Below are 288358 nucleotides of genomic sequence, written 5' to 3'. Positions count from 1 at the left end.
TCTCACCTCCTCTCCCTATTTGTTCACCACTCCCCTCCTGTTAACGGACCTTCATGGGACTTCAAGTCATGACCTATCATGAGGCACAAAAAGGCACAATAGAATGGCACACAAGATATATCAATAAGGAATCTTTGTATTCATGATATCGAAAGATACAACATTGAACTACATCTTAGGACTACACCCTCGTGACGCTGCACATGTGAGGGCTCGCCACCACTGAGTATAGGGAATCACACGTAGAGTGGAAACCAAGCTGAGCTCAGAGTGACTACTACTCCATATATAGGTGTTTCTGACTCCAACGCCATAGTATAGCTACAAAGTCCATACCCTTACACTCACCCCCGCTTAATGAATTGCTATCCTCAGAATCTAAGGGTGGTTTCTTGACTCATTTCAAGCTCTTAACATAGCTTATGTTATCAAGCTGGTCAGTGTTTGCCAGTCTAGGATTGACTCATTAACGGGGTCTTAATGCAACCTTTTATATCAAGTTGGTCAGTGTCTCTCGCACTACAACTTGGGGGTCTTAACACAGCTTATCCTATCAAGCTGACTAGGGTCTACCCATCTAGACTTAGTTTCTTTTATTGTTTTGGCATTCCAGTCCACTCTTGACTCAATTACATTTGAGGAGTGGAGGCTTCATATCTGGGGAGTCCACCTTATAGAACATGTAAGATACCACATGAGTTCAAAAGAAAGGGTATTATATTGAGTAAAATTTACAAGATTATATTTACAAAAGGGTTTTTTTAATTACAATTTGAAAAAAAATCACAAGTTTAGTAAAGTAAAAGGGGCCATTTTAAGGCCTTATGGCATGTAAAGAAAGGGTATTTCTTAATATTCTTTGAACGCACATTATATAGATGATTTCTTATAGGTAGACCCCTCGGGGCTTCATAGTCCTAATTTGAGGTTGACTTTGCACTTATGGATTTACATGCTAAGCTTTGTAAGTGTGATCCCAAGTTGTCGCATTATTGGGGTCAAGACGTGGTGGCGCGGTTGTCACCATGTTGTGCCACACCTTAAGGAGGTAGTCCATTGAGTTACACCGGTCCTCCCCATTAGGGCCAAAAATGCTTCAAAAATGGCACTTGTAAGAAAGTGATTAAGTTGCTAATTAGTTGAGGTTTAGGAAGAATAAAACCTCTAAATTTGGTTGTCCAGATGTGATTAATGAGAGAATATTTGGTTCATTGAAGAGGTCGGCCATTAATTGCCCTCATCTTTTAATCCAGGTCAGGGGTCACCTTTTTGGCCATTTTTGTCTTGGAACTCGAGAGATTTTGTATTTTTGAGATTTTTGTACGAAATTTGCATTTGTTTGCTCCCGCGTTTTCTTTCTACACACTATTCTCTTTTGCCATTCTTTTTGTTGCACTTGCTTCCTATCATTGTGAGATTCTTGCTTGGTTCATTTGCTAGAATGTCTAGCAATACCTCTTCAAATAACACAGGCGCAAGCACATGTAAATACAAGCTAACTGTTCAGCTAGATCCGATTTACACATCTTGGAGAAGTATACATCATCGAGTATTGATAGATTAGATCGAAGCCAATAGGTTGCGAACACAAGGAATGAAGCATATAGATTTGTGGGTGGACGGAAATATTTATCCCAGGGATCCTTCTAAAGGTAAACCACCTTCTTTTTTCAATGTCCATGACTATATAAGATATGTTGGAGAAGGTTACAATGGGATGCTTGGCTACTGTATGAGGTTATACTCTGCATCTTACACATATATAGCTCAAATGCATGAAACGAAAAAGCACTAGAAACTACACAAACAAATATTTTAGAGTTGACAAGTCAGATTGATGTTTTGAAAAATGTTAACAAGTCATTGTAGGATAAGCTAACACGCTTGAGAGAAACTCCAGTAGGATTTAGAGAGAGGAAGAGACCATTTAAAAATATAACCAACTTGTGTGAGAGAGCAAAGAAAAAGAGACTAAATCTTACAAAGAAATATGTCTCTAACATATCAGGCATCAATATCCGAGAGAATGAGGAAAGAATCGAACTTTTGAAGGAAACCATGAATAAGAAAGATATTTTGAGGATTCTTAAGTCACCCGAAAATGCGGATTTGAGAGGTCCAACTCTCAAAGAGTTAGTGAAGGACTTAAAAGGCACGGTGAATGCAAATGAAATTGTAGAGACATGTGATACTGTGGGTATAAGTCGAAAAGGTTATCGTGCTATCTCTGGATTATGGTTTAAAAATCTTAAACGCAATAGGATAACTATATTTGGATTGCCCCGAGCCCTTGCAGTTTCGACTGCAAGAATTACCATGAATCGCAAGATTCCACATGTTTTTGGAGATTACATTCACATTGAAAGGTCTATGTCCTATGAAAAATAAAAATAAAAGGTAAATTTTTATTACAATGTGTTTAACAATATATGGGTTGATCTAAAAAAGGAGCAAATTGCAATGGTTCACATGTATAAAATCACAGTAGAAGAAAGTTATGGTGTTCTAAAGTTTGCCTTGAAGTTGGATGAAGCACAGATTCAAAAGGGATAGGAGATGGAAAGAATTAGCATTTGCCTCATGAACATGGCATTGGACCATAGCAATGGTGAGGGCCAAGCTCCATTGCATAAGATCCAATCCGAGATGGAGATTTGGTGGATTGGTGTAGCCCAGGTACCAATTGAAAATCATCAAACGTTGAAATGGTTGTTCAACCATACAGGTATTCCAAATATCATTAAGTCTCAAAGTGAAGGCAAAATATTGGTAGTTGATGGGGTTGATAATTTTAATGTGGAATGGCATATGAGTGCTGATTTAAAAACTATCAAATGTATGCTTGGAATATGTAATGGTGCAAATGCAAAATATCCTTGCATTTATTGCATGGAAAGTATTGGATCCAAAGATTGGAGTAGTTTGCGACCAGTAAGAAGAGCCCCAAATAGAGACTCTATAGATTTGAGTAAATTTAAAAACATAGAAGACATCTGGGATCCCATTCTTTCAATCTCTCTTAAGAATGTTCATATTTGTACTTTGCATGCAGAGATTAGAATAATCGATAAGCTTCTCAGGTTGCATCTTGACTACGCATATTCCATTAAGCCATTATCTTTATCAGATGAGTGTATTGATAAATGCGAGGCATTACTATCGAAAATGGGATTTCATGGGGGCCAAGTTCACTTGAGAAAGGATCCAATACTTTCAGGAAAAACAAGAGATATCTTGGCCGATGTCTCTATGGGAGGCTCAAAAGCTAGACGATTCTTAGGAAACCATTCAGGAAAGCAGGTGAATGCGGCTTGGGAGTGTTGGAGAGAGCTATGTGAGATCACAACAAATGTTGCAAGCACGCCGAGGCTTGCATTTCTTAGAATGGAGGTCTGGATACACCTTGATGTTTTTCTGAAACTCCTCAGGCAACATAAGACAACATATACATATGCAGAAGAGTTCAAAAGATCAATCACAAATCTTGTTCAGGCGATAAAAGAGGCATGGGGAGAAAAAGATATCACTTTTTATCTGGTAAAGTAACAATTATTTAATATGGGTTTATTTTGATAGGTTTTTCAATTGGTATAAAATTAGTGTTACTTTGTATTGCAGCATATTCTTCATATTCATGGGCCTTACTTTGTGGAGGAGCATGGCCCCTTAGCAACTTATAGTAACCAAGGCATGGAAAAATCCCACTATTAAGCACACACAAGTTATTTTCGAAGCACAAGGCATGGGGGATGAGTTACAAAAAGCAATGCTTTGGAGGAGCTATTCAATTGGTTTTTTCGACGACAACTTCAAAGAATGCAGATAAAAGACGGCAATGACACATGAGCAGTTGCACTTTTATATATAAGAAAGAATATATACAAAGCTAGCTTTCCAAAACTCTCACATTCTCTTCCTCCTCAAGAATCTTTCCTCTATAACGTAGAAATTTTCTTCTCTTGTAGCCAGCTATAGATTTTACATCAGTCTGGTTTGTAGCCAAGGCGTAGGATGTGAATGCCAAAAAGTATCCTGCTCTAGAAGCAGAGTAACCTGGACTGTAGCAAAAAATCCTAATTGCTATAGTCTTTTCCAAAAACATTACTTTGTGGGTATTATATTGTAATCCTGAGAAACCTAGAAGCCTTGTAAGAGCTTCAATACAAAGTATGGGCCATGCTGCATCCTCTGAGAAACTACTATGAAGTACTAAAAAGGAATCAGGGTCAATCCTAGCCAAGTAGTGGTCGGGTGCAATGTCTTTCAATGTACTACCACTAGCTCTCGATTCTTTGCCATGTCCCAAGAAGTTATCTGAATCAGCAATCTCCAACTGCAAATAAAACCCATACTGAATGAGCGTGAAATGCAAACCTACCAATGTGTAAAAGCAAATTCAAAATTATCTTACCACTTGGTTTTCATCGTACTCCAATTTAACTGGATTCCATAAATTTATTGATGATGATGTCTCATTGGTGTTAATCAATTCTTTAACGTATTCAGACTCCTCTCTTCCAAAATTGGAAATCCCAAGTTGGCTTTGAATGCGATCGAAGTACTCATCAGTAATATTCAACTCTTTCTCAGCTTCTTTTGCCTTTTCAAAACAAAGAGAGAGGGCCTCACCAGCATCAATAAACTTATCGTCTAGAGTTTTTGGATCAAGTTTAAGTATCTCTTCCTTTGATTCATTCTCTGTGTCAATTATCCCATTTCCAGCATCACAAGCCTCTGCAATAATTGCTAGACAATAATCTTCCCTAAGATTGAAAAGTTTTTGAATATCTGACAGTAAAATGTACTCCTTCTCCTTGAAAGGTATAGATGGTAGAGAAGGAACAGTATGGTGAGAACTCTCATCAGTTGCAGGGTTTGCATCTCCTTGGCTCTCCTCAATGATGGTCTCAGCTTTAAAGTGAGCAACATCCAACTTCTCAGCAATAGAAGCCTCAAAATCTACATCTACAACCTCCTCTGTTTCCTTTTCATTTGCCAGATCATCTAACATGCAAAAGCTAGCAGACTTTGCTCCTTCCAACTGTTGCTCATTAGCTTTCAGAGGATATTTGACAAGGGTGAAAATAATAAAAGCAGCAGACGTTGACATCATCTTACAGTTCTTGGAATGAGTGGAGCACAATATGTCTCTTGCATAAAACCTGTCCAGAGAGTGGGCACCACACCTCTTAGTAAACACTGACTTTTCATTTCCTGTTGACCCAATGGGAATATGGACATATTCCTTTGTACCAACTTCAATAGAAGGACCTGCTAGATTTTCAAACTCCAAAAAGTCCTCCAAAAAATATTTTTTACAATATTATTCTGAATGATAAAATCAAGAAGCCTCTCTGATGGAGTGACATCAGTAAGCTCTGATACTCCAAGACCTCTCATTTTGCCGACTTTCGCTTCCCTGGAGATGTGCTTGGCATTTTGACATTGATGGCAGAGCATGGAGAAGAAACAGAATGCACAGGCTCATCACATGTTGAAGCCCTTGAGCCTTTTGAAAGCCTTCTCCTTTTCCCAGTTCTTGGCAAAACCTTGGAGCCCAGAAAATCTGTAGGTTCAGACATGTTTCCAACTTTTGCTTGATACGGCGCGATGAGACTCAAACGCTAGACACGGATGTTCGTACTCGCGCCGTATCGGTAATGCAAACCAGAACAACTTAAAGCAAAGGGCCGCAACCGTAATGACGCGATAAGGTAGAGCCAAAATTAGTGATCATGCACCCTCGTGCAGTATCGGGTTAGGAGGCATGCCGAAGGAAGACTTTGAAGAATAGGAAAGCCCGAAATGACGCGAACAAGCAAAAGCACAAAAGAGGAACACTCGCTCTCGCGCCGTATTGGGAGAAGAAAGAGAGGTCCACAAAGAAAGCGAAAAAAGCCGTACGGATGAGGGATACCCCCTTATGTAGGCACGTAATAATGCCACATGGCACTAGCCGTTGGGCTTCGACACGTGGCACTAGCCATTGGGCTTCGACATATGGCACTAGCCGTTGGTCGACACATGGCCGACAAACACGTGGACCGATCGTTAGTCGACATGTGGCATATGGACGATAGGCGGACTCGTGGCACAATCAATGCGAGACACGTGTCTGACACATGTCATGGTTGACGAGGGTATATAAGGGGTTATTTTGCTTACGTGTACGCTTTACATTTCTCGAGCTCTCACACCTTGCTTGCCAATACGGAGCAATCCCAGTGTTACGTCTACTGCATTTCTGTCCTCTCACGTCGTATTGGTTCCCATCCTCGATTCAGAGCGAGTGTGCATTTGCCTCGTTCCTGATTTCCTCATTTTGGTGGTCTTCAGTCGGTGGGCCGATATGGAGCAAGGGCGTCCTTCGATGGTCTTCGCAATATCCATCTCGCGCCATATTAGCCTTCTCTATCACGCTGTCCTCATCTCCGATACGGCGCGAACGTGACGATCCGTCTTTTTCGTTTGTTCCTTCTCGCGCCGTATTGTGCCTGCTGCGTTGTTGTCAGATTTTTTAGAAAATTCCTATATCACTTTTGTCTTTCTGGCTCTTCTATTTTCTCCTCTGTATGGCAAGGACAAAGCAAACTGCAAGAAAAGTGTATGTGGATAGGAAGGATAGTGAGGGTAGAAGGAAGTTACAATTTGATGAATCTGAGGAGGAACCCTCTTCAAATATTGCTGAAGCTGGGCCATCAAAGGCCCCAGAGCATTTTGCCACAGAAATCCCCCCTACACCAGGTGTTGGCCTAACATCTTGCATGGAGTTAAAGCATTTCAGTGCAGAGAATGTTTCTTCTCATGAAGTTGAAGAAGCAAAGGGTGAAACTTGCCTTGTGAAGGATTCATCCCCTCCAATTGCACCTGAGCCTACATCTGCTGAAGCCGCTGAGCCTCCCAAGCCACAAAAGAGAAAGAGGAAGTCCCGGTTCTTCTACATGCAGAGGTGTTTTAGTGAGATTAGAAAAGCCCAGAGAGCTACAGAGCACGTGATTCCAAAGGCTGCTTTCATAAGAGTTGCTAAAGAGATCTCTGATAGATTGTCTCAAGTGGCAACTGTCTCTGGTCTAAATAAGAAGTGGCAACTCTCAGCCATTCTTGCTCTACAAGAAGCCGCATAAGATTTTGTTATTGATTTCATGAACGATGCTTACATTGCTATTGCGCATGCTCATAGAATTATCCTTATGAATAAAGATTTCAGCATCATCAGCAGAATCATGTATAGGTTCGATAAAGTGTTGAGGCCCTTGCCTTCCAATGATTAAAAAGCCCTTGAAATCCTTAACATTCCCTCGAAATTGTCCAAGAAAGGGAAAAAGCTAAAGGTTGAGGATGTAACTCACCTTTACTCTACAAGGGGTGCCACCCAGCAGGAGTCTATCTTGAGTGAAAAAATTCAGGAGGTGTTGGAAACTGAAGACGAAGTTTAAGAGGAAAGCCGCATCACTTGCTCTTGTCAACAACGAGAGGATGGGTAAAGTGTATAGGCAAATAGTTGTAAATGTTTCTGCAAAACGTGAGGAGGATTACCTTAGTATATCTCCCGAGGACAAGCCCATGTTGGAGAAAAGGGATGTCCAACTATCTGACTCCGTTGTTTTTTGTTGCATAAGGTAAGGCTTATAGGTTCAAGTATATTTTATATGTAATTTGTATTGATTTTGATCGATTCAAATAGCTTTTGCTATTGACTGCAGGGCATTCGTCTCCTCTCTCACTCTCGATATCCGTAGAGCCATATATGTTGTTGATCCATTTCTCTCTGTGGAACTATTTGCAAGATCTGGGTCTAATATTGCACCATTCTTTCGTACTTTCGATAGTATGACAAATTACCACATCTTTTTCCCTTATATAGAAAGGTATTTTTCTTTTCTGAAGAGGAAAATTTATATTCATTTGCTTTCACCCTTCTGCTCACCTCTATTTTGAATTTGCAGAGAGCATTGGAGTCTTATCTATATTAACTGTCTTATTAGAGAAAATATCGTTATGAACTCTCTCAGTGGTGTTCATGGCCAAGCACGAATGTATGTTGAAAGAAAATTACTTGCTTTGATTATATTTACAAAAAATATTTTGAACTTACAAAGCTTCCTTTTGCAGTGCTGCTAGACTTGTTTCTACATTTTTGGATACTACATACGAGGATGTTGATGATCCTCAAAAGCCTTATACGTTTCTTCTACAAGAAGTTCCATTGCAAAGCGATGTGCATTCTTGTGGATGGAGAGTTATATCAAATATTTGCAGAACAGTGGATTCAAAGTTGTTACAAATAGAAGGAGTGAATGTAAGTTAATTTCATTTGATTTTTGTGTAACCCTTATCATGATGTCTTTTCACTAACTTATAACATTTATTCTTACAGTGTAGAGACTATCCTGATTCATATGTTTGGTGGATAAGGGAGAGATGCATTGAGCTGATTTTGGACAAGCCAATCACACCATATGATCCTGACTCCCCTCTTCCTCCCAAAACTTCAATGGCCAAGGGCACAAGCAAGGGAAAGGGCAAGGGAAAGGGTAAAGGCAATGGTAAGGGCAATGGCAATGGCAAGGGCGAGGGCGAGGGCGAGGGCGAGGGCGAGGGCGAGGGCAAGGGCAAGGGCAAGGGCAATGGCAGACCATTGCTGCAGAGTCTAAAAAAAAAGGAATGCCAATGCTTTCTCCTCTGAAATTTGATCCATCCCCTCTTAAACCCCAAGAAAAGAGAGTACCTGTAAAGGTGAAATTATTTCAATAATCAAAGAAAGGCCCTGTGAGAAAAAACATCTTTCAAGAAATCAATAAAGAAGCCACAAAGCCAACAAAGGAGAAGGCATCAGATAAAGAATCAAAAGAGCAAACATAAGCATACACAAGCCTTATTATTTTGGCTTTGTACATTTATATGACATTTTTGTATCTCATGATGTAATGAACTTTTTCACTTATAAATCGAATGTAATGTACATTCATTTCTATACATTCTAAAGGCAACTTGCTTCATGATAGCTTATGAGTTCCCACTAAAAAATATCTTAATGACAGTCTATTAAGATAAATTCTTGCAAAGTTTTCATTCTCAAGGCTCAAAACTCACAATTGTGGGAGACAAACAACTTGTACAAGAGAATGAGCGCTCGGCTCTTTTACCAATTGTTACGCCATTCACTTTGAACTTATATCTAGGGGATGTATTGTCTAGCAATTCCAAGGTATCCCTCACATCTTTCAGACTCCAATTGGAAGTAACATTCACCTTCTTTACTTCTTCATGCGGCAAAACGTGCACCGCAAGTTTATATGGTGTGCAATCTGTATCGGAATCCAAGGGAACCCAAATACCCAATCTTAGTTTGTATCTCCTGTAATCAAAGCCCAAAGTAAGAGTTTGGCGAGGGATACTGTAAGCCAAAGCCAAGGATTGAGGGCATGCACTGCACCTCTAGATATCACCCTTATGGTCACACTCTCTAGATTTCCAAAGCGTCCCTATAGTGTTGTCCAAATCCTCTTCCGAAAAGTTTCTACTTAGCCAGGATACCTTCGTTCTTTGTAAATTTGCTGTTTTGAAGCAAGCCACGAAGATATGGAGGGGTACAAACCATGATAAACGTATTCTTCTTGAGATCCTTCCAGCTGTCATGGACTTTTGAATATCCTACGATATTTTGAATTTGAAACTCTGCACTATTACCTTGTCAGGAATCTCCCAATTTAGAGATGAAAGGCTTGGCAATGGCAAATCTTCGATATTCCCATACATATCCGCTTTAGAGGGAACCACATACTGTGCATAATATATAAAAACCTTGCATTCACTAAAAAAAGACACAGTTTGATCGCCATAAATAATGTATGCCAATACCTTATGAATGGCATGGAAAGTCCCACTTAGGCTTTTCACAGGTTGCCATTCAATACTTGTTGACGGAAAGATATCTGCAATGACGAATCGGTTGTTAGAACTTGCCTAAATGGAAAAGAATTATATATGTTATTCAACTAATAACTTACAAGGTGTTTGTTGGAGAACACGTTCGTTTGGAGGCAAGTGCATATCCTTGGCCATGTAAACATGTTGCACCTTGACAAACCACCCTTCGGGCATAATTTTGAAGGCAATGATACGCCCCTTCCAGTGATATTTTATATCATCTCATTTTCTTCTTTTCACCTTATGAGAGCCCTTGCAAGATGGCAGCATGGTAACCCAATCGTTTATAGTAAAGGTTTTGGGCTCCCAATTTCTATCTGCTCCCTAGCTATAGACTGTGTAAGAGTGTATTAAATGAGAAGGGCGCCTAGAGAAAGCCATGAAAAGAATGAAAGCGCAGAGAAAGAAGCTCAAAGAGGGATGAATGAACTAAAAAGTAGCGCCAAGAACACAAATGAGTATGTATTGGGCGCCAAAAAGAATATTGAAAGATCTCCTGACTTTCAAAAAACTCATTATTAATTTCATCACATCTCTGTCACGTATTTTGTCAGATTTGTAAGTAAATAACGTCTTTGGGACTCCAAAACATGTCAGACTTTAGGGATTTTGGCTAAAAAAGAAGAGAGAATCACGAAATGGACTCCACTATCTCTAAAAAAGAGGAGACAAGAATACCATATTCTTGCACACGTGGCAAACTCTCTTTGGCCCTTTCCTTAATCCTGTGATTAACAAAAGTACATTTTTTGAAGCGTTTTTGGCCCTAATGTTTCTTCATGCTATCGCCTTGGGCCTTGGGGACTTGGGTCTCTTGGTTTATTTGCTAAGACGCATTGCCCTCATCACCAAGTAAAGAACTTGGGCTGTTTTCCTTGGCCTCCTTGCCGGATGTTTCCTGCTTGCTTTGAACTTAGACAAGCCGATTGGTTCAGCTTGCCTTCTTGCACACAAAAGGTACGGTCTTGGTGCATGGCACCTATTTGGCTCTTCTTAACCTCATTTGGAGTTGAGGTTCTTGGTAGGGAATGGACCACACTTAGACCGGATTCTGGTTTATGGAAGTAGAGGTATCCTTGAAGTTATTGGGGTAACACCCATATGTGTTGTGCTTGGTGTGTCACAGATTCATAGGATCGGGATGACAACTCCTTGCACTACTTGCGGCTTGAATGCCTAGATCTCAATCTTTGCTAGCATTGAGTATGGTCCCAATAGGTTCCATAGTTCAAAGACATTCACCTTAAAAGTGAGTTGTAGAGTTCTCCAAGGCTCAACTAGCAAGGTTCACTTCCCTATCACTAAGTTACCTTGATTGGACCATATTGCGAGCACTCCCTCATGCTCTCACTTCTTTGAGGCTTTGTTCTCTGACTCATTCTGTCTAAGCTCATAAAGGTTTGCCTCTTCGGGTGGCTCGAAGGTGTAGCCAATGACTCCATTGTTAAAGTGTACTTGGTTCCTACTTTGATCAAGTTGGCTAGCATGGGATGTGGCATTGGATCAAAAGCTTGGGTTGCTTCATCCTTAGCCATGAGTTGAGTTTGGGGGGGTTTTGGAGGCATCTTCATTCTCATCTCTCATTTTGGCTCTAGCGGCCTGCCTCCATTTCATGGTGTTTGGTTTCACCTTCTGCTTCATCTCATTCTCATTCTCCTCTATCTTTTGCTCTTCTTATTCCTTCTTGTTTTTTGTCTTTTCTTCTTTGGCCTTCTTGCCTTGATCTATCTTTCTTTATCTCCTTGCTCTAGCCTATCTTCTTCCTTTGGCTTCCTAACTCTCCATACTTGTTTTTTCACCTTGTTTTCTTTGTCTTTTTCTACTTGCTCAATATTTATCCTAACTTTCTTCTTCTTGCTCAATCTTTCTCTACTTGCTCAATCTTTTTCCTAACTTTCTTCTTCTTGTTTTATTCTACTTGTTTTCTCCTATCATGGTCTAGCTTTTCTTTCTCTTTTAGCTTCTTCTTAGCTAACTCTACTTGCTCTTCTATAGCTTTTCTTCTATTTTCTTGTCTCATCTTTTCCTTGATCTTCTCTATGGCTCCATCTAACAAATCTTTTTCTTTTTCTTTCTTATCGTCTTCTTCTATCTCATCCCATATCTGCACGATTCTCTCCTTCAACTCTTTTCCTAGACTATCATCATTGAACTATGAAGGTTTGGTTGGTTGTTGGGGTTGGGGTTAACGGGGTCAAGGTGTTCCAAGATTTGGGTTGATTAGCTCATCCTCCCCATTTTCTTCTTTGTTCTCTTCTAATTCCTCTCTTCTTTCTTTTCCTTCACACCTATATCATCATCTAAATTATAAGTGTTGGCTTCATGTAGCGGATGCCTTGCCCTAGGTGCTTTTGCCCTTCCATTCTCATCTTCAAACTCTATCTCTTCATCTACTTCATCAAAGGCATCCCATGCCTCACAAAAGGGTGCCAACCTAGCGTCACCCTCAATCTTAATGGGTGGAGGTGTTCCAAGATAGGATTGAGCTCATCCTCCCCCTGCTCTTCTTCTAGCATGGTTCTTCTTTCAACTGGGCCAAAACCTGTGGGTGCAATGGTTCATCCTTCTAACATGTCCACCTTGCTTCATCTTCTTTTTTGTATCCTAACTCCATCATAATATTTTCTACCTTTGAACACATATCCACTTTCCATCCTTCTCCCTTCGCATAATATTCCATTATTTCTTCTTCTTCTTGAACTCCTTTGGGTTAGCATTCTTTGGGATAGGGGTAGTCGATATAGAGGTATTCTCCTTCTGGCTGGTAGTCGATGAGAACATCTTCAAGATAGTCGTATCCATCTCCTTCAGGGCATTCAACTGCAAACGTATGCATCTGTATATATTTGACACACATGGTGCAGCATCTCTATGTTGTAGTACGTTCTACAATCGGCTGGCAGGCACTTCTGCAATCTCTTCGTCAATTTGTACTGGCTCCCTGAACATATGAATGGACCTTCAAGCATTATTGGCTATCCTGACCTCCGCCCAGACAAGCCACCGTCACTTGAGGACATTGAAGAGAATTTTTAGGCCGTCACCTTCAACAGCTCCTATCTCGGACTGGTTACCGCCCCAATTTCCTCTCAACCCCCAGGATCAAAAGCAATATCTTTTTCTGGTAATACTGCTCGCAGGGCAGTTCCCCCTTTTAGCCGTCGTCATTGCCACTAATTATGTCGTCAACCCATGTTGGTCTCGTCGTTGTCTCCTTTCACTAGTCTGAAGCATGCGGTTCCCAAAAGTACGGAGCTTTTTCCTCAAAAAGATTAAGCTTTTGCTATTCTTCTCTGTCGCCAACCTGTCCCACATTAAATATCGGCCGCCATATTTGTCGAAAGCTCTCTCGAGTCTCAACCCAAAATTTTTGATGACCTTTGAATTTGCCAACCAGTAACCTTCTACTTCTACGTTCCTCAATGCAACACATGCATCAGACGCAGGAGAGATGTGTACTTTTGAATGATTGAGCTGCAATATAAATATTCTGAATCATAAAATTTCTCCTTTATCAAATCAAGAATTCCTTGCGCTACCTTGGAGCCTCCTCAATCTTCTTAACAATCCCTAAAATATTCAATCCATGCCCTTCAAGCTCCATCACCTTTTTCTGGCCACCGACAGAGCACTAAACCACCATCGATAAGACCCCTCACCTTTTCCACCAGTGCCCCTGCAATATATATCGATTCCGCGCCCCCCACCATCATCTTATGTATTATTTAGTAACCAGATTGTTATCCTTATTGCAGTCTCGGCTTCCTTCTCTTTGCGCTTCACCATTGGTCTCAAATCTGACCATCAATTGTAACTTGCCAGAATGCAAACACACAATTTTTTGCATACTCCATAGTATACATAGTACTTCGAATTAATACAATAGAGATCTTCCCCCCTCATAATTTTTTGCATACTCCATAGTATACATAGTACTTCGAATTAAAACAATAGAGATCTTCCCCCCTCATATTGCATTGCCCTCTTCTACAATCCACTTGATCAACTTTTTGGTTGTAACACCACCTCCCACAAGTAGGCACACCGACATTGGACGATTGAGAGAAACAATATGAAGGATTCTCCTTCCGTACACTATGGTCACTTGGTTTTTCTTTTTGGTAGCTCTAATTGCAAATCTCCAAAAACTCCATAATTTCCCATTTGAATTTCATAGCGATGGTAACTAGCTTTAGCCTTAATCAAAGAAGTCTCATTTTCAAGATCAAAAGTTCTGGCTCATATGAACTCCACCTCTTGAGTCTTTAAAAACTTACATTCCATGTGCACATTGATGCATCAAAGTTTACCATGGGAGCTATTTTGTGCAAACTTGGTGAACATAATCTTGAGCATCCTATGAGCTTTGCTAGCAAACAACTCATAGATATGGAAATGAAATACTCCACGATAGAGAGGGAAACGCTGAAGAAGTTCTATCATTATCTTTTAGCTATGCCCTTCACCTTCTTTATTAACAAGCAGGCTTTGCTTTACTTAGTAAACAAACCTTTTGCTACAGGATGCATAGCTAGATGGTTACTTCTACTTCTAGATTTTGACTTCTCCATGTTGTACCAAAGTTAAGCAACACTACATGGCAAACCATATGTCTCGTATACCCACAGGAGAATTTGTTGACCAAGGCATCATAGATGACCTACTAGATGCACACCTTTTTAGCATGTCCATTGAGAGAGACCTGTTTAGGGACAATCTAACATCGTATTGGGTAGATTACATAGTCTAAATCCTAGAGCATGGATTGCATGAGAGACCTATAGAGAAGGCTAGGCTAAAGTGCCTTATCCTCAAGGTTCATCCCTATTAGTTAATAGTCGGCCAGCTCTATAAACTAGGATAGGATAGATTAGTACAAAGATGCATGTGTGAGCATGATGCATGATGTACTTGCTGAAGTGCATGGTGGAATTGCTAGAGGACATTCAGTAGAGACACTATAGTATGCAAGGTGTAGTAATCTCAACTGTGGTGGTCCACCCTATTCCGTGATGCAGCCAAGTTCGTCAAGCATTACCATGAGTGTCAGAGAACCAAAGTCCCCATCCGTAAGGAAAAGATAGATTTGACCCCAGTAATAGCACGACAACCGTTTGAAAAGTGGAGAATCTCATAGCGTAGTACTCACAAGCAAAATATATAATTGTGGTGATGGATTATCTCACAAAATAGGCTGAAGATGGGGCCCTTAGAAAGAATGATGCTAGGACCTCCACAACTAAGTTCCTTTGGGAGTAGATGATCTCACTATTCCATCGCCCCACTAAACTAGTTAGTGATCAAGGAACACACTTTATTAATGATGTGATTGCCCTTTTCTATCCACCTTCCTGATCATCCATAGGAAATCCTCACCATATTACCCTCAAGCTATCAATCAGGCAAAAAAAATGCATAAAATCCTAGTAAATATCATGAATAAGGTAGTCTCTACCTCGTGAAGTGACTAGGAAAACAAAATCATGGAAGTGCTATGGGCCTATAGAATAGCTTATAAGACAGCCATAGGGCAACAACCATAGGACAGACACCATGCAAGCTGACCTATGGGACATCCTATAAGCAGAGTTTTTTTTTCCAAGCTTGAGAGTGGCAGCACAAGAGAGGTGGGATGGAAAGGAAGCATGGATAGAATGCCTAATGAAGTTGGAATGCTTCTTTGAAATGACTCTTGGCAACCCATGCACTGATCTGCCAAAAGGCAAGATGCAAGGGCTAGTTTGACAAACATGTCAAGCAACGTGACTTTGCGTAGGGTGACCTCATCCTCCTGTACTCTGTGAAGAACCATAAGAAAAGGATGAAGTTCAGAGGATTGGGATCTTTCAAGGTCTACAATATTAGTGGAATCGATAACGTAGAGCTTGAGAATCTAGAGGGAGAGAGCATAGGCTTCTTTAACGGCAATCACCTCAAGAAGTACTACTCTCTAATAATGCACCCATTGCACAAGCCTCCATTGCTAGTAGACCAACCTGTGAATGTAAGAGTAGCCACCATCACTACGATAGAGGATAAGGATGACGAAGCACTGATACCTATGAGCTTGTGCATATGGGACATTGGCCATCAGACACATGCCTTTGATGCACTCATTGATGAGGGAGCCAACTTCAAAATCCTTAGACACGATCATTGGACTCTCATTGGTCAACCCTAGTTGCGACTTACAACGCTAAACGTAGCCCGTTTGGGGGGCAATCTTATTCACTACTCGAAAAGTGCAAGATACCAGTCTCTATCAATATTAAAAGCCTACCAATGATCTTTTATGTGTTGCCACCAAGGCGGCATCACTACTAAGATGTGCATTCAAGAAACATGCACATTGCTATGTTGACTATGACTCATAGCATTTCACCTTACCATTGGTAATGTTTAGATAGCGAGGACTTTTAGCAAGGGCGATGCAACTCCATCTAAGGTTGGAGCACCACCAATAAAGAAACTTAGTGGCAAGCCTAAGGAGGGGGGTCATGACTTACCCTGACCCAGCACAATAAAAAAAGGGCTACAGCCATCACCAAAATAAACACATCCAAAGCCATTGAGCAATAGCTCAAATGGATACCCAAGCAACAATTACAGTCTCCTAGAAGCCAACATGTATGAACTCATAATCCCAAAATCTCACCTCCTAGGCCTAGGAGACAAAGCTAGTTACTTCTACTTCTAGAGTTTTACTTCTCCATGTTGTACCAAGGGTAAGCAACACTACATGACAGACCATATGTCCCACATACCCATAGGAGAATTTGTTGACCAAGGCATCATAGATGACTTATCAAATGCACACCTTTTTAGCATGTCTAGCTAGAGAGACCTGTTTAGGGACAATCTAACATCGTATTGGGTAGATTACATAGTCTAAATCCTAGAGCATGGATTGCATGAGAGACCTATAGAGAAGGCTAGGCTAAAGCGCCTTATCCTCAAGGTTCATCCCTATTAGTAAATAGCGGGCCAGCACTATAAACTAGGATAGGATGGATTAGTACAAAGATGCATGTGTGAGCATGATGCATGATGTAATTGCTGAAGTGCATGGTGGAATTGTTGGAGGACATTCAGTAGAGACACTATAGTATGCAAGGTGCAATAATCTCAACTGTGATGGTCCACCCTATTCCGTGATGCAGCCAAGTTCGTGAAGTATTACAATGAGTGTTAGAGAACCAAAGTCCCCATCCGTGAGGACAAGATGGATTCGACCCCAGTAATAGCACGACAACCCTTTGAAAAGTGGAGAATCTCACAGCGTAGTACTCACAAGCAAAGTATATAATTGTGATGATGGATTATCTCACAAAATGGGAACAAGATGGGGCCATTAGAAAGAATGATGCTAGGACATCCACAACTAAGTTCCTTTGGGAGCAGATGATCTCACCGTTCCATCGCCCCACTAAACTAGTTAGTGATCAAGGAACACAATTCATTAATGATGTGATTGCCATTTTCTATCCACCTTCTTGATCATCCATAGGAAACCCTTGCCATATTACCCTCAAGCTAATGATCAAGCAAAATCAACGAATAAAATCCTAGTAAATATCATGACTAAGGTAGTCTCTACCTCATGCAGTGACTAGGAAAACAAACTCATGGAAGCGCTATGGGCATATAGAATAGCTTATAAGACAGCCATAGGGCAGTAATCATACGGCAGACACCATTCAAGTTGACCTATGGGACCAAAGCAATCCTACAAGTTGATTTTTTTGTTCCAAGCTTGAGAGTGGTAGTACAAGAGAGGTGGGATGGAAAGGAAGCATGGATGGAACGCCTAATGAAGTTGGAATGCTTCTTTGAAATGACTCTTGGCAACCCATGCATTGAAATGCCAAAAGGCAAGATGCAAGGGCAAGTTTGACAAACATATCAAGCAACGTGACTTCGAGCATGGTGACCTCATGCTCTTGTACACTGTGAAGGGCCATAAGAAAAAGATGAAGTTCAAAGAATTGGGACCTTTCAAGGTCTACGACATTAGTGGGATTGACAATATAGAGCTTGAGACTCTAGAGGGAGAGAGCATAGGCTTCTTTAACGGCAATCACCTTAAGAAGTACTACTCTCTAATAATGCACCCATTGCACAAGCCTCCATTGCTAGTAGACCTACCTGTGAATGTAAGAGTAGCCACCATCACTGCAATAGAGGACAAGGATGAGGAAGCAATGACACCTGAATACTTGTGCATATGGGTCACTGGCCATCAGACACATGCCTTTGATGCACTCACTGATTAGGGAGTTGACTTCAACATCCTTACACACGATCATTGGACCCTCATTGGTCAACCCTAGTTGCAACCTACCAACGCTAAACTCAGCCTGTTTGGGGGGCAGTCTTATTCACTACTTGGAAAGTGTAAGATACCAGTCTCTATCAATACTAAAAGCCTACCAATGATCTTTTATGTGTTGCCACCAAGGTGGCATCACTACTAAGATGTGCATTGAAGAAACAAGAACATTGCTATGTCGATTATGACTCACAGCATTTCACCTTACCATTGGTAATGTTTTGATGCCAGGAGGCATATTCCACGGTGGATTCCATGCCACGGTGGATTCCGTGAGGTTTTACGGTGGATTCTGTAAGATTTTATTACCAGGGCTCATACACAAAGTGGATTCTTTCTGCGAGAAGTCGATGGAGATGCCTATCCTTTTCGGGCGTTTTGTTAATTTTATGTGTATATGGGTGATTCCATAGCGGGTGATTCCACAAAATACATATTTAAATTAATAAATGTTTATAAGTTTAAAGTGCGCGCTTGTAATAAATTAAGGTTAGGATTGATTTCTAACCAATTTATTTATGTAGCTGAAGACTGCTAGGTATTCACTTTTGTCGGTTTAATTGCATTATTTTACTAACAATTGTGAATGCTTCAGTTGATGTGTAGAGATAGCAACGGTGGCAATGGAAAGCATTGGAGGATAGCGTGTATTTAAATTTATCGTCAATATTTTGATGGGCACATACCTTAGGCATGGCACCTATATTTTGTCGCGCTTATTTATCAAAGTACTTGATATTTATTTATTATTTTTGTATGCACATGGGCGCACGATTTAGATATTTGTATTGGACATTGTATTTGGGAATGCCTGACTTCTTGGGCGCCCATTAGCTTTAATTCTATTTGGCACAAAAGCAAACTCAAAAGCTAAAGCATGCTATTTTGTAATTTGGGCTATTATTTGAGCTTGAAGATGATTAATATATGAAATACATGCTTGGTGGAGTGCTCACACAAGGTATGGGGGAGATTGCACCCAATTGGTCTCTTATTCATGTCGTGCAAGCTTTCTACATTGATTTGTGTGCAAAAAGTAGAGTTCTTTTGTTCTTGGGGACCTTCTGATGCTCACTACGCGCACATATGGCATCCGATCTGTACACCAGTGGTATCATAGTGAAGCTGAGATCGAGAGCTTCCAATCGCTTACCATCTTGCGTGAAGGCGGAGCTCCTAGAACAATCGAGCTCTACAGTCAGTTTCATCGTGAACGGTCGATACCTTTGTGTTCCTGGCAGTCAAGAACCCCCATCTGCACTCTCTGATCACGAAGGACTAGCCTGTGGAGGCAGAGGACCACTTGGATAGCTCCTTCTTCAAGTCGTTTTTATACAGTAAGCTCCATAGCCAAAAATATTTAAAGCTTTAAGTCAAAGCTTAATAAGCTTAGTAAAAAGCTTAAGCCCCTCAATTTCACGATTTGGTATCGTGGCATGTTCTCGCCTAGTTCGTCGGCAGAAAAAACGCCCCCCTTCTAAAAACAAAATCGTCCATTGTTCAGTTTCATTAAGCTTAATTACTTAAGCTTTAAGTCATAAGCTCTCCAAGTCCTGCAAGTCACAGAGGTTCAAAAAAGACTTATTGAACAACTCCCATAAAGGCAATTCACACGCAGAAGCACAGAATCCATTTACTTGCTCTCTGGTAGACCTTGTTCACATTTGCAGACTTGCTGAACCAGTTTCAGCAAGAACAGAAGGTCATACGCAGGTCATACAAAGATTATACGCCGTTTCTACGAAGACGATTGTGATAACGAATACCGCAATCGCAAAGGACAAAGACTACAAAAGTCAAACAAAATATACAAGCCTTGTATACTCGCCTTTGAGCTACGCTCATCCCGCTAATAAGATTTCGAGAGTGTGAGGTCTTTTGAATTTTGCAGGATGACTGATCCAAACATGGACGATTTTATGGCCGAAGGTAATTTACTCGAACTAATGATGGAGCAAAAGTTGGATTTAATTATGATGCAGCTCGAAGAAGAATGAAGAGCTTGACAAGCTTTGCAAGTTCAATTGGCCAATTTGCAACGATCTACAACCGACCAAGATGGACCGCAACCCGAAGATCTTATACGACGTACCATTGATGTGACACTTGAAGCCCAATCCATCCGCAAAGAAACAAAGATAAGTAAAAGAAACTTCAAATTTCGTACTTTCAATGGATCTCGAGATGGAAAGACTGTACTTGAATTTATCAATCAATTTTATGATTACTTCCATAAAGAAACATATGCTGAGAAAGACAAAATTAAATGTGTCACTAACCATTTAGTCGATCGAGCATCCTTGTGGTGGACTGTGGTCTACAAGAGCATTGATTGTCCTATTACCTGGGAGACTTTCCAAAAGAAGTTTTTGCAAAATTTACTTCCTCCTTAGTTCCATGAAAAGCCATCAAGCAATGGAATCTTCTTTAGCAAAGAGATCGCGAACCTATTTCCCAATACATTGAACGTTTCTGGAATGCCCTATTGCAACTACACATGCTTGAAGATGTACCTGAAGCAACTCATAAACGCAAGTTTATGTCTGGTCTACTTGGACATTACTATACTGAAGTCAATATGTTCAAGCCAAAAACTCTTGAAGATGCAATTTCATTGGCTCATGACACTGAAGATAAGATTCGCAGAAGAGACAAGCAACCACAACAATTTCAAACTAATGGTAACTATGGTTCCAAACAATTCAATTCAATTTTTCGAAGATTCAATCAAAGTTGATTTCTTCCATCTTCATTCTGTAAGTCTTGGACACGACTATCTGCTTTGCCATCAAATACCAATCCAAACCCTAAGCCATCCTCACAGCCAAATCCCAACATTCCTAAACTTCTTGCCATTACCAACAATGTATCTAAAGCCAAACCCATAGTTTGTTACAAATGCCATCAACCTCGACATCTAGCAGCCAATTGCCAAACTAAAAATCCACCTGTCCATATCAATTATCTTGGAGCAATGGAAGAAGAAGAACGTGAGGAAATGCTTGACTTTATGGAAGATGATGACGACATTGGTACTACTTCGGATACTTTGCCAGGTATGCCAACTCCCCATTCTTTGTTGACAATGAAATGTTTTGTGAATGGTAAAGAAAAGATTATTTTACATGATGATGGTAGCACACATGACTTTATTTCTACAAAGTTAGTGAAGGAATTGAAATTACAAATTGTTTCTAAACATTATCGCATTAAGGCTGCATTCCTAGGCACAAGATATAATGGAACACAAGAGGTGCATAATTTAGAAATTAAAATTGGTGAATATATTAAATGAAGGAATTTCCTAGTTGTACCTTTGCAGTCTAGTGACATTATCCTAAGAATGCCTTGGCATCATTAGTATAATCCTGACATAGATTATTCTACGCATTCAATTAAAATTTATTTTCAAGGAAAACAAATCACATTGTATGGTATGCATGCCTCCAATAATTTTCCACTGCTTACTCATACTCAGGCTAAACGTGCATTATATAAAAGTAGCAAATCTTATTTAATATGGGTGAATGAACTTCAAGCTAAAGAAAAACAAATGCATCCTAGGCATACACAATTCTTGTTCAATTTCAAGATTGTTTTGCTGTTGATGTACCACCTGGACTACCACCTTCACGACCTGAAGATCACAAAATAGATTTAATTCTTGGTACACAACCACCATGTAAAGCACCATATAGACATAACCAAATTGAACAGAAAGAAATTCAAAATCAAATAGAAGAATTACTTAACAGAGGATTAATTAGACCTAGTAGTTCTCCATTTGGTGCACCTGTCTTATTAGTAAAGAAGAATAATAATACTTATCACATGTGCATTGATTATCGTGCCCTAAATAAAATTACTGTTAAGAATAGATATCCAATTCCTAGGGTAGATGATCTTATGGATAAACTACAAGGATCTGCCATATTCAGTAAGATAGATCTTAAATTTGGTTATCATCAAGTAAGATTGGATAAATCTGATATATTCAAAACTGCATTTAGAACACAATTTGGACACTATGAATTTCTAGTTATGCCTTTTGGTTTAACTAATGCACGAGCTACATTTAGTCGCATGATGAATCGCATATTCTTGAAACATCAGCATTGTGTTATAGTATTCTTTGATGATATATTGGTATTCAATAAAAATGAGAATCAGCATTATGAACATTTGTCTTTAGTTTTCCAGTTGTTAAAAGACAATCAATTATATGCTAATCCAGAAAAGAGTGAATTCCTTCAAACAGAAATTGAATATCTAGGGCATATTGTTTCATCAGAAGGTATTAAGGTTGACCCTAAAAAGATAGAAGCAATTTTAAATTGGCCCATACCCAAAAATGTGCATGAGTTACGTTCTTTTCTAGGTCTTGCTAGTTTTTACAGAAAGTTTGTGCGAAATTTCTCATTACTTGCATTATATTTGACTAAACTTTTAAAGAAAGGTATTGTATATCATTGGTCTGACAATCAACAAAAATCTTTTGATTTATTGAAACATGCTTTAACCCATGCTCCTGTATTACAACTACCTGACTTCAATAGACCATTCTTTTTAGTAGTTACTGATGCTAGTGGATCTGGAATAGGAGCCGTCCTTATGCAAGATAATCATCCCATAGCCTATTCTAGTTGTAAACTTAAACCATCTGAACTTAAATACTCTATCTACGATAAAGAATTGCTAGCTGTAGTACAAGCCTTACGTCAATGGAAACATTATTTAATGGGATCTGAATTTATGATCAAAATTGACCAGCAAAGCATTAGACATCTCCTTAGTCAACCCCAAATATCTGACCGACACATTAAATGGGCAACTTTTATTCAAAGTTTTCATCTCCTTATACAATATCAACCAGGAAAAGAGAATGTTGTAGTTGACGCTTTGAGTAGAAGACCGACAATTCATAATATTTCTATGATATCATTTGATTCCCTTATCCCTATGAAAGATACTTATCATCAGGATCTTACTTTTCAAGCTGATTGGAATAAATTAGTTGCAAATAATTGGATTCCTATTCATTCACTATCTTACAATAATGGATTCATGTTTTATGAAAAGAGATTATGTGTGACAGTTCCATTTAGATCATTTGTTTTGCATGAGATTCATTGTCCTCCATATCAAGGTCATAGAGGTATTATATCTACTTTGCATACATTGACTGAAGATTTTTATTGGTCACATATGGACACTGATGTATCTACCTTTGTATCTGAATGTTTAGTTTGTCAACGAGTTAAAAGACACCACGGTAAACAATATGGTTTACTTATGCCATTATCTATTCCATCACGACCATGGGAACATATTTCAATGGATTTTATCACACTGGTTTACCTAACACTAAAGCTAACCATGATATGATTTGGACTGTTGTTGGTGCGCAGATCGGTCGCAGATAGCTCACGTGGTGAATCCCCGAAAGGTCCCCAAGAACAAAGTACTCTACTTTTTAGCACAAAAACCCATGTAAAAGCAAGCACGACATGAGGCAAGAGACAAATTGGGTTCAATCTCCCCCATGCCTTGTGTGAGCGCTTCACAAAGTATGTATTTAATGTATATTTCCAATCTTCATGCTCAATAATAGCCCAATTACAAAAATATGACAAGCTTTTTAGCTTTTGAGTTTGCTTTCTACCAAAAATAGGAAAATAAAGCTAATGGACGGTGCCCATAGTGTCTGGCACGCCCAATCTCAATGTCCAAATAGAAATAACATATCCAGGCGCATAAGCGCATACAAAATAATAATAAATAATCGATGTCTAAATAGACATAACAAAATATAGGCGTGGCGCCTATCAAAATCTAATCCAAGAGTTGAAAACCCGCTAGACTCCAATGCTTTCCTCCGCCACTGCTGCTATCTCTACACATCAACTGAAGCATTCACAATCGTTAGTAAAATAACACAATTAAACCGACAAAAGTGAATACCTAGCAGTCTTCAGCTACATAAATAAATCAACTGGTTAGAAATAAATCCTAACCTTAATTTATTACGAGTGCGCACTCTAAACTCATAAACGTTTATTAATTTAATATGCATTTTGCGGAATCACCCGCTATGGAATCACCCATGTACACACTAAATTAATGAAACGCCCGAAAAGGACAGGCGTCCCCATCAACTTCTTGCACAAAGAATCCTCTTTGCGTATGAGCCCCGGTCATCTAAGTTTACGGAATCCACCGTAAAACCTCACGGAATCCATCATGGAATATGCCTCCTGGCATCATACCCCCGGGGTGGGATAGCAATTGACCTCAATTGCTATTAGCTCAATGTGGAGCTAACAGAGTGGGGAAAGCATTTAGGTCTCTAGCGTGCATCCATTGTGCTTCCTCTACAGGATGGTTCTTAAATTTCACTAGATATCTAGAATACCTTCGGCCAGTTCTAGTGGTCATGTAGTCAGTGTCTATAATGGCTTCTGGTTCAAGTATTTCAGTCTCTTCTTCTAGTAAAGGTGGGTTTTCATAGACAGGGTGGATAGGTAATTGGCCTCTAAATGGTCTCAATAAACTAATATGAAATGTATTATGAATTTTCCAATGAGATGGCAATTCTAACTTGAATGCATTGTCATTAATCTTATGAATGATTCTAAATGGTCCGTAGAATCTAGGAGCTAATTTGACAACTGGATGTCTATCTACACTTTGCAGTCTACGCTTTTCTATTCTAAGCCAAACATAATCATCAACTTTGAAATTCATGGCTTGTCTTTTCTTGTTGGCTTGTTTGGTATATGATTGTTGGGCTTTAGCAATCATATCCTTTACCTCATCAAAAATAGTGTTATGCATAACAGCAATATCATCGGGACTTTGTATTCTATTAGATAAAGATGCAACAGGTGTAGATAATCTATATCTATAAATAACTTCAAAAGGTGCTTTCTTTATAGATGTGTGCGGTATATTGTTATATGCAAACTGTAATAAATGCAAATGAGTATCCCAAGTCTGAGGTTTAGAGATAGTGTATGCACGTAAAAGATCTAAAATAGTGCTATTTGTGGCTTCTGTTTGTCCATTTGTTTCTGGATGAAATGCAGATGAGAAATCAATCTTTGTGCCTAGATTTGCAAACAGTGTAATCCAAAAATTATTACAAAATCTAGAATCTCTATCTGAAATAATCACTTTCGGCAACCCATGGTTAGTAAAAACAGTTTTCAAAAATAACTGTGCTGCTTGTGATGCTGTTAAAGTTTTCTTACATGCAATGAAATATGCTTGCTTACTAAATCTATCTACAATTGTCCAAATCTTGTCATGGTTAGATTTAGTATTTGGTAGACCAGTAATGAAATCCATAGATATATGTTCCCAAGGTTTAGACGGAATAGATAAAGGCATTAATAGTCCATACTGTTTACCATGATGTCTCTTTATTCTTTGACAAATCAAACATTCAGAAACAAAATTAGATAAATCTGCATCCATATGCGGCCAATAAAAATCTTCAGTTAACATGCGTAATGTAGAAATGATACCTCTATGACCTTGATATGGGGGGCAATGAATTTCATTTAAAACAAAAGATCGGAATGGAATAGTAACACACAGTCTCTTTTCAAAGAACATGAATCCATCATTATATGACAATGAATCAACAGGAATGAAATTATTTTGAACTAATTTTTGCCAATCAGAATGAAAAGTAATATCCTGGTGATATGTATCTTTCATAGCAATCAAAGAATCAAAAGATATGATAGAAATGTTATGAATTGCAGGTCTTCTACTCAATGCATCAGCAACTACATTTTCTTTTCCAGGTTGGTATTGAATGATAGGATGGAAACTTTGAATGAATGAAGCCCATTTGATATGACGGTCAGAAATTTGGGGTTGGCTAAGTAGATGTCTAATGCTTTGCTGGTCGATCTTTATCATGAATTCTGAACCCATTAAATAATGCTTCCATTGTTTTAATGCTTGGACAACTGCTAAGAGTTCCTTGTCATAAGTGGAATATTTAAGCTCAGAGGGTTTCAGCTTAGAACTAGAATATGCTATTGGATGGTTGTCTTGCATTAGCACGGCTCCTATTCCTGATCCGCTAGCATCGGTCACAACTAGAAAGAATGGTCTGTTAAAGTCAGGCAATTGTAGAACAGGGGCATTGGTTAATGCACGTTTGAGTAAGTCAAAGGATTTCTGCTGGTTTTCAGTCCATTGATAAACAATGCCTTTCTTAAGAAGTTTGGTCAATGGTAAAGCAAGTAATGAGAAATTACGTATAAACTTCCTATAGAAACTAGCAAGACCAAGGAATGAGCGTAATTCATGTACATTTTTAGGAACAGGCCAATGCAATATTGCGTCAATTTTCTTAGGATCAACTTTTATTCCTTCTTTTGATACAATATGACCTAGATATTCTATTTCTGTCTTAAAGAATTCACTCTTGTCAGGATTTGCAAACAATTGATTTTCTTTCAGTAATTGAAAAACTAATGATAAATGCTCATAATGCTCTTTTTCACTTTGACTGAACACTAAAATATCATCAAAGAAAACAATCACACAATATTGATATTTTAGAAAAATACGGTTCATCATTCTACTGAAAGTGGCAGGTGCATTAGTTAATCCGAATGGCATAACTAAGAATTCGTAATGGCCAAACTGTGTCCTGAATGCAGTCTTAAATATGTCGGATCTATCTAACCTCACCTGATGATATCCAGACTTAAGGTCAATTTTACTAAATATAGAAGATCCTTGCAGTTTGTCCATAAGGTCATCAACTCTAGGTATAGGATACCTATTCTTTACAGTGATCTTATTTAATGCTCGGTAGTCAATACACATCCGATAAGTATTATTCTTTTTCTTGACTAAGAGCACATGTGCACCGAATGGAGAACTGCTCGGTCGTATTAAGCCTCTATTTAGTAATTCTTCAACTTGACTCTGGATTTCTTTTTGCTCTATTTGATTGTGCATATATGGGGCTTTGCAAGGTGGTTGTGTGCCAGGTATTAGGTCAATCTTATGGTCTTCTGGACGTGATGGAGGTAAACCTGGTGGTAGGTCTTCTGCAAAACAATCCTTAAAATATGCGAGAAATTCCTTATGCCTAGGGTGCATATGATTTTCCTTTGCATGCAATTCATTCACCCAAATGAGATATGATTTGGTATTCTTGCGCAGTGCACGTTTTGCTTGAGTATGCGAAAGCAGTGGAAACATATGAGATGCATGCATACCAAATAATGTAATAGATTTTCCTTGAAAATTTATATTCATTGTGTGTGTAGTATAATCTATATTGGGATTATGTTGATGTCTCCATGGCATTCCTAGAATAATGTCGCTTGACTGTAATGGGACAACTAAGAAATTTCTTCTTTCAATATATGGACCAATTTGAATTTCTAAATCTTGAACTTCTTGTGTGCCATTGTACCTAGTGCCTAAAAATGCAGCTTTTATGCGATAGTGCGTAGGTGCAGTATGCAGTTTCAATTCCTTTACCAATTTTGCGGAAATAAAGTCATGGGTACTACCGTCATCATGCAATATAGTTCTTTCTTTTCCATGCACCATACATTTCATAGTCAACAATGAATGTAAAGTAGGCATACCTGGTAAAGTGTCGGAAGTAGTAGTAGGATCATCTTCTTCTTCAGTGAAATCCGGCATATCCTCATGCTCGTCTTCGTCCATAGCTCCAAGGTAGTTGATATGTGCTGATGGCTTCTTTGAATGACAATTTGCTGCGAGATGCCCTGGCTGGTGACACTTGTAGCATACGATGGGCTTGGCTTTGGTCACATTATTTGCAATGGCTGGGAGTCTGGGTATATTTGGATTTGCTTGTGGAATAGGCTTAGGATTTGGATTGACAGTGGATAGTAATGCAGGTGGTTTAGACCAATTCTTGCGGAAAGATGGTGATGAGAAACGACCTGGATTAAACCTTCTGAAATTGGAATTGAATTGTTTAGATCCATAATTACCGTTTGCTTGGAATGGCTGTGGTCGTCGATCTCTTCCACGTAACTTATCTTCGTGGGCTAAGGAAATGGCGTCTTCAAGGGTAGCAGGCTTGAACATGTTCACTTCAGCGTAGTAATGTCCAAGAAGTCCAGACATATACTTCCGCTTATGTGTCGTCTCTGGTACGTCTTCAAGCATGCGTAGCTGTAGGAGTGCATTCCAAAAACACTCTGTATACTGTGGAATAGGCTCACAATCGCGCTGTTGAAGTAAATCCCATTGCTTGATAGCCTTCTCATGAAATTGCGGTGGAAGGAAATTTTGCATGAACTTCTTCTTGAAATCTTCCCATGTAGCAGGACATTCTATGCTCTTGCGGACTACAGTCCACCAAAGTGATGCTCTGTCTATCAGATGATTAGTAACACACTTGATTTTATCTTTCTCGGGATAAGTTTCCTCATGGAAATAGTCATCAAACTGGCTAATGAATGATAAAACAGTCTTTCCTTCTCTTATGCCATTGAAAGTGCGAAACTTGAAACTTCGTTTACTTATCTTGGATTCCTTGCGAATGGTTTGTGCTTCAAGAGTGGCGTCGATGGTACGGCGAATCAAATCTTCAGCTTGAGGTTCTTCTTTATCAGTGGACGCTCCTTGTAGCTTTGTCAATTGCGCTTGCAAGGCTTGCCTAGCTCTTCGCTCTTCTTCCAATTGTAGCATGATTAGATCCAGCTTTTGTTCCATGGTAGGCTCGGGTAGGTCGTCTTCAGCCATAGGATCATCCATATGTGGGGTAGTCATCCTGTAAAACTCAACAAACCTTTCTCACTCAAAATCAGTTAGCGGGATGAGCGTAGCTCAAATTTGGGGTTACAAGGCTATATATTTTTGGGTATTTTCTTCTTCAATTTTCAGAAATTTTGCAATATTTCTGTCTCCGTTTGCTGAAAGTACTTCAACGAACTTGTAGATAGGTAGAACAGCTTGCTGCGAACAACTTTCCAGTTCAGAGTTTTTGCATACGAACAAGTCTTCTATGAGTTTTAAGCACTAGTCAGTTCTGATTTAGTATGACTTGCAGAGTTGCAGACTTAGCAGACTTGCAGAGTTGTTGACTTGCTGGACTTAGGCCGACTTGCAGAACTTGCAGAACTTGATTACAAGTGACTTGCTGAACTTGACTTCTGGTGCGCAGGACCCGGAGTTTACAGACTTCTCTGCCCTGTGTGACTTGGTAAAAATTGAGTGACTTAAGCTTTGACTTAAGGATTAAGAGAGCCTAAGGGTGGAAGAGGCCGCCGTTTTTTTTTCGTGGGGAGGGGGGGGGGGTTTTTTTTTCACGCGGAATTTTCGGGGCTTCTCCAGATGGATCGATTTGATTTCTTATTGATTGCCAAGCTTCATAAGCTTTCTCTTAAGCTTAATTGAAAGAAATAATGATAAAAATAATGGAGCTTATCTCTGTAACTCCACGACTTGATGAAGGAGGTGTTTGAGTGGTCCTCCGCCTGCAGAGCTTGGTCCTTCGCGATCTGACAGTGGAAACAGGGGTTCTTGATCGCCAGAAGTCTGCTTGTATCGACGGTTCGCGACGAGATTGACTGTAGAGGCCGTTTGTTCCTGGAGCTCCGCCTTCGCCCGAGATTGGTAGCGATTGGAAGCTCTTGATCTCTGCTCCGCTCTGATACCACTGGTACGCAGATCGGTCGCAGATAGCTCACGTGGTGAATCCCCGAAAGGTCCCCAAGAACAAAGTACTCTACTTTTTAGCACAAAAACCCATGTAAAAGCAAGCACGACATGAGGCAAGAGACAAATTGGGTTCAATCTCCCCCATGCCTTGTGTGAGCGCTTCACAAAGCATGTATTTAATGTATATTTCCAATCTTCATGCTCAATAATAGCCCAATTACAAAAATATGACAAGCTTTTTAGCTTTTGAGTTTGCTTTCTACCAAAAATAGGAAAATAAAGCTAATGGACGGTGCCCATAGTGTCTGGCACGCCCAATCTCAATGTCCAAATAGAAATAACATATCCAGGCGCATAAGCGCATACAAAATAATAATAAATAATCGATGTCTAAATAGACATAACAAAATATAGGCGTGGCGCCTATCAAAATCTAATCCAAGAGTCGAAAACCCGCTAGACTCCAATGCTTTCCTCCGCCACTGCTGCTATCTCTACACATCAACTGAAGCATTCACAATCATTAGTAAAATAACACAATTAAACCGACAAAAGTGAATACCTAGCAGTCTTCAGCTACATAAATAAATCAACTGGTTAGAAATAAATCCTAACCTTAATTTATTACGAGTGCGCACTCTAAACTCATAAACGTTTATTAATTTAATATGCATTTTGCGGAATCACCCGCTATGGAATCACCCATGTACACACTAAATTAATGAAACGCCCGAAAAGGACAGGCGTCCCCATCAACTTCTCGCACAAAGAATCCTCTTTGCGTATGAGCCCCGGTCATCTAAGTTTACGGAATCCACCGTAAAACCTCACGGAATCCACCGTGGAATATGCCTCCTGGCATCAGTTGTAGACAGGTTTAGCAAACAAGCATATTTTATTCCATGCAAGAAAACTTTAACTGCATCTCAAGCTGCTCAATTGTTTTTGAAAACTGTTTTTCCTAACCATGGTTTACCAAAAGTTATTATTTCTGATCGTGATTCTAGATTCTGTAATAATTTTTGGATTACTTTGTTTGCTAACTTAGGAACAAAGATTGAGTTTTCATCTGCATTTCATCCTGAAACAAACGGTCAAATGGAAGCTACTAACAGTACTATTTTAGATCTTTTCGTGCTTACACTATTTCAAAACCACACACATGGGATATACATCTACATTTACTCCAGTTTGCATATAATAATACACCACATACAGCTACAAAGAAAGCACCATTTGAAGTTATTTATGGATATAGATTGTCTACACCTGTTGCATCATTATCAAACAAAATTCAAACTGCTGATGATATTGCTAACATGCATGCCACTATTTTTGATGAAGTTAAAGATATAATTGCCAAAGCGCAGCAATCATATACAAAACAAGCAAATAAGAAAAGACAGGCTATGAATTTTAAAGTTGATGATTATGTTTAGTTACGAATAGAAAAACGTAGATTACAAAGTGTAGATAAACACCCAATAGTGAAATTAGCACCTAGATTCTATGGACCATTCAAGATCATACACAAAATCAATGACAATGCATTTAAACTAGAACTACCACAACATTGGAAAATCCACAACACCTTCCATATTAGTTTATTATGACCTTTAGAGGCCAATTACCTGTACACCTTGTTTATGAAAACCCACCTTTGCTAGATGATGAGACTGAAATCCTTGAGCCTGAAACTATTATAGATACTAACTTTATGACCACTAGAACTGGCCGTAGATATTCTAGATATTTGGTCAAGTTTAAAAACCATCCTGTTGAAGAGGCCCAATGGATGCACGCTAGAGACTTAAATGCTTTCCCCACTCTGTTAGCTCCACACTGAGCTAATAGCAATTGAGGACAATTGCTATCCCACCCCGGGGGTATGATGCCAGGAGGCATATTCCATGGTGGATTCCGTGAGGTTTTATGGTGGATTTTGTAAGATTTTATTATCGGGGCTCATACACAAAGTGGATTCTTTGTGCGAGAAGTCGATGGGGATGCCTATCCTTTTTGGGCATTTTGTTAATTTTATGTGTACATGGGTGATTCCATAGCAGGTGATTTCACAAAATACATATTTAAATTAGTAAACGTTTATGAGTTTAGAGTGTGCGCTCGTGATAAATTAAGGTTAGGATTGATTTCTAACCAATTTATTTATGTAGCTGAAAACTGCTAGGTATTCACTTTTGTCGGTTTAATTGTATTATTTTACTAACAATTGTGAATGCTTCAGTTGATGTGTAGAGATAGCAGCGGTGGTAGTGGAAAGCATTGGAGGATAGCATGTATTCAAATTTATCGTCAATATTTTGATGGGCGCATACCTTAGGCATGGCGCCTATATTTTGTCGCGCTTATTTATCAAAACGCTTGATATTTATTTATTATTTTTGTATGTGCATGGGCGCACGATTTAGATATTTGTATTGGACATTGTATTTGGGTATGCTTGACTTCTTGGGCGCCCATTAACTTTAATTCTATTTGGCAAAAAAGCAAACTCAAAAGCTAAAGCGAGCTATTTTGTAATTTGGGCTATTATTTGAGCTTGAAGATGATTAATATATGAAATACATGCTTTGTGGAGCGCTCACACAAGGCATGGAGGGAGATTGCACCCAATTGGTCTCTTGTTCATGTCATGCAAGCTTTCTACATTGATTTGTGTACAAAAAGTAGAGTTCTTTTGTTCTTGGGGATCTTCTGACGCTCAATGCACGCGCATATGGCATCCGATCTGTGCACCATGTTTAGATAGTGAGAACTTTTAGCAAGGGCAATGCAACTCCATCTAAGGTTGGAGCACCACCGGTAGAGCAACTTAGTGCCAAGCCTAAGGAGGGGGTCATGACTTACCCCGACCCACCACAACAAACCCGCTACAGCTACTAGCAAACAAATGCAGCCAAAGCCATTGAGAAATAGCTCAAATGGATACCCAAGCAACAATCATAGTCTCCTAGAAGCCAACCCGCATGAACTCATATTCCCAAAACCTCATGCCCTAGGCCTAGAAGACAAAGCTGGTTACTTCTACTTCTAGAGTTTGACTTCTCCATGTTGTTCCAAGGGTAAGCAACACTACATGGCAGACCATATGTCTCGCATACCCACAGGAGAGTTTGTTGACCAAGGCATCATAGATGACCTACTAGATGCACATCTTTTTGGCATGTCCAGTGAGAGAGACTTGCTTAGGGACAATCTAGTGCTGTTTTTTACATGTCTCATGAAAGGAAATCGTGCCTGCTTCCCAAACTGACATGCAGGGCATACATGACCAAAATCATTATACTTGAATTTAGGTAATCCAAGTACTACTTCTTTCTGCTGCATGGATTTCAGCTTTTGTACATTGACATGTCCAATCCGCTTGTGCCAAATCTCTACATCCCGAATGGCACTCTCATCATGTGCAAACATGGCTGCCTTGAGTCCCGGAATGGTCGCATCCAATGTAAACATCCTGCCATCCCGTCTACCCTTGGCAATTGTAACGTGTCCACTAACATCCTCTACGACACGTCTTAGCAGTCCATCGGAAAGGTTGTCTAGAAGACTCCACCCGGCACTCCCATGGAATGTTGCGGGTTTTGTAATCTAGGCCTTTCCGCGTCTGCCCCGTAACGGAAGTGTCCTGGGCGCTTCCCACTTAGGATCGAATGGAATTGTTGGTCATTTGCTAACAGCGTCTAGCGTCACACCTGATCAACTACTTTACGCAGATCGCCCGGTCTGAAGCGGATTCATGCTGCACTTGGTTCAAGGAGAATGGGAAACGAGAGGGATGCAAAACTCGACCTCTCTGCCAAAAGGCATAGTCCCATTCCGTTCCCCTAAAACAGCCTGAATCGGGTAATTTGTATTCCTAAGTCATCGTTCTCCTTTCTTGCTTCGGTGATGTCCGTTGAAGTCCTTGAGAAAAGTTCCCGGCTAACCGGGACCACCCATCCGTAGGACAGACCCATGGTCTATCCTCCGCACTTTCCTCAGTTGTTTTAGTTATGTAATTACCTACCACATTAGTTTGACACATACAAACAGCTTCCTTGATTAACCCTGTTAAGCACTGGTTCCTTCACGTAATCTTATCACAGGACATAAAGAAAACAATGTCAAACAGCTTCTTTATTATCATTATATCCTTTTATCTTTGCAATACAAGGAATTCCCGCCCGTAGGCGTATTCATAATCCGCCCGAAGGCTATCCAGTAATCCTTCCTGTGATTACTATCCCAAGTTTCCGCCCGTAGACTAGCATGCGGGCCTCGAGATCCAATCCCGAGTCACGTTAGTCTCTTGTGCAGGGCCCGGAAGGCAAGGGATTTACAGCTAGAGCCCCCCCTGGCACCCAAGCGTCCTCCTGCTCCAAGCAGAACTCAACGGAGAGACCTCTCACGGCGGGTTCGGTCCACGTTCCCGGCGCGGTTCACAACCCCCTTGGTTAGGGTCAGGCAGGCAGTCGGGGGTAACTGAAGCTGCCTCTCAGGCACCAACCTGAAGCTTTAGATATATTTTCATCCTTTAGTTCATTGAGCAAACAATGCAAACAGTCCTTTCTAAACTGTTACAAGCACAATCAATTTCAGTGGTCTTTTAGCTGGCAAACTGTTAAGGATTGACTCCTTATCTCCGAATGCAAACCGCATTCGATCCGGAATCAATTGCAACTTAGCAAGATTCCCATCATCCTTGGGTTAGGGTCATACCCTTCCAATTACATTAGGTTTATTGTGGCAGGATCCAGCGACCATGTCGCTTTAGTTTAATGTCGGACAACTGCTTCAAGGCAACGCCTAATCTTCCTTTCCCTTGGCAATTACTTTTCCAAGGAAAGTGAGTTAACAGGATGATTACTCATCCTCTTGTAAGTTAAATTCTTTCAATAACTTGCTGATCTCATTTCGAGAGATGACAAGACTCTTTGCGGACAAATTCCAAGACTATACAATGTTGCGGCTTGTGCGCAAGTATTGCATCTATTTTATGGAATCCTCCTATCCCTTCCTTAGTGTTCCGACTGCGGGTTTTAACCCTATCCGAGTAACAGGATTTTTGGGGTATCCTTCAAGTCATTACAATTAGGTTTGGGTCATGATACTAGAATATGCAACTCCGTCGGAGTTCCATCATGATCCTTAGGTTCACAGTTTTTGTCCTAGCGATATCGAGTTATCCTTGTACTAAATCCTAGTTATCTCTTAGGATTCCTATGTTATACGATTCCTTGTGATTCATATTACTTAGCCAATTCATTTATGCCTATTTGTGACAAGGATGATCCTTCTAGGGTGATAAACCAAATCTACAGAATCGAATTTCGCGTAAACAAGCGATTGATTGCCGTTTTCTTGGTGAGGTAAATTACTTACTAATATGTACGCTAACTTTCCTAATTAATCCAGCCTACTACTTTGTAGTCTATGCTCTTGAACTTATGCATTGGCGAGTCATACAATCTTTCCTTGGTGCATGCTAATTTGGTTACTAACTTTCCCTAGGGCCTACTAGGTCTTGCATCAACAATCGTACCTACTACCTTGTAGTTTATCCTTTGGCATCCCATGCATTTACACCTAGTTACGACTCTTTAATGATTGATCCTTTTCTCATGAAGACTACGCAATTTCATAACATTCTCCTAGTCACTAAGTCGTGATGATACTCAAGCGAAAACTAGTGTTGCTCTATTCCATCGTATAACTATGTTGCAAGTCATACGTTCCTTTTTAGTGCCCTATTAGTTCTTTTCGAATGAAATCTTATGGTGCTAGACTTTCCCTATGAAATCATAATGTGCATATACGCTTAATTCATCATATCTAGGATGGCAACTAATGCACATATAAACTCCGTTTCCTTGCTTAGGATTAGATTCTTTACCTTTAAAAATACCATCTACATGCATCTAATTCCCTAACCGTTCAATCTTTCATAATGCTCAAAAAGATGCATTTCTTTCAATGCTTTTAATTTAAACGTAACTTGAAATTCCCTTCCTACGCGCGCCTAACCATTTCCTTATGCGGAATTTAATACGAAAGAACCTGGACTTGTGGTGTCGGGGTGATGTCCACTTGCACGTTTGGAGTCGAACCTCCCGCGGTTGCCTCCTGGGATCTTTTAGGAGCCATCGTAGTCGTAATTTCGACTTACGATCTGCCCTTGTGCTCGTATGCGGATGGTTTCCTCTTCGGAATAGAACTTCGACTAAAGCTTCGGACTCTCCACGAATTCGGATCGGCGCGGTAATTGGACGGCTTGCGGCTTAACCCTTCTTGCGGAGATCACTCGATGGATTAAGGCTCCGCCGTCTCCACTTCTTTGGAAATCCCGGTCTTTAAGGGATCTTCGGAAAATATGCCGTGGGAAAGACCTTTTTGGGCCAAATGGTGGAAATTTGCCTTGGAATGGTGCAAAAAGGGAGGAAAAATTAGGGGCCGTGGGAAAGGCCTTTTTGGAGGCCCCCCTATGGAAGCTTCCAAAGAAGCTTCCAAAAGAGCTTCTTTTTCTTCAACGTACGTGGGAAGGAGGGGGGTGTCAGTGTGGCGGCGGCTGGAGACAGTCCAGCGACTGTGGCGGCCAGGGCGGCAGCTAGCGGGCCAGCAGCAGCGAGCGGTGTGGTGGCGACTGCAGAGCGGACGGCGGCTTCAGCGGCAGCACGGCGGCAGTCTTCCACGGCAGAGGGCGGCTCTCCTCTCTTCTCCCACACACGACTTCTTCCCTCCCTTCACGCAGATAGACTCCTCTTCTCTCTTCTCGCAGATGTCCTTCCCACTCTCCCCCTCCTAAACACACCCCCCATCAAGGGGGTGTTTTTATAGCCAGTGGGGGTGGGGAAGGGGTCTCCTCCCACGTGGGGGAAACTGCCCATGCAACCCCCACTTTCCCATCCCCCCCACATACTCCCTTTCCTCCAGCCATGCATCGGCTGGGGGAAAGGGATAAATACATAAAAAAATTTACAATTAATTAATTGAATTGCCCCTCCCAAGAGGGTGTTTCCGTGCGGTTTGGAGTTTTTAACACCCGGTTCAGTTTGCCATTCGCAGAGGACCCTATTTTCCTCGTGCGACTCACACATTACGCGGCCAATAATTTAAACGCGAGAGATACCCTTTGCACAGGGTTTGCACGGCGTGTGGGAAGTGATACGATCATGTGGAAATATTACATTCTCTCCCCCTTAGAAGAATCGAGATGTCCTCATCTCGAGATAAACTGGGGATATTGAAGATTGAGAGAGCTTTCATCCATCCAGGTAGCATCCTCTTCGGGGTAATCTTTCCACTGGACGAGGCATTCTCTCAAGGTTCTAGATCTCAACTGTCTCTCCCTGACATCTAAAATCTTTTCCGGCCTTAGTTCAAGGATTCCTTGACTAGGCATTACAATTTGTTGGTCATCAAGTACATGATTTGGGTTGGGTACATACTTTTTCAAAAGACTAATATGGAATACATTATGGACCTTTAGGTTGTCAGGGAGTTGCAATTTATAAGCATTGGGTCCTAGGCACTTGAGGATTTTATATGGTCCACAGTACCTTGGGCTTAGCTTCTTGCATTTACCTAGAGATAAAGAACTCTTCTTGGGGCGTACACGAATGAAGACCATGTCTCCTTCTTCGAAAATCCTCTCTTGGCGCTTCAAATCCGCATATGCCTTTTGTCTATCTTTGGCTGCTTGTATGTCTTGTCTTATTGACCTTATTTGGTCATCCATGTCCTCCAACATTTGTCTTGAGGCTTCCACTCTCAGGGTAGGATCAGAAAAATTTAGAGGACTTCGACAATCATGACCATACAATGCCTGGAAAGGAGTCATTTGAATGCTCTGCTGATACGAAGCATTGTAGGCGAATTCTACTAATGGTAAGTATTGAATCCACCTCTTTGGCTCTCGACAGCAGTGAGCCCTAAGAATATCCTCAATGATTTGATTTACCCGCTCTGTTTGTCCATCTGTTTGGGGATGGTAGGCAGTGCTAAAACAGAGTTGGGTCCCAATAGCTTCAAAGATAGCTTTCCAAAAGTGAGAAGTGAAAAGAGAATCTCGATCGCTAATGATCCTTCTAGGTAGCCCATGTAGCTTGAATATTTCCTTGATAAACACCCTTGCGATATCGGAAGCTTTATAATTTGTCTTCACTGGGATCAGGTGTGCAACCTTAGTAAGCATGTCAACTACAACCATAATGGAGTTGTATCCTCCTTGGACTTGAGGTAAACCCACCACAAAATCCATACTAATGAATTCCCATTTCATTTGGGGAATGTCGAGTGGTTGCAATCTCCCTGGCATCATGACATGTTCAGCCTTGATGCGTTGGCAAGACAAACATTCGGTGACATATTTGAGGACGTCACCTTTGAGTCTCTCCCAATAATAGCTTTTCCTGACTGCATTAAGAGTTTTTGCATAGCCAGGATGTCCGGCGAAAGGGGAATCATGAGCTTCCCATAATATCTTTTGCTTAAGTGACTGGCTTGCTGGTATACATAGCCTTGTTCTATAGTAAATAAGTCCATTGTCAACAGAAAATTCATGATACTTTCCCTGCAACTTCGGATTCTGATCCTTGGCAGATATTTCTTTTATAATTGTTTGGTAGGCTAAGTCATGGCATGCATCCTCTCTAGCTAGTTCGAGTATAGGGTTGCTTGGCATAGATACCTTCGTAGCTAGGGATCTGGCCGTTGATGGATTCTGCAAGATTAGAGAGTTTAGGAATGCCTTGCGACTAAGTGCGTCGGCAACCACATTCTCCTTTCCTGGCCGATACTTGATTTCAAAATCATATTCTTCCAATACCTCAATCCATCGACGTTGCCTCATGTTGAGCTCGTTCTGGGTGAAAATCCATTTGAGACTCTTATGATCGGTTACTAGAGTGAACTTGTTTCCCAACAAGTAGTGTCTCCAAAGCTTTAGAGCATGGATGACAGCTAATAACTCCAGATCATGAGTAGCATAATTCTTTTCGTGACTCTTCAATTTCCTTGAGGAATACGCTATTGGATGACCTTCCTGCATAAGAACACAACCCAATGCAAGGATGCTAGCATCAGTTACTACCTCGAACTCCTTACTGAGATCAGGAAGTTTCAGAATAGGTGCTGATACCAAACATTGCTTCAATTGGTCGAAGCTATTTTGCTCGGGAGTTGACCATGTAATAGAAGTCTGCTTCTTTAATAAGTCAGTAAGAGGTGCTGCAATCAAAGCATAGTTTTTGATAAAGATCCTATACCATCCTGTCAAGCCAAGAAAACTCCTTATCTCTTTGACAGATACTGGTATTGGCCATTCAAGCACATCTCTGACTTTGGCTGGATCCACTGATATTCCTTCTGACGATACTATGAATCCTAGATATTCAATCTGACGTTTGAAGAATGGACACTTCTTCATTTTTGCATACAGCTTATGAGACCGCATTGTCTCCAACACAATCCGTAGTTGGGGTTCATGATCTTCTTCCTGTTTAGAATAAACTAAAATATCGTCGAAGAAGACAAGCACAAAATCATCAAGATATGGCCTGAAAATATCCTGCATTAACCTGTTGAAGGTGGCAGGTGCATTTGTAAGGCCGAATGACATAACCAAGAATTCAAAGTGCCCATATCTTGTATTGAAGGCTGTTTTTGGAATATCCTCATCCTTGATCCTGATTTGATAGTAGCCTGATCTGAGATCAATTTTGGAGAAGATCTTTGCACCTTGAAGGCGATCAAGAAGCTCGTCTATTCTAGGAATAGGGTACTTGTTCTTGACTGTTGATTGATTCAATCCCCGGTAATCAATACATAGTCGAAGTGTCCCATCTTTCTTTTTTTGGAATAGAACTAGAGCTCCCCATGGCGAATTGCTTGGTCTGATGTAGCCTTGGTCTAACAGTTGCTTGAGTTGCTCCTTCAACTCAATAGCCTCTGGAATGGACATTCTATAAGGTCTCTTTGCAATTGGCGCAGCTCCGGACATTAGCCTTATCTCATGATCAACTTCTCTTGGCGGTGGAAGTTCAGTTAATTCCTCTGGGAACACATCAGCGTATTCCTTTAGCCAAGAGGGTCCCTCATGAGCCTCTTGCTTTTGATCTAACTTGTTAAGTTTGATCAAGTACACGGGTAATCCTTTCCTAACTCCTTTTATGATCCGCGATATCTTGGCTAATTGGAGTCTCGGCACTCCTGCCTCACCTTGAGTTGTGACAAACTCCCTTTCAGAGTTTTGAAAGGAAACTTGACCCTTTCCACAGTGGATGTGAGCGTCATTAGGCTTAAGCCAATCCATCCCGAGTAGGCACTCATGGACACCCAAATTCATGACTCTGAATTTGACCGAGGTCTTCTTTCCTCCCAGATAGAATTCCTCCTTAGCAGTTTGCCTAGCACAAGTTACCTCACGACCATTTGCCAATTCCACAAGTAGGGTAGGTGCTTCTACTGTGGCTATTCCTAATCTCCTAGCACACGCTGGTGAGATGAAAGAATGGGTACTACCACAATCAATCAAGGTTTTGAACCCTTTACCTTGATATTCCGACGGCGTTTGAATTACCGAGAACTGGCGGCTTGGACCCTTCCTGTGTAAAGCGGCATGGACGGTTGCTCTTTCGAATTCCGCTTCCATAGTCAGGTCTTCCTCTTCTTCTGCATTACATCCTTGCCTATAGGTGATGCAGGCAGCTCTTCCTCTACCACGGTTGGCGGTTCCCCCTCCGCGGCCAACAGCTTGATGGTGTCCCTCGCTAAGCTTGGGACATTCCCTTTTGTAGTGACCGAGTTCATTGCAGTGGTAACATCGGATATTTCGGCCATTACCGTGAGTAGGAACAAAGTTGTTGACGTTATTTGTCCTTGCTTTCTTCCTTTGTCCCTGATTGTGGCCTTGAACTCTCTTAACCTGGGGTCTGAATGCTCCTCCGCTTGGGTCGCTATAAGACTAATTCTTAATACTCCTTGGTTTAGCTTGCACTTCCTGAATTATGGGTGCCGCTCGAATGAGTGCATCCTGAAGATCTGATGGTCTCATAGATTCGAGACGGGTATTTACAGGTGGATTTAAGCCTGCGCAAAATTTGGACACCTGCTGTGTCGTGTCCATTCGTGGCGCATACTTCAAGAGTGAGACAAACTTAGAGTAGTATGCGTCAAGCGTGAGTCCTAACTGTTTTAACTCATAAAACTCATTCATTTTCTGTGTACGATATGCGGGTGGCAAATATCTCCCTTGCACGGCTTGCTTTAACTTCTCCCAGGTAACGGACCCCTCTGAAATCCCTTGATCCCTGCACCATTGTTTCCAGCATAGTCTGGCTTCACCGGTGAGTTTTAATTTGGCGAGCATGGCCTGATTGGTTGGTGCAGTGCCAGCGGCTTCGAAGTAGTCCTCCATAGATTCAATCCAAATCTCAGCGTCCGTCTGGACGAATCTGCCTCTCCCGTCAAACTCGGGTGGCTTTATTTGTTTGAGGAGGAACTTCTTCTCCTGGATCACAGTAGTACTTGATGTAGGGGGTGAATTTGGAACCTGTACCTGGGGTTGTGCCTGGCGTAAAAAGTTTTCTTAACGTTATTATATGATAATTGCCATTAGCTTATCTTTAGTTCAGCTAATTCGTAACTCATGAAGCAACTAGACTTTTTGCAACAACTTTGATGCACAATCGGATAGTGATAAAAGAAGTCCTTATTTATATTTATATGGCGTAGCCTCATACAACAACTCCAGTCATTACATCTAGTTTGGGGAGAACAACATAGTATTGGATTTGTCTACAGGAGCTGTGTAGTAGTAGGGTTTTTGGGTCATGTATCTTTAGGAATCGATAATTCATCGGAAGTTCGGGATATCCTTTCCGCTGGAAACCATACTTCCCATGGCGTCCCAATACCTTGATCCTTATCAGCTGGAATTACACGGGTTACTTCCTCATAAACATATGAGTTTAATTCAACCCTCTGACCTCGAATATGCAAAGTCGGATTCACGTGAGCTTCCACAAAAATGAACAGCTTCACGACTTTCAAATCTTCCAACCACTTGATCCTCTTCAAGTTGGTTTGTAGATAAGCAAACCGGTGGGCAGCTATGTAGTAGATTCCTGAAGACCCAGTCCATCTTCGCTCTATATATAGAGGTGATGGGTTATAAATCCGCTCCAAGATGTTCATCATCTCAATTCTCTGCCTATAATGCGGAGAATGCATCGCAGTCATGAACATGATCCGGAACACCAGAAATTTATTCCACGCCTCGTAATTCTGGAAGATAGTATTGAAGATGAGAAAAAGTTTGGACAGGAACAAATTCTTTACTTCACTTCTAATGAAATCTTATGAAAACAATTCCATTGTAAGTCGGCTCTGATACCAACTGTAACGTGTCCACTAACATCCTCTACGACACGTCTTAGCAGTCCATCGGAAAGGTTGTCTAGAAGACTCCACCCGGCACTCCCATGGAATGTTGCGGGTTTTGTAATCTAGGCCTTTCCGCGTCTGCCCCGTAACGGAAGTGTCCTGGGCGCTTCCCACTTAGGATCGAATGGAATTGTTGGTCATTTGCTAACAGCGTCTAGCGTCACACCTGATCAACTACTTTACGCAGATCGCCCGGTCTGAAGCGGATTCATGCTGCACTTGGTTCAAGGAGATTGGGAAACGAGAGGGATGCAAAACTCGACCTCTCTGCCAAAAGGCATAGTCCCATTCCGTTCCCCTAAAACAGCCTGAATCGGGTAATTTGTATTCCTAAGTCATCGTTCTCCTTTCTTGCTTCGGTGATGTCCGTTGAAGTCCTTGAGAAAAGTTCCCGGCTAACCGGGACCACCCATCCGTAGGACAGACCTATGGTCTATCCTCCGCACTTTCCTCAGTTGTTTTAGTTATGTAATTACCTACCACATTAGTTTGACACATACAAACAGCTTCCTTGATTAACCCTGTTAAGCACTGGTTCCTTCACGTAATCTTATCACAGGACATAAAGAAAACAATGTCAAACAGCTTCTTTATTATCATTATATCCTTTTATCTTTGCAATACAAGGAATTCCCGCCCGTAGGCGTATTCATAATCCGCCCGAAGGCTATCCAGTAATCCTTCCTGTGATTACTATCCCAAGTTTCCGCCCGTAGACTAGTATGCGGGCCTCGAGATCCAATCCCGAGTCACGTTAGTCTCTTGTGCAGGGCCCGGAAGGCGAGGGATTTACAGCCAGAGCCCCCCCTGGCACCCAAGCGTCCTCCTGCTCCAAGCAGAACTCAACGGAGAGACCTCTCACGGCGGGTTCGGTCCACGTTCCCGGCGCGGTTCACAACCCCCTTGGTTAGGGTCAGGCAGGCAGTCGGGGGTAACTGAAGCTGCCTCTCAGGCACCAACCTGAAGCTTTAGATATATTTTCATCCTTTAGTTCATTGAGCAAACAATGCAAACAGTCCTTTCTAAACTGTTACAAGCACAATCAATTTCAGTGGTCTTTTAGCTGGCAAACTGTTAAGGATTGACTCCTTATCTCCGAATGCAAACCGCATTCGATCCGGAATCAATTGCAACTTAGCAAGATTCCCATCATCCTTGGGTTAGGGTCATACCCTTCCAATTACATTAGGTTTATTGTGGCAGGATCCAGCGGCCATGTCGCTTTAGTTTAATGTCGGACAACTGCTTCAAGGCAACGCCTAATCTTCCTTTCCCTTGGCAATTACTTTTCCAAGGAAAGTGAGTTAACAGGATGATTACTCATCCTCTTGTAAGTTAAATTCTTTCAATAACTTGCTGATCTCATTTCGAGAGATGACAAGACTCTTTGCGGACAAATTCCCAGACTATACAATGTTGCGGCTTGTGCGCAAGTATTGCATCTATTTTATGGAATCCTCCTATCCCTTCCTTAGTGTTCCGACTGCGGGTTTTAACCCTATCCGAGTAACAGGATTTTTGGGGTATCCTTCAAGTCATTACAATTAGGTTTGGGTCATGATACTAGAATATGCAACTCCGTCGGAGTTCCATCATGATCCTTAGGTTCACAGTTTTTGTCCTAGCGATATCGAGTTATCCTTGTACTAAATCCTAGTTATCTCTTAGGATTCCTATGTTATACGATTCCTTGTGATTCATATTACTTAACCAATTCATTTATGCCTATTTGTGACAAGGATGATCCTTCTAGGGTGATAAACCAAATCTACGGAATTGAATTTCGTGTAAACAAGCGATTGATTGCCGTTTTCTTGGTGAGGTAAATTACTTACTAATATGTACGCTAACTTTCCTAATTAATCCAGCCTACTACTTTGTAGTCTATGCTCTTGAACTTATGCATTGGCGAGTCATACAATCTTTCCTTGGTGCATGCTAATTTGGTTACTAACTTTCCCTAGGGCCTACTAGGTCTTGCATCAACAATCGTACCTACTACCTTGTAGTTTATCCTTTGGCATCCCATGCATTTACACCTAGTTACGACTCTTTAATGATTGATCCTTTTCTCATGAAGACTACGCAATTTCATAACATTCTCCTAGTCACTAAGTCGTGATGATACTCAAGCGAAAACTAGTGTTGCTCTATTCCATCGTATAACTATGTTGCAAGTCATACGTTCGTTTTTAGTGCCCTATTAGTTCTTTCCGAATGAAATCTTATGGTGCTAGACTTTCCCTATGAAATCATAATGTACATATACACTTAATTCATCATATCTAGGATGGCAACTAATGCACATATAAACTCCGTTTCCTTGCTTAGGATTAGATTCTTTACCTTTAAAAATACCATCTACATGCATCTAATTCCCTAACCGTTCAATCTTTCATAATGCTCAAAAAGATGCATTTCTTTCAATGCTTTTAATTTAAACGTAACTTGAAATTCCCTTCCTACGCGCGCCTAACCATTTCCTTATGCGGAATTTAATACGAAAGAACCTGGACTTGTGGTGTCGGGGTGATGTCCACTTGCACGTTTGGAGTCGAACCTCCCGCGGTTGCCTCCTGGGATCTTTTAGGAGCCATCGTAGTCGTAATTTCGACTTACGATCTGCCCTTGTGCTCGTATGCGGATGGTTTCCTCTTCGGAATAGAACTTCGACTAAAGCTTCGGACTCTCCACGAATTCGGATCGGTGCGGTAATTGGACGGCTTGCGGCTTAACCCTTCTTGCGGAGATCACTCGATGGATTAAGGCTCCGCCGTCTCCACTTCTTTGGAAATCCCGGTCTTTAAGGAAATTTGCCTTGGAATGGTGCAAAAAGGGAGGAAAAATTAGGGGCCGTGGGAAAGGCCGTTTTGGAGGCCCCCCTATGGAAGCTTCCAAAGAAGCTTCCAAAAGAGCTTCTTTTTCTTCAACCTACGTGGGAAGGAGGGGGGTGTCAGTGTGGCGGCGGCTGGAGACAGTCCAGCGACTGTGGCGGCCAGGGCGGCAGCTAGCGGGCCAGCAGCAGCGAGCGGTGTGGTGGCGACTGCAGAGCGGACGGCGGCTTCAGCGGCAGCACGGCGGCAGTCTTCCACGGCAGAGGGCGGCTCTCCTCTCTTCTCCCACACACGACTTCTTCCCTCCCTTCACGCAGATAGACTCCTCTTCTCTCTTCTCGCAGATGTCCTTCCCACTCTCCCCCTCCTAAACACACCCCCCATCAAGGGGGTGTTTTTATAGCCAGTGGGGGTGGGGAAGGGGTCTCCTCCCACGTGGGGGAAACTGCCCATGCAACCCCCACTTTCCCATCCCCCCCACATACTCCCTTTCCTCCAGCCATGCATCGGCTGGGGGAAAGGGATAAATACATAAAAAAATTTACAATTAATTAATTGAATTGCCCCTCCCAAGAGGGTGTTTCCGTGCGGTTTGGAGTTTTTAACACCCGGTTCAGTTTGCCATTCGCAGAGGACCCTATTTTCCTCGTGCGGCTCACACATTACGCGGCCAATAATTTAAACGCGAGAGATACCCTTTGCACAGGGTTTGCACGGCGTGTGGGAAGTGATACGATCATGTGGAAATATTACAGCAATTAACTTCCAGCCATTTCCATACTCAATGAAACACCCATCTTTGTTGAACCTCACTTGCAAATTCTGTTCTGCCATTTGACCCACAGACAATAGATTCTTTGCTATGGTTGGTACATGTAATACATCATGCAGGCCTTTCTTCTTGCCATCAGGCATCATAAGAAGAACAATCCCTTTATGCTTTATGTCATGTTGGGTGTCATCCCCAGTACATAATGACCATGTGTACCTGCAACCATCTCATCAAACCACTCTCCATGCGGGGTCATGTGGTTTGACGCTCCAGAGTCAATGTACCATCTATCATCTCTATCATGTCTCGATGCATTTTTAGATATATGCTACATGGCAAAGAGTCTATTAACTGGCTCATCATGAGCACCACTGGAAGATGCATAGTGCCCATGATGTCTGCCCTTTGCTTTCATATCTCCCTGCTTCTTGTAACAATCCTTTGCAATATGCCCATATTGGCCACAATAATGGCAGTCCTTGTCCCTGTTGGACTGATCAGATGACTGCCATGAACCAGATCCACCACCTCTACCTTGAGGTGATCTCCCCCTGCCTCTAAACCCACCAAATCCACGCTGGCCTTGTGCATTTGCACCATGCCAATTACTCTGCTACTACTGCTGTCCATAAGTATTACAAGTGTCACCACGACCTCGAAATGAACCACGACCTCTAGATCCTCTGCCACGCTGGCTAGAGTATAACACAGTGTCTCTACTCTGAGATGCACTAGAACCTGTATTCAAACCAAGTTTGACTTCCTCATGCAGCAACAAAGCAACTAGCTCTTCCCAGCTAGGGGGCTCTTCTCTGACAGAAATGGAAGTGTCAAAAGCTTTGTACTCTTTGCCTAAGCCATTCAAGGCAACATCAATCATATCATCTTCTGATACACTTGATCCAATAGTAGCAAGTTGATCAGCTATGGTCTTAATCTCCGTGGTATACGTCTGGATGCTCTTGTCATTCCTAGACATGTTGTTGAACTGCTGTTTCAACTGGATCTTTCTTGCATGTCATGGTTCCATAAATTTTCATCAGTATGTCCCAAGCATCCTTCGAAGTCTCACATCCAATGATTTGAATTACCATAGCATCAGATATACATAAGGAAAACCAATGCAGCACCTTGCATGCTCTTTCATTCCATAGCCTGTAGGCTTTTTTCTGTTCATTTGTTGGATTGTGTGCAGGCAACTCAGGAGCAACTTCATCTCCTGTACATAAATCCCAATAATCTCTGCCAACCAGAAAGTTTTTCATTCTGAATTTCCATAATGAAAAGTTCTTATTATCCAACTTCTCTCCAACTATCTGAGTGATATTGTCAGTCCCATGTGCATTAGCCATGATGCAATAGACTGTCTATCAAGTGCCTGCTGACTCCCTGCAGTCCAATAAGTTTGACTGACTAAGTTCAGTTTGTAACAGTTTATGACAGTTTTTTGGACTAAATTGCAGAAAAAAATGAGGGTATTTCAGCCCACTGACACCCCAAAACAACCCACAAACAAGTGGTCTCAACTGTAGATATAATTGTCAATACATAAGCTATGTGTTTGCTTCAGCTTAAGCTTCTGTAACCTCACTGCCACGGTACATACATGCAGTTTGAAAACTGTAAACTGTGAGTAAGCAACAGCATTTTCAAGTCCAAAACTGAGTGGTAATCATGTCATGCATGTTCCAAAATCTCCCAGGTAGCTGCTAGTACATTTGGCAGTCAAGACATGAGCATAAAGGCACAGAACAGTGCATAACCAGCACATACAAGTGTCAACAAATTCAGTTGCAGGTTGCAGTCAACCAGAATTCAGCATAACAAGCTCCAAACCACTTCAAAGTGTCTTCAATCCAAATCATACATTTGCTCCAGTATGACAAGGTCAATGCATGACTATGTAGTGACCATAGACTGTCTGTCTCTAATGAGCAAAGTCATACATTACTTCTGCAATTTGTACTCAGCCAACAAGACAAGATTGCATTTGCTTCAGCTCCAAAAATTTCAGCATTCAGTAGCACTTAATGCTTTTCTCAACCCATAAACATTCTGACATACACATGTCAGTACATACATCTCATAGATGTCACCAAATATCACACTATGCTTCAGTAAGGAACAAATGCTTGCTGTCCATATTAAATGACAGTTTTCAGCCTGTCTGAAATGCTCCAGATTTGAGTATTTCAATTACAAAAATTAGCTTGCAATGGATCACAAAAAGTACATATGATCTCCAGCATATATTTATGCTCCAAGAGTGCTTCTGGGCTTGTCAGAGAGCTTCCAAAGCTCTTCAATGTGTTGCATATACCATGTATACTGTGTATACAGCAGTGCTGCCCTTTTTTCCAGATCTGCCCACTCTGATCTCAGCTCATGTCAGAGCTTAAGGTCAAGCATTTGCCTCTTGCCATCTTAAAACACTTCATACCTGTCATAATCAAGCATTTGATGACCAAATGCACTAGCATTTGATGAAGTGCAGCCCAACAACTAAGAGCAGGAAACAGGCGCAGTTCACGCAGATCTGTCCTCTACTCCAGCAGCTCTGTTTGCTAAGTTTGATGCTGATGGAGCACACACTAGTGCTCAATACACCCTTCACAAGGCTCTAAACAAGCCACAACCTGCAGCTTGACCCATAGAGTAGGTAATCACTCAGTGCATACCTTCAGCTTACAATGGCATTTAGCCTGTTTGAGAAAATGACACAAGTCTTGAACTGTAGATCATCTTCACTCCCTCTTGCTCCAAGAGGTCCACAAAGTAAGGCTCTGATACCATGTTCAAAGAGGAGAGAGAGACAGGGAAAAACACCATATTCATGAGCCTTCAGGCTCTCAAGCTCTTTTCTTCATGTTCCACACACTGAACTGAAAAGCACACACTCAACAAGATAAAGTGACCTAGTGTAAATGTAGACTAGACTGACTAACTCTAGTCAGGTCACTAACTGACTACTAACCCGACTTATTTAATATAGTCACATGTAGATAGTTGTACACACTAGCTGCCATAGATGTCAGTCATAGATGAAGACACTCTGACGGTGAGCTTTTTCTAACAGTCAATACCTACAAGCACCACACTTTGGACATGTCTCCATTGTCTCATACTCTCCACCAAATAGCATGCAATCATTGACACATACATGGATGCTATTGTAGTCCATGCCAAGCTGTCGTAAAACATGTCGCACATCATCATGAGACTTAAGCATGGTATTTGCAAGTGGTAATATATGATACTTTAGCAACCTGAAAAGAAATCATATAATACCCTGAAAAAGCACAATTGTTTTTATAATGGTGCCGAAAAGAAATCAACAAAGCATACGTAGAAGATACCTAAACAACTCGGTCACACTCGGATCGCTCCACCCATATTTTTCTTGCACACTTAGGAGTGCAAGAAGTGTCTTCAGGCGAGATACTCAACACCCATCATATAATGGTATGGATGCTTTCTCTCTAAGTGGATCAGATGTCTCGGCATCCATGGGCATCAATGCATTGATCATTGCCTCCATCTCAGGCTCCAAGATTGTAGGAAAGTCTAAAAGGCTACTTGTCTCCTCTCGTATTGACGATATAGACTGGATAGTGCCTTCCAAGTGGAGGATTGGCTCAGGCACTCCATTTCATTGGACACCCACAAACTCTTCTAATTGAGGCAATAGGTGCACTCCACCTTGGGATGAGACATCACCTCCTTGTAATAAATTTTACGGCCACATCTAATGTTTTTATATATGATATTCAATTCGTTTGCGAATACAATGAATGATTGATATTCAATTTTCTCAAAGTCTAAGATCACCTGATCAATGATCTCCGATTGCATCGTATATGTTCTACAGACAATCAAATTTTTCCTCTAATTGCCAGCTTGCATTGAGAGTAAGGGCACAAGACATGCTGATTAAGATACATCTCGCAATCTTGAACATCATGACCTTCATCATTTTCCATTTGGCCTTCTTCACCTTCCCATGGGGTTTCACTCATAGTAAAGAAGACATGTCACCTGCATGCAAGGACTTCTAAAAAAACCCCTATTTATGAAGCTTCTAAGACTAATATATCCCTCTATTTAAGCTTATAAGATATATACATGTATGACTTTTTATGTATCCCCTTTCTTAAATGTAAGTCTTCATAGAACATATAGTAACTTTCTTTTTAAAAGTTGGAATTATCCTAAGCAATTAAAAGTATCAAAATGGTCATATCACAAAGTGATTTATGTAGCTCTCTGCCCCCTCGTGTTTTCTCATTCATTCTTCTCTCTCCCTCCCTCCCTCTCTCTATTCCTCTTTCTTTATTATGTTTTATGTTTATTCCCTCTCATTCTCATTCCTTCTTCCTTTTTCTTTCTTCTTCTCCCTTTCTCATTTCCTCTTTTTCTCCCTCAATGCACAATATTGTAAAAAAAACAAACAAAAAAAGAAGAAATTAAAAAACAAGAACAAATCCTCTCATCGTTTTTCTCTACCCCCTCGTGTTGTCTCATTCATTCTCCTCTCCCTCCCTCTCTCTCTCTCTCTTTTTCTCTCTTTCTTTACTATGTTTCATGTTTATTCCCTCTCTCTCTCTCATTCTTTCTTCCTTTTCTTTATTCTTCTCCCTCTCTTGTTTCCTCTCTTTCTCTCTCAATGCACCTCATTCTCTACAAAAACAAACAAAAGAAAAGGAGAAAGAATAAGAACAAACCAAGAGGGAGCAATGCACTCATTGCAAAGGCCCCATGATGGATTCTTTGTCTCCTCTTTGTGACAGCGGCGCCCTTTGTGTACTTCCTCCTCTTCTTCACGAATGGTAGCGATGGCAGTGAGAAGCTCTCCTTCTCTCTATTTCTCTCTTTCTCTCTCTCTCCCTCCCAAACACAAGATCTATTTCACACTCTCTTTTTCTCTTTGTGGTAAAATGTTGTGCTCGGGTTTCGGCCTTTTTTTTTGTCCCGGTACTGTCGCTATTGGCATCGCTATTTGGATTGCAAATAGCGACGTCACTAATTTGCATTGGAATTGCCCATCGCTATTGGTGAATATCCTTGTAGTGTTTAAGTGGCATCTTCTTCTCAACTCTTTTTTTGGAAACTAAGGAGAATTGAAGCTACCTTGTTTGCTTATGCTTGAAGGTGGGGGACTTGGGGCTCCTCTAAACCAATGCTAAAACTAGATATGAATTATATCACTTGGAATGATATGATGAGAGTAAGGGTTTAAATGTTAGTTCTGGGAAACTACCTTCTCAGCTATTCAATGACACATAGAGAGATGGATACAACAACAACCTCATGCAATGCAGTTGCAAGATATTTTTTATGACATGTTGAAATTCGTGTTCTTACACATCGATATCCATCAAGCTCCAAAGCTGAACTAAAGAAGCTCAAAGACAAAGAATCTGTTAGTAAAGTCTTTGAAATCGTTAGTTCCAACTGAGTTGAAATCTTAAAGAAAAGAAACAACCATAAATTAGACATTTGAAAAAGAGGACTCACTTCTTACATTGTTCTCCAATTCTCCTCTCTTGAGAAAAGTTCCTTCTAATGTTGTGTCTCCCTCCTTTGGGATCTTATCTAGAGATGGCAAGAAAAATTCACAAACACAATCTCACCTTGGGCAACTTTTCTCAGACCCACCATTCCTATGATCTTTCAAGTCTGCCTAATTGTTACAAGCAAGTAGAATATCTAAGGAGAAAACATCTCAAACTAGCATCACATACATGTCAAGCTCCAATTGCACTCCACACATCTTTACCTTGACTTTATTTATAACTCCCAAACAATTTACTACTACATTGTTAGCCATTTTGGCCCCAAATTTAGTAGTTTCATTTACTCTAATCCCAAACGATGCATCAACTTTTCCGTCATGACACAAATCTCTGCACCTCCATCCACATATGTCTTTGACACTCTCTGCCCATTGATTTCGGCTTCCACTAGAGGCACAATATCTTTCATCTTTTTAGCCTGGATTGCATTCACATGTCTATTCTTCATGGGTCTAATGCTTACCATCTTTGACCATTGTCGCCGCACTGTTGGAGATAGATGTAGTAATTGTGGCCATGAAATTTTTGGCCCTTGATTCCTCACATCAGCAAGCAAATCATAAGCTCTAGTACCTTTACCCAAGGAAAAATCATCTGGCTCAATGTGTCGGCGTGAGTGAGCCCTCCTCTTTTTACTGTTGCGTGTCTTTGCAGCCATTGATGACTCTGCCTCCTCTTCCATGTTTTCAACCTCCTTTGGTGGTGTAGGCTCCATTCTCTCAATTCTACGGGCTTTCTTCACCGGCATTGCTTCAACCTCTACTACTTTGGCCTTCCCTTTGACATCACTCTCATCTAAACTAATTATCCTAACATCATGATTCTCTGGCGGTTGGACAGGCAAGGGCGGCACCTCTGCAAGTGGTCGAGGGTGCTGGAGAACTTGAACCGGTGGTGGAGGCCCTGGATTCGGTGGAACAAACCTTTCCCTAGGTGGTGTCACTTGTTGTCCCCTCCTTCTTGATTGGAACCCATTTCCTAGAAAACGCCTAGGATGCGGGCAAAAGTACATACCATGGCCAGTCTCCCCACAATTATAGCAAAGATACTCTCTTTCTTGTCTTCTTGGACCTCGATTGCCTTCATTTATGAGGGGAGGGGGTCGTACTCCTTGCACTAAATTTAAGGAAAGGCTTTCAAGTTGATTAGTAATGCGTTGTAGGAGCTCTTGCTGTGGTATCTCATATTTCTCATGAGAGTACCCAATTGCAACAATAGAAATCAATTCATATAGAGACATGAAGATATCACATATTAATCCAACAACAACATAACAAGTCCATTCTAACTCTCATAAATGCTCTCTCACTCACTCTGGATCTTTTTAACAACTCCATGAGACAAAAATATCCATGATAATGTTTATAATAGAGATACAAAAAACTAAGGAACTAGTTGAAATCTAGCTTTCAAAAAGATGACATTAGAGCACAAAATTCACAAACAACAAACTCGTTACCCTACACTAATCATTGACATGTTGAAGGTCTTCTTATTGTCTCCTCCATCAAACATTGGACATGAGGCTCAAAGATGAGTGCATTTCACTGCTTGATATTATTGTTTTGAGGAGCCGCACTGATCCTTGAAACTAGAATCTAACACTTTTTGCACAAATGAAGAACAGATCAGGTATAGAATAATCAACAATGGTATCTCCAAGTTAAGGTTTGACTTTTCAGACAATGAAACCTACATAATCATCGTGAGTAGCACAATTACCATTCTTCACATGGCCAACCTGAATGATAGAGGTGTTGTTTTAAGAAATTAGAGACAAATTGATCATTTTCTTTTGGCTCAATTGAGAGAGTGCTATATACAAGAACATCACCTAGCTTAATAAGACTGGTAGCTACATTGAGCAACTCTTCTTGCAAACTCTACAACTCATTTATTTGATGAAGAACTTTTCCCTTGCACAAATCTCTATGCTTTGTTAAAACCCCAAATCCACAAGAAGGAGCATCTATGAGGACTTTGCCAGCTTTCACTTGAATTTCACCTACAAAGTTGTGTAAATCCCCATGATGGGTGCATACACATGTTTCATGATGAAATGTCTTTTCCTGTCTATTGCTCATTTTTTATAAAAAATAAGTTATTCAAACAAGATTCCATTAAAAAAACTCTCTTGGAGCTACACAACCCATCCACCATCCTCTCCACTAGAACCACTTCTTACTAACCAAACTCCTAACCAAATGAATTATCTTAATTTATGCTACTCCTACTCACCTACTACCTATGGCCCTTGCCAAGAAGTTGACTAGAGTGCCCAACGATGCTACTTTCACTACTGCAAGATAGGCACTTAGATCTTCTACCTCTAGTCTGTTTGATGGCAAGTATATCTAAGAGTAGCTATGCTTCTTGTAACACAAAATTCATTGGGTCTGCCTTACTTCTAGTCTCAAAGTCACTCACTACCATGCCAATATATTAACTGCAAGGAGAGAACATGGAAGATGGAGTGTTGTTCTACAATGTTATCAACTCTAGACCAAAAAGCATTTGGCTATGTCAAAGGCATTGGAGAGTTTATTCCATCAATGGACCCACCAGGAGCACAATGAAGGCTTGGGGAACCTACTATATGTATATCCTCTACACTCACATGCGTTCAAGGCCTATTTATAAATATCCTTATCTATGAATTTTTCATGAATAAAACATAACCCTTTTCTATTCAATCTGTAAATAACCCCATTATATTATACCCTTTTGTATGTAAAAAATCTACAAAAATGGTATTTTAAAAACACCTTATTTTGAACCCAGGTGATCCACACATATATTCATGGGTGACTTACCTAAGAATGAAAGGCAGTGCTTCCATATAGTCTTGCAATAACTTACTCGATATTTTCATGCAATGCGCCTTAACAAAAATATGCTTTGGAATAGAAAATTCATGCTCATGCACTCATGAGTTGAGAAAATATGCAATGTTGGATCCATCTGATGCAATCAATCAAATGATGTCCACACAAAAATTATGAATACACTGAAGAGAATGTGCCTAGCCTAACTAAATGTGCTCGTGCATCATGCAAAATGCAAACAAAAAGACACACAAAATGGAAAATAAATTCCTAAGGATGTTGAGTAATGAGATCAAAATCTTGGTGAAAAAATCTGCCCTCAGATTTGCAATGGTGGACACACAACGTCACAACAGTGTGGCCATGTTGCAAGGATCAAGCGACTTCATAGCCACAACCACAACAACAAAAAGCTATCCATCAATTGGCTCCATAGGTGTGGTGCTATAGTAAGAAACCCCAATGGTGCTATCTCATGGCAATGGAACTAGAGAGGGCCATAGGAGGTAGATAAGGAAGGAGAAAGCAAAGACATTGCATGAGAAAGAGAGAGGTCACACATGAAGGAAGTGAGGAAGATGCAAATGGCATTGTTGCATGAGATGGAGATGGTGTAGGTAGAGGTGAGGAAATGGCCGAGGTGGAGATTGTTTGAGAAATCATGAGATGGAGTAGGAAAAGGAACTAATGGAGGAGACAAAGGAAGTGGAGAGGTGAAGGTGAAGGAAGTGAGGAAAGTGGAGCAACTGTGATAGTGCACATGACCACAATGGCTGAGGTAGGGGAGACAATGTAAGGAGGGAAAAAGTCATGGTGAAGGGGTCGTAGAGGTGGTAGAGGTTAAAGCCATATGGAGGTGATGAGAGAAGGAGGCAAGGAGATAAAGATAGGAGAAGAGAAGAGGATGACAATACAAGGAGATGGTAGAGTAGTGAAGAGAAAGAGGTTACAAGAAAGGAAGGAAAGAGAGATGTCGCATTTGGGAGCTAGGGGCGATGTAGGTGTCAAGAGGGAGATTGTGTGTAGGCTATAGGTAAGGTGGGGGAGATGGAGCACTATAGAAAAATAAGGGGAGGGGAGGGCTATCCCTAGGGTTTTCCCCTAAAGGAAAAATCACTTAGATTATTTTTAGAAATTGTTATATGTATATATTAATAAATAAATGAACGAATAAAAGGGAAGTCTTAGCCCCCATTCTCATGCTCATATACCCACTACTCCTCCATTCCTCTCTTTATATTATCAAAATATTTGTTGTTTATGCATAGCATCTTCCCAGTGCATTATGACGAAACACGACTTGCAATAAGATACATCTTCTCTCCCAATCCTCATGTAATGTGTCTTGCTCTCTCACTTTTTGATATTTGATAAAATAGAAATACAACTAAATGCATAACCAAGTTTATTCACCATGGCTTGTGTAATAAACCAATTCATGAAATGAAATTCCTAGTACATTAATTTTGGAGCAATAAGATCCAACTACTTTCAATGACAAAAAAAACAATGCTATCCCCTCATATGTATTTTGGAGTTTGTGAGTGTGTCTCCTTTTTATTCCACAACATGAAGTGTGCAAGAAGACTCATGGATTATGTGCCATTGGTCTTGGAGACATAGAACCCAAAAATGTTGCATTCACACAATATGTGGGGACCATGGATATGCTCCAACTTTTAAAGGATTTTGACCATGAAATCATAGACTATCTCTCTCCTAACCCACCTCCATGTGCTAATGGTATATCTCTAATATTAGAAGCACACTTATCTTCACTTATGACGTTGTAATCATAAAAAATGAATGGCCAAGTGCCACTTCATGAGTCTTATGTATTGCTCCTCACTCACTACCTTGCATCCATGGTTGCTATTCATGACAAGTCATTGTAGATAAGTAGAAGGGAATGAGGAGAGAAAGCATGCTTCTTCACACACATGTCCCTTACCCCCTTACCCCCTCACACTCTCAACCTCTCACTCTCTCACACAAACTCACTCAGCACCATGGAATGAGAAGAAGAAGATAAGATAAGAAATGAGAAATCTTCTCTCCTTATCCCTCACTATCTCACACACTTTCTCTCTTCCTCTCCTTCACACTCTCACATGAACCACAAAAGAGAACAAGACCAAGTTTGCCACACCCGTGAATAGATTTTTCACTATTTGTCATCCTTCTTATACATTCATTTTTCTAACTTTTTTGGATATTTATCCCACTTTAGTGGCTCACAACCACCAAAATTACATGAACTTGTGCTCACATGGCCTCACTCAAATTTTTTGAAAATAGTGTGTACAATTGCCATGGTGACCCTCATTTTCAATAATCAACGTCTTTTATCAAAATAGTAATTATATGATACATGATCCAAAAAAATTTGTAGTGCACATATAATGGATAATTCCACTCATTTCATGCTTGCGAGGCTTAATAACACCTCTTGTATTTGTATACTCAAGGCTCTCCTCAATACTAAGAGATTCCCTCTCAAACACATCATCTTCAAAATATTCTTCAATAGGCAATAATCTTGAAAGTAAATCCTCTAGATTAGAATCATTTTCATCCAACTCCCCTAGGTTTTCATTGGCAAAACTCCCAGTTTTTTTCTTGCAATAATCATGCCACTCATACAACTATAAGTATAATGAAAGTATCTAATTGTGACATTGCTAGCAAAAATTCAAGGCATCAAGGTATCTTGTATTGTGTTTCCTTCAATGAGAAGATTTCATATATGTATTTCCATCATGAAAAATAATTAGAAATGGTAGCATGTAAAAGTTCATTCTTTAGGTTTCTTATGCACAATGTCCAACATTAAGGCCTCATCCTACCAAAAAGAATTGTTTCTATGCATTTGGGGTGGCAATTATCTTCTTAGGTTCAGGCTACACTTGCATTTGCGAGTACACCTTCATAATGCATGCATGTATCTTTAAAATCACTTTTGAGGTGTTCTTCCACTCATTATGGACCTTGGGCCAAGAGAAAGCTATGAACTAGTAAGTTGAGGGTTTTGTAAGAATATATTATCTTGATGAGCTAGAGTCTTAGATATTCCATGATTTAGGGTGCAAATCCCAACTCACTTTTGATACTTATTGAAGAATCATCAACATCTCAATGGCTTCTCATCTCAAAAGATCCAAAGTCACTTTCTATAAGCTCTTTTCTATTCTCCATAATATGTGAATGAATATTAACACTCAATCAAGAAGGATCCACAAGCAAGTAATCATCTCCACTCCTTGATTCATAGGATCCTTTGCAAGAAGACTATTCAACATTACCCATATCAAGGAGGTTTTTAGATACTTCTTGAATTCTATGTTTATCTACTCTTATTCCCATTATAAGATTGGATACATATCAACTAGAATCTAGATGCATCATCTCACATTAATCATCTTTCTCCTCATCATCTCCAAATCTTGCGATGTCCTCATGCTTACTCTCATTATGCTCAATCTGATCATCTGCTCAATAGGCTTCCTTATACACATATCAACCCTCTTGGAAAACCTTATAAATCATAAATTGTGATAGTGTTATTGAACTAATCTTTGTAAAATTAGGGAAAATTCCCCTGTTCCACTTTGGTATCACATGATAGATTATCTTCTTGGGAACATCATATATCTTGACTTCAAGGTCCTATATGACCCCTGCTCATCGTGTGTTAGATTCTCCTTCATCCTACCCCTTTGATTATTTGCATATTCTTTTCCTTTTCTCTCTATCTCTCTCTAGCCTTATTAGTTTCTTGCTTCTCCCTCTCTAGTTCTCTTCTGCTCCTAGTAATACATGCTACATCCACCCTTTTGTTGGTAATGCACTTCAATGAACTCTTCCTTTTCTCGTCATAGTACTTATAGAAGTTCTTATTCACATATGCTTTCATCCTTTTGTTGGTATAGATTCATGAGCCATACAGTAAGGTTTTCCTAGTGTTCGTCTTTGGTGAACAAATTATGAATATGTTATTGAGAGTGGAAAAATGTGCTCTATCATTCTCGTCCAGCCCTTGAATCAACTCATATCCTAATCATTTAAGAAGAGCCCAAAGACATCAACGTTCTTATCATCAAGTGAGGTCGTGTGCCTCACACACATGCTTGAATTGCTCCACAAATATATTTGGGACATTGCATGCTCTATATTGTCCTATTTGCGTGGTGACCAACTGGATTCTATCATCTCTAGAACCTAGTGTAGCTCCTGTATCTATCAGTAGTATCATGTTGGCTACTTGCAAGCCAGCATGGATGGAAAATGAATTGTTTGTTAACCTTCATTATAGTAGGTTAGTCCATCCACTACTAAGTCAAAGTATGACCCAAGAACACTCACGTCAATCAACACTCTTCTTATTTTATTCATGTGTCTCTCCATGTCTTCTTTCTCTTTTTGGGCACCTAGGTTAAAGTCGAATGACTCTATATATTCCATTCATGTCTGTCTCTATGTCTTCCTTCTCTTGTTGGGTAGCTAAGGTCATGTCCAATAGAATATCAGGAGTATCTTTGTTTTGTTTGGCCAAGCTTGTATAATGATCTTCTAACATAGGAGATGTCACCTTGCTCATGTTTTTATTAGTTTTAGCCCTATAGTTTTCAAGTGCCATTTTCAACTCCTTGTGTGCTTCTCTTAAGAATGATTCATTATCCACATTTTCTTAAAGTCTCAAGCACATCACTTTTGGAATGGTCCTATTTATTATTCATGGAGTTTCCTTGTTTTGTGCTTTCTGTTATGGTGCTTCAACATTCCACATATAATGGGTCTTGAAATATCCTTTTTCTTGGTAGATCCCAATTTTGATGGTCATTTTCTTGCTATTTTGTGCTTACTGGTAAGAATTTAGTGTTGATGGTTTACCTCCCATTGACAATTTTTCATTGATTCACATGCATATGCAAAATTCTACGATGAGTTCTATTTGATGTTGATGGAATTTGTGTTGCCAAGGTTTCCAAATCTTGAAAATTTTCAATAATTTTTGCTCCATTGACACGTTTCTAACAATTGGCAAGTTTCTAACATTTGCAAGTTTTGCCTTGTTGATGAGTTAGTACATTGAAAAATTTTGGTGTTGAGATGTTGTCGGTTAACAAGTCTTGTATTATTGACAAGTTTTTCACTGTTAATGAGTTTCTCACTGTGGATGAGTTTTGCATCATCAAAAATTTTATCATCATTGATGAGTTTTGCATTCTCTCTGAGTTTATATCCCTTTACAAGTTTGTCAATGTTGAGGCCACATGGAAGGGAGATTAGCCTTGTCTACTGTTCTACAAACAACAATGTGGCATATATCTTTACCAAAGCTCTTCCTTGCGACAAATTTGAAGCTTTTGGTATTACTTTAAATTTGATCTCCTTTGGTGGGGATGATCCTTGTATGCTTATCACTTATCACTCTAGGGGGTTGTTGGGTCATGCCTACGCTCACACATGAGTGCAAGTGATCTACATGTAGGACACTTTTTACTCTCCATAAGAGAGGGTTTTCCCCAATCAAATTATTTCTTACTTGTGTATTTATGTTACACATTTTGGTCACTTACCACATATTACACACATATTCATGTGAACACACTTTAATTCACTTACAAAACTCTAGATTTTAAGGATTGTACTTTGTTCTTCGTATCTCACTTTTCAATCAATCAAGTGTCGAGTTGTGACCACACTCTCTTTATTGCCATGCACACTCACTTTGAAGCTGAGCTGCTATCTAGCATTGCCAATAGTAGCTTTTGAATTGCCCAAACTACTGCTAAAAGTTCTTTTTTATTTGTTTCAAAACTCATCTCTGACTTGTTTAGGCTTTTGGTTACAACACAAAATGGGTATTTTCTTTTTTGTATCATCTTGTTGAAGAAGAACAACTATGATTCATGAATTTGATGCATCTGCATATAGTAGGAATGGTTTTGAGAAATTAGGATTGTGCACCATTAGAGTTTGTCATACAATATTATTTAATCAATTAAATGCATCATCCCACTCTTTTGTTCAATGAAACTTAACACCTTTTTAACAAACTTCGTAAAGGAGTAGTTACCTTTGCCAGGATTGGAACAAACGGACTTGAAAAAATTAACATGCTAAGAAACCTTTGAAGTTGTTTCACATTTTGTGGAATGGAAAAAAACTCTAAATACAATATCTTCTCTTCATCCATTGAATTTCCTTTGCTTGAAATCCAAGAGTCTAAAGATCTCATTTCACCTTGTGTCCATTTGCATTTTCTCAGTTGTAACTTCAAATTGAAGTTACTCAAAGGATTGAGAACTTTTTGTAAAAATGCCACATGTTCTTCCCATGTTTTGATATGAATTAGAATGTCATCATGGTAAACCACCAAAACACCTTCATTAATTAGATTTGCAAAGATCAAATTTACTAGTCTTTAAAAAGCACTAGTGATGTCTGATAACTCAAAAAACATAACTCCAAACTCAAATAGATCCCTTTCTATTCTGAAAGTTGTTTTAGGTCTATCATTCACCTCAATAGGTATTTGCCAATATCCCGAAGCTAAATCCAAAGAAGTGAAATATTGGGATGTACAACACATTTCCAAAAGGTCATCTAATCTAGGAAAGGGATACACATCATGTGTAGTGTTCTTATTTAAGTGCCAAAAATCCATGTAAACTCTGTATTCTCCATTGTCTTTCTTCACCAAATGAGGTTCTAATGCCAAGGGACCCTTAGAATGCTGAATAATTCCATTTTGTAATATATCAATAATATTTCCACATCCACACTATAAAATATAGGCCATATACGAATGCTTAAAGTGAAAATATTCATAAATTTTTTCCCCCTATTGTCATTAGAACATCTCTATAGATTTGTCCCTATTTGCATATAGTGACACAAATAATGATACATGTAAATTAGCAACAATTACTAACAAAAGAAAAAGTTAGTAGGGCATGCTACTTTGCCATCCTTCCAACCCCATGTGCCAAACAATGTTTCATAAAGAAATTATAAATTAATTACACAATCGTCATAAAATAAGTGCATCATGAGATACTGGAAAAAAGGAGTCATTGATTTAGTATTCAAATAAGTAGAATACGAATGATGACAACTTATAGAACTACATGGAATGATAGAGAGGAGATTCCAAAACAAACAAGAAAATGTATCTATAAATATCACAAAATGCAAGTCCATACAAAGATTGAGACATATATCTAAGGAAAGGTACATAGAAAGAGCTTGCATGGATCATAGGGTCAAAGAAGAAAAGGATGTACACTCCAGGAATCCAAGTGACTACTATAGCTCCTCACCATGGCGAGAACTCATCTCGATGAAAATGAGCATCGAACAGACTCTACAATATGAATAACTAGAAATTAATCCACAACACATAATAAATCATAAAAAAATAATAGCTAAAAATAAAAAAGGGACATGGCTTATTGGCCCATTTCTCACATACAATTTATCGATGAGTGCAGTGAGACCCTATCTCTCTACATATGAAGTTTCCAATCCTGTAGGATCATGGTTTGTGAGATAAAGTGCTACAAGAAAATCAAAGTAGCATTGTTAGAAATAAGGTTATTAGTGCAAGTAGTATTCCAAATAATAAAGTGAGAATAACCAAAAGAAAAATTATAAAATCCTCCAAAAATTTTCTATATCTGTCACTTCCCAAATAATACATGACCCTTGCCTCTTGCCATATCCTTGTTGTCTCCCATGTTGCCACCATTGTCCTAGAGAGTCTATGGCCTTCTTCGTGAGTCTCTACCAATCCTCTATGTTCAACCACTTAGGCTTTGAAGTTCCACTCTTGATTGCCTTGTGTGCATCTGATCATCTATGTGACATGTATGCATATATACAATCCATCATATATCATGTGGAAAACCTCTCTATTGTCGTAGGTACTGGGAACTCCTCATGTAAGGATGCTATGAGATAGTCCTTGATCTCCTCTAGTATTTTGTTTAATTGGTTTAAAATATTGTGCCTAAATACTTATTGGCACAACTCTCTCATAAGAGTCGTCACCGTCCTCCCCTCATCATTCATGATCATGACACTTATTTTCTTATCCACTAGGGATCTATACCCTTCTAGAGTATATCTAAGGTGTACCCTCTTCCACCTATGACTACACTCCTGGATATAACTAGGAGACCCTTATTCATTTGGCATACCTACGGGGATCGTATCTCTCAAAGTAGCACCCATAGGGGTACCACCTGCAAATGGTTGAGCAAAACTTGGAGTCACGCGAGTAGACGTTCCTACAAGTGTGATAAACCCTGGAGGTGATAAGTTTCCACTTGATTGACGAGATGGGGATACTACATCGGTGTCTCCACAACACCCACCTGAGCCACCCTTTCTAAAACTGGTATGAGAGTGAGAAGTAGCAATTGGTCATGGGATCACAACATCAACAACTTTGCAACACTCCCCAAAACCACCACAACCACCCACTTTACTAACAAAGTGAGGCGTTCTTCAGTCCCCCTTGAAAGCAAGTGTCTTGAACATCAACTCTGCCTAACTACAGGAGATTCAGAGCGTATTAAGGTAGACCGTGTAGAATGTCTAGATGATAACCAAGAAAACTCTTGGTCTGCCATATCTTTGAAGCATGCCATCTAATCCAAAGACATATGGATGGATATCTGCTACAACTCCTCATCCATCATCCCTTGGCTCATCCCTCTCTCTCGGTATCCTTAATAGTATCTTGCGCAGTCAAAGAACGATATTAGCGTAATCAATATAAGGTTTTAGGTAAAGCACGATAGAATAACTCTGCAACAAAAGATGTTATTACAAAGCATATACTAAATTATCAATAAAAGTGAATTATAAACAAAATTGATAAGTGAATGAAAATATGACGGGTCCTACGGCTCCATATCGAGATCTTAGCATAGCTCAACGTACATCGGAAGATCTATACATAGGTCTCCTTTATTCTAAAAAAATTCTTGCATACTCATGTGTCTTCGTCTACATTACCCATACTTGTCTCCTCTACACGCTCCAAGTCCTCCTCGCCCTCCACCCCCCCTCGCAACATTGACTCTTCTTCCTATATAATCTTCTCATCCATGTTGGGGAGATTGCTTTCATCATACACTCGAGCACTCTAAGGTGTTGATGGCACAACATACCACCAATGAGGTTGTTGAGGAATTGGATAGAAGATTACGTATTCAATATCACATATAATTGTGTCCCAAAGAATGAGTCGGTATTTGTGATGATTTCATATTGTTGGAAAAATTAACAAAAAAGGTCATGCACCTATTCACAATGACCTAGCAAGACAAAGGTGTCATGTAAATCATTCCATGTTTTCTCAAAATCTGGCTCTAGGAATTGAGATGATGGACCTTGCCAAATGGTTGCTTTGATCCTTCCAATACCACTTTAAATTGTTATACATCAAATGTGATCATGGAAAAGCTACAATAACCCACTAATGAGATAACACTTTGCAAGTTGTCAAAATACTCTATCTCATCTACTATAGTATTCAAATTCATGGCCCGTTGTGGATTGTCTTGCTCAAACTTTGCCATGACACCACAGTCCATCATGGAGCATATTTTGTCAATGGGCTCAACTCAAAAATGTCCCCCACATGATTGCACCACATTGTGGATTGTGTACTATACATCTCTCGTTTTCTATCTCATTTCACCTATCTATATCTCTCCCCCCCTCTCTCTATTTTCTCTTTCTCTCCATCTCTCTATTTTTATCCCCTTCCCTCTCTATTTCTTTCTCCTCCCTTTCTCTTTCCCTCTCCCTCCCCCCTCTCTCTCTCTCTATTTTTCTCATTTTCTCAATCTCCCTTTTTCTCTCTCCTTCCATCTGTCTATACCTCTCGCCCCCATCTCTCTCTCTATTTTTCTCTTTCCATCCATCTCTCTATTTTTCTCTCCCTTCCTCTCTCTTCCTTTGACTCTCCCTCTCTTTTCCTTGCCCATATTTTCTCTCTCCTCCCTCTATCTCCCTTCCTTCTCTCTCCCTCACCCTTCCTCCCTTTCCCTCTATCCATCTCTCTATTTGTCGCTTCCCCTTGCTCTCTCTATTTTTTATAAAGCCCTCCTCTCTCTCTCTCTTTCTCTCTCCATCTCTCTATTTTACATGAAGCCCCCTCTCTCCCTCTTTTTCTTTCTCTCTATGTTTCTCTCCTCCTCTCCCTCCCTCTCCCCCTCTCCTAAATGCATCTCTCCGGAAACAAAAATAAATAGAGAAAATAAGAAACTTAAAAAACAAAGAAATGGGAAGCAATGTCTCCCTCCCTCTCTTTATATGTCTCTTCCCCCCTCTCCCTCTACTTTTGTCTATTTCTCCTCTCTCGTTCTCTCTTTGTTTCTCTATTTCTATCTCCCTCTCTATTTCTTTTTCCCTCTCTATTTCTTTTTCCCTCTCCCTCCATCTCCATCACTATTTTTATCTCTCCCTCCGTATCTATTTTTCTCTCTCCTTTCATGTGTCTATATCTCTCTTCCTCCCTCTCTATTTATTAATTTTTCTATTTCTCTCCATCTCTTTGTTTAACTCTCCCTCACTCTTCTTTTGAATATCCTCCCTCTCTTTCTCACTCTTCTTTTCTCTCTCCTCCCTCCCTCTCCCGCCCTTCATTCTCTCCCCCTCTCTACTTTTATTTCTTCTTTCTCTCTATTTCTCTCCCCACCCCTCTCTCTCTTTATCCCTTTCCCTCTCTTTCTTTCCCTCCCTCCCTTCCTCTCTCTTTCTTTCTTCCCCTCCCTCTCTCTCCCTCATTGTTTCTCTCCCTCACCCTCCTCTCTCCCTCCCTCCATTTCTCTATTTCTCTCTTCCCCTCTCTTTGTCTCCTCTCTGTTTTCCTTCTCCTATTTCTTGATCTTTCTCTCCCTAAAATATATATATTTCCCTCCTGTGCATCTATTAATCCCTAAAAAATAACTCTCTTATTATTTTTGGATTTTATTTTTCTCATACAAATATGATTTATTTATGTTCCATTCACTTTATTATTTTCGATGAAAGAGAGAAACATCACACGTTTTAATAACTTCTATTGAAAATTGTCTACCAATAAAATCTCTATCTTTTGTGTTCATAGTTAATTGTATCATTTGCTATAGCATATAGCACTAAATGAAATGCACTATCAAAGATTACTTGGGAAGAATTGTAACAAAGGGTTCATTCTTTCTGTTAATCAAAATGGGATATTCCATGAGTAGAGGTAGCAAGAGCGGAAATATAGGTAGCAATTAGATTCACATTTTTCTATTTGTATAAGTTTCAAATTATGATTTACAATTTAGAATGCAACTGCTCTTGGCATGGGTATATAGGAGGATGAAACACATAGGAGGATATAATAATGAGATTTTCAAAATAGATAAGACAACATACATATTGCTAATATAAGCTAAGCAAGAGCCAAAAAACCTTCATGAAAATGGATAGGATTTGGGTTACAAAGATGAACATCTTTAGGTGATCATGAATTCAAGAGGATCCTAAAGGGTTTAGGGACATGGCCAACTCATTTATTCATCATTAGTCTATTGTTGTATTGAGAATATTGCAATAATAAAGGATATTACAATTGTGCTAAAGGTTTCTAGATTCAATCAAGAGTGAATCTTGGAACAACTAGAAAAATGTGTGTGTCATAATATCCATGACAAAAGAGTGAATTTTCTGAGAAGTGCCCATGTATTAACTTTGCAGAATTGCACAAGTTAATGAAATATCGTTAGCATTATACAATGTACCTTAATCCCTTACCAAGGATCGTTCTTGAAAACTCTCACTTATTATGCACTCTAAGGATAAGAGGTGTTTGTATTTAAACTCTCCTCTATATTCACACCTCTCATCCTAAAAGCACATAATATTTACATGAGTTCAGAAAAGATATAGACATATATTATCCTTAGAGTGCATAGCAATTGCATAAGTTAGGGGAAGATCCTTGGCTAGGGACTAAGGTACACTACATAATGTCAAGTATCTCTCTTAAACTCTAGCATTTTTAAAAATTCAATACCTATGAACTTCTTAGTAAATTAATACTTTAAGGTGAAAGAGGAGTGCATTTCTATAGAAGTGTCATTTAGCTCTTTCTTCATAGATCCAACACATACTTTCTTGAATTATTCTTATATTTTCTCTCAATCGTCAAATACATTCAACATGATTGTATAATCATTTATTTCTAGGAATACTTTCAATATATCCATGATGACAAAAGGATGAGTCTTTCATGTCCTTGAGCATCTTTAGAGTACTCTTTTCATGATTATTTAAGTAGCATGAAACTTTTTGTAAGCCAAACCATAACTTTTCCACAAAGGTTTTTTTGACTCTTGCTTTACCTTTCTTAATGTATTGTCTATTTTAAAACTCATATGTGGATGCTATGACCCGAATGACACCCTAAGGTCTTTAAAGAACTTCCATTCTGGTTATTTAATATCACATTCCAAGTGCTTTCAAATGACTCCCATCCTATGCGAAATATCATTTCTAGAATTTTTTGTATTATACGCGGGTCAAACATTCAATGTGTTTTCAAGTTAGTTTAGTCAAGTAACATGTTCAATTTGCTATAGAGTAAAATATATTAACCTGGTATTAACTTCCGTGAGATATCCCAACATACTAAATACCAACTTTATTAGATAGATTTAATGTGTCCATGTATATATGTTTGAGAGGTACTAAAATCTCAAACATTGGCTTGGATTTTTTATTATAGTGTGTTCAAACTTCTTGCAATTCTTGTACTTAGTTTTCCCTTTGTTCCAAAAATATTATTCATGTATTTGGATTTCCCTCATGCCCTACAAACAATCTTTGAAGGCACTTCGCTATAGAGTGCACTTACTATGAGATTAGTATAGTCTCTTGGGCCACCTCTCTAATTTTTCTATCTTGCTCTAAAAGTATGGATTCTACTAAGTTGATTCTTTTCTCACACATTCCTCGAGGTTCCTACCACATGCTCATAACCTTAATTACACATCTGTCTAGACTATTAAGTAGCACAATAATGGCTTCATCTTTTTTAATTTCTTTGTAAATAGTAGACAATTGCAACTTTCAAGATGTAAAAATTATCAGCCAATGAGATTAGGAAGTCATAACTCTTTCAATCCACCTTGAAATTGAATCGTTTTCTTGTCAGTAGAAATTTTTATCCAGCTTATCCCCATGCTTCTTTTGCATTTTTACTTCTAGATATGAGAAGAAGGGTATCATTTAACAAGCCTTACAATATTATCTTGAATGCTTTATTAAAATTTCTTCTTTCGAGTTGAATTCTTAGGAGCCTCGAGTCCTTTAAATATTTTGAAAATATCTTTTCACTTAGATTTTTTAAATAGAAAAAAGGACTTGCAAAGCATGTGTTTAGGGTGAGAGAAGAGTGGGAGAGAAACAAGAGAGAAAGAAATTGCAAGCACTAGCAAACATAGTAGGGTTTCCTTTAAAAGAAGAATATATGGCTACCATTATTTAAACAATGCTTTAGTTCCAAATGTCATTTAAATGATGCCCATCATTGCAGAATCAATGCTCACATTGAATAAGTGATGCCCATGCTTTCTTAAGCCATGCTCTAGTTTCAAACATTGCTTAAATGATGCCACAATTGTAGAATCAATGCTTACACTGAATAAGAAATGCCCATATTACATAATCAATGCCATAGTGACCTGTTTGGATGTTGATTATATGACAAAAAAGGGCATCGATGTAGCCCACCTATTGTGGTAGTGCATTTGGTAGATGAGTGCTAGTACCATGAGAATTACTATAAGTAGCATACAAGAAGACACTAATGATGAGAAATACATAAGTTTCATATTGATGGAGAGGTAATGGGTAGGTAAAGTAAAAGTTGATTATGGGAGTTGGTATTGAAAAGATTTGGGAGAGAGTGGAACTTGAATCTCGATTATAACAGTCTACCAGGAATAAGAGAGAGTAGAAAAATTTTACAAATATAACCCCCTAATAATTCATAGGAGCATGCTTTCATCAATATCTGTCATGTTTTCCATTTATCAACACTAGGTGGATATTGAGTTATGCTAAGAAAATTTGCAATATTATCATACCATGGAACTTGTGTCTCCATATTAAAAAGTGATGTATTCGGCAAATCATCATCCATAGCTTCCTCCTTATCTGATGTTAATAATCGAGAAAGATGATCTACTAGAACATGAGCTCTACTAGACAAGTAACTATTTGAAAATCAAACTCCTGAAATAACAACATCCAAAAAATTACGCATCCTGAAAGTTCTACTTTATTAAGCAAGTACTTTAGTGCTTCATGATCAACATAAATGGTAAATTTATCCCCCAATAAATAATGTCAAAATTTATCCACCACAAAAACCATTGATAAGCATTCTTTCTAAATGGTGGTATAATTTCTTTTTGCATCACTTAGGTTATGACTTGCATAATAAATCGGATGATCCACTTTATTATCATCTGCTTGACATAAAATTGATCCCATAGCATTCATAGATGCATTTGCGTGGATATGGAATTCCTTCATCCAACCGAGGCGTACCAATACTAGCCCTTCAATTAATATTTGCTTAAGAAATTCCAATGCTTCTTGATAGGAAGCAACCCAACTAAAAGGAGTATCCTTTCGTAGCAAATTTGTTAAGGGTGAGGCCACCTTTGTGAAATCGAAAATGAATCATCAATAATAATTGAGATGCCCCAAAAAACCACAAGGTTGTTTAAGAGTTGTTGGTGGGGAAAGTGCAAAAAATTTGGCAATTTTAGCCAGATCCATAGCAATTCCTTCCTTAAAAACTATATGCCTTAACAATGTTCCTTTTGAAACTCCAAAACCACATTCATCACTACCTCATCAAACACTTGTGCCAATTGATCAGACATTTCTTTCGTTATTCCATAGACACAAAATTCATCTAGAAAAACTTCCATCCATTGTTGAAGAAAGTCTTTGTAAGCTACAATCATAATCCTTTGGACGTTGCAGGTGCATTGCACAAGCCAAAAGGCATAACTTTATAAGCGAATGTACCCCATTCAGTAGTGAAAGTAGTTTTAGATTGATCTTCAAGATGAATTAACACTTGATTGTAGCCGCTAAACCCATCCATAAAAGAATATAGCTCGTGGCATGTGACCTTATCTAGTACTTGATCTGTAAATGGCAAAGGAAAATTATATATCCATGTCTTACTATTAAGCTTCCTATAATCAACACATGTGTGGATTTTCTTACTATTCTTCTTTGGTACTACCACAATAGGAGAAACCCATTCATTAGCAACATGATAAATAAATCCCACATCAAGAAGCTTAGTAATCTCAGCTATGACTAGTTCTGCATACACATGATTTGTTCATCATTGGCATTGACATATGGGTTTTGTGCCTAGTTCTAGATCAATATAATCTTGAAAAAGTTCAACTTTACTACCTTTAAGGTGAGTATAAGACCAAGCACATTCCCCAACATGTGCTCCTAATACTTCTTCAAAACTTTCTCGATCTTGAGATTCCAATTGAGCTCCTAGATTTAAATATTTCCCTTTTGCCATTTCTATTTTAACTACTTCTACATCAAGCTCTTCAATAAACAAAGAGGCTATTTTTCAAGGCTTGACGATAGACACATCTTTCGATATTTTCATTGATACATTTTCAAGCAGACTATGCTTGGCAGGTTAGTTCTAGTTATTCTTCCCTTGCATTCACTGAATGTACCAAGGGTAAAGGCTTATAAGATAGAAAATCTAGATTATCCTGAATACCCTCAGTCATTTCTATCCTATGGACATCGAATATATCAGGAAATAGCTTATCGATATAACTTCCTTGTCTTTTACTCAAGCCATGTGAGATAGGGTTCAAACTTCTATTATACTTTATTGTGAATGTGGTATTTATAGAATCTATTATTTGAGAAATTTTCTCTTGATCACATGGAAATTGAGTATGTAATGTTCGATGATAACGACATAAAATTATATTTTTCTTTTCCAAACATTCTTGGTCATTCAAATCCTAATACCATTGAGCATCGGTAAGCTTAAGGATTAATGAGTGTAAATCTTCATCTTCCTCACCTTGAATCTGACACCCTAAATAGTGTATAACTCATTTTAGCTCCAGAAAGTCCTTAGGTGCTAGAGGTTCAAACCCTCTAAGCTTTGGTTCACCTCCATCCCCGTAAATAGTAAAATCCACTACTCTTTCTTTGGGATGAGGTAATACTACCTCACATGTACTTGGAAGGCAAGCTTTGCTTGATTTCAATTTCCTTGAAATCTTCTTATTTTTCTTGTGATGGGGTTCTATCAAATGTTATGTTAGGACCAAGAAACTCCATGTTTGAGCTTGACACAACGTCTATTCCCAAATTCTGCAAAGCATTCACCTTTCCCAACTTCTCTAGAGCCAAGCCTTCTGTCAAGCTGCTAATTCCATTGCATGTTGGTCTCAAGCTTCAATTTGTTGTCTCTATCTCTCCTCAAAACTCATCCACCACTATTTTAGTACCCACTAATATTATTCTTTGCAAATTTCTTGTTTGGGACTTATACATTTTTCCCTAAAGCTACAAAGTCAGGGTTTTTGTAGTTGCATATGCGCCCAATAATTTGACAATAGTTAGCAATTCTAGATCTTCTTCTCCATACAATAGTTTCTCCTTTTGCTCAAGAATTAGACCTAAAATTTTAGTGACCTCTTTGACGTCTTTTGTGTCAAAAGAAAATTTCAAGCCTCTGGATAAGCGTATCTGTTGATAAAAATGGCATATCCTAAGTCATATCCTATGGTTGTATGTATCTAAAGTAGAAGCATATTTAAAGTGTCCTTAAGTTGAGGGTATCTATCACTTTGAGGATACCACTTGTAGTAGAATGCAAGAATGGAAGAATAAAGAAAAAGAAGAAGATGAACATGGAAAATGGTTGAGCCTCCATATCCCATGCCATCCACTCTCCGCTGTGCATCTCTCCCCCTCTCTTTTCAATTGGTATTAGAGCACCATGTCTTCTTTTAGAGCATCTTCCACATCCATGTCTAGAGCCAAGGTTGTAGCACATTGCTCCATATTGTTTGAATCTAGGTCCACCATTAATAAGCGGGTGTAGACATCTGGTGCAGTTTTGTCAAAAGGTACAAGTGGCGAAAGAGGACGCCATGTCTGTAGGGCCAACAACAGCTGACATGTAGGAAAGGGCTTGTCTCTCACTTTCTCACTCTATTTGTATCTACACAGGTTGCACAAATATTTGCAGAAGGGCACGTGATAGTTGGGTTCATGGCTAGCAGTAGGCATGTAGGCCTATGTTGGCGATTGGTTGAACAAGAAGTTTCAGCGGAGCATTCAGGCGGCAAAATGAAGGACTTTTTATCAAAGGGGGAGATGACACGGAATGATAGGCATATCTTTGTGCTTGTGGTGTACTTCTTCTACTATTGCGTGTCAGAGGAAAAAGTGGACGTAAATGGTGCTCACCTCCATCTCTAGTGCATTGTCACAATAGCAAAAGGGGGAGCCTGGATGTTACTCACAATAGCAAAAGGGTGGGAGCCTGTATGTTACTCAACTGTACAAGCTTCACTATGAAAGGGTATTCATTTGATGGCAATGGTTGTGGCTCTATTTGAATATATGATCTCTTCTCAAGATGCCTCATGTGTGGCTCTAGCCATGGCTTTGGTGATGGCTATATGGCTATCCAGTCTTGTCGTCGTCTTCCTCGTGCAGTTTCTATGCAACTTACGGGAGGCTATTTGGAGGCAAATTTTTGCTCAATTTTTTTTTTTTGCGACTTCAACTTGATATATACTTTTAGCTTGGCATAAAAAATTGCAAAAAAAAACAAAAAAAAGGTCAATTTTAGACCCGTGTTTTGATGCATTTTGGGTCATATGGACATCGTTTGGGATCCGATTTGGATGTTTCTTGTTGGGAACTGAATGCATGACATGTTGGCATCATGGATGGATGCATAGGACATTTTTTGCACATATGTATGACAGTCGTATTGATGGAAGCTATTCTTACATGCATTCAATTTTAGACCCGTGTTTTGATGCATTTTGGGTCATATGGACATCGTTTGGGATCCGATTTGGATGTTTCTTGTTGGGAACTGAATGCATGACATGTTGGCATCATGGATGGATGCATATGAAATTTTTTGCACACATGTATGACAGTCATATTGATGGAAGCTATTCTTACATGCATTCAATTTTAGACCCGTGTTTTGATGCATTTTGGGTCATATGGACATCGTTTGGGATCCGATTTGGATGTTTCTTGTTGGGAACTGAATGCATGACATGTTGGCATCATGGATGGATGCATATGACATTTTTTGCACACATGTATGACAGTCATATTGATGGAATCTATTCTTACATGCATTTTTGGGCTATTTTTTATACTTTTTAGTCTCGAATTGGACCATTGATGTTCCGAATTGGGGCATGCTGCTCAATACCATTTGTGGACAATTTGTATTGCTAGTTTTTCTTAATTCATAGTAGCCATAATGTCTAACATGACACAAATCACTCAGATTGTGGGAGGCAAATTAACCAGAGACAATTATAATGTTTGGTCTTACAGGATGGAGAAATTTTTTATGGGTAGAGGTCTATGGGACCTCATAACAGGTAATGATGAATGTCCAAAAGTTCCTGAACATCTGACTAAAGAGCAAAATAAAGCGTACAAGGATTGGATAGGGAAGAACAGGAATGTTTTATATTGGACCTCCATATGTATTTTAGAAACCTTGATTCCTCATATAAAAAAGGCAAGCACTTGGAAGGACGCATGGGAATTCATATAAAAAATGTATGAAACATGTATAGAGGCTCGTAAGATACAACTCAAGCTAAGATTACATGGTGCATGGAGAGGCAATCGCAGTATCAGTGACTATGTGGCAGAAATCAAGCAAATTGCAGAAGACCTTGCATCCATTAATGCACTTGTTGATGATGATGATTTAGTGTTAGTGACATTAAATGGACTTGGACCATCTTTCAAATATTTGGATACCTCTATTTCAGTTAGAGAAGGCTCTATGCCTAACTTTGAGGAGATTATTGGATTGCTACTTATAGAGAAATCAAGTTGGAATTGAATGCATCTAGCAGCGACAAAAATGTATGTGGAGACAGTGTTTTCTATCACCAAAGAGGTCGTGGTAGCTCATCTAGAGCTAGAGGCTCATCACTTGGTCGTGGTAATGATAGTTTTTCTCGTGGAAGAGGTAACTTTGGTTGTGGTGACTTCATCCATAGAGGTAGGGAGAGATCTTTCCCTAGAGGTAGAGGACAGTCTAGTCCTTCTTCATAGAGAGATGGCACTTCTCACTATTGTGGGTAGTTTGGTCATTTTGAGAGGGATTGTTATCACAAACAAAATGCCATGTCTAGGGTTTGTGGAAGGATCCAATATGGCCATTATACAGGCACTTATGGTGGTACAGGTTATGGACCTAGAGGTGGATCGCCTAGAGGTCACCTATTTGATATGGAGCATGTGCTTGGGAGCATGACTCACCCTCCTCATGAGAATGACTGGTTTTTGGATTCAGGAGCTACAAACTACATGACTCATCATGCTCAGTGGTTTGATAACAAGGAGCAGTGCAAAATGAGGAATATGTTGCCACTGGTGATGATAGTTTACATAAAATTACTCATATTGATAGTGTGCCAGTTGTTACTAAAGATGGCACTGAGAATAAGCTTTGTGATGTACTTTATGTGTCCACAATAACTAAGAACATAGCATTGGTTGGTCAAATCAAGGATTCTAGGTGAGATTCAATAAGTTTGGATGTTTAATTGAGGAGTTCCATAATGGAAGACTTAGCAGGGTGATTGCTCATGGTAGAAAGAAAGGGAGATTATTTGCTTTGGATCTAGGTACTCCAGTGATTCAAAACTCTATGTATGTTGAGAGAGGACATGGGCAATATAAGAATGTGGAATTATGGCATAGAAGGATTGGTCATGTCAGTTTACAAAGATTGAAGCAAATGCAATCAAGACAGATAGTCTATGGTCTACTGCATTTTGGATATGTGAATTTTGATCATGTATGTGAAGCTTGTCAATTTGGCAAATAGTCTAAATTGCCATTTCCGAATAGGGGGAGAATAAGAAGATATCCTTTGGAAATGGTGCACTCAGATATTTGGGGCTCATGTCAGAATGTTTCCATGGGGGGAAGATGTAGATTCTATATCACTTTCATTGATGATTTTAGCAAAATGACTTGGGTGTACTTTATGCAGCATAAAAGTGAAGCATTTGAAAAGTTTTTGAAATTTAAATCTATGATTGAAAAGCAGTTTGGATGCTACATTAAATATTTGAGGTCAGATAATGGTGGAGAGTCCATTTCATATGAGTTTTGTGACTTCTTTAGAGATCATGGTATCAAAAGGCAATTGACATGCAGGTACACACCTCAGTAAAATGGTGTGGTTGAAAGGAAGAATTGGATCATTTCAGAGGTTGCAATGGCAATGATGAACCAAATGAACATGCCATTGTCATATTGGGCAGATGCAGTGCGTACTACTGTTCACATTATGAATAGAACACATATAGCCTTGACTCATAATGTCACCATATGAGAAAATGTATGGCAGAACACCCACTATTGCATACTTTAGAGTCTTTGGATGTGTTTGCTATGTTCATGTTCCAGATCATTTGAGAAAGAAGATGGAACCAAACACTATAAAATGCATTTTCCTTGGATATCCTGATGAGAAGAAGGGATACAATTGCTATGATCCAATGTATAAGGAAGTATACATAAGCAGGGATGTCAATTTCAGTGAATATGAATCATGGTACAAGCCCAAAATTGCAGTGGATGTTGATTCCTATGAAAGCAGTGATGATGATAGCTATGGAAGGAAAATTTCAGCAAACAACAAGGCTGAAAATAATATGTGGAAGATGCTTCATGACCTCAAGAGAATGTGGAAAGAAGTGGCAGTTATAGTCCATGGAGTGGTAGGTTTGAGAAGTGCACAAAGGAGTGCAGAAGTTGCAAAAGGAAAGAGACCTATGATTGAAAGTTAGAAGATGAATCTATAGATGACGAGTATGGCATTCCACATGTTAAAACACCTAGCACTAGGAGTGCAGGAAAGTATGTTCCACCACATGCTAGATCAATTGAGACACATGGTAGTGCACCGCAATAGAGAAGGTCAAAAAGGGTAAGGTATCCAGTTGATAGATTGACTTATAATGGGTTCATGAAGATGCATCATGCATACATGGTTTCTTATGTACAACATGTGGAGCCTACTTGCTTTGAAGAAGCAGTAGAGAGCAAAGAGTGGAGACAAGCAATGGATGAAGAGATCGATGCAATAAGGCAAAACAAGACTTGGAATTTGATGAAATTACCTCATGGCAAGAAATCCATTGGATGTAAATGGATTTATAAGGCCAATAAGTCGGATGGTTCCCTTGAGAGGTATAAAGCAAGGCTGGTTGCAAAAGGATATGCACAAAATTATGGTTTGGACTATTATGAAACATTTAGTCTAGTAGCTAAAATGACGACAGTGAGATCGATGATTGGCTTCTATCTATGGTTAGAAGCTTTATCAAATGGATGTGAAAAATGAATTTTGAATGGAAACTTAGAAGAGGAAGTGTACATGGATCAGCCAGAGGGCTATGTAGATCCAAAATACCCACATTATGTATGTAGGTTGAAGAAGGCTTTATATGAATTAAAGCAAACACCAAGAGCATGGTGTGATACAATTAGCAAAATCTTATGCAATATGGGATTTTAGTAGAGCAAAACTGATTATTCACTTTATGTGAGGCATATAAAAGATGGTATGGCTATTGTTGTCATCTATATTGATGATCTCATTATTACAAGTACACTTCAGAAGGAGATTGCTGAAGTCAAGCATGGGTTACATAAAGAGTTTGATACAAAGGACCTTGGTTTGTTCAGATACTTCTTGGGTATTGAGGTTATTGACACACCTCATGGTATATGACTGATACAAAGGCAATATGTATTGGAGATGTTGGAAAAATATGGCATGATAGGATGCAAATTGGTTGATACACCATTGGATCCAAATGTTAAGTTGATGGATGATGGACCTTATGTTGAGGATGTCACTATGTTTAAAAAGATGGTTGGTAGTCTTATCTACTTGACCATTACAAGACCACACTTGAGTTATGCTATTGGATTGATAAGTCAGTTATATGCAAAAACCATGCAAATCACAGTTGGATGTAGTGAGAAGAGTTCTTAGGTATGTAAAGAAGACAATTGGCTATGGCTTGTTTTATGAAAAAGGAATCAAGCGTACATTGTTTGGATACTCAGATACAGACTAGGTAGGTAGCTCTATGGATAGAAGATCTACTAGTGGCTATGCATTCTTATTTGGTTCAGCCATGGTAAGTTGGAGCAGTAAGAAGCAACCTACAGTTGCTCTATCAAGCACTGAAGCAGAGTATAGAGGCATTGCATTTGCAGCATGTGAGCAGACATGGTTGAGATTGATTTTATATGACATGGGGATAGAGATTGATGGTGGTGTCATTATGTATTGTGACAATGTTAGCATCATTATGTTGGCAAAGAACCTATTCTACCATGCAAGGACAAAACACATAGAAGTGCTTTATCACTTCATTAGAGAAAAAGTCATTGATGGAGAGATTGACTTGGTCCATGTGAAAACAAATGACCAAGTTGCTGATATCTTTACCAAAGCATTAGGTAAAGATAAGTTTGATGTGTGCAAGCTCATTCTTGGATACCACTTGTAGTAGATTGCAAGAATGGAAGAATGAAGAAAAAGAAGAAAATGAACATGGAAAATGGTTGAGCCTCCATATCCCATGCCGTCCACTCTCCATTGTGTATCTGTCCCCCTCTCTTTTTAGTATCCAAGGCAATACATCACTCCACTCAGTCCTTCTAAATGTCTAATAAGTTGTGTGATAGTACCAGTTAAAGTAGTATAACACACTGATCGTATTTATTTCGATTTCGTCCATCAACCCAAAATGTGCCACTAAGAAAACAGTGGTGTGCGCACATTCACTATACCCCCAACTGCAGGAGGATAATTTTTCAACATCTACCGTTAACTATGGACCAAAATACTTGCTACCCTATACTAATTGTGTGTCTCTTGCGCAATGTAACACTTGTCTTTGGCAATCTCGAGGCAAATTCGAAAAATAGTCTCTTAAGAAAGAGACTTCATAATCACTCATTAACTTCCCCCCAATGTGACCTAGGATTCCAATATCTTAAAGGAGGCTCACCACCTATACAAGTGCACTTGGCTCCTAGGTAGATGCACAAAAAAATGACTGACCAACCAGCCACTTTTAACCGGATTGCCAAGCCAACTCTTAAGAGTTGTTCCACTAGATAGATGATAAGTGTCATTAATTTCGATAGCTCTGTCTAACTTTTCAAGTATTTATGATACTATTTTATCGTAGTAGTCTAACTAATATTATTCAATGCCTACAAACTAAGAAAATCTACTCAATGTTATTGTTTCTCTTTTCAATAATCACTTTACAGGTAGATCTCTAGATTGGGCACTAAAATACTAAACCTAGGATAACTATGGTTTCCGTCAACTAGTGGCCCTCTACTTTTTATTTTCTCGAGCACCTAAGCAATATTTATATAAATAAAATGTAGGGTTTCAACATAGATGTTGAAGCTTTCCCTCATGCCATCGTAATAATTAACTATAAAATTTGGTGTTGTTGGTGAATTTTTATGATTCTAGTTATTCCCTATTAATTATTATTCATTAAGTCATAATAAATTACCAACCTTAGCAACAATCAAGAATACTCTTACACCCCCCCTCATACTCATATGACATAAAGCGGTGTAATACGTACACTCATAGTTTGTATAAAATAAAAAACACCATATTTTATACGAATATTTTCTTTAAAATAATATTAATTTTTTTCTCTAAACTTTTAAAATAATCACTAAAATGTCAAAAACTATATTCATATCTTTCTCATGAGATATCATAACTTTTGTTGATATAAAACATATTCTCCTATGAATTTTAAAGCATATTAAATCTCTTATAAAAATTGTTTAAAAACTTTAATAAAGTTTTAGTAGTATAAGAATGATAAAAATATTATTTCATATAAATAAATATGTAGTTTTAGAGCCATTTTTAAGCATTTTTAACCATTTTTGAATTTTTAAAAATAAAATAAGTAATTAAAAATACTAATAACCCTCTAGACTAGAAAATCTAGCTTTAAGACAATAGATAAAAATTCTAAACTAAGAAAATTATAACATCACACTACTTATTTTTGCTAAATGAAAATGGGCTTACTTGGAAACACACATGACGTAATTGTCCCCTTGGAAGTGCGTCCACAGTCCAGCTAAGGAATGTAGTCCACCTAGTCATCTAAAAAACAACCTCGTCACTTTGATCCCTATTCCCGAGACTACCAACTTGCCAATTTCTTCATTGCAATAGGAATGGTCTTTATATGAGCTTAAAGCTTAAGATTTAATTAAAAGCTTAATGACTATAGCTTCTTCCTATCAAACATGGCGATGAATGAAGGGGGAGGAGACTAATTTGATATCTTGACAATTTGTCCACTAGACTATGCACCAAGTAGAGCGATATGAATCTAGAAAATTCTTCTACTAGCCTGCAATCTCAATTTATCCAAGTACATTGAAGCTCTAGATTGATGATTAGAGAAAGATCATGGTGATGGAGGAGAAGAAGAGAAATTGGTAACGTTTTGGAGATCAATTGAATTAAATTGTCTTTTTTATGCTATGGTGGACTTCATTTCTACCCAATTACCCATCTAATGGTCAAAAAATGGTGCCCTACATCTCTTTCTCTCCTTTAGAAACGTCGTCTTGAGAAGATGGCACCTTTCACATATACATACATACATATATATATATATATATATATATATATATATATATATATAGAGCCTCCTCGATTCTATTGAAATCCATAGGCCCATAACATTGCTAGCAAATGAAAGAATGTGGTGAGGAATCTGAAGGATGATCGATTCTTCAGAAGCCCTCTCTCTCTCAAACTCATGGGAAGGCAATCATATGGGATGGTGCAAATAAAAACTGTCTCTCTCTCTTTCTCTCTCAGATTCTGGTGGCCCCCAAGAAGGCACCCTCTCTCATCACCCTTGCCAAAAATTGGATTTTAAAAAAAAATCATTCCTCTTCTTAGATACGTGCTAAACAAGAGGCTTTGAGAAGAGCTCGTGCATGAGTAGATATAGGAAGAGATGGTTACTCCCATATCCTCTCAAGTTCACCACAACTCCCCACATTTCTTTTTCTTTATTGAAATTTGTAAAGGTATACATAAATTGCAACCTTAGGCATAGGTTTTTTATGTAAGTGCATGGACCATGGCTTCACTTTCCAAAATAAGAGAGAGATTTTATGCTTTGGCTTACAATTGTGGACCCACTAAAATTTCCAAGAGCATTTACAAAGAGACCATATTTCTTACAAAATTACACTATGCAAGAGATATTTTTCATTGAAATAAGATGAGCCCACTATAGCCCTCCAAGCAACCAAAAGACTCAATGTTTGGGTAAGGGAAGGTTGTAGATCTTTTATACAAGTACAGATGACATTTTTGAGTGTCCAAAATAGAGGCATGTAACCTACCCATGTATAGAATATATCTCCTCAACGTCATGTTTACAACAAATATACCTCCACTCATGATAATTATTGTAATTTCCTTTATTCTACTTGATGGATAGAACTTGCACTAAGAGTTTCTTGCGGCCAAACTTTTCATATCCTCTTGAGATCATTCTTTAAACACCTGTATCAACTCCCTGAGTGCACTAGTGATTATCCCTAGAAGAGCTCTAATGTCTGTCTCCATGTCTATCTTGCCTTGCAATTTAGCAATAGCCCCTTGTTTTCCACTACAAATCCTAGAGCACTATGCTAATGTAACATCCTTCTTTTCCCTTTTGCTAGACTACTGGATTGTCCTCTGAAGACAATAACTATGACTATATTTGCATGAAATTAATATAAACTTTAGCAATAATGTGCTAATTGTATACAATGTTGTGAAAAAAGTGTAAAATATTACACGGCGCAGCGAACAGAATCTGAGAAAGAGATAGAGAGTACACAACAGATAAGAGGAGAATCAGTAAAATTCTTTAACTCCAAACAACTGATACAAAGATGGCTCTGTCCACCCGTGCGCTTCCACTGTGTGAAGCTTAGATGGCGATCTAGACAGAAGATAGGTGAAGAGCTTAAGGCTAGCTGGAACAACAACTCTGACTGGGTGAAAGATGAGTGTAAGATGGCTGCGAAGGGGTTTAGCTTTTATAGCCCGCGAAGGTCGTTAGGTCGGCCTGCTGACCGACCTACCATATGAGCCTCCACTAGTCGGCCAGGGAATATTCCAGGGAATATTCCCTTGACCATCGGGCCGGGGGCGCTGCCCCCGGACCCCCGCCAGGGGGGCCGCTGGCCCCCCTGGGACCCCCCAGCCAGGGGCCGCTTCCGCGGCCCCCGGACCCCACAATAGGGGCCCCTTTTAACTCCCTTACCACGCAACTCAATGCAATGTGCCTCGAGTTGCTACCAGCTTAACCACTCCGTCTAACCCAAAGATTAGACCCACAACAGTCACCTTTTTTTGCCATCCGATCACATAGACCTCATCTGATATACAAGTCAGGACTCAACCAATGTCCGGGCTCACATTTGGCTTCTCCTCATAATGGGGGCCTTACAACTTTGAGCACCATGGATCATTGGTAGCACCTAATGAGGGTGGGGCATTGATCATATCTAACACCCCCCCTCAATGTCCACCCATAGGTGAACTATCTCCTCGGCCCAATGCCGAGTCTCTGAAGATGAACTTGAAGCAGATCCTTCGTAAGTGCTTTGGTGAAGATATCTGCTCCATTCTCCTCTGTTGGACAGTAGACCAATTCCACTATCCCATCCTCCATCAAATCACGCACATAGTGATACTGGATCTCTATATGTTTGGTGCGTGCATGAAACACTGGATTTTTGGCAATGGCGATGCAACTCTGATTGTCACATCTCAGCACAGTTGGTTCTTCATCCTGCACTCCCATATGCCATAGAATCCTTCTCAACCATACGGCCTCACATGCAGCAAAACAAGCTGCCTTGTACTCTGCTTCGGTAGAAGACAATGCCACTGTTGGTTGCTTCTTACTAATCCAAGAGAAAATTCCTGAACCCAAAGAGAAACAATAACCAGAAACTGACTTCCTGGAATCAATGTCTCCTGCCCAATCTGAGTCACAGTTCCCCACAAGAGAAGTTCCGAAACTGTATGTGATACCATAGTCAAGAGTTTTCTTCAAGTATCTGAGCACCCGCATCCCAGCCTTCCAATGACTCTCATGAGGTTTGTTTGAGAACCTGCTCAAAACACCAACAGCAAAACTGATATCTGGTCTGGTGTTACACAAGTAGATTAGACTGCCGACCAACCTCCTATACCTCCCAATGTCTGCTAGTGCTGATGTATCCTCAACGGATAACTTTACATTCACCTCCATAGGTGTAGCTATCTCCTTGCACTCGGTCATGCCAAATGCCTTCAAGATCTCCCATGCATACTTCTTCTGAGAGATGAAGATCTTTCCTGGCTCTTGCCAGACTTCAATCCCCAAACAATAGTGCAGCAAGCCCAAGTCTGTCATTTCAAACTCAAAACTCAAAGCCTTTCGAGTTTGGTTGATCATATCTTCATAGTCACCTGTAATAAGAAGGTCGTCCACATATAGGACAATCACTGCAGACTTTTTACCATCCCTGTAAACATACAAGTTAGCATCTGAGGCACATCTTTTGAAGTTTAGGTTTAAAAAGAACCTATCTATCCGTTGGTACCATGCTCTGGGGGCTTGTTTCAGCCCATACAATGCCTTCTTCAGTTTACACACTTTGTTCTCAGAATGGGGGGCCTCAAACCCTGGTGGCTGAGCCACGTACACCTCCTCCTTGAGGTCACCATTTAAGAACGCTGACTTAACATCCATTTGGTACACTGGCCACTTCTTGTGGGCAGCCACTGCAAGTACCGTGCGAATAGTGGTCATTCTGGCAGTTGGGGCAAATGACTCTTGAAAATCAAACCCTTCAACTTGTGAAAATCCTTGGGCAACCAGTCTAGCTTTGTACTTTTCTAAGGTACCATCAGCCTTGTACTTTACCTTCCAGATCCACTTGGTGCCAATAATCTTCCGCTTTGCTGGCCGATCCACTAGCTCCCAAGTGTCATTCTTCATTATGCTGTCATACTCCGCCTGCATAGCAGCCTTCCATGATGGATCTGCAAGTGCTTCTTCTAAGTCAGTTGGCTCCTTTACTTCTCTCATAATCTCAACCATCAAGGCCATGTTGACTATGTGAGCAGAAGCCCTCCTTTGCTCCTCTATTCTCTGAGACCTCCTTGGTCCGTCTGCCTTCTCCTCAACAGATGCAGGCATAGGATTATTGTGGTCATAGAGCTGCTTCACCCAGCGCGGCAATGGCTTTTCCGGTGGGGTGATGTCAGGTTGGTGAACTTTTTCCTCATCATCTGAAGATGATGCTTCCTCCTCCTTAAGGATAGGGATAGCTCTCGGGACAGGTTCATAGTGGACTACTTCTTCGCTTGATGATAAAGTGGAAGACCTTGCCTTCTCCTCCTCCACTGTATGCGGCTCCTCCTTGAACACCACATCACGGCTCGCGATGATCTTCTTTGCCTCTTGGTCATATAACTTGTAAGCCTTCTGCTCATCACTATAACCCAAGAAGATACATTTTCTGCTTTTTGGTTGTAACTTGTTTCTCTTCTCATCTGGAACATGTGCATAACATTCACATCCAAAAATTCTGAAATGTGAAACAGATGGTTTCTTACCAGTGTAAGCCTCATGAGGTGTTTTTCCCTTGAGAGCCTTTGTGTAGCTCCGATTTAGAATGTAGACTGCAGTATTAACAGCTTCAGCCCAAAAATGGTTAGGCAATCCCTTGCCCTTTAGCATGCATCTTGCCATCTCCACAATGGTACGATTCCTGCGTTCCACAACACCATTCTGCTGAGGTGTGTGAGGCGTCGTCAATTGACGCTTGATCCCTTTGCTCTTGCAAAAGCCTTCAAACTCCTTTGAGTTGAACTCACCACCACCATCTGTTCTAAATTTCTTCACACTTTTCCCTGTTTCATTCTCAACAAGTATTAGCCATTCTTTAAACTTACCAAAAGCTTGAGCCTTATCACGAAGGAAGTACACCCACATCTTCCTACTGTAGTCATCGACAATCAACATAAAATAAGAAGATCCCCCCAAGGCCTGTGTAGGCATCTTACCACACAAGTCAGCATGCACCAACTCTAGAGGAGCATGTGCTCTATTCTTGCTTTCTTGTGGAAATGCCTTTCCCTGTTGCTTGCCCATCATACAAGCTTCACATGGTTCCTTCAATTCAGCTATTGTAGGTAGGTGAGCAACCATACCTTGCTTTTGCATCTCCTTCAATACTGCAAATCCGATGTGTCCAAACCTTTCATGCCAAAGCTTACTTGTGCCCACTCCAGCGGTGGCTGTAAGAGCACTTAGCTCATACAGGTTGTTCCTCCTTTCTCCTTTGCCAACAATTGTGCCAGCACTATCAATAATTTCTGCACCTGTCTTCTTGAACCTTACTTCATGACCAAGATCAGTTATGGCAGCAACTGATAAGAGATTTCTTCTGATTTCGGGAACATACAACACATTTGAAAGCTTTTTGACTTCACCATTTGCAGCAACAAAAGAAATAGTACCTGTGCCCGCAGCAGGGCATTTAGCATCATTTCCAACCGTCACAGTGATGGATTCTTGTAGAGGCTGCATAGAACTGTATAGACCTTTCTTGTTGGTCATGTGACGGGAGGCCCCACTATCCAACACCCAAGAGTCAGTGGTAGATTCTTCTTGCGCCGAGGAGCACACTTCCTCAATGGTCGCCATGAATAATTCCAACTCTGCTTCAGCCGTATTGGCTGTCTCTTTCCCTTTACTTTTAAGGGTACCATTCTTTTCATCTGCCTTCTTGACACGACAATCTGCAATTGCATGTCCTTTCTTCTTACAGTAGAAGCACTCTCCTTGAAACTTCTTCTTGCCGCCCTTCTTCTTTTTGTCACCATCATTTTTGGTGGAGGAAACACCTTTGCCTTTTGCATTGGCAGAGAATGCAGCATCTCCATTGTTGCTTCCTTCTCGGGCTTTCAGCCTCAACTCCTCCTCCATTAATAATGCACAAAACTCCTCAAAAGTCAAAGCTTGAGGTCTCACCTGAGTATTAAGGGCAGTTACTAGTCCATCAAACTTTTGTGGACAAATCCGAAGACACCTCCGAGCTAGCTCTTCGCTAGTCTTTTGTATCCCAGCGCCAGCCATCTGGTCGCGCAGATTCTTAATCCGAGTGATGAATGCTTCAACCGTCTCTCCTTCAGCAAACTTCTCCGCTGCTAGTTGATTCTCCAAGTTTTGAATCCTTGTTTGGTTTCGTGTTTCATACTGACTCCTTAGTACATTCCAAGCCTCTGACGCTTTGGTTGTATGCTGAATCAGAGTCAAAACACTGTCAGAACAGCTTGTAACTAAGGCACACAATGCATCTGCATTCCTTCGTTTCCAAGCTCGTAGAAGATCTGCATTCGGAGGAATCATCACACTAGGATTTGATGGGTCGGGGGTAGGCTGTGGTTCTGCGTCAGTCCCCAGCACAGTCTCCAGAAGCTCATAAGAATCAAGGATAGTAGTAATTTTGAACTTCCACAAGGTGTAGTTTGTACCATCTAACTTGCCTTCGCTGAAGGTTGGTGGACGAATCCTCAGTGTTTGAATAGCCGGTACAGCAGCACCACCTCCTGCACCGCTTCCTGATGCGCCAGAACTGCTTCCCGGAGTCGACATCGTTTCTCTTTGCTGTTGAAGCCTTTGCCTCTTGCACTCTCTCCGATCTCTAGAGCCCCCTGGGCTCTGATACCATGTAAAATATTACACGGCGCAGCGAACAGAATCTGAGAAAGAGATAGAGAGTACACAACAGATAAGAGGAGAATCAGTAAAATTCTTTAACTCCAAACAACTGATACAAAGATGGCTCTGTCCACCCGTGCGCTTCCACTGTGTGAAGCTTAGATGGCGATCTAGACAGAAGATAGGTGAAGAGCTTAAGGCTAGCTGGAACAACAACTCTGACTGGGTGAAAGATGAGTGTAAGATGGCTGCGAAGGGGTTTAGCTTTTATAGCCCGCGAAGGTCGTTAGGTCGGCCTGCTGACCGACCTACCATATGAGCCTCCACTAGTCGGCCAGGGAATATTCCAGGGAATATTCCCTTTACCATCGGGCCGGGGGCGCTGCCCCCGGACCCCCGCCAGGGGGGCCGCTGGCCCCCCTGGGACCCCCCAGCCAGGGGCCGCTTCCGCGGCCCCCGGACCCCACAATAGGGGCCCCTTTTAACTCCCTTACCACGCAACTCAATGCAATGTGCCTCGAGTTGCTACCAGCTTAACCACTCCGTCTAACCCAAAGATTAGACCCACAACAGTCACCTTTTTTTGCCATCCGATCACATAGACCTCATCTGATATACAAGTCAGGACTCAACCAATGTCCGGGCTCACATTTGGCTTCTCCTCATAATGGGGGCCTTACAACTTTGAGCACCATGGATCATTGGTAGCACCTAATGAGGGTGGGGCATTGATCATATCTAACAAAAAGTTTTGCAATTTTTGGCATGGTTCTAGATGTTGTCAAAACTTGAGACGAGAGAAGTTACCACCACGACGACTCCTACATGTAAAGGGGTGCCTTCTTCGAGCAAGTAAAGCTTGGCTGATTTGTTCTGACTATGTGTCCTCTTGTGAGATCATAACCATTTCTTGATTTGTGTGCCATTATTCATATCATTGTGAATATTCAATCAAAGATATACAAGCTTGATCAAAATTGATCCCATCTTTGTTAGATAATATGGTAACACTATTATCATAAGTAGGATCCTTTACAATATCAAGAAGCCGTGTTACCAATTGCTTTCATGGAATAGCTAGCAGCAAGATGATTATTAATAATTTTCTTGAAGGATTCAATATGTGTTTTCATAGAAGTTCCGATGTTGTATTATAACTCAGTGAGTTGACTACGAAGATAAAGTATTTATCTAATAGATTTCTTCTCAAAATTTGCTATCAAGTACTCCCATATAGCTTGTGAGGTTGAAAGATTACATACATCAAGCATAAGAGATTCTTGAAGAGCATAAAAAATATACCGACGAGCTACTTTGTTGTGTTTGACCCACTCATTTCCACTCTTCAAAGATAGATCCTTCAGTTACAATGGTATTATCATGAACCTGATCAATTTGTTGAGGTGGACATTTATAATTATCAAGAACAATATCATGCAAGTCATCACCTTCAAGAATTAGCAGCATCTTTACTTGCCACCCAAGGAATCCTTGTCCTTGAGAGTGAGGAACATAAAATTATCCAAAAGGAAATCCGTTGAGGATTATTGAATTTGACATAGCTGGCTAAGAGAATACGTACAATATAAGATAAGAGAACTTGCACACCATATACAAAACAATGAGATGCAAGTGCACCACAACAAATCATATGTAGAAGATATGCTGTAAGGAAAGACGTTTAGTTCAAAAAACATACTCCAAAGGAAAGAGACCCAAGATAGACGAAATGTGGGCAAGAATAAAGTGACCCAAAATAGACAAAACGTGTGAGAGAAGAAATCGGTCCAACATAGACGAGAAATATGAACAATGCTCAAAACATTATCACTTTACTTTTTGGCCAAGAATAGATGATGATCTAGCTAATTTTGGTAGAAACCTAAAAACACAAGATTGAGTAATCGTGAAGAAACCTGTGTCGTAGAATTTTGCACAAAAAGTTATTATCTTATTTGTTTTCTAGTTTCAAGTCCAATTTACATGAATTGACATAACTTTTGACACATAACTCCAAATTGAGCATGGATTTGATAGGAAGAAAGGTTGTGAGTCCTAGCACATGACAAAAGTGCTTTCTTGAGAAAGGCATTTCCTTAAGAGTTTCCCAAATAGAAACATTTAGGGTGTCCAAGCAAGGCATATCTACAATTCAATATATCTAAAATCTAAATGATAATCGAGTGAACTTATTCTATGCTTAAAATTCATAACATAAAATACTCATGACATACACAATACATCAAATTTAAGAATGAAAAGGATATGAATCAATAATTGAACAGATACCACATAGATATACTTCCTGATTATCTTATTCAAGGGATTGGCTATAGTTGATCATGATAGCTGTGATACCATGTTGAAATGTAGAGAGAGAAGATATGTAGAGATGAGAGAGAGAGAGAGAGAGAGAGAGAGAGAGAGAGGGAGAGAGAGAGAGAGAGAGAGAGAGAAGAGACACACCATATACACTCCCAAAGACTACTTCATATTGATCACAATCTACATTTATATAGGTGAGACCTAGTCTAGATAGGGTTAGCTATATATAGCTCCAACATAATAGTCTATTGGGAATAAGAGAGAGAAAAATGAACATAGTATATAAGCAGTCCATAGTATGAACATGCTATAAGTAGAAAGATAACTAGATAGATATCTCATAATTTAGGTGGATAGATTAAGTAATGTCCAACTATAAAGTATCACTTGAATCATATGTTGATGTAGGTACCAAGAATGTCAATGATATGAATTTGGAAATGATCATTTAAGTATGTGAGTGTCACCTCATGTTAAGCTTGGAATCTCAATAAGTAAGGATTATGGTAATTATATAAATTATGTGCAATTTTGAGATTCCACCTTACAAAATTATGATACTAAATTATAAAGCGAAGGAAGATTTTGAGGTCCAGAGATAATACTAGCTATTTGAAGCCACAAATCATAATTAACTTTGTGATTCACATCAAAGAATAATGATGGTAGATTTTCCTTGTATACAATGCACTTCTGATATATTAGATTAATGAGAAGCCACAAATAGGTGCATGTGTTGAGAAAGGAAATGTCTATACAATTGGTGGAGTTCTCAATAAAATCACTCAAGGAGTCCACCAAGTCCTGTGGCTACAAAGTGGATAGATAAACTTCATGTCCAAGTTAAGGAGTTTCTTTCTTGGTGCATGATTTATCCTCATCACATGAAGTTAAACAAAGAAGATAAATACTTGGGCTAGAATAGTATCTTATTCATTTGGACTAGCCCGTACAAGTTTCACAATGCTAAGTTTGATGGATTTGCCTCTACAAAGAGAGAAAGCAAAGGTGCTCAAGGTCCTTTGACTTTTCATAGGCTACAAAAATTTTGATGAAACTCTAAAACATAATGGTAATGAATCTCCCTTGTCTCTAAAATGGAAAAACATGTCCATATGGACCTCTAACTCCATAATTCAAGGCTTGATAGATTGTGTAAAGGTCACAAAGCATGAGTTTGGATTTATCAAGGTAAGATGGTTTTCCATTGTTAACTACAATATGTGCCAAAGATAAAATATAATCTTCCAATAGGGTTGCAATCATGTCATAGGCTTCCATTAGTAGTTGTATAGGATTGTCTTCTCCTTTCATAATACTTGTTAGGTTTTCAATGCTTTTGAAGATGCTTTGCAAGTCAAATCTCATGATGATATCTGTAAAAACAATGAATATATTGAATGAAGGGGCCCAACTTATACTATATCCAACAATACAAGGAACAAGAGGTTTGAAATCATGCTATGCAAGTCAAATCCCATGATGCTATACGTAATAGCAATGAATACATTGAGGAAATGTGCCCAACTTGCACTATGTGCCATAATCAATGCAACTATACAAGGAACATTTGTTAATTATAATTAAATCCTTGTACATTCATCTCACCTCTCCATGAGAGAAGGGACTCCACTCCCCCCCTAGCTCTCATTGAATAAAAAATGCAAGCTCACAATTGATGTAGTCCTACATGACCCTCAACCTACCCAAACATCTCGCACTTTTGGACAAGGGTGTCTAATGTGTGAGCATCATGCAAATTATTTCAATAAACAAGTATGCACAATGGAGAAACATCTACATACGCAACCAAACATAAATAAATCTATAGCAAGCCTCATGCCTTACTCATGGTCATTGATGGTCATGCCCTACTCATGGTCATTAATGTTGCAAAGTGTGAGTCTTCACAAATCCCTGGCATATGGCTCTATTTGAAAATATAGGGAAAGACCCCCATGTTGAATGCATACAAGCAATGATATAATGTTGTGCTTGTGAACCCTCATCTTGTGAAGTGCGGGCTTAAGGCATCAAAAGTTTACTCGATCTTCCTTGATGTTCGACTTATTCAATCTAGCTTCTTTTTTCCAACCCTCAAAGAAAAATGCATTGGCCTATGATGTTAAGCATACCATAGGACTCACAAGCTAAGTAGAGTTTGGAATCCTAGCCTATCAAAACTATCAAGACTCTAATATGCATACCTCTCATGCAAACAATGACCTAGATCTGACCTTCCTAGTAGTGTAAACTTAGGAGATTTTTCTCATTAAATAAAAGGTGAAATATTTAGTCCTCCCCTAGTTTCCAAGCATTCTTATACCTCATATATATTAGTTTCAACCCCATTAAAAATCCAATCCAATCCATGCTCACTTTGTTTGGAACCCTACAAAGGGTACATTTTATTGCACTCAAGTTGAGGAAAACTAAGAGAACTATCAAGGCCTTTCAAAAAGGTATTGATTCCATTGTTATGACCACATAATTTTCTTTTTCACCCACACTCATATAGAATTTTTAACTAAGGTCCATCCATGTTCAACTCACTCTCATCCACAAAATTACTCATAATATCAAGTAGAGTTTCTCCAAGGCTCCTTGTAGTACTCAAACCCATCTCTAGCACCTTATTAGTCATACATAAGTGAAAAAATGCATCATCATATAAGAGCCCTATGTGTAATGGATAAAATAAATGGTGTAATATTGTGCTTATGAACCCTCAACTTGTGAAGTGCTAGCTTAATGCATCAAAAGTTTACTCAATCTTCCTTGATGTGCAACTTCGTCAATCTAGCTTCTTTTTATCAACCCTAAAAGAAAAATGTACTGGCCTATGATGTTAGGTGTATCATAGGACTCACAACCAAAATAGAATCTAGGCTCCTAACCTATCAAAACCATCAAGAACCTAGTATACAAACAAACTTGTCATTCAAACAAGGACCTAGATCTGACCTTCCTAGAGTAGACTTACGAGATTTTCTCATTTAATGAAAAATGTGACATATTTAGCTCTCTCCTAGTTTACAAGCATTCATATGCTTCATTTATGTTACTTAGGAGACCCCATTAAAAATCCAATCTAATTCATGCTCAATTATGTTAAAACCTTACAACGAATGCATTTTATTGCACCCAAGTTGAGGGAAACCAAAAGAACTATCAAAGCCTTTCAAAAATATATTGATTCCATTGTTATGGAACCATTGAAAATCCAATGTAGTTCGTGCTCAATTATGTTAAAAAATTACAATGCATGCATTTTATTGCACCCAAGTTGAGGGAAACCAAAAGAATTATCAAAGCCTTTCAAAAAGATATGGATTCCATTGTTATGGCCCCATTCACTTTCTTCTTCATCCACACTCATGGATATATTCTAAGTAAGGTCCATCCAATTCAGCTCATTCCCCCAACTCATTCCCATCCTCACAATCACTCATAATATTAATTAGAGCCTCTCTTCATAACTAAAACATGTCTCCAAAAACTCACTAATTATCATACACAAGTGCAACAAGTCATCATCTTTCTAGAACACTCTTGATGATTGGTTATCACTTTCCTTAGTACTCTCATGACTCACTTTTGCACCTAGACACTCATTCAAAAGTCTCTCACATTAGAAAAAAATTCATTGGGCAACAACTTGGAGGAAAAATCATTTTTTTTCTAGCCCCTTGATTCATGAGGTTTCTAAACTCTTTTTGCAATTTCTCATTATGTTCACTAGGTCCTATCTTTAAAACATCAATCCTATGGTAACTCTTGACAGTTCATTCAACTAGGAATTTTCCCTCCATATGTAGCTCCTACAAAAGAGCCTTCTACTATGAACCAATAAGCTATTTATTAGTTGTTATATCCTTGTAACTTATATTGGAAAACTCAAATTCAACCTAATTCAAGAAACCCATGAGATTATCATCGCTCAATATGCTATCATGGTCTCTCATATTTATACCTACTAATGTATCCTTTAATCAATGAGTTGGAATCTCTTAACTTCAACCATTCAATAGTATTTTTTTATAGTCATTCTTTTCTCTTTGATCTAAGTAATCATGTCCCTTGTCTCCCTCCTTTTCCATCTTATTCTCTTTCTCTTGTCTTATCTCTTCTCATTTATTTAAGTAATCATGAACATTCTCTTCTCTTTTTTCCAACTTAATCTCTTCCTCATTTGTGATTTCCTTTTCCTTAAAGATATTCTTGTCATTGAAATTTGAGATTGTAGAGGAGATCACAAGCCACAAAGACCCACGGACCGCTTATTGTTCAAGTGATTCAAAAGAGCACGAATGGCTACCTCTCACATAGTCGATGCATTATCCTTCTCTACAAGTGTAGTGAGCTTACCTTGATGCCTGATTGAGCTGCTTCCTCTCTCAAGCACTTTGATAGCTACACAATTCTTGATGCAAGCTCAAGCATCCTCAAGCCTCCACCTCCAAGCTCCATCCTCCATAGCTGCACATGAGATAAGAGAAGAGGAAAGACAAAGAAGAGAGGAGATGATTGAGAGATTCAGCTTCTTGATCCCTCACCCTCACACGCTCACTCCCTCGCACTCTCACACTCCCTCCCTCAAGCATACACAAGTAAGAAAGAGAAGAGAAGAAGAGAAGAAGGTGAGTCTCCTTGATCCCTCACCCTCACACACTCACTTCCTCACGCTCTCACACTCCCTCCCTTAAGCATACACAAGTAAGCAAGAGAAGAGAAGAAGAGAAGAAGATGAGTCTCTTATTGCCACACACCAACAGAATGAAATCTCATTCACTTTTTTAACTTTATATACAAAACCCTAAATCCCTTTTGGGCGGTCATCCCCTTATCCCCTTTTTTACATGACCTCAGTCGTGGCCTTCGGCCCTTTTTCCCATTGTTCTCTTGTCTTCCTAGCTTCCTTCCTACCGCCTATCTACCTTTACAATTTGCATGGGTTAGAGCCCTCCAGTGCTCTTAAAATAAATCATGGTGCACCTTGCACTCTTTTACAAATTTTTTGAATTGCACTTTTTCGTGTATGCCTCTCCTTGATTAAGGGATTTTTCACACTTCTTGTGTTTTCATATTTTTCTTGGTGTGCCTTCATCCTCCATTCCACTTTTGCCTTGGCCTTGTCTTCTGCTTTAATCTAATAACTTTTGCAACCATACCACCTCACATGCTACCATAGCATCACCCCTATACTCAGCCTCTGTACTACTCGATAAAGCAACTGTAGATTGCTTTTTGCTGCTCCATGTAACTGCTGCACTACCAAGGGAAAACATGAATCCACTTGTAGATCTTCTATCTAGCATGCTACCAGCCCAATCTACATCTGTGTATCCAAAGACCTGTACATCCTTACCTGCCTCATAAAAAAGTTGTAAAGTGAACTTCATGTACCTCAATATATGTCTAACTGCATCCAAATGAGGCTTTCTAGGCATATGCATAAAGTGACTGACAAGGCCAACATCATAGCTCAAGTCTGGCCTTGTGATAGTCATGTAAATCAAAATCCCTACTATCCTCCTAAACATAGTAGGGTCTTCTATCTCATCCCCAACGTCGGCACTCAACTTCACATTTTTCTCCAATGGTACTGAAAGAGGCTTACATGCTGTCATACCATACCTCGATAACATTTCCAAGCTATACTGCCTTTGGGACAGCCATATACCATCATCACATCTAATCACCTCAATACCAAGAAAGTATCTCAGCTCACCCAAATCTTTCATCTCAAACTTCTTCTTCAAGAAGTCCTTAACTTTAGTAATCCCATTGTCACTGTCACCTGTAATAATCAAGTCATCCACATAGATGACTATGATGACCAACCATGCATCTACTTTTCTCACATAAAGTGAGTGATCAGCATTAGAAATACAAAATCCAATATTGACAAGATACTCTCCAATCTTGTCAGACTATGCTCTAGGTGCTTGCTTCAGCCCATAGAGCACCTTCTTTAACCTGCAGACATATGTGGGATGCTCTAAATCCTCATAACCTACTGGCTGCTCCATATAAAATTCTTCTTGCAACTCACGATGCAAGAAGGCATTCTTAACATCCATTTGCTGCAAACTCCAACCTTTCCCTGCTGCCAAGGCAATCACACACCTAACAGTTGCCCGATGGTAAAGGGAATATTCCCTTGCCGACTAGTGGAGGCTAATATGGTAGGTCGGTCAGGCTGACCTTACAGGCTTCGCGGGCTATAAAAGCTAAACCCCTTCACAGCCATCTATCATTCATCTTTCACCTAGTCAGAGTTGTTGTTCCAGCTAGCCTTAAGCTCTTCACCTATCTTCTGTCTAGATCGCCATCTAAGCTTCACACAGTGGAAGCACATGGGTGGACAGAGCCATCTTTGTATCAGTTGTTTGGAGCTAAAGAATTTACTGATTCTCCTCTTATCTGTTGTGTACTCTCTATCTCTTTCTTAGATTCTGTTTGCTGTGCCGTGTCATTTTTTACATGGTACGAGAGCCCAGGGGGCTCTAGAGATCGGAGAGTGTGCAAGAGGCAAAGGCTTCAATAGCAAAGAGAAACTATGTCGACTTTCGAAAGCAGTTCTCGCGCATCAGGAAGCAGTGTAGGAGGTGGTGCTATTGTACCGGCTATTCAAACACTGAGGATTCGTCCACCAACCTTCAGCGAAGGAAAGTTAGATGGTACAAACTACACCTTGTGGAAGTTCAAAATTACAAATATCCTTGATTCTTATGAGCTTCTGGAGATTGTGCTGGGGACTGATGCAGAACCACAGCCTACCCCCAACCCATCAAATTCTAGTGTGATGATTCCTCCGAATATAGATCTTCTATGAGCTTGGAAACAAAGGAATGCAGATGCATTGTGTGCCTTAGTTACAAGCTACTCTGACAGTGTTCTAACTTTGATTCAGCATACAACCAAAGCGTCAGAGGCTTGGAATGTACTAAGGAGTCAGTATGAAACACGAAACCAAACAAGGATTCAAAACTTGGAGAATCAACTAGCAGCGGAGAAGTTTGCTGAAGGAGAGACAGTTGAAGCATTCATCACTCGGATTAAGAATCTGCGCGACCAGATGTACAAAAGACTAGCAAAGAGCTAGCTCGGAGGTGTCTTCGAATTTGTCCACAAAAGTTTGATGGACTAGTAACTGCCCTTAATACTCAGGTAAGACCTCAAGCTTTGACTCTTGAGGAGTTTTGTGCATTATTGATGGAGGAGGAGTTGAGGCTGAAAGCCCGACAAGGAAGCAACAATGGAGATGCTGCATTCTCTGCTAATGCAAAAGGCAAAGGTGGTTCGTCCACCAAAAATGATGGTGACAAAAAGAAGGAGGGCGGCAAGAAGAAGTTTCAAGGAGAGTGCTTCTACTGCAAGAAGAAAGGACATGCAATTGCAGATTGTTGTGTCAAGAAGGCAGATGAAAAGAATGGTACCCTTAAAAGTAAAGGGAAAGAGACAGCCAATACAGCTGAAGCAGAGTTGGAATTTATCATGGCGACCATTGAGTAAGTGTGCTCCTCGGTGCAAGAAGAATCTACCACTGACTCATGGGTGTTGGATCGTGGGGCCTCCCGTCACATGACCAACAAGAAAGGTCTATACAGTTCTATGCAGCCTCTACAAGAATCCATCACTGTGAAAGTTGGAAATTATGCTAAATGCCCTGCTACGGGCACATGTGCTATTTCTTTTGTTGTTGCAAATGGTGAAGTAAAAAAGATTTCAAATGTATTGTATGTTCCCAAAATCAGGAGAAATTTGTTATCACCATAACTGATCTTGGTCATGAAGTGAGGTTCAAGAAGACAGGTGCAGAAATTCTTGATAGTGCTGGCACAATTGTTGGCAAAGGAGAAAGAAGGAACAAGCTATATGAGCTAAGTGCTCTTACAGCCACTGTTGGAGTGGGTACAAGTAATGAAAGGTTTGGATACATCGGATTTGCAATGTTGAAGGAGATGCAAAAGCAAGGTATGGTTGGTCACCTACCTACAATAAATGAATTGAAGGAACCATGTGAAGCTTGTATGATGGGCAAGCAACAGAGAAAGGCATTTCCACAAGAAAGCAAGAATAGAGCATAGGCTCCTCTAGAGTTGGTGCGTGCTGACTTGTGTGGTAAGATGCCTACACAGCCCTTGGCGGGATCTTCTTATTTTATGTTGATTGTCGACGACTACAGTAGGAAGATGTGGGTGTACTTCCTTCGTGATAAGGCTCAAGCTTTTGGTAAGTTTAAAGAATGGCTAAAACTTGTTGAGAATGAAACAGAGAAAAGTGTGAAGAAATTTAGAACAGAGGTGGTGAGTTTAACTCAAAGGAGTTTGAAAACTTTTGCAAGAGCAAAGGGATCAAGCGTCAATTAACGACGCCTCACATACCTCAGTAGAATGATGTTGTGGAACGCAGGAATCGCACCATTGTGGAGATGGCAAGATGCATGCTAAAGGGCAAGGGATTGCCTAACCATTTTTGGGCTGAAGCTGTTAATACTGCAGTCTACATTCTAAATCAGAGCTACACAAAGGCTCTCAAGGGAAAAACACCTCATGAGGCTTACACTGGTAAGAAACCATCTGTCTCACATTGAAGAATTTTTGGATGTGAATGTTATGCACATGTTCTAGATGAGAAGAGAAACAAGTTAAAGCCAAAAAACAGAAAATGTATCTACTTGGGTTATAGTGATGAGCATAAGGCTTACAAATTATATGACCGAGAGGCAAAGAAGATCATCACGAGCCGTGATGTGGTGTTCAAGGAGGAGCCGCATACAGTGGAGGAGGAGAAGGCAAGTTCTTCCACTTTATCATCAAGCGAAGAAGTAGTCCACTATGAACCTGTCCCGAGAGTTGTCCCTATCCTTAAGGAGGAGGAAGCATCATCTTCAGATGATAAGAAAAAAGTTCACCAACTTGACATCACCCTACCGGAAAAGCCATTGCCGCACTGGGTGAAGCAGCTCTATGACCACAATAATCCTATGCCTGCATATGTTGAAGAGAAGGCAGACGGACCAAGGAGGTCTCAGAGAATAGAGGAGCAAAGGAGGGCTTCTACTCGCATAGTCAATATGGCCTTGATGGTTGAGATTATGAGAGAAGTAAAGGAGCCAACTGACTTAGAAGAAGCACTTGCAGATCCATCATGGAAGGCTGCTATGCAAGCAGAGTATGACACCATAATGAAGAATGACACCTGGGAGCTAGTGGATCAACCAGCAAAGCGGAAGGTTGTTGGGACCAAGTGGATCTGGAAGGTAAAGTACAAGGCTAATGGTACCTTAGAAAAGTACAAAGCTAGATTGGTTGCCCAAGGATTTTCACAAGTTGAAGGGTTTGATTTTCAAGAGTCATTTGCCCCAACTGCCAGAATGACCACTATTCGCACGGTACTTGCAGTGGCTACCCACAAGAAGTGGCCAGTGTACCAAATGGATGTTAAGTCAGCATTCTTAAATGGTGACCTCAAGGAGGAGGTGTACGTGGCTCAGCCACCAGGGTTTGAGGCCCCCATTCTGAGAACAAAGTGTGTAAGTTGAAGAAGGCATTGTATGGGTTGAAACAAGCCCCAGAGCATGGTACCGGTGGATAGATAAGTTCTTTTTAAACCTAAACTTCAAAAGATGTGCCTCAGATGCTAACTTGTATGTTTACAGGGATGGTAAAAAGTTTGTAGTGATTGTCCTATATGTGGACGACCTTCTTATTATAGGTGCCAATGAAGATATGATCAACCAAACTCAAAAGGCTTTGAGTTCTAAGTTTGAAATGATAGACTTGGGCTTGCTGCACTATTGTTTGGGGATTGAAGTCTGGCAAGAGCCAGGAAAGATCTTCATCTCTCAGAAGAAGTATGTCAAGATTGTGGGAGAGAAGGAAGGAGTCTCGCTTGAAGCTTTCTTGCTTGCACAATGGGGGAAGACACACAAGGGTGGAGGCTGAAAACAGTTTTCCTCTTCTTAGTTGTGTAAGCCAAAAGAACTCAAGTACAAAGAAATAGAAGAACCCTATATATGGGTCTCAAACCAAACTCAACTAACTAAGGTGGCATACTAACTGAGCCACGAACTAGAGTAGATAAGGATAGCTATCATGTAGCTATTATTCATGGGTGGTGTACCAACCGCGTCTGCAACTGACAAGTCGGTGACATAAATATACAACGGTCACCCTGGCGTATCACGAGTGGAGCTCGATATCTCAACACTCCCCCTCGAGCTCAATCCCAATTCCTGCACACCAAGCAGGTCTCTGAACTTGCGCAGCTTCTCTGCGCCCAATGCCTTCGTGAATATGTCAGCTACCTGATCCTCTGTGCTGACATAAACTAGATCAATAAGACCTAGTAAAACCCTCTCTCGCACATAGTGATAATGCACCTCAATGTGCTTTGTTCTAGCATGATAGACTGGGTTATTTGCCAAGTGTATACTACTCATGTTGTCACAATAAATGACAACTGGCCCATCTGTAGACTGATGCATATCATAAAGTAGCTTATGCAACCAAGCTACCTCACATGCAGCCATTGCTGCACCCCTGTACTCAGCCTCTGTGCTCGACAAGGCAACTGTAGGCTGTTTCTTGCTGCTCCAAGTGACTGCAGCACTCCCAAAAGAGAATACATATCCACTGGTAGATCGTCTATCAGAAATTTTACCAGCCCAATCATCATCAGTGTATCCATGCAACTGTATCTGAACCCCAGTCTCATAAAATAGTCCATACTACAATGTGGACTTCACATACCTAAGTATGCGTCTAGCCGCATCCAAATGTGGTTTCCTTGGAGCCTGCATAAACTGACTTACCAATCCAACAGCATAGCTCAAATCTGGCCTGGTAATAGTCATATAAATCAAACTTCCTACTATGCGTCTGTACATAGTAGGGTCTTCTAGAAGCTCACCTGCATCTGTGCTCAGCTTCACATTTTGCTCCAAAGGAACTGAAATAGGCTTACAGCCTCTCATCCCATATTTGGACAGCATGTCCAATCCATACTGCCTCTGCAAGAGCTGTATCCCACTTGGTGATCTAATCACCTCAATGCCCAAGAAATAACGCAGCTCTCCCAAATCCTTCATCTCAAACTTCTGCTTCAATAGCATTTTCACATGAAGGATATCTTCATCACTGTCACCTGTCATAATCAAATCATCAACATAAGTGACAAGCAGCATAATACCTTTCTCTGTTTTTCTCACATAAAGTGAGAAATCTGCCTTGGAAATTCGAAAGCCAATAGTGACAAGATACTGTCCTATCTTGTCAGACCATGCTCTAGGTGCTTGCTTCAAGCCATACAAGGCTTTCTTCAACCTGCAAACAAACTCAGGATGAACAGCATGCACATAACCTGGTGGCTGCTCCATATAGACCTCTTCTTGCAAATCACCATGCAAGAAGGCATTCTTTACATCCATCTGATGTAAAGACCATCCCTTTGATGCAGCCATAGCAATGACTGCTCTTACGGTTGCCATCCTTGCAACCGGACTAAATGTTTCTTCATAGTCAATGCCATATGTTTGTGCATACCCCTTGACTACTAATCTTGCCTTGTATCTGTTCACAGAACCATCAGCATTGTGCTTCACCTTATAAACCCACTTACAGCCAATTGCATTCTTACCTTTAGGCAAAGGTACTAACTCCCATGTAGCATTTGCTTCCAAGGCATCCATTTCTTCATCCATGGCTTTCTCCCATTTTTCTTTTCCCATGGCTTGCTCAAAAGATGTGGGTTCTGGTTCCTGTATCACTTTGACCATATATGCATAGTGAATGGCTGTAAATCCATCATATTTCAGCCTATCCACAGGATACCTAGCTCTTGTAGACCTGCGCAAAGTAGGTTCACTCCCAGGTGCTCTCAAAACATCCCTGGTCTTCCTTACTCCAGGTGTAACAATAGAAGGAATACCCAACTCATCATCAATGCTCTGTTCTGAGCCACTGGATTCACCATCCACATAAGAGTGACCTGCATTCACATCAAACATGGGCTGATCAACCTTCTCTTTTCCTTTTCGTGATACCTGCATACCACTATCTGCATTGCTTTGAGAAGATTCTCCTGATCTCAATCTGCCTGTCCATGGCGAAGAATGTGAACCACTGCTAGAGGACGCTCCAGGTCCACTAATATTTTGTGACTGCTGCTGTGAATTCTGTGTAGCATTACCATTTTGTGCATCTTCATCATCAATCACATTTACTGGTTTATACCAGCTACTCATCTCATCAAAAACAACATCTCTGCTCACTGTAAACTTACGAGTAGAAGGGTTATAGCATCTATACCCTTTTTGCTGCAGAGAGTAACCAATAAAGATGCACTTCTCAGCTTTTGGATCCAACTTGGATCTCAGCTCATCTGGCACATGTACATAGGCAATGCAACCAAAAATTTTCAAATGAGAAATATCTGGTTTCCTACCAGTATACCTCTCCTCTGGAGTCATTCCATGTATTGCTGCAGTGGGAGTCCTGTTCATTATGTAGACTGCTGTAGCAACTGCTTCAGCCCAATAAAAATCTGGCAAGTCTTTTTCATTGAGCATGGCACGAGATACCTCTCCAATATGCCTATTTTTCCTTTCTGCAATTCCATTTTGTTGTGGGGTATAACTGCATGAATATTGCTGCTTTATGCCATGCTCCTGCAAGAACTTTGCAAACTCATTTGAGAGGTACTCTCCCCCTCCATCTGACCTTAGGCATTTTATCTGCAAGCCTGTTTCTTTTTCAACCATAGCTTTAAGAGTTTTGAAATGCCCAAAAACTTCACTTTTCTTTTTCATAAAATACACCCAAACTTTTCTGCTATAGTCATCAATAAAACTGACAAAATAATGACAGCCTCCAAGAGATGCAGCTTTAGTTGTCCACACATCAGAGTGAATTAATTCCAATGGCTTCTCACTCTCTTGAACATGTCTAAGAAATGGTTTCCTTGCCTGTTTTCCAAACTGACAGGCTTCACATACCTTATGCATTTCTGCAACTTTGAATTTGGGCAATCCTGCAACAATATTTTGGGCCTGCATTGATTTAAGTCGCTGTACATTAACATGACCAATGCGTTTATGCCAGATATCAATATCTGCAACTACACCGGTCCCATGTGCAAACATTGCTGCACTCAATTCAGACATGTCTGCATCCAATGTAAACATTTTGCCCTTCTTCTTTCCTTTTGCTATCAAGCGACCTTTATTTTTCATATCCTCAACAAAGCATCCATGAGGATTAAATCTGACCTGCAAGCCCTGTTCAACCATTTGACCAACTGAAACCAGATTCTTGGTGATATTCGGGACATGAAATACATCAGACAGGTATTTCTTTTTCCCACCCTGCAAAGACAAGGGAATTTTTCCAATCTGCACAATAGGATGTGCAGTATCATCACCAGTCTCCACAAATCCTGGTTTTTCCATTTTCCTTGCATCCTCCATCCATTCTGCATGACCTGTCATGTGGTTTGATGCACCTGAGTCAACATACCATACATCATTGCTTTCTTCTGCACTTGTCATAGAATTGTTCATGTGCTGCACCATGAACAAATGCTCATTTCTGTCATCACCCTGTCTACTAGAAGATGCATAATTCCCTTGTTGCAGTTTTCCATTCATGATGTCATTCTGCTTTTTATAGCAGTCTTTAGCCATATGACCCATTTTACCACAGTAGTAGCATTCAACATTACTGTTTGCATTTTGGCCTCTTTGCCATCCACCACGACCTCTTTGGCTCCCCCTGCCTCTAGAGTTACCACATCCTCCTCCATAGGACTGGTTTTCTTGAGTTTGCTGCATATTCTGATTTCTGCCACGGCCTCCAAATCGGCCTCCTCTACCTCTGCCTCTACCTTTTCCAGCATTTGAGTAGAAGATAGCTTCTTTTGAAGTTCCTCCTGAAGAAGATGCACCACCATTTCTCTGTTCCTCAGAAATTAGAAGAGCAATCAACTCCTCAAAATCAGGAAATCTTTCACGAACTGAAATGGATGTCCGAAACTGTGCATAATCCTTTCCTAGACCATTCAAGGTCACAGAAACTAAATCATCATCTTCCACTGGCGACCCAATGGAAGCAAGTGCATCTGCAATCTTCTTCACCTTCATGTGGTAGTCGTTGATGCTCATACTTTCTCTTTGCACATTATGCAACTCTTGCTTGAGCTGCATTTTCCTGGCTTGCGTATTTGTGCTATACATTTTTGACAAAGTATCCCATGCCTCCTTTGGCGTACTTGCATCCTGAATATGCACAATCATAGAGTCTGAAATACTGATAGACAGCCAATACATAACTTTCCTGGCTCTCTCATGCCATGTTTTAAATGCCTGCATTTGTTGTTGATTGGGAACATCAGGAAGAACTGGTTCTTCTTCATTTCCTGCAACAAATTCCCAATATCCTTTTCCCATAAGGAAATTCGTCATTCTAAACTTCCATGCCTGGAAGTTGTTCTTGTCAAGCTTTTCAGTGACAATCTGTGAAAGAGAATCAGACGCCATTACAGAATACTGCAAGAAATTCTGTCACTGCAAAAAACACAGCTTCACCCTCACAAGGGCAAATCTGCAAAACTGGCGAAAGTGGTATTTGACCACACAGTCACTTCCTAGTGACGATTTTGCATAAACAGGAACCAAGGATGATTCTGAAACTCCCAATGTCTCTGCGCACAAGCATACGATGCAATTTCTACAGTAACTTTTCACCGACCTGTAGAACAGTGGTCGCACAGCATAGAACTGAGCCTTTTCTTGAGTGCGTGCAGAAAACTTCCGTCTGCAAAACAGGCCCCGAAATGGCCTCAAATCAAAAAAACAAGGTCGCCGAGGGCTAAAGCCCTCACCCGCAGCATATACTGCCCTCTTGCTTCACCGCGAAGGGCGTCTCAACCTGAGACAATGCACTCCTGCAATTTCCGGCTGTGCTACCTGCAGAGATCTGCTCCCAAAACAGGAAATGAAAGCAACACTGCTCCTCTTACCAGACCACCGCGAGCTTGGCTTGCTTTCTTGAGCTCCTTACCACGAACAAGGCTCTGATACCATGTCAAGATTGTGGGAGAGAAGGAAGGAGTCTCGCTTGAAGCTTTCTTGCTTGCACAATGGGGGAAGACACACAAGGGTGGAGGCTGAAAACAGTTTTCCTCTTCTTAGTTGTGTAAGCCAAAAGAACTCAAGTACAAAGAAATAGAAGAACCCTATATATGGGTCTCAAACCAAACTCAACTAACTAAGGTGGCATACTAACTGAGCCACGAACTAGAGTAGATAAGGATAGCTATCATGTAGCTATTATTCATGGGCGGTGTACCAACCGCGTCTGCAACTGACAAGTCGGTGACATAAATATACAACGGTCACCCTGGCGTATCACGAGTGGAGCTCGATATCTCAACAAAGTATGCATGGGAGATCTTGAAGGCATTTGGCATGACCGAGTGCAAGGAGATAGCTACACCTATGGAGGTGAATGCAAAGTTATCCGTCGAGGATACATCAGCACTAGCAGACATTGGGAGGTATAGGAGGTTGGTGATCTACTTGTGTAACACCAGACCAGATATCAATTTTGCTGTTGGTGTTTTGAGAATGTTCTCAAACAAACCTCATGAGAGTCATTGGAAGGCTGGGATGCGGGTGCTTAGATACTTAAAGGAAACTCTTGACTATGGTATCACATACAGTTTCGAAACTTCTCTTATGGGGAACAGTGACTCAAATTGGGTAGGAGACAGTGATTGCAGGAAGTCAATTTCTGGTTATTGTTTCTCTTTGGGTTCAGGAATTTTCTCTTGGATTAGTAAGAAGCAGCCAACAGTGGCATTGTCTTCTACCGAAGTAGAGTACAAGGCAGCTTGTTTTGTTGCATGTGAAGTAGTATGGTTGAGAAGGATTCTATGGCATATGGGAGTGTAGGATGAAGAACCAACTATGCTGAGATGTGACAATCAGAGTTGCATTGCCATTGCCAAAAATCCAGTGTTTCATGCACGCACCAAACATATAGAGATCCAGTATCACTATGTGCGTGATTTGATGGAGGATGGGATAGTGGAACTGGTCTATTGTCCAACAAAAGAGAATGGAGCAGATATCTTCACCAAAACACTAACGAAGGATCTGCTTCAAGTTCATCTTCAGAGACTCGGCATTGGGCCGAGGAGATAGTTCACCTATGGGTGGACATTGAGGGGGGTGTTAGATATGATCAATGCTCCATCCTCATTAGGTTCCCGATGGTAAAGGGAATATTCCTTAGAATATTCCCTGGCCGACTAGTGGAGACTCATATGGTAGGTCGGCGGTCAGGCCGACCTAGCAGCCTTCATGGGCTATAAAGCTAAACCCCTTCATAGCCATCTATCATTCATCTTTCACCCAGTCAGAGTTGTTGTTCCAGCTAGCCTTAAGCTCTTCACCTATCTTCTGTCTAGATTGCCATCTAAGCTTCACACAGTGGAAGCGCATGGGTGGACAGAGCCATCTTTGTATCAGTTGTTTGGAGCTAAAGAATTTACTGATTCTCCTCTTATCTGTTGTGTACTCTCTATCTCTTTCCCAGATTTTGTTCGCTGTGCCATGTAAATTTTTACAATCCCAAGTCTTATTGTCTTCTAATGCAGCCATCTCCTCATCCACTGCTGTATCCCAATGAGCATGACCAACAGTATCCTCAAAACAAGTGGGCTCAACATCCTCAACTAGTTTCATCATATAAGCATAATGATGAGCTACATAACCTTCAAAACCAAATCTTTTAACAGGGTATCTGACCCTGCTAGATCTACGTACCATCGGATCACTCAATGGAGCCTTTACATTACTATGAGCTCTCTGTATACGTGGTGTCCTGACTAAAGGAATACCAAGCTCATCGTCCAAGCTCTCCGAACCACTAGAATCTCCATCCAATCCTAAATGACTGGTAGATGCATCATTACCATCGAGCACTTTCTTCTTTCCTTTGTCCTTCCGTGCAACACTTATCGATCCACTTGAAGATGTGGGGCTACTTCTTAGTCTCCCAGACCAAGGACTCACTATAGATGTAGTACTAGATGATGTTTCTGGTCCACTAAGACTTCGTGATTCTTGTTTATCTTTCTACACATAGCTGCCTTAATCATTATCATCATCCAAAACATCACCAACAGCTGTATACCAACTTCCCATCTCATCAAAGATAACATCCCTGCTCACTCTGAACTCACTTGTGACAGGGTTATAACAGCGATACCCTTTCTTCTCTAAAGAGTATCCAATTTAAATTTTTTTTTTGCCTTTGGATCAAGCTTCTTCCGTAGCTCATCTAGCGCATGAACATATGCAACACAGTCAAATACCTTCGTGCGATATATCAGGCTTCTTGCCAGTAAAGCATTCTTCAGGAGTCATCCCATGAACTGTAGCTATGGGAGTTCTGTTCATAATGTAAACAGCAGTATGGACAGCCTCAGACCAAAAATGTTTGGGCATATTCTTTTCAACCATTAATGCCCGTGCAACTTCTGCAATATGCCTATTTTTTCTTTCTGCAACACCATTTTGCTATGGGGTATACCTGCAAGTAAATTGCCTCTTTATTCCATGAGTCCTCAAGAAGCCACTGAACTCATTAGAGAGGTACTCTTCCCCTCCATCTGATCTCAAGCACTTTAATTTTAAGCATGTTTCCATTTCAATAGCTGCCTCAAAAGATTTGAAGTGCTCAAACACATCACTTTTTTCATTCATTAAGTATAGCCATAACTTCCTTGAACAGTCATCAATAAATGTGACAAAGTATTTGCTGCCACCAAGAGATACATTTTGTGTAGGCCCCCAAACATTTATATGCACTGCATCAAGTTTTTTTCTACTCACTTCTCTATCATGCAAGAAGGGTTGTCTTGCCTGCTTACCAAACTCGCATGCTTCACAGACTTTATACAATTCTGCAACTCTAAAAGAAGGCAACCCTGTAACCAATCCTCTGGACTGCATTAATTTCAGCCTTTGCACATTTGCATGTCCAATATGTTTATGCCATATTTCATATCTCTAACTACTCCTTTTCCTTTAGCATACATAGCAGCATCGATTGTAGGAATTTCAACATCTAAAGTGAACATTCGGCCAACTCTACTTCCTTTTGTGACCAACCTGCACTTATCATTAAAGTCTTCTACAAAACAACCTTTTGCATTGAATTGAACCTGCAACCCCTGCTCTACCATTTGGCTAATAGATACTAGATTGTTTGTAATTGATGGCACATGTAATACATCTGTCAGACTCTTTTTTTGGCCATCATACAAGGACAAGGGAACCTTTCCAATGTGTGAAATTGGGTGGCATGAATCATCACCCGTCTGCACATAACCTGGATTTTGTAAGTCATGCATCTCTCCAAACCATTCAACATGACTAGTCATATGACTAGATGCACCTAAATTGACATACCATACATCATCATGTGTCCCCTTTCCTGTAATTGCATTCATCATATGCTGCATAACAAACATATGCTCATTTTTTTCTTCATTTTGTCCTGAAGACAATGCATAGTTTCCTTGCTGCAATTTACCACTGCGAATATCATCCTTCTTTGCATAGCATTGGGCTCCAATATGGCCTGTTTTGCCACAATAATGGAAAACAATAGCAGAATTTCCAAAACCTCTATTTTGCCATCCACCTCTTCCTCTAGAGCTCCCCCTGCCTCTACAGTTTCCTCTACCTCCAAAAACTTGCATTTCACCAAACTATTGATTGAACCTGTTTTGCTGGTTATCGCCAGCATGTCCCATACCACGACCTCTCGAAGAGGATCTACCACGTCCCCTTCTTGAACTCGAGTAAAATGTTTGGACCTCTTTACCATTTTTTTCAGATGAATCACTGTGCATATTGATCTTTTCAGTATCATGAGAGAGATCAGCTCATCAAAATCTAGAAATGGCTTCCGTACATATACTAAAGTAACAAATGATTTCCATGCCTTCTCATTGTTAAGGCCACTCAGAGTGGATGAAACCAAATCATCATCATTCGGCATTGCATCAATCGCTGCTAAAGCATTTGCAATGCTCCTCACCTTCAATACATACTCATTGATAGATATTTTTCCTTTCTTCAAGGCATTCAACTCTTGCTTGAGTTAAATCTTTCGTACCTTTGTATTTACTGAAAATATGCTCTCAAAAATTGTCCAAGCTGCATGTTAAGTTTCTACATTCCTGATATGTCCCAACATAGTATTATCAATGACTGTAGATAGCCAGTACATCACCTTTTTATCTTTTTCATTCCACTCTTTCCATACTTTTAATTCATCTACAGTCGGGAGGGATACCCAGCTCTCGCTCCTTTTCTTCACCTGAGAAAAACTCATAAAGGCCCTTTACAATGAGGAAGTTCATCACACAGAACTTCCATGAAGGGTAGTTGTTCTTGTTAAACTTCTCAATGATGAACAAACTAAATATAATAAGTGATAAGTCAGTGGCCATGTGAGTATCATAATGACCACAAACATGCTAAGTGTAGACATGCGGACCCATCTAGCCAGGCGGTCCATCATCAATGTTTGCACGTGTTGAGATTGCCATCTCAACATTCCCCCTCAAGCTCAACTCTATCTCTGCAACTCCAAGTAAGCTTGGGAACTTTCGAAGCTTCTCTACACCCAATGCCTTTGTGAAAATGTCAGCTATCTCATCCTATGTCCTAACATATACCAAGTCAATCTCTCCTACAAGTACCTTCTCTCTCACAAAGTGGTAGTGCATCTCAATGTGTTTTGTCCTAGCATGGAACATTGGATTCCTAGCTAGTTGTATGCTGCCCATGTTGTCACAATGAATGAAAACTGGACCATTTCCATGCACGTCCAAATCACCTAATAACTTTTGTAGCCATACCACCTCACATGGTGCCATAGCAGCACCTCTATACTTAGCCTTTGTACTCGATAAAGCAACTGTAGATTGCTTTTTGCTGCTCCATGTAACTGCTGCACTACCAAGGGAAAACATGAATCCACTTGTAGATCTTCTATCTAGCATGCTACCAGCCCAATCTACATCTGTGTATCCAAAGACATGTACATCCTTACCTGCCTCATAAAAAAGTCCATAATGTAAAGTGAACTTCATGTACCTCAATATACGTCTAACTGCATCCAAATGAGGCTTTCTAGGCATATGCATAAAGTGACTGACAAGGCCAACATCATAGCTCAAGTCTGGCCTTGTGATAGTCATGTAAATCAAACTCCCTACTATCCTCCTAAACATAGTAGGGTCTTCTATCTCATCCCCAACGTCGGCACTCAACTTCACATTTTTCTCCAATGGTACTGAAAGAGGCTTACATGCTGTCATACCATACCTCGATAACATTTCCAAGCCATACTGCCTTTGGGACAGCCATATACCATCATCACATCTAATCACCTCAATACCAAGAAAGTATCTCAGCTCACCCAAATCTTTCATCTCAAACTTCTTCTTCAAGAAGTCCTTAACTTCAGTAATCCCATTGTCACTATCACCTGTAATAATCAAGTCATTCACATAGATGACTATGATGACCAAACCTGCATCTCCCTTTCTCACATAAAGTGAGTGATCAGCATCAGAAATACAAAATCCAATATTGACAATATACTCTCCAATATTGTCAAACCATGCTCTAGGTGCTTGTTTCAGCCCATAGAGTACCTTCTTTAACCTGTACACAGATGTGGGATGCTCAAAATCCTCATAACCTACTGGCAACTCCATATACACTTCTTCTTGCAGTTCACCATGCAAGAAGGCATTCTTAACATCCATTTGCTGCAAACTCCAACCTTTCGCTGCTGCCAATGCAATCACACATCTAATAGTTGCCATCCTAGCAACTGGACTGAATGTCTCTTCATAATCTATGCCATATGTTTGAGCGTAGCTATAACGTGTCCACCTGTTCACTTGCAGGACACGTCTTAGTAGCCCATCGGGAAGAGAGTCTAGAAAGCGCCACCCGGCACTCCCACGAAATGTCACGGGGTTTGCGATCTAGGTCCTCCCGAGTCTGCCACGAAGTGGAAGCATTCCGGCCATTCCCACTTAGGACCGACTTGAATCAGGGCTTTCCTAGTGGTCGAATTCCTAGAACGGTAGCTAGCGTCGCGAACTACTTTACGCAGAAACGTCAGGGTCGAAGCGGATCCATGCTACACTTGGTTCAAGGAGAATGGGAAATGAGAGGGATGCAAAGCTCGACCTCTCTGCCCATAAGGCATAGTCCCATTTCGTTCCCCTAAAACAACATAAATCAGGCTCTAGTATCCTAGATTCTAGGTCATCGCTCCTTGCTGTCCATTTTCTTCGAGAAAAGTTCCCGGCCAATCGGGACCACCCATCCGTAGGATGGAGCCATGGCCACATCCACCGCACTTTCCTCAGGGTTGATTTAGTTGTCCAATTACCTACTACATTTAGTTGGACATGCATAAAACAGCTTTCTTAATTAGCCAATTTGTCACCGGTTCCTTCACATAATCTTAGCACTGACATAGAAAAATAGTGTCAAACAAGTTCCTTTTCAACATTTTATCTTATTAATTAGTCTTTGGAATACATCATAATAATCCAGCCTGAAGGCTAATCCATAATCTGCCCGAAGGCAATCCATAATCCACCCGAAGGCTATCCAACAATCCTCAGGGATTACTAATCCAAGTTTCCGCCCATAGACTAGTATGCGGACCTCCAAATACAATCCCGAGTCATGTCGGCCTCTTGTGTAGGACCCAGAAGGCAAGGGATTTACAGCCAGAGCCCCCTCTGGCACCCAAGCGTTCTCCTACTCCAAGTAGCGCCCAACAGAGGGACCTCTCGCAGCAGGTTCGGTCCACATTCCTGGCGTGGCTAACAACCCCCTTGGTTAGGGTCGAGTAGATAGTCGGGGGTAACTGATGCTGCCTCTCTCTCCAGGCCTTCAACCTAAAGCAATTAATTATTTTTTTCCATCTTTAGCTCTTTGAGCAAAGAAATACAAACAGTGCTCCTAAACTGTACAAACACAATCAAACCAGTGGTTGTTTATTTGGCCAACTACTAAGGTGTGAATCCTTCTCTTCGAATGCATCCAGCATTCAATCCAGGATTGATTGGGACTTGGCAAGTTTCCCCAAGGGTTTGTTTCTTTACCCTTTTATCCTTGGGTTAGGGTTTATACCCTTGTTAACCCAATTAACAAACACCTTAGGTTCCTTAAGTTAAGACAGTAAATCCTGGCGACCTTGTCGCTCTAACTTGATTTGTCAATTGCTTGCTAGGCAATTCATAGTTACCCTATCTTGGCAAATTAGCCCAAGAAGGGTGATGTAGCAGGATGGCTACTCATCCTCTTGCAAGTTAGACCTGTGATAGAACCTGCCAACCTTGTTCTAAGGAGTGGCAACTCTACTTTGTGATTTAACCCAAAACCATGCAACGTTGCAACTTGTTGTACAGGTGTCGCATCCAACTCGTGGGATCATTTCCTCCATCAAACGGCATTTCTTGGTCAAGAAATACGTTTGATCAAGATGTAGGGTTTGGGAGTCCTCTTAACCCAACCCAACCCTAACTGTACTAGGCCAACCTAGGGTTTCTAAATTCAATCAGAGTTTTAGTATCGGGTCATTTGATCCTTAGGGTAAAGCCCTAGATTGTTGTTGTATGGGCATCCACTTAACCCAACCATTCTGTGAATGTGGGTAGGATCCTTTAGGATTGAAAAGTCTCGACTTGGCATCCAAGTGCAATACTAGGCAAAATTTTTAACGTACTAAACCCTACCTAGCACTTTGAAGTGTTCATCGTACCATCTAGTTAAGCTTTTATGAATCCCTTGAGGGTTATAGCATTACAAATGATCTACCTAAAATGATCGAATTGTCTTGCGACAAGAATGATCTTTGCTCAAAAGAGATGCAAATACTTTTCCTAAGAGATGCAAATAGATAGATTCAAGGTGCAACGTTCGATGTAAGTGTGCAAATCATAGACTTTTCCTTCAATGCAACTATAGGGTTTGCAATTGACCATTTCTTTTTCTTTCTAGAATCATAATGATTGACAATTTGGGGGTAGCCCACATAAAATCTACTTAGATTTACACTAAGAACTTTGCCTACAACCTTTCGTTTAATGCAATTGAATTTCAGGTTTTCATATGACATGCAACCTTTTCTAGATACAACTTCGATAGATGAAGTTCATGCATGGTGAATATCATAAGATTATTGTTGACTTAATCCATTCTATGGCACTTAATCCATCTTAAAATACAAGCATCTTCGCATGCAACATGCAAGTCCATGGTTTCATTTCCATGCAATGCAACTACTTGGACAACATCGACAACGATTATGTCATTTGAATCTACAGGTAGAAAATTACATAAATGCCTTATGCGCTTTTCTTTTCCGCGGTCAATCAAAGATGCATTTAAACAATTCCATCTTTTAAACCTAAGCAATATGCGCTTAGGAATTTCAACTTGGAAATGCAAGCAACCCAATTTTCATGACATGCACTAACCCTTGTAAATCATTCAAGGAGATAATTTTCCAAATGTATTTTAGCTAGACTATGTGAATTCGAAACATGCATAAATGCATTCTTCCCATGAAAATTTGCATTGCTTTAATGCGGAATCATTCTTTTAAGAACCTAGGCTTGAGGGCTCATAGGGATGTCCATGCATATGCTTGGGGAAGAACCTCTCACGTGAGCGCCTTGCATCTTTTGTTTGGGGGCCTTCGATGTCGAAGACTCTTGACTCCGCAAACTCGTTTTTTTGCCTTAACTGAACTACGAACTTTCTCCATCCCTTGGCAATCAGCTAATTCAAGATCTGACTGCTTTTCCCCTTGCGCAGGAATTGGGTTTATGAGCCCAGTTTCTGAAACCGGGGAGGCTCGTGGAAACGAGGCTTATAGAAGCCTAACTATAGAAGCTTCTAAACAAGCTTCCAAGAAGCTTCTGCTCTCAGCAGAATGACGTGGAGGGGGGGGTAATGATTGGAGGAGAGGACAACGGAGAAGGAGATGAGGATAATGATTGATGATGATGGAGGTGTCGAGGTGGCTAGCAGCACAGCGTGGCGCTGGAGGCGACAGTTCTAGCATGACTGCCTTCTCCCTTCTTCCTTCTCATGCCTCCCCCCAAGCTTTAAGGGGGAGGTTATATAGGTTAAGGGGGGGAGAATAGCCACCCTCGTGGCATGATTGCATGCCCTCTCCTCCACATGCTTCTCCACTTAACTCACTCCTTCTCACACTCCCTCTCCTCCTGCCATGCATCGGCTGAGAGGAGGGGTAAATTATTAAAAAATTTGCCTTAATCTTACCCATTGTCCAATTTTCCATTTTTCCAAGAATGGTGTTCTCACGCGGCTTTGTGGTCTTCAAGTCGCGGCCCCTTATGCACCGTGCGGGTGGAGTTTATTAGCTCATGAAGGTGGGGTATTTAGCCCAGGGTTCTTCCAGTCGCAGGGAGAATATTTTAAGCTACTTTCGGGCTGGCATGTAGAGGTTAAAATTCATTAATATTTCTTGCGGAAATATTACAGTAGCCTTTTGCAACTAGCCTAGCTTTATACATGCTAACTAAACCATCTGCATTATGCTTGACTTTGTAAATGCACTTACAGCCAACTTACCCTTAGGTAAGGGTACCAAATCCCAAGTCTTATTGGCTTCTAATGCAGCCATCTCCTCATCCATTGCTACATCCCAATGAGCATGACCAACGTCATCCTCAAAACAAGTGGGCTCAACATCCTCAACTAGTTTCACTATATAAGCATAATGGTGAGCTGCATAACCTTCAAAACCAAATCTTTTAATAGGGTATCTGACCCTGCTAGATTTGCGCACCCCCGGATCACTCAATGGAGCCTTTACATTACTATGAGCTCTCTGTACACCTGGTGTCCTGACTGAAGGAATACCAAGCTCATCATCCAAGCTCTCCGAACCACTAGAATCTCCATCCAATCCCAAATGACTCGTAGATGCATCATTACCATCCAGCACTTTCTTCTTTCCTTTTTCCTTCCTTGCAACACTTATAGATCCACCTGAAGATGTGGGGCTACTCCTTAGTCTCCTAGACCAACGGCTCACTATAGGTGTAGTACTAGATGGTGCTTCTGGTGCACTAAGACTCCGTGATTCTTGTTTATCTTTCTACACATAACTGTCCTGATCATTATCATCATCCAAAACATCACCAATAGGTGTATACCAACTTCCCATCTCATCAAAGATAACATCCTTGCTTGCTCTGAACTCACTTGTGACAAGGTTATAACAGCTATACCCTTTCTGCTCTAAAGAGTATCCAATAAAAACACATTTTTCTGCCTTTGGATCAAGCTTCTTCCGTAGCTCATCTAGCACATGAACGTATGCAACACAGCCAAATACCTTCAAGTGTGATACATCAGGCTTCTTGCCAGTAAAGCATTCTTCAGGAGTCATCCCATGAACTCGAGCTGTGGGAGTTCTGTTCATAATGTAAACAGTAGTATGGATAGCTTCAGACCAAAAATATTTGGGCATATTCTTTTCAGCCATTAATGCCCGTGCAACTTCTACAATATGCCTGTTTTTTCTTTCTACAACACCATTTTGCTATTGGGTATGCCTGCAAAGTAAATTGCCTCTTTATCCCATGAGTCCTCAAGAAGCCACTGAACTCATTAGAGAGGTACTCTCCCCCTCCATCTGATCTTAAGCACTTTACTTTTAAGCATGTTTCTGTTTCAACAGCTGCCTTAAAAGATTTGAAGTGCTCAAACACATCACTTTTTTTCTTCATGAAGTATACCCATAACTTCCTTGAACAGTCATCAATAAATGTGACAAAGGCCACCAAGAGATGCATTCTGTGTAGGCCCCCAAACATTTGTATGCACTACATCAAGTATTTTTCTACTCACTTCTCTATCATGCGAGAAGGATTGTCTTGCCTGCTTACCAAACTGGCATGCTTCATAGACTTTATGCAATTCTGCAACTCTAAAAGAAGGCAACCCTGTAACCAATCCTCTAGGCTGCATTAATTTCAGCCTTTGCACATTTGCATGTCCAATACGTTTATGCCATATTTCAATATCACGTTGCTAGGAAACTATATAAATTCTTCTCGGCATCCTAAACTTCATTAGCAAAAAAAGTGTGGAAAGCCTTACTACTATAGTAGTGTGCATATAGCCACACATGCCCTATGTTGCACAAGTTCACGAGGGCGATTTTGTCACTATTGATGAATGATATCTACTCTCCATGCTGGTTGATATAGCCTACATCAAGAAAATACACAACGATCTTATAATATTGAGCATCATCTTTGTAACTCACAAACTATCAAGTCTTTAGAGTGAAGGAAAATAGGAGTGTAAACAAGATAGTAAAGGCCAAACTTATGAACTATAAGTGAACTTCACTTGAATATAGGATTGTATGCCTGAAAACTCACAAACACAATTTACAATTGAGAAGCACACATATATGATAACAAATTCTTATAATCTTCTACAATCAAGAAAAACAAACATTTAGGCATAATGATAATTCCTAAACCTACAAATTACAAATCAACTTCACTTGAATATAGGATTGTGTATATGCAAACTCAAAAAAATGATTCATAATTGATAAGGACACATAAATGTTAACAAGTTCTATTACTTTTCGATGAAAATGTGCAAATGTACAATATAAAAAATGTTGAAAATGCTATGTTAATTCCATTAAGTCATTCTATATTGAGTTTAGGAGAGAGAGAGAGAGAGAGAGAGAGAGAGAGAGAGAGAGAGAGAGAGAGATTTCTATTTCCAATATAAACAACATAATTCTATGATTAAATTTGTTCAAAATAGGTATTGACTACAAACTTTGTTATTTGATCTACTGTATCATTAAAATTTGCATGGCATTAAGTGCTTGTGTAGTTGGTGTTGTTGTCTTAAGTCATTGCTTTTTATGTTCAAAAATGAGAGAGTGTGTGTGTGAGCGAGTATGTGTGTGCGCGCATGTGTGTGTGTGCACGTGCGCACACATGTATGTGTGTGTGTGTGTGTGTGTGTTTGAGTGAGTGATATTTCTTTCTAAGTCAATTAACTCAATTTTTAGTTGTTGAGAAGCACAATTATTTGAAACAACTCTAATTTAATTAACAGTTGTATATAATATTCAATTAAAAACAAAATTACATGATATCAATTTAAATTAATTTAGGGATGCATATATTCTTCAATAAAAAACTACACTTATATGAATCCACTTGATATAAAAAACACAATAACATTGCAAGATTCCAAAACAAAACAATGCATAGATGAGGACATTTTTTGGCTAGATACACAACCTAAATGCTCATCTTATCAAAGAATACCCAATAACTAACATGCCAAGACATTACGTAGCCAAATACACAAGCAAATGCTCATTATGTTGCTTATTCATATGTGGCTCATCAAGATACTAACTAGCTGAATTTACAACCAAGTACCATCTATATAAAGGGGGAAAGAACAATGTCACAATCAAAATGATACTTCTATGCTAAACATAGTGCCAAGTCAATTGAGAGATACTTGTTAAAAGATACTCACTTGCCAAATTTATGACCCAATTGCCTATTTGACAAGCATCTTTTGGCCCTATGTACACACATCACAAGATAGAGGTATCATGATATGTATATGTTGATACATGACACATGTCAATCCACTTGTCTCGCAAGTGATATCACAACACATATATACATAAATACTCTCACATACAAGTAATGTACGGATAGGATACACATGCAACAATACATATATATGTACCTATATGTACATGTATCCGTATATCTATGTATATCAGCATGTCATGTTATGCCACTAATCTTGTTATACTATGTTTTATGGACATTTCTATTTATATTAATGTAAGTTTTGATGTGATGCTCATCATCTCAAGATCTCAATCTTGAGGATAAGAGAGAGAATGATCATCAAGGTAGAGGCCTCCTTTGGGCATCCTCCTACCCCAATCGAGCTATATGAATATATGATTACCCCTTGATCCTCTCCAGAGAGTGGTAGTGGTAGAAGCTATAACATAAGCATCGAGATAGAAATTGTTTTGGTGGTGGTCAGAGCCCCTCTCTATAGCCAAATAGAGGGAGACAAGCAATGTGAAGATAGGGAGGTAGAACCCTAGCCATAAGTATGCTACCAACTTATCCTTGGGTTGGATCCACCAAAACCTTATGGCAAGAAAGGATGTCTTGAGTTACTTATATTCCATAGGATGCAAAATTATGAGATTGCTTTTTAGCCTTCTAAAACTAGGATCCAAAGGTGCTAAAATACTCAACCATTGTTGTAGTGCATAATAAGCATTGGAGTCCACCACATCTAATATTTATACACTATTGGACTTAAGAAAGAATCAAGAAGGCAATTTCTAATAAGAGAGACATGGTCAAACATAGGGTAGTGAAAAATAAAGGGAGGTTAGAGTATCATGGGGTCTTCAACCTGTAGTAGAGGGAGGGACCATGAAATCAAATGGACCAAATTGGTTCGTTACATTTTGGGTTAGGAGGCATAAACACATGGGAAGAAAACTTTGTATCTTTTTTAAATCAATGTTTATATATGAGTATTTAGCATTAAGTGTATCTAATACTTGTAGTATTTTATTTTGCAGTTGAGTACTATTGGTCGACTAGCCACCACAAGATGACTTATCAGTGTCATCAGAACAGGTCCAACACATAGACATACTTGTGATAATAGAGCATCATCACAAAGTAATAATATCGTGAAATCATAGTATGAAGAATCCATTGTGTCTTTATTTTGTTAAATGCATTGAAAGCTCAAAGTTATTCTAATCTTGCATTTTTTGCATCTATAGGGACAACAATGCATTGAGATGGCTGGAGAGGGAGGAAGCAAAGTAGGAGATGATGCAAATCAGAGTGAATAGTACCAAATCAGGAGAGCAATGGCAATGAGAGTGATGATGTAGAAGAAGGGGGTGGTAGTGATAGCTCTTCCTAGGACATATGAGGTTTAATGTACATATTGTAGCATGTTAGGCACTAAAAGCCAAACTAACTAGCTTTAAGATCATGTTACACCTTTAATATATATTAAGTAATACCAGCTACCCTTGATCATTTTTTTGCATAGATTTAATTGTATTAATTGATATTAATGTGTGTAATTTTTTCTTAATATGCACATTCAATTTGTAAATTTGATGCTCAATCCAACGAGTATGCTAGAAGGATAAAAAAGAAACTGAGTTATTAGTTGCAATTAGAAGTTCCCTAGTTCTTTTTCCCCACACATAATGTATTTATAGTCACATGAAATAGTATGCAAAAGTTGTAAGTCAAAGTGTATTCAAGTGACCATTTAAATGAACATGAAAAATTCTAGGTTAGATCACATGTAAATGTGAAAAAGGTCATGCTTATATTTCATGAAATAAGTACACTTTTGGCATCAAGTAAGATTTGAGGTCTCCAAAATACCCTGTAAGAGATCCTAGAGAGAAAAAAAAAATCTTAAAATAAAAAAATATTGGATTAAAAAAACTATATTTTGATAAATAAACATATCTATAATTGTTAAAATATCATTATCATAATATTCTCGTGGCTTGCATCAAACCTAGAAATGTAGGCCACTGTAAAGATGATAATGATTGATTTAATAAAGATTTTGCCTTATCTTGATAGAAGTGAAAGGGAATATTCAATTTGAATTTTTTTGACATTTTGTTACCTCCCTCCATTTTCATTCTCTCTTTTCCTTCTTCTTTTCCTTGTTAGTTACTTAATCATTATTCTACTTTTTTGAATTCTTAGTACTCCTTTTTTTTATAATAGCTCTTCACTAATGCACTTAATTGGTGATTATTATAATAGATTTTCGGACTATACACTTAATCTTATTACAGAGAAGCATGTTCTTAGATTGGATAATCATTTGTCAACAAAACATAGAGATGAGTTGTTGCAAAAACTATAGGATTGTCAATAGAAAAATAATCTAGTGGAAAATACTATTTTAAGCCTTTGAAATCAACAAATATCTCTCAAGAATAGGGAGCATTTCAAATGAGGAGGAGGTAGTTAGAATAAAAGAATCCAAGTAGCAAGGTATATCTTTTAACGTAAGAAATATTGAATATAACTTTGCTTGTAATAGTATTTAAGTTATGATGTTGATATTTTTTAGGTCTCTTCTTTAGCTTAATGTAAGTGAGAGGGATGCTTCAAAGATATTTGAGTTTTATTATTGTTTCTTTCTCTAAGAAATTCCAAAGGATAATCTTGAGAAGAAGATGTTTAAAAATTTAAAGAGACAATGCTTGGATTCTTTTATTAGGCATCATTCTTTGGATTCTGAGCTAGTCCAAAAGGCTTTGGATAGTATTGGTATTATTCGAGATGCACGTGTAAAAATTTTCTAGCTAATACAATCAAATATGAAATAGGTTCAAACAAGGCAATCTATGGTGAAGACCATCAAACAAAGAATTAATGCAAATGTGATCAAAGTTTTGGGTTAGTCTTTCCATATATAAGGCCAAATTCAAGAGCAAGAAGAAAGAGGTTATTTACAATGAATTTAGTAATATTTTCCTTGATCTTCCTACCCTACAACATTTGGTTCAGACTCTATGGTTCGTCTTTAGAAGAGGCACAAGGAGTAGCTAGGCTTGTGATTAAACTTAATGAAAGTGAAATGCTCAAGTGTATAAAATTAAAAAGAGACTCCATTACTTTGAGGAATAGAGCACTTTCATCAAGTCATTGCAGTGATTCAATGCCATTTAGTATTCAATCTAAACACAATATCTAGTGTTTTAGGAGCTTTTGAAGTAGACATAGAGGATTTCAATATATCATGTTAGGTTTTCCACCAAGCTTCAATGATGTGATTAAGAGGAAACAAGTAGGAGAAGAGCTATTTGTTGAGAGATTTGGAAACAACAAGATCAAATGGCACATAGATGGTGACTTAAAAACATCAAATGCACTTACACTGTATCTAAAGGAGCAAAACTCTAGATTCCCCTACCTATGCATGTACAGCTTAGCTCAAGCAATTGGAATAGAGTCCCCTCCAGGTATATCAAAGACCCATAATTCAAGCCAATTTTAGATATTCCTTTGGCCAATGCTCATATATGTACACTTCACAGGGTCTACAAAATAATTGAAAAGCTCATTCATCATAAGATTTGCTTGAAAGCTAAAACCATTATCAACTAGACAATATATTATAATAAAGATCAAGCAAGTTTTATCTACCATTGGTTTGTATGGAGGTAATGTTATTATTGAACAAGATCTTCAAAAGTCCAAGGATGGAAATTGTGTCCCCAGAAACCATCTATTGTTGGGGTGAAGGCTAGAAGATTCCTAGGTTTTCATGGAAAGCTTAACAAGATTAACTCTAAAAATGGGGGTTCAACCATTCAATATAATAAATGAAAATCCCTATATAATGTAATTAAGGATTATTGGTGCACAGATCGGCTGCTGTATGTTTGCGTAATGAGCGCCGGAAGGTCCCCAAGAACAAAAGAACTCTACTTTTTGCACAAAACTCAAGGTAGAAAGCATGCACAACATGAACAAGAGACCAATTGGGTGAATCTCCCCCCATGCCTTGTGTGAGCGCTCCACAAAGCATGTATTTTATGTATTAATCATCTTCAAGCTCGAATAATAGCCCAAATTACAAAATAGCATGCTTTTGGCTTTTGAGTTTGCTTTAGTGCCAAATAGAAATAAAGCTAATGGGCGGGTACCTAAGAAGTCAGGCATACCCAATACAATGTCCAAATATAAATATCATAATCGTGCGCTCATGCGCATACAAAAATAATAAATAAATATCCAATGCCTTAATAAATAGGCGCGACAAAATATAGGCGCCATGCCTAAGGTATGCGCCCATCAAAATATAAGTGATAACTCGAATACACGCTATCCTCCAATGCTTTCCTCCGCCACTGCTACTATCTCTACACATCAATTGAAGCATTCACAATCGTTAGTAAAATAATACAATTAGACCGACAAAAGTGAATACCTAGCAGTCGTCAGCTACATAAATAAATCAACTGGTTAGAAATCAATCCTAACCTTAATTTAACACAAATGCGCACTCTAAACTCATAAACGTTTATTAATTTAATATGTATTTTGCGGAATCACCCGCTATGGAATTACCCATGTACACACTAAATTAACGAAATGCCCGAAAAGGATAGGCGTCCCCATCGACTTCTCACACAAAGAATCCACTTTGTGTATGAGCCCCGGTAAACAAAGTTTACAGAATCCACCGTAAAACCTCACGGAATCCACCGTGGCACGGAATCCACCGTGAAATATGCCTCCTGGCATCATACCCCCGGGGTGGGATAGCAATTGTCCTCAATTGCTATTAGCTCAATGTGGAGCTAACAGAGTGGGGAAAGCATTTAAGTCTCTAGCGTGCATCCATTGGGCCTCTTCAACAGGATGGTTTTTAAACTTGACCAAATATCTAGAATATCTACGGCCAGTTCTAGTGGTCATGAAGTCAGTATCTATGATAGCTTCAGGCTCAAGGATTTCAGTCTCTTCATCTAACAAAGGTGGGTTTTCATAAACAGGGTGTACAGGTAATTGGCCTCTAAAGGGTTGTAATAAACTAATGTGAAATGTGTTGTGAATTTTCCAATGTGGTGGTAGTTCTAACTTAAATGCATTGTCATTAATTTTGTGAATGATCTTAAATGGTCCATAAAATCTAGGTGCTAATTTCACAACTGGGTGTTTATCTATGCTTTGTAATCTACATTTCTCTATTCTTAACCAAACATAGCCATCAACTTTGAAATTCATGGCTTGTCTTTTCTTATTGGCTTGTTTTGTATATGATTGCTGGGCTTTGGCAATCATGTCTTTAACCTCATCAAAAATAGTAGTGTGCATGTTAGCAATATCATCAGCATTCTGAATTCTATTTGATAAAGATGCAACAGGTGTAGACAATCTATAACCATAAATCACTTCAAACGGTGCTTTCTTTGTAGCTGTGTGTGGTGCATTGTTATATGCAAACTGAAGTAAATGTAGATGTGTATCCCATGTCTGTGGTTTATAAATAGTGTAAGCATGTAAAAGATCTAAAATAGTACTGTTAGTAGCTTCTCTTTGTCCATTAGTTTCAGGATGAAATGCAGATGAAAAATCAATCTTTGTTCCTAGGTTAGCAAACAAAGTAATCCAAAAATTATTACAGAATCTAGAATCATGATCAGAAATAATAACTTTTGGTAATCCATGATTAGTGAAAACAGTTTTCAAAAACAATTGTGCTGCTTGAGATGCTGTTAAAGTTTTCTTGCATGGAATGAAATATGCTTGTTTACTAAACCTATCTACAACAGTCCAAATCATATCATGGTTAGCTTTAGTGTTAGGTAAACCAATAATAAAATCCATAGAAATATGTTCCCATGGTTTTGATGGAATAGATAAAGGCATAAGTAAACCATATTGTTTACCATGATGTCTCTTAACTCTTTGACAAACCAAACATTCAAAAACAAAGTTAGATACATCAGTGTCCATATGTGGCCAATAAAAATCTTCAGTCAATGTACACAAAGTAGAGATAATACCTCTATGACCTTGATATGGAGGATAATGAATCTCATTCAAAACAAAAGATCTAAATGGAACTATAATACATAATCTCTTCTCATAAAACATGAATCCATCATTGTAAGATAGTGAATCAATAGGAATCTAGTTATTTCCAACTAATTTATTCCAATCAGATTGAAAAGTAATATCCTGATAATAAGTATATTTCATAGGGGTAAGAGAATCAAATGATATGACAGAGATATTATGAATGGTCGGTCTTCTACTTAAAGCATTAGCTACTACATTTTCTTTACCTGGTTGATACTGTATAAGGGGATGAGAACTCTGAATGAAAGCTGCCCATTTGATATGTCGGTCAGAGATTTGGGGCTGACTAAGGAGATGTCTAATGCTTTGTTGGTCAGTCTTAATCATAAACTCGGAACCCATTAAGTAATGTTTCCATTGTCTTAAAGCTTGTACTACAGCTAGCAATTCCTTATCATATGTAGAATATTTAAGTCCGGATGGTTTCAATTTACAGCTAGAATAGGCTATGGGATGATTATCTTGCATAAGTATAGCTCCTATTCCAGATCCACTAGCATCAATAACTACTAAAAAGAACGGTCTATTGAAATCAGGTAGTTGTAATACAGGAGCATGGGTTAATGCATGTTTCAATAAGTCAAAAGATTTTTGTTGATTATCACACCAATGATAAACAATACCTTTCTTTAAAAGTTTAGTCAAAGGCAAAGCTAGTAATGAAAAATTTCACACAAACTTCTTGTAAAAACTAGCAAGACCAAGAAAAGAACATAACTCATGCATATTTTTAGGTATGGGCCAATTTAATATTGCTTCTATTTTCTTAGGGTCAACCTTAATACCTACTGATGACACAATATGACCTAGATATTCAATTTCTATTTGAAAGAACTCACTCTTTTCCAGATTAGCATACAATTGATTATATTTCAACAACTTGAAAACCAAAGATAGATGTTTATAATGCTCTTTCTCATTTTTATTGAATACCAAGATATCATCAAAGAATACTATAACACAATGCTGATATTTCAAGAATATGCGATTCATCATTCTACTAAATGTAGCAGGTGCATTAGTCAATCCAAAAGGCATCACTAGAAATTCATAATGTCCAAATTGTGTTCTAAATGCAGTTTTGAATATATCAGATTTATCTAATCTCACCTGATAATAACTAAATTTAAGATCTATCTTACTAAATATGGCAGAACCTTGTAGTTTATCCATAAGATCATCTACCCTAGGAATTGGATATCTATTCTTTACAGTAATCTTATTTAGGGCACGATAATCTATGCACATGCGATAAGTATTATTCTTCTTCTTTACCAATAAAACAGGTGCACCAAATGGAGAACTACTAGGTCTAATTAATCCTCTGTTTAATAATTCCTCAACTTGATTCTGAATTTCTTTCTATTCAATTTGGTTATGCCTATATGGTGCTTTACATGGTGGTTGTATACCAGGAGTTAAATCTATTTTGTGATCTTCAAGACGTGAAGGTGGTAGTCCAGGTGGTAAATCTTCAGCAAAACAATCTTTAAATTGTGCAAGGAATTCTTTATGCCTAGGATGCATATGTTTTTCTTTAGCTTGAAGTTCATTCACCCAAATTAGATAAGATTTACTACTTTTACGTAATGCATGTTTAGCTTGAGTATGAGTAAGCAGTGGAAAATTATTAGATGCGTGCATACCATGCAATGTAATGTGTTTTTCTTGAAAATGAATTTTAACTAAATGCGTGGAATAATCTATGTTAGGATTATGTTGATGACGCCAAGGCATACCTAGGATAATATCACTGGACTATAAAGGTACAACTAGGAAATTCCTTCTTTCAGTGTATTCACCAATTTGAATTTCTAAATCATGGACCTCTTGTGTTCCATTATACCTTGTGCCTAAGAATGCTGCTTTAATGCGGTAATGCGTAGGAACAGTTTGTAATTTCAATTCTTTCATTAACTTTGCATATATAAAATCATGTGTACTACCATCATCATGCAAAATAATCTTTTCTTTTCCATGCACTAAACATTTCATTGTCAACAAAGAATGTGGAGTTGGCATACCTAGTAAAGTATCTGAAGGAGTAGCAATGTCGTCCTCATCTTTCGTAAAGTCAGGCATTTTCTCATGTTCTTCATCTTCCATTGCTCCAAGATAGTTGATATGGACAGGTGGCTTCTTCGATTGGCAATTGGCTGCTAGATATCCAAGTTGGTGGCATTTGTACAAACTATTGGCGTGGCTTTAGATACATTCTTGGCAATGGCAGGAAGTCTAGGAATATTAGGATTTGGCTGTGAGGATGGCTTAGGGTTTTGATTGGTATTTGATGGCAAAGCAGGAGGTTTTGTCCAAGACTTACGGAAAAATGATGAAGGAAAACAACTTTGATTGAATCTTCTAAAATTTGAATTGAATTGCTTGGAACCATAGTTACTATTTGCTTGAAATTGTTGTGGACGTTTGTCTCTTCCTCGAATCTTGTCTTCAGTGTCATGAGCTAAAGAGATTGCATCTTCAAGGGTTGCAGGCTTGAACATATTGACTTCAGCGTAGTAATGCCCAAGTAATCCTGACATAAACTTGCGCTTGTGAGTTGCTTCAGGTAGGTCTTCAAGCATTCGGAGTTGCAGTAAGGCATTCCAAAAACGTTCGGTGTACTATGACGACGAATTTTAGGGGGGGTCGAAAATCACGGAAAGATGCCGCTGCTACCGCCGATTTAACGATTTGAAATGCTAAGCTTTTTTAAAAGCTTAGTTTTAAGTTTTAGCTTAAACTTTGAAGATCAGATATGAAGCTTATCTCTGTTCTTCACTGTGAAAAAAACGACTTGTTGAAGAAGATGTAGGAGTGGTCCTCCACTTCCTCAGGCCAGTCCTTCGCGATCAGAGGCTATAGATAGAGGTTCTTGACCGCCAGGAATCCACCCATATTGGCCATTCGCGATGAAACTGACTGTAGAGGTTGATCGTTCCAGGAGCTCCGCCTTCCCGCAAGATGGATAGCGATTGGAAGCTCTCGATCTCAGCTTCGCTCTGATACCACTGATGCACAGATCGGATACTATATGCTTGCGTAATGAGTGCCGGAATGTCCCCAAGAATAAAAGAACTCTACTTTTTTGCACAAAACTCAAGGTAGAAAGCATGCATGACATGAACAAGAGACCAATTGGGTGCAATCTCCCCCCATGCCTTGTGTGAGCGCTCCACAAAGCATGTATTTTATGTATTAATCATCTTCAAGCTCAAATAATAGCCCAAATTACAAAATAGCACGCTTTTGGCTTTTGAGTTTGCTTTAGTGCCAAATAGAAATAAAGCTAATGGGCGGGCTCCCAAGAAGTCAAGCATACCCAATACAATGTCCAAATACAAATATCATAATCATGCACCCATGTGCATACAAAAATAATAAATAAATATCCAACGCCTTAATAAATAGGCGCGACAAAATATAGGCGCCATGCCTAAGGTATGCGCCCATCAAAATATAAGTGATAACTCGAATACACGCTATCCTCTAATGCTTTCCTCCGCCACTGCTGCTATCTCTACACATCAATTGAAGCATTCACAATCATTAGTAAAATAATACAATTAAACCGACAAAAGTGAATACCTAGCAGTCTTCAGCTACATAAATAAATCATCTGGTTAGAAATCAATCCTAACCTTAATTTATCACGAGTGCGCACTCTAAACTCATAAATGTTTATTAATTTAATATGTATTTTGCGGAATCACCCGCTATGGAATCAACCATGTACACACTAAATTAACGAAATGCCCGAAAAGGATAGGCGTCCCCATGGACTTCTCACAGAAAGAATCCACTTTGTGTATGAGCCCCAGTAAACAAAGTTTAAAGAATCCATTGTAAAACCTCACGGAATCCACCGTGGCATGGAATCCACCGTGAAATATGCCTCCTAGCATCAATTATGCTAATAATGAATAGGCTCAGATAAAAAAAACCAAAGTTTGGAAAACATTAGATAAAATAATTTTTATTGTAAGAAAATTAATTGGAAAGATGATGATCTTCAAAGACCAATTGAACCATTTAAAAAAGGCAATAACAAAAGCTTGGGATACTTAATACTTCACTCACTGTATGGTAAGAAGTTCTTATGTTTCTTTATTCTCTAAATCATATAAGATTTTTAAATAACTCTCATTTTTTTAAAAATATACAAGATATTCTATACAACCATGCTCCATATTTTATCAAACAATATGAAAACCTATGTATCTGGTTAACCTAAGACATGGAAAAATCACATTATCAAGTAAGAATAAAATACTTAAGACACACAAGACATGGAGGAGAAAGAGTTAAAAAAAAAAATCTATTAGAGGTCTTTTAATGGTTTTACAGACAAATGTGACATAAATTCAAGCTTAAAGATACAATCACATCATGCAATAGATCATCTTTGGAAAAAACCGTACAAGCGATTATGCAAAAAAGGAAAGAAGGATACCCAAACTCTTATGCAAAGTAGATATTTTCAAAATGCTCACAAACTAAATAAGAAGAAGGAAAAAGATGGGTTTCAAGAAACCCTTGATTCTTTAAGATCCTTTAGTCTATCTCTGTTGCAAAGGAATCTTTGGCTTCATCCCACTCAATAAGGCCTCTACATTTCTAAAACTCTTAGTTTTTGTAGCATGGAAGAAGCTTGAAATATTTTGCATCTCCTACATGGGAGAATAAAAATAAGTTAAGAATTCCAAAGTATCCAACTTTAGACCCACTATGACCAGTCATGTAGCCAAAAATCCTCATGGGATCTTTCTTCTCCACCAAAATTATATTCTCCACTTGTGTATTGAAAACTTAAAATGCAATGATTCTACAAATATCTTTTAAAGCCATCATTGGCAAACTTAGAGAGCTTGAGAATCTATTGTGATAAATTGTAAATGTTTGATTATTTAAACTTCCATTATAATGGCCAAGCCCTTGTCTTTTCCCAAGCTTCAATGGTCTAGATCCCTTGGCTCTTCCAAGAAAGTTATCAAGTTCTTTGATTTTAATCATAATAAGAAACATAGAACTCTCTATTGTCCTTAAGCTTCTCATCAAGATCTTCCATGAGATCTTACAAATAAAAAAGGACATTGACCATATCCCAAATGTACATATTGTGGATGAGTAACCCATCTTTTGCAAAAAATCATAAATCTTATTATCACAAATTTCCTCCAACTTCTCTTGATCCATTGCCTCAAGGTATAGGTTTCTCATTGACATCCTAATAGCCTAGAAAAGAAAAAAATATGCAAAGCGTATATACCCTTAGGAGAATAAAATTTTGAATAATTAAATTTTACATTAAAAACCTAGGGTTTGACATATGACATACATGTTTGTAGCATGCAATAGACAACAAGGCCACTAAATTCACGTTTCATAAAACACACACCTTGAAAAATTGAAAATTTTAATGTTACATGATCATAAGTGATGAAAATCAAATTTTATGTTAGGAACCAAGGCTTAATATATGAAATGTGAGTTTAGTACAAAGCAATAGACATTAGCACATCTAAATAATTTGTGTTTCATACAATAGTATAACATGCATCTGGACAAACTGAAAGGCCTGATAAAACACAATCATAAGTGACAAAACTGCAAGTAGAGTTGAAAATTTACCTTTATTTGGCATAAGAGGAGAAACAAGTTGATCTAACCACTTACCATGATTGATTTGATAATGTATGGTTACCTTTGCCTTGAATAGAGCACAAGAGGGCCTAGCTTTAGTTTGATGGAGATAGAAGAGATTACTGATGAAAATGGTTGATGATTGCAAGATGATACTTTAAAAACAATCTACAAAAGACATTTAATAATAAAGATGTTGTTCTCAGAAATTATGCTAAAAATGATGTTTTTAAACTCAAAAAGAGGACACTTACTTTTTTGCTATTTTTTAGGTAACTTTTGGATACATGAGATTTCTTTTTGGGCCTAGAAAAAGTGATTAATGAGACCATATTCTACCAAGTATCACCCTAATTAATAATTATAATGTTAACTCAAGATTTAATCCCAATCCTTCTAATAAAGATTCTTTTTTATCTTCCTATTCCAACACAACATCATTTGGAATATACTAGGATTTCAAGCTCCAACAAGATTATTCTAGCAAGATCAATGAGAGGTGACTTTAAAGCCAAATTTAAAGTGCAAAAGTGGCCCGAGACTTGTAAAAGAGGCGGTTTTAGTTAAAAATGGAACAATCATGAATCAAAGAGTTGGAGTTTTCTAGATGAATTTTGACACTAGGAATCCAACGTGCATGTCCGTTTGCCGATTAGAGTATGTTTGACTCCCCATTTAATGGCCACAAGGCTTGGCATTATGAAGTGTTGAAAAATGTGTGATGGAGACTACGATGATAGATTTCGATGTCAAAAAGTCACCCTCCATTCGGATTGCGATTTCGAGGCCGTTTGCACCTCTATCAAGGCCAGAACCACTTGCAATCAAGTGTGAATATGAAAATTTAAACTAGATAATTTAATGGTTAGTGGTTAAACATGTTTAAAAGAGTTACAAGAAACTCCAAAAATCACACAAATGGGGGAGGAGGGACACATTTTTTTCAGTGTCCCTTCTTTAACATTTAAAATTTTATATTTTGTGCTTATTGCCATCCTCCTCCATCTTCGAGGAATACCATGTTGAATTTCTCCATCTCCAATGCTTCAAACCACACGAGAAATGATGAAGGGAATGAAAAGATCCAATTTCAAATTTTCACCCTCTTTTTTCTCTTTCATCTTTGTTCCTTGTTTATATGGTTGTGTATGAGAGAGAGGGAGGGGGGATTGATTCGATGAAGCCGGGATGAACGATGGTTTGGAAGCGTAATGGCATGTAGATTAGGTGATTTGGATACATCAGCAGCGGTGAGTGGCTGAAAAATAGCATCAACAAATCCACTTTTCTAAAACCTAAGGGTCACATATGTGGAGTTTAGAGTAAGCGGCTTTTATTTAATGTTTATAATGAATCTTTTGTGCATATGATGGAAAGCTGATTGAAAATGATTGAATTATGTTTATTGATATCTTTAATTTTAACATTTTAATTATTTTTCTTCACGCATATTAAAAATAATAAATCACAAAACTTAGAAAAAGTAATCATTTATCTTGAAATAATTGAAAAAATCCATGAAAAATAGTTAAATAAAGGAGAAAATTTAAGAAAAAATCAGTTTTGCATGTTAAAAGTTACAAAAATTTAGGAGAATATTTTTGATTGTGTAATAAAGGTAAATCATGCTTCATTTATATATTAAAGCATATGTTTAGAGCTTTTTTCTATTAAAAATTTTGTCATAAGATCTCCTTGCATCTGTGCAAGCAAGCAAAATGTAAACGGTGGAGGGTGTGGGACTGAAATGAAAAGAAATTGGATTAAATTAGTAATTTCTTTACATATCTTAGCATATAGGACATGGTTTATATAATTTTTAAGGGGTTCAATAGCATAGGTTAGCTTGGTGTTGTTCCTTAGTAATGCAACATGACACTAGTAGAAAGAAATCATGAAAAGATTTTTTGTGCACTTCACGTTGGTTGATTTTTAGTTTAGTTGTTTGAGCACAGAGTATCATATACTTTGCATATGCAATCTAAATATGGTATCAAAAGATAAATTCCTGGATGCACTACAATTGTATGTCTAGGTGATGACCAATGTTGAGAGTATAAGATTCTCTTTGTTGTAGGATAGTATGATATCTTGGGAAATTGATTAAGGGAGGAATATATACAATCTCCTTGATCATTACGTTTATATTACGAGAGGACTCTATTACACTTGTATTTTATATTGTAGATAGCATATCCTGGGGCCAATCCTCAGGGTGTAGGAGAGCTGTAGGAGCCACAACACTCTACAAGGGAGGGGCTCTTTATGTATGTGACACGAGGTGTTGATCACCTACATATGTGGGATACTCTCTCTGTTTGAGTGGAAATGAATGAAATTGTTGGACTCAAACCGATACAAATGCATGATCTAGCTAGATCAGTGTATAGCCTCCAAATGCTCCTAGACGAAAGAGGTCTAGAGTCCTAGAGCTACTGCTGGGCCCGTTTTAGGTCTCGATAGGTGGTGCATTTTCCAGGAGCCATTGTTTAAGTGGTAGTTTTTGAATCTTGGTTAATTAGGAACCAATTGTTCAGTGTATGCCAAAGAGCATGGAAATAGATTCATTATTTCTTGTAGACACCATCAAGCCGAGTTTCAATAATAAGAAAGAGCTACAAGGGATAAATGATGAGCTAAGATCATTAGGAGATATTATTCTTAGCATAGTAGTCTGATATCCTTGAGAAAGAGAGGTCTTATTGATCCAATTAATATCCCAGTCAGTCCATCAAGGGGGAGAAGGAATCTCTAGCATTTCTCTTTCTTGGAAAAGTCAATATAGTTCGAGTGAGAGTATAACCCCTCCGATACAAACCCCTAGAGAAAACTCGATTGTCATGATGGTGTAACCCATTACCTATAAGAATGCCAAATTTTCCAGGCCTAGGTCTCCGTCTACCCATCTTTAATGGGTTAGTAGAGGAATATGCAAAGCTCAACTTTAGTGAGTTCAAGAAATTAATATTCAATGCTGAATTCAAGACAAAGGACATCTCATGATGTTTTTCAACATGACTCTAAAAGTAAGAACTGCAATCTGGTGTCATGGCTTGAAAGCCAGGAACATGATTGTTTATTCTTTGAAGTCTTTCAAAGAGAGTTTGCCCTTGAGAGAGGTTGTCAATATTAACTGCTATTCTGAATGTGACACATCAAGTGCTCCATGAGAATAAAGTTTTGTCTCAAAAATTGCAAATTGCAGTACTTTTTACATGGATTGGACTTCAATATCCAAGTGCAGTTGACTAGTGTTTCTCTTGCTGATATACACACTCCTATTACACAAGTAGAGGAGTAGAGTCACACTTACAAGTGGCCTACACATTTAGGGTCAACCTAAATTCAAGTCTAGGTCTTGAAAATAATTCAGCATTGATCAGTGGAAGTCAAGGTATGACTAGTACACCTATAACCAATTCAAATAGAAGAGAAAGCTTAATGCAAAATGTGCCATGCTGTCAGCTCCTCTTAATGCTTCTATGCCAATGGCTAGCTAAATGGTTCCAGTGTGGCCAATCCCTAATCAAGTGGTTAGGCGAGCCTAATGGCAAGTGGATGATCATGGTTGTGAGTTTGGTGTGTCAAACGTTCTTGGCAAAGTCAAGGATATGATGAAGCATTATATCAATATGATAATGGAAGAATACAAACAAATAGTCGTAGTTATTAATTTTCTAAAGAATAAGCAAAACTTGACAAGGACTTCACGCCTTGAAGAGGGTGGCCCATCAAGATTTAGCTATAAGTGGTATGGTGATTAGCACTTTCAAAGAAACAGCCCTCAAATGTAACATATGTGGGAATTCCAATCATCTAGCTAGTACTTGATGGAGTAAGATCAGCTCTCTTCAATAAGGGAGTAAGCAATAAGGTCTGATTAATCATAGAGCATAAGGGAATAACCTTTAGCACTATGAGAAACCAAAGTAAATATTATAGAGAGAAAAAGCTATCATAGAAGAGCTTCCTAGTGATAGTGGTGTCAGGCTTATTGAAGTTGTGTATCAACACCATTGACGCTTCCAATTTATGAGCCATTACAAGAGGAAAAAAGGTTAAAGAAGGTGTTGGAGATAATGTAAAATCTATTGAATAGGATGATAAGGGGATGCAAGTCCTTAACCTTGATGCCAAATTTGCTCCTCTAAAAGCTACGAATGGTAAAGATAACTTCAATAAGGAGCTAACAAAGAAGAAGGTAAAAGCCAAGAAAGAGATATCTAAGACTATTCCGCAACCATGAGAATGAATGGTTTGGTGGGAGAAGAGAACCATTGCTAATTATCATGATATTGAATTAGCCAATTCTCTTTGCGAGGTGAAGCTCGATGTGAATTTCTTACAGGAGGCTGAACAAGTTATCTCTAGGAGAGTTAACAAGATTCCTCACACTAGATATATCATTAGACCCTTGAAAATAGCTAGTCTGGGAGATGATAAGGTTTGAACATGCTAAAAAGAATTGCCCAAGGGTGGCATCACATATTGACGGCATATTAGTCTCAAGGAAGTTACTATATATATATCCTCTACATCACATGCGTTCAAGGCCTATTTATAATAATCCTTATCTATGAATTTTTCTTGAATAAAACATAACCCTTTTCTATCCCTTTATATTACACCCTTCTGTATGTAAAAAAAATGTATAAAATGGCATTTTAAAAATACATTGTTTTGAATCCACGTGATGCACACATATATTCATGAGTAACTTACTCGATATATTAGTGGATCATGCCATTGTGGTTACAAGATCCTCCATTAACATTACAAGTTCCAAATTGATGGAGAGACTAGGACTAGAAATCCAAAAGGATACCTTTACAATTCTTCGGGTTTTTTGTGACAGTTTAAGGCAATTGGAAGGTTGCATTATCAAAGTCCATGTGACTATTTCCAATGTGGAATGCATTCTAGACTTTAGGGTTATTAGGTTTGTAGGGTAGCCAAGCTATCAAGTATTATTAGGAAGGCCATGTATCTTGCAATCTGACTATTAAGTTGATATACGTGTTGGTTGTCTAATTTTTGGCAAAGGTGCCAAATGTATAGTAATGGATGCATATCCTAAATCTCATCGAAGTGAGAGAGTACTCTTATCTTCGACAGAATTAGATGCATTAGAGGATCCTTTTGATAGTGAGACTCGGTCAAGCGATGAATAAAGGGAGGGTTTCACTACAAAATATTTCTATTAGGTAACTTTGAATGAGCCAATAGAAGCTCAAGACAGAATTAGAGATGCAGATGTGATTGAGCTAGATCTTGATTTATTGGATGAGCCACGACTGATTAAACTAGGATCTATACTTAGTCTAGAAGAAAGGAAGGACTATATGTCTTTGACCTAAGAATTCCATGATATTTTTGCCTAGAGCTATGATAAGTCAAGGGGTATTCCTCCTACTCTTGCTGTGCATACTATTCCTTGAAGAAGGAGGTAGCGGTCCTATTCGACAAAAAGTGAGATGTATGCCTTTTGAGTTAAAGGAAAAAATTTTGAGGAGCTACAAAAATTGCATAAGGTACCTTTGTGTATCATGTTATAGATTTTGGATTATACAATGCGTTGCCAAGGTCTTAACAATGTATGATTGATAAAAATTTTGATAATATTTTCTCAGAGGAGCTTAAAATCTTTATCGATGACCTAGGATAGCCACCACAAGGGAGAGACAATTGATTATTTTAAGAAAAATTTTTAAGTGATGAAGATAGTTCTATATTGCTCTCAATCCAAGAAAGTGTCTTTGGAGTTCCTTATGGATTATTGTTGCGCCATCTGGTTGGTATTGTGACGGATCCTAGAAAAGATAAAGGTTGTTTTTGCTATGAGTCCCCCATATACTCCTAAAGAAGTGCATAGATTTTTGTTATCAGTTGGATATTATCAATGTTTTATCAATGCATTGACTGAGAAGACATTGCCATTGATTGTCATTTACTATCTGTTTGTTTGGAGTGATCCATGTCAAGTATCCTTCAATGATGTGAAGTAGGAATTGGCAAAAGTGCCAATCCTAAAAGCACCTAAAAGGGGTGAGACATATTATATATATTTTACGGCTATGATGCATAATATCACCCATTGTTTAGCCCAAATTTGGGAGAAGAAGTGATACCATCTGATTTCATTTGCTAGTTGCAAATTGGGAGTTTTTCATATTAATTATAGTTACATGGAGAAACCATGCCTTGGGATGGTCTTTACAATGAAGAAATTCAAGCTCTACATCCTATATGAAAATGAAGTATTTTATAGGAAGGCAGAGGGGCTGAGGCTATTCTTAAATAGGTTGCAACCGCCTAACCACCTAACAAAGTAGCTAATGACTTTATAGAAATTTGAGTATGAAATTAGGAGTAAGCCTCTCAAGTTACCAGGCATCATTAAACATCTTGTGGATTTTTGAGAGAGCTGAAGGAAGTGGTTGAAGGCACAACCTCGAGGGTCTATTCAAAATTGATACGACCTCCATTCTTTCCTACTATGTTGCCATAATGCACTATCTATCCACAGGAGAGGCTGGAGCTACTTTATTGAAGGTTGAAAAGAGGAAAATTAGGCACTTTACGCCTTGGAATTTGCCTTGATCATAGAAACACTATATTGGCAAGGGGTCGATGATGTTTATCGCCGATGTGTTATGCCTCATGAGATTCCATTTATCTTTAAAAAATGTTATGACTCTGCTTGTGGAGAGCACTTTGCTGGAGATGGTTGATTACACAAAAAGCTTTGAGAGGTGGATATTGGTGGCCGTTCATTTTCGACGATGCATTTGCATATGTCAATACATGTAAGAGACATGATAATAGGGAGAATAGAAAGCGCCCATTGACTCCTATCATGGCTGTACTACCATTTGAGAAGTGGGCATTGATTTTGTTGAACTAATGCAACCTTTTTCAACTACACGAAAACGTTATATCATTGTGGTGATAGACTATTTCACAAAGTGGTTCGAAGCCCATGATACGATGAAGGATAATGCTAAGAAAATGACTAGTTTTATTTTGGAGCAGATTATTTGCCATTCTGGTCCACCTACTAAGGAGCTTGTGTTTAACTGTGGGACACATTTTTTGAATAAAGCAATTGAGGCTTTGATGAAACCTCTAAAGATTAAATATAATAAGACCATGCCTTACATCCCCTAAGCTAATGGGCATGTAGAGAGTACTAATAAGCAGCTTGTGGGGATTTTATCCAAGACTATATTTGAAGGTAAGTGTGATTGGGATAAGAAGTTGTATGTGGCTTTCTAGGCTTATAATATGATATTTAAAAGAGCTACATGCCACACAACTTTTAAATTAGTATATGGAAAGGAGTGTATTTTACCTTTGGAGATTGAATTGCCTACAGTAACGTTTTCTCTAAACTAGTCTCAAATAGGGTGAAGAGGAAGCATTGTAAGAAAGGTTTGCTTCCCTTGCCCATCTTGATGAAATTCAGCTACAAGCCTTGTTAGATCAAGAAGTAGGGAAGAAGAAAATGAAAATCCTTTATGATCTTTGGGCTAAGACATATAAATTTGCTAAGGGTCGATTGGTCCTATATTATGATGCCTATCGTAAGCTATTTCTAGGCAAGTTGAAACCCAAATGGGATGGTCCTTATAAGATTTTTTGCATAGAAAAGAATGGCTCTACAACCCTTTTAGTGGATTTTCAAGGGGTAAAGTTCAATACTAAAGTAAATCTCAATCAACTAAAGCCCTATTATATGTAGGGGCTGACATTGGACTTGGAACCTTTAAAGGTCCTTCAAGATTCAACTTAAACTTGCCAAGGGTACCAAGATTGTTGAATGGAAAAAGTGATTCATTATCTTGAGCATCCATATTTAGAGTAGTGTTACTACCAAGGCAAAGTGTTCTAGTGGAGTAAGGGTTATCACATTACTAAGTGGCAAGATAGATCTTTCCCGTGGGATATTTGAGTCTATTGCCATCATTATCATAGGGTTTTTACTAGTGTCCCTATTAAGCTTAGTGACAAAGGAGGGATTGCAACTATCTTACATCCCCTCTCTTTGTTAGATTTTGACTATCGTAAGTACAAGTAGGTTGATTACCATGGTAGATTACATCAATGAAGTTGTGGTTTACACATTATATTTTGATGGAGCCTGTTCAGAACTTGCTAAGCATGCGAGGATTGGGGTTGTCATAAAAGACCCCATCATCGAGTGGATTTAAAAATGGGAGTGTATTTAAGCTTTGCTTTTAGGAATAATGGCAGAATACAAGGTCTTACTTATGGGGTTAAATCTAGCTAGGCATGGTGATATTTAGTGATTATTGGTGAAAGGCAACTCACAGTTAGTGATCAACCAATTGAATGGGACCTATAATATGAGGGATTCCATTCTAAGGATGAATCATTATGCAACCCTCGATACCCTTGAGATCTTTGAGGCAATGACATGCCAATGGATTCCTCGATAGTGGAATCACTTTGTAGATTCCCTAGCTAATTATGCATTTGTTAAAGATGTCTTTTTTAATAGTGGTCCTAAGAGGCTTTTACAATTGCCTCCTAATGTTATTCCAGTTCTATTGTGGGGATTTCTTTTGCTAACATGTCCTATTTTGATCACCGATGGTTAGTATGGGTTCTGTTCCAGGTTGCGATTGACCATCTTTCTATTTTGTCATGGATGCATCCGATCATTCAATGGCATAGTCGTTGAATACTCCTTGCTATTTATACAAGAGTCTAACTAATAATTTGATGCATTTAGTGTAGGGTCTGAATGGACATCCCCTTAGTCCAATTTTGTACTTCAATATGGTTTATGTGGGGGTCAAGGGTTTGTTTTCAATGGTCGATTGCTAAATGATGTGCTTTATGGTTATATTTTCATTAGGCCAAGAGGGCCATTTATTTTGCAATGACATGGTTTATCTTATTAGGCTAAGAGGGCCATTTTTTTGTTTGGTAGGGGTACAATTAATGGTATTTTGTTTTAGTACTACACTAAACAAATTCGATGGAGTTCCTAGAGGGAGCCTCTTGCTGTGTAGAAGCCTCTTGTTGCCAAGTCTAGCTAATATCCATCCTTTATGAGTTCTTTTTCTCTATGCTATATGGTTACATGTATGTGGAATATTTTTCTTTTTTTGGGGACTCACATTTAAGGCATGAAGTACCAAGGTTAGATTAGATGTATCTAGAGAGGTTTGAGTAGTTGTCCACCTCTTATAAAGACATTGTTGGGCACTTTAAGTGTTGTTTTGAGAGTAGTCCTAATATTGTTCTGCTAGCTTGTTAGGCACTATTTCTCAAAATCCGTGTTAATCATGAGGCAAATAGGGAAGCTTGCCAAATAAAAGAGAATAAAAAATGAATATATACAATAAATATATAAAATACAAAGGTGTGTAAAAAGGGTTTTTGACCCCCTAAAATAAAAAATAAAGAAAGAAAAATTCCAAGAATAGATGTTCATCGCCCTCCTTGCGAAGGCCTGGTAGGTTTATGGGAATGAGTTAGCCCATGCCTTGTCTTTCTAAGGATGACATTTAGGTAAAGAATAAATAAGGATGGTTGAAGTGAAAACAACAATGAGCAAAAGAAAAAAGGATTTATTGTCGCCTCTTGTGAGAGCTTGGTAGGCTTTTGGGTACCAAGATAGGACTTGAGGCCGATGCCCTATTCTCCTTGGGTCACAATACACTCAGCTCCCTCCTTTTTACACACTTGAATATAAAGTAGTGAAAAAAAAGTGGCAAAATGGAAAAAATATATAGATCAGGCTATAAGAGTTCTCACCTAAAATAAGTTCCTCGTCTAGTTATCCTTGATTGGTTATCCCCTTTGATAGTTCTTTTTAGCTAGTCTATGTGCTGGAGCAATTGGTTAGAAACTGGCTTTGGACCTTTTTCAAACTGTATTGAGCATATCCATCATGGAATTCATACTATGATCTTGTCAAGGGGTTGGTTGAGAGCTATGTTTGTGTTCTATTTTTATATTCCATTCATAGTATCTTGATACTCTTTATGGTTTTGTTTGTGCAGATAAGTTTGTAGGTTCAACATGCTAATTTGCTCTATCCCATGGTTGCTAATGAGAGTTAATTTTAAAGCTAAATTTCAAGTACAAAAGTGGCATGAGACCCATAAAAGAGGTGGTTTATGTGATAAATGAAACGATCATGGATCAAAGAGCTAGAGTTTTCCTAGATGCATGTCGATACCAAAAATCCAACGCAAGTGTCTGTTCGTCAATCAAAGTCCATTTCAGTCCCCCATTAGATGGTCACAAGGTTTAGCATTATGAAGCAACTACTAGATTAGGAACTAGAAAAGTGCACGATGATAGAGGATAGAGTGATACATTTTAATACCAAAAAAGTCCCTCATCCGATCAAATCATGATTTCAAGGCCGTTTGCCCCTCTATCTAGGTTGGAACCACTTATGGTTAAGTGTGAACATGGAAATTTGAATTATATAATTTAATGGTTGGTGGTTAAATATGTTTAAAAGAGCAAGAAGCTCCAAAAATCACACAAATGGGAAGGGCGCATCTCTTTCAATACCCCTTAATTCCCATTTAAAAATTCATATTTTGTGCCTGTTGTCAACGCTCTTGACAAGGAGCACACTACCAAGATGCATGGACCACTTATTGCTTTAAGCATTTCAAGCTAAGAGCTCTGGCTACCTCTCACATAGCCATATGCACTCTCACACACAACACAAGTATAGTGAGCTTACCTTTGAATCCGATTGAGTCGCCTCCTCCCACGAGTCTGCCATGAGAGTGAAATTTTACGACTTAAAGAAAGCCAAAAATGTGCAAAAGTCTATCAATTTGAAGCGGAACTGGAAGCTTGTTAGAAGTGGTATATGCGGATTTGACAATTTTAAGAGATTGTGGAAGAAGATGGACCTCGCAATAATCACAGATTTTTCATAAATTTTTTCAGTGCCGAAATGAGGTGGAACAAGTTCTACGAATTGTGGGACTTTGAGTTGGTTGGGTTTTCAGATCGAAGATCAGATGCCGGGCGTCGAAGTTGCCAAAGGCCAAACATGAAGGACCAAAAGCAATGTAAAGAGGATTTGTAGGTGAAGGGTTGTGCCATTTGGGGCCTTAGCCTCACAAAAAAAAATTTGCATGGAGGAAGGGGGTGTTATTTTAGGCAGCGAGAAAAAACAGTGCATCCTTGTGCACGTCATGATGCAAAATGAAGGGGGTCGTTCCAAGCCAAGCACTAATGGCTACCTCTCACATAGCCGACGCGCCATCCATATCTATGGATGTAGTGAGCTTACCTCCATGCCGATTGAGTTACCTCCTCTCCCGCGCACTCCGGTAGCTCCACGATCCAAGTGCAAGGTTCAAGCATGCTCCATCCTCAAGCTCCACGCTCCAAGCTCCATTGCCATGAGCAAGACAAGAGAAGAGATGAAGAGAGGAGACGATGGAGAGCTTCTCCTCCCCGGTCCCTCACCCTCACACACTCACTCCCTCACACTCTCACACTCCCTCTCTCAAGCACAAGCTCAAGCAAGCAAGAAGAAGAAGAAGAAGAAGAAGAGGAGAGCCACTTTTGGCCACACACAAGAATGAGCTTCTCATTCACTTTTCAACTTTGTATACAAAACCCTAAATCCCTTTTGGGCGGTCATCCCCTTTTTCCCCTTTTTTACATGGCCGGCCATAGCCTAGGCCCTTTTTCCCATTGTTCTTCTATCTTCCTAGCTTCCTTTCCGCCGCCCGTCTACATTTACAAATTGCACGGGTGAGAGCCCGGCACTCCTTGAGTTAAACCATGATGCGCTTGCGCTCTTTTACTTAAAGTATTGACTTGCACTTTTCCTTGTGCACCTTTCTCCCTTATTTAGGACTTTTCTCCTTGTGTGTCTTTGTCTTCCATTTCTCTTTGCCTTGGCCTTTGTCTTTGTCTTCTGCTTTAGCTTTTTTGAATTTTCCACCTTCGTTCGTTTGAGGGTTAACAACTCACATGGCCACTGACTTATTACTTATTATATTTAGTTTGTTACACCTTCCTACAACTGGAAAAGATATAGTGCCAGTCGATTAGTGCAGTCTATTATGCATAGTTTGACTTAGTAGGCCACTTTCCTTTATGTTGTATCTTATCTATACTTTGTGTACATTGTATAATGTGTGAAAGAAAGAGAAGAAATCAGCAAGAAAATGTTTTGGCCTCCATCTCTCTTCTTGTGTTCTTGAGTGAGCTTCCTCTTATGTATACAGTGTGTGTTTAGTGTACTAGCTCAAGCAAGTCTCTCCACCACACGATTCTTGACAAAAATCAAATGTGATGATGGATCAAAGTGTGAGTTAATCTCTTGAATTGGAAAATAAAAAAATACATCATTTTATATAAAGAAAATAGGACAAATTAATATTTTGGATAAAAATAAGAAAAAAAACTAGTTTTTGTGTCTAAAATTTTATGGAAAATTAGAGGTATATTTATACAAGTATAATGAAGATAAAGTATAAGCATTGGCCTTGGTTTACCCCCATTTGTATATCAAAGTATGTATTTATCGCTTTTTGCATAAAGAAAATATATATGAAATACCCTTATAACCTACCCATCAAATGCAAAATCTTAAATGGTAGGGGCAAAGAAATTGTGGGTGTTATGTATCAATTGAATTATGATTTAATGCATATTCAAGCACATAGGATTCATTTGATTTAAGTCTTAAAATACTAGTGGTAGGGGTTATCCTGGTACTACCTTAGCAATGAAGTAATATGTTAGAGTGAAATCATGAAAGGGCTTTGTGCACATCCACACTGATTGAATTATAAGTTTACTTGTTTGAGCACATATACCATTCGCCTTGCATCCACATTTTCATACATGATATCAAGAGAAATATCTCCTAGATGTATAGCACTTGATTTTGAACTGTTGATGCACATTGAGTGTGAGGATGCCTTGAGTTGTAGATCTAGTGTTATGGTTTCCTTGGGTTACTAATGTTGCGTGTGTGTTTTATGTTGAAAGGGTGCATCTTGGGGCTAATCCCTGGGGTGTAGGAGAGCTATAGTGGGGCCACAATAATAAGCTAGGGAATGCTCCCTTTACTTTTGTTACGAGGTGCTAGCCAACTGATATGTTTGGGTGCTCCTTTGACTTGGAGTTGAAAAGAGTGTCACTTTGGAATGATCTAGAGAGGATATCTACAAACCCGTTCTTTTACTTGGAGTCGAAAAGAGTGTCACATTGGAATGATCTAAAGAGGGTATCTACAAATCCGTTCTTTGGAAGAAATCAATTCATTGCATCTATACACTCTTGGTCATGAGGCTGTGGGGTTTTTAGGTGAGTTTAGGAGGCCGAACCAAAGCTCTAGAGCTAGTATCACACCCATTTATATCACAATACAGGTGGCACATTTGTTGGGAGTCACTAATAAATAACAGCTTTCAAATGCTAGTTAATTAGGGACTAGTCAATCAGTTTATATTAAAGAGCATCGAGATACATCCATTATTTCCCAATAAACACCATCAAGCCAAGAGTCAAAAGCAAAAAAGAGCTGAAAGGGCTAGATGGCGGGTTAAAATCCTTAAGAGGTATTTCCCTCAATGCAGCAGCCCATACCCCTACAAGGGAGAGGTCTTAGTGACTCTAGTGCCACAAATAGTTCATCAAGATGAGAAGGAATCTTGAATGCTCCCCTTCTTCTAGTAAGTCAATCCACTTTGAGTGAAGTTACAATCACATTATTACAAACTCCTATAAGAAATCTAGTTGTCTTTATGGCACAATCTATTGCAATTCCTACAGGTACACTACATTTGCCAACTTTAGATCTCCCTCTACCCATATTTAGTGGGTTAGCAGAGGAGGATGTGGAGCTTCACATCAGTGAGTTTCAGAAACTTATGTTTAATTGTTGAATTCAAGATGAGGGACATCTAATGATGTTCTTTAATATGACCTTAAAAGGAAGGGCTGCAATGTGGTATCATGGCTTAGAAGCTAATATCATAACCATAATTGATTTATTCTTTGCAGCATTTTGAAGGGAATTTTCCCTTGAGAGAGGTTATCCATATTAGCTACATGTTTTAAATGTGACACATCAAGAGCCCCATGAAAATGCCTGAAGAGCGTATGCCAAGAAGATGAAACAGGTCTTTTGTAAGTTGCAAGCCTATATCCCTATTCCACCTACTGCTACCCAATTGCAATATTTCTTGCGTGGATTGGACTTAAATATCCAAGTGCAGGTGAGTAGTGTCCCTCTAGCAAATATAGATACTACTATAACCCAAGCAGAGAAAGTAGAGTCCCGTTTACAAGCGGCCTACACATTGGAAAAATTAAAACTCGAGCCTTAGTCTTGGAAATAATTTTGGACTGGTTAGTGGAGATCAAGGTACGATTAATATCATTGTGATCAACACGAATGGTAGAGGAAGAATGATGAAAAATGTGCCTTTATTACTAGCTACTCCAAATGTTGTTAAGCCAATAGCTAGCCAAAGAGCTCCTTTTGTAAAACCAAGGGTCTGTACAGGTAGGAAACCCTTTGCAAGTTGTGAAACCTAGTGAGGGGGTAGAGCCTAAATCCACTAGTTATGAGTCCTCTGCATCAAACATTGTAGAGGAAGTAAAAGATATGATAAAACATTATATGGATATGTTCACTAAGCAATATCACCAAATCATCTTCGTAGATGTTAATTTATTAAAGCGTTAGCAAAATCTAATGGGTACTAGAAAGCCTGATGATGGGGCCCCATCACAATTTAGCTATAAGTAGTGTTGTGGGTAGCATTTTCCTCGTAATTGTCCTAATGTCAAGTGTGATATATGCGGGAAGTCTAGTCACTTAGCAACTACCTATTGGAGTAGAGTTAGTTATCTCCTGCAAGGTAGTCGGCAACGCGGGTCTATGACCCATCGTACGAATAACAATAATATTAAAGGAGAGGGCCTTAAGCCAATTTTGCAAAGGGATAAAGCCTTGCTCGAGAGGAAATGCCCAATGGGGTAAGTCTAGTTAAAACTTTGCCAATCAGTGAGAGATTATCTCCTAACAATATTAGGTAGTAACTAGGGATCAAAAATTGAAAGACGCACAGAAAGATTAATCTAATGCAAGCAAAGGTAACCCTAAACCTAGCAAGGATGATAAGAAGGTGTTGGATGCCCATGTGGATTTTCTTAAAAATGATCTTATTTTAGAGGAGCATGTGATTAAAATCAAATGGAAATTGAAAGAAAAGAGGGTACTAAGATTATCAAGAAGCTAAAAGAGTGGTTGGTGTGAAAAGATAAGAGAGTAATGGCAAACTTCTATGAGTTTGACCTAGCAAACATGCTTTGTGAAGTCAAACTAGATGTGAATCTACTACAACTAATCCAAATATCACCAATGTTTATAAGGAGTTCAAGAAAACCCTATGGAAAGGCTATATTGTAGAATCATTTGGTGTCCATCAAGTGGGTAGTAAATGCTAGGATCATGTACAAAAGCACTACCTTAGAGTGCAGGTATATGTCAATGGAAACTTGATAAACAATGCGATGGTGGACATTAGCTCATTCGTAAATATTATGAGTATGGATTTATTGGAGAGGCTGGGTCTACCAATCCAAAAGGATGTCACGATAGTTTTAAAAATGGTGGATGATAGCCTAAGAAAATGGGAAGAAATGGTAGCACAAGTATATGTGATGGTTGCTAACATTGAGTGCATCCTTAACCTCTAGTGGTATCTCATTCACTGGGAGACCAAGCTAATAGTTGTTGCTTCGATGTCTGTGGATATTATATTCCAATTTTTTGGTGGATATCCCAGCAAGTCAATTGATTTTTTGGGTGGGTTAAAGAGAATAATTTAGAATGCATACCTTGAGTACCTATTGGATGAAAGGGCATTACCTCCCACTACAGAATGGGAGGCACTCAAGGGAACTTCAGCTATTGGAACCTCAAGTTATAGTGATTTTGAAGAGGGTTCTACTATTAAGGATATTTGCCAACTATGTTTAAATGAGCCAATAGAGGCAAAGGACAAAATGCTTGATGCTAATGTGATAGAGATAGTTCCTAGGACTCCCAATGATCCCTGCCCCATTAAACTCAACACTACGTTATTTGTTGATGAGCATGTAGATTGTGTGCTAGTCCTACAGGAGTTTAGGGATATATTTGCATAGATTTATGATGAGCTGAAAGGGATCCCCCCCTCTATTGCTATGCATACAATCCCATTGAAAGATGGCAATAAGCCAATGAGACAAAAGTTTAGATGTATGTCTTTTGAGCCAAGAGAGCCTCTTTTTAAGGAATTTATGTGCTTACAGAAGGTTGGTTTGATCTTTCCTATTGAACATACAGAATATTGCTCACCGACAATAGTAATAAGAAAGAAAAAGAACAATCAAATCTACATGTGTGTTGATTTTAAGGAATTAAACAAGAAGATAATGAAGCACCATTATCCTCTACCCTTTATCCATCAAATTTTAGATCAATTTTGGCAGGGCAAGAGATATACTCTTTCATGGACTATTTCATGTGTTATAATCAAATAGCCATAGCTGAAGAGGATAAGTTAAACACCACATTCATTACAATGTTTGGTACTTTTGCATACCATGTGATAGAATTCGGCCTATGTAATGCTTCTAGATATTGGCAAAGAATGTTTGATAAGACATTTGCCAATATATCCCTTGAAGAGCTAAAGGTTTTCATATACGATTCTATGGTAGCTACCATGACCCTTCATAGACAGTTGATTTTTCTATGCGCATGCTTTGAGGGATGTTATGAGTATTGTGTAGTGTGAATCCTTAAAAGTGTGTATTCAGGGTGTTTTATAGTTTACTATTGGGTCATGTTGTGAGTGCGACTAGTATTGCCACTAATCCTGAAAAGGTGGTTGTTATTGTGGCCGTAAGCCCATCCACTTGCCCTAGGGATGTTCATAGGTTTGTTTCATCCATAGGGTACTATCATCGATTCATTAATGCATTAGCTGAACTTTCGTTACCCCTGACAAATCTTTTATCTTAGAGCCATGCTTTTGAATGGACAGAAGTATACATTTGGCATCATAGAAGCCTTGATTGAAGCTTTGAAAATTAAACATAATAAAGCCACGCCATATAATCCCTAAGAAAATAGACAAATAGAGAGTACCAATAAGCAACTTGTTGAGATTTTATCCAAAACTATATATGAGGGTAAGCACGACCGGGACAAGAAACTTCATGTGGTTGTTTGGGCTTATAATATGACGTTCAAGAGAGTAATAGGCCACACCCCATTTAAGTTGGTATATGGAAAACAATGTGTCTTGCCCTTGGAAATTGAGTTACCCATTGTGAGGTTTGTGTTGAATCATTATTTGGGTGAAGAGGAAGGATTGCAAGAAAGATTGACCGTCTTAGCATATTTTGATGAGATCCAACTACAGGCTTTGTTACATTAAGAGATAGGGAAAAAGAGGATGAAAGCACTTCATGACCTTCATGCTAAGAGATATAAATTTGTGAAGGGTCAGTTGATCCTATATTATGATGCATGTTGTGAGTTATTTTCTGGCAAGTTAGAACCCAAACGAGATGGCCCTTATGAGATCATTCATATAGGAAATAATATCTCTATTGTCCTTTTAGCAAATTTTCAGGGGGTAAAGTTTAACAATAAAGTAAACTTTAATAAGCCCTATTATGTATAGGGGTGGATGTCACACTTGGTACCTTTATAGGTCTCCCAAGTTCCAGCTTAAGCTTGCGGTAGGTGCCAAGGACATCAAATGGGAAAATTTATTCCTTATCTTAAACTTTCATATTTAGATTATCATTACCACCAAGGTTAAGTGATCTGGTCAAGTAAAGGTTATCATATTAGTGAGTGGCAATACGGATCTTTCACATGGCATATTAAGGTCTACTACCACCATTGTCATAGGGTTCTTATTAGCATCCCTATTGAGTTTAGTAAGGAAGGAGGGATTATACCTATCATACATCCTCTCCCAACTCAACTTTGATTACCATAAGTACAAGTAGGTTGAGCGATATGACGTGACCTATCACAGTGAGGCATGGGTCTATACTTTGTATTTTGATGGAGCTTTGCAAGGGCCGCTAAGCATACGAGTGTCAGTATGGTTATTAAACACCCTCGATATAAAGTCATTATGAAAATGGGAGTTTCTTTAGTGTGGGAGATTTCGCTCAACCGCCAAGACCCACGGACCGCTTATTGTTCAAGTGTTCCAAGCCGAGCACTAATGGCTACCTCTCACATAGCTGACGCCCCATCCATATCTACGAGTGTAGTGAGCTTACCTCCATGCTGGTTGAGTTACCTCCTCTCTCGCGCACTCCGGTAGATCCATGATCCAAGTGCAAGCTTCAAGCAAGCTCCATCCCCAAGCTCCATGCTCCAAGCTCCATTGCCATGAGCAAGAGAAGAGAAGAGAAGAGAAGAGAAGAAGAGAGGAGAAGATGGAGAGCTTCTCCTCCCCGGTCCCTCACCCTCACACACTCACTCCCTCACACTCTCACACTCCCTCTCTTAAGCACAAGCTCAAGCAAGCAAGAAGAAGAAGAAGAATAAGAAGAGGAGGGCTACTTCTGGCCACACACAAGAATGAGCTTCTCATTCACTTTTCAACTTTATATACAAAACCCTAAATCCCTTTTGGGCGGTCATCCCCTTTTCCCCTTTTTTGCATGGCCGGCCCTTTTTCCCATTGTCCTTCTATCTTCCTAGCTTCCTTTCCATCGCCCGTCTACATTTACAAATTGCACGGGTGAGAGCCCGAAGCTCTTTTACAAGATTTCAAGGTGTGCCTTTTTATTTTAAAATGCACCTTTCCTCTTTTGCATTTGCCTTGGACTTTTAAGGCTGCCCTTGCGCTTTTGGCCTTCTCTCCTATTCTTTCTTCAGTCGGGCTACCTTTTTTCCGCCTTTGCCCTGCGTCTTTTTTATTTCCTTTTGCTTTCTTCGTGTTGGGGTTAACATTACCCCCCTCCTAGACGAGTGCTAGTCCCATGGCACTCACCGTCGTAGGTAGCATGCGGAGCTTGCACCGAAGACGTGGGTGGAAGGGACTATTGTGGCTTGCCTTGGAGGAGTTCTGATGTCGGTGCGGATGAAGGTCATTGGTGGCACTTTGCTATTCTGATTGGCTGGTGATATGATTGTTGTAGGTGGCGATAGGGCTACTCTTTGTTGGGAATGGTCACTCATAGCTGGCACATGTGTTGATGTTCGTGGGATGCTCATGGTGGATTTTGCTCGTGATGATTTTATGGTGGTCTTGCATGATGAAGTAAAGGACAAGAGTTCAGAGTTGAGTGTTGATGTAGAGGTGACGGTGCTTTCGTTGGAGTCTTTAATACCTGCAATTGGAAAACCTCTCATGTGGTCTCTCCCTAAGGGGTAGTGCTAGTCTTCTTATCATGCACAATACATATTTCTATTAGTTTGGGAGACATGTCAAACTCTAAGCAATCCTGGAGTATTGTCCTGCACTTGAGGACCCAAACCGTGTATATACTTTGGTACAGATATTATGTGAGTGCTCGTGCATATTTAAGTATTACTTAGTTAGAAGACTGTCGGCCTGGTTCCTTGTATAGCAATGTGTTAGTGAAGCAAGGGGCTAAGTTGATGGAAAAATTTGTCGATGAAGGCGGGGAGTACACTTGAAGATTGCTTGAGACATCATTATGGTCTTGTCAAGGCAATGTAGCATAGTTGAGCTTCTTGATGTCTTAGCTTTTGGTAGCTAGTGACTACTTGTAGTGCTTGAAAAGTATGGTGTACTTTTCCATTGTCTTTCATGCCTTGCTTACCACTGTTGATTGTAATGGCATTGAGATGTAGTGCAAAATAATTGTGCAGGTGGTTCAGGGTGACAGATCTAACCATAGGCGAGGCGAGCTCCCTAGGTATGTCATGCCCTTAATGTGCCCTGAACAATTGTGGGGGATGTATAAAGGGCTAGGGGATTAGGGACGGAGCCAGCCGACCAAGTCACTGGACGTACCTAATTTGAGGACCCGTAGGTGTGGTGCTGTGATCATGTGTGCTTTCTTTTTTCCTTTTCTTTTCTTTCTTTCTTTCTGTCTTTCTCTTTTTTTTTTGGTGGAAAAAATGAATACAATCAATGCCATACATTGAGGCTATTAGCCTTTCATTTGGATTGAGAAATGTTGGGATCCAAAGGCTATGAAGAATGGATATTACAGAGATGATTGCGTCACCAGCCTTGATGCTAGAGGAACTGTTGTTGAGATGAAGATATACACTTGAGATTTTGCAAACCTCTTTGTCACATATGAGACATCAAATAATTGAGGTAGCACTTGGACCAAGCTGTGCATGGACAAGGGCACAGCATCTTGCGAATTGAATCCTAGATGATGAAGAGACGTTCACCCTTGTTGAGAGTGTGGCTCCTGCCTGAACATAGATTTTGGCCAAGAAGAAGGAGGTAATCGATGATTATGCTTTGGCCATGCTCAGTTGCAATATGTGCTTTCTGCCGAGATGTCGTTGGGTTCTCATCCAGTGGCGTTTCTGTCATGGCTTTTGTTTCTTGGTATTCCTGTCACTTCCTCCATAATGGTTCTTTGTGGGGTTGGTGGTCTTATGGTGACTTGGATATTAAACGCTTCTAGGCATTGACCTCTGTCATTCTGCACACACTTGGAAAGGCCTGAGAGTACATGCAAGTCACATGCTTCAACCATAATGAAAATGTCCAGCTAAACAAGACATCGCCAACCTGAATCCCTTAGTTTTGACTTGATGTGTATCACCTGCACTTGGTCATCATTGCTCATGGAGTGTGTTGGCCTTTTCTTCTTTTGGTATTATTTACACAGTCACAAAACACGTTGTTTATTTATGCACATGTTCATGAAACCATGTCACTCCGTGAGGATAAAAACCAATTGTAGAACTCAGGATTGTACTCGAGTGTGGCACATGTATCTAGCTTATGTGGTAGCCCACTTAGCAATAATAAATATTTGGCAACATCGATTAGCATAGTGCCTTGTCCGAGTCTACTAGAAACATGTAGCTCCTCTCCTCAGTGAGAACTTTATCAATCAAAGGGCTCTTTAGGCTAGTTCCAGCTAGGTCCATACCTCAAACTGTAGCTAGAACTCAAAACGAAGTTGGTGCCACATAGGTCGGGTCTCTTTGGGACCGCCATTTGGCCAGTCGCTCCTCTGAGACTGTCATGATTTGGGCTCCAAGTTCGGCCATTGTAGCGCAGTTTTCAAACCAATGTTTTTCAAATTGGCTTCTACCCTCTGATTTTTGCTTTAGTTGCTCTATCTCTAAGAGATTTGGCTGGCAGAGCATTTCATTAAATGTCACGGTTAAGCGTAGCTCGTCAGCCTCCTCATCAGAGATAAGTCGCATGCGTTCATGTAAGAGCTTGTCATAATGTCCGTCAAGATATTCCTGCTCTTCCCAGGATAGCAGATAAGGAAAATATTCCTCAAGCAGCTCCCTAGGGAATGTGCCCATGTTTGCATGAACATAGACACGTGTAAATAGTTTCAGTTTAGTGTCCCACTCAGTCAAGCACTTTGTGACATCTCTATGTTCTACGAGGGCTTGCTCGGTTGCTATCTCATGCAAAGTTCTAAGGGTTCCCTTAGGCTTTAGCATAGCTGGGGGCTCTGTTGAGAAACATGTGGGATCTAGAGCATGGCAGTGAGTTATGGTGGATGGAAGGAGAAGTGTGGACTCATGGTAGAGAAGACAAAGACACTGTTTGTTACACAAGTGAATTAGGTTCCAAGATTGAGACTTGGACTCATAAACACAATCTTGTGTATGTGGACAATGACATTGACACTTTACTGAAAAGAAAAGAGTACTATCATTGCATTAAGAAAAGGAAGCAAGTACAATGCTTTATAGGAAAGTAGGAAACTGCAGTAGGCACCACTATGCATATGGGATAGGTAAGCCTGCATGTCCTTAGCCCTGAAGCTCCATACAAAGAGGCTGTTTAGTGAGTGTGATTGCTGAATCTCAACACCTCTCCTCAATCACAACTAGAAAGGCACAAAGTGTGTAGAGGTTGTAATGAGAACCACCTGCAAAGTGTGGGCACACCACAAACATGGTAGACACCAGAGGCTGTCGCAGAAAAGGCTAAGTGTGGGCACCAAAACATGATGGACATCCAAAGGTTGTAAAACAGGGGCCTCACAAAGTGTACAAGGGCTGTAATGCCAAGTTACATGAGGAGTTTACAAAGCTTATGGCAAGAAGCATTAGGGCAAGGAAATATAAGGCTTTTAAAACAGTCTATCAGAGTAATGAGAGTAGAAGGACTGATGAGTCTTGTCCTTATGATCCTGGTGGTCTTCATCTTCATCTTTTGGTCCATGGTCTTCTTCTTCTTTCACAGCTGCAAGATAGGCCTTTTGGGACCTCTTCCTAGCATGACAGAACTTCTTAGTATGTCCGATCCTTTTGCAGAAGTCAGAGAAGAGCGGTTCCTTTTTACCTTTGTATCTGTTGTTTACATATAACATTTGTTCATCCTTTGAAGTGCTGGGCTCTTCTTTGCTTTTAAGTTTATTTTCTTCCTCTAGCACAGAGGCTTTAATATCAACAAGTTGAGGATCAGGCATATTGGTTAGAGTGGTTGATACATTATCATAGGCAGGAGGCAAACTTTTTAGCAAGACACCAATACAAACATCTTCATCCATTTTTAGCTTTATTCCTGCAAGTTGAGTAAGTAGGCTTTCCATGTAGTTCAGATGGGATGCGAGAGATGTATGAGGCTTCATATCAAGTCGAAAAAATTCAATTAATAGACCATACTTAGACGACTTTGACTATGCACCAAATAGGGTATCCAATTTATCCCAAGTGTCATGGGACGTGTCACAGGCATCCACATGATGGATGTAGCTGTCGTCCAATTCTAGTTTGATGATGGCTTGTGCCTTTTCATCATTCTTTTGCCAAGTAACTGCAAGGTCCATATCTCGGGGTTTCTTCTCTTTGCCATTTGTGATGGCCCAAAGACCCTTCTTCATCAGGATGAGCTTGATGCGGGTTTGCCACGTGTGGAACCCAACTCCTTTGAATCGAGCATTTGGAGAGTCTTTTCCCATGTTGAGGTTGCAAGATCAGCAGAAAATCAACACCAGAATTCTAAGATTTTATCAGTTGAAGAGCAGATTGCAATGTGTCAAGAGACACAGTTAATGACAGTGTGAAAACACACTATATCAATGTTGATGTTTGAGCTTGATTCTTCTTGTTCGGGATCGTTCAGTTGTTCTTCAATATTCTTAGGTCCTTCCCCTCCTTGATTTGATGCTGGGTCAATGGATTAGAGTGGGATTTAGCTTGGTTTAGTGTCAGGAGTGAGAAAAATGAGGAAAAAAGAAGCTTGAGAGATTTTGGCTATGGCTGACAGTTTACGGTTTCAGATAGGGGCCTGGTTTTTTGTAGATTGCAGGAGCTATGGTTGATCATTTCCAAAACTTTTTTTATGGAAATGAAGCTTACTTCAAGCTCTTCAAAAGCCCTATCCTCCTCGTCAAGATCGCGGCCTGTATGGCGCGCGCAGAGTGGATGAACAGGCACGGCGCAGATTTGGGCAGCGATGTCAAATGTATGCAATGCCAGGGTTGTAGATCACCAATGTGGTCGATTTTTGTACCAGGAGGGAGCGCCCTAAGTAGAGGAAGATATGTATAGAAGAAAGTTCATGAAGATATGCTATGCTCTACAGAGAGAGATATGAAGGCTCCATGGAGGGTATGTCCTGCAGGTCACAGTTGAAGACTATGGCAGTGACTGGGAATTTTCACAATGCTGAGCTTCAGATAGCCAAATGTCATGGATTGATGTGATACAGGGAAGCTTTGTGAGCTGGGGAATACTTTTCCAGAAGGAAGGTCCAAGATATTTGACCTGTGGAGTGAGATATAAGCAGCTCAATCTGACAGGGTGCTGTTGGCTATGGCTACCATGGAAGCTTAAGTGAGGGTAGAGTTGGGAGATGAAGTCATGGGATGGAACTAAGCTGACCAGAGATTAACATGAGCTGAGAGAGGGCAGAGGAGAGCTAAGCCAAGATGAGCCATGCCCGACTGGGCTCTGATACCATGTTGAGAAACATGCGGGATCTAGAGCATGGCAGTGAGTTATGGTGGATGGAAGGAGAAGTGTGGACTCATGATGGAGAAGACAAAGACACTGTTTGTTACACAAGTGAATTAGGTTCCAAGATTGAGACTTGGACTCATAAACACAATCTTGTGTATGTGGACAATGACATTGACACTTTACTGAAAAGAAAAGAGTACTATCATTGCATTAAGAAAAGGAAGCAAGTACAATGCTTTATAGGAAAGTAGGAAACTGCATTAGGCACCACTGTGCATATGGGATAGGTAAGCCTGCATGTCCTTAGCCTTGAAGCTCCATACAAAGAGGCTGTTTAGTGAGTGTGATTGCTGAATCTCAACAGGCTCAGGCCTAGATGAGCAAGATTGATCAATGCCAAGATTGCTTATGCCTTCGAGGTTTTCATGTTTCTCCTGAGGCTTTATGGTAGTTGTGTCATGGTTCTTCTCGGATGTGACCAGCGCGGTCTTAGCATCATGTTGTGACAGTGTTGTATCCACTCTTGATAGGTTGATGCAAGTTCTATTGTTGGTGGATTGAGTGTTGAAAGCAACTATTGATAGCAACAACTGCTTTGATTTTTCAGACCACACGGATGTGTCTGAGGTTTCACCGATATTAGGAGAGGCATCAATGGGTTCCTTGGTGGATGGACTTGATGCTTTATTCATCAGCTCTCCAGCACTCTTCGTCTCAATGTTCTTGGGTTCCACAACCACCTGCAATTGTTGTTGTTTTCGTTGTTTTCTCCTATTTTTCTTGGTTAGTGAAGGTGCATCTCTCAACGACTCAGGACCCTGGACTCGGTCAACCGTTGATGTGCTTGGTTGGGCCTCAACATTCTCTTTCTCTAGTGTGTCCTTGTGGGACATAGCCATGGCTTGCTAAATAGCCTTGCTAGGTTGTAAGGATACAACTGCCTCCCTTTTTGGAGAGTTTAGCTCTTCCCTTTTGTTTAACTCCTCTAGCCTAGGCTTTAGGCGCTTTGGAAGTGTTGGAGTTGTCAATGAAGTTGGTTGCGACACCTCCTCCACATGTAAACTGCTAAGGACACGTTTTGAAAGGGGCATTGTCACGGCCAAGGGCTGTGACTGCTATGATCCCTGATTGGAAGTAGTAGCAGTGAGTTTAGTGGGCTGGCTACCCTTGGTGGATTGCGGTGTCAAGTCGCTGGGGCGATCAGAAGTGTTCATGTCTTTTGTTTCCCTTTGAGCACTCATCTGTGTAGATCGAGCATGCGTTGATCTAGTCACATTGCGTTGCTCAGGCATATCCTTGGGTCGAGAGCTACAGATGGCATCATGTCCCTCCTCTTGGAAATTTGGAAGCTGGAGATAGAGATTGGAATTGAGCAGTCGCCGTTGACAACTGCTATAGTGCTTCCGGTGTCTGTTTGGGAAAAGAGGGCATAGGAGATCTAGGACTCATAGGTGGGCGTGGCACTAGCTCAATGATTTGCTCAAGGCTATTAGATGATTGTGCCATTTGCTTTGTTGAGCGAGCAGCCTTGCCATGAGCAATGTTGTGCCTATGATGCTTGTTCTCTTCTTGGGAAATCAAAGGCTCTTTGGGCACTAATGATTTTTGTGCATGCTCAATGGCTACATATGACATTTGTCTATCTAGCATGCTAGGGTGAGGCTCTTTCTTTCGAACAATTGTGGGAGCTTTCACTCAACCGCCAAGACCCTCGGACCGCTTATTGTTTCAAGCGTTCCAAGCCGAGCACTAATGGATACCTCTCACATAGCCGACGCGCCATCCATATCTATGGGTGTAGTGAGCTTACCTCCGTGCCATTCGAGTTACCTCCTCTCCCGCACACTCCAGTGGCTCCACGATCCAAGTGCAAGCTTCAAGCAAGCTCCATCCTCAAGCTTCACGCTCCAAGCTCCATTGTCGCAAGCAAGACAAGAGAAGAGAAGAGAAGAGAAGAAGAGAGGAGAAGATGGAGAGCTTCTCCTCCTCGGTCCCTCACCCTCACACACTCACTCCCTCACACTCTCACACTCCCTCTCTCAAGCACAAGCTCAAGCAAGCAAGAACAAGAAGAAGAAGAAGAAGAGGAGAGCTACTTTTGGCCACACACAAGAATGAGCTTCTCATTCACTTTTCAACTTTATATACAAAACCCTAAATCCCTTTTGGGCGGTCATCCCCTTTTTCCCTTTTTACATGGCCGGCCATAGCCTAGGCCCTTTTTCCCATTGTCCTTCTATCTTCCTAGATTCCTTTCCACCGCCCGTCTACATTTACAAATTGCACGGGTGAGAGCCCGGCGCTCTTTTACAAGATTTCAGGGTGCGCCTTTTTATTTTAAAATGCGCATTTCCCCTTTTGCCTTTGCCTTGGACTTTTAAGGTTGCCCTTGCGCTTTTGGCCTTTTCTCCTTTTCTTTCTTCAGTCGGGCTACCTTTTTTCCGCCTTTGCCCTGCGTCTTTTCCACTTTCTTTTGCTTTCTTCGTGTTGGGGTTAACAACAATCATGTCTAGTTTGTTGCCTCGAGACCTAGAGTTTCTCTTAGATTTCCTCCTGTGCTTCATTGCTTTTGATGCACTCTAGCCTTTAGCTGATGGAGGCGGTTTAGCAGGGGATTTTGGTATCCAAATCCATCGATTACCTGTGTAGTACCCTTGAGCACGAAGCTATGCTTTGGATATCCATCATGGCATTGTGCTAACCCTCCATCGATGCCTGCATCTATAAGGCTTGGGCTTCTTTTGGAGTATTCTACGATATTTGTAAGTCCAAAGCCCGTCCTTGGCATTGTCTCTTAACCTTCTTGTTTCAGGCATGGCCTCACTCACTGGTTTTCGTTGTTCGACCTGTGCTTGTATTAACTCTTCCAACAAGTCCTTGCTCTTGTCAGCAAGCTTGACTGTTATGTCAATACCTTGCTTGCCTTTCCCTCGAGGTTTGACGAGGTCACCCTTGCTAAAGGTTGTGACTATCCTCACACTTGGTAGTGTCAGGTGTATCCTCTGTGTTACTTGGTCGCCCTTTTGAAGGGTCTTCCTAGGAGGGTTTCTTTCCCGCAGCTAGCACTATTTGGAGGAACATGAAATAGGATAGGCAAGCTTTCCGTTTCAATTGTCGCAAGGATTTTGCACTTCCCTATGAGTGCTTGTGGCGTCCCCCATAAGGGCTAAGAGTTGTACTAGTCGGTGTGAGCTCTGGTTGGCCTAGTAGGGTCCATGATTCATAGGTCAAGTTGTTAAAATCTGCTCCTTCATCAATCAGAGCATCGATAGTATGCTCTCTTTTCGTGGTGAGTTTGACCCTAAGATAAGCAAGTGGTACTATGCCTTCATCTTCCGGGTCTTGGATTGTAAATTTGAGCCTTCTGACAGATGCCTTTGAGTCCCTAACTGCACAGCCAGACGTGGATTCTCTACTGAGGTCTTGGGTCGTTTGTGTAGCACTGCTCAAGGTACATCTATCGTCAGGACTGTCATATCTAGTCATCCTCGCATTGATAGCTTGATGATGTTACATTCTGCTTCCGCTAGACGCAGTTTGAACACAATGTACATGTGTTCTTTGTTGAGATATTGAGCTCCACTCGTGATATGCCAGGGTGACCGTTGTGCATTTATGTCACCGACGTGTTAGTTGCAGATGCGGTTGGTACACCGCCCATGAATAATAGCTACATGATAGCTATCCTTATCTACTCTAGTTCGTGGCTTGGTTAGTATGCCACCTTAGTTAGTTGAGTTTGGTTTGAGACCCATATATAGGGTTCTTCTATTTCTTTGTATGAGAGTTCTTTTGGCTTACAAACTAAGAAGAGGAAAACTGTTTTCAGCCTCCACCCTTGTGTGTATTCCCCCATTGTGCAAGCAAGAAAGCTACAAGTAAGACTCCTTCCTTCTCTCCCACAATCTTGACATGGTATCAGAGCCTTGTTCGTGGTAAGGAGCTCAAGAAAGCAAGCCAAGCTCGCGGTGTTCTGGTAAGAGGAGCAGTGTTGCTTTCATTTTCTGTTTTGGGAGCAGATCTCTGCAGGTAGCACAGCCGGAAATTGCAGGAGTGCATTGTCTCAGGTTGAGACGCCCTTCGCGGTGAAGCAAGACGACCTTGTTTTTTTTATTTGAGGCCATTTCGGGGCCTGTTTTGGAGGCGGAAGTTTTCTGCACGTACTCAGGAAAAAGCCCAGTTTTATGCTGTGCAGCCACTGTTCTACAGGTCGGTGAAAAGTTACTGTAGAAATTGCATCGTATGCTTATGTGCAGAGACATTGGGAGTTACAGAATCATCCTTGGTTCCTGTTTATGCAAAATCGTCACTAGAAAGTGACTGTGTGGTCAAATACCACTTTCGCCAGTTTTGCAGATTTGCCCTTGTGAGGCTGAAGCTGTGTTCTTTGCAGTGACAGAACTTTTTGCAGTATTCTGTAATGGCGTCTGATTCTCTCTCACAGATTGTCACTGAAAAGCTTGACAAGAATAACTTACAAGCATGGAAGTTTAGAATGACGAATTTCCTTATGGGAAAAGGATATTGGGAGTTTGTTGCAGGAAATGAAGAAGAACCAGTTCTTCTTGATGTTCCCAATCAACAGCAAATGCAGGCATTCAAAGCATGGCATGAGAGAGCCAGGAAAGTTATGTACTGGCTGTCTATCAGTATTTCAGACTCTATGATTGTGCATATTCAGGATGCAAGTACGCCAAAGGAGGCATGGGATACTTTGTCAAAAATGTATAGCACAAATACGCAAGCCAGGAAAATACAGCTCAAGCAAGAGTTGCATAATGTGCAAAGAGAAAATATGAGCATCAATGACTACCACATGAAGGTGAAGAAGATTGCAGATGCACTTGCTTCCATTGGGTCGCCAGTGGAAGATGATGATTTAGTTTCCGTGACCTTGAATCGTCTAGGAAAGGATTATGCGCAGTTTCGAACATCCATTTCCGTTCGTGAAAGATTTCCTGACTTTGAGGAGTTGATTGCTCTTCTAATTTCTGAGGAGCAGAGAAATGGTGGTGCATCTTCTTCAGGAGGAACTTCAAAAGAAGCTGTCTTCTACTCAAATGCTGGAAGAGGTAGAGGCAGAGGTAGAGGAGGCCGATTTGGAGGCCGTGGTAGAAATCAGAATATGCAGCAAACTCAAGAAAATCAGTCCTATGGAGGAGGACGTGGTAACTCTAGAGGCAGGGGGAGCCAAAGAGGTCGTGGTGGATGGCAAAGAGGCCAAAATGCAAACAGTAATGTTGAATGCTACTACTGTGGTAAAATGGGTCATATGGCTAAAGACTGCTATAAAAAGCAGAATGACATCATGAATGGAAAACTGCAACAAGGGAATTATGCATCTTCTAGTAGACAGGGTGATGACAAAAATGAGCATTTGTTTATGGTGCAGCACATGAACAATTCTGTGACAAGTGTAGAAGAAAGCAATGATGTATGGTATGTTGACTCAGGTGCATCAAACCACATGACAGGTCATGCAGAATGGATGGAGGATGCAAGGAAAATGGAAAAACCAGGATTTGTGGAGACTGGTGATGATACTGCACATCCTATTGTGCAGATTGGAAAAATTCATTTGTCTATGCAGGATGGGAAAAAGAAATACCTGTCCGATGTATTTCATGTCCCGAATATCACCAAGAATCTGGTTTCTGTTGGTCAAATGGTTGAGCAGGGCTTGCAGGTCAGATTTAATCCTCATGGATGCTTTGTTGAGGATATGAAAAATAAAGGTCGCTTGATAGCAAAAGGAAAGAAGAAGGGCAGAATGTTTACATTGGATGCAGACATGTCTGAATTGAGTGCAGCAATGTTTGCACATGGGACCGGTGTAGTTGCAGATATTGATATCTGGCATAAACGCATTGGTCATGTTAATGTACAGCGACTTAAATCAATGCAGGCCCAAAATATATGTTGCAGGATTGCCCAAATTCAAGGTTGCAAAAATGCATAAGGTATGTGAAGCCTGTCAGTTTGGAAAACAGGCAAGGAAACCATTTCCTAGACATGTTCAAGAGAGTGAGAAGCCATTGGAATTAATCCACTCTGATGTGTGGACTACTAAAGCTGCATCTCTTGGAGGCTGTCATTATTTTGTCACTTTTATTGATGACTATAGCAGAAAAGTTTGGGTGTATTTTATGAAAAAGAAAAGTGAAGTTTTTGGGCATTTCAAAACTCTTAAAGCTATGGTTGAAAAAGAAACAGGCCTGCAGATAAAATGCCTAAGGTCAGATGGAGGGGGAGAGTACCTCTCAAATGAGTTTGCAAGGTTCCTGCAGGAGCACGGCATAAAGCAACAATATTCATGCAGTCATACCCCACAACAAAATGGAATTGCAGAAAGGAAAAACAAGCATATTGGAGAGGTATCTCGTGCCATGCTCAATGAAAAAGACTTGCCAGATTTTTATTGGGCTGAAGCAGTTGCTACAGCAGTCTACATAATGAACAGGACTCCCACTGCAGCAATACATAGGATGACTCCAGAGGAGAGGTATACTGGTAGGAAACCAGATATTTCTCATTTGAAATTTTTTGGTTACATTGCCTATGTACATGTGCCAGATGAGTTGAGATTCAAGTTGGATCCAAAAGCTGAGAAGTGCATCTTTATTGGTTACTCTCTGCAGCAAAAAGAGTATAGATGCTATAACCCTTCTACTCGTAAGTTTACAGTGAGCAGAGATGTTGTTTTTGATGAGATGAGTAGCTGGTATAAACCAGTAAATGTGATTGATGATGTAGATGCACAAAATGGTAATGCTGCACAGAATTCACAGCAGCAGTCACAAAATATTAGTGGACCTGGAGCGTCCTCTAGCAGTGGTTCACATTCTTTGCCATGGACAGGCAGATTGAGATCAGGAGAATCTTCTCAAAGCAATGCAGATAGTGGTATGCAGGTATCACGAAAAGGAAAAGAGAAGGTTGATCAGCCCATGTTTGATGTGAATGTAGGTCACTCTTATGTGGATGGTGAATCCAGTGGCTCAGAACAGAGCATTGATGATGAGTTGGGTATTCCTTCTATTGTTACACCTGGAGTAAGGAAGACCAGGGATGTTTTGAGAGCACCTGGGAGTGAACCTACTTTGCACAGGTCTACCAGAGCTAGGTATCCTGTGGATAGGCTGAAATATGATGGATTTACAGCCATTCACTATGCATATATGGTCAAAGTGATACAGGAACCAGAACCCACTTCTTTTGAGCAAGCCATGGGAAAAGAAAAATGGGAGAAAGCCATGGATGAAGAAATGGATGCCTTGGAAGCAAATGCTACATGGGAATTGGTACCTTTGCCTAAAGGTAAAAATGCAATTGGCTATAAGTGGGTTTATAAGGTGAAGCACAATGCAAATGGTTCTGTGAACAGATACAAGGCAAGATTAGTAGTCAAGGGGTATGCACAAACATATGGCATTGACTATGAAGAAACATTCAGTCCGGTTGCAAGGATGGCAACCGTAAGAGCAGTCATTGCTATGGCTGCATCAAAGGGATGGTCTTTACATCAGATGGATGTAAAAAATGCCTTCTTGCATGGTGATTTGCAAGAAGAGGTCTATATGGAGCAGCCACCAGGTTATGTGCATGTTGTTCATCCTGAGTTTGTTTGCAGGTTGAAGAAAGCCTTGTATGGCTTGAAGCAAGCACCTAGAGCATGGTCTGACAAGATAGGACATTATCTTATCACTATTGGCTTTCAGATTTCCAAGGCAGATTTCTCACTTTATGTGAGAAAAACAGAGAAAGGTATTATGCTGCTTGCCATTTATGTTGATGATTTGATTATGACAGGTGACAGTGATGAAGATATCCTTCATGTGAAAATGCTATTGAAGCAAAAGTTTGAGATGAAAGATTTGGGAGAGCTGCGTTATTTCTTGGGCATTGAGGTGATTAGATCACCAAGTGGGATACAGCTCTTGCAGAGGTAGTATGGATTGGACATGCTGTCCAAATATGGGATGACAGGCTGTAAGCCTATTTCAGTTCCTTTGGAGTAGAATATGAAGCTGAGCGCAGATGCAGGTGAGCTTCTGGAAGACCCTACTATGTACAGACGCATAGTAGGAAGCTTGATTTATATGACTATTACCAGGCCAGATTTGAGCTATGCTGTTGGATTGGTAAGTCAGTTTATGCAGGCTCCAAGGAAACCACATTTGGATGCGGCTAGACGCATACTCAGGTATGTGAAGTCCACATTGCAGTATGGACTATTTTATGAGACTAGGTTTCAAATACAGCTGCATGGATACACTGATGCTGATTGGGCTGGTAGTATTTCTGATAGAAGATCTACCAGTGGATATGTGTTCTCTTTTGGGAGTGCTGCAGTCACTTGGAGCAGCAAGAAACAACCTACAGTTGCCTTGTCCAGCACAGAGGCTGAGTACAGGGGTGCAGCAATGGCTGCATGTGAGGTAGCTTGGTTGCATAAGCTACTTTATGATATGCATCAGCCTACACATGGGCCAGTTGTCATTTATTGTGACAACATGAGTAGTATACACTTGGCAAATAACCCAGTCTATCATGCTAGAACAAAGCACATTGAGGTGCATTATCACTATGTGCGGGAGAGGGTTTTACTAGGTCTTATTGATCTAGTTTATATCAGCACAGAGGATCAGGTAGCTGACATATTTACGAAGGCATTGGGCACAGAGAAGCTGCGCAAGTTCAGAGACCTGCTTGGTGTGCAGGAATTGGGATTGAGCTCGAGGGGGAGTGTTGAGATATCGAGCTCCACTCGTGATATGCCAGGGTGACGGTTGTGCATTTATGTCACCGACGTGTTAGTTGCAGATGCGGTTGGTACACCACCCATGAATAATAGCTACATGATAGCTATCCTTATCTACTCTAGTTCGTGGCTTGGTTAGTATGCCACCTTAGTTAGTTGAGTTTGGTTTGAGACCCATATATAGGGTTCTTCTATTTCTTTGTATGAGAGTTCTTTTGGCTTACAAACTAAGAAGAGGAAAACTGTTTTCAGCCTCCACCCTTGTGTGTATTCCCCCATTGTGCAAGCAAGAAAGCTACAAGTGAGACTCCTTCCTTCTCTCCCACAATCTTGACATTCTTGTGGTGTCACCTTTTTGCCCTGGATGGCTAGATTGGCCGGTTGAGGTTCTAAGGTCTTTGTTTCTCTCTATTTGGGTATGGGCTTTTGGTTACTCTTTTACAAGTGAGGATCCATGAGCCATTACTACACTAGGGCCTAATTTGGAGGACCTTTCATGACGCGCGTTTTCCCTCCAACCCACTTGGGGAAGGTGCAGAGGGGGTAGAGCCCCCTCTGTGGCGGTCCGAGGGGGCAGTCCCCCTCGGCCCACAGGGCTGTTACGATAAACACCATGCATAATTTGGAGGACCGTTTATAGCCAAATTTTGAACTACTTGCTCTAAGTTTCAGCCCAGTGACGGATCTATGATGTGCCTTTAGCTCTACGTAGCCCTTGGGGTCAATTTCGGGGTTTAGATGCGTCAAAATTTGTGTTCTAGATACCTGTCCGATTCTGATAGTTTTTTGTCCGATTCTCAGATGTCCGATTTTCTAGTGCGCAGATCGGACGCTGTATGCTCGCGTAGTGAATGCCGGAAGGTCCCCAAGAACAATAAAATCTACTTTTTGCACAAATTACAAGGTAAAAAGCATGAACGACAAGAGCAAGAGACCAATTGGGTGCAATCTCCCCCCATGCCTTGTGTGAGCGCTCCACAAAGCATGTATTTTATGTATATTTCATCTTCATGCTCAAATAATAGCCCAAATTACAAAATAGCAAGCTTTTAGCTTTTGAGTTTGCTTTTACACAAAAATAGGAATAAAGCTAATGGACGGTGCCCAAAGAGTCTGGCACGCCCAATACAATGTTCAAATAGAAATAACATAACCGTGCGCCCATGCGCATACAAAATAATAATAAATAATCAATGCCTCAATAAATAGGCATGACAAAATATAGGTGTGGCGCCTATCAAAATATAATCCATAAATCGAATACTCGCTATCCTCCAATGCTTTCCTCCGCCACTGCTGCTATCTCTAAACATCAACTGAAGCATTCACAATCGTTAGTAAAACAATACAATTAAACCGACAAAAGTGAATACCTAGCAGTCTTCAGCTACATAAATAAATCAACTGGTTAGAAATAAATCCTAACCTTAATTTATTACGAGTGCACACTCAAAACTCATAAACGTTTATTAATTTAATATGCATTTTGCAGAATCACCCGCTATGGAATCACCCATGTACACACTAAATTAATGTAACGCCCGAAAAGGACCACTTTGTGTATGAGCCCCGGTCATCAAAGTTTACGGAATCCACCGTAAAACCTCACGGAATCCACTGTGACACAGAATCCACCGTGAAATATGCCTCCTGGCATCATACCCCCGGGGTGGGATAGCAATTGACCTCAATTGCTATTAGCTCAATGTGGAGCTAACAGAGTGGGAAAAGCATTTAAGTCTCTAGCGTGCATCCATTGTGGTTCCTCTACAGGATGGTTCTTAAATTTAACTAGATATCTAGAATATCTTCGGCCAGTTCTAGTGGTCATAAAGTCAGTGTCTATGATAGCTTCGGGTTCAAGTATTTCAGTCTCTTCCTCTAATAAAGGTGGGTTTTCATAAACAAGGTGTACAGGTAATTGACCTCTAAATGGTCTCAATAAACTAATGTGAAATGTGTTGTGAATTTTCCAATGAGGTGGTAATTCTAACTTGAATGCATTGTCATTAATTTTATGAATGATCTTAAATGGTCCATAGAATCAAGGGGCTAATTTGACAACTGGATGTCTATCTACACTTTGTAGTCTATGTTTTTCTATTCTCAACCAAACATAATCATCAACTTTGAAATTCATTGCTTGTCTTTTCTTGTTGGCTTGTTTAGTATATGATTGCTGGGCTTTGGCAATCATATCTTTAACCTCATCAAAAATAGTGTTATGCATACTAGCAATATCATCAGCACTCTGAATTCTATTTGACAAAGATGCAACAGGTGTAGATAATCTATATCCATAAATCACTTCAAACATTGCTTTCTTTGTAGATGTGTGTGGTGTATTGTTATATGCAAACTGTAATAAATGCAAATGTGTGTCCCATGTCTGTGGTTTAGAAATAGTATATGCATGTAAAAGATCTAGAATTGTGCTATTAGTGGCTTCTGTTTGTCCATTAGTTTCTGGATGAAATGCAGATGAGAAATCAATCTTTGTGCCTAGGTTAGCAAACAGAGTAATCCAAAAGTTGTTACAAAATCTAGAATCACGATCTGAAATAATAACTTTCGACAATCCATGGTTAGTGAAAACAGTTTTCAAAAACAACTGTGTTGCTTGTGATGTTGTTAAAGTTTTCTTACATGGAATGAAATATGCTTGTTTACTAAATCTATCTACGGCTGTCCAAATCATATCATGGTTAGATTTAGTATTAGGTAAACCAGTAATGAAATCCATAGAAATTTGTTCTCAAGGTTTAGATGGAATAGACAAAGGCATAAGTAATGCATACTGTTTACCATGATGTCTCTTAACTCTTTGACAAATCAAACATTCAGAAACAAAGTTAGATACATCGGTGTCCATATGCGGCCAATAAAAATCTTCAGTTAACGTACGTAAAGTAGATATGATACCTCTATGACCTTGGTATGGGGGACAATGAATCTCATTCAAAACAAAAGATCGAAATGGAATTGTAACACACAATCTCCAATCAGCATGAAAAGTAATATCCTGATGATAAGTGTCTTTCATAGCAATCAAAGAATCAAAAGATATAACATAAATATTATGAATGGCAGGTCTTCTACTCAATGCATCAGTCACTACATTTTCTTTTCCAGGTTGGTATTGAATGATAGGATGAAAACTTTGAATAAAGGAGGCCCATTTGATATGTCGGTCAGAGATTTGGGGTTGGCTAAGTAAATGTCTAATACTTTGCTGATTGGTCTTAATCATAAATTCTGAACCCATTAAGTAGTGTTTCCACTGTCTTAATGCTTGTACAACTGCTAATAGTTCTTTGTCATATGTGGAATATTTCAATTCAGAAGGTTTTAGCTTACAACTATAATAGGCTACAGGATGATTGTCTTGCATAAGTACAGCTCCTATTCCTGATCCACTAGCATCGGTCACTACTAGAAAGAATGGTCTATTAAAATCAGGCAATTGTAGGACAGGGGCATGGGTTAATGCATGTTTTAATAAGTCAAAGGATTTGTGTTGATTTTCGGACCAATGATAGACAATACCTTTCTTCAGAAGTTTGGTTAATGGTAATGCAAGTAATGAAAAATTGCGTACAAACTTCCTATAGAAACTAGCAAGACCAAGGAATGAGCGTAACTCATGCACGTTTTTAGGTACAGGCCAATTCAATATTGCATCTATTTTCTTAGGATCAACTTTAATTCCATCAGAAGATACAATATGACCTAAATACTCAATTTCTGTTTTAAAGAATTCACTCTTTTCAGGATTTGCATACAGTTGATTTTCTTTCAATAACTGAAAAACCAATGACAAATGCTCATAATGTTCTTTCTCATTTTGACTAAACACCAAAATATCATCAAAGAAGACAATTACACAATACTGATATTTCAGAAATATACGGTTCATCATTCTACTAAACGTAGCAGGTGCATTAGTCAATCCAAATGGCATCACTAAAAATTCGTAATGACTAAACTGTGTCCTAAATGCAGTCTTGAATATGTCAGACTTATCTAGTCTCACCTGATGATAACCAGACTTAAGGTCTATTTTACTAAATATAGCAGATCCTTGCAGTTTGTCCATAAGGTCATCAACTCTAGGAATAGGATACCTATTCTTTACAGTGATCTTATTTAAATCTCAATAGTCAATGCACATACGATAGGCATTATTCTTTTTCTTGACTAACAGAACAGGTGCACCGAATGGAGAACTGCTAGGTCGAATCATTCCTCTATTTAGTAATTCCTCAACTTGACTCTGAATTTCTTTTTGCTCTATCTGGTTATGCCTATATCGTGCTTTGCAAGGTGGTTGTGTGCCATGGATCAGATCTATCTTATGGTCTTCTGGACGTGAAGGAGGTAAACCAGGTGGTAGGTCTTCTGCAAAACAATCCTTAAAATGTGCAAGAAATTCTTTATGCCTAGGGTGCATATGACTTTCTTTTACTTGCAATTCATTCACCCAAATGAGATAAGATTTACTACTCTTGCATAATGCACTTTTAGCTTGAGTATGCGAAAGCAGTGGAAAAACATTAGATGCATGCATACCATATAATATAATAGATTTTCCTTGAAAATTAATATTCATTGAGTGTGTGGAATAGTCTATATCTGGGTTATGCTGATGATGCCAAGGCATACCTAAAATAATGTCACTCGACTATAATGGAACAACTAGGAAATTTCTTCTTTCAGTGTATTGACCAATTTGAATCTCTAAGTCTTGCACTTCCTGTGTACCATTATACCTAGTGCCTAAGAATGCAGCTTTGATGCAATAATGCGTAGGTACAGTCTGTAACTTCAATTCCTTTACCAATTTTGCTGAAATAAAATCATGAGTGCTACCGTCATCATGCAAAATAATCTTTTCCTTTCCGTGCACCAAACATTTCATAGTCAATAAAGAATGTGGAGTAGGCATACCTGGTAAAGTATCCGAAAGTGTAGTAGTATCATCCTCATCTTCAGTGAAATCAGGCATATCTTCATGTTCGTCTTCGTCCATTGCTCCAAGGTAGTTGATATGGGCAGGTGGCTTCTTTGAATGACAATTTGCTGCTAGATGTCCAGGCTGGTGGCATTTATAGCATACTATTGGCTTGGCTTTAGTTACATTGTTTGCAATGGCGGGAAGTCTAGGGATATTAGGGTTTGGCTGTGGAATAGGCTTAGAGTTTTGATTGACATTGGATGGTAATGCAGGTGGTTTTGCCTAATTTTTGCGGAATGATGATGAAGAGAAACGACTTGGATTAAATCTTCTAAAATTGGAATTGAATTGTTTAGATCCATAATTACCATTGTCTTGGAATTGCTGTGGACGTCTGTCTCTACCTCGTAACTTATCTTCAGTGTCGTGAGCTAGTGAAATGGCATCTTCAAGGGTAGCAGGCTTGAACATGTTAACTTCAGCGTAGTAATGCCCATGGAGTCCAGACATATACTTGCGCTTGTGTGTCACTTCAGGTACGTCTTCAAGCATGCGTAGCTGGAGTGGTGCATTCCAAAAACGCTATGTATACTGAGGAATAGGCTCACGATCCCATTGCTTAATAGCTTTCTCATGAAATTGTGGGGGAAGGAAATTCTGCATGAACTTCTTCTTGAAATCCTCCCAAGTAGCAGGACAATCTATGCTCTTGCGTACTAGAGTCTACCAAAGAGATACTCTGTCTACTAAATGATTAGTGACACACTTGATTTTATCTTTTTCTGCATAGGTTTCCCCATGGAAATAGTCATCAAACTGACTAATGAATGCTAGAACAGTTTTTCCTTCTCGTATGCCATTGAAAGTACGGAATTTGAAACTTCTTTTACTTATCTTTGATTCCTTGCGGATGGTTTGAGCTTCGAGAGTTGCATCAATGGTTCGTCGAATAAGATCTTCAGCTTGAGGTTCTTCTTTGTCGGTAGACGCTCTTTGTAAATTTGCCAGTTGAGCTTGCAATGCTTGCCTAGCCCTTCGTTCTTCTTCCAATTGCATCATGATTAAGTCCAGCTTTTGCTCCATCGTAGGCTCAGGTAGGTCGCCTTCAGCCATAAGATCGTTCATATGTGGTTCCGTCATCCTGCAAAACTAAAATACATTTCTCACTCAAAATCAAGTTAGCGGGATGAGCGTAGCTCAAGTTCAGGAATACAAGGCTTATGTGTTTTTGGGTATAGCTTTCACAATCTTCGAAAAATGTGAGTTTTATCATTCTTCGTATGCTGAAAATGCTTCAACAAACCTGTGTATGGTAGAGTACCTTCCAATGAACAAGTTTGCAGTTCGGAGTTTCTGCACAGGAACAGTCCTTCTAGGAGTTTTGAGCACAAGTCAGTTCTGACTCCAGTTGACTAGTCTGACTTGTAGAGTTGCAGACTTATGTGACTTGCAGAGTTGCAGAATTGCAGAACTTAGTCGATTTAACTGACTTGCAGAATTTGACTTGAAGATACTTGCTGAACTTGACTGTTTGGGTGTGACCTGGAGTTAGTTGTGACTTGCAGGATTGAAGAGTTTTATGTGACTAAGCTTAATTGATTAAGCTTGATACTTCATGACAGAAAATGGCGCAAAACGTGGGGAGGGGCCGTTTTTTTCAGCCACGGCGGAAAAATCGGAGGTGTTTCGATACCTCGCGGGATGATTCGAAGCTTTTAAGCTTCTTAAAGCTTATAAGCTTTAATATTAAGCTTATTAAAAAGAAAAGCTTTTAAGCTTATTGGCTATGGAGGATTTCTCACTGTTTATCCACGACTTGATGAAGGAGATGTAGGAGTGGTCCTCCGTCTCTGTAGCCCGGTCCTTCACGATCCAATGATAGAAACATGGGTTCTTGATCGCCAGAAGTCTGCCTGTATCGACGGTTCACGACGAGATTGACCGTAGAGCCCGATCAATCCAGGAGCTCCGCCTTCGCACGAGATGGGTAGCGATTGGAAGCTCTTGATCTCAGCTCCACTCTGATACCACTGGTGCGCAGATCGGACGCTGTATGCTTGCGTAGTGAATGCTGGAAGGTCCCCAAGAACAATGAACTCTACTTTTTGCACAAATTACAAGGTAAAAAGCATGAACGACAAGAGCAAGAGACCAATTGGGTGCAATCTCCCCCCATGCCTTGTGTGAGCGCTCCAAAAAGCATGTATTTTATGTATATTTCATCTTCATGCTCAAATAATAGCCCAAATTACAAAATAGCAAGCTTTTAGCTTTTGAGTTTGCTTTTACACAAAAATAGGAACAAAGCTAATGGACGGTGCCCAAAGAATCTGGCACGCCCAATACAATGTCCAAATAGAAATAGCATAACCGTGCGCCCATGCGCATACAAAATAATAATAAATCATCAATGCCTCAATAAATAGGCATGACAAAATATAGGCGTGGCGCCTATCAAAATATAATCCATAAATCGAATACTCGCTATCCTCCAATGCTTTCCTCCGCCACTGCTGCTATCTCTACACATCAACTGAAGCATTCACAATCGTTAGTAAAACAATATAATTAAACCGACAAAAGTGAATACCTAGCAGTCTTCAGCTACATAAATAAATCAACTGGTTAGAAATAAATCCTAACCTTAATTTATTACGAGTGCGCACTCAAAACTCATAAACGTTTATTAATTTAATATGCATTTTGCGGAATCACCCGCTATGGAATCACCCATGTACACACTAAATTAATGAAACGCCCGAAAAGGACAGGCGTCCCCATCAACTTCTCACACAAAGAATCCACTTTGTGTATGAGCCTCGGTCATCAAAGTTTACGGAATCCACCGTAAAACCTCACGGAATCCACCGTGGCACGGAATCCACCGTGAAATATGCCTCCTAGCATCATTTTCAGGAGTTTGATTATCAAAATCGGACGTCCGATTTTGGGTTGGTCCGATCGGCCCAGTGGTCCGATTTTGATCACGTCCGATTCTGGGAATCGGATCGAAAAAGTGGTCCGATTTTCAAAGTGGTCCGATTCCGGGACTGGTCGGATTTTGGACTGTGGGTGGTCCGATTCTAGGCTAGGTCCGATTCTGGGTGGTCCGATTCTGGGTGGTCCGATTTTGGGTGGTCTGATTATGGACTGGTCCGATTCTGAACTGGTCCGATTCTAAACTGGTCCGATTCTGGAGTGGTCCGATTCGGGGTGATCTGATTATGGACCGGTTCGATTCTAGGACTCAGACGGCCTAATCCGACAGTGCGGACGGTGGCCCGCAAGTTGTGCGAGATGCCTCTAGGTCAACGTCTACTCCACCGAATCATCCGGCGCCTTCCAAATAGGTACAAAACACTACAAGGAAATGCTAGACATGCTTGGAATCACTATGGTGCTCGAATCAGACGGCACTCCAAGGATCTGTGCCCCTATTTTCCTGTTTTAGCCTGTTATACAGCAATAGAAAACCCTACTGTTTGCTTCTTTTTCTTTGTTTTTTCCTATCCTAAATGCATACAAATCACAAAGCAATCACTTACACTACTCCAACATGCTTTTCCAAATCCAAAAAACCAAAAACCTACTTGCTAAGGAGATCGAATACCTCTTCAACTCCCTCACTTCCTACCTATCTACCTCAAGCACCGGTTCGAGGAAAACCCTACTCCAATGCTCGATTCGAAGCGCGCAAGCGCTCAAGGCTTGAATCCGTTGGTCCCAGCAATGGAATCAAAATGTGGGAGCTTTCGATCAACTGCCAAGACCCACGGACCGCTTATTGTTCAAGCGTTCCAAGCCGAGCCACTAATGGCTACCTCTCACATAGCCGACGTGCCATCCATATCTACGGGTGTAGTGAGCTTACTCCCTCTCTCAAGCACAAGCTCAAGCAAGCAAGAACAAGAAGAAGAAGAAGAGGAGGAGGGCTACTTTTGGCCACACACAAGAATGAGCTTCTCATTCACTTTTCAACTTTATATACAAAACCCTAAATCCCTTTTGGGAGGTCATCCCCTTTTCCCCTTTTTTGCATGGCTGGCCATAGCCTAGGCCCTTTTTCCCATTGTCCTTCTATCTTCCTAGCTTCCTTTCCACCGCCCGTCTACATTTACAAATTGCACGGGTGAGAGCCTGGCGCTCTTTTACAAGATTTCAAGGTGCGCCTTTTTATTTTAAAATGCACCTTTCCCCTTTTGCATTTGCCTTAGACTTTTAAGGTTGCCCTTGTGCTTTTGGCCTTCTCTCCTATTCTTTCTTCAGTCGGGCTACCTTTTTTCCACCTTTGCCCTGCGTCTTTTTTATTTCCTTTTGCTTTCTTCTTGTTGGGGTTAACATTTAGGCACCTCTTTTACTAATAACATGGCAAAATACAAGGCCTTAATCAATTGAATGGGACTTATAATTAGTGATCAATCAATTGAATGGGACTTATAATGTGAGAGATCCCATTCTGTGGATATATAATTGTGCAATCTTTCTATGTCTTTCATGATTCTAGCATTAATTCCTTTTATTTGACACATTTATAAGGCAAGTTGATATTGAAGCTTGTCAACAAATTTTGACTACACCACTACCATGGTGAGGCCTCCAATGCCCAATCTCAATCACACCACATTTTCCTATTTCCAATTCCCCATTGCATTTTTGCATTCCATTCCCATTGCTCACCCACCTCCACATCAAATGCCTCCTAGAAATTCCCATATGTGCTAACATGGCACTGATTTATAGCACCCACTCATTTGATTATATCCTTGATTGCGCCATGATTCCTCGATAATATCATCCTCATCATACTTAGTTATGCCCGTTTTGATGACATGGAACACATGCATTGGCAATAGTCCTTTCCCATTCACTCCATAGCCTTTTAAAGACGTTTTTTTCTACCACGGCCCCCTATTTGTCACCTCCCATTTGTATCCAACATTTTAGCTTCACCACATCCTCTCTTTTCTTGCCTATGCATCACTTTTCTTAGGTTTTACTTTCATGGAGAACTTCTAGCTCACCACCGAGGAGGTATATCTATCTACTATTAAAGCCATCAATAGCACATGATCATGGATTGATGCCCTATAGCTTAATAAATTCGTTAGCCTTTCTTGGGATTCTGTCTTAGTTTACCCAGAAACCTTGTCCATCGTATAGTAGCTTGACAAAAGCACCACCATCTACATTCACAATCCTAAGTACACCCTCTCCACCTACCACTAGTAGGAGAAGCTGGCACTACCTGTGAGGAAGGTGAAACTGACCCACTAGCACTCTCCACTCAAGTGGTGGAAGCAATCTTTAGTCCCATCACCAACAAAGAGTACTAAATAAGAAACCTCATTACACCACATAAATCCAAGCAAGAGACTCTCAAGTTCCTAATTGAGGCCATCTATCTATAGGCAAAGGCATTCAATGTCTCAAATAAGGCAGCTTCTCTATTTTTCTTGCCTTCTTTTATTTTTTTTTCATGGGTTTCTTCATGTCAAGGCAACAATCCATCGAGGGATTTCTTCATGCCTCTCCACAAAGCTCGGCCTCCTCAAGTCAAAGGGCCAAAAATGCTAGTTGGAGAAGGACTTGCAACAAGAGAATAAGCCCCCACCCACACATCAGAAACCCTCACTAGTGTTGGCTTAACACGGCCCTTTAAGTCTAGCCTTGGCTCACCACTTGTCCTCATCTCAATGGAGTTCAACTAGGAAATGGTGCATCAGTCTCTAACCTTCATTAATGGGTTCTTAACTAAGCAGTACCACCAACAACAAGATCTCACTGTACAAAGTCGATCATCTCAAGCAGGTGGACACCATCCTCTCCAAGAAGCTCTGCCTCAAGAAGGTGGACACCACCCTCTCCAAGAAGATCTACCTGAAAAGAGGGTGCCCTCTATGATTAGCAAAAATGGCTGGAGGCCTATCAGCACTCCTAGCTTGCATTTGTTGATAACTTTCATTGGAGCTAAGCAACAAGCAGGATAGGGAGAATGTGTTTCTCTAGGCATGAGTAGTTGGAGTAGAAAACAGAGATGGGATGCCCCCACTCTCCTTGGAGGTCATCAAAGAACTCTAATAGGACTACAAAAAGGAGTGGATTGACTGGTGGGAGAAGCATAAATGCAAACTCCAAGCCACCATGAGGGACTATGGCTCCAAGCTCCCACACTCTGAGAAGCTAGATGAGCTAGACTCCAACATGAAGTTCATCAATTTTGCCCTACTACTACCCAATGTGACCCAGTTCCCTCTCTAAGACCAAGGTGAGAGAACCCCATCAGATCCACCCCAACATACTCCACCTCCAACTCAATGGCCAAATTCAAAATTTTCACTTTGCCAAGTAGACGACTCCTAAAATATCGGTTGGTCAAAGAGTCCACATCTGAAGCAAAATGCCCACAATTAATTAGTACACAAGATGCCACTACTAATTAGCATATAAGACACTGCTAGTTAACATGCTAGTCTTTATCAATGGGATGATGCCATGATTATGACATGAATTTAAAGTGTATTAATAAGATATATATATGAATCATGATTACACTTCAAACCTTGAACCCATCAAGGACAATCAAACTAAAATGGAGTGGTTTGGTTTGTGGGTTTGTGTAGGCATAGAGCACCTTTTTGTTATCTATACTAGCTCTCACTCTTGTATCAAATGATTTGTCTCTTTTTAGAGTCCCTATAGGCTTCTGCTAAAAGGATAGTGTGAGAATCTATCCCTTACAAAAAGGTATTAATCCCTAAAGCTCCCAGAGTGGGTGTGGGTGGAAGACAAGATTGTAGATTGCACATCAATGGCACATGATTTGTGCCATTCTTCCAACTATTGAATGCTTTGATGGGGCTTCCTTTAATCCGAATTCCATGTAGAATCGAGACAATTTTGGATGCAAGGATTGATATAATGGTAGGTTTTATTTCTTGATATTGGAATTTGTATTGTCTTGCATCATCATTTGGATCATGTATATCTTTAGTGACTAATATTTGCTATCTGGCTAAATTTATATATATGTGTGATTTCTTTTCAAAAGTTGAGTAGCTTTGAAATTTTTAATTTGTCCACATTTCTAAGTCATATTGAGGTTATGAAGGCTCTTTTCCCATTCATGTGAAAGAAAAATCAAAGAGATAGATACAATTCACTCCAATATTTATAAGTTTTGGGATATATATAGAAAAAATCACCACATTATCCTTTAATCAAGACTTATATAGATATTGATCATTTGATTAATTTTGAGTGAAACCATTGTAACATTTTAAGAGAAGAACATACCAAATGTTAAGATAAGTATAGTTCTTATTGATGAAAAGGTATAGGGTACTAATGCAATGAAGTTCCTAGTGAGCACCTTGAGAGCAAGAATCCAATCTGAGGAAAATATATATGATTGGGTTTTGTGGGAATATTGTTGACCATACATAAAAGGCATCCTAACATAGAGCTATCATACTATATAGAAGTGTAGCTAAGGGTATGATACATATGTTGATAGTCATTCCTCAAGTAAGGATTTTGAGAGGTTTGTGTGATAGCCCATCTTACCTACATCACCATATTCAAGAACGATGCATTTGACGGACTTTGGATCCAGCTTCTTATGGTCTTTGGGAATATGACAAAAAGCCTCACATCTGAAGAGTCACAAGTGTGCATATGAGGGAGTGATGCACCAGGAGGCATATTCCACGGTGGATTCCGTAAGGTTTTGCAGTGGATTCCATAAAACTATATTTATTTGCTGGGGCTCATACACAAGGTGGATTCCTTGTGCAAGAAGTTGACGGGGACACCTGTCCTTTTTGGGCATCATATTAATTTAATGTGCACGTGGGTGATTCTATAGCAAGTGATTCCGTAAAATACATATTTAAATTAATGGATATTTATGAGTTTAGAGTGCACTCATATTAAATTAATATTATGACAGAGTTCCAACCTATTTATCTATTTTGTAGCTAAAGGTATTCACTTTTGTTGGTTTAATATTATTATTTTCTAATGAATGTGAATGCTTCAATTTTTATTATTTATTTGGTCAAAAGCAAACACAAAAGCCAAAGCATGCTAATTATAAAATTGGGCTATTTTTTAGCTTTGAGATGAATAAATTTATAAATACATGCCTTGTGAAGCACTCACACAAGGCATGGGGGAAAATTGTACCCAATTTGTCTCTTTTCTTTATGTCGTGCAAATCTATCTTCTTGCTTTTTGAGCTTAAGTAGAGTTCTTTTGTTCTTGGGGATCTTCCACCGCTCGCTACATACACATCCAGCATTCGATTTGAGCATCAATGGTATCAGAGCGAAGCTGAGATCAAGGGCTTCCAATCACTTACCATCTCGCGCAAAGGCAAAGCTCCTAGAATGAATGGGCTCTACAATTAGTCTCACGACGAATCATCAATAACAGTGTATTCTTAGCGATGAAGAACCCCTTGCTATGTTGTTGGATCACAAAGGATCACTCTCTGTCATGACAGAGGACCACTCGGGAAGTTCCTTTGCAATAAGTTTTCTTCTCAGAGAAACAGATAAGGGAATTTTCTTTAGTTTGAGTTTATAAGCTTTAAAGCTTAAGCACATCGAATTTCAGTGGTGGATGACAGCAGCAATATGTATCGTGGGCACCGAATCCGCTATCAACATCCTCTGGTCCTGTCGATTTCAAAAAAGAGACATTAATATTTTTATAAAGCTTAAAGCGTTTAAGCTTACTAAGGCTCAAAATTCTAATTTTCAATCTTTTACATAGTGGTTGTCCACACTGAACCATCTCCAAACCGGTTCTGCAACTCCAACAAGCCCCTGTTCATACTTGCACTCTAACAGAGACAGTTTTCAACATGCAAACTAACACGCACAGTCTATTTTCCACTTGAAGAAGACATTCATCAAATACCGTACAGTAAAAGAAGAAAGATCGCAAAAAGCCTTTTTTTAAAAAAAGCAAGCCTCGTAAGCCCAACCTTGAGCAACTCTCATTCCGCTAACAAGATTTCGAGTGTGTGAGGTTGTTTGAAATTTTGCAGGATGTCCGATCAAAATATGGAAGATTTTATGGCCGAATGTGATTTATCAGAACCAATAATGGAGCAAAAATTGGACCTAATTATGAAGCAACTTCAAGAGAAACAAAGAGCACGTCAAATTTTCCAAGCTCAACTGGCTACTCTTCAATGATCTACTATCGATCAAGATGGACTACAACCCGAAGATGTTATATGACGTACGATTGACGTGACACTCGAAGCACAATCTATCAGGAAAGAAGGCAAGATAAGTAAAAGAAATTTCAAATTCCGTACTTTTAATGGGCTACGTGATGAAAAATTTGTTCTTGCTTTTATCAGTCAATTTGATGATTATTTCCATGAAGCACCGTATGCCAAAAAAGAGAAAATCAAGTGTGTCACTAACAATTTAGTGGACAGAGCATCATTATGGTGGACTATTGTCCACAAGAGTACTAATTGTCCTACTACTTGGGAGGCTTTTCAAAAGAAAATTTTGCAGAATTTTCTTCCTCCTCAATTCCATGAAAAGGAAATCAAATAGTGAGATCTTCTGCAACAAAGAGATCATGAGCCTATTTCGCAATACACTGAGCGTTTGTGGAACACCTTATTGTAAATTCAAATGCTTGAAGATGTACCTGAGGCGATCCACAAGCGCAAGTTTATGTCTAGTTTTCTTGGTCACTTCTATGCAGAGGTGAACATACTCAAGCCAACGACTCTGGAGGCTGTGATATCTTTGGCCCATGATGCTGAAGACGAAATTCATGGACAAGAGAAGAGACCGCAATAATTTCCAACTAACGGTAACTTTGGTATAAAGCAATTCAATTCTAACTTTCGAAGATTCAATCAAAATTTGTTTGTTCCATCTTCTTTCCATAAATCCTAGACACGATCCCCTGCTTTACTATCAAACACAAATTCAAATCCTAAGCCATATTTCCCACCAAATCCCAACATACCTAAACTCCCAGCCATTACCAATAATGTTTCCAAAGCTAACAAACCTATAGTCTACTACAAGTGCCACCAACCTGGATACCTAACAGTGAATTGTCAATCCAAAAAGCCAACTATTCACATCAACTACTTGGGAGCAACTGAAGATCAAGACCATGAAGAAATGCTAGATTTCATGGAAGCTGATGACGATATTGGTACTACTTCAGATAGTTTACCAAGTATGACAAATCATCATTCATTATTAATGATGAAATGTCTTGTGCATGGTAAAGAAAATATTATTTTGCATGATGATGGGAGCACACATGATTTTATTTCTGCAAAATTGATAGAAGAATTGAATTTACGTACTGTTCCAACTCATTATTGCATAAAAGATTCATTCTTAGGCACTAGGTACAATGCTACACAAGAAGTTCATGATTTAGAATTAAAATTGACGAATATGTTGAGTGCAAAAATTTATTGGTTGTGCATTTCCAAGCTAGTGACATTATCTTAGGAATGCCTTGGCGTCATAAATACAATCCCGATATAGATTATTCCACACATTCAATGACAATTCATTCTAATGGAAAACAAATCACATTACATGGCACGCACACTTTTGATAATTTCCCATTGCTTAGTCACACACAGGCTAAACGTGCATTAAGAAAAGGTAGCAAATCATACTTAGTATGGGTGAATGAAATTGAAGCTAAGGAAAATCAAATGCATCCTAGGCACACACAATTTCTTTCATAATTTAAAGATTGTTTTGTTGCTGATTTACCACCTGGTGGTTTATCACCTACACGTCTTGAAGATCATAAAATAGATTTAATTCCTAGTTCTCAACCACCATGTAAAGCACATTATAGACATAATCAAATTGAATAGAAACAATTCAAACCCAAGTTGAAGAATTGTTAACCCGAGGACTCATTAGGCCCAATAGTTCTCCTTTTGGTGCACCTGTCCTGTTAGTTAAGAAGAAAAATAATACCTATAGGATGTGCATTGATTTTCATGCCCTAAACAAGATTTCTGTCAAGAATAAATATTTGATCCCTAGAGGGTAGATGACCTCATGGATAAACTACAAGGGGCCACAATATTTAGCAAGATAGATCTCAAATCTGGATATCATCAAGTACGATTAGATACACCTGATATTTTCCAAACTGCATTTAGAACCCAATTTGGTCATTATGAATTCCTTGTTATGCCTTTTGGTTTAACTAATGCACTAGCCACATTCAGTCGTATGATGAATCACATATTTTTGAAGCATCATCATTGTGTAATTGTTTTCTTTGATAACATATTAGTTTTCAGTAAGAATGAGAATGAGCATTATGAACATTTATATTTGGTTTTCAAATTATTGAAAGAGAATCAATTATATGCTAACCCTGAAAAGAGTGAATAATATCACCAAGACATTGTTTATTATGCTATAGACTTAGTTCTTTTGTGTGGAAGAATAAGAAAGAAGAAAAAGAAGATTTCATCCCTATCTCTCTATGTGCTCAAGTCTCCATTGCTTTTATGTGTGTGCTATTAGGTTCTTCACCTCTTTCCTCTCTTGTATGTTTCCATAGTATCAAAGCCATCCTAGGATTGTGTGGAGCTAGATTGAAGGCCAAGGTAAAGGCATTGGAGCATGAAAGTAAGCAAGCAAGAAATGAGTAAGAAGCACTTCCACCTTTCTTGATTTACCTTAGGTTATAGCCACAGGAGGCTCCTGAGATTGGTAGGGCTACAATCCTTGATTATAGTGAAACTTAGTGAGAAAGAAGAACAATATATTTGTATATATTAGATAGGCCCTTTAGAACTTTTCCACTATGATTTTTGGTATTTGATGTCATTTTAGCCTCTATTCTTGACCTGCAAGTGGTCCAACAATAGTTTCCTATAATTCTAGCTAGGTTAGCCATTTATAGATGCATAGATCACAAATCTCAAATCTATAAGGTTTTACGTGTTTGCTAAGTTGTAGATACAGAAGATATTTGTGTAGAGATATTATGGTTATTGCCATTATGCAGTTAGTGAAAAAGATTATGTGTTTAGTTGTAGTGTAGCTTGTATCAGCTTTCTTGCAGATTAAACTTTTTGGAATATTTTTTATTTGGTAAAACTATCTAACAACTTCAACTAGATTGCCAATGAGAAGATTGATAAGAATTGTAACAAGCGGGATACACACCAACTATGGTTTAGGCACCCTGTCACACTGACGGGGGTATTTAAGGTGTAAGAGTCCTAGACTAGGGCAACCAGTTATTATCAAGATCATACTCTTCACCTTCATCTCCAGCTTCCATGGCTTCCTCCTCCCTTCTCTCCTCCCTTCTCTCTTTCTCTCTCTTCTTCTAGTTTTTTTCCTTCTTCTTCTTACTCTTTTTCTGTCTCCTCTCAGCTTCTTTCATTACAAGTGGTATCAGAGCTTCACACTTTGGCCCTTTTCTCCTTTTCCCTTTTCTTCCTTCTCAAATCCCTAGTTACTCAGCTTACAGGTACAGGTATAGCAAGAAGGACTACAATTAACTTCAGCTTTTTGGAGCAAGCAGGAGCTATGATTGGAGACTCAGACATATTTGGAGGTAAAAATGTTAAAATAGCAAGTTGTCACTTCTTTTCATGAAAATTTTAAGGGTTCCATGCCAAGCTTAGGATCCCAGGAGTTGGAAGAGGGCAAAACCTCAGTTACTTTTTGCCCCAGCTCCTTTTCTCTCTCTTCCCAAGCAAGCTGCCATAGCCATACAACAAAGAGAACTCCTCTTTTTCCATCGAGCAGCCATGGGAGGGAAAAATTGAAGCCCTAGGAGCCTTCCCCACTTGCCCATGACCACAAGCCATACCTTAGAGAAGGGCCACAGGCCAGGAGAGACCCTTGGGAACATCCTGCAATTTACAGCACATTTTGCACTGTTGTTCCCTGCTCCTCCTGCCTCCCCCCTCTGTCCCAACCTTCCTCCCCTGCTGCCCTCTACCATTCCAAGCCCTAAATCAGCACATTGACCTCCTCCTCCTTGATACTCTTGCTCCTGGGATTCAGCCCACAAGATGGACAGTATTTGGACTATTTGGAACAGTTTGGGGCAGCCATGGATTCTTCAAGCTAAACCATCTCCGACCTTGAGAGCTCGTACCCCACAAGCCCTTCAATCCATGAATGATTTCTTTTGCCCGGATGAAGATATTGAATTCAACATGCATGGGATATTTGTGGGCAACCATGAAAGCTTCACTTGAAGCTTCCCACTATTGAAGCTCAAGCTCAGGGACAAGCACGGGAGCCTTCTTCATTAGTAGGAGCATTTGAATGCTGAAGTATTCTTCCACGAATGCCCAACCAATAACCGGACTTCATCAATGGAGCAATCGGGCACCATGACAAATTATGATTCAACGGTCGTCCCAAGCATTAAAGAGGTATGCCAATCTGATCTTAATCTCTCAAATTAGCCACTTGCTGAGCTTAATCCATTGTTGGAGAAATTCAAGATTGCATAGGTTTAATTGTTCAATCCTCTTCGTGTGCATGCATCATACCTCTTCCTGAAATTTATTGTAATGGCTGACATTAACCCCCATTTGGTCTTGTGATCTTGGATGAGCCCCAAATGAATAATATCCATTGTAAATTGGGTAAGTAGCAGCTAGTGAGTCATTGGATTGCCAAGGTAACCCCTACCCCAACCTTTGTCATTCCTTGCATCTCATGAAAAGGCCAAATGACTTCTTTCCAATGCATTTCATGCTGATTGCCTAATAAAAATGACTGACATGTATACTCTAGCTGAGGAAAAAGGCCGATATGCCAAGCAAGGTGGTAAGACAAAAGAGAGGTGACCCTCCCTTACCACTTAAGATCTTGAAGGGGTGCACAACCTGAACCGGGGGAAACTTTACCCACCTCCCAGTGATCCAGAGCAGCCCGATACTTATATGCAGGTGTAGGTACTCCCACGAGCTCCACTTCCTTGTCCCAATGATCCCTCTTGGATACCCCACAATGCTAATGGCATCCATGTATGACACTTGAAGTACATGCAGTCAAAGGAGATGTATGGCAGTGAATGTACTTATGCATTAATGGCAAAGCTGATGGGTATGCAATGATCCTTGTGATTATGCTCAGTATGCTCAAGATTCTATTGATGTGGCTGATTAGGCCCCTTGAACTATGCTATATCCATGTAAGACCTTGGTACTAAGGGATATGCAGTGTTTTTTGTCACAGTCCTATAGGATTGTTACAAAGATCCCATTGCAAAAAATTTTGTTTTAAATTTGGGGGTGAACCCTATAGCTCACCTTGAAGAAGGCTTTGTCCCCTCCAATTTGAATCAAAAACCTCCCCAATCGGAGCTACGGGGTGTGAAATTTATGCCTATTTTTGTGCACTAGGGTCACTATGGACAGGATGCAGACCACTCCAGGACAGGCACAATAAACCCATTACATAAAATTCTGATTAGTTTTTGTCACAAAGTTCAATAGCTCATCTTGAAGAGGACGTTGTCCCCTCCGACTTGAGCCCAAAACCTCAGCATTCGGAGTTTTCTACAAAGAGTTACGCCCCTTTTACTGACAGCAGGTCCAGTGGACTACATCCAGATGGCTGGCAAGAAAGGCAAAAGCAAGGCCCAAGAGGAACTCTAGAGGGAGATTAGAGACTCCCAAACCTCCATGAATGAGGAACCAATCTCGGCACAAGATTATCATGGTGACATACAGGAGGAAATGCTTGAAATGGACCCATATACCATTCTCAATCACACCCTCTGCCAACATTATCTTCGTCATATGGAACGACACAATGATATGGTCACCAACTACCGCCAAATGATGTCCAAGTTTGATAAAGCAATCGAGCACATGGCTATCTCAAAATCAAAGACTCAATAGACCTTGGAGCAGCTCACTACTCTTGTTGCTCAATTAGCAACCACTTCATCCCAAGAGAAGACCAACGACTCTAGGCATGAGTCTAGACGTCCTCCACATCAGGAACCGTCGCATGGTCCACAGGGTATACTTGGTGCTAAGGTAATTTTTCCTTCTACCTATGAGATCGGGGGACCCTCGCATACGCATGATGAGTCCCTATTGAATTCCCCCGTCCACCATGTTGGCAACATCCATTTGAGGCCTTCTCCCACCTTGGGTTGGATTTCACCCGCTCTACCTATAGGAGCCCCCATGCGCCCCATATGAATTAGCCCCATCAAGGACAATATGGTACAAATGGCTAGCTTGGCAATCATGGACAGCATGGTTATAATGGACAACATGGGCTTAATGCACCACAAGGAATGTATGGACAGCAAGGCATGTATGGCTACCATGGGCTGCATGGAGAGCAAGGATTTCATGGGCAACATGGCCCTGATGATTTGCATGACAAGGTCATCATAACAAAGTACAATGGGCAATCCCCCTCACCGTCTGACTTGGAGGAATGGACGTCTAAGCTGGAGTCCTACTTCAACATCTACCCCTGCATTGATGATCAAAAAATACTTTTTGCCTCTCTCCACACTTGGAAGGGTTTGCCCACACATGGTGTCACTATATCAATCGGAAGAATCAACCATTCATTGACTGGGAAGATTTTAAAATGCATATGGTCCAAGTTTTTGAATCCCCTGTGGAAAAAGAACAATTGGCAAGACGATGGTACACTCTTGACCAACGTACCCTCACTGTACGTGAATACACAAATCAGTTCATGAACTTGACCATGTATGTGGAGAGCATTAGTGATGATGCTAAATTGCACAAGTACATCTATGGGTTGGAACCGAGTCTATCGGCTGATGTCATGGCCCAAAAGCCTACCACACTATTTGATGCAATCGAATTGGTTGAGAGATATGCAAGAAAGTACCGTAAGAATGAGCATTTTTAGCAAGGTGTTGGACCTCCCCGCATTCCTTCATGATCAGCCCCATACGGAGGTGGTTTTCAGGCACTTCTGTGCCTAATAAAGGCCCCAAAGTACCCACTTACCTTGCCTTCCATGCTAAAAGAAAAATGGGCACTTTTGGGACAGCATCAAGCTCTAATGCTGAAAATAGGTATGCTGAAAATAAACAGTCCATTGCATCACCTTCCCATGGATCGAGTAGTCAACAGTTCATCTCCCCAAATGTTGTGAAGGAACAGAAAGAAAAGGGTTTATGCTTGAAGTGTGGAGATAAGTACACTGGTGATCATGCCTCCAAATGCCCGTACAAGAAAGCTAAGGTCAAAGTTCATAGCATGTATGTCATGGAAGATTGGCACACTGAGGAGGATGACCTCTGACCAGGCTGAGCCTACGGACGATGTTGATCATGAGTAGTTCTATGACCCCGAGGATGGGTTTTCCTTTGGCCCGGAAGTGCTCCATCATAAATAATTGATTTAATATCCCACCCACCTCCCACTTCCCTTTGCTCGATCTCCTTGGATGCTTGGACAGGTTCCTGCAGCCCTAGTACCCTTTGCATTCAAGGAAATATCAATGGAAAGCATGTTTTTATCCTTGTGGATAGTGGAAGCACTCACAGTTTTGTTAATAAATCAGCCATTGATCGGTTGAAATGTACCCCTATGGCATTACACCACTCCTTGAAGGTACAAGTAGCAAATGGAGAAGAAGAAATCAGCACACATGTATGTCCTACAATTCCTTATGCCTAGCTGAAATATATGTGGCACTGGTTGATCTAATTGCCCTAGATATGGGCCCCATTGATGACGTCTTGGGTTGTGATTGGCTGAAACAATTGGGAAAATTTACTATGGACTTCTCAGCTTACATAGAGTTTATGATGCATTGACAACCTATCCACCCAGAGGGAGTTCAAGATCATGCTGATTTTCAGCTCATTATAGCAAAGCAACTCAAACAGGAGTTTAAAAAATGCTCACAAATCTTTATTTTGCAATTAAATAAGGACAATTCTGATCAGCCCTCTGCAGTATCTCATGATTCAGCCTTGCAGGCCTTACTTGAGGAATACAATTACTTATTTCAGATGCCTACATCTGATGCCAGGAGGCATATTCCACGGTGGATTCCGTGAGGTTTTACGGCGGATTCCGTAAACTTAGATGACCGGGGCTCATACACAAAGTGGATTCTTTGTGCGAGAAGTTGATGGGGACGCCTGTCCTTTTCGGGCGTTTCATTAATTTAGTGTGTACATGGGTGATTCCATAGCGGGTGATTCCACAAAATACATATTAAATTAATAAACGTTTATGAGTTTAGAGTGCGCACTCGTAATAAATTAAGGTTAGGATTTATTTCTAACTTGTTGATTTATTTATGTAGCTGAAGACTGCTAGGTATTCATTTTTGTCAGTTTAATTGTATTATTTTACTAACGATTGTGAATGCTTCAGTTGATGTGTAGAGATAGCAGCAGTGGCGGAGGAAAGCATTGGAGTCTAGCGAGTATTCGACTTATGGATTATATTTTGATAGGCGTCACGCCTATATTTTGTCATGTCTATTGAGGCATCGATTATTTATTATTATTTTGTATGCGCCTATGCGCACGTATATGTTATTTCTATTTGGGACATTGTGTTGGGCGTGCCAGACTCCATGGGCACTGTCCATTAGCTTTATTTCCTATTTTTGTAAAAGCAAACTCAAAAGCTAAAAGCTTGTCATATTTTTGTAAATTGGGCTATTATTGAGCATGAAGATGGAAATATACATAAAATACATGCTTTGTGAAGCGCTCACACAAGGCATGGGGGGAGATTGAACCCAATTGTTCTCTTGCTCTTGTCGTTCATGCTTTTTACATTGTTTTTTGTGCAAAAAAGTAGAGTTCATTGTTCTTGGAGACCTTCCGGGATTCACTACATGAGCATACTATGACCGATCTGCACACCAGTGGTATCAGAGCTGAGCTGAGATCAAGAGCTTCCAATCGCTACCCATCTCGTGCGAAGGCGGAGCTCCTGGAACGATTGGGCTCTACGGTCAATCTCGGCGTGAACCGTCGATAGAGGCAGACTTCTGGCGATCAAGAACCCCTGTTTCTACTCTCAGATCGCGAAGGACCAGGCTATACGGGCGGAGGACCACTCCCTCATCTCCATAAACAAGTCGTGGAAATACAGTAAGAAGCTCCATATCTATCTTCTTCAAAAGCTTAGTAATAAAGCTTAAAAGCTTAAGGAGCTTCAAAAGCTTCACAAAAATCCTCATCGTGGTGTAAAAGGAGGGTCCGAAAATTTCGCGATGTGAAGGAAAACGGCCCCCCCCCCCACGATTTGCGCCGTTGCTGCTCCATTAAGCTTCCTTTCTTAATCTATTAAGCTTAACTCCTTAAGCTTAATCAAGTCCCACAAGGCAAGCAAATCACCAAACTCCAGGTCCTGCACTCCAGAAATCAAGTTCTGCAAGTCAATCGTGATCAAGTCCTGCAAGTTCACTAAGTCGGCTAAGTCTGCAACTATGCAAGTCACCTAAGTCTGCAACTCTGCAAGTCAAACTAGTCAACTGGAGTCAGAACTGACTAGTGCTCAAAACTCCTAGAAGGGTTGTTCCTGCGCAGAAACTCCGAACTGCAAAGTTGTTCGTGGCAAGGTATTCTACCCATATGCAGGTTCGCTGAAGTATTTTCAGCATATGCAGAAGGACATATTACAGATTTTCTGAAAATTGAGAAAGAAATACCCAAAAACACATAGCCTTGTAACCCTGAATTTGAGCTACGCTCATCCCGCTAACCTGATTTTGAGTGAGAAAGGTCTTTTGAGTTTTACAAGAATGACGGCGGAACCACATATGGATGATCCTATGGCTGAAGACGACCTACCTGAGCCTACCATGGAACAAAAGCTGGACCTAATCATGATGCAATTGGAAGAAGAACGAAGGGCTAGGCAAGCATTGCAAATACAATTGTTAAAATTACAAAGAGCGTCTACCGATAAAGAAGAACCTCAAGCTGAAGACTTGATTCGACGAACCATCGACGCCACTCTTGAAGCTCAAACCATTTGCAAGGAATCAAAGATAAGTAAACGAAGTTTCAAATTTCGCACTTTCAATGGCATACGAGAAGGAAAGACTGTTTTATCATTCATTAGTCAGTTTGATGACTATTTCCATGAGGAAACCTATCCAGAAAAAGATAAAATCAAGTGTGTTACTAATCATTTGGTAGACAGAGCATCACTTTGATGGACTGTAGTACGCAAGAGCATAGAATGTCCTGCTACTTGGGAAGATTTCAAGAAGAAGTTCATGCAGAATTTCCTTCCACCGCAATTTCATGAGAAGGCTATCAAGCAATGGGATCTACTTAAACAACGCGATCGTGAGCCTATACCTCAGTATACAGAGCGTTTTTGGAATGCACTCCTACAGCTACGCATGCTTGAAGACGCACCAGAGATGACACATAAGCGGAAGTATATGTGTGGACTTCTTGGGCATTACTACGCTGAAGTGAACATGTTCAAGCCTACTACTCTTGAATACGCCATCTCACTAGCTCACGACACTGAAGATAAGTTACGCGGTAGAGACAGACGACCACAGCAATTCCAAGCCAATGGTAATTATGGATCTAAACAATTCAATTCCAATTTTAGAAGATTTAATCCAGGTCGTTTCTCTTCATCATATTTCCGCAAGAATTGGGCTAAACCACCTGCATTACCATCCAATGTCAATCCAAATCCTAAGCCTATTCCACAAGCAAATCCAAATGTACCCAAACTTCCAGCGATTGCAAATAATGTAACCAAAGCCAAGCCAATAGTATGCTATAAATGTCACCAGCTTGGACATCTCGCAGCAAATTGTCATTCAAAGAAGCCACCAGCTCATATCAACTATCTTGGAGCCATGGACGAAGATGAACATGAGGATATGCCTGATTTCATTGAAGATGAGGACGACACTACTACTATTTTCGACACTTTACCAGGTATGCCTACTCCACATTCATTATTGACTATCAAATGTTTGGTGCATGGAAAGGAAAAGACTATCTTGCATGATGACGGTAGTACTCATGATTTTATTTCAGCAAAATTGGTAAAGGAATTGAAATTACAGACTGTACTTACCCATTATAGCATAAAAGCTGCATTTTTAGGCACTAGGTATAATGGTACACAGGAAGTGCAAGATTTAGAGATTCAAATTGGTTCATATACTGAAAGAAGAAATTTCTTAGTTGTTCCATTACAGTCGAGTGACATTATTTTAGGAATGCCTTGGCGACACCAGCATAATCCAGATATAGATTATTCCACACACACAATGAATATTAATTTTCAAGGAAAATCTATTACATTATATGGTATGCATGCATCTAATGTTTTTCCACTGCTTTCGTATACTCAAGCAAAACGTGCATTACGCAAGAGTACTAAATCATATCTCATTTGGGTGAATGAATTGCAAGTAAAGGAAAATCATATGCACCCTAGGCATAAGGAATTTCTTGCATATTTTAAGGACTATTTTGCAGAAGACCTACCACCAGGTTTACCACCTTCACGTCCAGAAGACCATAAGATTGATTTGATTCCTGGCACACAACCACCTTGCAAAGCACCATATAGGCACAACCAAATAGAGCAAAAAGAAATCCAGAGTCAAGTTGAAGATTTACTAAATAGAGGCTTAATTCGACCTAGTAGTTCTCCATTCAGTGCACCTGTACTCTTAGTCAAGAAAAAGAATAATACCTATCGTATGTGTATTGACTAGCGAGCTTTAAATAAGATCACTGTAAAGAATAGGTATCCTATACCTAGAGTTGATGACCTTATGGACAAACTGCAAGGATCTTCTATATTTAGTAAAATTGACCTTAAGTCTGGATATCATCAGGTGAGGCTAGATAAATCTGACATATTTAAGACTGCATTCAGAACACATTTTGGCTATTACAAATTTTTAGTCATGCCATTCGGATTGACTAATGCACCTGCCACCTTCAGTAGAATGATGAACCGTATCTTTTTGAAATATCAGTATTGTGTGATTGTTTTCTTTGATGATATTTTGGTGTTTAGTCAAAATGAGAAAGAGCATTATGAGCATTTATCATTAGTTTTTCAATTATTGAAAGAAAACCAACTGTTTGCAAATCCTGAAAAGAGTGAATTCTTTAAGACAGAAATTGAGTATTTAGGTCATATTGTATCATCTGAAGGAATTAAAGTTGATCCTAAGAAAATTGATGCAATATTGCATTGGCCTGTTCCTAAAAACGTGCATGAGTTACGCTCATTCCTTGGTCTTGCTAGTTTCTATAGGAAGTTTGTACGTAATTTTTCATTACTTGCTTTACCATTAACAAAACTTCTCAAGAAAGGAATTGTTTATCAATGGACCGAAAATCAACAGAAATCCTTTGACTTACTGAAACATGCATTAACCAATGCCCCTATTTTACAGTTGCCTGACTTTAATAGACCATTCTTTCTAGTTGTGACTGATGCTAGCGGATCAGGAATAGGAGCTGTACTAATGCAAGACAATCATCCTATAGCATATTCTAGTTGTAAGCTGAAACCCTCTGAGTTGAAATATTCCACCTATGACAAAGAACTATTAGCAGTTGTACAAGCATTAAGACAGTGGAAACACTACTTAATGGGTTCAGAATTTATGATAAAGACCGACCAGCAAAGCATTAGACATTTACTTAGCCAACCCCAAATTTCTGATCGTCATATCAAATGGGCTTCATTTATTCAAAGTTTTCATCCTATCATTCAATACCAACCTGGAAAAGAAAATGTAGTTGCTGATGCATTGAGTAGAAGACCTGCAATTCATAATATTTCTGTCATATCTTTTGATTCTTTGATTGCTATGAAAGATACATATCACCAGGATATTACTTTTCATTCTGATTGGAATAAATTAGTTCAAAATAATTTCATTCCTGTTGATTCATTGTCATATAATGATGGATTTATGTTTTATGAAAAGAGACTGTGTGTTACTATTCCATTCCGATCTTTTGTTTTGAATGAAATTCATTGTCCCCCATATCAAGGTCATAGAGGTATCATATCTACATTACGTATATTAACTGAAGATTTTTATTGGCCGCATATGGATGCAGATATATCTAATTTCGTTTCTGAATGTTTGATTTGTCAAAGAGTTAAGAGACATCATGGTAAACAGTATGGATTACTAATGCCTTTGTCTATTCCATCTAAACCTTGGGAACAAATTTCTATGGATTTCATTACTGGTTTACCAAATACTAAATCTAACCATGATATGATTTGGACAGTTGTAGATAGATTCAGTAAGCAAGCATATTTCATTCCATGTAACAAAACTTTAACAACATCACATGCAGCACAATTGTTTTTGAAAACTGTTTTTACTAACCATGGATTGCCAAAAGTGATTATTTCAGATCGTGATTCTAGATTTTGTAACAATTTTTGGATTACCCTATTTACTAATCTAGGCACAAAGATTGATTTCTCATCTGCATTTCATCCCGAAACAAATGGACAAACAGAAGCCACAAACAGCACCATTCTAGATCTTTTACGTGCATATACTATCTCTAAACCACAGACATGGGACACACATTTGCATTTATTACAATTTGCATATAACAATACACCGCACACATCTACAAAGAAAGCACCGTTTGAAGTCATTTATGGATATAGATTGTCTACACCTGTTGCATCTTTGTCTAATAGAATTCAGAGTGCTGATGATATTGCTAGTATGCATAACAGTATTTTTGATGAGGTTAAAGATATGATTGCTAAAGCCCAGCAATCATATACCAAACAAGCCAACAAGAAAAGACAAGCCATGAATTTCAAAGTTGATGATTATGTTTGGCTGAGAATAGAAAAATGTAGACTGCAAAGTGTAGATAGACATCCCGTTGTCAAACTAGCTCCTAGATTCTATGGACCATTTAGAATCATTCATAAAATTAATGATAATGCATTCAAGTTAGAATTACCATCTCATTGGAAAATTCACAATACATTTCACATTAGCTTATTGAGACCATTTAGAGGCCCATTACCTGTCCACCCTGTTTATGAAAACCCACCTTTATTAGAGGAAGAGACTGAAATACTTGAACCAGAAGCTATCATAGACACAGACTTTATGACCACTAGAACTGGCCGAAGGTATTCTAGATATCTACTAAAATTTAAGAACCATCCTGTAGAGGAAGCACAATGGATTCACGCTAGAGACTTAAATGCTTTCCCCACTCTGTTAGCTCCACATTGAGCTAATAGCAATTGAGGTCAATTGCTATCCCACCCCGGGGGTATGATGCCAGGAGGCATATTCCACGGTGGATTTCGTGAGGTTTTACGGTGGATTCCGTAAACTTAGATGACCGGGGCTCATACACAAAGTGGATTCTTTGTGCGAGAAGTTGATGGGGACGCCTGTCCTTTTCGGGCGTTTCATTAATTTAGTGTGTACATGGGTGATTCCATAGCGGGTGATTCCGCAAAATACATATTAAATTAATAAACGTTTATGAGTTTAGAGTGCGCACTCGTAATAAATTAAGGTTAGGATTTATTTCTAACCAGTTGATTTATTTATGTAGCTGAAGACTGCTAGGTATTCACTTTTTTCAATTTAATTGTATTATTTTACTAACGATTGTGAATGCTTCAGTTGATGTGTAGAGATAGCAGCAGTGGCGGAGGAAAGCATTGGAGTCTAGCGAGTATTCGACTTATGGATTATATTTTGATACGCGTCACGCCTATATTTTGTCATGTCTATTGAGGCATCGATTATTTATTATTATTTGTATGCGCCTATGCGCACGGATATGTTATTTCTATTTGGACATTGTGTTGGGCGTGCCAGACTCCATGGGCACCGTCCATTAGCTTTATTTCCTATTTTTGTAAAAGCAAACTCAAAAGCTAAAAGCTTGTCATATTTTTGTAAATTGGGCTATTATTGAGCATGAAGATGGAAATATACATAAAATACATGCTTTGTGAAGTGCTCACACAAGGCATGGGGGGAGATTGAACCCAATTGGTCTCTTGCTCTTGTCATTCATGCTTTTTACATTGTTTTTTGTGCAAAAAAGTAGAGTTCATTGTTCTTGGGGACCTTCCGGGATTCACTACGTGAGCATACTGTGACCCATCTGCGCACCAAAATCCCTCCCTCCCAAGCGACAAGTGGACCACCCACTTGACCTAGAGCCCCATTCCAAGCTAGTGAATAAACCCCCCTATAGACTCTCCAAGTGTGAGCGTGAAGAGGTTGCAAAGCAAATCAAGGAATTATTGGATATGGGTTTCATTGAACCGAGTTCTTCCCCCTATGCATCCCCTTTCCTCTTAGTAAAAAAGAAAGATGGCTCCTTTCGCATGTGCATTGACTACAGAGATTTGAACAAAATTATAGTGAAGAACCGCTACCCCATCCCCCGGATTGACGATTTGCTAGATGAGTTAAAAGGGGCATGCTTTTTCACTAAGATTGACTTGCGCCCTGGCTACCATCAGATTTGTATGCGGGTAGGAGATGAGGTCAAAATGGCCTTCAGGACTAATCATGGACTTTATCATTTTCTTGTGATGCCTTTTGGGTTGACTAATGCCCCTGCCACCTTTCAAAGCTTCATGAACAAAATCCTATAGCCCTTTCTGTTCAAGTTCGTGCTTGTTTTCTTTGATGACATCTTCATTTACAGCAAGTCATCTATGGAGCACTTGACACACGTTCGGAGGGTATTTGACATATTGAGAGAGCATTGACTCTTTGCTAAGGAGAGCAAATGCATATTCATGCAGACATCTATGGAGTACTTGGGACACATTGTGAGAAAAAATGGTATACAGGCTTACCCGAAGAAGGTGCAATATGTTAGAGATTGGCCCACTCCTTCCACCACCACTTCTTTGCATGGCTTCCTTGGTCTCTCTTCATTCTACAGACGCTTCATTAAGCACTATGCCACCATTGCAGCACCTTTGACTGATCACTTGAAAAAAGAGTCATTTTTTTGGGATGCCACTGTGGATCATAGCTTCAAACATTCAAAGGACGCACTTACTTCAGTCCCCCATCCTTGTTTTCCCTGACTTCTCTAAGCTATTTACCATTCACTGTGATGCCAGTGGCTGGGGTATTGGTGTAGTATTGTTGCAAGAGCATGGTGTGCTTGCATTTGAAAGATGCAAGCTTGATGATAAGGAGATGCAAATGAATGTGTATGACAAGAGATGTTGGCCATCCTCCATGCCATCGACAAATGGCACCACTATTTGTATGGTAGCTGCTTCCAAGTAAAAAGCAACCACCGAGTCCTCCGGTACTTCTTGACTCAGTCTACTTTGACTCCTAAGCAAAGGCGATAGATGGCAACCTTAGAAAACTATGACTTTGATATTTCACACACTCAGGGCAAGGATAATATTGTGGCTGATTCACTCTCTCGAATGTGGGCATACAGAGTTTCCTCTATCTCAGAATTGCACAGTGATTGGATTGAAGAGCTCCAAGAGGCTTACTTGTTAGATGATCACTTCAGCCATGCATTTCAAAAATTACAGCATGGGGTTATGGTTGAAAACTCCCATTATTATCTCAAGCATGGCTTTATTTGGTCCCATGGCAAGATTGCCATCCCGCACACTTCCCCCTTCACACAGAAGATCATGGAAGAGATGCATTCTTGCCCCACTACTGGTCACTTGGGTGTTTTCAAAACATATGACAAGATTGCCAAGAGCTTTCCTTGGAAAGGCTTATGGAGGGACGTCAAGGACTTTGTGACCAAATGTGTTCCATGCCAATAGAACAAGGGTAGTACACTCAGGCCCGTTGGCCTCTTGTAGCCTCTCCCTATCCCTGAAGGGAAATGGACTCACATCACAATGGACTTTATCACTGGCCTTCCTGCGACTAAGAAATGGTGGAACAGTATCTATGCGGTAGTTGATCACCTCATCAAAGCTACCCACTTTATCCCCACTAAGATCCAATATACCACCTCTCAGGTGGCCACTCAGTTTATGAAAAATATATTCAAGTTGTATGGCTTACCACAAGTCATAGTACATGATCGGGATGCAAAGTTTTTGAGCAACTTCTGGCAGACAATTTTCACCTCCATGGGGACCAAGCTTGCTCTATCCACTGCATACCACCCTCAGACTGATGGCCAAACTGAGAGAGTGAACAAATGGCTTGAGACATATTTGAGGCACTTTTGCCACATCACAGTTGAGATACGTGGCTTCACTTTGATGAGTTTGCATATACTCCACACACTCTAGCATTGGAGTTTCCCCCTTTGAGGCCTTATATGGGTATAAGGTTCCCCTTTCTACATCTTGTTTACTGATAAGATGGTGCGCAGATCGGACGCAGGTAGCTCACGTAGTGAATTCCCAAAGGTCCCCAAGAACAAAGCACTCTACTTTTTAGCACAAAAACCAATGTGAAAGCAAGCACGACATGAGACAAGAGACAAATTGGGTTGAATCTCCCCCATGCCTTGTGTGAGCGCTTCACAAAGCATGTATTTAATATATATTTTCAATCTTTTTGCTCAAAAATAGCCCAATTACAAAAATATGACAAGCTTTTAGCTTTTGAGTTTGCTTTCTACCAAAAATAGGAAAATAAAGCTAATGGACGGTGCCCAAAGAGTCTGGCACGCCCAATCTCAATGTCCAAATAAAAATAACATATCCAGGCGCATAAGCGCATACAAAATAATAATAAATAGTCGATGTCTCTATAGACATAATCAAAATATAGGCGTGGCGCCTATCAAAATATAGTCGAAAGATCGGAAACCCGCTAGACTCCAATGCTTTCCTCCGCCACTGCTGCTATCTCTACACATCAACTGAAGCATTCACAATCGTTAGTAAAATAACACAATTAAACCGACAAAAGTGAATACCTAGCAGTCTTCAGCTACATAAATAAATCAACAGGTTAGAAATAAATCCTAACCTTAATTTATTACGAGTGCGCACTCTAAACTCATAAACGTTTATTATTTTAATATGCATTTTGCGGAATCACCCGCTATGGAATCACCCATGTACACACTAAATTAATGAAACGCCCGAAAAGGACAGGCGTCCCCATCAACTTCTCGCACAAAGAATCCTCTTTGCGTATGAGCCCCGGTCATCTAAGTTTACGGAATCCACCGTAAAACCTCACGGAATCCACCGTGGAATATGCCTCCTGGCATCATACCCCCGGGGTGGGATAGCAATTGACCTCAATTGCTATTAGTTCAATGTGGAGCTAACAGAGTGGGGAAAGCATTTAGGTCTCTAGCGTGCATCCATTGTGCTTCCTCTACAGGATGGTTCTTAAATTTTACTAGATATCTAGAATACCTTCGGCCAGTTCTAGTGGTCATGTAGTCAGTGTCTATAATGGCTTCTGGTTCAAGTATTTCAGTCTCTTCTTCTAGTAAAGGTGGGTTTTCATAGACAGGGTGGATAGGTAATTGTCCTCTAAATGGTCTCAATAAACTAATATGAAATGTATTATGAATTTTCCAATGAGATGGCAATTCTAACTTGAATGCATTGTCATTAATCTTATGAATAATTCTAAATGGTCTGTAGAATCTAGGGGCTAATTTGACAACTGGATGTCTATCTACACTTTGCAGTCTACGCTTTTCTATTCTAAGCCAAACATAATCATCAACTTTGAAATTCTTGGCTTGTCTTTTCTTGTTGGCTTGTTTGGTATATGATTGTTGGGCTTTAGCAATCATATCCTTTACTTCATCAAAAATAGTGTTATGCATAACAGCAATATCATCGGCACTTTGTATTCTATTAGACAAAGATGCAACAGGTGTAGATAATCTATATCCATAAATAACTTCAAAAGGTGCTTTCTTTGTAGATGTGTGTGGTGTATTATTGTAAGCAAACTGTAATAAATGCAAATGAGTATCCCATGTTTGAGGTTTAGAGATAGTGTATGCACGTAAAAGATCTAAAATAGTGCTATTTGTGGCTTCTGTTTGTCCATTTGTTTCTGGATGAAATGCAGATGAGAAATCAATCTTTGTGCCTAGATTTGCAAACAGTGTAATCCAAAAATTATTACAAAATCTAGAATCTCTATCTGAAATAATCACTTTCGGCAATCCATGGTTAGTAAAAATAGTTTTCAAAAATAATTGTGCTGCTTGTGATGCTGTTAAAGTTTTCTTACATGCAATGAAATATGCTTGCTTACTAAATCTATCTACAATTGTCCAAATCATGTCATGGTTAGATTTAGTATTTGGTAAGCCAGTAATGAAATCCATAGATATATGTTCCCAAGGTTTAGATGGAATAGGTAAAGGCATTAATAACCCATACTGTTTACCATGATGTCTCTTTATTCTTTGACAAATCAGACATTCAGAAACAAAATTAGATACATCTGCATCCATATGCGGCCAATAAAAATCTTCAGTTAACATGCGTAATGTAGAAATGATACCTCTATGACCTTGATATGGGGGACAATGAATTTCATTTAAAACAAAAGATCGGAATGGAATAGTAACACACAGTCTCTTTTCAAAGAACATGAATCCATCATTATATGACAATGAATCAACAGGAATGAAATTATTTTGAACTAATTTTTGCCAATCAGAATGAAAAGTAATATCTTGGTGATATGTGTCTTTCATAGCAATCAAAGAATCAAAAGATATGATAGAAATGTTATGAATTGCAGGTCTTCTACTCAATGCATCAGCAACTACATTTTCTTTTCCAGGTTGGTATTGAATGATAGAATGGAAACTTTGAATGAATGAAGCCCATTTGATATGGCGGTCAGAAATTTGGGGCTGACTAAGTAGATGTCTAATGCTTTGCTGGTCGGTCTTTATCATGAATTCTGAACCCATTAAATAATGCTTCCATTGTTTCAATGCTTGAACAACTGCTAAGAGTTCCTTGTCATAAGTGGAATATTTGAGTTCAGAGGGTTTCAACTTAGTACTAGAATATGCTATTGGATGGTTATCTTGCATTAACACGGCTCCTATTCCTGATCCACTAGCATCAGTCACAACTAAAAAGAATGGTCTGTTAAAGTCAAGCAATTGTAGGACAGGGGCATTGGTGAATGCACGTTTAAGTAAATCAAAGGATTTCTGCTGGTTTTCAGTCCATTGATAAACAATACCTTTCTTAAGAAGTTTGGTCAATGGTAAAGCAAGTAATGAGAAATTACGTACAAACTTCCTATAGAAACTAGCAAGACCAAGGAATGAACGTAATTCATGTACATTTTTAGGAATAGGCCAATGCAATATTGCGTCAATTTTCTTAGGATCAACTTTTATTCCTTCTTTTGATACAATATGACCTAGATATTCTATTTCTGTCTTAAAGAATTCACTCTTGTCAGGATTTGCAAACAATTGATTTTCTTTCAGTAATTGAAAAACTAATGATAAATGCTCATAATGCTCTTTTTCACTTTGACTGAACACTAAAATATCATCAAAGAAAACAATCACACAATATTGATAGTTTAGAAAAATACGGTTCATCATTCTACTGAAAGTAGCAGGTGCATTAGTTAATCCGAATGGCATAACTAAGAATTCGTAATGGCCAAACTGTGTCCTGAATGCAGTCTTAAATATGTCGTATCTATCTAACCTCACCTGATGATATCCAGATTTAAGATCAATTTTACTAAATATAGAAGATCCTTGCAGTTTGTCCATAAGGTCGTCAACTCTAGGTATAGGATACCTATTCTTTACAGTGATCTTGTTTAATGCTCGGTAGTCAATACACATCCGATAAGTATTATTCTTTTTCTTGACTAAGAGCACAGGTGCACCGAATGGAGAACTGCTAGGTCGAATTAAACCTCTATTTAGTAATTCTTCTACTTGACTCTGGATTTCTTTTTGCTCTATTTGATTGTGCCTATATGGGGCTTTGCAAGGTGGTTGTGTGCCAGGTATTAGGTCAATCTTATGGTCTTCTAGACGTGATGGAGGTAAACCTGGTGGTAGGTCTTCTACAAAACAGTCCTTAAAATATGCAAGAAATTCCTTATGCCTAGGGTGCATATGAGTTTCTTTTGCGTGCAATTCATTCACCCAAATGAGATATGATTTAGTATTCTTGCGTAGTGCACGTTTTGCTTGAGTATGCGAAAGCAGTGGAAACATATGAGATGCATGCATACCAAATAATGTAATAGATTTTCCTTGAAAATTAATATTCATTGTGTGTGTGGAATAACCTATATTGGGATTATGTTGGTGTCTCCATGGCATTCCTAGAATAATGTCGCTAGACTGTAATGGGACAACTAAGAAATTTCTTCTTTCAATATATGGACCAATTTGAATTTCTAAATTTTGAACTTCTTGTGTGCCATTGTACCTAGTACCTAAAAATGCAGCTTTTATGCGATAGTGCGTAGGTACAGTATGCAATTTCAATTCCTTTACCAATTTTGCTGAAATAAAGTCATGCGTACTACCGTCATCATGCAATACAGTTCTTTCTTTTCCATGCACCATACATTTCATAGTCAACAATGAATGTAAAGTAGGCATACCTGGTAAAGTGTCGGAAATAGTAGTAGGATCATCTTCTTCTTCAGTGAAATCCGGCATATCCTCATGCTCGTCCTCGTCCATAGCTCCAAGGTAGTTGATATGTGCTGATGGCTTCTTTGAATGACAATTTGCTGCGAGATGGCCTGGCTGGTGACACTTGTAGCATACGATAGGCTTGGCTTTGGTCACATTATTTGCAATGGCTGGGAGTCTGGGTATATTTGGATTTGCTTGTTGGATAGGCTTAGGATTTGGATTGACAGTGGTTGGTAATGCGGGTGGTTTAGGCCAATTCTTACGGAAAGGTGGTGATGAGAAACGACCTGGATTAAACCTTTTGAAATTTGAATTGAATTGTTTAGATCCATAATTACCGTTTGCTTGGAATGGCTGTGGTCGTCGATCTCTTCCACGTAACTTATCTTCAGTGTCGTGAGCTAAGGAAATGGCATCTTCAAGAGTAGCAGGCTTGAACATATTCACCTCAGCGTAGTAATATCCAAGAAGTCCAGACATATACTTCCGCTTATGGGTCGTCTCTGGTACGTCTTCAAGCATGCGTAGCTGTAGAAGTGCATTCCAAAAACGCTCTGTATACTGTGGTATAGGTTCACGGTCGCGTTGTTGTAGTAAATCCCATTGCTTGATTGCCTTCTCATGAAATTGCGGTGGAAGGAAATTTTGCATGAACTTCTTCTTAAAATCTTCCCATGTAGCAGGACATTCTATGCTCTTGCGGACGACAGTCCACCAAAGTGATGCTCTATCTATCAGATGATTAGTAACACACTTGATTTTATCTTTCTCAGGATAAGTTTCCTCATGGAAATAGTCATCAAATTGGCTAATGAATGATAAAACAGTCTTTCCCTCTCTTATGCCATTGAAAGTGCGAAACTTGAAACTTCGTTTACTTATCTTGGATTCCTTGCGAATGGTTTGTGCTTCAAGAGTGGCGTCGATGGTACGGCGTATCAAATCTTCAGCTTGAGGTTCTTCTTTATCAGTGGACGCTCCTTGTAGCTTTGTCAATTGCGCTTGCAAGGCTTGCCTAGCTCTTCGCTCTTCGTCCAATTGTAACATGATAAGATCCAGCTTTTGCTCCATGGTAGGCTCGGGTAGATCGTCTTCAGCCATAGGATCATCCATATGTGGGGAAGTCATCCTGTAAAACTCAACAAACCTTTCTCACTCAAAATCAGTTAGCGGGATGAGCGTAGCTCAAATTTGGGGTTACAAGGCTATGTATTTTTGGGTATTTTCTTCTTCAATTTTCAGAAATTCTGAAATATTTCTGTCGCTGTTTGCTGAAAGTACTTCAACGAAGTTGCAGATAGGTAAAACAGCTTGCTGCGAACAACTTTCCAGTTCTGAGTTTTTGCAAACGAACAAGTCTTCTAGGAGTTTCAAGCGTTAGTCAGTTCTGATTTAGTCTGACTTGCAGAGTTGCAGACTTAACAGACTTGCAGGGTTGTTGACTTGCTGGACTTAGCTGATTTGCAGGACTTGCAGTACTTGATTAGTGTCGACTTGCGAAACTTGTCTTCTGGAGTGCGTGACCGAGAGTTTGCAGACTTATCTGCCTTCACTGACTTGCAGAGTATAGAGGTAACTTAAGCTTAATTAGTTAAGATTAAGCTTAATAAGCTTAAGTAATGGAGAAATAGGCCGCCGTTTTTTCAATCGTGAGGGGGGGGGCCGTTTTTGATTCCGCGCGGATTTTTCGGAGGTATCTTCTTGCCAGTCGATTGACGATTTGAAACTTTTTTAAAGTTTCTTAAGCTTAAGACTAAGCTTTAAGCTCAAACTAAACTTGATTAGGAAAGATCTTATCTGTAACTCCACGACTTCATGAAGGAAGTGTTTGAGTGGTCCTTCGCCGACAGAGAGTGGTCCTTCGCGATCTGAGAGTGGAAACAGGGGTTCTTGATCGCCGGAAGTCTGCCTGTATCGACGGTTCGCGACGAGATTGACTGTAGAGGCCGTTTGTTCCTAGAGCTCCGCCTTCGCCCGAGATTGGTAGCGATTGGAAGCCCTTGATCTCTGCTCCGCTCTGATACCACTGGTGCGCAGATCGGACGCAGGTAGCTCACGTAGTGAATTCCCAAAGGTCCCCAAGAACAAAGCACTCTACTTTTTAGCACAAAAACCAATGTGAAAGCAAGCACGACATGAGACAAGAGACAAATTGGGTTGAATCTCCCCCATGCCTTGTGTGAGCGCTTCACAAAGCATGTATTTAATATATATTTTCAATCTTTTTGCTCAAAAATAGCCCAATTACAAAAATATGACAAGCTTTTAGCTTTTGAGTTTGCTTTCTACCAAAAATAGGAAAATAAAGCTAATGGACGGTGCCCAAAGAGTCTGGCACGCCCAATCTCAATGTCCAAATAAAAATAACATATCCAGGCGCATAAGCGCATACAAAATAATAATAAATAGTCGATGTCTCTATAGACATAATCAAAATATAGGCGTGGCGCCTATCAAAATATAGTCGAAAGATCGGAAACCCGCTAGACTCCAATGCTTTCCTCCGCCACTGCTGCTATCTCTACACATCAACTGAAGCATTCACAATCGTTAGTAAAATAACACAATTAAACCGACAAAAGTGAATACCTAGCAGTCTTCAGCTACATAAATAAATCAACAGGTTAGAAATAAATCCTAACCTTAATTTATTACGAGTGCGCACTCTAAACTCATAAACGTTTATTATTTTAATATGCATTTTGGGGAATCACCCGCTATGGAATCACCCATGTACACACTAAATTAATGAAACGCCCGAAAAGGACAGGCGTCCCCATCAACTTCTCGCACAAAGAATCCTCTTTGCGTATGAGCCCCGGTCATCTAAGTTTACGGAATCCACCGTAAAACCTCACGGAATCCACCGTGGAATATGCCTCCTGGCATCATAAGATCAACCCTCAGAGTCAAGATGAATTGGATCACATGCAAGCTTTACTTTAGCAATGCAAAATGAACCTTCAAAAGGCCCAAACACACATGAAACTCTATGTTGATGAAAAACAAAGGCATTTGGAATTCCAAGAGGGGGAATTGGTCCTTTTGAAAGTGCCTAAGTTATACTACTCAACTCTCAAAGAGGGCAGCAGTAACAAGCTAGTCCATCGCTTCTATGGCCCATACCGGATCCTGAAGAGAGTTGGTGGCTTGGCCTACTACTTAGAACTCCCCCTACCACCAAAATCCACAATGTGTTTCATGTCAGCCAATTGAAATGTGGAAGAACTTCCCCAGCATCACTCAATATGTCCCTGAAGCAATCATTGGGCAGCGAGATAAGCACTTACAATCCCGATCCATCAAAGAATACCTCATCAAATGGCAGAGCCTACCTTAAGATATTCTTGAAGAGCAAAAATAATATACTGACTAGTTGAGGCAGACATTCACAATTACCCAAGGAATTTCCTTCAAGAATGAGCAACATCTATATTTTCCACCCAAGGAATCTTTGTCCTTCAGTGAGGAACTGAATGTGGTCTAGTATGAAATCTATTGATGATTATAGAATCTGACATAGTTGGCTGAGAGAATACATACAATATGAGATAAAATAATTTGCACACCATACACAAAATGATGACGAAAGCATAGCACAAAAAATCATTCAGAGAAGTTTTGCTGTAAGGAAATTTTCCTACTTCCGTGAACCCCAACGGCTGGAAGACTAGCCGGTCATGCCCCAAATTGATCACTCTCTACCCGCAGACTGCACACTATTTCAGAACAGCTTTGTACTTACTCAAATCACATGCATGTTCATTCTACATGGGTTAAAAGTACTTGTCGTAAACTCTGTTTTGACATATGGTACGCCCTATTTGGAGCAGCCTATCAAAAGTTGTGACCAGTTTACTTCAGTAAACTAGTCTCGGACTGCATGCTGTCCCTAGTCTCTCCACACCTAATTTTCATGGTCAAAGGGCTCTGATTAGTACTCTGAAACCCTCCCTTAGCCCACCCATCACTCCCCTATATTTCTCCTTGTTTTTGAGGGAAAAAACCTTCCGAGTGGGGATGGATTATAACAAGCGGGATACACACCGACTAGGGTTTAGACACCCCATCACACTGACCGAGGTATTTAAGGTGTAAGAGTCCCAAATTAGGGCAATCGGTTATTATCAAGATCATACTCTTCACCTTCATCTCCAGCTTCCATGGCTTCCTCCTCCCTTCTCTCTTTCTCTCTCTTCTTCTAGTCTTCTTCCTTCTTCTTCTTGCTCTCTTTTTCTTTCCTCAGCTCTTCTTCTCTCTCCTCTAAGCTTCTTTCATTACAAGAATAATTATCTTGCATAGAAGTTTAAAATGATAAACTTCTTGAAGGACAAAAGTGTTTGGAATTACATTGAAGGAGACATAACAATAGGACCCAAAGTTCCTATACAAAATGCTATCGTAGAACAATTAAAGGCTAAGAAAGATTGGGAGCTCACATAAAGTAAAGGTATGTATTGGTTATCTATCAGAACACAATATTAGTGAGTTTGGGAATCTTCCAATTTCCATTTTTTGAATACTAAAAAGGTGGCACCTAGATAACATGCCCATAAGTTTCTCAAAACCATATGATGTGAAACTATCATTAGAAAGTGCTTGAAAAATGGAATCTATTTAGCTATAGAGTGCTCGATTTGGAGTTATAGTATTCAAGTTATGACAAATCCAAAGATTTGACTACATGTCCCAAACTTAGGGAAAATTTCCATATTCCTCAATATGGTGTTTCAGTGTCACAGATAACATGATGGACTATTTTTAGGAATCTAAAACCCTCTCTATTGCATGGAAGAATCTAGCAAGGTTATTTGAAGTAAACAAAAAGGCCAAAAAGTTACAAGTCAAGAGCTGAACCAATTGAAAAGAAAAAACTTGTCCATCAATGATCATACCTTGAAGATCAAGAATATCAAGGAAACTCGTGGATCTATCAATGTGGTAGTTGATGATGATGATATTGTGTGTACATACTTAGATGGACTTGGAGATTAATACAAGAGCTTCACGTTAACTATGAATACAAGGGATGATATCCCTAATTTTGGAAAATTTATTTCTATGTTGATACTTGAGGAGAAGAACCTTGTCTTGGATTTCTCTTCTTCTCAAAGCAAGAACAAGTCAGAATATGTATTTTACTCCACTAGGAGAGGTAGAGGTCATCATAGAGACTAAGGTAGTGATCGTGGTCAAGGTTATGATGCACAACAAAATAGAGGAGGATAGTCTCAAGGAAAGGGGAGTAAAAGAGGCCAAGTTGTAGATTCTAATAGGCAACACACTTCTAACGATAGAAGGGAGTACTCACATCGTGGTAAAAAAGGCCACATCTCTAAAAATCACTTCAAAAAGAAGGCTGTAATTAAAAATGGTAAAAAGCAACAAGGTAATTATACATCCAGCAATAGAAACAATGATGATAGAAGTTAATAGTCTTTTGTTATACAACACTTTATGAATACTATGACTATTGATGGGTCGTCAAAGAATGATATATATATGTAGACTTTGATGCTTGTAACCATATGACTTTTCATTGAGAGTGGTTTAGAGAGATGCACAATCTAGAGTCTCCATGCTATGTGGAGAGAGGGGATGATACAACTCACCCCATTACTCACGTTGGAAATGGTCCTTAAGTATGCAGGATAGCAAAACTAAGTAATTGATTGATGTGCTACATGTACCAAATATTACAAAAACACTTGGTTTCTATTGGTCAAATAATAGAACAAGGATTGCAGATTTGGTTCATATTTTATGCTTTGTTACATAGAAGATCTAAAAAATGATTATAGCTTGATTACAAAAGGGAAATATACTGGCAAATTATTTACTCTTGATGTAGGTCTACCTGAAATGGATGGTGCCATATTTGCACAAGGTTCAAGTTTTGTAGCTAAAATTAAAACTTGGCATAAGATAATTGGTCATGTGAATGTGTAGTGGCTGAAAGACATGCAGTCAAAATAGGTTGTGGATGGTTTGCTCAAGTTTAAAGTTGATGGGATGCATAAAGTAGGTGAAGCATATTAGCTTGAAAAAAAAGTAAGGCATGTGTTTCCACTTGAAAAACATGTATCCAAGAAGCCACTTGAATTGATGTATTCTAATGTGTGGGATCCTAGAAATGCAGCAACTTTGATTGGTTGTGTAGGTATTATGTTTCCTTCATTAATGATCATACTCACAAAGTATGGATTTACTTTATGCATGAGAAAAGCAATGCATTCACTCAATTCAAAAGCTTTAAGGCTTTTGTTGAGAAGGAGACATGGTTGCATATTAAATGCCTAAGGTTGAATGGAGGTGGAGAATATCTCTCCAATGAGTTTTTTTACTTTTACAAAAAATGTATACATAGGTAGTAGATGGCAAGCTTAGCACGTGCAAACATTGATGATGGACCGCCTGGCTAGATGGGTCCGCACATCTACAATTAGCATGTTGGTGGTCATTATGATACTCACATGGCCATTGACTTATCACTTATTATATTTAGTTTGTTACACCTACCTACAGCTGGCAAAGACATAGCGCCAGTCGATTAGTGTAGTCAGTTATGCACTGTTTGACTTTATAGGCCACTTTCCTTTATGGTGTATCTTATCTATACTTTGTGTACATTGTATAGTGTGTGTAAGAAGAAGAAGAAACCAGCAAGAAAACGTTTTGGCATCCATCTCTCTTCTTGTGTTCTTGAGTGAGCTTCCTCTTGTGTATACAATGTGTGTTTGGCACAGCACCTCGAGCAAGTTTCCCCACCACGGGATTCTTCACATGGTATCAGAGCCGTGCCACTGAAAGAGGCTGATTTTGAAGGCTGAAATGAAGGAGAAAAAGCAAAGTTTGAGCAAGCAAGCAACGTGTAAGAAGCTCTCCCATTCTTTCACTCTCTCTCTTGGATAGTGCCTGTGGAGGCACCGGAAGTAGGGTCGAGCAAAAATCTCAAATTGCTGTGAGATTTGGTGTGCAAGCAAAGCACTCTATATTCTACAAGTAAGCCCTTTAGGGCTTTTCAGCACTGTTGATTAGCAGTTATTTTGGGCGTCTGAGGCCGTTTCAAGCCCCATTTTAGAGCTGCAAGGTTGCGAATAACAGTTTCAGGGTACACTGTGATTTCGGCTATTTTGATCGAAAGTGGGTGCACAGGTTACAGATTTCGAATCTGTAATTTTTGAGGTGTTTGCAGGAAGCAAACATAAGGTTTATCTGCAAACAGGTTGCAGATTACATGTACTACTAAGCAATCAGTGAAAAAGGTTGCTTGGTGTATTGCTGTGCACGTGTTGTGAAAGATTGCAGAAAACTAGCTTGTTGTGTTGTATCTTTGTTTGTGATAATGGCAGAGAATAGTGGAAATCCCATTATTGAGAACCTTGACAAGAACAACTACCCTTCATGGAAGTTCCGTGTAACGAACGTCCTCATTGGAAAGGGCCTTTATGAAATTGTTTCAGGTGAAGAAAAGGAGTCAGAACTGAGTATCCCTCTGACTGTAGATGAGTTAAAAGCATGGAAAGAATGGAATGCAAAAGACAAGTAGGTGATATACTGGTTATCTGCAGTCATTGATAATACTAGTCTGGGACATATCAGGAATGCAGAAACTTCACATGCAGCTTGGATAATTTTTGAGAGCATGTTTTCAATAAATACAAAGGCACGAAAGATTCAACTCAAGCAAGATTTGAATTCCTTGAAGAAAGGAAAAATGTCTGTCAATGAGTATATGTTGAAGGTGATGAGCATTGCAAATGCTTCAGCGATTGATGCGATGCTAGATGATTATGATTTGGTTTTATCCACTCTGAGTGGCCTTAACAATGAGAAGACATTGAAATCATTTGTTATTTCACTATATGTACAGAAGCCATTTTCAGGTTTTGATGAGCTAATCTCTCTCATGATTACTGAAGAGATCAATATACAGGGTGATTCGTCTGAAATAAATGGTGAACAGGTCCAAGCATTTTACTTGAGTTCAGGAATGGGACGTGATAGATCCTCTTGAGAGGCCGTGGTATGGGACATCCTGGCGATAACTAGAAAAATAGGTTCAATCAATAGTTTGGTGAAATGCAGGTTTCTGGAGGTAGAGGAAACTTTAGAGGCAAGGGGAGCTCTAGAGGAAGAGGTGGATGGCAGAATAGAGGTTCTGGAAATTCTTCTATTGTTTGCCATTATTGTGGCAAAACAAGCCTTATTGCAGCCCATTGCTATGCAAAGAAGGATGATACTCGCAGTGGTAAGTTGCAGCAAGGAAACTATGCATCGTCTTCATGACAGAATGAAGACAAAAATGAGCGTCTGTTTGTTATGCAGTATATGATGAATGCAGTTACAAGAAAGGGGAATGTCAATTCAGGTGCATCTAATCATATGACTAGTCATGCTGAATGGTTTGGAGAGATGTAGGACTTACAAAATCCAGGTTATATACAGACGGGTGATGATTCATGCCACCCAATTTCACACATTGGAAAGGTTCCCTTGTCCTTGTGCCTTCAATTACAAAGAATCTAGTGTCTATTGGCCAAATGGTAGAGCAGGGGTTACAGGTCCGATTCAATGCAAAAGGTTGTTTTGTAGAAGAATTTAATGATAAGTGCAGGTTGGTCGCAAAAGAAAATAGAGTTGGCTGAATGTTCACTTTAGATGTTGGAATTCCTACACTGGATGCTGCTATGTATACTAAAGGAAAAGGAGTAGTTGCAGATATTGAAATATGACATAAACGTATTGGACATGCAAATGTGCAAAGGCTGAAATTAATGCAGTCCAGAATATTGGTTAAATGGTTGCCTTCATTGGGAGTTGCAGAATTGCATAAAGCCTGTGCTGAAGCATGCCAGTTTGGTAAGCAGGCAAGACAACCCTTCACGCATGATAGCGAAGTGAGTAGAAAAATACTTGATGTAGTGCATACATATGTTTGGGGGCCTACACAGAATGTATCTCTTGGTGGTAGCAAATACTTTGTCACATTTATTGATGATTGTTCAAGGAAGCTATGGGTATACTTCATGAAGAAAAAGAGTGATGTGTTTTAGCACTTCAAATCTTTTAAGGCAGTTGTTGAAATAGAAACATGCTTAAAAGTGAAGTGCTTGAGTTCAAATGGAGGGGGAGAGTACCTCTCTAATGAGTTCAGTGGCTTCTTGAGGACTCATGGGATAAAGAGGCAATTTACTTGTAGGCATACCCCACAGCAAAATGGTATTGCAGAAAGAAAAAACAGGCATATTGCAGAAGCTGCACGGGCATTAGTGGCTGAAAAGAATATGCCCAAACATTTTTGGTCTGAGGCTATCCATACTGCTATCTACATTATGAACAAAACTCCCATAGCCGCAGTTCATGGGATGACTCGTGAAGAGTGCTTTACTAGCAAGAAGCATGATGTATCACACTTGAAGGTATTTGGATGTGTTGCATATGTTCATGTGCGAGATGAGCTACGGAAGAAGCTTGATCCAAAGGCTGAAAAATGTATTTTTATTGGATACTCTTTAGAGTAGAAAGGGTATCGCTATTGTAACCCTGTCATAGGTGAGTTCAAAGTGAGCAGGGATGTTATCTTTGATGAGATGGGAAGTTGGTATACACCTACTAGTGATGTTTTGGATGATGGTAATAATTAGGACAGCTATGTGCAGAAAGATAAACAAAAATCACGAAGTCTAAGTGGACCAAAAACATCATCTGGTACTACACCTACACTGAGCCCTTGGTCTGGGAGACTAAGGAGTAGCCCCATATCTTCAGGTGGATCTATAAGTGTTGCAGGGAAGGACAAAGTAAAGAAGAAAGTGCTGGATGGTAATGATGCATCTACCAATCATTTGGGATTTGATGGATATTCTAGTGGTTCGAAGAGTTTGGATTATGAGATTGGCATTCCTTCAGTCAAGAAACCAGGTGCACAGAGAGCTCATAGTAATGTAAAGGCTCCATTGAGTGATCCGGTTGTACGTAGATCTATCAGGGTCAGATACCCTGTTAAAAGATTTGGTTTTGAAGGTTATGCAGCTCACCATTATGCTTATATGGTGAAACTAGTTGAGGAGGTTGAGCCCACTCATTTTGAGGATATTGTTGGTCATGCTCATCGGGATGCAATAATGGATGAGGAGATGGCTGCATTAGAAGCCAATAAGACTTGGGATTTGGTACCCTTACCTAAGGGTAAGAAAGCTGTTGGCTGTAAGTGGATTTACAAAGTCAAGCATAATGTAGACGGTTTAGTTAGCAGGTATAAGGCTAGGCTGGTTGCAAAAGGCTATGCTCAAACATATGGCATAGATTATGAAGAGACATTCGGTCCAATTGCTAGGATGGCAACTGTTAAATATGTGATTGCCTTGGCAACAGCCACCAAAGGTTGGAGTTTGCAAAAAATGGATGTTAAGAATACCTTCTTACATGGTGAATCCCAAGAAGAAGTGTATATGGAGTAGCCAACAGGTTATGAGGATTTAGAGCATCCCACATATGTGTGGAGGTTAAAGAAGGCACTCTATGGGCTGAAGCAAGCACCTAGAGCATGGTCTAACAAGATTGGAGAGTATCTTGTCAATATTGGATTTTGTATTTCTAATGTTGATCACTCACTTTATGTGAGAAAGGGAGATGCAGGGTTGGTCATCATAGTCATCTATGTGGATGACTTGATTATTACAGGTGACAGTGACAATGGGATTGTTGAAGTTAAGGACTTCTTGAAGAAGAAGTTTGAGATGAAAGATTTGGGTGAGCTGAGATACTTTCTTAGTATTGGGGTGATCAGATGTGATGATGGTATATGGCTATCCCAAAGGCAGTATGTCTTGGATATGTTATCCAAGTATAGTATAAGAGCATGTAAGACTCTTTCAGTACCATTGGAGCAAAATGTGAAGCTAAGTGCTGATGTTGGAGATGAGATAGGAGACCCTACTATGTTCAGGAGGATAGTAGGGAGTTTGATTTACATGACTATCACAAGGCCAGACTTGAGCTACGTTGTTGGTCTTGTCAGTCAGTTTATGCACATGCCTAAAAAGCCTCATTTGGATGCAGTTAGATGTATATTGAGCTATATAAAGTCCACTTTACATTATGGAATTTTTTATGAGGTAGGTAAGGACGTATAGGTCTTTGGATGCACAGATGCAGATTGGGCTGGTAGCATGTCAGACAAAAGATCTACAAGTGGATTCATGTTTTCCTTTGGTAGTGCAGCAGTTACATGGAGCAACAAAAAACAACCTATAGTTGCTTTATCAAGTACAGAGGCTGAGTATAGAGGTGTTGCTATGGCGGCATGTGAGGTGGTATGGTTGCAAAAGATTATTAGGTGATTTAGATGTGCACGGAGATGGTCATGTTGTCATTCATTGTGACAACATGAGCAGCATACAGCTAGCTAGGAATCCAGTGTTCCATGCTAGGAAAAAAACACATTGAGGTGCACTACCTTTTTGTGAGAGAGAAGGTACTTGCAGAAGAGATTGACTTGGTATATGTCAGCACACAGGATCAGATAGCTGACATTTTCACAAAGGCATTGGGTGCAGAGAAGCTTCAAAAGTTCCGAAGCTTACTTGGAGTTGCAGAGATAGAGTTGAGCTTGAGGGGGAGTGTTGAGATGGCAAGCTCAACACGTGCGGACATTGATGATGGACCGCCTGGCTAGATGGGTCTGCACGTCTACACTTAGCACATTGGTGGTCATTATGATGCTCACATGGCCACTGACTTATTACTTATTATATTTAGTTTGTTACACCTACCTACAGCTGGCAAAGACATAGCACCATCGATTAGTGTATCAGTTATGCACTGTTTGACTTAGTAGGAAACTTCCCTTTATGTTGTATATTATCTATACTTTGTGTACATTGTATAGTGTGTGAAAGAAGAAGAAGAAACCAGCAAGAAAACGTTTTGTCCTCCATCTCTCTTCTTTTGTTCTTGAGTGAGCTTCCTCTTGTGTATACAGTGTGTGTTTCGCGCAGCACCTCAAACAAGTCCCCCCACCACGCGATTCTTGACAATGAGTAGAAAAATAGGTAGATTATGGAGGTGTCTCTTGCATTGATGCCATAAAGAAATTTGCCTCATTACTATTGCGCTAAAGCAGTTGCTACTATTGTATACATTACAAATATAATACCTACTATTGTTGTACATGGTAGGACACTTGAAGATAAGTTTAAGGGTAGAAAGACAAATTTGTCCCATTTGAAGTATTAGGATATATTGTGTATGTGTGCATATTCCTAATGAGTTACAGAGTCAATTAGATCCCAAAGAAAGCTAAGTATGTTGTTTTTAATGAAATGAGTAGCTAGTATAATAATGTGCAAAATACAATTGGGATTGGTGAGAATAAGAGTTTCGTTGTGCAGAAAATACGTCAGCAGTCACACAGAAATTGAGTGAACCACAAGAGCCTCCTAGTCATGGTTCTATTGATAGACCTTGAAGTGATAGATTGAAGTCATAGGTTACTCCACCAAATACATCACAAATGTCAAGAAAAGGTGAAGAAAAAGTTAGGGACTCACAAATTGTGGCATATGTAACATCGGGTTTCTCTCATATTGATGTTGATTTAGGTGGCTCTGAGTAGATCTTGGATGAAGAGTTTGGGATCCTGCCTATTAAAACACGTGGTGTGCAAAAGGTACAAGAGGATGCTAAAGTACCTTGTAGTAATCTACTTCCATGCAGATCAAGTAGAGTTAGAAAATCAACACAATAATTGACATACGATAGCTATCTAGCTCATCACTATGCATACATGGCTAAGGTTGTACAAGATGTGGAACCCATTTTTTTTGAGGATGCAATGGGTTATGAGTATTGGGATTGTGCTATGGATAAAGAAATGGCTACACTTATGGATAATGATACACGAGAGTGGGTTAACCTACTTTAAGGTAAGATCGCTATTGATTGAAATGGGTTTACAAGGTCAATCATAAGTCAAATGGATCTATTAAGCACTATAAGGCACAATTGGTTGCCAAAGGGTGTATGCCTAGACTCATGGCATTGATTATGAGGAAACTTTTGCTCCAGTGGATAAAATGGCTACTATAAGGGCTACCATAGCAATGGCTACATCAAATGGTTGGATCATGAATCAAATGGATATTAAGGATGCCTTTTTGCAAGGGGAGTTGCAAGAGGAAGTTTATGTAGAGCAACCATATAGTTATGTAGATGAGAGTCATCCAAATTATGTATGCAAGCTTCGTAAGGCCTTGTATAGGCTGAAGTAAGCACCTAGGGTATGACATGATAGGATTTCACAATACTTATCAACATTAGAATTTGCATAGCATAGGCTAATCATTGATTCTATGTATATAAGAGTGATACAAGTGTTACGGTCATTACTATATAGGTGCATGATTTATCATTATGGGCCATAGTGAGACAAAGATTGACAATGTGAAGGATCTTCTCAAGATTGAGTTTTAGATGAAGGATTTGGAAGAGCTTCAAGATTTGAGAAAATTTCATGGCCAACCGGGACCACCCAATCGTAGGGACCCATGGCCCATACTCCGCACTTTCCTCGGTTTGTTTTAGTTAGGTAATTATCTAACACGTTAGTTGGACATATAACAATCAGCTTCTTTAATTAATCCGTTAAGCACTGGTTCCTTCACGTAATCTTATCACGTGACATAGAAAAACAATATCAGACAAGTTCTTGTTAATACATCATCGTACTTATCTTTGAAATATAAGGAGTTCCGCCCGTAGGCTTGTCCATAATCTGCTCGAAGGCTATCCAGTAATCCACATGGATCACTATTCCAAGCTTATGCCCGTAGACTAGTATGCGGGCCTCGAGATCCAATCCTAAGTCATGTTAGCCTCTTGTACAGGACCCGAAAGGTGAGGGATTTACGGCCAGAGCCCCCCTTGGCACCCAAGCGTCCTCTTGCTCCAAGTAGAGCCCAATGGAGAGACCTCTCGTAGCGGGTTCGGTCCACGTTCCCGACGCGATCAACAACCCCCTTGGTTAGGGTCAGGCGGGCAGTCGGGGGTAACTGAAGCTGCCTCTCCCTTCACGCCTTCAACCTGAAGTATAGATATTTATTTAATTTGTAATTCATAAATCAAACAGTGCTCTAAAATCTCTAGCAATCACAAACACTTCCATTAACTGATCTTGTTGTTGGCAAACTGCTAAGGAAAGATTCTTTCCTTTCGAATGCATCAGCACTCGTTCCAGGGTGTCTTGCAACTTGGCAAGATCCCTTATATTCTGGGTTAGGGCGTACCCTATTAACCCAACTTGGTCAACCCTAAAGTTCATTGGATACTTTAGTTTCCGGTTTTTAACCTTCCTTATTTAGAAGGATATCAAAGAATACATCATTTTGCAAGATAACTTGCATAAGGATCTGCCATCCTTGCTGAGGGTATTTAACCTTCCTTCTTGTAAATCAATCACAAGACCATATGACTTCGTACTTGCTGCGCAAGTCTTGCATCATAATATACGATGAAACAATCCGTTTTAGTTTCTTTAAGCTGACGTTTGTCAGACCTAGGATCTCTTTTTAAGAACCTCAGGGACAAACCCTAGTTCTTTTTTATTTACAATTTATTGACCCTACAATCAGGGAAGGTAGGCAAGTGTTTAAGGTATAAACGTTTCTTGGTTTTTAAATCATTCCCAAGGCATATTTCGTAGCATAGGTATTTCTAAGTTTACATTAATTCGGTTAACTTTTAGAAGGTAATATTGAGATCACCTTGGCACGATTTGTTATCCTTGTGACAATTGATTTTTCAGTCCTAAACTTTATTGCTTTGAGGTTAGGTAAATTCAATTAATCTTCCTTTTTCTTTGCGAACGAAACTCATGCCAAATAACAATCTTTTCCTTGCTAAGATATGCAATTAGCAATGATAACTTCCTAGAGTTCAAGCAACGTAAGAAACCTTTCATGAATTTCATCTTCTATGATGATTCGTTGCAAAAAAAAATAGGGGTTAATGGTGCAAGATGTAGTTTTTATACCTTCAATATTTAACTGAAATATACTACTATAGTAGGTAGATAATCTTGCTCGTAATTTGTTTCAATGCATGATGCTATTTGAAGGAAACTATGTTTTATATATTATCATTTTTGCATGTTCAATTAAACTAAACTCCTTCATCGTAAATAACTAGGACAAAATATATCTTATCCCAAACAATTCATCTTGCATGATTGAATTAAAACCAATATAAAACCAAGAAGGAAAAACATGGTTTTGGGGTGAGATATCCACATGGATACCAGGAGATGACCCTCACGCAGCTACTCCTTGAACTTTCTTAGGCGGCATCACAGTTGTAATCCTTCGAACGTGAAGGCAGCTTTTTACTCTTCTTTTCGGATTTCCACCGTCTCTCTTTCGAGGCAAGGAGCCGTTTAAAAGATTGACCACGAGAAGGGATAATAAGACCCTTAAGGTCTTAGCTTCTTCGGAGAGGGAAAGGTTTATAAAGCCTAAGAAGGCCCTATAGGGTATATACACGGCAAAAAGGTTATGGGTGAGTGTGGCTTCACAACCATATGAACCTTGGGAGAACTTTGGGCTTGGGGTAAAAGGTATAGGAAGGGGGATTTTTAGAGAGGTTTTAGGACACGGAGTAGTAAAGGTTTTAGGGATTTTAACTCGGAGTGATATAGGAAAGGTGAAGGGTGAAGGCTTATAGCACGAGGGAGAGGGAAAAGGGTGTGTAAGGAAAAGGGGAAAGGGGGTTAGAAAGGGCTTAGGGGTTTTAGGACACGGAGTAGTAAAGGTTTTAGGGATTTTAACCCGGAGTGATAGGGGAAAGGTGAAGGGTGAAGGCTTATAGCACGAGGGAGAGGGAAAAGGGTGTGTAAGGAAAAGGGGACACGGGGTTAGAAAGGGCTTAGGGGTTTAAAAAAACCGCCGGGGGGGGGGGGGGAGAAAAGGGTGAGTAAAAAGGGATATAAGGGGGGTGAAAGGGTTCTAAGGGAACAAAACTGGGAGGGGGGGTGTGAAATTTAATAAGGCTATAGGAAGGGGGGCTTAAGGAGCCCCCCCTTAGAAGCTTCAAGAAGCTTCTGTAGCCACGTGGGGGGGGGATTTGACGGCGATGGGGGGTGAAAAGTCTGCAGGCGATGCTGCTGATGGCGCACGTGGGGAGAGAGGATAGAGGCGGCAGGCGGCAGCCGCAGCTCGATAGCATCAGGCGGCATTCTCCTCGTCTTCGTCCTCCCTCCTACAGCTCGGTAGCAGCACCAGCAGCTCCATGGATTCATCCTCTCCCTTCATTTATATAGGGGAGGGGAGGGAATCCTCCCCCCTCGACGTGTCCATTTGCATGCTCATGGAGCCGAGCAAGCTCCAGCGAGGAGCTTGTTGGCTCCTCTATCCCTTTCCCTCCTTCCAGCACGACGCGCTGTCGAAGGGTTTTCGAAAGCAAAGTCGCGTCTTCAGAAGACCTTGATAAATTTCAAGATGGAAGATGAAACAAATGAATAAGCAAGATGTAAGGATTTGTGTCCACGAGACCTCGTCTTTACAGCAATGATAAGACTAAACGCAGGTTTTCAGCTGAGCATAGAATTCATCCTTCAATATTGAAACATTTAATACAAATCTGTTTATCAACTTCCAACAGAAGTATTAGTATTATCCTTTCAGAAGTAGCTCCTTTCCAAGATCAAGAGGGTTGAACACGGAATGATCAAGATCCATATATTATTTTACATTCTCCATAAGCCGACAAACTGGTTTGTGGCATTGTATAGCACATTTTTCTCTTTCATGTTAATATTTTCACCATATGAACAATAACATACATAAATCAAGCTTTCCCGCCATCTGCCATGGAAGATCATTTAGTCCTGTAAATTCTGTTGCATTAAAGAAGGTGTCATCAAGGAAAAAGCCTCCACATGGCTGTCAAAGGAGCAGCAAGCTCATAACAGTTGACGTTTGAGAGATTTCAAGAGGCTGATGGCATCGGCAAGTTCAGAGAGAGGCAATCAGAAAGTGAGCTGCAATCAAAGTAGTAGCATACAAATTTCTTGATACTAAATTGCTGAGGTAGAGAATATCAATTGTTAACTGTTTTGAAGGCCATAAGGACACAATAACTCTGTGACCTGTTGACAGTTTCAATTTCCCCTGTATTTCCACTGCCTCCTCATGCCTTCGTTTCCCACCAGGCCTCACTCCTTTCATTTCCTTCAGTCTTCGACGTCCTCAAAGTGCCTCCGTTTCAGCGTCTTTTGCAACCTTTGACGTTGTTATTCTCCCTTTCTCTTCATTGCTGATCATCATCCAGAGAACTTCCTTCGTTCGATCCCCAAAAGCAACCTTTATAGCATAACAAATGTGGAGACAATCCTCGTTGCTGCTGAAGTCTGATCTTCACAACCTCAAAAGGAGTCACAATCACAAGGGCCTCCAGGACACCTGCACCAAATCCCGCAGCCAATCTGCCAATATGGCTAATCTTTCCGGTCTCAGGATCCTTGAATGCTATCTGCAGAGCTGCATTTGATCCCATCCGCAGAGTATACTTCAGGATTAAGTGTGTTGCAAATGGAGTGAGACCCTTCCATAAAGCTCCTTCTTGCTGGACAATTGACTTTCCACAGTGCAAGATTCCCTTATAATGACCACCTCTGTCTAACTGAAGTCGTGTCTTAATGACATCTATTGGCTGCAGACAGCTCTCTCATGAGATCCTCCTGCACCTGCGTCCAGTTAGCATAGAACTCCTCGTATTTCTCATCATGCGGACCGACCAAAGGAGCCATGGCCTTGTTACGAACTTGCTAACTTACCTTGAGAGTCACGGGGAGATTTCAACTAGCGGAGGAGACAAGCAAGGAACATGCTTCCAGGGCCGGCGGAAGGGGAAGGAACCAGACTATAGATGAGAAGCTTGAGGGACAAGGGAGAGCAAGGGACGCCGAATTGCAAAGAAGCCATGGCCCTGGCATACAGGTACTCCGCACCTAGGGCTGCAGCTGCTGGATCCCGGCCTGTCCTTCCTCTTGTTCAACATGTGCAATGTCGCCGTTGTCAGCTTCGTTCTGACTATTTTCTCCAAGCTCCGTAACATTCGATTAAAGAAGGTATCATCAAGGAGAGGATCACCACTCAGCTGTCGAAGGTGCAAGAAGCCTCACCAGTCGCAGAGGGTGACGTCAGGGGGGGGGAAATCGACCTGTTACCGTTGCTCAAAGATGAAGAGGCATGAAGAAGACAACGCAATAACACCCGGTGGAATCAGACAGAAGATCAGAGCCCAGTTTTGCTTCTTCAAAGACAGTAACAATCGAAAAGTTTGAACTCCTGGTCATGGGCGGACACAGCGAGTCGTCACCTCCTGAGCCTTCCTTGACGTTTAAATTGCCACCCAGCGCTTCCTCAGAGCTACCAGTGACCACTGCAATGCTCCCACCATTCAAGGTTTACATCCCCAGAGATAGTTGCCCTGATCGCAACACAAATAATCTCTGAAATGAATCCGCCGAGAACTTCCTCCCTGATTAACGAGCACATTCCCCAATTCTTCTATCTTCCAAATTAGCATCCTTCTTTCCTCTCCTGTTCCGCATTAGCCATCGGACTCCTCTCCTCCTCTGAATTCTGCGCCCTCTTTACCAAGTGTTTCTGGTCCTCTTTCAGATTTCCCTCTCTCACCTCTGTCGCAGTAGTGTCCTCGTCCTCACTCCTCTGAACACTATTGCCAGGGATTGTCCGTCTGTCCTTCCTTGATGATTCGTTATCACCCTTGCACTCCTCGTTGCTTCCCCCTATTCCCAGATTGCAGAGCCCTTCCTATTTTCGCACTCTCCTCCTCCGTTTCTGCCTGGCCGTCCCGCCCAAAATGTCCCTTTTCAAAAATAGCTGAAAAGCTTTCTTTTTTTCCCAGCCTAATCCCCATCTTCTTTATCCCCTTATTCTAAAGACTCTATCTTTGGAAATTCTTTTGCAGTTCCGTTACAACTAGTAGAGACAGTGTTACCAAGTATATGTTTACCATCCTCTGCAACCTTTTAATTCTTTCCACACACATTCTTCTTTCCTTTCTTTTCAGCCAGACCATTACCTAAAGCAGGATAACTCGCACGTGCATCAGCTTGCTTGCCTTCTCCTCCGATGCGTGTGCAGTCACATATGCATGCACCTGTGTGTGCTCATGGCATGGCCGCCGTGCTCCCATGTAACATTAGAGCTTTGCAAAATAGTAGCTGCCCAAGTCCACTGTGATACAATGACACTCATAATCAAGCCTGTCTTGATGCTCCTACTAGTTATATTGCACCATTCTGAGGTGTGCTAAACATCAAGCAAGCTCTCACATTTGGCAAACATATCCACCAATGTACTTCGACTCGCATCTCTTGGAATTAGTTTAGTACTTCCTCACAAAGTCCATATTCGGCATATCTTGAAATAAGTGTAGCCCATGAGATTGCATCTCGAGTTTCCAATCTATCAAAAACCTTATTCTTCTCCATCTTCGGCATAGAATGAAAGAGCAAACATAACAACTAAGTATGTACAAAGTAACAAATCTCATGCACAACTTTTGGGTGGTTTCACACCTCGAATGCGCAGCAATACGACATCCACCCCCTCTAATCCTGCGCATCCTCCGGATGGGCCAACTTACCCATGATCATTATCATCAAGATCCACAAACAAATCAATCTCTTCGTTATGCATTTCCGGTAGATCAACAAGATTATCAGCCATATCATCTGTCTCTTCCATTGAAGTTTCTTGTCGTTGCTCTTCTCTTGAAAATTCTTCCAATGCATAATCCTCATCATTTCTTTTCTTGAAAATCTTGATTCTTTTTCCAGCAATTGGCACTCTAAGCACTGTCCCATCCAATTCTGTCAACTCATATGTTGCATTATCAAAGACATGTCTGACTATGTATGGCCCAAACCATCTTTTCACCATCTTCCGAAGTGCAGTATGCTGATTTTCAAGGCTGCTATCAAAGACCAATACCCAATCTCCCTCTTCTATTGCTCTAGGCCGCAAGCGATGCCTGCTATCAAACCTGTCCTTGTTCCTTAGTCTAGCAACTTTCAACCTGTCAATAGCTAGCTGAATATCCTCAGGTCTCCTCTCCAACTGTCGAATCCGAAGAGCTAAGAGCTCCTCTCTCGTCAAATCCTCCTGCCAAGGTAAAACTGACCAAGTCAAAGCACAAGTCTCAATCGGCATAACAGGTTTCTGACCATACATCAACTCTACAGGCATATATCCTGTAGTAACACTATGAGTCGTACGATCAGCCCATAAAGCAAATGGTAGAAGTTTCGGCCATTCTCCAATTCGTCCTCTGCATGCTTTGGCTAATGCTTTCACTATCGGCGGATGCCCTCTTTCACTCTTCCCATTTCCCTCTGGATTGTATGCTGTGGTTAGAGCCAATTTGATTCCTAGCTGAGAGAAAAACTCCCTAGCTTCATCAGCATCCAATTCACCACGATCCGCAGTGATCTTACCCACACAACCATACCTGCAGAAAATTTCCTCCAATAAGAACTTACACACTGCACTAGTGGTCTTCGTTCTCAAAGATCTACCCTCAACATGATTGGTAAGATCCTCTCTAGCCAAAACAATGTACCTCATCTGCCATAGACCCATAGGCATGATAACCAAATCAACTACCCACTTATAATGAATGCATAGTGGATAGGTCGGATGAAGCTCATCTCTATGGCGCACTGCTGAATACATCTGGCAGTCTCTGCAAGTCTCAACAAAGTGAGAAACATCTCTATACATGCCTTTCCACCAATATTTCTCCCTGATCTTCTCATAAGTAGCCCATACTCCTCTATGACCAGCCCAAGGACTCTCATGAAACTCCCCCATCACCTGTAACTGTGTCTCTCTATCGCAGACAACCCGCAAAGGTAATCCGCCTCTTTTCTTCGGATGCTTCCAAAGAAATCCGTCCTTGAGAAAATAACCATAGGCTTTCCTTCTGATCTTCTTGAACTCTTCATCTGTCCATTCATCTCTTTTGCTTAGTGTACTAAGGTACCTGCCAATCTGCAACCAATCTCCAACATAAAGCTCTTCTGTGAAAACCACAATATCATAAACATGACAAACATGATCAACCATAGTGGCTGAAATTTCTGCATCATCCTCTTCTGCAAGTAGAGTCTCCTCATCATCATACCTGGCTCTAGACAACATATCTGCCACTGGATTATCCTTCCCTGCTATGTGTTTAAATTCCGGATTTAATGACTTGATGTATGCAATCCATCTCAACATGGCTATATCCGGAGTAGAGCAACTCGTGATCATACCAATCAATGGCAAGCAATCTGTCTCTACCACAACTGAAGCTCCAATAAAGTACTCCTTGTCACATTTGAGAGCCGTGACAATCCCCAATAACTCCCTTTTGATTTGCGGATATCTCCTCTGTCTCTCGTTTAGGACTTTCGCCCCAAACCGAATAGCATACCTATTTCCATCTGCATCATCTTGACCCACAGCCCAACCTATGCCAATTGGACTAGTGTCAACTGTCAATACAATAGGCCTATCACAATTATAATCCGCTTTCCTGAGAGTAGGAGCATTCTGCAATAACTTCTTCAATTTCCGCATAGCTTTAGTGTGGCTCTCATCCCAATAAAATTTCTGCCCCTTTCGAAGCAGCTGATACAAACAATCTGCAATGTGTGCAAAATGAGGTATCCAAATCATATAAAACACACAAGCACCAATGAATCTCCGTACCTCAGAAGTAGTAGAACAATACTCTGCAATCTTGCCTATAGCATTCACCTTATCAGGTGAGGGTTTCCTGCCATAATATCCACACATATGCCCAACAATGACAACCTCATTCACTCCAAAAACAGATTTTTGCCCTGAAAGTGTCAAGTTCACTTCTTCTAACCTGGCCAAAATCTTCTCACATGCTGAAATATGATCAGCCACAAAGTATCTGCATCCCTGCTCATTTAGGCTCTCATTCTTCTCTTCTTTTGCACACCCCTTAATGGGCACATCATCCAAGAAAGGCATAGTAAGCTGAGGTATGTAATCACGAAGGACCTTATGCATGGCATTCATCATATGCGCAACAGAATTAGTGGCACCTTGAGGCAAGGTACACATCCTGACAAGCCCAATAGGAGTTCTCATGGTGGTTATATCCCTGCTTTCCAAAGCCAGCTGAAACTGATCATAACCTGAATACAAATCACCCAAAGAATAGATGGCACGTCCAGCAAATGCCTCTGCAAACTCATCCACAACTGGACCAATACCAACATTCCTGATAGTAACCCTGTTCACTGGCTGCATGTCCTGAATAAATCGAAGAGTACCATTCTTCTTCGGAACTGTAAACCACCTGTTTGAGTATGGTGCAGATGAAGGCTCAAGGATTCCCATCCTGATCTTCTCATTCAATAAATCAATCAGCTTTGGCAAGTGTGCTTTAGGCACTGGAATAGGTCGGAGATTCCATGGAATATGAGGAATAGTAAAAATAACCATAGGAGCAACAACATCAGGATTTACACATCCAATCTCATGTGGGACAAAAGCAAATCCCCTCCCATGACGCTCAAGCATATCCTGAAAGCATTGCTTCTCCATGGGTAACAAGAAATCACCATTTCCAATTTTTAATTCAGCAAGTGTCTCTGCTGAAAATTTATGTCCAATATGCTCCGGATTCCTCAAAATTTGCTGTTTAGCAGCCCTCTCTATTTGCTGATCACTGTCAGGTGGAAGCGGTACAGCAACCGGCTTCACCTTCTTATCCACAGTTTTGTATTTCGTGTCAACCCTGGCTTCATTATGCTCTTTTGCATTACATAAACCTTGCTGTAAATCAGCAATTCTGCACTCCAATGGCTGAATATTCTCAGCCCTCTGCTCTATGGACTGCACAGAAACAGCCCCAAACTCTGAATGCTGAAATATTTCAGCAGTAAACTCTGTTGGCTGAAAATTTTCAGCCCTCTGTCTCTCTGAAAGCTGATCATAACCAGCTGGAAACTCTGTTTGCTGAATTTCTTCAGCACTCAACACTCTTTGCTGAGTTACCTCAGCCTCTGACTCAATTTGTGACATAAAATCTGCAATTTCATGAAACATGTCCAGGGACTGCACTAATACATTACCATGACAATTCAGCATATCAGTTTTCAGCATATCTCCCATCTCTGTCATCGTATCTGCACAAATCACACTGTCATACATCCCATCTATGTGCTCATCATCCTCCAAAATTCCTGCATTTTTCAAATTTTTCTCCTTCCTGCATATATACTGCCTGGCAGCTCTAGGCAACCTAGAAGTCTTCTGATAACTCATTGAACTGTTTGCTGAAATCCCAACATAACCGGAGGAGAAAACACTGCTGCCAGGAGGCGAGAACTCCAATCTCCTCTCCTCTGTACCACCGTCGTCTCGCGAAACGGCGGTACCTAATGAAAACCCGAATCCCTCACAGTGGGCAAGGGTGCATCTCTGAGAGTATCCCTGTTTCTAACATGGTTTACACATACAGTCATAAACTGAACTGCTCTCATACCATCCTTACTGCGAATCCGTGCATAAGCAGATCCATCATCCATGACCTTTGTCTCCATGCGCATCTCTGTAATGAATGGCTGTCCAAGAATTATGGGATAAGAGCATGAATCCTGCACAAAGAAATGAAAATCCTCCTCTACATCACCAATAGAAACCCTGACACTAGGGCAAGCAGCATATAAATCACCTGCAGTGTTATTGGCGGCTCTCATACGCCACCCATGCTCTACATCCATAGGCCATCTGTTACTCTCATAAACTCCACGAACAATGAGATTAATCTCTGAACCATGATCAACCAATGCAACATAAGGCACCTGTTTTTCTCCAACCTTTACCATCGTCTCTGTAGTTGCCCTAGCCCAATGGCTCCGCGAAAAGTGACTACGCGGTATCAAAACAGGCTCATCAATTTCAGCATAATGCATAGGCTGAACCCTCTTCTCTACCTGCGGCAAAACAGAAGCATTATCAACCATGACCTCATCATCATCCTCATCCAACTCTCCAATCAAAACTCCCTGTGTATCAGTGGTAGCCAATGCATGTCTTTTCCTCTTCAGGACCTCCTGAAACTGATCCTGAAACTCTCTTTTTGAGATGCCCAAAATCTCGAAAATAGTGAAAGTCACCTCACTGCCAAGTATCTTATCATTAAAGATTTTCTTCATATCTGTAGATGTCTCAATGTCGGACATCAATCTGAATCCTGGCTGCTTTCTCTCTCTAGGCTCTTGCCTCTTTTCCCTCTTTTGAACATCCTCCATCTGTCGATCTGGCCCTGGTCGTGAAGACGGTCCTGCAGTAGGTGGAGTAACAAACTCACCCCCTCTAGTCTTCTTAGCTGCACTTGGATTTTCTTCATCCCTCTTACGCTTCTCCTCAACAAATACATCTGCACCATGAGATTTAGCCAAATAAGCATAAATAGAATACCTGTCAACAGGCGAGTCCCATCCTGTCTCTGATTTGATGCTAGAGCCTGCGCTAGTCAAAACAGTTTGCTGAATTTTCCCCTTGTTTGCAGTCTCCATAGCATAAGTCCATAGTGCGGACTGAGTCTCTGATCCCTTTTCAATCTGTACTCCATATGCAGAAGCATCACCTCTAGCTGTCACATAAGAAGTACGCGCAGCCATGTCCTCCACTAATTTCTTCATTCCACCTTTACCAAAGTTGGTAGCAAGTGGAGCTCCTGTCTCAGTCAACCAAATCTTACCATCTTTCCCCCAATATACCAAATTCTGCCTCCTTGCATCCTGGAAAGAGTCACAATCCCTGCAATGCTGATGCTCCGTACTATCACACCAAATACATCTCCGATCTCTCCTAGGAGCACTAGGAGCACTCCTAGGTGCAATAGGAGCACTAGAAGAAGTAGCAGGCACAGTGGAAGCAAACTGCTCCTTCAACTTACCCACCAACTCCGCTTTGACTGACTCAAGTGTCAAATCTGTGATTCCTTTGATTATATCATCAATAGAGGTAGGCACCGATGGAACAGATGGGTTTGGAGCAGTAGGTGTAGGCATCGGTCGTGGAATAGGAGGAATAGGTGGAGTAGAAACAGTTGGCACTGGCATAGGCCAAGAAACTGGCTGAGGAGGAGAAGAAATAATAGGAATAGAAGTAGGCATAGGAGCTGATGATGGTGTAGGTGTCATGGAACCATTCTGTAGACGAGTCTTCCATATCCTCCTCTTGGTCAATGTCGAAACTGCATCCTGAGCATCCTGCCAATCAGTTTTAAGACCCATAGGCTTCGTACGATCTTCAAGAAGCTCACCCAATTCTTCTTGAAGAGCAGGATCTGCAGCTTGCAAGAAAAGTTCAACTTTTTCAACATCCAATGCTCTTTGTTCAATAGCATCAAGCTGACTATACCTTTCTTCGAATTCTCGAATCAACTCCGAAGCAGCAAGACCTTTGTTTGGCATGTAGACCCACTCTCGGAATGACCGTCGAGTAGCCATACCAAAGTCCTCAAGAAAATATTCTTCTTTAAGAGCCTTCTTAAAATCTTGCCAATGTGTATTTTGAATAAACAAATCAGTCACTTTTGTTCTCAAAGCAGGTGTGACAAGACGAAGGAAGTACTTACTCATAAGTCCAGCAGGAACTCCAAAAAATCCCATCTTGATCTCATATGTCTTCAAATATGCTGAAACATTACGCCCGTCAAATAGCTTCTTCTCACTCTCAACTGCTTCAATAGCCTTAGTCGCACTATTTGCATTCTCCTGCTCCAAATAGAGTTGCCTTTGCTGAGACAACTGCTGTTGATGCAATTGTTGTTGCTGCTGCATATACATTTGTGTTTGCTGATTTTGGAGCTGCATATACATGGACATATTCTGCAAAATCTGTTTTAGATCCTCCGTTGCAGTACTTGACGCAGCAGTCATAGATGGAGCTGAAGTAGAGGCAGCTGGAGTTGTAGAGGAAGCTGAAATAGAGGCTGAAGTGTCTTCCATCCTGAAATTTCTGCGACGCTTTCACGTCGGGTTCACCAAAGATGTCGAAGGGTTTTCGAAAGCAAAGTCGCGTCTTCAGAAGACCTTGATAAATTTCAAGATGGAAGATCAAACAAATGAATAAGCAAGATGTAAGGATTTGTGTCCACGAGACCTCGTCTTTACAGCAATGATAAGACTAAACGCAGGTTTTCAGCTGAGCATAGAATTCATCCTTCAATATTGAAACATTTAATACAAATCTGTTTATCAACTTCCAACAGAAGTATTAGTATTATCCTTTCAGAAGTAGCTCCTTTCCAAGATCAAGAGGGTTGAACACGGAATGATCAAGATCCATATATTATTTTACATTCTCCATAAGCCGAAGTGTGTTGCAAATGGAGTGAGACCCTTCCATAAAGCTCCTTCTTGCTGGACAATTGACTTTCCACAGTGCAAGATTCCCTTATAATGACCACCTCTGTCTAACTGAAGTCGTGTCTTAATGACATCTATTGGCTGCAGACAGCTCTCTCATGAGATCCTCCTGCACCTGCGTCCAGTTAGCATAGAACTCCTCGTATTTCTCATCATGCGGACCGACCAAAGGAGCCATGGCCTTGTTACGAACTTGCTAACTTACCTTGAGAGTCACGGGGAGATTTCAACTAGCGGAGGAGACAAGCAAGGAACATGCTTCCAGGGCCGGCGGAAGGGGAAGGAACCAGACTACAGATGAGAAGCTTGAGGGACAAGGGAGAGCAAGGGACGCCGAATTGCAAAGAAGCCATGGCCCTGGCATACAGGTACTCCGCACCTAGGGCTGCAGCTGCTGGATCCCGGCCTGTCCTTCCTCTTGTTCAACATGTGCAATGTCACCGTTGTCAGCTTCATTCTGACTATTTTCTCCAAGCTCCGTAACATTCGATTAAAGAAGGTATCATCAAGGAGAGGATCACCACTCAGCTGTCGAAGGTGCAAGAAGCCTCACCAGTCGCAGAGGGTGACGTCAGGGGGGGGAAATCGACCTGTTACCGTTGCTCAAAGATGAAGAGGCATGAAGAAGACAACGCAATAACACCCGGTGGAATCAGACAGAAGATCAGAGCCCAGTTTTGCTTCTTCAAAGACAGTAACAATCGAAAAGTTTGAACTCCTGGTCATGGGCGGACACAGCGAGTCGTCACCTCCTGAGCCTTCCTTGACGTTTAAATTGCCACCCAGCGCTTCCTCAGAGCTACCAGTGACCACTGCAATGCTCCCACCATTCAAGGTTTACATCCCCAGAGATAGTTGCCCTGATCGCAACACAAATAATCTCTGAAATGAATCCGCCGAGAACTTCCTCCCTGATTAACGAGCACATTCCCCAATTCTTCTATCTTCCAAATTAGCATCCTCCTTTCCTCTCCTGTTCCGCATTAGCCATCGGACTCCTCTCCTCCTCTGAATTCTGCGCCCTCTTTACCAAGTGTTTCTGGTCCTCTTTCAGATTTCCCTCTCTCACCTCTGTCGCAGTAGTGTCCTCGTCCTCACTCCTCTGAACACTATTGCCAGGGATTTTCCGTCTGTCCTTCCTTGATGATTCGTTATCACCCTTGCACTCCTCGTTGCTTCCCCCTATTCCCAGATTGCAGAGCCCTTCCTATTTTCGCACTCTCCTCCTCCGTTTCTGCCTGGTCGTCCCGCCCAAAATGTCCCTTTTCAAAAATAGCTAAAAAGCTTTCTTTTTTTCCCAGCCTAATCCCCATCTTCTTTATCCCCTTATTCTAAAGACTCTATCTTTGGCAATTCTTTTGCAGTTCCGTTACAACTAGTAGAGACAGTGTTACCAAGTATATGTTTACCATCCTCTGCAACCTTTTAATTCTTTCCACACACATTCTTCTTTCCTTTCTTTTCAGCCAGACCATTACCTAAAGCAGGATAACTCGCACGTGCATCAGCTTGCTTGCCTTCTCCTCCGATGCGTGTGCAGTCACATATGCATGCACCTGTGTGTGCTCATGGCATGGCCGCCGTGCTCCCATGTAACATTAGAGCTTTGCAAAATAGTAGCTGCCCAAGTCCACTGTGATACAATGACACTCATAATCAAGCCTGTCTTGATGCTCCTACTAGTTATATTGCACCATTCTGAGGTGTGCTAAACATCAAGCAAGCTCTCACATTTGGCAAACATATCCACCAATGTACTTCGACTCGCATCTCTTGGAATTAGTTTAGTACTTCCTCACAAAGTCCATATTCGGCATATCTTGAAATAAGTGTAGCCCATGAGATTGCATCTCGAGTTTCCAATCTATCAAAAACCTTATTCTTCTCCATCTTCGGCATAGAATGAAAGAGCAAACATAACAACTAAGTATGTACAAAGTAACAAATCTCATGCACAACTTTTGGGTGGTTTCACACCTCGAATGCGCAGCAATACGACAGCGCTGTGGATAGGAGGATAAGGGAAAAAAAAATTTCCCTTTGGTTAATTAATTTGATATATTACATTCTCTCCCCCTTAGAGGAATCGAGATGTCCTCATCTCAAGATAAACTGGGGATATTGATGGTTGAGAGTGTCTTCTTCTATCCAAGTGGCATCCTCTTCGGGATAATCTTTCCACTGGACGAGGCATTCTCTCAAGGTTATGGATCTTAATTGTCTCTTGCTTACATCTAAGATCCTATCAGGCCTTAGTTCAAGGACTCCTTGACTAGGCTTTTTTCAATAGGCTGATATGGAATACATTGTGAACCTTTAGGTTCTCAGGGAGTTGCAATCTATAAGCATTGGGTCCTAGGCATTTGAGGATTTTGTACGGCCCACAATACCTTGGACTTAGCTTCTTGCAATCTCCTAGGGATAGAGAACTCTTTTTAGGGCGTATGCGAATGAAGACCATGTCTCCTTCTTCGAAGACTCTTTCTTGACGCTTCAAATCCGCGTATGCCTTTTGTCTATCCTTGGCCGCTTGTATGTCTTGTCTTATTGACTTTATTTGATTATCCATGTCTTCCAACATCTGTCTTGAAGCTTCAACCCTTAAGGTTGGATCTGAGAAGTTTAGGGGACTTTTGCAATCATGACCATATAATGCTTGAAAAGGGGTCATCTAAATGCTCTGCTGGTAAGAAGCATTGTATGCAAATTCAACCAATGGCAAGTATTGAATCCACCTCTTCGGCTCTCGACAGTAGTATGCCCTAAGCATATCCTCGATGACTTTATTTACTCGCTCTATTTGGCCATCCGTTTGGGGATGGTAGGTAGTGCTAAAACAGAGTTGAGTCCCAATAGCTTCAAAGATAGTTCTCTAGAAGTGTGATGTGAAGAGAGAATCACGGTCACTAATGATTCTTCTGGGTAAACCGTGTAGCTTGAATATCTCCTTGATAAACAATCTTGCAATGTCGGAGGCTTTATAGTTTATCTTTACTAGAATAAGATGTGCAACCTTGGTAAGCATTTCAACCACAACCATGATGGAGTTGTATCCTCCCCGGACTTGGGATAAGCCTACAACAAAATCCATACTGATGAATTCCCATTTCATTTGGGGGATGTCAAGCGATTTCAGTTTCCCTGGCATCATGACATGTTCGGCTTTGATATGGCACTCAGTGACATATTTGAGAACGTCACCTTTGAGCCTCTCCCAATGATAGCTCTTCTTAGCATAGCCAGGATGTACTGCGAAAGGGGAATCATGAGCTTCCCACATTATCTTCTGCTTAAGTGACTGGCTTGCTGGTATACATAGCCTTGTTCTGTAGTAGACAAGTCCATTATCAATGGAAAATTCCTGATATTTAGCTTGCAACTTTTGATTCTGCTCCTTGGTAGAGATCTCATTTAGCATTATTTGGTAGGCCAAATCATGGCATGCTTCCTCTCTAGCTAACTCAAGTATAGGGTTGTTTGGCATTGATACTTTTGTAGCTAGAGATCTGGCCGTTGATGGATTCTGCAAGATTAGGGAATTTAGGAATGCCTTGCGACTAAGTGCATCGGAAACTACATTCTCTTTCCCTAGTCGGTACTTGATTTCAAAATCATATTCCTCCAACACTTCAATCCACCGACGTTGCCTCATGTTGAGCTCGTTCTGGGTAAAGATCCATTTGAGACTCTTATGGTCGGTTACTAGAGTAAACTTGTTACCTAACAGGTAGTGTCTCCAAAGCTTTAGGGCATGGATGACAGCTAATAATTCTAGATCATGCATAGCATAATTCTTTTCATGGTTCTTCAGTTTCCTTGAAGAGTATGCTACTGGATGACCTTCCTGCATAAGTACACACCCCAAGGCAAGAATGCTAGCATCACTTACTACCTCGAACTCCTTATTGAGGTCTGGAAGTTTTAGAATAGGTGCTGATACCAAACTTTGCTTCAATCTGTCGAAGCTATTTTGTTCGGGAGTTGACCATGCAATAGAAGTCTGCTTCTTCAATAAATCCGTCAAAGGTGCTGCAATCAAAGCATAGTTTTTGATGAAGACCCTATACCATCCTGTCAATCCAAGAAAGCTACGTATCTCTTTGACGGATATTGGTATTGGCCACTCAAGCACATCTCTGACCTTGGATGGGTCTACTGATATTCCTTCTGATGATACTATGAATCCCAGATATTCAATTTGACGCTTGAAGAATGCACACTTTTTCATTTTTGCATACAGCTTATGTCACCTCATTGTCTCAAGGACAATCCGCAATTGAGGTTCATGATCTTCTTCCTGTTTAGAATAGACTAAAGTGTCATCGAAGAAGACAAGCATGAAATCATCAAGATATGGCCTAAAGATGTCCTGCATTAATCTATTAAAGGTGGCAGGTACATTCGTAAGCCCGAATAACATAACCAGGAACTCAAAGTGCCCATATCTTGTATTGAAGGCCGTCTTTGGGATATCTTCTTCCTTGATCCTTATCTGATAGTAACCTGACCTGAGATCAATCTTGGAAAAGATCTTTGCACCCTGAAGATGATCAAGAAGCTCATCTATTCTAGGAATATGATACTTGTTCTTGATTGTTGATTGATTCAACCCTTGGTAATCAATACATAGTCGAAGTGTCCCATCTTTCTTTTTCTGGGATAGTACTGGAGCTCCCCACGGTGAACTGCTAGGCCGGATGTAGCCCTGATCTAACAGTTGCTTGAGTTGTTCCTTCAACTCAATTGCTGCTGGTATAGACATTCTATAAGGTCTCTTTACAATTGGTGCAGCTCCAGGCACTAACCTAATCTCATGATCTACTTCTCTTTGAGGCGGAAGTTCAGTCAACTCTTCAGGGAATACGTCAGCGTATTCCTTTAGCTAAGAAGGTCCTTCATGAGACTCTTGCTTTTGATCTAATTTGTTGAGTTTGATCAAGTAAACGGGTAATCCTTTTCTGACTCCTTTTATGATCCGAGATACTTTGGCCAATTGGATTCTTGGCACTCCTGCCTCACCTTTAGTTGTGACTAATTCCCTTTCAGAGTTTCGAAAGGAAACTTGACCCTTTCCACAATGAATGTGGGCGTCATTGGGCCTAAGCCAATCCATTCCGAGTAGACACTCATGGATACCTAAATTCATGACTCTGAATTTAACCGAAGTCTTCTTTCCTCCCAAAAAGAATTCCACCTTAGCAGTTTGCCTGGTACAAGTTACCTCACGACCATTTGCTAATTCCACAAGCAGGGTAGGTGCTTCTACTGTGGCTATTCCTAATCTTTTTGCACATACTGATGAGCTAAAGGAATGTGTACTGCCAAAGTCAATCAAGGTTTTGAAACCTTTACCTTGATAGTCTGACAGTGTCTGAATCACTGAGAACTGGCGATTCGGCCCTTTCTTGTGTAAAGCGGCATGGACTGTCGCTCTTTCGAATTTTGCTTCCATGGTCGGATCTTCTTCTTCTTCTTTTTCACCTCTTTGCCTATTGGCAATGCAGGTGGTTCTTCCTCTTCCTCGGGTAGCGACTCCTTGACCACGGCCTATTCCTTGGAAAGGCGCTTGGCGATGTCCTCCACCAAGCTTGGGACATTGCCTCTTGAAGTGGCCGGGTTCGTTGCAGTGGAAACAACGGAGGTTTCGGCCATTACTTTGAGTAGGAACAAAGTTGTTGACGTTATTCGTCCTTGCTTTCTTTCTTTGTCCCTGATTATGACCTTGAACTCTCTTCATTTGAGGTCTGAATGCTCCTCTGTTCGGGTCATTATAAGACCAAGTTTTGTTACCCCTTGGTCTAGCTTGCACCTCCTGAATTATAGGTGCCGCTCGAATGAGTGCATCCTAAAGATCTGATGGACGCATAGATTCGAGATGGGTATTTATTGGTGGATTTAAGCCCGCACAAAATTTGGATACCTACTGTGTCATGTCCATCTGTGGCGCATACTTTAAAAGTGAGACAAATTTAGAGTAGTGTGCGTCAAGAGTGAGTCCTAGCTGTTTTAGCTCGTAGAACTCATTCATTTTCTGCGTGCGATATGCAGGTGGTAAGTATCTTCCATGCACGGCTTTCTTTAGCTTCTCCCAGGTAACAGATCCCTCTGCGATCCCTGCACCATTGCTTCCACCAAAGTCTGGCTTCACCAGTGAGCTTTAACTTAGCGAGCGTAGCTTGATTGACGGGTGCAGTACCGGCTGCTTCGAAGTAATCCTCAATGGATTCAATCCAAATTACAGCATCAGCCTGGACGAATCTGCCTCTCCTGTCAAACTCGGGTGGCTTAATCTACTTCAGGAGGAACTTCTTCTCCTGGATCACAGCAGTACTTGATGTAGGAGGTGAATTTGGAACCTGTACCTGGGGTTGTGCCTGAATAAAGGTTTTCTTAACGTTATTATACGATAATCGACGTTAGCTTATATTACATCTTTAATTCAGCTATCTCGTAAACAATGTAGCTACTTAACTTTTTATCAACTCTTATGCATAGCCAGACATTGATAAAAAGAAGTCTTTATTTGTATTTACATGGGCATAGCCCTTTCGAATACAACGTTTCATGTGATGATAAGCCAATTGTTACATTTAGTTTGGGGAGAACAACATTGTATTGCATTTATCTACAGGAACTGTGTAATAGTAGGGTTTTGGGTCATGGATCTTCAGGAATCGATAAGTCATTGGAAGTTCAAGATATCCTTTTCGTTGGAATCCATTCTTCTCATGGCGGCCCAACACTTTAATCTTGTCGGCGGGGATTATACGAGTTACTTCCTCATATACATATGAGTTCATCTCAACCCTCTGACCTTGAATATGTAAAGTCGAATTTACGTGAGCTTCCACAAAAACAAACATCTTCACGACTTTCAAGTCTTCCAACCACTTGATCCTCTGTAGGTTGGTCTATAGGCAAGCAAACCAGTGGGTGGCTATATAGTAGATTCCTGAAGCACACGTCCATCTTCATTCCATGTACAAAGGTGATGGATTATAGATCTGCTCTAGGATGTTCGTAATCCCAATCCTTTGTCTATAAAGCGGAGAATGAATTGCAGTCATAAACATGACCCGAAATACCAAATACTTGTTCCACGCTTCGTAATTCTGCAAGACAGCATTGAAGGTAAGGAAATGTTTGGACATTAATAATTTCTTTACTTCATTTTATTGAGATCTCATAAAAACAATTCCGTTGTTGGTCGGCTCTGATACCAATTGTAACGTGTCCACTAGTATCATCCAGGACACGTCTTAGCAATCCATCGGAAAGGATGTCTAGAAAGCTCCGCCCGGCACTCCCATGGAATGTTACGGGATTAGCGATCTAGGTCTTCCCGCGTCTGCCACGTAGCGGAAGTATTCTGGCCGTTCCCACTTAGGATCGACCGAAATTAGGGTTTTCGTGATTGGTCATTACCTAACAGCAACTAGCGTCGGGCCCAAGCGAACTACTTTACGCAGAAACGCCAGGTCCGAAGCAGATTCACGCTGCACTTGGTTCAAAGAGAATGGAAAATAACAGGGATGCAAAGCTCAACCTCTCTGCCATAAGGCATAGTCCCATTCTGTTCCCCTAAAAGAGCGTAAATTGGTTAAGACATAACTCTAGGTCAACGCTTTTTTTGTTCGTGTCCTTTGACGATCATCCCACTGTTCTTCAAGATTTGAGAAAAGTTCCCGGCCAACCGGGACCACCCAACCGTAGGACGGACCCATGGCCCATCCTCTGCACTTTCCTTGGTTTGTTTTAGTTAGGTAATTATCTAACACGTTAGTTGGACATATAACAATCAACTTCTTTAATTAATCCATTAAGCACTGCTTCCTTCATGTAATCTTATCACATGACATAGAAAAACAATATCAAACAAGTTCTTGTTAATACATCATCTTATTTATCTTTGAAATACAAGGAGTTCCGCCCGTAGGCTTGTCCATAATCCGCCCGAAGGCTATCCAGTAATCCACAGGGATCACTATTCCAAGCTTCCGCCCGTAGACTAGTATGCAGGCCTCGAGATCCAATCCCGAGTCACGTTAGCCTCTTGTGCAGGACCCAGAAGGCGAGGGATTTCCGGCAAGAGCCCCCCTGGCACCCAAGCGTCCTCCTGCTCCAAGTAGAGCTCAACGGAGAGACCTCTCGCAGCGGGTTCAGTCCACCTTCTCGACGCGGTCAACAACCCCCTTGGTTAGGGTCAGGCAGGCAGTCGGGGGTAACTGAAGCTGCCTCTCCCTTCATGCCTTCAACTTGAAGTATATATATTTATTTAATTTGTAATTCATAAATCAAACAGTGCTCTAAAATCTATAGTAATCACAAACACTTCCATTAACCGATCTTGTTGTTGGCAAACTGCTAAGGAAAGATTCTTTCCTTTCGAATGCATCAGCACTCGTTCCAGGGTGTCTTGCAACTTGGAAAGATCCCTTATATTCTGGGTTAGGGCGTACCCTATTAACCCAACTTGGTCAACCCTAAAGTTCATTGGATACTTTAGTTTCCGGTTTTTAACCTTCCTTATTTAGAAGGATATCAAAGAATACATCATTTTGCAAGATAACTTGTGTAAGGATCTGCCATCCTTGCTGAGAGTATTTAACCTTCCTTCTTGTGAATCAATCACAAGACCATATGACTTCGTACTTGCTGCGCAAGTCCTGCATCGTAATATATGATGAAACAATCCGTTTTAGTTTCTTTAAGCTGACGTTTGTCAGACCTAGGATCTCTTTTTAAGAACCTCAGGGACAAACCCTAGTTCTTTTTTATTTACAATTTATTGACCCTACAATCAGGGAAGGTAGGCAAGTGTTTAAGGTATAAACATTTCTTGGTTTTTAAATCATTCCCGAGGCATATTTCGCAGCATAGGTATTTCTAAGTTTACATTAATTCGATTAACTTTTAGAAGGTAATATTGAGATCACCTTGGCACGATTTGTTATCCTTGTGACAATTGATTTTTCAGTCCTAAACTTTATTGCTTTGAGGTTAGGTAAATTCAATTAATCTTCCTTTTTCCTTGCGAATGAAACTCATGCCAAATAACAATCTTTTCCTTGCTAAGATATGCAATTAGCAATGATAACTTCCTAGAGTTCAAGCAACGTAAGAAACCTTTCATGAATTTCATCTTCTATGATGATTCGTTGCAAAAAAGAATAGGGGTTAATGGTGCAAGATGTAGTTTTTATACCTTCAAGATTTAACTGAAATATACTACTATAGTAGGTAGATAATCTTGCTCGTAATTCGTTTCAATGCATGATGCTATTTGAAGGAAATTATGTTTTATATATTATCATTTTTGCATGTTCAATTAAACTAAACTCCTTCATCGTAAATAACTAGGACAAAATATATCTTATCCCAAACAATTCATCTTGCATGATTGAATTAAAACCGATATAAAACCAAGAAGGAAAAACTTGGTTTTGGGGTGAGATATCCACATGGATACCGGGAGATGACCCTCCAGCAGCTACTCCTTGGACTTTCTTAGGCGGCATCGCAGTTGTAATCCTTCGAACGTGAAGGCAGCTTTTTACTCTTCTTTTCGGATTTCCACCGTCTCTCTTTCGAGGCAAGGAGCCGTTTAAAAGATTGACCACGAGAAGGGATAATAAGACCGTTAAGGTCTTAGCTTCTTCGGAGAGGGAAAGGTTTATAAAGCCTAAGAAGGCCCTATAGGGTATATACACGGCAAAAAGGTTATGGGTGAGTGTGGCTTCGCAACCATATGAACCTTGGGAGAACTTTGGGCTTGGGGTAAAAGGTATAGGAAGGGGGATTTTTAGAGAGGTTTTAGGACACGTCTAAGGGAACAAAACTGGGAGGGGGGGTGTGAAAGGTAATAAGGCTATAGGAAGGGGGGGCTTAAGGAGCCCCCCCCCCCTTAGAAGCTTCAAGAAGCTTCTGTAGCCACGGGGGAGGGGGGGATTTGACAGCGATGGGGGGTGAAAAGTCTACAGGTGATGCCGCTGATGGCGCACGTGGGGAGAGAGGATAGAGGCGGCAGGCGGCAACGGCAGCTCGGCAGCATCAGGCGGCATCCTCCTCGTCTTTGTCCTCCCTCCTACAGCTCGGCAGCAGCACCAGCAACTCCATGGCTTCGTCCTCTCCCTTCATTTATATAGGGGAGGGGAGGGAATCCTCCCCCCTCGACGTGTCCATTTGCATGCTCATGAAGCCGAGCAAGCTCCAGCAAGGAGCTTGCTGGCTCCTCTATCCCTTTCCCTCCTTCCAGCACGACGCGCTGCGGATAGGAGGATAAGGAAAAAAATTTTTTCCCTTTGGTTAATTAATTTGATATATTACATTGTGTGTGTTGGATCTTTTAATTTTATTGCATGGATGATTGGTTGCAAATTGTAAATAGGTTTAAGATTGGATGTAAATGTAGAGTTTATGTATTAAGATACTGGAGTTAAGAAAAAATTAAAAAACTAAAGAAATTTTAGTCTCTGTATACTCCAAAGAGTTGCAACCAAGGGGATCTCTGTAAGAGTGGGCTTGAAGAGTGTGAGAGCTATTCAAAAGAAGGGTTTGTGCCTTTTTTGGGATCAAGTAATGCATTTTCTAGACTTTGGCTTTTTGCTTTTGGGTAGCGTGTTCGTGTTTGTGTCTTTTGCATTTGCTTTTTGCAAGAAACCTTGCAAAGTGCAGGAGTTTGCCAATGGGGTTGCGGCGTAGCGGTTTGGTTGTAGGTTGAGTTATGGGGGTGTGTGAGTTGAAACCCTGCGCACCACATCCCAAAGGCATAATAATAAAAAGATATCTATTTGCTTCAAAGTGCAGGAGTTTATAAAAGCAAGGGAGAAGAAAAAGAAGTAGCATTTGGAATCTATCATTCTCGAGGAGAGTGAAGGAGGTGGAAGAACATGGATGGTGCTTGCCTTATTAATTGACACGTAGGTATGGGCTTCGAAACCACAAGTTACATTTTTTCTTTGTCTTAGTTCCTGGTGCTTGGGTCTCGATTTCGAGACAAAGCTTGAAGATACTTTGTCCCTTTGAGACCTTCCTCTCCCCTTTTGATAAATCCTTCATTAAACCCCTCACATAAGAATTTCCTTCTCTCTATTTTGTTGGCAAAGGCCGTGATCCTTATGGCTAATGCTTGAGATGTCGTCTGAGAGGCCATTAGACCATGGATAAAGCCTAGGAATTTTGAACTCCACGAAGGTCCATAAGGCCGACAAGGCCTTGATATGGAGAAAAGGCGACCTAAGGCCTTGATTTAGTAGCTGGCCGATAAGGCCTTGTGGCGTGTGTCGACCCAAGAGGCCTTCAAATTGACAATAGACTGATTTAGGCCTACATTGCTACATTCGTTAGCCTAAGTGGCCTTCGAATTAATTAAGCCTAGTGCCCGAATTGGCTACGTTAGGTGGAGTGCCATGTGCATCGTCCTGATTGGACTTCAAGTCAGTAATTGATCGAATTGGGCCTTAACCGCATGAGGATAGACCACACTGGCCTTAATTGGCCGCAACAAGCCAAACAGGCCTAAATCGACTGATGACGGCCTTAGAGGCCTTATTTGGGCAAAGCCGGCCTTAGTCATCCGCATGATGGTCTAACCAACCTTAATTGGCCAATAGGTCTTATTTTGGCAAAGCGGCCTAAATCGGTCGCCTAACGGTCCAATAAGGGCTAAAATGAACGGCCTTATCAACCAATACACTCATAACCAGCTTATGTAAGCTCTATAACAATTGGAATGTGAATTGAGAGTTAGAACCATTACTTGTTGGGTAAAACTAATATCTAAGCAAAGAAGGGTAAATCAACCAATTGGGCACAAAGATCTTGAGTGTGGTGAATTATGGTTTCTTTTGAGCTTTAATGTTCTTGTAAATTTGTGAGCATTGTATGTAATATGCATGGAAATTAGCCAACAAGTTTACACTATGCATGTCCCCATTGTTTAAAGAAAATCGAAAGCTTGTTTGTACACCATCCATAGTTAATAACATTTGATAAGAAAGGGATTGTTTGTTGTCAAAAGAAGAGGGTACACATATCAAGACACCAAAAGTAGGGGAAAGAATCAACCAATCACTAGAAACCAAATGAGAAAACAGAACCTAGAAACCATAGGTGAAAGGTAGAGCTCGAATGGAAGCACACAAGTAGAAGCAAGAGCTATAGATATCATCTCATCCTACACCCATCATCTTCCTAAGAAAGGTAGAACGTTTCACTAAGTGACTTCTAGTGACTAGATTTATAGGATTCTCATTAGTCGAGATCTTCACAAGCTCAATAGACTTATCATCTATTACATCCCTGATGAACTGATAGCACACATCCATGTGCTTTGTCTTTGCATGGAAGGCCGGGCAACTGAATAGCACTCATAATATCCTAATGCAGTACATGAGTAACAATAATACCAAGGTTTCGCCTAACCATAGGGCCTCCTTGCAAGCCTCAGTTGGTTGCAATAAACTCAACCTTAATAGTAGATAAGGCCATGCATTTTTGCACCCTGGACATTCACGAGATAGCACCTTCAGTTTAAGTGAGGATATACTTAGAGATGAACTTTCTACTATCTGCATGTCTTGCATAGTCAGAGTTATGTAACCCACGTCTATAGTATCCTGATCACCATAATAAATGGTCATATCTATAGTGCCCTTTAGGTATCTCATGATACCCTTCACAAAGTTCTAATGTCACCAGCTATGTGTAGTTATATAGCTTGCCACAACTTCCATTGCAAATGCTATGTCTGGACAAGTGGCTATCGTGGCATGCATCAAACTTTTCATTGCAGATGCATAAGGGATCTTGGCCATCTTGGCCTTGTGCTCATTTTATTAGGGACAGTTTACATGATTGACCTTTACATGGAAGGTAAAGGATAACCAATAGGCTTAGCATCCTACATATGCAATCACTCAAGGATCCTTTGTATGTAGTTCATTTGTGACAAGTAAAAGATCCCCTTAGAATGATCACACGTGATGCACATCCTAAGAATATGAGAGGCTTGTCCCATGTCCTCCATCTCAAAGCTCTTCTTGAGCCAATATTTCAAGGCATATAGCTCACCATGAGCTCTCTCAACAATCAATATATGAGAGCTAATTTTAAAGTGCAAAAATGGCCCAAGAGTCATAAAAGAGGCATTTTTGGCAAAAAACGGAACAATCATGGATGAAGAAGCTGCAAATTTTCTAGATACATTTTGTCCTCGAGAATCCAAGGTAAGTGTTCATTTGTCAATCGGAGTCCATTTGACCCCCCCCCCCCCCCCACCCCCCAATTTAATGACTGCAAGGTTTGGAGTTATGAAGCAGTTACCTGATTTGGAAGCTAGAAAGCAAGTGATAGATGCCAAGCTAATAGATTCCAATACTAGAAAGTTGTCTGTCTAGTCAGATCGTGAATCCGAGGTCATTTGCCCCTCCATTTGGAGCAAAACCACTTTTGTACAGTGTGAACACAAGAGGGTTGAACTAGTTTTTTTGCAAGTTACTTGTTAATTAAGCTTAGAGGGAGCTAATCTTCTTCAAATTCAACGAATGGGGGAGAGGGGGGGTGAGAGAGGGTAGGCATTTCTTCAACGATCTCTCAATTCCTCAAAAAATGAAAATTTGCAATTGTTCATCATCCTCTCTCATCTTGGGGCTGATATGCTACAATTCTTCTCTCCAAATCGCTCTAAACCATGCACAATTTGATGCAAAAAAGATCAGATTTCAGTCTTTCACTATCACCATAAACATGGTTCATATGGGCTAAGAGAATGAGGTGAAATGGGTACTGGTTCATAATAAAATGCAAGAAATGGATCAAGGAAGAGCAAAGTAGGTGTCGATGGGCTATAAACAAGCATCAACAGCTTTTCATTTTTGAAATATGCGCATGTGTATGTAGATTATAGCGTAAGTGCCTTTTTATTGAATTTTTATAATGAATCTTTTATTCTTGCTATGAAAAATGATAGAAAATATTTAAATATGTCTAAAATCATAGAATAGTCAGTAATTTCCAGCAATTCAATTAATAGGGGATCAAAATCTTAGAATTTGCAATGCGAGATTTAATAGAAAAATGATAAATTTATAGAATTTTATGGTTCAAATGGTGTTTCTATGGAGTTATATTGAATATAACACTAAATCACGATTCACATAAGATTCATGGATTCGAAAATAAAAAATCACCAATTAATATAAAAATAAATGATTAAAAATCATTAAAAATAGATTTTTTATAGAAAAAATTAAATTGTATACGAAAAAAATAATAAATTAGATACATATGCATGGATGTATGGTGATGAAGGTAGGGTGGCATAGAGATTTACCTCAGTTTACCTCTATCTTTATATGAAAATGTGTGTTTATCACTTTTTTACATGGAAAAGTGACATAAAATACCCTCTTAAACCAGTGCATGATTATAAAACCTAAAGGATAGAGAAAAATGGATTCTAAAAAGTTAAATATCAATTAAATTATGATTTCCATGCATATCATGATATATAGGACTCGCTTCCTTTAATTTTAAAGGAATAATAACACGGATTAGTCTGGTTTTATTTCTAAGCAGCACAGTAATACGTTAGAAAGGAAATCATTGCAATAATGTTTGTCACATGACATGTTGGCTGATTTCTGATTAACTTTTTTTAGCACTATATGGCATTGCACATTGCATCTATATTTAAATATGGTATTAAGAGAAATCTCCTAGATGCATGGCACTTGATTGCTAAAACTATTGCCCAACAATGAGATTGTGAGGATCCCTGAGCTTAGGATAGTACAATTTTCTTTGGGGATTGATTAAGTGAGAAAATAAAAATATCTCACGAAATGCTTTAGTAAGAGAGTGGACAATGTTATGATTGTGTTTTATGTTTAGATGGTGCATTTTAGGGCCAATCCTCGGTCTATAGGAGAGCTATAGGAGCCACATCAAAATTGGTTGGGAGGTGCTTTGTATGTATGTGCGACAAGGTGTTATTCACTTGTATGTGTAGTATACTCCCTTTGTTGGAGTTGGAAAAAATCATTGGACTACAAATTGATACAAATGTATAATTTATTTAGAGTAGTATGGACCCTTTAGATGCTCCTAGTGGCCATAAGGCCATGAGGGTGTTTGGTGAGCATAGGAGGCCCAAGCTAGAGCCTTAGAGCTAGTGTCAAGCCCATTTTTGGTCCCAATAATATATCACCCATATAAAATACCAAGATAATAAGACTACCATCACGAAGCTTCTTTGTGCAGAGACATAGATCCATATCACTATGTGTATCTCCTTGTGAATGCATAAAAGTATCAAACTTGTGATACCATTCCTTAGGTGCTTGCTTAAGGCCGTGAAGGTTCTTTCTCAACTTGTAAATTAGATATTCCTTGCCTTTTTTCTCAAAGCCCTTGGGCTACTACATATAAATCTCATCATTTAGGTCTCCATGTAAGAAAGTCATCTTTACATCCATCTAATGAAGGTTTAGATCTACTTCACGTTTCTTGCTCCATTTCTCACCTTATACCACGTTTTGACACCCGTTTTCGCTCATTCACTCAGTCCACATGAACAAAAATTATGGCAAGAGAGAAAGAGTAGAGAGAAAGACTACAAATTGAACTTTCAATAGAATGTATTATTTCTCGCACTTGTTGCGGCGAATAATTTTAGTAATCCATGGCCAATGCTATTCCTTTTGATTTAATCGATTAAAAATTACCAATTTTTTTCCCATGAAGGGATGCACCAAAAGTGCATCACCCCTCCCTCAATCTCATTGAGTTTTCTTCAAAAAATCCTCTTTTAATCAAGTTAATCACTAATCCCTCAAATATCTAATTCTTGTTCTCATTGTTAGCATGTGATTTCAAGCCAAATTGAGGGGCAAATGGCCTTGAATTCCCAATCTGACTGGATGAACCACTTCGTAGCATTGAAAACTATTATATTGGCCTCCATGACTCACTTTCTGGCTTCTAGATCAAGTAGCTCCTTTGTAATACCAAACCTTATAGCCATTGAATGGAGGTTAAACAGACTTCGATGGGATGAGTGGACACTTACATTGGATTCCCGACATCGAAATCCACTTAGGAAAACTCTAGCTCCTTGATTTATGATCTACACATTTTTCACCAAAATCGTTGTCGTGCTGCTACGTAGACACAATGTGAAAAAACATGGAATGCATTATCATCTAACTTTCTTATTGATCTAGATAGTCAATGTCATCTCAAACATTAGTGCTAGTGTCTGTAGTATGGATGGTTCAAAAATACTAGATTTTTTGACAAGTTTAGTCTTTTTTTAATAATTTGGATATTATTTCTTGTAAATATGCTAAAAAGTTGTGGAAACTACTAGAATAAGGTGGTATATAAAAAACAATTTTCTTTTTCAACTAGCTTTTGGGGAGATTTTATAAAAAAAGAAGGATTAGCGAATTCGCATGTGTTGTGATCGCAATTTACAGGCAGGAAACAACACTCTGAAGTGGGAGAAGAAGGAGGAGTGATCTACGAGATTTTTTATCAAGTGTCCTTGGGTTTTACCCCCCTTTCGGAGCCAATCGAACCATGAGATTTGCAGTTTGAGTAGCAGAGAAGAAGCTAATGTTTGATTCACATTTTTGGTCTACAAGGGAGCTCTAGGAGATCTAATGCTTGGAGATTGCTTTTGAGTAGTGTCGAACAAGTATATTTTTTATCTTCTCAAGTTCTATCAATACATAGTGCTTTGATTCATTGTGATTTATCTTTATCTTTTATACCTCTTGTTTAATCTTTTTCTTCTCTTCTATCTCCTATTCTTGACTTCCTTCCATCTTTGATCCCCGATGGATACGACCTTTCGACTAAAACCCCTTCGACATTGGTGGACTTGACGTGAAAGGTCGTCAGAAGAAAAGACAAGATGGGAGAACCTTTGAGCACAATTTCTAGTGATGTTTTGCAATATTTAGTGTAGAATATGAATATGATTATGTAGGTACAACAACAACAACATGTGATGCAAGCTTCTCCTTAAATAGAAAATATTGTGATGAATGCTTTAAAAGCAGCAGAGCGTGAGATGAAGTTGTTCATTGGTAGGAATGTATATACATATGTACATATCTATGATCAAAATATAGAATTCTTTGGGGTGGATTAACTTGCATGGAGCCAATACTTTGTACGAGTCACTGTACATGAATTGAAAGCCCAATTTACTGAATTATACATGTAGGAGATAGACTGGGTAGCTTTCAAGAAGATACTCATGGAAGAAATTTACATTGAAGACACCAATTTGATTACCCTCAAGACTTTTTAGGAGTGGGTTCTACAACCCAATAAGGGTCTTGTGGCTACAGAGTTATTAAGAGAATTTGAAAGTCAATTTGAGTAGTTAGATATTGTAGAACAGCAAGCTCTTGCAAGTCAAAAAATTGAATTGTTTCTACAAGCAACATATTCTAAGCTTCAAGAGAAGCTTGATGATTTGCCTAGAGGATTAAACTACAGAGATAGATCTTAAAACAGAGTGGAGGCATGTTAAGAATTATGTTACTGCATTGGTGAAAAAGCATAGAAGAAGAGAAATATTGCATGTATCTAGCTAGCTTACTACTACGAGCAAAACAATTGATGTATCTAGTAAGCCACCCACTTCTGTGGCTAACCCTATGGCTGCACCTGTTGTTATTTCCATGGTTAGGGAAGATGTATTAGATGAATTGGTCAAAGGCATGCAGGATCTTCAGTTGAAGGTTTAAAATTTGGATGAGAAAGGACAAGAGGAAAGGGGACGGGCAACAACCCCTAAACCAGGAAAAAGATGTATGTGGTGTGATAGTTTACAACATGAAAGGAAGGATTGTGCTGCTTATCAGGAGGCCTTGACATGACATCTCATCTTTTGGAAAGATGGCAAGATCCATGCACAAGAAACAAGATTGCCTCTTGCTTTGAATTTTGGAAAGGGAGGTATGCAAAATTTGTTGGAAGACTTAGCTTATGCCTATGCGGCTGTACATGCTTCTATTTTTGGTCTACAATTGGATATAATGCCTGGCCAAGTGACAGTTGGGTCCAAAGGTTGCAATATGGACACATGCTTTACATGCAGCTGAAACGAGAAAAGTTATTGATAGTGAAATGTATCATGCAAGGCAAGACATTCGTGACATAATTAGTTGGGAATCACTGGTAGATGCATATTCAGTGTATGCATATTTAGCAAAGGTACAAAATATAGATGTACTTGTGGAAGAGAAATGAAAGAGAGATAAAGATAATGTAGGGACATCTAAAAGAGTGACAAGAAGAAGTGTGGATCAGCCCAAAACTACAAATCAGCCACCTCCCAGTATGTTATGGAAAATGTTGGTGAAGAGCAAAAATAGGATAGCAAACAAGAGGGCAAAAGGAAGGGCAACCAACCAAGATATGGGTTGTATTCTGATATTGAGACAGTCATAGATCTTAAGAAGGTTCTTGAAGGATGGATTTTAATCAATCAAGTGGAATTCACCTTGGGAGAGGTGCTTGGCATTGCCAAGTGGAAATTTCTTGACAAAATCATTGATATAATTAAGAGGAAGCTGACGAAGGAAATTTGGTATGGCAGCCTCTATACTATGCCAAACTCCCTTCTGCCACAAAGTGAATGAGGTAAGGGAACCACCTAGTCATGGAAGAGCGGACTAGGACGCTATGCAAGAGGGAGAGGAGATTGTGAGGGAGAAGAGAGGAAAACTAAGAGAGGAAGAGAGAGAGAACTACAAAAAAATAGATGAATCAATAAACTTAAGAGATGGAGAACCCTCGGGACATAACCAATATACACAATATGGACACCAATATCATGGGCTTATTACATTGTAGAGCATACATAAGCTATAGTAAGGGAAGAAATTGCATAAGCTCATGAGAGAGAATGGGGAAGGCTCAATAGGGCTGAAGAAGGCCTCTTGGCTCTCTCTCTTCTTGCAAATTATAAAGGATAAGGCCTCTTTATATAGGCCTTGAGGGTGTTTAGGAGGGAGGTTAAGATATAATAGGAATTAACACTACCAAAGCTGCATTAAGGCGGTTCCACCAATGTGGAAGCTCCATCTAGATGTTTTGTTGACCAATTTGTACTTAATCAAGCTCCATCATAGGTGAGTTGTCTCCATTCTCCCCCCCATAGCTTGAGTCCAAGAGCTCTTAAAATATAGAGAATCTTCATAAAATAACATCATATCTAGCAATAATAGAGAGAGAGTAGTGAGAGTCCATACATTATTACTACCATTAAGGATGATTTGAGGGTGATTTAGGAGGGGAATTCTAATGGTTTATTAGATTGAGAGAGAGGAGAAGATAGAGAAAAGGGTTGGGAGTCTAATGAATGATGTTTTATGGAAGTGTTATGTGTGGAGAAGAAAGTATGGGTGTGTATAAAATTGGGAGGTGGTCTCCACCGCAATTGGAAAAAGTTGGCAACCACCATTTTGGCCATATCTTCCGATTCGTAGCTCCAAAAAATTATAAAAAAATACCAACCAAAACTTCAGCTCATGCGCTACAACTTTTATGTTGAAAAGTTTTTTTGGATCAGAGTGGAAGTATTTTAAAAAAATCTTACAAAATCATATGCCTGATTTTTCTTCCACTAATGCTTCCAAGGAGGGTCCCATTTGGTTGAATTATCATAAGGCTCCAAAGTCATGACATTATGAGCCTCACATGCCCTTTGGATGGCTCCAAATCCATTTCATATATTTTCTTTTCACATTATACATTTTCCCTTCACCTTCCTCCATTGATCTTTAGTCTTCACCCCCCCTTGGTAAACCGGTCCATGAAATATTTCCATCCAGTGATTTCTTGGATTTCCCAAGAGGTTGTTCCCATCCTTTTCTTTATTTCAAAAGCTCCAAATGTACAAAAAATCAACAAAGTGTTAGACAAATATTTTTTTGTGATTTTCTCGGATCATATAGCCCCCCCCAACCTGGCTAGAGGTATTTATGCCTCTAAACACTCTTTGGTATCTTGAGTTGACCCCACCCTGATGTGATAGGGTTTTAAGCGCCATCCATTTACCCTGGTCTTGTGCACTTTTCCCTCAATGTATTGAAGTTTGTAGGAGCCATTGTTGAAATTTTTTGTGACCCAAAACGGTCCCTCCCACCGGTAGAGAAACTTGCCATCCTTTCTTTTATCAAAGCGATTGTCATATCGAAGCACTAAAGATCCCTCCTTGATGTTTTTATTTGTTAGCTTCTTGTTGAACTTTTCTCTACACTTCTCAGCTTCCTGGGAGTAGTGGTTGATGGCTTCTTCACGATCCAATTGTAGCCTCTCCAGGTCCAGTAATCTTTGATGTAACTTCTCCTTTTGAGAGCCTACTGTGCCACCTAATACCCGAAGGCTAGCTAATTTCACCTCAATAGGAAAAAGAGCCTCTTGTCCATAAACTAGATGAAAAGATGTGAACCCTAATATGGTTTTGAAGGAGGTTCTGTAAGCCCATAGAGCTCCACTAAGGTGCTTGTCCCAATCCCGGGGCCTTGAATGTACCTGTTTGCTGATGATTTTACAAATCATTCCATTTACCTTTTCCATCAATCCATTGCATTGAGGATAGTAAGGGGTAGAGTGTCGTCATTGAATATTTAGCTTTTGCATGAGTTCACCCACCATATTAGCTCTAAACCCTAGTCCTCTATCTGATAGTATTTCAAGAGGGGTACCAAACCTACAACAAATGTGGTCAAAGATGAATTTACTCACTTCCTTAGCAATGATTCTTCTAGTTGGCATAGCCTCGGCCCAACTAGTCATGCAATCTACCCCCATGATAATATACTCTTTTCCTGATGGAGTGTGTGGTAGAGACCCTATGGCATCAATTCCCCACTTCTCAAAGGGTCCATAGACCTTGATTGGGGTTTGGGGTTCTACTATGAGCCGTCATGGTCCTGATTTCTGAATTCTTCACATGTTTGACACCAATATTTGACATCTCGGTGTAGACTGGGTCAAGTAAAGCCGGCTTGTAGAACCTTTCTACTTGTGATGTCGTGTGCAAAGTGGCCTCCACACACATCATCATGGCAAGCTTTTAAGATTTCTTCAATTTTCCATTTTGAAGGCACTTTCCTAAGCACACCATCCTTACCAAGACAATACAAACTATCTTTTACCATGCGATATCTTGTAGCCTTCAGAGCTAGCCATTGTCTTTCTCCCTTAGTTAGGTGTTTGGGAGCTTCTCCTTGCTCTAAGAGATGTACAATATCTTCTAAGTCTTCCTTGCCTTGTCGAAGTGGGGGTTTGATAGCCACTGCTCCCACCATTGACTCATTCAGCTTTGATGATGCTAGATGGTCGGCATCTTTGTTCTGGTCTCTTGGCACATGATGTACTTGTGCCTCCCTAAATCTTCTCATAAGAGATTTGGCCTCTCTCATTTTACTAGAGAGGTTTGTATTTTTGCATGCCCATGTACCTTGCATTTGCCTTACCAATAGCATGGAGTCTCCAAAAGCATTCAACCTCTCGATTGAATTACTAAGACACCAACAAAGACCATGAATTAAAGCTTGATATTCTGCCTCATTGTTAGAGTGGACGCCATCCAAGATGATTCCTTCACCATAGATTTCCTCTCCTAAAGGAGAGAAAACAACGATGCTTGCAGCTGCCTTATCCTTAGTTCTCTTGTATGCACCATCAAAGTAGAGGCTATAAGCATCTACAAGAGTTTTTATGGATGGGGGTGGTGGAAGGTTCTTTCTTTTCACCCTAAGATTTTTCTCATAGCACCTGTTTGTCAAAATATCAGCCAAGCATGCCTGAGTTGTTTTTTCAACCTACACTGTATAATCAAACTCTTGAAGTCGAACCACCCACTTTGCTATTTTGTCAAAGATTTCCATATGTTGTAGTGCATAGGAAAACATATCCTCCACAGTGATGATCACAAACCTCTTTGGAAGCAAATATGGCCAAAATTTGGTTACTGCAAATATGAGGGCCAACACTAGTTATTCCATGGATGTGTAAGCCTTCTCTGAGGCTTTCATAAGGCGGCTGGCAAAATACACAGGCATCATGAAGGATTTTTTGGATCTTTTTGTAGGAGAGCAGCACCGATGGGCTCTTCTCCCACACTAGGGTTTACAAAGAATGTTTCTTCCCAACAAGGCTGGAGGATTATAGGAAGTTACCCCAACATTTTCTTTATCTCCTTAAAATATCCTTCACTTTGTTCACTCCATACAAGTGTTTCTTCGCATGTCAGTTTGTTGCAGGGGATATATGGCATGAGAGAGTAAGTGTATAAATCTACCCAAATATCGTAGCTTTTGTAAGAAGGAGACTAATTGTTTGATGGAGGTTGGGGAAGGTAGAGCTAGCAATGTTTCTACCTTATTTGGATCTACCTCAATTCCTTCAATTGACACTACATGCCCTAGTAGTGTAACCTTGCTTTCCCCAATGTGACATTGATCCTTATTTAGTTGTCCACCCAACCTAGCTAAGTGAGTAAATCCTTCATCAACCTTGCGTAGATGTATGTTCCTTGAGCTGTAAATACAAAAATCATCTATGAAAACCCTTATGGACTTACCAAAGTAAGGTTGGAAGACCATATTCATGAATCGTTGAAAAGTTGCTGGGGCATTTGTGAGACCAAAGGGCATGACCCAAAAGGCAAAACAACCCCATGGTGTGATGAAAGTGGTCTTCTTTTGATCCTCCTCTGCAATGCGAATCTGGAAGTAGCCAGAGTAGCCATCACACACCATATACCGCTCATGTCCCGCTACTTCATTCAAGATATCATCCTGAAATGGGAGAGGAAAGTGGTCCCTCTTTGTTGCACCATTTAGTGGCTTGTAATCTATGCATACTCGCCACTTACCATTTTTCTTTGGCCTCACTACTACTGGGGAGACCCATTCTGAATCTTCCACTGGGTATATGAATCCTACATTCAAGAGTCTCTTCACCTCCATCAACAGTGCATCCTATTGCACAACTCCTAGTCTTCTTAATCTTTGTACTATAGGTTTGCTTCCTTCTTTGAGTTGGATGTGATGCTTCACTGCAATGACACCTGTAATGTGAGTATAATCAGAAATAAACAATGATGCATGCTTCTTGAGAACATTCACATAACCCTCCCTTTCTTCATCCTTTATGTCCTTGGATATCATCTTCTCTAGGCAAGCATCCCACACATCTTCTCCTTCGATTCTTGGGTTGTCTTCTGATGAGGTAGGATCCTTTAAGGTGATGCCCATAACTTCGAGAGTGCTATCACTCTCTCCACTTGAACTCTCTTCCTCTTCTACCGATGAGGAATATCCACTTGAGCTCCACTCATCAACAGACGTTTCTAGTTCAAGGTTCTCTTGATGCCCACTCTTCAAGTTGTAAACCACCTTTTGATCGTGGCCACCCACCTTACGTGACCTCCACCTCAGATCTCATGTTGCCCAATCTTGCCTAGCTCCGATGCCCATAAGCCAAGGTCTCCCTAGGATGAGGGGATATCCTTCTCCCTTTACTGGCATCACATAAACATCCACTGCTACAGTGATTCCAAAAACAGAAACTCTCAAAGCTTTCACTACACCCACACATGTGACCGCATCATTGTTGGCCATCTTTGCCCTAAAGGTTGAGGATTCCATTACTTCTAAACCTAATTGATGCATAAGCTTTTCTGTCATGACACAAACTTCTGTTCCACTATCGATGTATGTTTTTCGAATCCGTTGACCTTTGATTTGAGCCTCCACTAAAGGCACTATATCTTTGAGGCCATATGCCTTGATTGCACTAACCATTCTACCTTGCCTTGCCCTTGTGCTTACCATTTTTGACCATTGTCGTCATAGATTCGGAGAGGCATGAAGTAGTTGTGGCCAAGTAATTTTTGGCCCTTGAGAGCTCACGTCTGCTACAGATCATAAGTGCGTGTCTGAGAACCCAAAGGGAAGTTGGAGATATCAATTTTAGACCTAGCTCAAGTCTTTCTCTTCTTCCTTTCATCTCTAGGTGCCCGTGATGTACTTGGCTCATTGATTGCTTCCTTGCTTGCCTCAGTTTGGACATGTACCCGCTTGATAGGCATGGTCTCTACTAAATCTACCTTCATCTTACCTCTCACTATTTCTTCTTGGAGCCTTCTATCCCTGACCACCTTCTCTATTTTTATGACATTAACATTTGGTTGAACAACAGGGGTTTCAGCTTGAACATAAGGTGGTTGTAAAATTGCAGGTCGTGACTGCTCTTGCTCTTGAGTCCTAGCACGAGGAGGGCTTACTTGTTGTCAAGGACCTCTGGCAGGGTGATCATATCTTCTAGGGTGAAGACAATGTTAGAAGTCAAGCTCTCCCGTCTGTCCGTCTTTATGTATGACCAACATCTGTGACAGCTAGTGTGCAGCTGTCTGCATGTGACTACATTGAATAAGTTGGTTTAGCTAGTCAGTGACCTGACTAGAGTTAGTCAGTGAGTTAGTCAGTCTAGTTACACTTACACTAGGTTACTCTTTGTAGTGTGGGTATTACTCTAGTGTTGAATGATGAAAGAGAAGAAGAAGAACCTGATGGTTCTCTGTTAGCTCCATCCCTGTCTCTCTCTCCCCTCTTTCAACATGGTATCAGAGCGGGACTTGGTGGAATATGTGAAGCTGGAGGAAGTGAAGAGGACGTGACTTAGGTTTTTTCCTGCATTAAACAAGCTGCCATTGTGGGCTGCAGATGAGCATTTGTTCATTGCATACTCCAGGGTGAAGATTAGTGCTTGTGCCTTGTTGGGATCCTTGAGGAGGCCAAGAAGACCACATCAGAGTGTGTATCACTCACTACCATCATCATCATCTTCAAAAGCGTGCTGAAATCTAGGTTTGTAGGTAGCGTGAACTGCGCTTGTTTGCTATCATCATTTGTTGGGCTGCACTTCATCAAATGCTAGTGTCTTTGGTCATCAAATGCTTGGTTATGTCATGTATGAAGTGCTTTGAGATTGCAAGAAGCAAATGCTTGACTTTGAGCTCTGACATGAGCTGAGATCATAGTGGGAAGATTTGAAAAAAAAGGTCTGTACTGTTGTATACACAGCATACATGGTATATGCAACACATTGAAGAGCTTTGGAAGATCTCTGACAAGCCCAGAAGCACTCTTGGAGCATAGGTATGTGCTGGAGGTCATATGTACTTGTTGTGATCCACTGCAAGCTGATTTTGGTAACTGAAATACTCAGATGTGGAGCATTTCAGACAGGCTGAAAACTGTCATTTAACATGGACAGCAAGCATTTGTTCTTTATTGAAGCATTGTGTGACATTTGGTGACATCTATGAGATGTATGTAGTACTGACATATGTATGTCAGAATGTTCATGGGTTGAGAAAAGCATTAAGTGCTATTGAATGCTGAAATTTTTGGAGCTGAAGCAAATGCAATCTTGTTTTTTTGGCTGAATACAAATTGCAGAAGTAATGTATGACTTTGCTCATTAGAGACAGACAGTCTATGGTCACTACATAGTCATGCATTGACCTTGTCATACTAGAGCAAATGTATGGTTTGGTTTGAAGACACTTTGAAGTGGTTTGAAGATGGTTATGTTGTTTTTTGGTTGACTCCAACCTGCAAACAAAATTGTTGACACTTGTACTTGCTGATTATGCACTGTTTCGTGCTTCTATGCTCATGTCTGGAGTGACATATGTACTTGCAGTCATCTGAGAAGACTTGGGACATATATGACATGTGTGCATGTTGTTTTTGGCATTGAAAGTGCCGCTGTTAATCACAGTTTATAGGTTTAGACTGCATGTTTTTGGACCCTGGCAGTGGATTTGCAGGAGTTCAATCTAAAGCAAGTACAGGGCATGTGTATTGATAGTTATTTCTACGAGCTGGACCACTTGATTGTGGACTATTTTGGGCTGATATTGGGCTGAAATTTACAGTTTTTTTTCTGCAATTAATTGCAAAAAACTGTCATCAACTGTAGTGGACTGAACTTAGTCAGTCAGACTTATTGACTTGCAGGGAGTCAGGCATTTGACATACAGTCTGTTGCATCATGGCTAATGCACATGGGACTGATAATATCACGTAAATAGTTGGAGAAAAGCTAGACAACAAAAACTTTGCATTATGGAAATTCAGAATGAAAAATTTTCTGGTTGGCAGAGGATATTGGGACTTATGCATAGGAGATGAAGCAGCTCCTGAATTGCCTGAAGCAAATGCAACAAATGAACAAAAGAGAGCTCACAGGTTATGGACTGAAAGAGCATGTAAGGTATTGCATTGGTTTTCACTATGTATATCCGATGCTATGGCTATTCAAATCACTGGCTGTGAGTCTCCGAAGGATGCTTGGGATATACTGATGAGAAATTATGGAACCATGACACATGCACGGAAGATCCAGTTGAAACAGCAGTTCAATAATATGTCTAGAAATGGCAGGAGCATCCAGGTGTATGCCACGGAGATCAAGACCATAGCTGATCAGTTAGCTACCATTGGTTCAAGTGTATCAGAAGATGATATGATTGCTGTTGCATTGAATGGTTTAGGGAAAGAATACAAAGCATTTGACACTTCCATCTCAGTTAGAGCAGATCCCCCAGACTGGGAAGAACTGGTTGCATTGTTGCTGCATGAGGAGGTCAAACTTGGCCTAAATACAGGTTCCAGTGCCTCTCAGAGCAGAGACACTGTGTTATACTCTAGCCAGTGTGGCAGAGGAGGCAAAGGCCGTGGTTCATATCGAGGTCGTGGCGACAATCGTAATGCCTATGGAGAGCAACATCAGTAGGGAAATTGGCATGGTGCCAATACACAAGGCTAGCGAGGATCTGGTGGTTTTAGAGGCAGGGGGAGATCACCTCGAGGAAGAGGAGGTGGATCTGGATCTTGGCAGTCTTCTGATCAATCCAATAGGGACAAATATTGTCATTATTGTGGTAGGTATGGGCACATAGCGAAGGAATGTTACAAAAAGCAGAATGACATGAAGGCAAAAGGGAAACAACATGGGCATTATGCATCCTCTAGTGGTGGTCAGGATGATCAGGTTGATAGACTCTTTGCCATGCAGCATGTGTCCAAGACTGCGTCAAGGCAAAACAGAGATGACAGCACATTGACTCTGGTGCGTCAAACCACATGACTCTGCATGGAGAGTGGTTTGATGAGATGGTTGCAGGTACACATGGTCATGTATGTACTGGGGATAACACCCAACATGACATAAAGCAAAAAGGGATTGTTCCATTGATGATGCCTGATGGCAAGAAGAAAGGCCTGCATGATGTCTTACATGTACCAACCATAACGAAGAATTTGTTGTCTGTGGGTCAAATGGCAGAATAGAATCTGCAAGTGAGGTTTAACAAGGATGGATGTTTCATTGAGGAGTATGGAAACGGCTGCAAGCTAATTGCCAAGGGCAGAAGGGATGGTAGGATGTTTACTTTGGAAGCGACCATTCCTGAACTTAAAGCAGCTATGTTTGCTCATGATGAGAGTGCCATCAGAGATGTAGAGATTTGGCACAAGAGAATTGGACATGTAAATGTACAGAAGTTGAAATCCATGCAGCAGAAGGCAGTTGTACTTGGATTATCGAAACTCAAGTATAATGACTTTGGGCATGCATGTCCTGCATGTCAGTTTGGGAAGCAGGCACGATTTCCTTTCATGAGACATGTACAAAACAGCACTAGGCCTTTGCAGTTGGTGCACTCTGATGTCTGGGGACCGTCGCATAATGCGTCTTTTGGAGGTGCACGGTATTATGTCTCATTTATTGATGATTTCAGCGGTACACTTGGTTGTACATTTTGAAGCATAAAGATGAGGTGTTTGAAGTCTTTAGAGACTTTAAAAAACATGTTGAAAATGAACTTGGCTGCTACATATCATGCTTGAGATTAGATGGAGGAGGTGAATATGTATCCAAAGAATTTGACAGATATCTTGCCAAGTATGGAATCAGAAGGCAACTCACATGTAGCTATACACCGCAGTAGAACGATGTTGCAGAATGGAAGAATAGAGTCTTAATGGAGTCAGCAAGAGCTAAGCTAAATGAGAAGTGTTTGCCTAATGCCTATTGGGCTGAAGCAGTAATGACTGCAGTTTATGTGTTGAATCGCACTCCTACAGCAGGAATACATGCAGTCACCCCTTATGAGAAACTTTATGATCATAGACCTGACATTAGGCACTTGAAAGTCTTTGGATGTATTAGGTATGTGCATATACCGGATGAGAAGAGGACGAAATTGGATCCTAAGGTAGTGAAGAGTGTATTTTTGGGATATGCACAAGAACGGAAAGCATACAAGTGTTACGTACCTTCTACACATGAGACACTCTTCAGTAGAGATGTAGTCTTTGATGAGTTAGCATTGTGGTATGGGAATCCGGTTGTGGTGCCTACTGATGGAGCACCTAGTATGAATCATGCTGAAAATACTTCTGGAGAGAGTACTTCTATGAGTGGTCAGACAGCAGATGTATCTTCCGCAGTGAGTCCTTGGTCAGGACGCTTACAGAACCGTAATTCTACGTCCACTGACATGGACATGTCAGTGAGAAGAAGAAATGACAAGGGAAAAGTAAAAGAAAAGGTTTTTGAGGATGTGATAGGACCACTCACAGCAGGCTATGAGTTATCGAGCAGTGATAGCTTAGACAGCGAACTGGGGATTCTGTCTGTTATGACGCCAGGTGCTAGGCAGAATCGTTATGTGCCGCCTCATGAGAGGCAAGCTCAGAATGAGCCACAGCTCAGGAGATCAGAGAGGATCAGGAGAACTATTGACAGGTTTACGTACACTGGTTATGCTGCAAAGCACTATGCTTACATGACAAAAGTAATGGAGATCAAAGAACCAGGTACATATGTTGAAGCAGTAAATGATGAAAATTGATGCAATGCTATGGACGAAGAGATGAATGCCTTGGCTGAAAATCAGACTTGGGATCTGATGCCACTGCCTGATGGGAAAAATACCATTGGCTGCAAATGGGTCTATAAAATCAAATGTAAGTCTGATGGCAGTGTGGAAAGATACAAAGCGAGGCTGGTTGCTAAAGGATATCCTCAACAGTATGGATTGGATTATGATGAAACATTCAGCCCGGTTGCAAAGATGGCAACCATACGTACAGTAATTGCTTTGACTGCTGCAAAAGGCTGGAAATTGCAGCAGATGGATGTCAAGAATGCATTCCTCAACAGTGATTTAGCAGAGGATGTATATATGGTTCAGCCGGAAGGGTATGAGCACCTTGATTTTCAGCATTATGTGTGCAGGCTGAAAAAGGCACTGTATGGGCTGAAGCAAGCTTCGAGAGCCTGGCATGCTAGGATCAGCAGCTACTTGGTGCAGAGCCTTGGATTTGTTGTTGACAGGGCTGATCACAGCCTGTTCACAGCCTGTTCACAAAGAAGACTGACAGTGGCTTGGTAGTGCTGGTCATATATGTTGATGACCTGATAATTACTGGAGATGATGACATGGGAATTCAGCATGCAATGAAGATGCTGAAATCTGAATTTGACATGAAAGATCTAGGAGATCTGAAGTATTTCTTGGGTATTGAGGTTGTACCAGCTGAAAATGGTTTATGGCTGATGCAGAAGCACTATGCCATGGAAATTCTTAAGAAGTATGGCATGACTGAATGCAAACCACTAGATACACCTCTGGATCAGAATGTAAAGCTAGACATGAACACTGGGGCTGAAGTTGAAGATGTGACTATGTACAGGAAGATGGTTGGTAGTCTGATTTACTTAACCATTACTAGGCTTGACTTGAGCTATGTTGTAGGGCTGATAAGCCAGTTTATGTAGAAACCGAGGAAGCCGCACTTGGATGCAGTTAGACGCATCATGAGGTATGTTAAGTCCACTGTAGACTATGGGTTGTTCTATGTCAAAGATAAGCCCTTGACACTGATTGGATACATAGATGCAGATTGGGCAGGATGCTCATTTGACAGACGATCTATGAGTGGCTATGCTTTTGGCTTTGCTAGCGGCATGATCAGTTGGAGCAGCAAGAAGCAGCCTACGTCGCTTTATCCAGTACTAAGGCTGAGTACAGGGGAGCTGCATTGGCAGCATGTGAGATTGCATGGCTGCTCAAGCTTATGGCGACAATCTCAGTAGTGTACTCCTGTCCATGAATCCAGTTTACCATGCCAAGACAAAACACATAGAGGTACACTACCACTTCATTCGAGAGATGGTTCTTGCAGGAAAGGTTGATCTCATGCATGTGAGGAGACTGATGAGCAAGTTGCATATATCTTTACCAAGTCTCTGGGTAAAGTTAAGTTTTGTGGTTTTAGACAGCTACTTGTTGTGCAGATGCTGTCTTGAGCTTGAGGGGGAGTGTTAGAAGTCAAGCTCTCCCGTCTGTCCGTCTTTATGTATGACCGACATCTGTGACAGCTAGTGTGCAGCTGTCTGCATGTGACTACATTGAATAAGTCGATTTAGCTAGTCAGTAGCCTGACTAGAGTTAGTCAGTGAGTTAGTCAGTCTAGTTAAACTTACACTAGGTTACTCTTTGTAGTGTGGGTATTACTCTAGTGTTGAATAATGAAAGAGAAGAAGAAGAACCTGATGGTTCTCTGTTAGCTCCATCCCTGGCTCTCTCTCCCCTCTTTCAACAGACAATTGTACATGCCATGTCCATTTTCTCCACAGTTATAACACAACATCTCCCTTACTTGTCGCCGCATTTGTGGTCAATTCCCACCATTCCCCTCGATAGGTCTTCTTGCACCTTACATAAGATTCACTCTCAAACCCTCTAGTTGATTAGTAAGATTGTTTATTTATTGGATCATGTCTTCTTGACCTCTAACAAGTCCTGGTGCATTAGATACATTTGGGGGAACTTGAAAGGCCTCCATAGTTGTGATGTTGTTTTCCAAAACTGTTTGGCTAGCTTGGGCTTGGCAGAGAATCTTTCGATTCTTTTCCCTAGTGATTCTCAAAGCATCTTCAAAAGTGTTTGGAAATTTCACCTTTACCTTCTCCATGAGCAAGGGATACAAACCTGAAATAAATCGATCCTTTTGAAGACAGTTTGGAGCTCTCTCTCCAGGGTTCAGTGAGTCTGACCACTGCCCCCAAAGCTTCAAAAACCCTTCCTCATAAGTTGCATAACCATAAGGATCACTTTGATGGAGGGCCAAAAGTCGTTGCCATAACTCTTCAGTTGAGTTAGTTTGTTGAAATCTCTGCAAGAAAGCTGCCTTCAATCCCTCCCATTCAGCTCTTTGGGCCGGATTTAGAGTTTGGAACCACATTCTAGCTTCTTCCTTGAGCACCAAAGGAAAAGCCCTCAACTTTAATGCTTCATCATTCTTTCAGAGACAAGGAAGGCCATCTCAAGGTTGTCCAAAAAATCCACTGCATTTTTCCCATTGCACCCAAAGAAGCTTGGAAATGCCATGTTGCCTTAGTAGAGTACAAAAATGAACACATCTAGACTCAAGTTGTATTTTATGAGGGGAAGGATGAATGGGTTCATAGATGCATTGATTTCAGCAAGACGTCTAGGCCCCAATATGCTTCTTATAATGCCTTGGAATCTAAGCGTTGTGCTGGCTACAATATGCACAGTTTGCATAGCAAGTGAACAGATAGGTCCATACAATTCGTGGTGATTCATGAGAAACTATTATAATAAGATAAAGACATGTACATTGAAGGATGCATTGTAGTCTAGCATTGGGAAGATTATAGGTTCTGGTGATACAAGAATCTCCCTTAATCTTTCAGCCCCAAAGTACATGACAAGACGCTGTTGGAAGAAAATCTTCCTACTGATGCATACATTAACTTGGATGTTTTGTACAGAGTGGAAGGTGTAGAAATTCGGGCCATTATTATTATTGATGAGTGGAGACTACTTAAGGGATTAGAGGGAATGCACTTTCTTGAATTATGAAGGATTTTCCCCAGAGTGTCTTTTTTTGGAACCCACCAACTTTGCTATACTGAGAATTTGCTCACCAGCGATTGTTCTTGCCTTAGTGTGTCCATCCTCAGCGACATATATTTCATAAGGTGTGATGGCCATCTTTTCAACCACACCCAAACTTCGAGCTAACAACAGTTGAAGGTAGTCTCCATACTTTGCACCTCTACAAAACTCCACACTGTTCATGCATAGTTGTCCTCCTTTGATGTGGATTAGGCCAGAGAGAGAGAGAGGGATTTGATGATTTGGAGATGAGGACCTTCCAGAAGGGCCTTCACTTTGTTTGCAAAACACTCACCACAATTATGAGAACCTAGCAATTGATGGCAACATGATTTTTTTTGTTGTGAGAGAATGGAATTTCTAAGGTGAACACCTTTTACCCGCATATGTGCCGTCATCCGATAGGCATACTTCCTTTCTTGGGCTTCCTTGGGAGACCATTGTGGGAGTCGTGGACTTAGACGAGCTTCAAAAAGAGTTGGTGAAGGCATTGGAGAAGAGCCACTTGGAGCACTTGTTGTAAAGGATGCACCACCATGTGTTGTATCATCCCATATAAGGAGGTAGAGAATTGTGGATGAGAATGTCCTTAGTGGGGGCACCAATTTATGACGAAGGAAATTCGGTATGGCAGCCTCTATACTATACCAAACTCCCTTCTGCCACAAAGTGAATGAGGTAAGGGCACCACCTAGTCATGGAAGAGCGGACTAGGACGCTATGTAAGAGGGAGAGGAGATTGTGAGGGAGAAGAGAAGAAAACTAAGAGAGGGAGAGAGAGAGAGAGAGAGAGAGTGAGAGTGAGAACTACAAAAAAAAAGATGAATCAATAAACTTAAGAGATGGAGAACCCTCGGGACATAACCAATATACACAATATGGACACCAATATCATGGGCTTATTACATTGTAGAGCATACATAAGCTATAGTAAGGGAAGGAATTGCATAAGCTCATGAGAGAGAATGGGCAAGGCTCAATAGGGCTGGAAGGCCTCTTTATATAGGCCTTGAGGGTTTTTAGGGGGGAGTTTAAGATATAATAGGAATTAACACCACCAAAGCTGCATTAAGGCGGTTCCACCAATGTGGAAGCTCTATCTAGATGTTTCATTGACCAATTTGTACTTAATCAAGCTCCATCATAGGTGAGTTGTCTCCATTCTCCCCCCCATAGCTTGAGTCCAAGAGCTCTCCTATAAAAAAATATAGAGAATCTTCATAAAATAAGATAATATCTAGCAATAATAGAGAGAGAGTAGTGAGAGTCCATACATTACTATTACCATTAAGGATGATTTGAGGGTGATTTAGGAGGGGAATTCTAATGGTTTATTAGCTTGATAGAGAGAAGAAGAGAGGGGAAAGGGTTGGGAGTCTAATGAATGATGTTTTATGGAAGTGTTAAGTGTGGGGAAGAAAGTATGGGTGTGTATAAAATTGGGAGGTGGTCTTCACCGCAGTTGGAAAAAGTTGGCATCCACCATTTTGGCCATATCTCCTGACTCGTAGCTCCAAAAAATTATAAAAAAATACCAGCCAAAACTTCAACTCACGGCTACAACTTTCATGTTGAAAAGTTTTTTTGTATCGGAGTGGAAGTATTTTTAAAAAATCTTACAATATCATGTGCTTGATTTTTCTTCCACTAATGCTTCCAAGAAGGGTCCCATTTGGTTGAATTATCATAAGGCTCCAAAGTCATGACATTATGAGCCTCACATGCCCTTTGGATGGCTCCAAATCCATTTCATATCTTTGCTTTTCACATTATACATTTTTCCTTCACCTTCCTCCATTGATCTTTAGTCTTCACCCCCCCTTGGTAAACTGGTCCATGAAATATTTCCATCCAGTGATTTCTTGGATTTCCCAAGAGGTTGTTCCCATCCTCTTCTTTATTTCAAAGCTCCAAATGTACAAAAAATCAACAAAGTGTTAGACAAATATTTTTTTGTGATATTCTCGGATCAGAAGGGTTAGTTTCTTGGTAATACCACTAGTGCATTGCTGCAATTTGAAGAGGAAACTAGTTTGTTGGATATTCAGGCTGAATATGAGCATGATATAAGTGCTGATTTACAACAAATGTAGTGTGTACTTTCTCTTAGAATAGATCTTTTGTCAGTATGGCTATGTGGAAAAAATTACAGGAGATAGGGGTGAATTGGATGCAGATGAAGCTCATGATTTCTTTACATGACTGGGTATAAAGCTTGCTTTAACTTCAACTTATAACCCTGAAGGAAATGGAAAAAGTGAAAGAGGTCATCCACCTATTGTGAAGGCATTGGAAAAAGTATGTTGAGAGAAGGTAAAAGACTTTGGCCACGATTGCTCCCTTATGCTTTGTGGGCTGACAGAAAAACTCATAGTGCTGTTATAGGATATATGCCTGCTCAATTGATATATGGTTAAAAACCTATCATGCCGATAGAAGAGATGACAGTCACATGGAGTGCGCTACCTTGGGAAGAGGAATTGAATTGAGAGGAGTTATTGGCCTTATGTATTAGACATTTGGAAAGAAAGTCAGAAGACATAGGGGAAACAATTGCAAAGTTAAGGGTAGCAAGGATACTGAACAAGAAATGGTTTGACAAAAGTCATAGATTGAGGCCAAGAACCATACAAGATGGGGATTGGGTACTAGTTTATGACATCTGTTTAGACCCAATTTAGACAACTAGCATAGTGCCATGTGTAAAGTCTTAAAAGGATGGTTTGGACCCTATGTAGTAAAACATGTATTTGATAATGCTACTTATGCATTGAATGAGTTGGATGGGACAGCCATAAAACTTTCAGTAGCAGGAAAAATAAACAGATTATTCAAAAGACGAGAATCTACTGTCTATGAGTTGCCAGAATCATTGGAAGAAAATAGTGGCCATGATACAGGGGCTAGCTAGGAAGATATGGAATGAAGAAGCAAAGGATATGCTTGTAGTGGATGAGGAGGATTCAGAATTTGGTGAAAACTAGGACTTTGGCACATGCCAGGGGATGTGCAGATTCAGAGGGGGTGGATGTTGTGCCGCTACGCAAACAAAGTGTGAAAAAACATGGAATGCATCATCATTCGATTCTCTTATTGATCTAGATAGTCAATGTCATCTTAGTTATTAGTACTAGTATCCATAGTATGGATGGTTCAAAAATACTAGATTTTTGGACAAGTTTAGCCTTTTTTTGATATTTTGAATATTATTTATTGTAAATATCCTAAAAACCTATGGAAACTTCTAGAATAGGATGACATGCAAAAAGCAAGTTACTTTTTCAACTAGTTTTGGGGAGATTTCATTAAAAAAAATAAGGATTTGCAAAATCGTGCATGTTGCAATCGCAGTTTATAGGCAACAAATAACATTCTGAACTAGGAGAAGAAGAAGAATGAGTGATCTAGGAGATTTTTGATCAAGTGTCCTAGAGTTTTACCCCCCTTTCAAAGCCAACCAAATCATGATATTTGTAGTCTAAATAGTAAAGAAGAAGCTAATGTTTGATGCATGTTTTGGATCTATAAGGGAGGAGATCTAATGCTTGGAGATTGCTTCTGAGTAGTGGACAATGAATTTGTTTATCTTCTCATGTTCTATCAATACATAATGCTTTGATTCATTGTGCTTTGTCTTTATCTTGTGTGTACCTTTTTTCTATTCTTTTTCTTCTCTTCTATCTCCTATTCTCTACTTTTTTCCATCAGTGGATATGACCTTTTGACTAAAACCTCTCCGGCACTGCTCTTTTTATAGTTCCCGGACCACTTTTGTGCTTTCAATTCTGTCTTAAAATTAGCTCTCATTGGCGACCATGGGATAGGGTGACTTAGCCTATCGCATCCATGAACTGATTTGTACATATATAAACCATAAAGAGCATCAAGTTTCTTCAAATAAAATACATAACATAGAAAAACATAACTATTTTTCTATTCCCTGACAAAATCAAGGTATGAAGTCCATGAGAGATAGGCTAAGTATAATTTGACAAAGAAGTCAAAAATTAGTTGTGAACCAACTACTCCAATACAGACTGGCTAAAAGAGCTATCAAATGGGGTATCCTAAGTGGTGGTCTGACCCACTTCTCTAACCTAGGACAACTAGACCAAGAACTCCTACTAGGCGAGTATTCCTATAGCTTCTCTCATTTGTGTATTTTTTTTCATTTATCTCAGTTTTTATTTTTTATCATTTGGTACTCGAATGTGTTAAAAGGAGGGAGTTGAGCATATTGTGACCCAAAGAGAATAAGGCATCACTCTCAGGTCTAGTCTGAGTACCCAAGAACCTACCAAGCTCTTTTCTTAGCTGTCTCACAACTAACATGGATTCCTAGTACTAGCTCCCTAGTAGGCTAGAATAATAGGGTCACTAGGATTACCGTCTAAAACAACTATTTACATTCCCAACAATTTCTTCATAGGAGGTGCACAACTGCTCAAACCTCTCTAGTCATACCTAACCTAATCATGGGACTTTTTGCCTTGATTTCTCATCCTTGACACAATAAAGAAAAATCCCCAATATGTACATAACACATTCTACTTAAGGGAAAATAACTTATAAATGAAAGATACAACCTAGACTAGCTGCAACAAGCTTCCACTCAACAATTGGCTTCCTCTTGGTGCTCCTTCAAACCTATCTAATGCAATACTAAAACAAAGAGCCATTTAATACACCCACAAAAAATAAACACATGACCCTCTTGGCCTAATGAAACATAATATTTCACCACAAAAGAAATGTCTCTCTTGGCCTAATGAAATTGGACATTATATCCAAAGTAAGCGCCTCTCTCTTGGCCTAATGGAATCAACCATAAAGCACATCATTCAACAATGTACTATTGAAAGCAAATCCTTGATCCCCACATAAGCCCTATTGAAGAGAAAAACTAGACCAAGGATATGGGCTACTTAGGCCGCCCTATACTAAGTGCATCAAATTACTAGCTAATCCCCCTGCATAAATGGAAACGAGAGTCCAACAAATATACCATTGAAAGATCCGATGCATCCATGAAGGAATAGGAAGATGGTCAATGGCTACCTAGCTCATAACCCATGCTAACCATGGATGGCCAAAACATGGCATGTTAGCAAGTAGTCCCCATAGTAGCCTTGGCTTGATATCAAGAGGCAATTGTAAAAGCCCCTGAGGACAATAATTGAGAAAGGCATCTTCAAAAAAAGCATAATTAGCCAAGGAGTTTGGAAATAAGTTCCACTGATGGGGAATTAGTTGGCAAGTCATTATCTCAAAGATCTCAAGGATGTCTAAGGCTACACAATGGTATATCCTTAGAATGGGATCCTTACCCTATAGGTCTCATTAAATTGGTTGATTACTAATTGTGAGTCACCTTTCACCAATAATTGGCAAATACCACCATGTCTGACTAAATTTAGCCCCCATAAGAAAAACCTTGAACACCGTATTAGAGAATTTGGAAAAATTTCCAAGTCCAATTTTAAATGAGTGATAAATATTTGACCACATGGCTAAATCTTGATTCATATCTGAATGCGGGATTTGGGAAGATGGCTTATATAGCATTTAGGGTAGACTCCACCTTTAAGTAAGACAATAAGATTTGACCATGTAGTCAAATAATAAAGGTATTGGGGATTCCCAAAGTGCATGAAAATTCCAAATAATTGGCTCCTAAAAACTCTCTTATTTTCAAAACCACTCGATGACGGGGGTCTTTTATGACAATCCTTACACTCATATGTTTAGTAGGTCCTCATGAAGCTCTATCAGAATATAATGTAAAAAACAAGTCTTCATTGATGTAACCTGCCATAAAAATCAACCTACTTGTACTTATGATAGTCAAATTCCAACCTAGATAGGGGGTGTAAGATAGGTATAATCCCTCCTTCCTTATTAAATTCAGTGGAGATGCTAGTAAGAACTTGATGACAATGATAGCAATAAACTCAAATGTTGCACATGAAAGATCAATCTTACGACTTAGTAAAGCGATAACCCTTACTCCACCAAATCATTAATTAGGTCAAGGATATGGGTATTTTCCATATCAAAAGAGAGGCTAGGACTAGAGCCTTGACTAGGAGTGTGGGAGGTAGGAGATCACGTCCACTTTGTAGGTGCATGCACCTATGCTATGGTTATAAGACCTAGGCTTCCTACTACATGCACTATTTTCTAAGTTTTTCAATGTTTTTACATCCTATCCCTTTCATCACTTTGTTGAACACATTTTGACTTTCAAAAAGTAACAACTTGTTTGAGTTTTTATGAATTTTTGGTGCACTATGTGCAAACCTAGTTATTAAACAATATCAAATAATGCTCTTAACTCACAACATCATTTGATTAATTTTTTGGTTTTTAAGTTGGATTTTAACATTTTAGTTGTCTTTACAAATGTATCCCCCATTCCGTGGTCTTGCTTGTTTCTCTTTTCATTGGCTCATGTTGACTAGTTGTTGGATTTATTTGATTTCTTTATCTGATTTTGTGTATGTACATGTAGTGTAATGATGTGCAACTGCTCATAAAGTATGTGCCTACTATGGAATGTGTGGATGTCTGGGGAAGCTACATGTGTTGATTTAGTTGCAACAAACTATGTGCATAGTGAATGGGAAAGTGTGCTAAGTTAAATATGTATATTGAATTACAATTTATTTAATGCTTGTAAAATTGTGCAATGTGCTAAGATTAAGAACTATCGTGTGCTCATCAAGTTTTTTAACCATCTAAGGAATACAATTTATCATTTTATTGATGTACAAGATGGTGTGAGCAACGCACGTGGATGATTAATGCACGTGCATATGCATGCACTAGGTATGTGTGCACTATGCACATGTACACATATGCCCGAGGAGTCCACCTATAAGAAATCATCTATATGACATGCATTCAAAGTGTGTTAAGAAATATCATTTCTTTACATGTTATAAGGCCTTAAAATGACCCCTTTTACTCTACTAAACTTATAGATTTTTTTCAAATTGTAATTAAAAAGCCATTTTTATAATATATTATCGTGTATATTTTACTAAATATAATACCCTTTCTTTTGAACTAACATGGTATCTTACATGTTCTATAAGGTGGACCACGTGGCACATATGCTAGATGAACCTAAGTGATTGAGTGCAATATTCTACATGTAATTATGTCTTGAGGATTTCCTAGGTTGGTCTAAGGTGGGAATGCATTAGGTGCATGAATCAAAGTGAGACTATGAATTAGTATATGCACTAATATGTGAATAATCTTTGCAAAAATCCAAAAGATGTAGGTAACACCTCAAAATTGCATACATATATCAATCTACTAATGGTAGATGATAGATAGTAGCCACCATAGACAAAACACATGAATAGGAATGTGTGAATCCTCACCAATACCATATACAGGCCTTTAGAAGCACTTTAGCCTTGTAATTACAATTTTATTATAGCAATGAAACATGGTATTGATGCTACCCCAAATCCAGGAAATTACAAGCTTTATTGTCTATCACTATAAGAGAGCACAATCCAATCAGTTGACCCCTAATAAATAGACTCTATTGGAAGGAACATAAAAACTCCAATTAAACATGCAACACTATTCTTGAGTATTATTTAGAGTCTAAAATAGTCCACATAAAGTGCTTAAACTGTGAGAAAATCTCATTTGATGATTAATGATGGAGACCAAGAATCAATTGATAGACCAAGAGGAAAGATCAATGGAAGATTATATTAAGTAAGGAGACATTGTTGCCCTCTTTTTCCCTATTCTCCCCTCTTCAAAAAGAGTCCCAATGCTCTACTCTCTCCTCTCACAATGCATGTGCAATAGACACCATACCTACCTTGGATAGTCTGCTCACCTTTCCCTTATTGTTTTCTTTGAGTAGCATGCCATATCCCCGGGGACTCCACCTTATAGAACATGTAAGGTACCACGTGAGCTCAAAAAAAATGGTGTTTTATTTAGTAAAATTTACAATATTATTTTTACAAAAGAGTTTTTAAATTGAAATTAGAAAAAATTGTAAGTTTAGTAAATTAAAAGGGGTCATTTTATGGCCTTATAGGATGTAAAGAAAGGGTATCTCTTAATACCCTTTCAACACATGTCATATAGATGATTTTTTGCAGGTGCATCCCTTGGGACCATATCTATCCTCTTTCTTGCCACATTGAGCAACAATTTGATCAATCCTATTGGCTCCCCTAGAACTACATTGAATAGTCTTCTTGATTTTCACAATTACTTCTTCACCTTACAAGGCTCCCCTTTTTCCACTTATGTGATTGCACTAGGACCTTTTCAACAAGTGGATACAACAATGTGACTTCTCAAGATGCCATCTCTCTTGACTTACATAACTCTCTTTTGTATGGTAAGCAATGAGTAAATTTATAAGTCAGATACTAAAAAAAAACCAACACTAGTCCTATAGACATTATGTTGACTCTCACTAAAGCTAAGATAGACCTTGGTTTCAGACTCTATTACCAAACATCCCATGACATCTACCCCATCCAAACTTGCATGTCCTCTAGAGGTGCCACACTACTTGTCCTACAAACATTATGTCAACTCTTGCTAAAGCCAAGAAAGACCTTGCTTTCACACTCTATTGCCAAATATTCCATGACATCTACCCCTCCAAACTTGCATGTCCTTCAAAGGTGCCACATAGGTAGCCGAGTGGGATCAAATACCCATATCGGTATTACCCAAACTCTCATACTCATAATCTCCTTACCATTGGGGTCAAAGAAACATCTAGGATCCAAGACCTAAATGGTGTTCATCCTTATAAGCATATAGCTAAGCCAAGCACTCCCTCTGAGATGATAAGGCATTGGAAGCTTAGACATCCCACATAGCATGTAACTTTCTCTACCCATCCCTAGAAATTATAGATTAGCAAACTTTTGTAGCATCCCAATTCCTGTAAATACTTTTAGATCATATGGCATCCTAAGATCTAATGTCTACTCATACTTCTCTTTCTCTTTTTCATCTTTATCGGTTTGCTCATCTTTTCCTCAGTTCACCACTACATAGGCCACTTTTGTATCACTTTTCTTGCATCCTCCGATCCTCTTTCCTACCCTCATATCTTCAAGTTAGCCACAATAAACTCTTTCAAAGTATATATGTTACATGTATCATTTTACATTTATTAGACTTGGTCTATAAAGACCAAAAAACTATCTTATAGGACCACTCATGAGAAAACTATTTGTATCTTCCAAACCATAACTCAAATCAGCAAGATTTAAAAACCAAAAATGTAGTCCCACTCACAATCTATAACCTTTTTTGGAGATACTAGGTCCAAATTCTAATGATGTTAGCCCCTACAATTTTCTTTGTAGTAGCTTGTAATTGTTCTTTACAACATGCAATCCCAATCCTGGCCAGACATTGCCCTTTTTGACCCTATAACTTTTGCATATGAATCGGGATGCCAACCAAACTGTGTAGGGCCTTCCCTAGGTATTAAAGCCCATTCTATATGCATTGATCACCATTAATATGATTTTTTTTAAACAACTTCAAATCTGCCCTACTTGTCCATTGTAGTCTCTTACATCCATTTTGTCATCTTGGGTCTCAAAACCTGCACATCCTCCATCATGTGCTAGACTATTAGTGTTCAACTAAATTCAAAGTCCTCATTATCCATATGCATGTCATTCTCTTTCCCCTCTTCCAAACTATCATAGCTCATATGTTATAGATTCTCTTCTCTTAAAGAGTTTGATCTATCTACTTGTTGCAAGCATAATGCTCAATGATGTCCCATCCAGCTCATTGAGTGAATAGGTAGCATTGTCATGTGCCTTTCTTACAACATATGGACCAAACTATTGCTTAGAGACATTTCGACTGGCAGTATATTGATAATCCAAACTGCTCAATCTCCCTCACGTATGGCTCTTTGTCTAAGTCTATATGTCCTATCAAACATTTTCTTATTCTTTAGCCTTTCTATCCTCAACTTTGCCATTGCTACCTCAATGTCCTTTGGCCTTCTTTCTAATTGTCTAATGTCCAATGCTAGGAAATCTTCTGGGCTTAATCCTTCTTCCCAAGGAAATACACTCCATGTAGTTGCCACCTCCTTAAAGGGCATCACAGGTTTCTAACCATACATAAACTTAGTGGACATGTAACTAGTTACCACACTACGTGTTGTTCTATCAGCCCACTCTCAGCTCATAATGCTTAGGGTAGTAGTTGGGGCCACTCTTTTAACTTCCCTCCACATGACTTTGCTAACATCTTAATAATAGGTAGATGACCTCTCTTTCTTTTACCATTTCCCTTTGGATTGTAAGCTAAAGTTAGAGCAAGATTTATCCCCAATTAAGATAAGAAATATCGAGCTTCATCAACATCTAACTCTCCTCTATCTACCATGATTTTCCCCACACAACCATAACTAAAGAATATCTCTTGCAAGAGAAATATACACAATGCCTATGTAGTCCTCATCCATAATGCTCTTCCTTCTACTTGATTTGTCAAATCCTCTCTTGCTAGCACAAGGTGCCTCATTTGCTAGATACCTATGGGCATAGTGACTAAGTCTACTACAAAGAGAGAGAAATTTTGTTTGCAAAAACTAACAAAACTTCTAACTTTGGCTAAGTCCTATTACACTTACTTTAACCATTTTACCTATGTAATGGCTTATTTCTTGATCATGGTTTGCCACTTTGTTCATTGTGTCTCTAACTTGGTCTCCATGTCCTCCATTGACTAGGCTATCCTCTATAATTGAAAGCTCCTTGGTCTTTGCACTTGTCCACCTCAAGAGATATATACTCCATCCTTGAGAAACTTGAATATAAATAGTCTAAGAGAGAAATCTAAAGTAACATTGTGAGGAATTGGATCAAAGACCAATGGCTCTGATACTAATTCTCAAGAAGACATATAAAAAGAATGACAACTAATAGAAAAATGTGTCCATCATCCCAGTGCATGTCATCCTAATGCATAGTATCCTTGCATACCCACATGCACATATTTTACCACCACATTCCCTATGCCTAGAGCACAAGCCTACTACTACATTCACCACCTCATTGTTCACTAGCTCACTTATAAGTGTGCTACTACACCCATATGCATATAGTGCATAATGCACAATGCATTATAGTGGTGCACACATACTAGTACACACATGCACTAGTGTACCCACACCCAAGTAACCATTAATACACCTTCCTACGTGTGCACCTAGGTTACTCATGATATAGTACATCCATTCTCTATCCTGATAGGACATTGGCTTGCTTGCATAGCACCCCTATCCATGATCCCCCACTCAATGCTTAATGCGTAGTGCATAGTGTATAGTTTCATGGGATGTTTGTCATAGAGTGTGAAAGCGGGGTCTTTCCTAGCTTTAGCAAGAGTTGATATGATGTTTACAGGATAGGTAGTGTTGGTTTTTTTCAATTTTTGACTTAGAAATGTATTCATTGCTGACCATAAGGGAGAGACTTATGGAAGTCAAGAAAGATGGAAACTTGAGATGCCACATTTTTGTATGGACTTGAATAGACCCTTGTATAGACACTTAAGTGGAAATTTGGAAGCCTTGTGGTGAATAAGCAATCATGAAGATAAAAAAGACCATTCAACATAGATATAGGGTTGCCATTAGGCTTTAGGCATTCAAGCTCTGATACTACGTTGGAAGAGAATGAGAGAGACAAAGTGGTGCGGAAGATGAGCCTCTACTCATTGTTGTTCTTCTTCCATTATTCTTCCATCATAAAAATTGAAAGAGACTTACACACATAGGTATGACTAACCAAGACTAAATGTGGTTAATTCACTGACTACATTGACTTATTGAATGTCACACACGTGTACAACTGTATCCAACTAATGTCGGTCACACACATAAAGATAGACTAATTGAAGAGTAACGGGAGCTTGATATTCTAACAAACAACACTACCCAAAGATGAGTTATGCAACAACAATCTCATGAGGAAGAAAAAGCTTGTTTCATTCCTAGAAGCCACTATTCTTACATGCACCATGTAGAAGAGCTACAACAAAAAATTTTGTGAAGGCATGAGAGCAAGAGACACCATGTATTTCTTTCTTGGACCATGGATCTAAAATCAATGTTGTGGCATGCAATAAAATATGAGAATTGTGATTGACCAGTGGATATAGATACCGGTTGGCATTTACGGGCTATAAATAACTTGTTTGGAAATCTTTATGATACATGTTCAAATATTTTAGTGACTATTGGAGATATCGGTGATGATCAACACTTCTTTATGCAAGATTCTTACAATTATCTAGTGATTTTGGGGTATCCATTCATTGCATCAACAAGGATGGAAACTAAAGTGATCGATGAGGATTTGTCATATGCTTGTATCAGAAGTAGAGATGGAAGAAGAGCAGTTTAGTTCATAATTCTGTGTGTTAATCATCCCCATAATAGGTATACTCTTAGAAATTATTTGATTCCATCTAATACTAGAGAGTTCAATGGTTTTTAGATAGTATCATGTAACATCCAATCCCGGTCCTAACCTTGCATCCACAGCATTAGAACTTGTACATGTTATGCCCACTCCAAAAGATAAAGGTGCCATCAAAGAATGACACATTTGGGTTTAAGTCCTCCATGTGCGCCATGTATCAAGTATAGCTGTAACGTGTCCACATGTTCCCTTTCAGGACACGTCTTAGCAGTCCACCGGAAAGAGAGTCTAGAAAGCTCTGTCCAACACTCCCATGGAATGTTATGGGGTTTGCGATCTAGGACTTTCCGCGTCTGCCATGTACCAGAAGTATTCCGCTCATTCCCACTTAGGACCAACCTGAATCAGGGTTTCTCCTAATGGTCATTTTCCTAAACAACAACTAGCTTTGATCCCCAAGCGAACTACTTTACGCAGAAATGCCAAGGCCGAAGCGGATTCATGCTGCACTTGGTTCAAGGAGAATGAGAAACAAGAGGGATGCAAGGCTCGACCTCTCTGCCATAAGGCATAGTCCCATTACGTTTCCCTAAAACAGCATAAACTGGGATTATTGTAACCTAGACTCTAGGTCAGCGCCCTTGCTATTCATTTCCTTTGAGAAGATCTCCTTGCTATCCATTACGATTGAGAAAAGTTCCCGGCCAACCGGGACCTCCCATCCGTAGGATGGACCCATGGCCACATCCACCACACTTTCCTCAAGGTTGCTTTAGTTGTCTAATTACCTACCACATTTAATTGGTCATGCATCAAGCAGCTTCCTTAATTAGCCCATTAGACACCGGTTCCTTCACGTAATCTTAGCACTTGACATAGAAAACCAGTGTCAAACAAGTTCCTTTTCAACAGGTTATCATATTTATCTTTTGGAATACATTCATAAAGTCCAACCCACAGGCTTATCCATAATCTGCCTGAAGGCTATCTAGAAATCCAGAGGGATTATTAATCCAAGATTCCGTCCGTAGACTAGTATGCGGGCCTCGAGATCCAATTCCGAGTCACGTTGTCCTCTTGTGCAGGGCTCGGAAGGCGAGGAATTTACGGCCAGAGCCCCCCCTAGCACCCAAGCATCCTCCTGCTCCAAGTAGTGCCCAACGGAGAGACCTCATGCGGTGGGTTCGGTCCACATTTCCGACGCGACTAACAACCCTGTTGGTTAGGGTCAGGCAGACAGTTGGGGATAACTGAAGCTACCTCTCCCTTCAGGCCTTCAACCTGAAGCATTAAATATCTTTCCATCTTTTAGTTCCTTGAGCAAACAATGCAAACAGTACTCCTAAACTGTTACAAGCACAATCATTTTTCAGTGGTCGTTTATTTGGCCAACTGTTAAGGAGTGAATGCTTCTCTCTGAATGCATCCAGCATTCGATCTGGGATCAATTGCGACCTCGCAAGATCCCCAAGGGTTTATCTGTTCCCCCTTTTCTCCTTGGGTTAGGGCCGCACCCTATTAACCCAACTTAACCAATACCTTAGGTTTTATTAACAGTAAATCATGGCGACTATGTCGCTCCAAATTATTGATTGGTCCTTTGCTTCCAAGCAAATACCTAATTCCCTTATCTTGGCAATTTTCCCCCCCAAGAAAGGTTATATAACAGGATAACCACTCATCCTCTTGCAAGTTAAACTTGCGCAAGAATCTGCCAATCTCATTCCGAGAAATTGGCAATTCTCTTATGATCAAACCACAAGATCATGCGACATTGCAACTTTTTGCACAAGTGTCGCATTCCATGGGATCATTTCACCCATCGAACGGCGTCTTCTGGTCACACGGAATCATGATTAGACAAGAAGCAAGGTTTAGGGTGTCTTCTTATCCAACCCATTACCAATTGCACTAGGCTGACAACGTTCCATCCTAGGGGTTCCAACTCAATCCGAGTTTCAACATTTGATCGAGTGATCCTTAGGGTGCAAACCCTAGATCATTTCTTGTAAGCGCGTCCAATTGTCCCTACATTCCATGAATGTGGATAGGACCTTTGGGTATGAGGGTTTCGACTTGGCAACAAGTGCAAAACTAGGTCAAGTCCTCAACGTGCTAAACCCTAGTTAGCACTTGGAATATTTATTGTATCCATTTAACCATCCTATGCGAATCCTTTGCGGTTACCATCCTATGCGAATCCTTTGCGGTTTAGGTGTTTTAGGTAATCCGGTTTACTTGTCTTACGACAAGGACGAACCATTTCTAAAAATGTTTTCTTGATCTAAAAGGGGAAAACTAGTTGCATTACGACACAATTCTCATAAGCACACGATTCATTGCCTCTACGTACGACTAGATTCACAATCCCTAAATTTTCTTGTTAAGACCAAAACATATGTTAAATTAGGACATAATTCCCTTTGATCCTACTAGGACTTCCATTCACGAATCATGCCACTAAGTCTTTAATATTTTACACTTAAATGAACCATGCAGCCTTTCCCTAACTACATATCTTGATGAATGAGGTTCTTCGTACGATGAATGTGCATTATGCAACCTTTCCTAACTACTACGTAGTTAAATGAGATTCATGCCAATTGAAGCTAGAGTTAACCTATTTCATGTAGCCCTTACAATCTTTTCCATGCTTTGCAATTTCCTACGATTGATAACGACTTCCTTAATGAATCATTACGAAGAAGATTTGTCTAAAAATGCGACATGCGATTTAATCTTTCCATGCATAATCAAAGGCGTGCTACAATAATTTCGACTTTGTAATGATATTCATTAGTTGTTCTAGACTCGTCACTTTGCAATGCATAAAAGGCAACTTGCTAATAAGGTACTAAAATACATAGACACCTTATGTTCTTTTTCGTTCATTCCATTGAAAGTACAAATGACCAACTTCGTCTCATGAGTTACTTCAAGTAAATTTCAAATAGCCAATTTATTTCAATCACATTTAGCTAGGTGGATCCTTGAAGAAGTACCGACTTGCAGAATTTGGCTTATGGAAGGCCTTAGGGTTCGGAGTTTGGGCCTTTTTTGTGGGAGAGGAGGGGTTCGCGAAAGGGTTCTTGTGAGCAGCCTTGCGGAAACAGAGGCTTGAGAGTTATTCTTCTCCTTGAAATTCCGGGGCTAGGAATGGTTTTATGGGGGCCTTGCGAGAATGGGGACTTTAAATCCCGGGCTAGGAATGGGCTTGTGGTGATTGGTGGGAAGGGCTTTATAGGCTTTCACTTTTTGTCTTCAAAATCTCGGGGGGGGGGGGGGGGGGGGGGGGGGGGGTAGGAATGGACTTATGGGGGAAATCTAGTGGGAAGGGGGGCTTAGGGAAGCCCCCTTAGAAGCTTCTTACTACTATCAGAGACCATGTGGAAAAGAGAGGGGGTAATACATGGCGGATGAAGATGCTCTTGGGAGGGGTGATCGATTGTTATGCAACGGCAGCAGTAGCAGCGAGAGTGGTGGCAATAGCAGTGAGAGTGGTGGCAGCGTGCTTGCCCAGCGGCTAGTGGTGGTGGCAGATTTGGTATGGTAGCAGCGGCGGAGCTGGCGGGGCTGAAATAGGCGGCGACCTCCACAGCCGGCGACGTTAGCAAACAGCTTCCTTCTCTCTCTTCACGATAGCCTCAGCACCCCTTCTCTCTGCTTTTTTCCCCCTATCCCTCCCACTAAGGAGGGTTTTTATAGGCTAAGGGGGGAGAAGGGACCTCCCCCATGTGGGCTCTGCATGCAGCCCACGACTCCCCCTTTGTTACCACCTGTCCCACCTAGCCATCCCCTTCCCTCAGCCACACATCGGCTGGGGCAAAATAAGTTATAAAAATTTGCAGTAAATTTTCCCTTTATCCACTTAACCTCCTCCCAAGAGGATGTTTCCACGCGGCTATGAGGGTTTGAATCCCTAGCCTTGTTTTGCCAAGACGGAGCTCTCCATTTCTCGCGTGCAATTATAGATTAATTGTTGGCACTAAAGATAATCTTTGCACAAGTTTACGGTGTGCTGGAGGTCGCTTTAGTAATATTTTTAAACGAGAATATTACATTCTCTCCCCCTTGGAGGAATCGAGATATCCTCATCTCGAGATGAATTGGGGATGTTGTTGGTTGAGAGTGATTTCATCCATCCAAGTGGCATCCTCCTCGGGATAATCTTTCCACTGGACGAGGCATTCTCTCAAGGTTGTGAATCTCAGTTGTCTCTCCCTAACATCTAAGATCCTGTCACGCCGTAGCTCAAGGACTCCTTGGCTAGGCATTACAACTTGTTGGTCATCAAATACATGGCTAGGATTAGGTACATACTTCTTCAATAGGCTGATATGGAATACATTATGAACCTTTAGGTTCTTAGGGAGTTGCAGTCTATAAGCATTGGGTCCTAGGCACTTGAGGATCTTGTATGGTCCACAATACCTTGGACTTAGCTTCTTGCAATCTCCTAAGGATAGAGAACTCTTCTTTGGCTGTACGTGAATGAAGACCATGTCTCCTTCCTCGAAGGTTCTATCTTGACGCTTCAAATCCGCGTATGCCTTCTATCTATCCTTGGTGGCTTGGATGTCTTGTCTAATTGACTTTATTTGGTCATCCATCTCTTCCACCATCTGCTTTGAAGCTTCAACCCTCAAGGTTGGATCTAAGAAGTTTAGCGAACTTCGAATGTCATGCCCATACAATGCTTGAAAAGGGGTCATCTGAATGCTTTGTTGGTAAGAAGCATTGTAGGAAAATTCAACCAAATGCAAGTATTGAATCCACCTTTCTAGTTCACGGCACCAGTGTGCCCTTAGCATATCCTCGATGACTTGATTGACTCGCTCCGTTTGACCATCAGTTTGGGGATGATAGGCTGTACTAAAACACAGTTGAGTCCCAATGGCTTCAAAGATAACTCTCCAGAAGTGAGATGTGAGGAGAGAATCACGATCACTAATGATTCTTCTGGGCAACCCATGTAGCTTGAATATATCCTTGATAAACAACCTCGGAATGTCCGAGGCTTTATAGGTTGTCTAAACAAGAATAAGGTGTGCAACCTTAGTAAGCATATCAACCACAACCCCTGATGGAGTTGTATCCTCCCTGAACTTGGGGTAGGCCAACAACAAAGTCCATACTGATGAATTCCCATTTCATTTGGAGAATGTCAAGTGCTTCCAACTTTCCTGCCATTTTGACATGTTCGGCTTTGATACGTTGACAATACAAACACTGAGTGGCATATTTGAGGATGTCACCTTTAAGCCTCTCCTAATAGTAGCTCTTCCTAACTGCATTGAGAGTCTTGGCATAGCCAAGATGTCCTAAGAAAGGGGAATCATGAGCTTCCCACAGTATCTTTTGCTTAAATGACTAGCTTGCAAGTATACATAATCTCGTTCTATAGTAGACAAGTCCACTATTGATAGAGAATTCATGATACTTAGCTTGTAGCTTTTGGTCCTGATCCTTGGTTGATAGGGATCTCCCTTAGCATCTTTTGATAGGTTGGATCATGGCATGCTTCTTCTCTAGCTAGCTCAAGTATTAGGTTGTTTGGCATGGATACCTTTGTCGCTAGAGATCTAGCTGTTGATGGATTTTGCAAGATTAGAGAATTAAGGAATGCCTTGTGACTGAGTGCATTGGCAACTACATTCTTCTTCCCAGGTATGTATTTGATTTCAAAATCATACTCCTCCAGCACTTCAATCCACTGACGTTGCCTCATGTTGAGCTCGTTCTGGGAAAATATCCACTTGAGACTTTTATGATCCGTCACTAAAGTAAAATTATTACCCAACAGGTAGTGTCTCCAAATCTTTAGAGCATGGATGACAGCTAACAGTTCTAGATCATGGGTAGCATAATTCTTCTCATGGCTCTTCAGTTTTCTTGAAGAGTATGCATCAGGATGTCATTCTTGCATGAGCACACATCTTAAGGCAAGCATGCTAGCATTAGTTACTACTTCGAACTCCTTATTGAGGTCTGGAAGTTTCAGGATAGGTGTTGATACCAAACTTTGCTTTAATCTATCAAAGCTAGATTGTTCGATAGCTGACCATGCAATGGATGTTTGCTTCTTCAGTAGATCCGTCAGAGGTGCTACAATCAAAGCATAGTTTTTGATAAAGACCCTATACCATCCTGTCAATCCAAGAAAACTGCGTATTTTGATAGTTGTTGGTATTGGCCATTCTAGAACATCTCTGAATTTGGCCAGATCCACTGAGATTCCTTCCGTTGATAGGATGAATCCCAGATATTCAATCAGATGTTTGAAGAATGCACACTTCTTCATCTTAGCATAGAGCTTGTGTGCCCTTATTATCTCAAGGACAATCCGAAGCTGGGGTTCATGATCTTCTTCTTGTTTGGAATAGACTAGGGTATCATCGAAGAGGAAGAGTACAAAGTCATCAAGATATGGCCTAAAGATATCCTGCATTAACCTGTTGAAGGTGGCAGGCACATTCGTAAGCCTGAATGACATAACTAGGAACTCAAAGTGTCCATATCTTGTGTTGAAGGCCGTCTTTGGGATATCTTCTTCCTTGATCCTTATCTGATAGTAACCAGACTTGAGATCAATCTTGGAGAAAATCTTCACACCCTGAAGACAATCAAGAAGCTCATCTATTCTAGGAATAGGGTACTTGTTCTTAACAATTGATTGATTCAACCCTTTGTAATCAATACATAGTCGAAGTGTTCCATCTTTCTTTTTCTGGAACAGCACTAGAGCACCCCATGGTGAACGGCTAGGACGGATGTAGCCTTGATCTAATAGTTGCTTGAGTTTCTCCTTCAGCTCAATTGCTTCTGGGATGGACATCCGATAAGGCCTTTTTGTAATTGGCGCAACTCCTGGCACTAGCTTGATCTCATGATTCACTTCTCTTTGAGGCGGGAGTTCTGTCAGCTCTTCAGGAAATACATCCGTGTATTCCTTTAGCCATGAAGGTTCTTCACTAGAATCCTACTTCTGATCTAGCTTATTAAGCTTAATCAAGTAGACAGGTAGTCCCTTTCTAACTCCCTTTATAATCCGAGATGCTTTAGCCAATTGAATTTTCGGCTTGCCAGCCTCTCCTTGAGTTGTGACCAATTCCCCTTCAGAGTTCGAAAGGAAACTTGGCCCTTTCCACAATGAATGTGGGCATCCTTAGGTTTAAGCCAATCCATTCTGAGTAAACACTCATGGATACCTAGGTTCATGACCCTGAATTTGACCGAAGTCGACTTTCCTCCCAGAAAGAATTCCGCCTTAGCAGTTTGCCCGGTACAAGTGACCTCACGACCATTTGTTAATTCCACAAGAAAGGTAGGTACTTCTACTATGGCTATTTCTAATCTTCTTGCACAAGCTGGTGAGATAAAGGAATGTGTACTGCCACAATCAATCAAGGTTTTGAAACCTTTACTTTGATAGTCCGATGGTGTCTGAATCATCGAAAACTGGCAATTCGGGCCTTTCTTAGGAAGGGCGGCATGGACTATTACCCTTTTAACCTCTGCTTCCATGGTCGGGTCTTCTTCTTCGCAAAATTCCCTGTTGGCAACACATGCGGTTCTTCCTCTGCCTCGGGTGGCGGCTCCCTAGCCATGGCCAATTCCTTGGAAAGGAGCTTGAGGATGTCCTCTTTCAAGCTTGGGATATTGCCTTTTGAAATGACTGGGCTCATTGCAGTGGAAACAACGGAGATTTCGGCCCATTGCTTTGGGTAGGGACAAAGTTGTTGACATTATTGGTCCTTGCTTTCTTTCTTTGTCCCCGGTTTTGATCTTGAACTCTCTTCACTTGGGGCCTATATGCTCCTCTGTTCTAGTCATTATAAGACCAAGTTTTGTTACTTCTTGGCCTAGCCTGCACCTCCTGAATTATGGGCGCAGCTCGAATGAGTGTGTCCTGTAGATCTGTTGGGTGCATAGATTTGAGGCGGGTACTCATTGGTTGCTGCATAGATCAGATGCTGTATGCTCGCGTAGTGAACGCCAAAAGGTCCCCAAGAATAAAAGAACTCTACTTTTTGCACAAAACTCAAGGTAGAAAGCATGCAAGACATGAACAAGAGACCAATTGGGTGCAATCTCCCCCCATTACTTGTGTGAGTGCTCCACAAAGCATGTATTTTATGTATTAATCATCTTCAAGCTCAAATAATAGTCCAAATTACAAAATAACACGCTTTTGACTTTTGAGTTTTCTTTAGCACAAGATAGAAATAAAACTAATGGGCGGGCGCCCAAAGAGTCAGGCATACCCAATACAATGTCCAAATACAAATATCATAATCGTGCATCCATGCGCATACAAAATAATAAATAAATATCCAACGCCTTAATAAATAGGCACGACAAAATATAGGTGCCATGCCTAAGGTATGCACCCATCAAAATATAAGTGATAACTCGAATACACGCTATCCTCCAATGCTTTCCTCCGCCACTGCTGCTATCTCTACACATCAACTGAAGCATTCACAATCATTAGTAAAATAATACAATTAAACCGACAAAAGTGAATACCTAGCAGTCTTCAGCTACATAAATAAATCAACTGGTTAGAAATCAATCCTAACCTTAATTTATTACGAGTGCGCACTCTAAACTCATAAAAATTTATTAATTTAATATGTATTTTGCAGAATCACCCGCTATGGAATCACCCATGTACACACTAAACTAATGAAATGCCCGAAAAGGATAGGCGTCCCCATCAACTTCTTGCACAAAGAATCCGCTTTGTGTATGAGCCCCAGTCAACAAAGTTTACGGAATCCACCATAAAACCTCATGGAATCCACCGTGGCACGGAATCCATTGTGAAATATGCCTCCTGGCATCACTGGTGGGTTTAAACCGGCACAAAATTTTGACACTTGCTGTGTCATATCCATCTGTGGCGCATACTTCAGAAGTGAGGCAAACTTTGAGTAGTATACGTCAAGAGTGAGACCCAACTGTTTCAGCTCGTAGAACTCATTCATTTTCTGCGTGCGATTCGCAGGTGGTAAGTATCTTCCTTGCACAGTTTTCTTCAGCTTTTCCCAATAACGGATCCTTTTGAGATCCCTTAATCTCTACACCATTTCTTCCACCAAAGCTTGGCTTTTCCGGTGAGCTTCAGCTTGGCGAGCATAGCCTGGTTGGCGGGTGCAGTACCAGCCGCTTCAAAGTAATCTTCCATGGACTCTATCCAAATCTCAGCATCCGCTTGGACAGTCCTACCTTTCCCGTCAAATTCTGGCGGCTTGATCTCCTTGAGAAGAAACTTCTTCTCCTGGATCACGGCCGTATTTGATGTAGGGGGCAGACTAGGAATCTGTACCTGGGGTTGTGCCTGGATAGAGGATTCTTAATGTTACAACTCGCTAATCGTTATGATTATATCTTATACCCAATTCAGCTTTCAGCCAAGAAACCAAGCCACTTAACTTTTTATCAATTCTCATAGACAAGACAAACATTGATAAAAAGAAGTCTTATTTCATTTATATAGGGCATAGCCCTTTCGGAGTACAATATTTCTTGGGACAATAAAGCAACTGGTACATTAGTTTGGGGAGAATAATGTTGTGTTACATTTAGCCACGGGAACTGGATAATAGTATGGTTTTGGGTCATGGATCTTCAAGAATCGATAAATCATCAGAAGATTAGAGTATCCTTTCCTTTGGTACCCATTCTTCTTGTAGCGTCCCAATACCTTGATCCTGTCTCGGCGGGGATTATGCGGGTCACTTCCTCCTATACATATGAGTTCAGCTCAACCCTCCGACCTTCGATATGTAAAGTTGAGTTTATGTGAGCCTCCACAAAAATGAACAGCTTTACGATCTTCAGGTCCTCCAACCACTTGATCCTCTTTAGGTTGGTTTGAAGGTACACAAACCGGTGGGCAGCTATGTAGTAGATTCCTGAGTCACCCGTCCACCTCCCTTCCACGTACAAAGGCGATGGATTATAAATACGGTCTAGGATGTTCATCATATCGATTCTTTGTCAGTAATCCGAGGAATGCATCGCGGTCAGAAACATGACTTAGAACACTAAGAACATGTTCCATGCTTCATAATTTTGTAAGAGAGCATCGAAAGTAAGGAAATGTTCTTAATAGCAACATTTGCTTTACTTCTTCTTATTAAGATTTCCTATAAAAACAAATCCTTCGTTGGTTCGCTCTAATACCAACTGTAATGTGTCCACCTATTCCCTTTCAAGACACGTCTTAGCAGTCCACCAGAAAGAGAGTCTAGAAAGCTCCGCCCGGCACTCCCATGGAATGTTACGGGGTTTGTGATCTAGGACTTTCCACGTCTGCCATGTAGCAGAAGTATTCCGACCGTTCCCACTTTGGACCAACCTGATTTAGGGTTTTCCCCAATGGTCATTTTCCTAAACGGTAACCAGAGTCGATCCCCAAGCGAACTACTTTACACAGAAACGCTAGGGCCGAAGCGGATTCATGCTGCACTTGGTTCAAGGAGAATGGGAAACGAGAGGGATGCAAGGCTCGACCTCTCTGCCATAAGGCATAGTCCCATTCCATTTCCCTAAAACATCATAAACCAGGATTATTGTAACCTACACTCTAGATCAACGCCCTTGCTATTCATTTCCTTTGAGAAGATCTCCTTGCTATCCATTACGATTGAGAAAAGTTTCCGCCAACCGGGACCACCCATGCATAGGAGGACCCATGGCCACATCCACCGCACTTTCCTCAAGGTTGCTTTGGTTGTCTAATTACCTATAACATTTAGTTTGTCATGCATCAAGCAGCTTCCTTAATTAGCCCGTAAGACACCGGTTCCTTCACATAATCTTAGCACTTGACATAGAAAAGCAGTGTCAAACAAGTTCCTTTTCAACATGTTATCATATTTATCTTTGGAATACATTCGTAAAGTCCAGTCCGCAGGCTTATCCATAATCCGCCTGAAGGCTATCCAGCAATCCATAGGGATTACTAATCCAAGATTCTACCCGTAGACTAGTATGCGGGCCTTGAGATCCAATCCCGAGTGACGTTGGCCTCTTGTGCAGGGCCTGGCAGGCAAGGGATTTACGGCCAGAGCCCCCCTCGCACCCAAGCGTCCTCCTGCTCCAAGTAGTGCCCAACAGAGAGACCTCACGTGGCAGGTTCGGTCCACATTCCCGGCGCGGCTAACAACCCCCTTGGTTAGGGTCAGGCAGACAGTTGGGGGTAACTGAAGCTACCTCTCCCTTCAGGCCTTCAACTTGAAGCATTAAATATCTTTCCATCTTTTAGTTCCTTGAGCAAACATTGCAAATAGTGATCCTAAACTGTTACAAGCACAATCATTTTTCAGTGGTCGTTTATTTGGCCAACTGCTAAGGAATGAATCCTTCTCTCTAAATGCATCCAGCATTCGATCCGAGATCAATTGCGACTTGGCAAGATCCCTAAGGGTGTGTCTATTCTCCCTTTTGTCCTTGGGTTAGGGTCGTACCCTATTAATCCAACTTAACCAATACATTAGGTTTTATTAACAGTAAATCATGGCGACTATGTCGCTCCAAATTATTAATTGGTCCTTTGCTTCCAAGCAAATACCTAATTCCCTTATCTTGGCAAATGTTTTCCCCCAAGAAAGGTGATATAACAGGGTGACTACTCATCCTCTTGCAAGTTAAACTTGCACAAGAATCTGCCAATCTCATTCGAGGAATTGGCAATTCTCTTGTGATTAAACCATAAGATCATGCGACATTGCAACTTGTTGAACGTGTCGCATCTATTCCATGGGATCATTTCACCCATCGAACAGTGTCTTCTGGTCACAGAATCATGATTAGACAAGAAGCACGGTTTAAGGTGTCTTCTTATCCAACCCATTACCAATTGCACTAGGCTGACAATGTTTGGTCCTAGGGGTTCCAACTCAATCCGAGTTTCAACATTTGATCAAGTGATCCTTAGGGTATAAACCCTAGATCATTTCTTGCAAGCGCGTCCAATTGTCCCTACATTCCAATTGCACTAGGCTGACCACGTTTGGTCCTAGGGGTTCCAACTCAATCCGAGTTTCAACGTTTGATCGAGTGATCCTTAGGGTAGAAACCCTAGATCGTTTCTTGCAAGCGCGTCCAATTGTCCCTACATTCCATGAATGTGGGTAGGACCTTTGGGTATGAGGGTTTCGACTTGGCAACAAGTGTGAAACTAGGTCAAGTCCTCAACGTGCTAAACCCTAGTTAGCACTTGGAATATTTATTGTATCCATTTAACCATCCTATGGGAATCCTTTGCGGTTTAGGTGTTTTACGTAATCTAGTTTACTTGTCTTAGACAAGGATGAACCATTCCTAAAATTGTTATCTTGATCTAAAAGGGGAAAAACTAGTTGCATTACGACACAATTCTCGTAAGCACACGATTCATTGCCTCTACACACGACTAGATTCACAATCCCTAACTTTTCTTGTTAAGACCAAAACATATGTTAAATTATGGCATAGTTCCCATTGATCCTACTAGGACTTGCATTCATGAATCATGCCACTAAGTCTTTAATATTTTACGCCTAAATGAACCATGCAACCTTTCCCTAACTACATCTCTTAATGAATGAGGTTCTTCGTACCATGAATGTGCATTATGCAACCTTTCCTAACTACTACGTAGTTAAATGAGATTCATGCCAATTGAAGCTAGAGTTAACCTATTTCATGCAGGCCTTAGAATCTTTTCCATACTTTGCAATTTCCTACGGTTGATAATGACTTCCTTAATGAATCATTATGAAGAAGATTTGTCTAAAAATGCGACATGCGATTTAATCTTTTCATGCATAATCAAAGGTGTGCTACAATAATTTCAACTTTGTAATGATAGTCATTAGTTGTTCTAGACTCGTCACTTTACAATGCATAAAAGGCAACTTGCTAATAATGTACTAAAATACATAAACACCTTATGTTCTTTTTCGTTCATTCCATTGAAAGTACAAATGTCCAACTTCATATCATGAGTTACTTCAAGTAAATTTCAAATAGCCAATTTATTTCAATCACATTTAGCTAGGTGGATTTAACAAGCATAAGAGCATCCTAGTTCTATGAAATAACCATGCGTAATTGCAATACTTCTACGTAAATCAAAAATAGGAAGAAAACCTGGACTTGTGGGCTCAGTGAGATATCCACATGAATACTAGGAGATGATCCTCCTGCAGGTACGCCTTGCAATTTTTTAGGGGCCATCGTGATTTCGGCTTCTGGTTTGCGTTCGCGGATTACGAATTACTTGCCTTGGTATGCAGCCTTAAGATCTTTGCTCGTCTCCCTCGTACGCGGAAATTCCCTTTGAAGTACGGATCCTTGAAGAAGTACCGACTTGCGGAATTTGGCTTATGGAAGGCCTTAGGGTTTGGAGTTTGGGCCTTTTTGTGGGAGAGGAGGGATTCACAAAAGGGTTCTTGTAAACGACCTTGTGGAAACGATGGCTTGAGAGTTATTCTTCTCCTTGAAATTCCGGGGCTAGGAATGGTTTTATGGGGGTCTTACAGGAATGGGGACTTTAAATCCCGGGCTAGGAATGGGCTTGTGGTGGTGATTGGTGGGAAGGGCTTTATAGGCTTTCACTTTTTGTCTTCAAAATCCGGGGGGGGGGGGGGGGGGTAAGGAATGGACTTATGGGGGAAATCTAGTGGGAAGGGGGGCTTAGGGAAGCCCCCTTAGAAGCTTCTTACTACTATCAGAGACCATGTGGAAAAGAGAGGGGGTAATACATGGCGGATGAAGATGCTCTTGGGAGGGGTGATCGATTGTTATGCAACGGCAGCAGTAGCAACGAGAGTGGCAGCAACGTGTTTTCACCCGGCGGGCTGGTGGCGGACTTAATACAGTAGCAGCGGCGGAGCTGGCGGCTGAAATAGGCGGCGACCTCACAGCTGGTGACGTCAGCAACAACTTCCTGCTCTCTCTCCACGATAGCCTCAGCACCCCTCCTCTCTGCTTTTTTCCCCCTACCCCTCCCACTAAGGAGGATTTTTATAGGCTAACGGGGGGAGAGGGGACCTGCCCCACGTGGGCTGTGCATGCAGCCCATGACTCCCCCTTCGTTACCACCTCTCCCACCTAGCCATCCTCTTCCTTTAGCCACGCATCAGGTGGGGGAAAAATAAGTAAAAAAAATTGGCAGTAAATTTACCATTTATCCACTTAACCTCCTCCCAAGAGGATGTTTCCCCGTGGCTATGCGGGTTTGAATCCACGGCCTTGTTTTGCCAAGATGGAGTTCTCCATTTCTTGCATGCAGTTATAGATTAACTGCAGGCACTGAAGATAATCTTTGCACGAGTTTACGGTGCGCGGGAGGTCGCTTTAGTAATATTTTTCAAACGGGAATATTACAATAGCATGGCCTAATTGGCAGTGGTAAATTACTTGAGGATTATGACATAAGGACTCCATGATAGCACGGGCACACCAAGATATAAAAGGATCGAGAAAGAAGTGTTGTGGTTTTCTTCTCCTCCTTAAGCCCTCTTTACATGGACTCTCCCTTGGTTACCCATTGCTCAGGTCTCTCTCCTCTTGACTTTGCAAATGTTCGTCTTCCTCTTTACATTCTCCTTCAACCCATTGTTTGGGTCTTAAACTTCCTAAATACTAATTATCTCCTTGTAATCCTTCAATACAGTGTAATACTATGAAGGGTAGGTGAGTCACTCCTATCCATTGTCATGTATTTCTTTTGAGTAGATAACTTCTAAGATGTACTCTCTATTTCAATGTATGTTATTAGACCTTATATACACTTGATAGAATATATGAGCATTCTCTTTTCTTGAGCATTTGTTTCTCTCGATAGTGCAAATATTGTTAATTCACTCTGTCGGTATGCTTTGGTGTTAAGTCTATGATGCTAGCATACCCCTATGTCACAGGTCTAGGTATGATAAAGCTTTGCCATTCTACAGAGCTGGTGCAACCAATTTGCACTTGGTAAACACATTTGGAACTTGGACATGATTACATAGATACCTCAAATTCTTAACCATTTGAGAGATTTTTAGAGTAGAAGGTTTAGAAGCTTCTTTCTCTAGAAAATTGACATGTGGCATCTAGAATAGGACACGTCATTTATAGCCTCTACTTTCTACTTTTGAGTATTGAGCGCCATAGCTATATATTGGAGGTCTCTCTCTTCATTTAAAACAAGCTATAAGGTTGCAATTTTAGCCTCATGTTTTTTCCTCTTCTATAAATCACTCATCCAAGAAGTGTTTTCCACTTAGCTTGATCAAGTCGAAGCATTAAAGAATTGCAACAAATCAACCTATTGTATATGGTTCAAGTGCATGCTACTCGTGGTTTGTTTCAAAAAAACCATGTAAAGGGGGAGGGGATAGTTCCCCTCTCAATATGCTATTCTCTCTCTCTCTCTCTAATTTCATGATAGCGAATCCTTCAAGTTGGATAATTCAAAGCATAGTCAATTATCATGTTCTTCTAGCACTTACATTAGTATTAGAGAAATGACTTCTTCCTTGTAAGAAATGTTTTGGGGGTGACAAGACCTTTGGGCTCAATGTTCTCACCATGTGTTTAGGTGAAGAGAAGAATTTTGGTCAACAATTGGAAGGCTCTCAACACTTTATACTTGTATGCTTATTTGATAATGAGAAGAGATAAATATACAAGTAGCTAGAAATGGGTCAAAAAAATTTGAGCTTTGATGGTGGAGACAAGGGATAAAGCAAGGGCTAAACCAAAAGCCTTTTAAGATTTCCTTATTGAGAAGGAACTTGAGATTGATGGTCTTACCCCTATGAAAGTCTATCTCAACATGAAAGGTATCAACGTTATTGATGCAACAAAGTCTATGAAAGATAACACATCACCTATCATTTTGAGGATCCACCCAAGTAGTGACTTCAAAGTCTCATCATGCACAAGTTACCTCCTCTTGTCCCAAAAGTCCTCCGTGGAGAAGGAAAAGGAGAAAGCACGCTATTCACATTTCCAAATATTCTTTTAGAAAAATAAAATGATGCAAAAAAAGATTTCAAGCCTAGAGAGAAGTCTCAAGTTTGACGTTTCCTATGGTAAGAGAGATTCTCACAAGGTTGTGTTTTATTAGGAAATTTGATGCTACTTTTGCAGGTGAAGATTATACAAAAAAAATTAGAGATAAGGATGTTTAAAATGCATTTAAATGATACCACTCTAAAGTGGTGGCTCAAAGTTGTTCAAGAGGGAAAGGAACCCAAATCTTGAAAAGAGTTTAATAAGGAGATGTTCAACAAGAAGTTTTTACCTTCATCCTTTGAAGCCTATGTACAACAAGAATGGGATGAGTTGAAGTAAAGCCAAGGAGCCAATGTTGAAATATATATGAATACGTTTTGTAGCCATTTCTCTTAAATTTACATCTCTCAATGAAGTTCCTTCCAATATTGAGACAAGAAAGTTTATGCATGCATTATGTCCAACAATATGGCAAGTTGTCAAACTCACAAAGTTTGATACTTTGGAAGCGGTTTTGGGATGAAAAAATAAGCTCAACATTGGCTCTATGGCTCTAGTTGGGCCTCTATGCTCAACCAAAACACCCCATGGCCTCGCGCAGCCAAGAGTGTCTGGAGGCTACACACACTGATTTAACTTAGAACGTGTTCGTATTGTTCATAATCTAATGAATCCATTCCCAACTCCAAGAGATTGGAGTTTCCAAATAGATCAATGCCTAGCACTTCACATCGTATGCACAGGGAGCACCCCCTAGAGCTGATTGCTATGGCCTCACTACAGCTCTCCTAAACCTCGGGGATTGGCCCCAAGATGCATTGTCCAAACATATAACACATGTGAAACATGGTTCTCTCTTTATATTCATTCTAGGAGATAATTCAATCCTTACCAAATCAGGCCCAAAGGGAATGAACATACTATCCTACTGTGTGAGACTCCTTATGCGCTCAATGTGGGTCAATGATTGTAACAATCAAGTGCAATGCATCCATGATTTGTTTTTTCTAATACCATGTCTACATGTAATGCAATGCAAAGATGAATGCCCTCAAGTGCACAAACATGTAAACTTATAGATCAAACAACATGAATTGTGCACAAACAAGTCTTTTCATGACTTCACTCTAAGGTAGTGCGTCATTGCTAAGGCATCACTGAAATAGTTCATGCTATTGCCGTTCTCCTTAAAAATAATGAATCATATATATCAAGATATGAATACAATCATATTTCAATGGATCCTTAGCTCCCCAAAACCCTTTTCCCCTACCATTTATGGTTTTGCATTCATTCGTAGTGTAAAGAGTATTTTTCTTATGATTTTTGTATGTAAAAGGCAATAAATACGCACGTCAACATAAAATTGGGGATAGGCTAAGGCTAGATCTCATGCCTTGGCCCCACCATATCCTCACAAAAACATTCATAATGTTGGTGCATAAAGTCTATTTTTTCCTATAATTTTTTTCTTGATTTTTCATGATTTATCTTACTATTTATTAAATTTTTTTAATTTTTAGACATGTAGAGCTTTCATGAATCAAGATAAAAAATTACACTTCACATGATCCCATGTGAACACCAAAAGAACCATGAAAACCCATAAAACTCTCAAATTATTCAAAATCTCACAATTTTCGCATTGTGGTTTTCTCGGATTTCATCTTAATTATGTGAATAGCAAGAACCAACTAATAATTTTGATTTTTCAAGAACTAGAAATCATGCTCAATCATTTGAAACCATTTTTCAAACTACGTATGAAAGATTCACCATAAAATGATAAAGACGAGTACTTACACATTTAATTTAATACAAATCTACATGTATTTAAAAGTCGAGAAGTTGTTGACACTCTTCCATGATTGCTAACGCATCCTCAACCTTTGATTTACACTCCATAACACTCCAACATCATCATACATCCAAAATCTATTGCTTCAGCTCACCCGTCTCACAGAGATTGAGCCATAGGAATAAGGTGTAGAGAGAGGAGAGAGAAATATTGAGCTTAGAAATTTTGATTCAGCGCACCACTTGCGCATGGACTATGGCTAACATAGAGCAAAAAAATTCTCTATCTTAGACCATTCCTTTCATCTCCAACAATTGCAAAATAAGAAAATCAATGATTTAAGACTGACGCAAAAAAAATTGTATCCCCCTTCCCTCTTGTTTGTATTAAGCCTCTAGCTTATTAAAAGTTAATTAGTTTAGTTTTTTCATGTTCACACTTCTCAAAAGTGGTTTCAGCCTAGATGGAGGACCAAACGAGCTCCGAATTACGAAGGGACTAGAGAGTTCACTTCATGGCATCAAAATCTATCCACTAGATGCTTTATAACGTGAAACCTTTGTAGGATTAAATGGGGTTTCAAATGGACTTTGATCGAAGAAATAAGAATTGTGTTGGGTTCCAGGTATTGAAATCTATCTAGGAAAACTCCATCTCATCGATCTATGCTCATTTTATTTTCCATGAGAAATTACTTTTTATGCCTCCCGGTCCACTTTTGTGCTAAAAAAATGGGCCTTAAAATCTAGGTTCTCTTTGGCGACCACAAGATAGGGTGACTCAGCCCGTTGAATCCATGAACTGATTTGCACAAATAACAACCATGAAAAGCGTCAAGCTGCCACAAAATAAAATACTCAACAAACCCTTCTTCTCCTTGGGTCACAATATGCTTAGTTCTCTCCCTTTTACACTCCCGAGTATCGAGTCCAAAACTATCAAAAAGTGATAAATTAAAAGTATATGAAAATGAAAGATCGGGCTATAAGGAGTCCTTTCCTAGTAGGAGTTCTTGGTCCAATTGTCCTAGGGTAGGTAATCCAAATCACCACTCAAGATGGCTTCTTTGATAGTTCTTTTAGCTTGTCTGCGTTGGAGTAGCTGGTTAGCGACTAACCACTTATCAAATCATGCTTGACCTATCCCTTATGGATCTTCATGCCTTGCTTTTATTAAGGAATAGTGTGTTCTTGTGTAATACATGGATTGGTGTTCATTAGTAGGTATTAAGAAAAAGAAGAATAAACAAATTCGGTTTTGCATAGATTTTAGGGAGCTCAATAAATAGACGATCAAATATTATTATCCGCTGCCATTTATTGACCAGGGATTTGGATCAATTGGTAGATAGAGATATCTATTCATTTATGGACTTCTTTGCTAGATATAACTAGATGGCTATTTTTGTAGAGGAAGATTAGTTGAAAATGACATTTATCACTGTATTTGGTAACTTTGCATATCATGTTATTGCATTTAGGCTATGCGATACACCAAGTTCTTGGCAACGTACAGCTAGTAAGTCTTTTAGTAATATTTTCCTAGAGGAGTTGAAAGTATCTATTAATGATCTAGGGGAAGCTAGCACAAGGGAGAGACAATTGATTATTTTAAGAAAATGTTTAGAGTGTTGCACAGAATTCTTCATTGCTCTTAATCCAAGAAAGTGAGTCTTTGGAGTGCCCTATGGATTGTTATTGGGCCATATGGTTAGCTTGGTTGGTATTGTGACTAATCTTGAAGAGATAAAGGTTATTGTCGCTATGAGTCCACCACATACTCCTAAAGAACTACATAGCTTTCTATCATCACTGGGATACTATCAAAGATTTATCAATGCACTGGTGGAGAGGATGTTATCATTGACAAATCTATTGTTCTTTAACTCTTTATTTCTTTGGAGTGACCCATGTCAAGTATCCTTTGAGGATGTAAGTCAAGAACTAGTGATAGCACTAGTCCTGTGAAAGCACCCAAAAGGGGTGAGGTCTTCTATATATTTTTAGTAGCCACAACACGTAGCATTAACTTTACTATTTAGCCCAGATTTGGGGGAAAAACTGGTATCATCCAATTGAATTTTCTAGCTATAAATTGGAGATATCTGAGATTAATTATACCTACATGGAGAAGTTGTGCCTTGGGATGGTATTTGCAATAAAGAAATTGAGGCATTACATCCTCTATGATGAGGTGGTATTTTATACGAAGGCAGGCTGATCACCATGTAGGAGTTTGACTATGAAATTAGGAGTAAGCTACCAAAGTTATAGGGTATCATTGAATGTTTTGTGGATTTCAGAAGGTGAAGGAAGTCTTGGCTAAAGGTAGTGTTCTTGAGGTCTATTCAAAATTAATACGGTCTCCATTTCATGTTGGTATACTACCATGATGCACTATCTATCTAGAAGAGAGGGTGGAGCTACTTTATAAAGTCTAAAAAGAGAAAAATTAGGCAACAAGCCTTGAAATTTACTCTACGGGCAAGGTATCGATGATGCGATCACCGATGTGTTCTTCCTGATGAGGTCTAGTTTATTTTAGAGGAGTGCCATGACTCTACTTGTGGAGGGCACTTTGCTAGATGGTTGATCGCACAAAAAGCTTTGAGAGATGGATATTGGTGGCTGTTGATTGCATAGAAAGCTTTGAGAGATGGATATTGGTGGCTGTTGATTTTCCAGAATGCTTTTGTGTATGCCAAGAGATATGATACATGTCAAAGACATGACAGTAGGGAGAATAGGAAGTGGCCACTAACCCCTATCATAGCTATACTACCATTCAAGAAGTGGAGCATCAAAATTTTTGGACCTATGCATCCTTCGTCGACTATGCGAAAGTGATATATCATTGTGGAAACAGACTACTTTACAAAGTCGTCTAAAGATCAAGTTATGATGAAGGAAAATGCCAAGGAAATAGCTAGTTTTATCATGGAACAAATTTTCTATCGTTTTGGTCCACTGAAAAAGAGTTAGTGTTTGATCATGGAAAACAATTTTTGAATAAGGTCATAGAAGCCTTGATGGAAGATTTAAAAATTAAACACAATAAAACTACCCCATATAACCCCCAAGCAAATGGACAAGTAGAGAGTACCAACAAACAACTCGTGGGGATTTTATCCAAGATAGTATCCGAGGGTAAGCACGGTTGGGATAGGAAACTTCATGTGGTTGTCTAGGCTTATAACATGACATTCAAGAAAGCAATAGGCCACACCCCATTCAATTTGGTATATGGGGAGGAGTGTGTCTTACCCTCGGAAATTGAGTTATCCACTGTGAGGTTTTCTCTAAATCATTCATTGGGTGAGGTAGAAGCATTGCAAGAAAAGTTCACTTCCCTTATGTATCTTGACAAAATACGATTTTAGGCTCTATTACATCAAGAGGTAGGGAAGAAGAGGATGAAAGAACTCCATGACCTTCAAGCTAAAAGATATAAATTCATGAAGAGTCTCTTGGTACTATATTAAGATGCTTGTGATGAGTTATTCCCTAGCAAGCTAGAACCTAAATGGGATGGTCCCTAAAAGATTGTTCCTATAGGAAAGAATGGCTATACAGCCTTTTTAGCAGATTTGAAAGGGGTAGAGTTTAAAACTAAAGTAAACTTTAATAAGTTGAATCCCTATTATGCATAGGGACTGACATCGGACTTGGTACCTTTGCATGTCTTCCAAGATCTAGCCTAAACATGT

Source organism: Lygodium microphyllum, chromosome 24, assembly GCF_053477565.2.
Source record: "Lygodium microphyllum isolate KBCC chromosome 24, Lygodium_microphyllum_v1.1.10, whole genome shotgun sequence".
In the NCBI taxonomy this organism is placed as follows: domain Eukaryota; kingdom Viridiplantae; phylum Streptophyta; class Polypodiopsida; order Schizaeales; family Lygodiaceae; genus Lygodium; species Lygodium microphyllum.
This window is presented reverse-complemented; position numbering follows the sequence as displayed.